Source organism: Triturus cristatus, chromosome 6, assembly GCF_964204655.1.
Source record: "Triturus cristatus chromosome 6, aTriCri1.1, whole genome shotgun sequence".
Lineage (NCBI taxonomy): Eukaryota > Metazoa > Chordata > Amphibia > Caudata > Salamandridae > Triturus > Triturus cristatus.
This window is the reverse complement of record NC_140589.1, coordinates 1,713,849,502-1,714,137,859: the sequence shown is the minus strand read 5'-3', so window position 1 is coordinate 1,714,137,859 and position 288,358 is coordinate 1,713,849,502. Positions and strand designations below refer to the sequence as shown.

General features: G+C 45.1%; 1 protein-coding gene across 1 annotated transcript; it reads right to left on the bottom strand.

Annotated features, from left to right (window-relative positions):
* Positions 1 to 102,039: 102,039 nt before the first annotated feature.
* On the bottom strand, positions 102,040 to 269,603 carry RRP15 (ribosomal RNA processing 15 homolog). The gene is made up of 5 exons (XM_085612936.1): positions 269,268 to 269,603; positions 234,104 to 234,363; positions 207,221 to 207,318; positions 181,510 to 181,711; positions 102,040 to 103,628 (listed from the first exon to the last, which is right to left on the bottom strand). The coding sequence occupies exons 1-5, from the start codon at positions 269,317 to 269,319 to the stop codon at positions 103,467 to 103,469; spliced, it is 774 nt and encodes a 257-aa protein (XP_085469062.1). The 5' UTR covers positions 269,320 to 269,603; the 3' UTR covers positions 102,040 to 103,466.
* Positions 269,604 to 288,358: the final 18,755 nt, after the last annotated feature.

Here is a 288,358-nt window from a genome sequence, read left to right as displayed (position 1 = left end):
AATTTTATTTCATTCATTCATTCATTCATTCAGAGGAGCTTACGGTCTCACCGGAGAAAGTGCCATTGATGCCTAGCTGCTGCCTTCGCTGAACCATGAGTGCTACTCACCAACATCAGCCACTGCTGCTTGCCACAGAGACTCCAGTCACACCATACCGCAGGAGTAGGTAAGACTGGTAATAGGACCAAAAGACCCGGGGTAATTTGTTCTGATCCATAGCGCTTCGAGCACTTTTGAATATTATCAGAGTCAGAGTAAGACTCCTGAAACTCAAACTACTAGTGGGGCCTAGCTTCAATGTCACCTATGGTGAATGGGGAATAACCACTATGCTAGTGAGAAGGAAGTGGGACACAGGGACCTGCCTATTGAACACTAGAGATCTGACCACAGGGGGCTGTGTAGATTGTATTTTTATGCTGCATTTCACTTTGTGTTTGCATATAAATACTACTTTTGTAATTAAAATGGTATTTGACTGGACAATCATTTATTGCTACTAGTCAAAGAGTATTGCATGATTGGAAAGAGTGGGTGAAAGGGATGATGTCCACGGATTTACAGTTTCTTAATCAATTGATGGTGACAGAGTGATTTAAGGAGAAGTGATTTGCTCCACTTAGGCAATACCTGTCTGAACTGACAGAGAGGGATCCAGAGAAGCTTGAAGTGTTGGCTGACAAGTGGTTATCTAACAGGGTTTACAATAAGGCAAAACAGCCCAGTTCTAAGCCAAAAGGAGCAAGGAACTCTCCATAGACTGATTCCCAACTGGAGGGTAATGGCCAGGGTATGTCCCATGGGATTCGAGGAGTGCCCAGACTAAATGGGAATGGTAATGTTGTATCTGGGAAGGAGTATTATGAGAAGGGAGGACACAGAAGATCCTCCAGTTCCAAAGTGGTGATTTGCTACAAGTGCCAATAGGTGGGACAATTCAAGAGGGATTGTCAGGCGAAAGATCCTGACCCAGCAGCACGTGTGATAGCAAGCATGTTACATGGGGGTGAAGAAACCCGAGAGGGCTCAATTGCACTCAACCTAGTAGCTATGAAGATCCGGAAGAGAGACCCATATGCTCTGAAGCACATTCATCCTAACATGATAAAGTTTGTGCAGGGAGATAGTATAAATGGGAGGAAAGCACCTGTCCTAGGAGATACTGGAGCCTTCTGTGCTATGGTTGAGAGGAAGTACCTTAAGCCTGAGGAGATGGTCCCTGGTACCATGTATACATGTTTGGTAGCCAATGGAGAGGGCATATAGTATCTGCTATGCAGGGTTGAGCTAGAGCTCAATGACAAGGCGGCCATGGTCGATGTTGGTGTAAGGGAAAAGCAAGGTGCTAGACATCACTAGGGCAAAGACTTGATTGCCCCAGGCTTGATGCCAGGACCAGAATTCTTTATGTCTAGGACCATGTCAGCTGTGTTGACCAGAGCACAGTCTTAGGATAAGACTGGATCAGTTCTGATTTGCAAGGACAAGTTAGTTTGCAGGAAAGGTCAAACTTCGAAAAGGCAGTGGCAGTGGAGGTCCCCACTTGTTCTCCAAAGGGAGAGGAAGCTGAGGTTCCTAAAGTGGACCAGGTACCAGAGTATGGGTCACTTCCAGAGCTGAAGGGTTTTTTAGCTGCCAGGGCCCTACCCAGGAAGATTTCCGCAAATCACAGGAGGAGTGCCCAACTACTTGTGGGACATGGAAGGAAGGAAGGGACAGGTCTGCAAAGGAGTGCTTAGGAAACACTATGTTGGCTGGGAGGATGGCCTACTTTATGGTGAGCCGGTGAACCCTGAACCAGGAACTAGTAGAAGGCTAATGGTTCCACTAGTGCACAGCAATTTCCTGCTGTCACAGGCCTATGAAGTACCCATGGCAAGACACTTGGACATTAGAAAAACACAGGGTGGGTTGAACCATCTGTTGTACTGGCCAGGGATGCACAGAGACACATAGAGGTTCTGTAGAACCTGTCCCTCTTGCCAGATGAATGGTAATACAGAAGACACTGAAGAGCATGATATAAACTCTGCCAGAGAACATTAGGAGCAAGTGGGATTATCTCCTGCCATGTCTCTTGTTGGCCTACTGAGCGATAACGTAGGCAGTGGTAGGGTGCAATCCCTTTGAGATTCTGTATGGACACCCAATGACGAGTCCTCTCACCTTAGTTAGAGAAGGGTGGGAAGGAACCTCAGAGTCTCCACAGAAGTATATGGTGGACTGTGAGATTGGCTTCAGGAAGTTGATGGCGCAATACATGAGTCAGTCAAAGGAAAGCTTCATGCTAGCCAAGCGCTGATCAAGGAGTGGTATGACCAGAAAGTTATGCTGACTGGATATCTGGACGGTCAGGAGGTGATGGTGCTAAAGCCTATTTGTTCCAGGGCTTTGGAGGACAAATGGTGTGGGCCATACAAGGTAGGTCAGAAGCAGGCCTGGTCGTAGTTCACAGAATTTTGCTACGCGGAAGTCCGTGAAGTTACAGAAAAACTCTGCGGAGTTCCGTAAGTGGCGTAGAGCAGGTGTTGTCTAAGATACAGGAAGCAAAACTGACCATCAAATCGACCAAGTGCTTGGTAGGGCAGTCCTCTGTAGTCTACTTTGGGTACCAGGTCGAGAAGATTCACCCGTTAGATGCCAAGATTCAGTCAGTGATGGAGTGGGAGGTGCTTACAACCCCAGACTGAAGTGAGGGACCTATAGGACTCGCTGGGTATTACAGGAACTTTGTAGCAAACTATGAGAGTATAGTTGCCCCATTGCCTGCTGTGACCTCCAAGAAGCAGCCCAGGAAAGTGATTTGGACTGACAAGTGTCAGAAAGCATATGAGAGACTCAAGAAGACACTCTACCAGTACTGAAAGCACCTGACTACAGTCAGCATTTCATTAAACAGATGGATGCCTCTAGCTTGGGTGTTGGAGCGGTATTAGTTCAATTGGATGACAAGGGTTGAGAGCGTCCAGTAGCCTGTATTAGTAGGAGGTTACTACCCAGAGAATAGATCTGGGCAGCTATAGAGAAAGAGTGCTTTACCATAGAGTGCGCCATTTTTAATGTTCTACCCTTATCTGTTTGGCTCTACGATTGTAGTGCAAAGGGATCATGAGCCACTACAAAGGTTAATGGCTATGAAGGAAGAGAATTCCAAGTTGTTGAGATGGGCTATTTCCTTACAAGGGTTAGATGCTGGAGCTCACAGCTGGATTGAGTATCAGGGTTAATGACTTGGACTTACCTTGCGTCCGTGTCATAGCTTCAGTGAGACGATATGGACCTAACTCCAGACATGCAATCTTTCTTGCATGAACTCAACTTTTATCAAGGAAGATTGATTAAACCTAGGCAAGAGGGTCTTGATGTATTGACACTTCCTGAATTGCTGAGGAAGCTGTTGAACCTTAAAACAAACAACTCTTAGTAAGTTGTCTGGTCTTTAAGTAGGTGTTTGCTCTGCCTCTGTTCCCCATAGAATATCGTGACTCTTGGTACTTGTGATCAGCTTAATCTCAGCGTGGGATACTCTTAGAGATTGGTTTTGTCCATAATGTCTCAGGATGAGTTCAGGTACTTTGGTTTGTGTCTTGTCATTCAGTTCTGTTGCAGACACTTCTTCCCGAAGATCTACAAGTGCTGATTTACATACATACTCACTATGTTAGTTTAAACAGTTCTTGCTTGTCTGTAACCTTCAAATCGTATAACTGTGCTAAAGCGAGACAAAGTAATTGTATTGTTTTGTAGTCCAGATTCTAAATTCTGCTAAACGGTGTTATCTTCACATGAAACATGGGCCTTAATTCTGCTGAAGATATTATCCTCACATCAAATGATTAACATAGGCTTGAGCACCTTCTTTAGTTTCACTTCTTGGAACTTTTTTACTTTTTTGTTTGTTCAAAATGAAACATTCCTAAGGAATCCGTCTCATAAGAAATATTACAGCTATGCTTTCATTTATTGTTATTGGTACCTCATGCTTCTTTTCTTTTGCAGATTGGAGCAGAAGATTAGCTTCCAATTTACTGTCTGTTTCTTTTCAGGTTGCGATGACTCTTAGCTGTGGAGGTGTTGTTGCGAGAATCTTCAAAGGTGCTGGGAGAAGAGAGCCGGGAGCATTAAAAGGATCTCTCAGTCAATTTTTCCTCTGAACTAAAGGTGGAGCACACATATCACCTGCTCTGTCGAAGATCTTGAGGCAAAGCATGTTTTGTAACTTGGGCACGATTTAAATGGGGACCATGCTCAAGATGGCGGCTGAGATTTCCCAAAGTCTCGCAAGAGTTCGAGAAATCTCAGTGCGCACCTGAATTCACACCCATGTCAGTACCTCCCTCCTCAAATAGCCCCCAACATCGGGAGTACAGGACTTGGTTTAGCCGGATGGCATACATGAAAAGCATGGAGGAGACGGGAGACATGCTGTAGATGGGGAAAATGCTTCCAAGAGCAATCGACACTGTCACAACCCATCCAGTCTTCTAAATAATACAGTTTTCCCCTAGTACAATGAGAGACCAGAATGGTTCGGACCTTGTATTCTTCTTGCCTAGCTACAAGAAGGGACACAGGGACACAACTACTTTTGTGTTGGGGCGAAGTGGTTTTAGTAGGGACACGTGAAAGACTGGGTGGATTTTCATGGTGGGAGGTAACTGTGACTGGACCAAAATGGAACTTAGGACTGCAGTGATCTTAAATGGGCCAAGGAAGCTGTAGTGTAGTTTCCACCCTATGGTAGGAACTGCATGTGTATGGACGGCATAACCTTTGAGATGGTGCCAGACAGATTCCACTGATATATCATTCTATAGGCCAGCTAGCTCACAGTGCCACCATACGCCCCCTAATCCTAGGCGGGTAGCAAATGGTTTTTGGTAACCACTAAACATCACAACCCTGATCCCCCAGGATTCATGGTAACAGATCTAGAACCATTTTGCTCAGTCAATTGTGCTCTCCTTCTCTCAGAGAACTATATAAGGAATACACAGTGGGACGTTTTTAATATTTATTGAACCAATGTGATTCTTGTATAAAATATATGAGCTGCAATGATCAATAGACAGAAGCAAATGAAAGTTATTAGAAATAGTAGGACAGTGAACAGAATGAAAAGTTTTACCATTGTACTGAAACAATGAATATTGTCAAGCATATAAAGCAATATAGAAATCAAGCATACCCCTACTATGCGTTCCCTAACCTAAGTATCTAGGGCATGAGTTCTGCCAAGAATCCCCCTACTGGATCATCAAACACCCATTACTTGAATGGAAAGAATGTAGGTCCCCTTCGTGGTCAGAAGCTGGACGCACTCGTAGAGACATCAGCAAGCTGCTAGGCCGAAGCTCAACAATGTAGAGACCTCGCCAATGACAGCAAAGCACTCCTCTACCAATACCCGAAAACTGATGTTTATTTATAACAAAAGGCATCCTTGCCTTGGGTCGAGATCTTGATCAGGCTTCCATTGTTTGTGTGTTCAAGATAGCTATGTCGCCATATGTACGAAAATAACAAGCACATTTGCACAACGTATGTATAAACCTTGTACATGGTATCAAGGTAACATGATAATGTTCTTGCAAATTTGATTCTGTAAGCAAGTCTAGTTTCCCAGAAACTAATCCAGATGGTCACGGATTCAATTGTGTGTCAGAGGCCATTATGTAAAGTGAAGGCAACTTTAGGAAATAGCCGGCAATGGAAATGTCAGTGTTTCCCTCCAGGCCTAACTGGAACACATGACAAAGCATGGCAACAATTTACTTTTGACTAAATGTGACCCGCTTTTTGCGGGTCTGCGGGTTGCACAGCTTTATACACACGGTAGTTCAAATTAATCCACCTTAACCATAAGTTATTCAAGTTTATCCATATTTATGCCAACGTTTTCCATTGCGTATCACGTCAAAGGGTACAAAATTCATCATTCTTATGCATGTTGCTTGCTTCATGATTGCCAATCCAGGCCTATCAATGATCCATCCTCATTTCCTTCGTAAATGTGCTTAACCTGCATCATACCCTCCACGTACCTGATGTAGACCCGCCGCCCGCTTCTTCTCTTGTGTACACTGTGTTCTCCATATTACCCAACCAGTGCACAACGTGCGTTATTTAAACAAACTTTTTTAACACGCCCGTATATCATTGGTGAAAAAGATGTCACATGTCAGGTCAACCCCTCCTATTTTATAACCCACGTGCTCATTTGACCTTTGCATTGCAAAACTATCCTATTAACAAAACAAAACCAATAACATTTTATGCAAATATAAATTGAAAAAAATAATAAAACAATAAAGTGACCATATCATGAATAAGTGTCCAAAGCTAATCAAGAAAACAAAAAGTAGTTTTCAGTAAATCCACCGTAACCGTCTTTTTAGGAAGCATCCTTTGACGTGTATTTGAGGTCCTCAGTATCTTATTTTTTTATTCTGTTGGGGTGCTATTGGGGTTGGAACGGCCAATATAAGTCCAGAGAAAAGATATCCCAAAGCACACCCTCTCCTTTTATCCATAAAGTTCCTATTGCATTGAATCTGGTTCAGCGTGCATGCACCCGATTAGTGCTCCGTTCCTTGGCACTTTACGTAAATGACTAAATGTGACCCGCTTTTTGCGGGTCTGTGGGTTGCACAGCTTTATACACACGGTAGTTCAAATTAATCCACCTTAACCATAAGTTATTCAAGTTTATCTATATTTATTCCAACGTTTTCCATTGCGTATCATGTCAAAGGGTACAAAATTCATCATTCTTATGCATGTTGCTTGCTTCATGATTGCCAATCCAGGCCTATCAATGAGACGTTACAGAATTTAAATGCTCCCGTCAAGTCCATACATCACAACCCAATGCATTTCAGCTGGTTAGCCTTCGTCAGGGGTATCTACGATTTAAAAAGTGCATGTCAGCCACACTGCTTAACATCCAACATACTTTAAGTTGCTTTACTGTGACATCATTTTATTAGTGCCCTTTAAAAAAATACTTTACTGAAACAATTTGTGAAAACTGTGCTTAAAACTGACCTACATAACCTTCTCTCCTAAATAAAAGTGAAAGTGACTTAATGCGTAACCCGTAATCTAAATGCTTTTTATACCCTGTGCCAGAAACAAAAAATTTGCAATCTCCCCAGTACTACTCAACATGTTCCCTCCCTCATTGCCAACGAAATTACATTTGTTTTAATTACGTGTTTTAAAGATAACCAAACCCACCACATCCTCATTTCCTTCGTAAATGTGCTTAACCTGCATCATTCCCTCCACGTACCTGATGTAGACCCGCCGCCCGCTTCATCTCTTGTGTACACTGTGTTCTCCATGTTACCCAACCAGTGCACAACGTGCGTTATTTAAACAAACTTTTTTAACACGCCCGTATATCATTGGTGAAAAAGATGTCACATGTCAGGTCAACCCCTCCTAATTTACTTTTACCATTTAAGAGTATATTTTTGACAGACATACTTCTTCTCTGACAGCATACGTTGGTTCTGGGTGTTGATGTTCATCAGCAAAAATTTTAAATTATTCTTTTACATTTGAGATTTGGAAACAGGCCTTTTCTACTGAGTGTTGGAGGAAACTATGTTAATCCTACTGCTGGTACTTGTCCTTGGGTAACACCTCACACAGAGCAATTTGAGGTTGAGATACATGTAAACAATGGAATGGAGACATTCCCAAGAAAGCAGGGTCAGTCTTATTATATGCAAATGCTATGGTTCAAAGCAGTGTAGACCAACCATCTTCTATATGGAAAAATAAACAATGTAGGTATTGTTCAATGGTTTGTTTGGCTCTTTCAGCTTGTCCGTTTGTCTGGGGTTAGTAGCTGGAAGAATGTTGCACATCCATATCCAATGATCGATAAAGGGCTGTCTAGAATTTGTAGATAAGCTGTATTCCTCTGTCGGTAATTAAGACCTAAGGTAATCCATGGAATTGTACGTTAGCTATAAAAATGGAAGCTAGCTCTGGGGCAGTTGAAAGATTTTTTAAGGGAATCAGATGTGACATTTTTAATATCTGGTTGACCATTTTTAAAACTGTAGTTTGAGCATGATTTGGTTTAAGGGAGTTTCACCACAAAATATAGCCATGGTTTTGGTGGTATAAGAATTGCTTGTAACAATCCTACAGGAGGAGCATCGAGATGTTTAACTTGGGCACAAATCGCACGTTTCCTCACATTGTTGCATGTCTTTGGATATGGATAGCCACCAGAAATGTCAAAGTACAGAGCTCAGAGTTTTTTGTATACAAGAGTGAGTTGCTAGTACTTAATCATGGCATAACTCAAAGTCTTTCTGGTGACAGTATTGATCTGGTAAATACAATGCTTTTTTGAACCTAAGTAAACTGTCCTTATATCGTAATTCTGGATGTTCTTGAAGCCATTGTTCTTTAGTTTTTACATTTATTCTACACTTTAGATCATTGATCGGTTCTGATGACATTGTTCCTCCTTGAAAGCAGTCTGTAGGGATCATTGGTTTAGGTTCTTCAGGAGTTTCCTATTGTTTTAGGTTCTCCATTGCAGGAAAGGACATTCACTCTGGTGTTCTCCTTTCATGGATGATAAGTTATGATGAAATCATAATTGCCAAATAACAATGTCCATCACAATTGATGTGCTATTAGTGCATGAGCTGAACTGAGAAAATGTAAGTTTCTATGAACTTTATAGTTAGTTACAGGATGCCCGATTCACAAAGGTAAACTTAAACTTCTGTGCATGTTTACATTTTTTTCTTATTCACAAAGGTATTTTATAAGTAGTATTGACTGCGGAGTCTCCACACATGTGGCATAAACTGTGCACATAAAATGACAGGAAAGACCTATCTTTCTATGTGTCCTGAGAGTCTGCAGTGGTTAAGATACTACTCATTTGTGAATAGAAAAAAGATGTAAACTTACAGAAAAGTGTAAGTTTACCTTTAGAATCAGGCCCAGGATGTTTTGCTTCTAGCAAGTAGTGGCGCCATTCTTTAAAAACGGCCTTAATGTCAAAGAGTTCCCAGTGTGCAACTGGGTGGTTCCTTTCTGAAGGATGCAATTTTCTGAAAAAGAGTGCAATGGGATGTATCTGGCCTGTGTCATTGTGTCTTTCTAAATGGATGCCTCCTCAGAGTAGTTTGTGAAGAATCAGCTTCCACTTTGTAAGGGCTATTTGAATCTGGATGAGCCAAAATGGGCACTGAAGTGATTTTTGTTGCTCCAATTTCTTAAAAGCTATTTCCATATCATCATTCCAATCAAACGTCACCCCGTTTCATAGAAGACAGGTAATTGGGGCAATGACTCCAGAGAATTATTGTATGAATTGTCTATTGAAATTTGCAAATCCCAAGAAACTCCAAGGGCCAGATGTACAAAAAAGTAAGTTTACTATCCCTAATTGCGAATTTTTGTCTTTACAATTAGGAAATCACAAACTGCTACGTACAACAGTGTCTCAGACACTGTTTGCGATTCCCAATGGGTCATCAATGGACCTGCCTCATCAATATTCATGAGGCAGGTCACAATTTGCAACCCATTGGGAATGGCTACAATCACAGGGATGGTGGTCTGCTGAGGTCAGCAGACCACCATGTCTGTGATTGCATTTGAAATAAAGCAATGTTTTTTAATGCAGACCATTTTTCTTGAAAGACTATGGGATGCATTTCAAAGCTAAAAATGCAAAAAGCTACCTTTTCATATTTTAAGAGTACTGCCTGCTCTTAAAAAATGTTGGCATCCATATTCACAAAGAGGAAGTGTTCCCTTGGGGACCCGTTTGTGAATGAGGTACTACCAACTTGGAGTTGGTGGTAACTGCAAATATTTTGCGACCGCATTCCCAGTTGCAAAACATTCCTACATATCAGTGCAACTCGCTATTAGGAAGGGACACCCTTAACACACCCCTTCCTAATGGTGACTCGCAAACCCTATTTTGCAATTCAGTAATAGGTTACTGACTCACAAAATAGGGTTGGTACATGCCAATAAGCATTTTACCGGTAAAATGCTTAGCACAGCTGGCCTTAAATTTGATTCACGCTAGTAGGAGAGGGTCAATTCAGGATGGATTCTATTTTCTTTTATCCGCCCATTTCCTTTTGGGCTGAAACTATGACCCAGGAATTCCATGTTGGTAATGTGAAAAACACTTTCCTCAATATTGACATTCAGGAGATATTTCTGAAGGTGTGGAAGAATAGCGCATACTTGCTTCACATGAACTCACATTGACTGTGAATAAATTAAAATGTCATCAATGTAGACCACACAACATATGTCTGTGAACGCTCACAGCATCTCGTCAAGAAAGAATTTAAAGATTGCACGGGCATTACAGAGCCCAAAAGGCATGCCTTTGTTCAGAATGCCTTCTTCCATTCCTCATCCTTTTGAACTTAAACTAAATGGTACAACCCTCGTTGGTCAAGGTTGGTGTAGATAACTGCATCTTTGCCTTCATCCAAAACACTTTGAATGAGCCAGAGCGGGTACTGATTCTTGATAGTAGTTATATAATTTAATGCCATGTTATCGATACTATAACAAAGTTCCCTGCCTTTTTTGGCCACAAATAACAGTGGGGATGATACTGGTGATCTTGAATGATGAATGAAGCCATTCTCAAAACACGTTTCTAAATAATGAGGAAGATGGTCAATTTCCTTTTTGGTAATCGCGCAGAACTTGCTACAGGGTAGCCTAGCTCCAGGGACAAGGTCTATTCCATAATCCAAATCATCATGTGGCGCAGGGTATTTGCCCTTTTTTAAAATCAAACACATCTGCGAGGTCTACGTATTCATTAGGTAATCCTTTGACTATAGATAAGCTGTTGGTGTGCAAAGGAACGGATTGAGCCTGAACTGTCCTTTTTTAGACTAATGATAGGACACAATTGGTAGTGCAAAACTTTGAGTCAAAAGTGATCTTTCTGTCTTCTCAGTTTATATAGGGATTGTGATTGACAAGCAATGGTAGCCCCAAGATCAATCGAAATTGAGGGGTACCTATGATGTCAATAACTATATTCTCTGTTTGGAAATATTCACACCTCATTTCTAATGTTTAAGTCCTTATCTGAATCAATACCGAAGTTCACTCCTTGCTGTCTACATCCCTGACTACTTCGGGTTTGTCTTTATGCACTGTAGCTATACCTAAAGTGGTGGAAAGTTTGGTGCCAGTAAAGTTAACAGCTGCAGCAGAATTGATCAAAGCCTGAGCTTCTCAAAGTGTTCCTGTGACAGATTTTAAGGTTACCATAATACTTAGATATTGGTTACCAGCACAAGATGGAATTCTTGAGGTTGACCGTAAAGACAAACCCTGAAGAGGTTGAACTCTTCCCCTACCGAGTTGACTTGTTTTCTGACAATTCAGTAGTAGTGAGCAGGGCACAGAGGAGTTGATCTTAACAGATTTGTTTTTGTTAGGGCTAGAGGAGCATTCTTTCACTAAGTGGCCTCATTTACCAGTATATAGGCATTGATTCATCTTCCTTCTTTTCTCTTTCTCCTCTTTTATGACAGGGCTACTGATGCTACCTATCTGCATTGGTTCCGGTGGGCCTGATTGTTTTGAGGAAGTATCTACTAAAATCACAAAACACTATGACTCTGAAATCTGAGCCTTTCCCTTTTTTGAACTTCCTCCTCCAGCAACCGATGATTACGTTTTACCGCTGAATCAATAAAGTTCTGCAATTGTCGTGGGGAGGATAACGAATTTGGGACAGTAACTCATCGTGTAGACCTCTATAAACCTCTATGAAACAACAAGACTCGTTTGACTTACGGCCACTTGGTTTTGACTACAAGTTGTTTGAATGTACAGATGTAATGTAACAAATCAAAGGATCTTTGTCTTAGGTTTAATAGCTCATTATCTGTACCTTGCACAAAGGTATAATGAACAAATAATTTCCTCATGGCTTATTTGAAATCTGTAAAAATTCTGCAGAATTATATATAAAGGGTAGCCTTGTTCCACCGGGGGAATAGGCCATAGGGCCGTGTCACTACTTAGGTAAGATAAAATGAAGGCCACCTTGGTGGCATCATCTTGATAGGTTGCTTGTCTGGACAGGAAATGTAAGTGACACTGATTCATGAAAATAATAAATTTACTTAATGTCTCCATGAAACTGTTCCAGAGGAGCCAATGGGATCAGAACAGGAATAACTTCTTGAATTTGGGTTGAGCCTAGTGGTACAGCGGTAACAGGAGTAGCTGTTACTTCCCCAGGCCCTTGAAAGACTGTTTTTTTCACGAGATTGGTTTGTCTTTACCTTGCATTGAAGGAGATGGAGCTCACAAAGTTTTGGGTCTAGTAGTTGCTTGCGCTTGCAGTACTGTCAAATATTGTCTGAGAGCAGGATTCTCTGCCTAAATGGTCACCAATATGTTGGGGATATCCTGTAACATAACTGATGAGGTATCCATATCCTCTGGCTGAAGCATTATTCGTGGGCATTACCTTCAGTTAGGATTAATGAATTGGACTTACCGAGAGTCCATATTAAGACGATATGGACCCAATAACAGACGTCCAAGCTTTCTTGCTCAGACTTAACTTTCATCAAGGAAGATTGAAAAGACTTAGCAAGAGGGTTTTGAAATACTGACCCTTCCTGGATTCCTGGGGATGCTGTCAAACCTTAAAACAAACAACACTTGGTAAGTTGTCTGGCTCTTAAGTACATGTTGACTCTCACTTATGACTTTGTTCCCAACAGAGTAACAAGACTTTTACTACCTGCGATCAGCTTAATCTCAGCATCTAATTTACTGTTTGTTCCTTTTCAGGTGGCGACGACTGAGTTGTCGAGGCGTTGTTGTGAGAAGCTTTGGAGGTGCTGGGAGAAGAAAGCTGGAAGCATTGCAAGGATCCCAAATTCTCGCCAAAGAGGTCTGAAAATAATAGTGAGCGCCTGATTTCATACTGAATGGTTTTGTGGATTCTTTCTCTATCCAAAAGAGGAAACTGAGTTCATATCAAGGGGGGCTGAGATAGGTATTGAAGCATGAAGGGCATATTTGGCATGCATATGTACATATACTACAGTGTAATACTATTGGCATGCATAGGTACAAAATCCTGCAGGATTATAATAATAATAATACAAGTTGGGATGTCATACATGCACAGTGATACCTACAGCAGGAACACAAGCCTATGCACTTTGAGGACAACCCCTATTAATGAATGAGATGATTCAGGTGACTCTGCGAGACCCGGTGGACCATGACATTGAGCCACAGGAATGATGATGGTCTTCCCTGCGAGTTTTACCAATCTGGACACCCAACCTCTTTAGTTTCGGAGTTGATTCTGGATAGTGTGATCTGGGAGAGGCATCTGTACGCCTACCAATGAGTTCCCCAGCTGCAATAGCATCTGGATGCCTGGTGCTGATTCTTGTTGTCATGGGCGAACACGGATCACACATGTGCGCCATGAAGTTGGCCTGCCTCAAGCATTGCGGTCATTTTGGACTGGGAAAGGCGCACAGGTTTCCGCCCTCATAGTGGTGAAAGGCTACCTTTGTATCACAAATAAAGATTTCCCTTTTGTGTCAATCAGGACCACCTGTATAAGGGTTGTACAAATTATACTAAGAACCAAAGAAGGATGATGGTAACAAACCAAAGTAACAAAATATCCTATTCAAGCATCACAAAGTGTAAATAAATTATTAATTGATTAAATTTATTATGCCTATATCAAAAGAATTTTGTTTTATCACTGTTGTATTCAAAGGACATTAAACATAATACATCCTCATTTCCAATGTTGTACAAAACAGACTTTTATTTATAACATCAATAGTTTTTTTATACAGTGAAACAATTAAAAAGTCATGAATAAAAATTGGTTCAATAATACTTCACAAATTCAAAACATAATAATTAAACATAGTATGTTAAAAACAGTTTAACTGTGTCCTCTTGTCGACGCGTTTCGGTGTACTCTGTATTTAATAACACCTTCTTCAGGAGCACAACATAAAAACATAGACTGTTCACTATATCAAATAAAAAAAATAAAAAAATCAAAATATATATATATATATATATAAATATATATATATATATATATATATATATATATATATATACGACTTCCTTTTGTTTTCTTTCTTTCTTCCTTTTAAATTAGAAACTTTTTGCAACCGAAAAGTATTGCATTCCTCTGTCCCTTAATGGAGCGTAAAATATCACTAAAATCGCTCTGTAGAATTCAATATTTTAATAGACAGAGGGTGTTACCTTCATTGACACAAAAACTTAGAATTGACTACAAAGGTTTTTTCCTTTTTTTTCTTTTTTTGCGGTATTTGAAACCTTTTCTTAATTGATTAAAAAGGTGACTCCCGGCATTTTTTATTAATCGTTGGAGATTTCAGATTTTTAATATTTTTTCTGAAGATTCCTCCGTTTAGAAATTATGATGTCTCAATTGCCGGGCTTCGGTGCAACATTGGAAATGAGGATGTATTATGTTTAATGTCCTTTGAATACAACAGTGATAAAACAAAATTCTTTTGATATAGGCATAATAAATTTAATCAATTAATAATTTATTTAGAATTTGTGATGCTTGAATAGGATATTTTGTTACTTTGGTTTGTTACCATCATCCTTCTTTGGTTCTTAGTATAATTTGTACAACCCTTATACAGGTGGTTCTGATTGACACAAAAGGGAAATCTTTATTTGTGATACATTCTATACCCGGTCTCTTTTGGTGTAGTCTGGGTGACTCTCTTCTTTTTTCTACATGAAAGGCTACCTTTGCCAGGAGTTAAGTAGCACAAGTGCAGTGGTAGTAGCATACAGTGCAATTATTAGTAGAAGTGAACAGATCTTTTTAACTGTGATACTGGAGTGAGGCCTACAGACACACTTCCTCTCCCCTGTGCTTAACTCGCCTTTGACCTACATCAAGTTAGCATGTAGCACTGTGCAGCACATGTGTGCTTTATGGATGTTCTGGGTGTATGTGTGCCTGTGATACGTTCGACACATGGAAGATTCTGGGCTCTATTATGGGAGATCCATGGCTGACTGGAAGAGCATGAGGAGGTAGAGGAATCCCCCAGATAGATTTTTGGATTTCTGCATTCCTATGAGATGGGTGCGACACTCCACTGTGCCTACCCCCACATGCCCCCTCCCAAGAACCCTTGGACTGCTTGACCCACGCAAACACTGGATCAAGTGCTGAAGTAGTACTTGGCCCAATTGCTCAGGGCCCATAGTAGGGTGGCCGTGGGACAACAGGGGTACAAGGCCTCAACCCCTACAGTTGGGCCCAGTAGCTCCTGCTTTTCCCTTGGCCCTCTAAATAGGGTTCTGACACTTGTTAATCAGCTATTTGGTTCTGTTTTACTTTATATGCTTTTGAAAGGCACGATAAAGCTCGCACACATACAAGTCAGAGTTAAACATTTGTCGGCAGACTATGAAATGCAATAAAATTAGCAACTAATATAACATTTTGCTAATTGGGATCTGATAAAGTGTAGTTCTCCACCTTCTATGAGACTCCAATCTTTCAGGGAGGAGAAGTCAATTCCCAAATAAACTAACAGTACCTCATATAAATATGTATTACACTGGTGGCAATAGTGCCAGTGTAGTCATGGTTAGGTCATAATTTCCATCCAAAAGGCATTTTTGTTGTTTCTTAGTAACATTAGCACTGTTCGACAAACCTGCAAAAAACATTTTTTTTAAACTACATCTGCTTTGAGTTCTTTATGGGAGGAAGTTTTGGGCAGATACATCAAGTGAAGGCCAAGAACCAGAGAGGTCCCAAAAGTGCCATTTACCATTTTCATTCTCATAGCATTATTTGCTCTTCGGTACAGAAGAATCAGCTGAACAAAATGACACCATATTTGGCACAAAAGTAGAACTTTACACTAGGGTAGTGCATTTGTTTGTTTGGTATAATTCAGTCGAGTATTTCTTGTGAAATTAGCGTTTAAAAAGGTTCTCAAGGTGGGAATGGAGTGGTTAAATTTTAGAGATATCCAGATAGTTCATTCACAAATCCTTCATTAAACTAAAGAGCGTTTTCTCTCATTGCCAATTGCAGAATTCTGATTCCAACGTGTTCTGATTGGCTGGCCATCCCAGGAACATTTCTGTTGCTGACAGACACCATTACCCAACAAGATGCACTGAGCATCGTGCTGAAAAAATCAAAAGAAACATGGTATAAAGCGGCAGGATAGGTTCACCCTGTCTCCCAAATACATTATGTGGGTCCAAAAGGCCTCTGAAGATATTAAAATGAAAACAATACATATTTATCTGCAGGAATAGTGAATCCCAGAAGATACTAGACCATCCTGGGTCTCAGGATTCATATATTGTGCAATAAAATGGGAACACACAAAGGGGCAGATTTACAAGAAAGTGACACATCTGTACAGATGTGTTACTTTCCCTGCGCCACCCTTAGAAACCCTTGCGCCACCATAGATGCGCCGTATTTACAATACGGCGCACTATGGCACAAGGATTGACAGAAGCGTCAGAAAATCTGACGCATCTGTTGGTGGAAATGTCACGCATTGCTGGAGTCGTGTCGCAAGCACAACGCAACTCCAGCAATGCGTGTTGAGGCCTATTTCCACTACACTGCATCACTACTTACGCCTCCTTCAAGCAGGCGTAAGGTTTTGACGCAGTGGCGTCCTAAAAGTGGCGCAGTGAAATCTTGTAGATTTCACTGCGTCACTCCTACGAGGCCTTCCTGCGTGGGAATGCCCACCCTGCATACATTATACCTGATGCAGGTATAATGTGACACAGGGCTTTACAACGTGATGCATCTCCCTAGATGCGTGACGTTGTAAATAGGCCGCATTTTTTGCGCCGCCGTTGCGTCAAAAAAAGTGACGCAATGGCGGCGCAGGAAGGCGCAAGGGGCTTGTAAATCTGCCCCAAAGTATTTTAAAACACTACTGCTGCACTTGACCAAAAGCTACTCAAGGGTGTTGGCCACACACAGAAGGGAGGAAGCAAGGCCTAGCTAGAGTCGAGGCCCTGCTGCCAAACCACTGCAGTACATGACCAAACGTTATGCCCAGGTAGGTTTGCCAATCTGTGGAGGATAAGATGAAGAATCTGACTAGAGGCCAGGACCTGCGACGACCCATGCAGAGTTGGGTGTACTGCCTGGTCGGAGCTCAGACACTGCAGTCAACATCTGCTACACATGGCCAAAGGCCTTACACAGTGGTAGTTGGATGCTTGTGAAGAATTTAGTCAAGGGACTGACAGGAGGCAGTCCCTGTGGTCTATCTCCCTGCAAGTGGTTGAAGCTGTGCACAGTAGGGGATGGCACCTGCAGGGGGCTCGGAAGTAAGGTGTGGCCAGATGTCTTGCAGTGTGGCAGTCTCCAGCTGAAGGCGATACTCTTTGGGTGTCGGCTATCTGCAGAGAGTTGGGGATATTGGCTGGGCAGAGACAAGGCTGTGCAGCCAATCCAGCAGCATATGATCAAAAGTTGTGAACAGTGGCTGTGGTGGTCAGGTATTTGGCCTGACATGTGCCAAATCCTCACTGTGCAGGGCCAAAGGCCATGTGGTGCCGGTGTGGGCCAACTGTGGAGGTTTTCGCTGCACACAGAGAGTTAGGTGCATAGGCTAGACAGAGGCCAGGACCTATTGGCAATCCTCCACTGTACACGGCTGAAGGCTTGCACAATGGACGTTACCTGGTAGTGGAGTGTTGGGTGCAGGGCCTGGCTTTAAGCTGGGACCTGTGGCCAACCTCACTGCTCATGGCCGAATGCCCCACCATCACTCGATGTGGTCAAACTTTTTGCACACGGGCATGTGGCTCAGGGAGACTGCTCAAAGACTGTTGGGCACAGATCCTGGACACATCCCAAGTCCTGTGGCCAACCCCAGTTGTTCACAGACAGAGGGCATACACTGTTGTATTGGTCAACCATAAAGTGCTGAGCACAGGGGAGTCTTAGGTCAGACACTGTATTCAATCCCACTGCTCATCGCAGAAGGATGTTTGCAGTTGACGTTGGGCCCATATGGAGGGTTGGGTGCAGGGCCTTGTTAGAAACCAAGCCCGGCATCCAGCCTCATTGTGGCATGCTAAAGGCTAAGATCAGCAGGAGTTGGTCATTGGGCACGGGACATGCATAGAGGCAAGACCCTGCAGCCAACAGCTGCTGGGCATGGCCAATGGGGTGTGCTGTGGGTGATGGCCACGTGTGATGAGTTGGGTGCTGGGACTGGACATTGACTCAGACCTGCTGCTGGCCCCACTGTACAAGGCTGGAGCTATGTACAGATATGATTGGCTTCCAATGGAGGCTGGGGTTCATGGCCTGGAAGCCAGGCCCTGGGGCCAACCCTCCTGTGTACGTTGTTCAGCCATGCACAGTAAGGGTTAGCCACCCACGGAGTGTTGAGCATAGGATCAATTCCTCCGACCATGGCCTACGGTCATGCACTGTGGGTGTTGGTTGTCAACAGAGGACTCGAAGCAGAGCCTGGCTAAAAGGCCCTGCAGCCCATCTCTTGCTGTGTACGGTTAAAGGCTGTGTGCAATCAATCAATCAATCAATCAGGAGTTTATAGAGCGCGCTACTCACCCGTGAGGCTCTCAAGGCGCTAGGGGGGGAGGGAGGGGCGGCTCCGGATCAGTTGAAGAGCCAGGTCTTGAGGTCCTTACTGAATGTGTGCAGGGTCGGGGAGCGTTTGATGTTCACAGGGAGCTCGTTCCAGGTCTTGGCTGCGATGTAGGAGAAGGCTCTCCCGCCTGTTCTGTTTCTGTAGATGCGGGGGACCTCTGCCAGGGTGAGGTCGGCAGAGCGAATGTTCCTCTTGGGTACGTAGAAGGATACTCTCTTGTTGAGGTATTTGGGTCCGATGTTGTTGAGGGATATGTAGGCGTGAGTGAGGAGTTTGAAGGTGACCCTCTTCTCGACGAGGAGTCAGTGGAGGTCTCGTTGGTGTTGGGTCATGTGTTCGTGACGCGGTGTCCCGAGGACAAGTCTGGCCACGGCGTTCTGGATGGTTGACCACCAGCTGAGGGCTGGGTGTAGGAACCTCGTGAAAAAATCAAAGGTAAATTGAAATCACAGTTACCATTGGTTATAATGCTTTAACGCATGGTTTAAAGAAATCACCTAAAAGAACCACAATCAAAGTGAAGGCATAGTTATGGATTTAAAAAAAACCAGAAAAAACAGTGTCATTTGCCAGTTGTTTAGAAGCACAATCCAAAACTTGCTGAAGAGCCATGCAAACCATAGCACTAGCACATCAAACGCAATGAGTGTTCTTTTTCTGGAATAAGTATTTATCCTATAGATGAATTTCAGCTGACAGTTGGCATTCATGACTGTATTGTAACCATCCTTTCGTCATTCAAACTAGCTGAAATAATCGGATTCAGGGTGAATTGGCTTTGTGAGAGTTCATTCACACCTCACATCAAAAAGATACCCTCTATCCTCCACCTCCATAGCTTAACACACCAGCTTCCCACCAGACCCAGCAACAGAGGGGCTATTCACAAAGGTAAACTTACACATGCAAATTTACTCTTGCACTTTAGAGAAACTTTACAACTTTGAGCTGTTCACTATTTTCAAGTGTAAAGTTACTCAAATGTGTACAATTCCATGTCCAGACTCCCAGAAATCAGGGGTTAGAGCCTAATTTATGAGCGCAAAGTTACTAGTTGTAGCTTTTCACATGCAGGCAGAGTTCTCTGCCCAGGGTTGGGATCTGCCTATGGTAAAGTATAGGGAAATGTTTAAAAATGTATTAAAGTGATAAAAAAAAATTATGTATTAAATTGGAACGTTAATTAGTTATTATATATGTATTTTATTATAGAAACATACAAAAATTACAGCATATTTAACGTAATTTTAATTTAAATATTTAATTATTTTAAACATATTAAATGCCAAATAAATGTATTTTTCTGCAGTTTAATTTACAAAATCCCATGTAGAGTGAAAAAATGTTTTTATAGTGTATTTAAAATTATTAATAGCGATGCATAGAATTGTTAAATAGTAATTTTTAATATACATTAATGTTGCAATTCATATGTATATTTAAAATAAGGTTATTAAAATATTTAAAATCAAATAATATTTTTCAAACTTTTTAAACTTTAAAATGTAAGTATATTTTTAAACAGTTTAGTACTTTAATTTATTATAACATTTATTTCTATGGGGTTTTACGATAAGTCTTGAACTCTGTTATTTTCTATGGGAGGGTGCTGGACTTTTTTCCAACTCTGAACTGGAGCACATTTAAGGTGTTTTTCTTGACTGTAGTAACACTAGAAGTTTTGTTTGTGAGTCGGAAGGGCATTATTATTTTGTGGTAGGATGCATGTCCCTCTCTAAACACTTTGATAACCCTCCCAAAATCCTACCATCAACTCTTAACCTCTTCCTTTTATAAGTAAGTATTCCACATTTTCCTGACACTTCCATCTTTTCTCCCACATTTACTATGAAAACAAATTGTCATGTGTGCAGAGATCTCCTCAGTTGGGGAGAAGATCTCATCACATAAAAAAGGAGAGGCAGAGCCTTCTACATATAGGGTGTTAAATAGCATTTTGTAGAAGGGTTAATAGTACTATTGTACTAGTACTAAACGTAGTACATAATCCAGTTTGTGAATAGGCCCCAGAGTGTACAAACAGGTGTCCATTAAAGACTAAAGCAGTGAAAAAATATTGAAGGACATTTCTTAGGAGGGGATAAAAAAATGCCTACGTGAGCCTTGGTTTAAACTGGTCATGCAGAAACAGGATGATATTAATAAAAATTCTACAACCTCATTTACAAAGTCAGGGATTGTACAAGTTTACATCGCCAAGTGCACTTACGATCGCATAAGATTTTCCAGTATGACAGATAAGTATCCAGATTCATGTTTTTTCTGGTCTAGGCAACGAGGAGAGATAGGGGAAAACCCTTAAATTTATATGTTTTTGAGTATTCACATACCTCTTGTAAATAGCAACCCATCCTGGGAAACTCACATAAATTTGTTTCGGCCAAAGGCAGGGGTAATAGATTTTATGGAGTAGGGATTGGGGAGAGAAAATCACACTACAGCGGAAGTCTCTCCAGGGAGTGAAACAATTTTCCCCAAGTATAATTAAAGAAAGCTGCTTGTTCAAATGGAAACTGTTCCTCCCATTGGAAATTCTGTATGTGTAAATTATCATCATTAAAGTACTTCAGGAAATCTATACCTAACAGAAAGTTAGATGTTTTCTCCAAATTCGTAGTAATCGGGCACATTTCTTACTTCATTTTGGGCCTTCCAGGATTGGACCTAGAATGTCTGAGAATATTTAATGACTTGGGGTCCGAGTATGAATATTAATATTCAAAAGTTTCTTTGAGAGTTGGCATAAGTCTCTTGGACCCCTCCTCTACTCCGCCTGAACATTTTCACCATGGACAAAGAGGATTGGGTCCAAAGACCACCCCTTCCTTTTTGCCAATGGGTTACCCCATCAACTTGCGGGTCATTATCTTTAAAATACTTTGTGACCAAAATTACAGTTTCAAACCATTGATATATTGCATATCAATTCAGTATTTTGAAGGGATGCTGACAGTCCCCTTCCAAATAGTGAAACAGTATCCTGTCTGTATCCATTTTAGGAGTCGGTAACTGGGATTTTTGCATTAAAATAACATTTTTGTTGTCTGAATTTGAGTGTTTGTGACTGAAAAACTGGTTCGTACATGGGGTGTGATGGGTGCCTGCTTGTGTACATCTGAGTTAAGTCAGTGGTAAACATGTTATTGTCACTCTGCACCATTTGGATGACGATAGGGTATCTAAAGTGGGATCTGACTGCTAACAGGGTAATCCAGGGAAACTCAATGTAGCACATCACTTTGCACAATGTGTTGTCTAATGGTCACAGTCTGTGGTGCTAGTGTATTCAGTTGATTTTGGTAATTGCACCATATTGTTTCACCATGGTTATGCACGCTTATTGTAATCATATGCAGAGTAAAGGTGCACACGTGATTACTTCTGACGCGACTGTCTGGTGACATTAGCCATAAAAAATCCTCTCAGCTAGGCATTTGGCAAGCTTTCCACCTTTTAACCCTGACACTTTTCCTTCTCTGGTTATTGGATTGCCATAATCATTATCTGCTGCTACATGCAAGGTTGGCATTATTTATTTTCATGATTATGTTGTAAAGGCAATTTAATATAGAAAACAATCAAAAACTAGTAAAGAAAGGAAAATAAGGCAATTTAATGATTTCCTCAAATGGGTCTCTCCTAGTAACAGCCAACGTAGGAATGCCAATGCACATCCCATGATTCTAGAATGTTTAGCAAGACTGTCGGAAACTCATCCATTAATTAACTTGTTTCTTCATTTGCCCCTTCTTCACACAATGTGTGTTCTTATTAAGTTGGAAACATTTTGATATATTTCCATCCCCTCGCCTTTATGTTTTAATTTTCGGTGAAATGCTGTTTGCTATTTATAAGAAAGTGACGTTTTATTTAGGGTGGGTGTGAGAAGTTGGCCTGGTATATGCTATCCACTAGTTATAGTGGGCACCCTGTACCAGTCCAAACAACCCCTTATTGGTTATAGGTTAAAGACAACCTTTATTGAAAGCTATCCTAGTGGTAGGTTTGGAGAGCAGCCTTCAGGCTAAGTCTTGAAGGAATGTAAAGCAGCTTGTTTTACCAGTATATAATCTCTTGAGTGCCTAAATGAACAACAACCACACCAGGTATATATATAAAATATACGTATGTATTTCTAAACACACCCTCCTAGACTCTTTATGAGGTTAGAGGTCAAAACACATAAGTTACACTTCAAATAGGACAGTAATAAGCGCAAATACACGTCAGGCCCTAGGGGCGAGCCAAACCCTATACTAAAATAGTGGTATAAGAACCACGACTTAACTAGACACAAGGCCTAGAGCCTGTAGAATCGCTGGGACGCCAAGGAACCACCCAAGGTAGCGACACAGGGGACCCACGGGGGCCGTGTGCAGTGTGAGACCACAGCCGCGAGCTCCCGTTAGCTTCTATGGGGAAAGTCGCGGTTAGATTTTTAAAGATTAGGGACACTTAGAATTGAGTCAGGACCAAACCCTTTGGGACTTAGGAAGTTCTGGGGTCAACACACACGGGAGCACTGGAGTACTCGTGTTACATCACCCAGGGAAGCCGGGTGCATAGGTGTCAAATGGTGTTGGGTCGCGTCGTGGATTTCAATGGGAGCTGGCGAAGAAATGCTGCTGCCGGGAAGATGCGAAGTGTCCGAAGAGATCCAAGCCTGGATCGAAGATGAGAAGATCCTGAAAGCAGAGGGGACAGAGTCTGGGTCACCGATGTCGGGTGATTTCAGGTGGAGAAGGTGAAGCTTGACTCTTCAGCCACGAGGACCAGGAGACGTCTAGGACAACCAGGAGCTGGATTCAAGCTGTCCCAAGAAGGATGTCGAGAACTGCAGTGTCGGTGCCTGGATTGGAAACAACAAGCCTTGGCAACAGCAACCCATGCAGAAATGAAAAAGATGCTTCGGTGCAGACCAGCAAGGTCTGTGGGACGCACCACTTGGTAAGGAGTCAGGGCATGTCTGGAGCAACCAGGGAAGCCCAAGGAATTTCAAAGTTACCCCCTCAGGGACCCACCAGTCGAGAGACCAGGGATCGTGAACGGACCTCAAGACAAAACACAAAATGGCAGCCCACGGGTCACTCGGGGTGACTAGGCCAACAATCTTTGGTGGATTCTTTGCTTGAGGTGGGGGCTACGAGTCAGCCTAAGCATGACTTCAGGAGATGTCGAGAAGTCAATGCATTTGCAAAAGTGCACAGTGACTAGGAGTTCCGGTTCCACGCTACTCACGAGGGCTGCGGGTCTCAGCTTTGCTAGGGACTCGGGTCGGCCTCTGCGATGTCTGGAAATCTTCTTCCTGAGCTGCAAATACTTCGGAGTCTGGCGGGAGATTCAGAGATGCAGACCGGCAAAAATGCTTTGTTGGTGCCTGCCAAGCAGGGGAGTCACTCCTTGACCCCAATGAAGATTTCTTCAGTCCTCTAGTCTTGAGTAGAGCGTTGAAGTTCCAGGATTCAGTTTCAGAGTTTCGTCCAGGGATATCTAAAGTTCTGGTTACAGAGGTTCCTTACTTATACCTAAGGAAGGGGTTGGACCAGCTCTGGGGACCCACCTATGGGAGGGTTTGGAAACAAAAGAGGGCTGCACCTTTTGCTTTTGACCAGTTTCACACCAGAACCGGGGCTGGAACCCCCTGAACTGGTTTGAGCCGGCAGAACCCAGAGAGTCCGCCTCCCCCGTTCAGATCCGAGGCCACTGAAGTCATCTGCGGCGTACCTCAAGGATCATCACTCAGCCCGACCCTCTTCAACGTCTACATGAGCCCTCTCGCAGCCATCGCACGCCAACACAACCTCAACATCATCTCCTACGCCGACGACACCCAGCTGATCCTCTCCCTCACCAACGACCCCGCCACCGCCAGAGCCAGCCTACACGAAGGGATGAAAGACGTCGCTGAATGGATGAAGAACAGCCGCTTGAAACTGAACTCAGAAAAGACGGAAGTCCTCATCCTGGGATCAGCCCCCTCCGCCTGGGACGACTCCTGGTGGCCCCCTGCCCTGGGCACCACTCCCAAGCCAACGGACCACGCACGCAACCTGGGCTTCATCCTGGACTCCTCCCTTTCGATGACCAGACAAGTCAACGAAGTCTCTTCCTCATGCTTTAACACCCTACGCATGCTCCGTAAAATCTTCCGCTGGATCCCCACCAAAACCAGGAAGACGGTCACCCAGGTACTCGTCACCAGCCGACTGGACTACGGAAACACCCTCTACGCCGGAACCACAGCCAAACTACAAGAAAGACTCCAGCGCATACAGAACGCCTCCGCACGACTCGTCCTGGACATCCCCCGACACAACCACATCTCCGGCCACCTGAGAGACCTGCACTGGCTCCCCGTCAGCAAGAGGATCATGTTCAGACTCCTCACCCACGCACACAAGGCCCTCCACGACCTGGGCCCCCAGTACCTCAACAACCGCATGACCTTCTACACGCCCACCCGCCAGCTACGATCGACCAGCCTCGCCCTCGCCACCGTACCACGCATTCACAGAACCACCGCCGGAGGAAGATCCTTCTCCTACCTGGCCGCCAAGACATGGAACTCCCTCCCCTTCTGCCTTCGAACGACCCAGTACCATTGCTTCTTCAGAAAGCAACTCAAGACCTGGCTATTCGAGCATTAACGGACCCCTCCCCCCCAGCGCCTTGAGACCCTTCCGGGTGAGTAGCGCGCTTTACAAATGTAATGATTGATTGATGGATTGACTATGCACAGGGACACCAAATGTGCCCCCAGTGCAGGAATTCAAAGCACTCAGAGAGTGCTCCCACCCAGCCTCAATACACATAAGCCTATCTGGGAGGTGGTTACAGCTCACTGTGACAGGAAACCTATTGTCCAGGCCTCCCTGCCGGAGTTTTGGTCAGCAGCAGGAGGCCAGACCCGTGTCTGTGGCGGCAGCATCCATTTTGTGATGCCAGGGCTCTGTTAAGTTTCTACCGGGTATACCAGTACTGCCATGTCTCTCCCTCTAGAAGGGTGGGATCATACTCCCATGCCAGTGACTGGTGTGGGGGTATGATTCCAAGGTGTTTGACACCAAACACAACATGTTTCCGTGCAGCCAGTCCAAAATTAGCATTTACCGTTTGGTTATAATGCACTTAAGAGTATATGGTCAGGCTGTACCACTGACAACCCCAGAGAAGAGATTCCGAAGGCTGCAGAGGGGCTCAGCTCATGCCTGGGCACCCTCTCACATATAACCAAGCACTCTGCCTTCAGGATTGTTAAGGCCTGCCATAGGAGTGACTGATAGGTTTGTATGTGCAGTGATAGGTGAGGTATAGTGAGGCTATACCTCAGTAAGGGTGCATGCACCACCTTACCCAGGCTGAAGTAGCAGACCTGTGGTGTCATTTTGGGTGGCTTACCAGGGGTGGCATAATACATGCTTTAGCCCCTGGTAGGCCTCTGAGGTACCTATGCCCTGGGTACATAGTGTACCATATACTAGGGACTCACAAGGCTACCTCAGGATCCAATCTGTGGTGTACCTAAAGTACATGCAATCAATTTAGAGAGGAAGCAGCTGGGCTGGGTCCCTGAATAGCAGGGTCCCAGCCAGACTAAAGTCGAAAAACAGTGAAACACCAGCAAAAAGTGGGGTTAAACATGTGAAGCAGATCCTACTCTCCTACACTCCCCCCTCCCCCCCCAATGCAGGGACATTAAACTAACCTTGACCAGTTGAGTGTTCATGTTCAAAGTGGAAATATCTGGAGAGTCCATCTGCATTGGCATGGTTACTCCCAGGTCTATGTTCCACTGTATAGTCCATCCCCTGTAGGGAAATGGACCACCCGAGAAGTTTGGGGTTTTCACTCTTCATCTGTTTTAGCCATAAGAGGGGCTTATGGTCTGTCTGAACAATGAAGTGAGTAACAAACAAGTATGGCCTCAACTTCTTCAGAGCCCAAACCACAGCAAAGGCCTCCTTCTCAATGGCTGACCAATGTTTCTCTCTGGGGGTCTACCTTCTGCTTATGAAAGATACTGGTTGATCCTGACCTTCATCATTCAACTGTAACAGTACAGCCCCTACCCGCAACTCAGATGCATCTGTTTGGACAATGAACTTTTTGGAGTAGTCAGGACTTTGCAGAATGGGAGCAGTGCACATGGCCTGCTTCAGGTCATCAAATGCCTTTTGACAGCTAACTGTCTACTGAACCTTTTTGGGCATTTTCTTAGAGGTTTAGTCATTCAGGGGTGTCACTATTGATCCATACCCCTTGAAGAATCTTCTATAGTACCCAGTCAGGCCTAAGAAGGCTCTCACCTGAGTCTGGGTAGTTGGAGCAACCCAGTCCATTATGGTCTGGATTTTGCTCTGCAATGGTTGAACCTGGCCTCCACCTACACAGTGGCCCAGGTACACAACCTGACTCTGCCCTATCTGGCACTTCGTAGCCTTGATAGTTAGGCCTGCTTTTTGCAGTGCCTCCAAAATATTCCTCAGGTGGACCAGGTGGAGCTAAAGACAGCAATGCAATATCATCAAGATATGCTGCACTATAGTCTTCCAAGCCTGTAAGGACTTGACTCACCAACCTTTGGAAAGTGCAGGTGCATTCTTCAAACCAAAGGGCATTACCACAAATTGATAGTGCCCACTAGGGGTAGAAAATGCTGTCTTTGGCTTTGCATCATCAGCTAGTCTGATCTGCCAGAAGCCAGCTGTCAGGTCAAATGTGCTTAGAAACTTGGCTGAGGCCAATGTATCTATTAGCTCATCTGACCTGGGGATGGGATGGGCAGCAGTCCTAGTGACTGCATTGAGACCCCTATAATCCACACAAAACCTCATCTCTCTCTTGCCATCTTTGGTGTGAGGTTTAGGCACCAGGACTACTGGTCTAGCCCAAGGGCTATCTGAGGGTTCAATAACTCCCAAATCCAACATCTTTTGGACTTCTGTCCTTATACAGTCCCTGACATGGTCAGGTTGCCTATAGATCTTATTCTTCACAGATAGATTGTCCCCAGTGTCCACTTCATGAGTGCACCAGGTGGTCTGACTTGGAGTCAGAGAAAACATATGTCTGTACTGACTGAGAAGCTTTCTGCAGTCAGTTTGCTGCTGGGCAGTGAGGCTGCCTGCCAAGGCTACACCATCAACTGACCCATCATCAGGGTTCTGAGAAAGCAGGTCAGGGAGTGGGTCACTCTCTTCCTCCTGTCCTTCACCAGTAGCCATGAGCAAGCCCATGTCTGCCCTGTCAAAATATGGTTTAAGTCTGTTGACATGAAGTACCCTGTGGGGACTCCTAGGGGTTCCAAGGTCTACCAAGTAGGTGACCTCCCCTTTCTGTTCAACAATTGTATGGGGGCCACTCCATTCGTCCTGGAGGGCTGCTGGGGCCACAGGCTCCAACACCCACACTTTCTGTCCTGGCTGGTAAACAGTCAGTACAGCCTTTTGGTCATGCCTGGCCTTTTGTAATTCCTGACTAGCCTCAAGGTTTTTGGTTGCCTTTTTCATATACTCAGCCATCCTGGAGCGGAGACCAAGTACATAGTCCACTGTGTCCTGTTTAGGGACTTTGAGAGGTAACTCCCATCCCTCTTTCACCAGACACCAAGGACCCCTAATAGGATGGCCAAATAGAAGTTCAAAAGGGCTGTAACCAACCCCCCTTTATGGCACCTCTCTGTAGGCAAACAAAAGGCAGGGCAAAAGGATGTCACTTCTGTGCCTAAGCTTCTCTGGGAGACCTTTAATCGTGCCCTTTAAGGTTTTGTTGAATCTTTCAACTAAACCATTGCATTGTGGGTGATAGGGTGTGGTGAACTTGTAGTTCACTCCACACTCCTTCCACATAGCAGTCAAGTAACTAGACATGAAGTCTGCATCCCTGTCAGATACTACCTCCTTAGGAAAGCCTACTCTTAAGAATACACCCAAGAGAGCTCTTGCCACCACAGGTGCTGTAGTGGTCCTTAGGGGAATGGCATCTGGGTGCCTGGTGGCATGGTCCACCACCACCAGTATAAACCGGTGCCCAGATGCTGTCTGAGGATCCATGGGACCAACAATGTCAATCCCAACCCTCTCAAAGGGAACCCCCACCACAGGTAGTGGTATAAGGGGGGCCTTTGTGGTTCCACCTGGCTTGGCAGGTCACACAGGAGCGACAAAACTCCTTAGTGTATTCAGGCATGTGTGGCCAGTGAAAGTGAGGGACAATTCTGTCCCAAGTCTTGTTTTGGCCCAGGTGTCCTGCTAGGGGAATATTATGGGCTAGTGTCAATAGGAAGCCCCTAAACTTCACAGGTATAACCAACCTCCTGGATGCACCAGGCTTGGGGTCTCTACTCTCTGAGTAAAGGAGTCCATCATCCCAATAAATTGTATGGGTGTCACTAGCATTCCCAGCAGCCTCATCAGCAGCTTGCTTTCTGAGGGGTTCAAGAGAGGGGCAGGTTTTCTGCTTCTGGCTCAGATCAGGCCCCCTGTCCCCAATAACTCAACCTGGTCAGGTTCAAGCTCCTCTGGGACAGTTCCTTCTTCAGGCTCAAGATCATCTCCCTGAGGAGACTGATCTGCATTCTGAGTCAGGTGGGGAGGCACTGCCTTAACCCTCCTGCTCCTCCTCTTGGGAGGCAGCTGGTCCATTATTCCAGAATCCAGGGCCTGTCCAGTGTTAGACATTTTGGCCTGTGACCTAGTCACAGCAAAGACATGAGCAGGGATCCCTAACATTTCTGCATGTGTCCTGAGCTCCACTTCAGCCCAAGCTGAAGTTTCTAGAACATTGCCAAGCAAGAACTGTGCTGGTAGGTCTGCACTTACCACAACCTTCTTAAGGCCAGTTACCCCTCCCCAGGAGAAGTTAACAACTTCCAGAGAATGGTCTGTTCTGACATTGCTAGCATTGGTCACTTGGCACATTTCACCAAGCATAATCTGCACAGGATCCGCAAGATCTTTTGTCACCATTGTGACACTTGCTCCTGTGTCCCTGAATGCCAAAGCCTCTTTTCCATTTATTAAAGACTGTTGTCTGTATTTGCCCAGAATACTGGGACTCACAAAGGAGGACATATCCATGCCTCCATCACAGACTAGAACAGCCTGAGTTGGAACTCTGACTAGGCCAGAGTTCATCTCAGAACCCAGGGTCAACCCTACTACACCCTTATTCTGAACATTACCACCACCAATTGTAGCTGTACTAGGGGGAACAGTTACCTTAGGGGCAATGGTGGCTGGAGTAGATTCTTTGGACTTGGTGCAGTCACTGGTCCAGTGAGTTTTCGGCTTACAGATTTTGCACCATGGTTTCTTTTGGTCTTTTCCCTTGTTAGACTGTGAATCCCCACCCGAAGAAGATTTTTGGGGGCCTTGTGAAGATTTCTGGTCTTTAACCTTCTCCCCACCCTTGTCAGAGTTTTTAGGATCTTTCTTCTTGGGTTCAACACCTTGGTTCTGTACCTTCTGCCTCACCCTGGTTCTGACCCACTTGTCTGCCATCTTTCCCAATTCTTGGGAGAGGTCAGATCTGAGTCCACCATGTACTGGTGCAACAGCTGATTCTGACAATTATTAAGGATGTGCTCCCTCATAATCACATTGTACAATCCTTGAAAGTCATGCACTTTGCTGCCAAGTAACCAACCTTCCTGAGTCTTAGTAGCACAATCTACAAAGTCTACCCAGTCTTGATTCTGTGCCTTTTGGGTATCCCTGAACTTTAACCTGTATTGCTCAGTGGTTAGGCCAAACCTACCAATCAAGGCACTCTTCAGACTGTTGTAATCATCTGCCTCCTCCTCTCTAACAGTGAGGAGCTTATCTCTACCTTTGTCTGCAAAGGAGAGCCATAAGATTGCTGCCCACTGCTCCTGGGGGACCCTTTGAACTTTACAGGCTCTTTCCAGTGCAGTTATCCATTTGTGGATGTCATCCCCACTCTGGTAGGGAGGGACAATCTTATTCAGGTGCCTATGGTCATTAGACCTCTCCCTATCTCTAGGGATGTTGCTACCACCATGGGACTCTAGTACCAACTTTCTTCTAGCTCTGCAGAGCTCCAGGGACTCCTTATCTAGGGCTACGTGCCTCTTTCTGATTTCCAGCTGAGCTTCCCCCTACTTAAGCAGTTTCTCCCTCCTCTCCTGAGAGGTTTCCCTCCTATGAGAGGAAATAGAGGTCCCTATGGATGAGCCAGAATGGTTACACTCCACTGAGGGAGATCTTGACCTTCTAGGCCCACTACCAACTCTTCCAGGAGGGACAAAGAGGGGCCCATTGTGGAACTCTCATCACCTTCTAGGGGAATTGGATTTTCCAGGTCCAGATCATGGTCATCTGCCAGGCCAGCATCAGAGGTCAGGTCATGGGGAGTTTCACCCCTAGGCCCTTCCTCATGTGGTGTCCCACCCACTCTGCCTACCCCTTCAGATCCTATAGATCTGCTGAGATCATCCGGCCTGAGTAGCTCTATGAGATGCTGGGTAGTTGGACTTTTGCCTGTCCTCAGTTTCCTCGCTGTACATAATGCTCTCAGTTCCATGAATGGGAGGTTATCATACTTGGAACCTAGAAGCCCATTGGCTTCTGGCAGGGACCCACTGGTCCTGGCTTTAAAGACATTACTAGTGAGGTGTGGTGTATTGCACTACCTATTCTAGTGTGGCCTATTAAACTCTCTTGAGTTGTAGGAAGGGTGTGCTAAGCCCTTAACACACAACTCTAAATTCAGTAGAACTTACTGTATTCTAAAGCTTGTATTATATGTACCTAGGGTACCTTTGGTGGTTTTCCGTTAGTCACTCAATTGAGATTATCTGGTAAAACAAAAGCAAGCTGGAATCCCACAGGCTGCACACCAATGTGAGAAGTTGGCCTGGTGGTGGGCACCCTGTACCAGTCCAAACAACCCCTTATTGGTTATAGGTTAAAGACAACCTTTATTGAAAGCTATCCTGGTGGTGGCTATGGAGAGCAGCCTTCAGGCTAAGTCTTGAAGGAATGTAAAGCAGCTTGGTTTACCAGTCTATAATCTCTTGAGTGCCTAAATGAACGACAACCACACCAGGTATATATATAAAATATATGTACTTATTTCTAAACACACCCTCCTAGACTCTTTATGAGGCTAGAGGTCAAAACACATAATTTACACTTCGAATAGGACAGTAATAAGCACAAATACACGTCAGGCCCTAGGGGCGAGCTAAACCATATACTAAAATAGTGGTATAAGAACCATGACTTAACTGGAACACAAGGTCTAGAGCCTGTAGAATCGCTTGGACCCCAAGGAACCACCCAAGGTAGTGACACAGGAGGCTGTGTGCAGTGTGAGAACACAGCCACGAGCTCCTGTTAGCTTCTATAGGGAAAGTTGCGGTTAGATTTTTAAAGATTAGGGACACTTAGAATTGAGTCAGGACCAAACCCTTTGGGAAGTTCTAGGGTCAACACCCACAGGAGCACCAGAGTACTCGTGTTACCTCACTCAGGGAAGCCGGGTGCATAGGTGTCAAATGGTGTCGTGTCGTGTCGTCGATTTCAATGGGAGCTGGCGAAGAAGTGCTGCTGCCGGGAAGATGCGAAGTGTCCGAAGAGATCCAAGCCTGGATCGAAGATGAGAAGAACCTGAAAGCAGAGGGGACAGAGTCTGGGTCACTAGCCAGTGACCAGGGAGGCGATAGGCAGATGCCCACCGATGTTGGGTGATTTCAGGTGAAGAAGGTGAAGCTTGACTCTTCAGCCAGGAGGACCAGGAGGCATTGAGGATGACCAGGGGCTGGATTTGAGCTGTCCCACAAAGGATGTCGAGTGCTGCAGTGTCGGTGCCCGGATTGGAGACAACAAGCATTGGCAACAGCAACACATGAAGAAATAAGAAAGATGTTTCAGTGCAGACAAGCAAGGTCTGTGGGACTCACCACTTGGTAGGGAGTCAGGACACGTATGGAGCAACCAGGGAAGCCCAAGGAAATTCAAAGCTACCCCCTCAGGGACCCACCAGTCGACAGACTAGGGATCGTGAAGGGACCTCAAGACGAAACACAAAATGATGGCCCACGGGTCACTCGGGGTGACTAGGCCAACAATCTTCAGTAGATTCTGTGCTCGAGGTGGGGGCTACAAGTCAGCCCAAGCACGACAAGGAGACGTCGAGAAGTCATTGCACTGCAAAGTACACGGTGACCAGGAGTTCCGGTTCCACGCTACTCACGAGGGCTGCGAGTCTTAGCTTTGCTGGGGACTCGGGTTGGGCTCTGAGATGTCTGGAAATCCTCTTCCTGGGCTGCAAATACTTCAGAGTCCGGCGGGAGCTTCGGAAATGCAGACCGGCAAAAATGCTTCGTTGGTGCCTGCCAAGCAGGGAGTCACTCCTTGACCCCAAGGGAGATTTCTTCAGTCCTCTAGTCTTGAGTAGAGAATCGAAGTTCCAGGATTCAGCTTCAGAGTTTTGTCCAGGGATATCTAAAGTTCTGGTTACAGAGGTTCCTTACTTATACCTAAGGAAGGGGTTGGACTAGCTCTGGGGACCCACCTATGGGATGGTTTGGAAAGAGGGGTGGCTACACCCATTTCCTTTGTCCCGTTTCACGCCAGAGCAGGGGCTGGAAGCCCCTGAACCGGTTTGAGCTGGACTATGCACAGGGACACCAAATGTGCCCCCAGTGCAGGACTTCAAAGCACTCAGAGAGTGCTCCCACCCAGCCCCAATACACATAAGCCTGTCTGGGAGGTGGTTACACCTCCCTGTGACAGGAAACCTATTGTCCAGGCCTCCCCTGCTGGAGTTTCGGTCAGCAGCAGGAGGCCAGACCCGTGTCTGTGGCTGCAGCATCCATTTTGTGATGCCAGGGCTCTGTTAAGTTTCTTCTGGGTATACCAGTACTGACATGTCTCTCCCTCTAGAAGGGTGGGATCATATTCCCACACCAGTTACTGGTGTGGGGGTATGATTCCAAGGTGTTTGACACCAAACTCAACATGTTTCCGTGCAGCCAGTCCAAAGTTAGCTTTACCGTTTGGTTATAATGCACTTAAGAGTATATGGTCAGGCTGCACCACGGACAACCCCGGAGAAGAGATTCCAAAGGCTGCAGAGGAGCTCAGCTCATGCCTGGGCACCCTCTCAGATATAAGCAAGCACTCTGCCTTCAGGATTGTTAAGGCCTGCCATAGGAGTGACTGATAGGTTTGTATGTGCAGTGATAGGTGAGGTATAGCGAACCTATACCTCAGTTAAGGGTGCATGCACCACCTTACCCAGGCTGCAGTAGCAGACCTGTGGTGTCATTTTGGGTGGCTTTCCAGGGGTGGTATAATACATGCGTCAGCCCCTGGTAGGCCACTGGGGTACCTATGCCCTGGGTACATAGTGTACCATATACTAGGGACTCACAAGGGTACCTCAGGATCCAATCTGTGGTGTACCTAAGGTACATGCAATCAATTTAGAGAGGAAGCAGCTAGGCTGGGGCCCTGAATAGCAAGGTCCCAGCCAGACTAACTTTGAAAAACAGTGAAACACCAGCAAAAAGTGGGGGTAAACATGTGAAGCAGATCCTACTCTCCTACAGTGGGCAGTTCCCAACCAAGAAATAATAACACTTATTTTCTACAGGTAAACCCCAAAAATCACTCAATTTACCTGAGCTCAACACCCTGGTAGCTATGGCATAGAGTAGACAGACTTGACTTAGGGCAATGGGTAAAGTGATAATGCAGCACCAAAACAGCAATAACGTCAGAACAACAACAAAATAAAAAATTCCACTTGAATTTAGTAAAATAGAGTAAAATTTCATAAACAAAATGACATTATAATGACAAAAATCCAATAAGGGGAAACAGAAATATGATTTATTAACATTTTAAGTGAAACTAGCACTAAAAAGTGTGACGTGTTAATGAAAGTCTATTGTCGCAGTTGACCAGGATCTAGGCGCACTTTGCAGTGAACTGAGCATGGGAGTGCACATGTTGTGCCTCCTTGTGTGAATGCACCCATGTTCTGGCACGGCATAGACTGCACAGTCCATGCCGTGCAGGAATGTGCATTGACGGTCCCACTGCGGTGCAGTTCTAAGGCTCACATATGAGCTTTTGCACTGCACCGCTACGGGACCGCCACACTGCCAGCCAGACCACTAAATTACTCGTAATCTGGAGGCGGTCCAGTTGGCGGTGTGGGAGTGGGATAGTGGCATGGCAGCCCGCTCCCACACTATCAAACACATAATCGGGTCCTTAGTCTATACAATGAGAGTCCTTTTCCCCCGGCGGGGCAAGGCAACAGGCTGTGGCAGACGATGGCTCCACGAGGCCGGCTACCATCTCACCAAGGGCCCACTGAAAGAAAGTTGCTGCTACATAGAAGCTCCAAGTGGGACAATCCCGTTTCTTCCACCCAGCGAATTTGTGCCTTTGCCGGACTGGCTCTGGTGGTTGGTCCCTGTCCTCCAGCGGCATGAAGTCAGAATTTTTCCAAGTTCCAAACCTTTGCAGGGGTAACTCCCTTTTTCCTTTGCTCTTTACCTATGCTCCCAGAATTCTGGGGAGACTGGTGAGACTTTAAGGCTGGATTCAGCAGTGGCGTTGAGTAGGGTCCAGTCCAGGTCCTGTTGTGACTGTGTAACAGAGAATCCAAAAAGTGTTTTTTTCAGCTTTTGGTGTTTCTGTAGCCATACAGGTCAGTCCACTGACCCTTGGAGTCCACTTCTTGATCATGGATGCAAGAGGCAGCAGTTACAGACCTTCAGAGCTCAAATCAGATTACAACAAGTAGGGCCAGTACTCCTCTGATCTTCTGCTGGTCCAGAAAGTGTTCTGAGGAGGGTTCCTTGAATTGCCACATTTATGGTGGGTACTAGCCAGTGGGTGAGGGCAACTGCTGGCTCCTTCCTAACCAATGGGATGCAGGTTCCCAGGGGTAACCCAACCCACATTTCCAATCGTTTTTGTATGCTCTACTGCAAACAATTTCACAGTGCACCGTATTCCTAAAATTCAAGATGGAGGGACCCATCCTCCCTTGTGTAGAGCCCATGTGTCCACTCAGAGGACAGCAGTCCCTTCCACCATGTCTACTCCAACCTGGTTTTGCAGGCAGCTTTCTTCTCACTGGGTTTAGAGCAGGCCTGGATAGTGTGGTTCTGAGGAACAAAGGATTGTCTTCCTTCAGGTATTACTTTATATCTGTCTGGGAAAGGGCAGACCTTACTTTAGTCTTTAGTTAATGAAGTTCTTAGGTCCACCTCAACTGTCCTTCTAGAGCTAATAGGTATTGCAGGGCCCACACCGAGCCCATCCTAGCAACAGGCCTAAACCCTTGTCTTGCCTGGGGGCAGTTTTCACACTTCATTAAGGTCAAGCATTGTCTGGGTGGTTGTTGGCAGGCTAATCCAAATTAGCCCCCCGGAGCTTCAAGCAGGGAAAAGTTAACTTTCTAAAAGTTACTTTTCCAAAATATTTATTAAACCTCTGAGTTCACCAATGAAGTGGCTGTTTCATAATTTTAAAAAGTAGTCTTTGAATGACTATTCCAGCCATTTTCTGTCAAAAGTTACAGGTTAAAGTTTATATTCTGTACTTTGAGATTCTCTGGGATCCAACTACAGCCCTATTTACTAGCATAACTATTCAGATCCAAACATAAAACAAACTGCAAGAGGCCTAGGCCACGTTCCTCAAGCTACATTCACAGGAGGAACAAAGATTTAGTTATTTCACATAGGATAACCCCTTCGTACACTAAGTTGGGGTTTTAGTCCTATTGTTATTTTTGTCCATGACCATCATCAGCCCAAAACATTGGTGTGTGGGCATATTCGATAACAAGGTGCTTTCAAGATATAGAGATGGCCCCACATGTACAGGCTGTCACTGCAGGCAGCAATGGGCCTTAGAAATACAACTTTAACCACGGCACAAGTCGGGGGTACACGCGGGTAGATAACTTCCATCCACTATTTTCACAGGGTGGACATCGTTCACCAGCCAAAAAGTTGGGCCCCACTGAAATATGCTGAACTCGTCCTGGTGTAATTTTCTGATGCCTGGACACATTCAGCGGCACCTGCCCTTTGTCTGGTTTCCTTTCTGAGCAGCACCTTGCAGGCGGCTTCATTATTTTAAATTTGAGCAGTGCCCAAAGCAAAGACCGAAGTTAAGTGGTCCTTAGGCCTCCTTTGGTTTGAGTATTCTGACTGTGAGCTATCTTCAGGCTCACACCTAGATGCAAATGCAATGGAGAACAAATAAGGGCAAACAGCTTGTTACTCCTTCACAAGTACTTAAGGGAGGCATGGCTTTAACTTTGTTTAGCCCCTGTATTTAGGAGATGTGCATTAACTGTAAGAATACCAGATGCGTTGGTCTGTTCCAGTTTTTACACAAATATCAATTGAAATATAACTATTTTGTTTTATTTCTTTTATAGTAGATACAGCTGATCCTCTCACTCACCTAGGACCCCGCCACTGCCAAAACCAACTTCCACAAAGGAATGAAGGCCGTCGCGGACTGGATGAAGAACAGTCGATTGAAACTCAACTCAGACAAGACAGAGTTCCTCATCCTCGGCTGCACCCCCTCCGCCTGGGATGACTCTTGGTGGCCGGCCTCTCTGGGAACCGCACCGCAGCCCACCGACCACGCAGGCAACCTAGGGTTCATCCTGGACTCATCGCTCTCAATGACCCAGCGAGTCAACGCCGTCTCCTCCTCCTGCTTCAACACCCTTCGCCTGCTTTGCAAGATCTACAGATGGATCCCCACCGAAACCAGCAGGACGGTCACCCAGGTCCACGTCAGCAGCAGACTGGACTATGGCAATGCCCTCTACGCAGGAACCACGGCCAAACTCCAGAAAAGACTACAACGCATACAGAACACCTCCGCACGCCTCATCCTCGACATCCCCTGCCACACTCACATCACAGCCCACCTGAGAAACCTGCATTGGCTCCCAGTCAACAAGAGGATCACCTTCAAGCTCCTCACCCACGCTCACAAAGCACTCCAGAACACCGGCCCAGCATATCTCAACAAACAACTCACATTCTACACCCTGAAACGCCAGCTTCGCTCCACTGACCTCGCCCTCGCCACCGTTCCACGCATCCCAGGACAACCACTGGCGGCAGATCTTTTTCCTACCTCGCTGCCAAGACATGGAACACCCTCCCCACCTATCTGCGACAGTCCCAAGACCTGCTGACCTTCAGGAGACTTCTCAAGACCTGGCTGTTCGAGCAGTAGCGCCTTGAGACCCTCACAGGTGATTAGTGCACTATACAAATGATTTATTTATTTATTTAAAGAGTTTTATATAGCGCTGGCTAGACCCGAAGGTTTCAGAGCGCTTTACATAAGGTTCCAACATAGTTACAAACTTACATCAGTTACAAGTTACCAAAGATACCAGTAAAAACTTTTAAGGAGCATAGAAGAAAAGGAAAATGGGTGAGGAATGGAAAGGGGGTGAGGGCAAAAGGGGTAGGGTATAGATACAGCAGCAGAGAGACGAAGGGAAAGTCTGCCCAAGGTCCGGCTGGGTAGGTGACGGCCGCGGGGGAATCCGCGGCCCATCTCCTCTTCAGCTATCAGGTAGCTCCACTGGGCATCGGTCAAATGGCTAGGTCTCAACAGAAAAACATTAAAGGGGTAGAAGGCGAGAAGAAGGGAGCATAGAGGGGGAAGGGGGTGGGGTGAAGGGGTAGGAGAGGGATACGACAGAGAGACGAAGGAAAGTCTGCCCAAAATCCGGCTGGGTAGGTGACGGCCGAGGGGGAATCCACAACCCATCTCCTCTTCAGCTAACAGGTAGCTCCACCGGACATCGGTCAAATAGCAGGGTCTCCACGGTCGAGGGAAGGTTCAAATAGTACATGTCCAGGAGGGAGAGCAGGATCAAGGTCAGGTGAGGGATGTGGTTAAGCTCAGGTCGCTGACCAGATCTATTGTCCGGGAGCATTGTGGTGGTGCTACTTATCTCAATGCAGGGTGTCAGAGCGCTTTACATCACACATACACAGTATACATTGACAATAAATCATATAAACGTGTAAATCAATGTTCAGGATGATTTACATAATGTGTTACATAAAACAGTGAGGGTTACCAGGTGTAGGAGTCACATCTCCTACATAGCTCACTGTGCTATATTAGAGGAGTAGTAAAGTTAGGAGTCCTAACTTTACTACTACTAAACTAAGAAAAATCCTAATTTTTTAAGACTTTTGGTATTCACAGAAGGCATTTAGGAGTCCTAAAGTTAGGAGTCCTAACTTTACTACTACTAAAATAAGAAAAATCCTAATTTTAAGACTTTCGGTATTCACAGAAGGCATTTAGGAGTCCTAAAGTTAGGACTCCTAACTTCTGTGAATACCGAAATGAGTAAGTGCCTTCTGTGAATACCAAAATGAGTAAGTGCCTTCTGTGAATACCAAAATGGTAGTAAGTTTAGGATTTTGTCTTAAGTTAGTTCTGTGAATCGGGCCCTTAGTCTGCTCAAACGTACTCATGATAGACCTGCTAAACATGTGTGAAGTATTAAGGTCTCATGTCACTTTTTGTGATGCCTCTTTCTGTGAGGTCATGGGTTTTGATGCAACTTCCTGTGATGTCACACAGTAATGTCATGCGCCATGTCGTCACTTGCATACTGCTTAACTTGGTTAGTCCTCGACACTTCTTTTTTAGAACTTGTGCCCTTAAAACAACTCACTAATTTGAGGACAATTATGGCATTGATTCCACAGTTGGCCTTTAACTTCGATACCATAATAGTATTTTCTACATCATATACTACGGTAGTTTAATACGTCCATCGGGGATAAACTAATTTAACTATGTTTAAACGAGGATCACAGACACTTCACTCCTGTTTAGTAGGAGTAAAGTGCACAGATTTCTAAATTCAGCAACACATATAGGGCAGACATTGGGCCGGGGGGTGGTGAGGGGGGGATCACACTAAAGATGGTATTTTCCTACATTATTATTTCTTCCATTGGGGACATTCGAAAAGATGGTTGGTTCCTTCTCCTCTCTCAGGCCTTGAATACGAGTCAGGCAGCGCAACATTACTGTACGCAATTTCGCTCCGCCATTGCTGAAAAACATTCATTTGAAAATAAATGGCTAAAACAGATGTCCCATTACAGGGTCCTTCAGTGTTCACTGGTACCCAGAGGGTTAAATGCAAGATTGTTCAATCGATGCAAGGAGGGCTCTTTTAGCCAAGTGCCTGAGCTCCGAGGAAGATAAAGGGGCCTCGTACTATTGAGCGACAGCACTGTTTGCATTGGCACAGGTCTCGCCACTGAAGGGAAGTTTGCACCGGAGCTGCCGGCTCCCTGTTGCCTTTGGATACCAGCAAACAGGACTGCATTCCCACAGGCAAAGTATCGGCTGGCGCTCACAGCCTTACGTGGAACACAGGGAAAACAACCTAATCGACACAAACTCCTTTAGTATTGGCCCTTCGTGTCCGGACCAGCCTCGTGCAGCAAAGATGGCGCCACATCAGCCACAAAGATGGCGCCGCATCAGCCACTCGGTGTCCCTCAAGAGTTGTCCTTTTTCAGAATCTAAAACTCCAGAGGCCGAACAAATATTTGATGACGAATCAGCTATTTTATACAGCTATTCCAAAAGATCTGCAGTTAAATAGGGGAGAGAGTGTGGCGTAACGGCCAGAGCTGGCACCAAATTCGAGTCTCATCGGGGTCGGCTCAACATCCTGTGATTCTGAGCAAATCACTTAGGGGCATATCTACAAGGCGGCGATATAAAATTATCGCCGTTTTTGCGGCCGTGTTCAGCCGAAATGCGGCGATAATTTTATCCCTATTTTAGCAAGGTCACGCTATCGCGTGAAACCTTGCCTTAGCGCCTGAATTCCTAACGCCCATCTTTGCATCTCTAATGAGATGCAAAGTGGGCGTTCCTCCCCAGGATAACAGGAGAAATGTCGCTAAGCGGCATTTCTCCTATTATCAAGCCTCATGCAAAGAAGCATAGCGACAAGAAAAGTAGCGATAACCTCTGTTATCGCTACTTTCCTTACGCCTTCTTTGAAACTGACTTAGCCATGATATCCTATGTAAGGTGGATATCATGGCTAAGTATGTGAGGCCCTATCAGCAAGCTATCACCAAACTTTGTGGGATTATCGCTGGGTTTCCAGCGATAATCTCACGTTTGGCAGTTAGCGCTAGGATTTTTATCGCTTTTGAGATAAGCGTTGCTAATAGCACGCTATCTCAGTGATAAAAATCCACGCTAGCCGGCGATAATTATCCTAGCGCTAAGTGCGCTTAGCGATAATTATCGCCGGTTGTTGCTGATATGCCCCTATATCTTCCAGTGCCTACAAAAAAAATAAAAATGAATGTGTCCTTGTTTAATGTAACTGGTGCTCATGTAAAGCGCTCCAATACCTTCGGGTCGACAGCGCTCTGATACCCGATTTGGGTCAAGTTTGCGCTATTTAAAACTCTGTAAAAACAAACTATATATATATATGGTGCAAGAAGACAATCAAAACAGCGAGCACACTATATCATGAAAGTTGATATTGGTTTGTCCAATTAAAAGGCTTAGCATTTTGACGTAATTATTGCTGCATGTGAAGTTCAAAGGTGCCAGGTACCAATGGCCGTACAGAACAAACGAGGGTCAGCCACACTGGACTGAGTTATTGAATTGTGAGAGCTACAGGAAATAGAAAAACACGGGTTTTAATCACACTACTTTTCATTCGTTTATATAGTTGAAACATTTTCTTTCATGGATCGAAGGGACATGTGTTCTTTAGCTTAAAATGCCTGTTGGTAATGATGGACCGACCACACTTGCGTCAAGCATCCTGTTTCCCAAAAATTATCTGACTATCCATCTTCCCTGTCGCACCATACCTCATTTTTTAAAAACTACGAATTTAGAAACATTTTGGAAGACAAATAGGGTGCATTCAGCTTTCGTTTGCAATGGTTTTTGTGTCGCTAGTCAAAGAGGATAGTATCTGAGTGTGGATGCCAGATTCAAAACTGCCATTCAGGTTTTCTCTGCATTTCTCGAAAACACTTTAAATCATTCGCAATGCACATGCATGCATGTCTATAAACGGGCTGAAAAGTAATTTTATTATGAGTACCAAATAAGGGGAAGGGTGGAATTTGGGACAGAAAGCTACGTTTATTAACTTTACCGTGCTAACGGAGAGTTATGCGCGTCATTGCTGAGCCTGTAAACAGTTTAAGAACCAGGTAGTCCCACTTGGAGACCCAGAAACAGGTGTTAGGGAGACTGAAATTAAAGGGAAATTAAACATTTTCCCCAGTATTTTTATAGGCTGCAATATGAAACTCTCACCCCCTACCAAATATGAATTTAGGGAATTTTTTTAATGTGCTTACCCCTACTACAAATTCCGAGGTAGAAGGTTTAAGGGGGAAAGAAGGGGTTATTACAGCGTAAGAGGTCCGGGACACTACCAGTGCCTTGTGAAATGGGAAGGCAGTAGGTCCCGATGGCCACGCCAATGAGCCGTATAAACTCTTTGGCCAAATCTTGGTGTCCAAAGCTTAGCCTTTTATAAAAAAACATAGCAAAAGAGGCCTCTCTTTTTTAGGTCGAGCCTATAGTGGCAGCGCGCATACGCTGCTCGCTTTGCGAAGTATGCACTAATCGAGTATGTTTTTAATTGGCTCCTGTCATAGTCTTTCGTAAATGCTGCCGTCTGATTGATTATGAGGCTTGTTAGTCCCTCCTTATTTTGGCCATGTCGTATTTGTATCCGCCCATGGCAACTAGCCCCTTTACTTCGAGTGTTACACAGTACTTAGACTGTGAGCACTACTTTGTCCGTGCCTTCTCACCTCCTTCTCCCCCCTCCCCCGCTTGCACTCCCGTTGTCCGTGCTTCCCCCCCTCCCGTTGGAGGTCTTGAGTAAATGCGAGTCCTATTGCATTGCAAATGCTTGTTTCTTATGGATGAACCACCCCCATTAGTTTCTGATGCAAAGCAGCATATTAAATGCGACCCAGACATCGCTTCTTGATGAACTCCGCAATGACCTTTTTGTGGCCTTTGATCTTAAGCCGGTGGCGGGGTTGCATTGTGACTGGTTTATAAAGCCCATTTTTGAGCGTCTCAGTTTCCCTTAACACACTGAGGGTGATGACTAGTTGTTCCCGGGTTTGCAGTTTGCTTGCTGTCGGGGTGGAGGCCCTCGCCGCGCTGCTTCTGACAGGCACTGTCGGCCAGAGTGGGGGAACCCGGTGTTTTAAAGGTGATGAACTAGGGGCGCAGGAGGAGTCACGGCGATGCCGTTCTGACCTGTGAGCCCCCAGGGCACTCATGGAGCATGGCTTTAGGATCCGTAGAAACGTGTCTCCTGCTCGATGCCTAGTGCCAGATGGGAAACGAGGAGATGGGGACTAGTGCCTAGATCTGCCCACTTTTGAATCCTGGAACCTCGTTTCGAATCCGAGCCTCGGTGCCTGACATACCATTGTGTTATTCTGAACAAATTACTTCATCTCACGGTTCTCAAAGAATCGTGAACCGTAATGCAATTGTGTAGTTACCACTTTCTGTGCACCATCTTCATCTCCCACCACCATGCATGATGTACAGCGCTCTGCTGCGCCCCAGCACGGTTCTCTCTTCACACATACCATGTATGTGCATTCCTTAATATCGTACGTTCCTGCAAAAATCGTCAATTAAACTTTGCTAGAGGGGTTGTGCTACGGGCCAGAACGTAATTATTTACCTTTATTTTCGTTGTGCCAGCGGTTGTTCCCACCCATGCTCTGGTTTTGTTTGGTGTAGTGTTGAAAGATGTGCTGCTGACTGATATGGCAAAGAGTGGTCTTGAATGGTGTACTAAATGGTGCTGTAGTGAGTAAGCTGTGGTATTAGTTCCTGTAGTAGAGAGAGTTGTGATGGTGTGGCAGGCAGGTATATTTCGTGCTGTGTGGCGTAACACATTGTGTTGAATGAAGGCATTACTGACATTTGTTGGTAAAACTCCCTGGAGCGACACTGGCCTTCAGGCGTTAACCAGGAGTTGGGTACGGGTATAGTCTTCTTTATAGTCTTGCCCCCCACTCACACATCTTCTGTTGCCAACATATAGGAAATCCCCTCTGAATTGTTGTGCTTGTCATCCTGCCGGTCTGTGGTCCCAAAGCCTGAACACCCGGGGGTGACATCCACAAGGCTGTCACCATGACTCAGTCACAGATCTTTGTGTGTCATGTTCAAGACTCGCCGCGTTGTCGGCTGAAGGGCACCTGATGCTCCCTTGTCTCACCGTTGCACTTGCCCTCCGTTGACCAGAGACAATTGCAGGAGTAAAGCATGTGAATGGAGGAGTGTAAGTGATTCTGCAGGCATGGCCCTGCGGATGTCCTTTTATAGCCTTTGGCTGCTCTTCCCCTGGTCCTGCAGTGTGGTTACGCCCTCCCATTGAAGGTTTGGTACGAGTTAGTTTGTTACCGCTTTTGAATTTGTAAACCAAAATGGGGTGCCTCATTTAGGTCTGGGTTTAGATAGCTGTCAAAGTGACCCATTGCTTATGTATAGAGTGTGGAGAGGATGTGGAGTAACAGTCAGAGCTGCCGATTTTGGAACTGGGGAACCAAGTTCAAGTTTCGGTGTCTGCTTAACATCTTCTGATTGTAGGCAAATCACTTAATATCACAGTGGCTAAAAAAGCAAAAAGCAATGTGTTCTTCTGTAATGTAACTGGTGCTCATGTAAAGCGCTCTAATATCTTTGTTTCAAGTTCCTTCTATATGAAACTGCAAAAAAACAAAAAGGGCTTTGGGTCTGCCTGTTTTAATGTTGTCTTTCTTCGACCAGCCTCTCTCAGCCATTGGCTTGAAACTTTGACAATTACACCTTGGCTCAGCCTAGTTGAGTGCAATGCAATAGGTCTCGCATTTACGCAAGTTTGAGCTATTGACATTGCAAATAACAATGCCTTTTATTTTTGTTTTCGTTTTTAAAATATAAATAAAAGGCATTGTCATTTACAATGCCAATAGCTTAAACTCGCGTAAATGCGAGACCTATTGCATTGCAAATGCTTGTTATTCTTTCAGACAGAGTAATCGATTAGGCTTCCTACAGACCAATAGTCTGCTGAATTCAGATTACAAAATGTTGACAAAAATGATCTCCAATCGACTAGCAGGCTTGGTATACTAATTAGTTTCTGAAGATCAAACCAGATTTATTCCATTCTGGGTACTTATGAACAGAGGCCACTGATTATGTGACAACCACAGAAAGCCATATAACAGCCATGTATTTGGACGCAGAAAAGGCCATTGACTGAACAGACTTCCTAATGTATACATTTCATCTAAAGGAGTTCTTGTCCCAGTTGACCCTGGTCCTACAGTCGTTATACGTGGCGCCACTTCAAGTTTAATACTGGAGGTTAGAACATCAGAGAGCATCGGCAATCATAGGGGGCAAAGCAGTAGGCTCTTTCACCTACTGTTTGCTCTTTATATAGAGGCTCTTGCTAAGAGCACAGTGGGTGACCCCCGTATTAAGGCCAGCCCAGATATTATTACACTATGATTCATCCATATGCCTATTGTTCTGATGCAGGAGCTACTGGCGCCACCCGTGGGGGTTGAGGCCTTTACTCCTGATGTCCCAGGGGCCTACCTACTATGAGTCCTGAGCATCTGTGCCAAGAACCCCTTCAGCAATTGACTCTTAGTGGTAGCGCAGGTCAAGCAGTCCAAAGCCGCTTGGGGAGAGGGTTATGAGGGGAGAAAAAAATGATAGTCCAGTCAAGTAAATGCTTTTATGAAAAAAGGAGTATCTATATATGAACACAAAGCAAAATATGGCATTCACAAGCAATACACAACGTCCATGTCAGGGCTCTAGTGTTTTTTTAGGCGGGTCCCTGAGACTCACTCCCCTCTTGGTAGCAGTAGTGGTTATTCCCCATTCACTATAGGCGACATTCAGGTTAAGATCCACTAGTAGTCCGAGACTCAGGAGTCCCACTCCGACTCTTTATTTTAAAGTCAAAAGTGTTCCAGCACCGAAGTGCTATATGACATGCAAGGTCCCCCTGAGGACATCTGACCTAAAAATCAGTCCTACCCGCACAAGCAGGATCTGAACAACTGGAGTCTCTGAACTCTCCCCCTTTGCAAGTGCTGAAGCTGCAGCAGCTGTCTTCAGTAAGTGCATACGTGGCCCGGGAGGGGCTTCGGTTGAATAGCCTTGATGTCCTCATGGAGGCAGCATCCTCGATGTTCTTTGATGCTGGTAAGTTTCTTGGGTTTCTCCCCACAGGTTGGGGGTTTGCAACGCTCCTGATGCTGGCCCTTAGTTGGGCCTGATCGGGTCACTATGGTGGCCTCCTCCTCACAGTAGTCTCGACCAGATCATGCTTCTTGCCTTGTCCTGGTGCCCCCACAGCTTACAGGGTCACCGTCCTCACTCTACCTGCACTCTATGTGCATTGGCACAGGTCTTTCCACTGAAGGGAAGTTTACACCGGATCAACAGCGTGGTCAGTGCAGCAGCAATAATCACGGTGGCCTCACTGGCATACAGGGTCGCTGACTTCACTATGCACACATGCTCAGGCTCGATAGGCAACAGCAGCAATCTTCACTGAGGCTCCACCTGGTATATGGACCGCAGAATTCAAACCTGCACATGGGCAATGACCTGATCGGTGCAGTAAAGTTCACAGCTCATTTCACTGTGGTCCCCTCTGGCATGCAGGGGTCTCTGACTTTGCCCTGAACACAGGTTACGATCTGTTAGAAATGGGGGTCTCTAGTTGGCAATGGCTGGCCACTGTCCAAGTAGGGACCCTTCTTCCTCAGTCAGAGTAAGCGGGATACACCCTTTGATGACCCCTGCTCAACCCTGTGGTAACGTAGCATTAGCAGCTAGGCTTATCTCAGAGGCAGTGTGTGAAGCATTTATGACCATACACAGTAACACAGTGAGGAACACTACAAAGAGACACCACACAAGTACTTATAAAAAATAAGAATCTTTATATATAGACTTAACACAAGACCAATAACAGTAAAAAGCCACAATACTAGAAAAATAGGGTTACTCTTGAAATGCTGCAAAAATAGTTCAAGTGTGCAAAGAGGAGTTCAGTTCAAAGCAGTGGTCTCTGCGACGCATTTACTTACAAAGTACCTGGATTCTGTAGCAAAACAACCAAAATGTTGCTAAGGAGCTGTAGCGATGATTTTCCTCACGCGAGACCAGCGATGCGTTGAATCCTTGCTGCAAGGGATGATGATGCGCTGATCTGTGTGCAGGACAAAGCGACAAACTTCTACACGCTAACCCGGCGATGCGTTGAAATCCTTGCCGCAAGGGAGGATGATGCGCCGAGCCTGTTGCGTGTGCGACCCTGTTGCGATGAGAAGAAATGGTGCTCCGCGAGGGAGCGACGATCCGGGTGTGATGCAATGTAAATGGCAGACCCCGGCGTCCACGCTGCGATGTCGTGAAGCGATGAACTTGATGCGATGATCTTTGGTTAGCTAGCAGTTGGAGGCCCGCAAACATGCGATGAAATGATCTTCGGGTTCGCGAGACTTTGGCAGCCCGCAAACATGCGATGCGATAATCTTGAGGTCAGCGAGCATTTGGCAGCCCGCAAACATGTGATGCGATGATCTCCGGTAGCGAGGACTCAGCGGCAGCAGCGCGATGATTTTTCGTACGCGCTTCAGCTGCGGCGGCTCGCAAACGGACGTTAGCGACGATTTTCAGCACTCTCTTCTCTGCAGTAGAACTAGAGGCCCTGGCACTCACAGGAGCCTCACCTGCAGATAGAGATCCTCGCTGGGAGGAAACAGGAGGCTGGTGGTGGAGTCTGATGTGCCTGAGACTCCAGCAGGAGGCTAGCTCTCTTCTAGCCCTTGGGTGATTGCTTTAGCAAGTTGAAATAAAAGTTCTCTTCAAAGTCCTTTTCCTCTTCTTCCAAATCCAGTAGTAACCACTGCAGGCCAATCCAAGAAACAGCACACAAGCACAAGGACAGTCACCTCTTGCAGATTCCTTCAGTTACACAGACAGAGGTTCTTCTTGTTGTCCAGGAGCAATACTAATTGTAGGGGTTTCAGCACAGATATTTATACCCCAAAAGTCTTTGTTCTCAGAAGCTACAAGTCACTGAACCCAGCCTGAACCAGTTCTGCCCAGTCTGGGAGCACTTTGTTTACCAGGCTGCATTCTTCCTTTCAGAAAGAGGGGGTCTGCCATCAGACGCACAGTAGGAGGTGGAGCCAGCATTCACCTTGCCAGGCACAGCCCTATTCAGGTCAAGGAGCTACCCCTCCCCATACTCCAATGCAGATCTCTCTATTCAACCCAGGTCTGACTCAGCCTGCCCTGTCCCTCCAAAACCAGACAGCCAATACACATAACAGCAGAGCACACTGGAATTCCTAGGCAAGAAAATACCTACTTTCTAAAAGTGGTATTTTCAAACACAGAATATAAAAATAAACTTCTCTAAAAGATGTATTTTAATATTCTGAGCTCAGGCATACTAAATTCGTTTTTCTACCATGTTCTTTGGGTCAGTTAGGACTATAGAATGTAATAGTCAAACCTCCCATTCTGGCCTATGGAGAACAGGTAGCCTTACAGTAATGAAAAACGAAATTGGGTGTAATTCACTACCAGGACATGTTACACACATCAGGGCATGTCCTACCTTACACATACAATGCACCCTACCATAGGGGTGGCTTAAATGATGCCAAGGGAAGGTTCAGGGGCTGGGAAGTGGGTGCACTTCACAGCCAAGATGGCAGGTCTGGACTGCACATAGACTCTGCAGTGGCAGGTCTGAGACACACTTTACAAGCTGCTTCTGTGGGTGGCGCAAACCAGCGCTGCAGGCCCACCAGCAGCATTTGGTTTACCAGCCCTGGGCACACACAGGCCACGCTACTAGGGACTAACAGGTAAACCAAATAAGCCAATCATGGATATACCAATTCACATGTTATATTTACACAGGGAGCATTCGCGCTGTGGCACTGAATGGCAGTGGCACAGCGCCCAGAGCATCTAATACCAGCAAAAACAGAGGAGATAACAGCGAACAATGGAAGGGAGACCCACGCCAATGGTTCCAGGTCTAACACGACCCAATATATGCAGCAGCCGTCTCCTCTCCACAAGAATCCAGTCGCAAGGATCCGCCATTGGGCCTCGCTCCCTCCAACACTCTCCTCTTCCGCACAGGCAATTTTGGTTTTGGCAAGCAGGCAGGCACTTGTATTCCAGGCTCCTGGGGCAGGTGGTCTTAGATTCCCTTGATGATGTCCCCTCATCCAGCTGGGAGAGTAAAAGGCCTTGCCCCCCAGTCCTGGCCCCCCTTCCAAGACTTTTTCTAAAATCTAAGACTTTTATCCAATACAGTTGGACTAATCATTTTTAAATAATTACCTTTTAGCCAATTTCTTAAAAAATGAAACAAAGATGTTGCCCTGGATCACCCTTGGAAGAAGTAGCATGCTCTGTTGCATTATGACTCCTGTTGAGGTTCATTTGTACACAATGCAGAGAAAAGAATGCACACAGACTCTGCACTGCTGGACATCCAGTAAAATAATTAGAGAGATCTTTGGTCTCCTCACCAGTGGTGACCGAAAAACTCTCTCTGCTCCAAGGTTGCATTATTTTCTGAAAACTCCCATTGTCTGGTTCAGCATCAGCATCTGGGATCTTCGGTTAAGAGGCTTTCTGGACCCTGCTTCTATGGAAAGAGCTCACCAACTGATCAGGAGAGGCATTGATCGTGCCCTTCATGAGTTAGACATTACTCAAAGGACATGGCCAGGAGTTGGGCAGGAAAGATTAATGACTCCCACTGCTGCATCAGGGATGAGACCCAGGGATCTCAAAGTGATCTTGCGTTGTAGGTGGACCTGAGGGGGTACTGAGAAACTCAGTGTAGGAAAGTAGGATCTGCTTCTTATGGTTAACCCCCACTTTTTGATTGATGTTACACTGTTGTTGACTAGTCTGACTGGGATCTTGCTAATCAGGACCCCAGCCAATCTGCTTTCTCCCTAAAATGTTATGCCATGTACTTAGGTACACTCCAGATTGGATACTGGGGTACCCTTGTCAGTCCCTAGTATATGGTACACATGTACCCAGGGCATAGGTACGCCAGAGGCTTCCCATGGGCTGAAGCATGTATTATGCCACCCATGAGAGGCCATGCAAAATGGAAGTACAGGCCTGCCCTTGCAGCCTGTGTAAGATGGTGCATACACCACTTACTTTAGATATAGGTTTACTATATCAAATCAAATCAAATCAAACCAAGCTTTATTCGATTTTGAAAATTGAAATCATAAAAGCAAACATATTAATAAAAACAGCAGCTAAAAATAGAAGCATTGGTTACATATAAGATACATCGTTATACTGTAAATACAGAACGTGTAAGAGATGATAAAAATATATTCATAAAATACATCTGATCCAAAAGAGGGAAAGTTTCATGAACAAGTGATGTCGCCCTGACTGATTCCAACCTGTGTCGAATTTGAAGATTTAATTATTTACACATTTTCTAGCTCGTCACACGCCCTTTAAAAAACCCAACACTGAACCAATGCAATAACAGTTTTCCAGCTTCTGTAAATACATAAGTGCAGGGCAGCATTGCCTCCATCCACCTTGTTTTAAAAAGGGAATCAACCATCTGCGCCTTTCATTAATATAAAATTTACAAAATAAAATAACATGTATAGTAGATTGCGGTGAAATGTTGTCACATGGGCAGCAGCAAAGTTCCCTCGACCAATCATTAGTTTTAGGGTGGGTGGTTAGGCGATAAAAAGACCCAAATCTAAATCTGGATAGCAAATATCTTTCATACCCTCCTGCAACCCATGCTAGGTATGGTTGGATCTCGCATGTTACAGTAATAATTTGGTGATTAATCACCGTGATTTTATTCAATTCTTGGGCTAGCCTGACTTCTTCTAAGTGAGTCATGCAAGTTTTTTTGAGGTCCTTTCGATTAAAAGAATTCATATTTTCAGGTAAAAAATAAAAGTCTGGGCGACTAATATCATGCATGAACTTTTTGACATACTTGAGCCAGGGTATTTTGTCCGCATTATCCAAACTCATGGCGTCCATTATAATGTCCCTATTTAAGCCGGTGCTAACTGAAGTCCAAATTCTGTGCCATAACAAGATTGGTTGGATTTTAATTAAGTCAGAAATATAGACCACTCCGAGCTCGCTGTGGCAGTTAAAAACTGAAGTGCTAGCTGGGACCCCCAGGATATACCTTAAAAACCCGTTTTTAATAGGTCACTACACTTAAAACCTATAAGTCACCCCTATAGTAGGCCTTGACAATTCTGAAGACTGGGTGCTGGGTTTTACGTGTGGGGGTGCCGCTGCATGAGCAAAGCACCCTGCAGCCTTCAGAGACCATTCTCCCGGGTTGTCGGTGACGCAGCCAGACAAATAGGTAGAGGTACATTGTATGCTCATGTAAAATGCTATCTCGAAAACGGCTGCAACAAACCATGTCATGTTTGATATCAAACACCTTGGCATCATACCGGTAACTGGTATGGGAGGTAAGATTCCACCCTTCAGAAGCAATCTTCGTGGAGTTCCTGGTCTTCCCGGTACCAGCTTTTACACCTGGACAGCACAAAATGGTTGCTGCCGAACAGAGACACATTTGCCAAGCTCGAGCAGAGGAAGACAGCACAATAGGCATCCTGTCACAGGGCGGTGTGAGCACCTCCCAGACTGGATTTAATGTATTGGAACTGGGTGGGTGCACTTCCGAAGTGCCTCAAAGTCTGCATGAGGGGCACATTTTGTGTCCCCGTGCATAGTCCTGGGAGGGTCCCCTGAATCTGTCCAACCCTCTCCCGTGGGTACGAAAGGGCTTACCTGGCTGTAGAACCCTAGATTAAACATGGACAAGATTCTGAACAAGAAACCACTGACCTTCGACCGTTTGGACACTCTGGACTTTGCTGGACTTTGACTGGGCCTGACTTCGTCTCCCTGTCCATCCAAAGCATCGTCAGTGCCCATGCACCATACAGGCTCCATGCAGGACCTGTGGAGCATCAAGAACAACTGAAGTATCTCTCTTGGGGTGAAGGAGTCACTACCCTGCATTTGCAGGCACCATAACGCAACTGACCCGTCTGCTGATCCTAAGCTCCTGCGGACTCCGAAGGCTCCAGCAACACAGGAGGTGGGTTCCTACGTTCCTTGAGGTCAAACTGCGCTCTCACTGAGTATGAGCATACGTGGGTCCCTTGCTCACTTTGCCACTGGATTCAAGATAACCTGGCTGATGAGGGTTATGAACCCGAAACCGGTCCCAGGATGCTTGTTTCCGGTCCAGGGAAGACATGGCGTGGCAGTTCGGGCTGGACTGTTCCCATGAGGCACAGGGTCAGACTGTTTTACATATGGCCATGTCTGAACTGGGGTGGTAGAGTGAGCTAAAGAATGATGATGGATTAAACCCAGATCAGTTGACTGGGGGTGAGTGTTTGATTTGCTCTAACGCTCCGTCCATCATCCCCTTTGGTATCGCTTTGTTTGCCCTAAGTTGGCAGGGTATGCCCAGACGTAGGTCCCTTGCTCACTTTGCCACTGAATTCAAGATAGCCTGGCTGATGAGGGTTATGAACCCGAAACCGGTCCCAGGATGCTTGTTTCCGGTCCAGGGAAGACATGGCTTGGCAGTTCGGGCTGGACTGTTCCCATAAGGCACAGGGTCAGACTGATTTACATATGGCCATGTCTGAACTGGGGTGGTGGAGTGAGCTAAAGAATGATGATGGATTAAACCCAGGTCAGTTGACTGGGGGTGAGTGTTTGATTTGCTCTAACGCTCCGTCCATCATCCCCTTTGGTATCGCTTTGTTTGCCCTAAGTTGGCAGGGTATGCCCAGACGTAGGTCCCTTGCTCACTTTGCCACTGAATTCAAGATAGCCTGGCTGATGAGGGTTATGAACCCGAAACCGGTCCCAGGATGCTTGTTTCCGGTCCAGGGAAGACATGGCTTGGCAGTTCGGGCTGGACTGTTCCCATAAGGCACAGGGTCAGACTGATTTACATATGGCCATGTCTGAACTGGGGTGGTGGAGTGAGCTAAAGAATGATGATGGATTAAACCCAGGTCAGTTGACTGGGGGTGAGTGTTTGATTTGCTCTAACGCTCCGTCCATCATCCCCTTTGGTATCTCACTGAGTATGAGGCCAGTATCTCTTGTGGGGACCGCATAACCTGAAGCCCGGTGCACCGCGTACTTTTGCCAGCGCATTTGCTTGTTGGCGTTCCCCAACTAAGTGCATTGGGCTATCGATAGCCCCAACCTCTGTGCACATTTCCTACAAAGGACTTTGGCCTCCTCACACTCTGTGCCCTGCAAGCTGTGACTTTGTGAAACTACTAGAGGTCCCCTCTCGACTCCTGTGGCTTTGGCCTGTGGGTCTACTTGAGGGACAACACTGCTTTTCTTGGGCACTCCTAGTTGCTCCAGGCCTGCCCATACTCCCCTTGCTGTGGTGAGTCCTCTGGTCCTTGCTGGGCCAGACCGTAACCTTAAACCTCCTTTGTGGGTTGGCGCTGCCAAGGCTTGTTGGTGCACCCGCAACACACCGACCCCTCAGCACTCAACATCCTTTCTCCACACCTGAAGCATCCTGTGTGAGTTTGTCTATCGAGCCTCTCGTCACTCCTGAGTAACCCAGACTCTGTCCCCTCTGCTTTAAGGTTCCTTCAATCAAGAATCCACCTGTGGGTTCCACCGAACACTTTCTTCTTTCCAGCAGTGGCATTTCTTTGAAGACGCCTATTGAGAATGACAACAGTTTCTGATGCCACTTCAGCCCTATGCACCCGGCTTCCCTGGGATAGGTAATTCTGGTACTTCAGTATCCACGGGTGGGGTGGCTCTCCAACCTTCTATGTTCGAGAGGGTTTCCTCGTAATCCACTGGGAAGGGTCCTTAACTTTAAAACTGCAACTACGACTCTCCCATTGAACTGTACATAGCGCGCGGCAGTGTGCGCACACTACACCCCTTCTCCGTGGTCTCCCTACTTACTCACTTTAGGTGGTTCCTTGGGGTCCCAGCAATTCTACACCCTCTAGACACTGTCTAGACTCGAGTCGTGGTTCTTATACCACTATTTTAATACATGGTTTTGTCTACCCCTGGAGCCCACTGGGTATTAGTGCTACTTACAATTGTTTCTGTGCTACTGTATTGTGTGCTTTGTGTTTATCTGTGTGTAGCAGATACTGTGAGGTATTTAAGGTGTGTTATAATAATAAATACATATTTCTTTAACTACTGTGTGGTTCACCTTTCATTTAACCAATACATTAAGGTTGTATTCTGGTAAACCACGCTGCTTAACACTCCTTCAAGACTAAGCCTGAAGGCTGCTCTCCACAGCTACCACTTGGATAGCTTTCTGAGGTTATCTTTGACCTCCTAAATCACCATAAGGGTTGTTTGGACTGATGCAAGGTGCCCTCTTTAATTAGTAGACAGCATATACCAGGCCAACTTCTCAGACTCAGATTCAGTGAGTTCCACTACAGAACTAAGCACCAAGAAACCGTGCAGCACTACCAAACACCAGACAGCATTCTGAGGTCTCTTGAAGATTAACCAGGAGTGCTGGAAGGGAACCACATTGACTGAGAGAATTGAACCAAGACCTTAGTAGTCAGTGATACAACCAGCGGGGGGCACCTAGCTTGTTTGGGAGATGGGTTTTGTGCCTGGGCAAGAATCCAAGCAGCAAAGATCCGATGAGCACTGAACACAGCAACATTACTGTATCCCTTCCCGATTAGTGCTGGTGCTGTGTCCACTTACCTCATGTAAGATGTTGCCCGCACATCAGACACTAGGGCAAGGTAATTGCTCCCTGGGCTCTCTGGGCTTTGTGGTACACATTATGTAAAGAAGCACTCCCCTGTCAAAGTTTGTATGTGCAGCACACACTAGCAACAGGCTAGAATGACGATGAAAAAGTTATTGTGCAAACCTGGGACAAACTAGGAAAAGAGGGAGGGATGTCTACCTATCAAGAGGAACCTTTAGAATGCCCTGAGCCACGAACCGGTCAGCATTACCCAGGGTATCCCTAGGCACAATACTACTACAACGGAGACCGTCGGTGATTGATCATGGTCTGTTGAGTTAGAGAACCCGAAGAGGTCGTTCAATGTGAACTGCATAGGCTGTGACCTACATAATTGCTGAAGACTATTAGTACTATCCAGTATAATTTATTTCTGAAATATTATGTACAGTATTATGTTTTGTGTGTTCTGAGTAAAATAATTCTTCATTTTCAAAGAACAAGCATTGGCTGGACATTGTATTACTGAATAGTATTGGTCATCCTATCGAGTTCTGAGTCTCTAACCCCACACCACTTTGCTAAGTAAGCATCGGACCGCTCGTCTTCACTACCCTGAGAGTCAAGTGATGATGGGATGCACTTGGTTTTCAGTTTCAGGTCCAATAATAGGGTACAAGTGGTAAACGTCTCTGATTGACAGATTCTGTTCCATTAACCCACGACTGCCATGGGGATTCCAGAAACCTTCCACTAAGTCCAAGGTGGATTTTGATGAATTTATGAGAAAACCCAGAGGTCATGAAAAAACAAAATGTAAAAGAATCTTTATTGCTCATTTACATTCCGAACTCCTCTGGTTTCCCTGAGTCTTCTTGGGACTAATGGTTAATCCCATGTAAGGTGGGCAGCAGTTCCAAACCTAGGAATAATCCTAAAGAAAAAACGTCCTTCTTTATAAGATCGAGCTTTATCAAGCCGCAGTTCATGGGCTTTCAAGAAATTCCAAAACTTGAATTGTTTAGTGCTTGTTCAAGTCATAAACCACAAACTTGCAGGTTCTGGTTGCTTTGATGTTTAGAAGCATAAACACCAAAACAGAAGGGCTAAGATGCTGAGGCAGGTCTTCCAAGACAGTAAAAAAGAACAAGCGTAGTACTTACAGCATATCTCCAAATCGCCTGCATTTGTCGGATGCCATTGGCACCCGAAGTGAGGGTACATGGGTAGAAGGGGGTGTGCAGCACTCCCAAAATACCCATGCCGGAGGAGTTAGGGAGGTGAATGAGCAATAAAGATTCCTTTAAAATTTGTTTTGATCTCTTCAAATTTGCTGTGCTTTAAAGACAGGTCAAATGTTAGGATATGAATTCTTACAAATGGCTGCTTAGGTTTTTTAACATGGAAATTTGGTGTCTACTTTCAATGACTGCAAAGTGAGAAGATTTTGTATAGTGAACTATGTGACAATCTTGCTGGGGTACAGGAAGTATGAAAAGAACAGCTGAAGGGTAGCATTTTTTTCTAACACACAACATTTCAATACCTGTCAATGAAATGTACAAATATTTCAGAATATATTTGTAGTTAGGAAAGGACAAATGAAGCACATTGTTTTGTAATTACAGAGCACTACCAATCCATGCTTTAGTAATGTATTTGCCACAGTGCGCTCCACAATTGCACCAAAGGCTACATGCTTGCATATTTCTCAATCCCTGTAAGCTTCAGTGATGTAACCTTGATGGCAGATGCCCCCAACTCAGAAAATGGTTCCAGCACCACTGGCGGGTGCTACCTGTCAATCACATCGTTTCACTCGGTCACTTGCCAGCTGAACTGCACTGAAGACAGACAGCAGGAGCTCTGGTCACATTTCCATTGTTTCTGCAGTGTCTTCCTGCAAGGCCGGAGAGAGCAAAAAGGAGCAGTGTGCAACGTGATGGGGCCATTTCTCATTTTCGCTGCATTATCAATTGTGCCACGCCACATGGAGCGGTGCAGTCTATCTGGACAGAGTGGCAGCCCCCTTTTCTCTCGCGTACGCTGCACTTAATCGGTCCATGATTTTACCTGCACATCAGTCAGTACCAACCTCTGTGGGCTGCTTGTCAATTGAAACAGCAAGTGGGCGACTTTTGATGGCATCTGTAAGCGCCAGAGGCTTCGTACCCATGGGAGGTCAGAAGCTGTCACTGGTCCAGTGGTTGTGAGAGATGCACTAACACAACGTATTGCATTATTGAACACTTATTTTAGTTGTTTAACTTCAGTTAATGCCTCAAACGTCATGCCACTTCCTGTGACGTTATTGGGGTGCACTGGTGCCGTGACATCATAAGAATGATGGTGCATGGAACCTGGTTCACACTCTTAAAGCTGATGTGAAAAGGCTGAAAGTTACAGTGTATCGTTTGCAAGAGCTATATAACATGGTAATATTTAAGTACAATGGCCATCTAAATTCAGCACAGGAGGCGAACCCCTTTAAATATGTTTATGAATCGACAAGGGTCACAGGTTACCACTTTCAATTGGCAAACTGAAGAATAACCCAAGAGTCTTTTGATAGAATCAGCTCTAAACTCAGGGAATGGTTTTATATCGGGATGAGTGTCAGTACTAAGAAAGATGAAAGAGAGGCAGACTAATTAAGCCGAGATTTAGAGTTTGGTGGTAAATGAAAACCATCGAAAAGAACCTGAAAAACCCAAAGGAGAACTCACTGAGCGACTTTGCTCCACCATACTTACTATTGCAATGTGAAATACATTGAGCCAATGTATGCTGCTCCGAAGGCAGCATTTACTACAAACACTTGCGGATCTTCCAAAGCAGACCTAAAGATGCTTGGTAATAGTTAATCACCTGGCATGCAGGAGTTGTGTACGTTTTGGGACAGAGCCTGTGAGAGGCAGTAGCAGGGTGAAGAACCTTCTTAAAGAGTCTATGCAAGGGGCATTCCAAACGCCTAGAGAGGCGTGACACCAAACGCTGCAGCCAAATAAAAGCAGGCAACTTATAAAATCTGTCAGATGTCACCTGCTGCCGTTTTACAAATATATTCAGATTTCTTTTTAGGTCACTTGATGTATACCATCATGGGACGTCTCCTAAAAGCACAAATTGAACGGAAAAAAACATATTAACTCAGCCAGGCTATGATGTGATTTTTGTGTGCATTTTGAGTGACCCATACTACTAAACTGAAAATGCTGTTGAGATGTGGTAGAACGCCTCAGACATTTCTTTTAAGGGTCAGATTTAATTATACATTTATGGAATGTTTACCGTGGTTCGAAATGACAAGCCTGCCATGAAATGTGAATATTTCGAAGGTTATGCAAGCAGACTATTTTCCATACAATCAAATGTCATAATCAGTGAGGCATTCCAGAAACTAGTGTCATTGCCTTTAAAAAGAAAATCCAATTTAGCTTTTGGCAGAATTTCAAAGACTCGGGCTATGCGCGCCGGTACATATTGTGTACACACTGAACTTAGATTTCTAAGCTGTCACCTTTTCGCATTCCCTGCGTTCTCCTTGTAATACCTTTGCTCCCCTGGGAAGTGACCTTTCAGCAGGAATGTCACACATCACATAACTCAGTGACTTCATGGCGCAGTAAAAGGGTAGCTGTTGACTTCTGATTTTGTTGTGGTTTATAATTTAGACATTCCTAAGATGTGTAACACACCGTCTTGTAGCTCAGCAAAACTATAGCCAATCGATCGAGAAACATTACAGAACTGTCTGAAAAGGTACCCAAACCACGAAAACACTACAGTGCAATACTAAGGTTATAAGGCGCTACACAAATGCTACTAACAACTTCTGGCTCTTATTGATGCGCTGTTTATTTATTATGGGACTTTTTTTTATATAACGTGAGGAGAACATCTATGCATGTATATGGTATGACCTAGCTGAAAGCAGCAGAGGCGGTGCAGCAGTCAAATGCACAGACAGTCATATTGATAGAAGAAGTAGCTGGTTTTGTAGGGCGGAAGTGGACTGTTACATCATCATGATGTAGTCCTCTTCAACAAGGCATGCATTAGTGCTTTCCTAAATTGTAGCAGGGTTGGGGCATCCCTAATGGACTCAGGGATGCTGTTCCAGACTCTGGGTGTATATTTGCTGAAGATCTGTTGCCTTGTAGTTACTTTTGTGCACTTCTCTGTCCCCAGGTTCATGGTGTCCTGGCTGCAAGTGTGCCAAAACCCACCAGGAATGGTGAACGTCTTAGCCAGCTAAATAGGGGAGTGGGTTGTGATGGCTTTATAGATGATGCGGCTGGACCTGAAGATGGTGTGGGCTGGGAAGGGCAGCCAGTGGAGCTCCATCAGGGGAAAGATGACATATTTCTTCAGGCCCACAAGGGGAATTGCTGCTGCGAATAGGATGTCCTTGATGGGACCCAGTGTTGACTCTGGTTGTCAGTGAAGCAGAACTTTGCCACCATCTAGATGTAAGAGAATAAAGGCTCAAACAATAGACGGGAAATACCTTTCGGGGCGCAATGGCCCCACTTTCTTTGGCAGAGTGAGCTGGACCCCAGGATATCATATTTTCCTTGGTGATGTGTTCCTTGAGAAGTTCGGTGTTCAGAGAGTTGGGGTTTAAATTTGTCGAGGTACACTAATATTTATTGAAGGGTGATGGCTCTCAATCCCTAAACACACACCGAGAGAGGGCTGGAGGATATAGTTGCCTGAAAATAGCCGAGGCAGTCTCAGCTGGTCCAGCCCTGAAACGCCCATGTGGGAGCATCCCACATTTTTCCCACTAACACAAAATTTGCTGTTACAGAGAAATAATGCTCAACGGTACTATGCCAGACCTTCACGTAGTAAAATATTTCACATCTTGCTTTACAGAATTGATTATAAAAAAAACAATGATAGCTTAGCCACCATACCAGTGAAGGCATATTCTAAAATGAATTGTGTGACAATTTCTACAACAGTTTTTAAGAAGCCACCTACACCTTCCAACAAAAAACCACTAGAGTAGATTCTGGCTTGTGCATGGTGCTTGACTGGTGCAATAGGGTCTGGGATTAGGATGTTTTCCAGGAATGGTTTAGGCAAATCCTGGTTATAGCAGGGCTGAGGTGGATAACATGGTTCCATTCTTTTTTAGGAGAATTCCGCTGATGAACCCAATAATTTTTTTGGAAACTGGGCAAACGTGTGATGTCTTGGAAGGTCCCCTTAACACTGGTCTGAATGATCTCCTTACCAGATTTTTGTTACTTGGAGCCTAAGAATCACTGATGGCTTTTCCTTGAGCACTACATTGATTGCATTGGCTTTCTCCACTGTGACTTTATTAAAACTAGGTTTGGGCTGGAATAGCTTGAAGACTTTGGCCTGTTATGGTTACACAGTGATGAGTGAGGCATAGGACTGTGTTTACATATCATCATAGGATACCAGTCTCTCCTAGAACTGGAGCCCAATCCCTGTCTCTTTAGGTCCAGGGAGCTAACCCAATCTAATCCTAATGTTTGCAATCGACCAGGAAGGAGATATAGAATTCAAAGTGCGATGATAGAGTGAGTTTGTGATGCACAATAGTCCTTCATGTTTTACAATGCAAGCAGTCAAAAGGTAGGTGGAATGTTCGAACAAACAGCAAACAGCATAAGGTTAGCGAGATATACTCCTCTGGGCGGAGTCGAAGCCTATTCTATGTATATTTTAAAGAGTTGATAACAATGTGTTGCAGACAGCTACCCTCTCAAGCCATATCTAATAAAAATGCACAAATTAACCAGTAAGAGTCTATTTTAGAAAAATATGCCCTAACTAACCCTGTACTGAGTAGTGTCAAGTTGGAGGGGTGTGAAAACTCATCATCAAAACAGTCTTAACAAAATTATTCCCTTGAGAGCATCAATGCACAACTACTATTCACCAACAGGCCTCACAGTGTCTGCTTGTGTGGCGAAACTGGTGCAAGTACCTCGTATGCATGTGTACGCAGCAGCAGTGCACACAACTCTATTACCACAGTTGTCGAAGTTTCCTGGTGTTGCGAGCAGATGCCCACATATTGAGCAAGGGAAGAACAAGGAGCCTACAATATGTATAAACTAACAAACATTTTCCAAAACAAAGCAGACTGTCTCATAGGCTTGTGGGAGAAAATGCAGAGTACTTGAAGATATCAAAAGCTAAATTTTGACCAACTTTCAGGTCGGCCATCCGTTCTTAAGTGAAAAAGTTAAATAAACCCAGGATAAAATGATTGAATTATTAAACGGTTGTTAAAACTGAAATCCCCTGAAAATTAATAAACAGGCCACTAGAAAACTCTTAAAAAGTAGAACAAAGTTAATCACATGATGGAACTGAAAGCACCCTGGCAACCATACAGGGCATTCCACGTGGTACTTGTTACAAACCTGTGAGTAATGATCTGCATTCTTTCTGAATTACAGAACGCTCACTTCCCTTGCAACATTATCATTCGCTTCCTATCTCTATCGCGGCTCCTTAAACCTGGAGCTGCCCTTATTTAGAAGCCTGCTATCTCTTAGCAGGTCGGTTCTCTGTGGCTTGCGGTATTCAAGTGCAGATATATAATCCCAGTGACAAGCATTACTGGTATCCCTGGAAATGCTGATTCTCAAGGCTTCCAGCAGTTGTACCTCCTTGGTCAGCAGGGATTGGCATTTGAGGTCTTCTAGGTCTCACCATCTACACACAACAGTGGCATGACTTTTAAACCTGTCAATATGATAAAGCTGATAGGGTTCACAAGTAACACCTAAGACAATCAAATAATTGATCTCTTCTGCAAAATCTGGAGCAAGCACATTACATCTATGTTGAAAATCTACAATGTACAGTGTATCCCGCCAATCACATATGGTGCACGGATTTGACGGCACTGCGGATCTGATTTGTTGCAAGAACTGGACAAGATACATCTAGAAAAGCTTTTGGGTCTACCTAACTCTTCAAATTATGTGATGCATTATGATCTAGGACAGTCCTATGTGACTGATAAGGTTAAGTGAGTTCCTTTAGCTCTATGGATATCAGTAAGGGTTAAACACGCACCATAGATGAGACTTATTTTGTTTGATATTCTTGCCCATTGGAACGTGTCACTTATACTGCTGCATGCTTGCATAGTACCAATGGTAAGGAATATTAGCTGTTGGCACACATTGAGCCTTCTGTCAATCTTCTTGTAAGAGGTAGGCCACGCATTGTTGCCCTGAGCAACAGAGTATCTTCCACTGAGCATGGCCAATTAGGAAGGAGCAGTACATAGGATGGATTTGTCATTTTATGAGTGCATAATCCAAACAGGATTTAGGATGGATCCCTTTAAGGAAATTATTATCTTTCCAAAAGCAGGGTATGGAAGGAAATGTTCCTTGCTTCACCAGGACTAAGATTCAGGTAGAATCGGGTGCATCTTTTGTTTTTTCTTAAGCCACAATGTGTCTTGAAGGACATGTGTGTATGTGTGTTTCCATTCTGACGAAAATGTGTACAGGTAATTTTACACTAGCCATAACATGTAAGAGGACTGTAAAATAGCCCTTGATGTGTTTTGGGCATCGAATATATTTCAGGGGCCTATGAGGGTGAGAAATGTGTGGCATAATCATATTGAGGGGGCATCCAATTTGCTAATACGCAGAAGCCTTGGATGCAATGACGTTTTGCACATGTTTTTGTATTATTCACCTGGAGACAGCTATATTTGTGTCTCAAACTTCGTTTTCTGAAGGATTATATATATCTATATATATAGTCACTTAAAAAAAGAAAGGGTAAAGTAATGGTATAGTTAGGTGAATTTGTGAGTGACTAACGTTTTGAACTAAAAAAAAAACACAGCTAACTATAACGTTGGACCCCACAATGTACTGCTTATGACCTAAAATATTACATCGCTCATGACATGTTCTAGAACATCACTGATATCTTAAATGACATAATTGGTGACATCACTGATTACATCATCCAATGAGTGTGTTAGTTTCATTTATAATTTACATAGTGGTGGGTACCTACCATATTACTTCTACTATTTTGTACAGCCTGTGTCCAGCGAATGGGTGTAAGTGTTTACAAAACACGTGCTCCTAATGCATCATAGGTGAATGAATTTTATTACTGTTCGATTCATTTAAAATCATTACAGTAAAAAGAAGCAACTTCTATTAAAATGATTCAATTGTTAAAACAAATTCACCTCTGGCCCCTGCCCGCTCCTCAATCCTTCAATGCCACTGACCTTATGAACAGCTTACATTCCTTAGTTCATTAGAGCACGTTCTCTGGGTTTACTTTAAAAGTAATTTAAAACTAGGGCGATAAAACTCTTAAATTATGAGATAGACTTTGGGTTAAAGTATTGGCCCTTATGGTACCTCACAGGGTCCGCCATTTTATAAAACCCAGATTGCATTTCCCCAGTCTTGCTAAGTTTCTTTCCGTTGAGTCTGAGAAACACAAAACCGAGGCCTCCCTACAGGTCCTTGATTCCTTTGCAATGACTAACGGGCGAAGAAGGCGCCAGCACTCTTTGTTCAGTTTGCGGCAACAACACTAAAGGTGTAGCCAGGATTCTTTGGCAAAGGAGCATAGCCTGTACTCATTGCTCACCCCCTTACGAGCCCACGCTGGATTGAAGTCTGTGATGTCTAACGTAATAAGTCTCATGAAGAGTACTTTCCTGCGGGATTCCGCTGATAGTGCTTCCCGTAGGTAGGGTTGAGCTTTTCCCCAAATATATGATTTGTCCAGTGGCTCTGTGAGTGAGCTAGGGCTGAGGGGTTCGATGTCTAGAGCAAATGATGTATCCAGGACCTGCTTATTCACCGCTTTCTTTCAGGAGGATTCAGGAATTTCAGATAGTTGTAGGCTTGCTGCCTCTATCCTTAAGATGGTAATGGCCTGGCCAAGACTGGTATGCCAGGCTGTGCCTGTCCCTTCGAAAACGAGAAATCGAGTGAGTCTTCTGGGCCCTCAAGGTCTTAATGTATAACCTTATCTGGTCCCCCTGGCCTTTCAGGTCTGGCCTCCAAAGGCCAAGCTCCAATTTTAGCCTTGATCTCCTTGTTGCTCACAGAATGTGTAACACTGATTTCTATGCCTTAATTTGAGTTGCTTTTAAGAATTTGTCCAGCGCTCCGGGAAAGGCCAAATGGCCACAGCTGATGGCAGGTAGCAGTTTTGCTTTTAAGACAGTCAATATCAGCTCAGCTGTTGGGATTAGCAAATGGTGGCTAAGTTGTCTTAGCAGATGAGTGACATTGTCGGCCTTAGTTTTGAGATGTTTTAGATGAATATTTGAAGTGGCCCTTTCTGAGAGCCAGACCCCAAGGTAGATATAGGCGGCTACTGTGTCAATTCGCAGATCTCCAAGGTACCAATGGGCTTGCTTTTTTTGCAGGTGTTTCCCGAACACGATCACCTTGGTCTTCCCCTAATTGATCAGTAAATGGTTATCTTGGTTAAAAGGATCCAGCACGTTCAAGGCTCTCTGAAGGCCAACTCTAGCATGGTCCATTATTACAGTACCATCTGCATATTTTAGTACCAGTAACCTCATCCTGCGCAGCCTAGGAGACACTAGGCAGGTGTCTTGCAGAGTGGCCCCCATATCTGCGGTGTAGAGATTGAACAGAAGAGGGGCCAATACACAGCTCTGTTTATGACTTTTTGAGGACACTGTATTGACATTTGCTTAGACCCGAACCCAAGTGTCTTCGTATAGCGATATTATTGCTTTTAATAAAGAGGGAGGGATCCCCCAGCTGGATAATTACCACCATAGCCTTCTGCGGTCCACTTTGTCGAAGGCTGGGCTGTAGTCGATGAAACAACTGAACAGCGGGAGACGCCTCTTGTTAACTGCCTGAGATGATAACTGGGCTAGTACTATGATGTTGTCCATAGTTGAAGAGTGTGACCTGAATCCTGATTGATAAACTGGAATGACACCTTTTTCTTGTGCCTATGACTTCAAATCCTTCAAAAGGAGTAAAGAATAGGCCTTTGTTTCAATGTCCAGAACAGCGACTAACCTATAGTTTGTGGGTTTGGAACGGTCACTGTTCTTGAAAATCAGGCAAAGGTATGAAGCCCCTCCAGGAGATGTCCTTGCTGATGAGATGTTATTAAAAAGCGTGGTTAAAGCTGCTGCCCAAATATCCGGTGCCGATTTAAATATCGGTGCTGGTAACCAAGTATGCCCTGGTGCTCCGTCATTCTTCATTTTCTTCACTGTCTTGATGACCGCGTCGGCTTTTATTAGTGTGCCTGGGGGCCTACAGTGTCCTGATTCTGGACTATTTTGTGCTATATGGCCTTTATCGAGATTATTAGTCGGGTTCTGTTGATTTACTTTATTTGACCTGCGGTGCCCTGCTCCGAACTTGGTTGCTTCTGTGGTGATTTTTTCCAGTGTGTTGGTCGTGTAGAATTGCTTCATGTGGCTTATCCAATTGCTCTCGGCCACCCCATTCTCTCTAGGCCCTCTGCGATTGCTCAGCTGCCCACTGAGATTCTTCTCTTTCATCAGGGAGAATACTTTTAGCCATTCCTTTTCAGTGAGCTCTCTTTTATGCTTTCTAACTTTCTTTTTGTAAGCTGACCTCAGTTCTGTGATGGAAAAACTCTCAGGTAAGATTCCCCCTCTTTTCCTGACTAACAGGGCCTTTCCTATGGCTCCGTTGCCTTTGCTTATGTTCTTCGAGAAACGTGGATAGCCAGTGAATGGAAGGGGCTTGTTGCCTGGGCGCTGTTGTCATACATGTCCCAGATGCAGTTGTAGGTTCCCTACTATATTCTCCCAGCATTTTATTGATAAGGCATATATTGCTGATTCAGTGCCATGCTGCTTTGTTTCGATCCATGCTCTCATTTTATCTCCAATTTTTGTAGACCATTTAATCCTTAGGGGGACCTTGTATGTTTCTTCTCCCCTATTAAATTGTAGGAGATGGCTATCAGTGCCTCTAGTTGTAGTTTGGCCCTCAGAGCTATGTGACCACTTTCAGCCCAGTCTACAACCTCAAAGTCTGTCAGTCCTGGTGCAATGCTTTCACTAACCAAGATATAATCGATCATCAAGATGTTCCTAAAGGTTAGTTTCGGGCTCCATGATGAAGAGCGTGCTTCCTTTCGAGCATGGGTTGTACAAAGCTTATAGTTAAGTAGATTAATAAATAGAGATTCTCCCAGACCCCTGCACATCGGAGTAGTAGGCCTTTTGTCTAAGTCCCTCAAATTGAAATCCCCTACAATGATTAGTTGATGAAGATTTAGATAAGAGTTTGCCTAGTGAGCTTATCAGTGCATCCAAAGATTCTTTTGTGTTGGTGTATGCTGGCTTGATATAGCAATTGATTAGCAGGAGACAAGGTGGTAGGGAATTTAAATATAGGCCATTAAGTAGAAGGACTTGAAGCTCAGGTGTCCTTATTTGAACTTCTTTAGCCACAAATCGGCAGGCATGCTTCAGAAAGATGGAAAGTCCGCCTGATGGTTGACCGAAGATGTACTGTTTTATTGCTGCAACGTGATGTTCATAATACCCTGCCAGAGGGGTATAGGCCCTGCAACGTTCCAGGAGATTATTTTAAAATGTTGCTGCGGCGGATTTCCATCCCTTTCCTCAATTCGGCTGAGCTGGTTTTAATTATTGTTAGGAGTAGTGCTGCTGCGTTCTTTGTGTTCCTGTGTGGTATTGGGTGGTAAAACAGGCATATACTACTCTGCGGTTTTTGCTGCAAGTGACCCTGAGATCAGCTGGGATGTTTAAACTGGACAAACTGCTACAGTTGGTTGTGTTGCTACAAGTCCTGTGTAAAATGGAGCGGGCCCCGTTTTCCCCTCTGTTTTCTGCAAGAACATGTGGGTATTTCATTTGTTGAGGGAGCTGGACATACATGCCCCAGTCAGCGAACTGCTGAAGTTCACCCAATACTGCTTTTTGGAGATTCTTTTGGCTCGATCCCACCAGGGTTGAAACACCATGAGTGTCCCCCTGAAGTTTCTTGAATCTGACCCATTCTAGATCTTCTCATTGGATTTGTTTCAGTGTGGCTACGTTCTTGAAGAGGCAACGATTATTACTACTATTCAGGGTATCATGTTGACCCACCTCAAAAATGCTTGTGCTTGCCTCAGTAGTTGGGGCTTCTTCTATTTCTTGCTCCTGATTTTCCAAGGTGTTCGAGGAGCTTGGACTGACTGAATGATTCTGAATATTGCCTTGGGGGTTGCCGACTTCCTTCCCAAGTGGACATGGCGTTGTCTTCTTCGCCATTATTGCCAGGGGTTGCAAGGATTCATCAGTTTCCTTTAGAGGATTGACTGCTGTGGCTTGAGTGCTGGTGTGCACCTTTGCTGGGTGATTACCTGCTTCTGCTATTGGATTTGTTCGTATGCTTGCGGGCGTGGAAACCTGTGCGTGCGTATTATTTGCAGTTGTTGCCTGTTTTGCGGTGTTCCCATCGGGCGAGCCCAGTGAAGAGCCCTTCTTAACTCCCCTTTTGACTGTGAATAATGGATAAAGCTGCCAGTCTTTGGTTTCCTTTTGTACGGTAAGTTGTTTAATGGTTAGAGGCTGTAATTGTCCCCTTTTTGCTTAAGACTTTTTGAGATGTTTTCTCATCTTTTTCTCTGCTCTCCTTGATAGAATTGCATCTAGCCTGGCTAAAGGATTTGGGAATCCAGACACTTGGCTATTGGTTGTGGGCTCGACCATTTCTCTATTGTTAGCCTTTGGTTTATCCAAAATTGCTTCGAGCACTTGCACGAGATTCCCCGTCACTAACACCAGGTTGTTTTCTGGGCCGCCCCTTTGCTTTTGGGCTTAATGAGACTATTTCATTCTCCATTGTACCCAGATCATGGGTACTTGGTGCTGGCGCATTTTATATTCCACTAGGTGCCATTGTATTCCCTCTCCCTTTTGCCATCTCCACTATGTTCCCTAGGATCGTTGGAACGGGTGCCCACTTATCGATAATCGTTGCACATGAACATGAGCTCGGTTTAGTATCCAGATTTCTTGTCATCTTGTCTTCCACTGCATCCACCCTGCTGCTTAGACTAACTAAGCGTAGTGCTATTGATTGTAGGAGGTTTATCTGAACCTCCATCTTTGTCAACTGCCATAGTAGGGCTCTGCTTACAGTATTGTGTTTTTCGTTTGTGGACAATAATTGTGGAGCTTCTCCATCGTTATCATTCACTATTTGAAATTCTTGCTGTGTGGCTCCTGCTGCCTCTGATAGCCCAAGCAGCTTTGGGGTCAGCTCTAGAGTTCTCTCAATCTTTTGCCCTATATTTTGGAGAAAGGAAGCAGCAAAGACTCCTTCCTTTGGAGAGTCTGATATAGGATCAATTACAGGTGAGAGAGGGCTTGAAATTAGAGGTGAAGCCAGAGTTCGGGTCTTCTTCATCTCAGCGTTTATTCTGATGAATTTGAGCCACTACCTCGACAGTTGACACCGTTTTGAGTTGCATTTCCTTGTTGTTCTCTTTGGTGGGAGAGTCAGACTTATTCATTTTCCGGGTAGGGCTGATATCCCTGATGTACCCCCCTGAGATGACAGGGGAGGTGTGGACGTCCTTCTCCCTCCAACTCGCTGGGCTTGAAAGTGTTCTCTTTATGGGGGTGGATAAACTTTGAGTGGCCGCCTTGTTCAAGCTTGAAGTACTTAAAATACTATTTGCCTGAGAGAATGGGGCGCCTGCTTCTGTGTTTAATTCATCTGGTGGGCAGTCTGTTTGTTGACCGGGGTTCATGGTGGGTTTTCCGCTTGACTGAGAAAGCTGCGTTATTGATCCCATTGTTCTCTTTAGCAAGTTGTCCTGTAAGATCGTTTTGGAGCAGTGTGGTTGGGTGGAGCTCCTTGTGGGTGTCTGCAGACTTGATCTTTCATTAGGAGCCATCCTCTTTTTGGGCCCCATTGCTCTAATGATACACAAGCATTAAAAGAGTAGTCTGAACGGGTGGTCTTCGGGGCTCTATATACAGAAACTGGTGGTCAAATCGTCCAGGAACCTAGGACTGACTGTTACAATAGGGGGGGCTTTGTAGTCTCCTGTAACTTAGTGGGATTCCAAAATTGACTGTTCGTTGCCCCTGCCCTGATTCTCCCTTGTAAGCCTGTATTTAGCTCTAGCTTTAGCTTTATCACAGCATAAAATACTGACGTTTCTCCCCCTCATGAGGCTTAGTGGGGTGCTCCGCTGTGCAGCTCCGGATTGGCTGTCCTTTGGTCATCTAAATGAATGCTAAGGCCAGGGTGCGCCCACCTCGAGTCTAGGCTGAGATATTGAGTTGCTGTCCTCCTGTAACTCTTACCCTGGGAGAGGTTGGAGCTTAGAGGGGCCCCTCGTAACAGACCATGGACCTTTGGGACTGGTGCGGGGGGCAGTGCTACTTGACAAATGCCAAATGATCACCCCCTCGTGCAAAAATCTGCTGTCCCCTCCGCCACTTACTCTCGTCTCCCCCAGCTGGTCTGCTCCTCTCCTTCCTGCTCTTTGAGGGTGAATGGCTGGTTGGAGATGTATTGCAGGCAGCCTGGCTGGTCGACTTCCGGAAAGTGGATAAGCTGGTAGACTGAAAGCTCACGAGAGGCCAAGCAGCAATAGGGAAGCAGGTTGGCTAGCGAGTGGGAGCCGCTGGGTGCTCCGCAGGCTGCACCCGGAACTAACCAGGCCGCCTCTGCGGTGCACCTGGGTCACTCTCTTTACAGCCACCAACTGATGGTGGCTGCACTCCCAAACGCTCGCCCACTCCCCGCCCAGAATGGCAGCGAGGGAGGGAGCTTGAAGTAGTACGGTGTCGGACACAGCCAGCAGCGGCAGCGGGGTCCCGAAAGCCAATGCCTGGAACCGCATCATAGGTGTATAGAGGTATTGAACACATTATAAATCTTGGTATTCAGGAGTAATTCTGTGAGCAGATGACAACTGATGACTTGTGTCCAGAATATTCCACACACGTTTTTTGGTTCTGCACAAAAAGTTTCCAATAGGGCAAAACGTCTGTGTACTAGACACTAAGTATTGTAAGCAGCCTTGAGTTTTTAGACGGAACTGTCTCAGCATCAACATTTCTACATACCAAAAAAGACTGTGTGCACCAGGCACTAACCTGGGTATATGAGCTTGTTTAGCTTTAGAAGATTGGCCATCTCTAAAGATTTCACCACAGTATGAAGGCTAGAGGTGGTATGACGTTTATCATCTTCAGATCTGGGGTAATTGTAGTGAATAGTATCTCTTTAGACACCTTTTACATAGTGGAACACTGTTGTTGTTAGATACTTTTTAATACTCTGTGGTGTAAATGTGTCATGAGAGTTTTGCTGTCTGCAAACAGTATGGTACAGAGTAAACTCTCTCCATAGAGTAAACAATGTTTACATACCCACTTTTCTACTTCATTTCTCAATGTAGATTTAGTGACTGTAATGGGTTTGATATTGGTAAAGGCTGTCCGTAGTAGGGCATTAATTATGCAACAGGAGTTAAGAGTCTGTAGGAACTTTATTTTCTCTGAACAGTTGTATACAGATTGAACAGTGTGTGCTGTAGGGGTTACCCGTCTACGTGTGGTTGATTGTTAATATGATCTCACCAACTCATGAAGTGTATGGTATAGGATCACTGTTGCCCATAACACAAGCTTGCTTCACCTAAGAGGGTTGTATTTTTAATGGCATTAGTGATGCCTCATAATATTCAGAGCTACTTTGTACCTACTTTCATACCTATAATGCCATACTTGTTTACAGAGTAAAGTGTACACAAGAAGCTTGGATGATGTCATTAATGATCTAATTGCAGATGCCATCAGTGATGTCATAAATGAGGTCATAGAATCTGTTAGGAGGGACGTAATATGTGAGGTTATTAGCAGTGCATTGCGAGGACACAAGTTATAGTTGGCTCTACTGGCCTTCATGCGGGAACAGCAGGGTATTTAAGACAATTTATACTTTTTCTATATAATTGTGTATCATCCCCATGAACACTTCTGAGACTACATATAAATGAAGCAATGTGAGGGCAGGGTTGAACCTTGAAGGACTCCGAACTGAACAGGTAGTGTTTCTAAATACAATTCGTTCAGTTTTACTTCTTGTTTTCTGTTGCATAAGAATTAATTAAACTATTTTACTACAGTTTGAAACTCTCATGCAGTAGTACAGTGTCTCAACTTAAGATGACCAATGGTGTCAAAGGCTGCTGGTCAGTCTAGCAGGTTGCATGATTCTCTGTTATCAAACACTTGATAGAAATCGTTCAGGATTTTTACTGTGGCTGTTTCCTACTGCAGCCTCTTAGGAAACCCCAGTGATAGTTTTCATGTAGTTTTTCTTTTTGAATGAAAACATTTAATTGGCTAGCTACACATTTTTCTATCATTTTGCTTAGTCATTGTACGCAAGTTACTTGGTCTACAGTTTGTAAGAGCTTCTGAGTTAGCATCTTTCTTTGAGTGGTCTAGAAAGTTTATTTTCTTCAATAATGTATTGATGATTGGGCACCAGATCTTTGCAAAAACGTTTATGTTTTAATGTCTGCTGCTGAATATTTGATAAATGGTATATAATGTGGGCGTCGATGTATTAATTTCCTTTTCAAGTTCAATATCTGTTATTAGCTCAAATTTCACCCAGGAATTATTTGTTCCTCAAAATAGGGTTGCTTCAAAATACTTTCATTTTCAAGTTTTTCTCTAACAGTGAAAATGTCCTCAGAAAAATAATTTACAAATTTGTTACATTTTTTCCCACTGAGTTTGCCATGCGCTTGTTGGATCTGTTTTGTACATCTATTATTACACGAGTAGGAATTCTTCGGTCAAAGTTTTTTTGCCCACTTCTTTCTAGATTTCTAATTTTTGTTTGTTGTTGGTGTAGTGAATGCATAAACCATTGGGGTTAATATTTCTCTGTTTATAGTCGTGCTGTTTCATCAGCAATTTCTTCTATTTTATTGTTGTATACATTTACCATTTTGTTGTTCGAGCCCATTGAGAAAGCTGTAAGATTATTTCACTTGTGTCTAGGAGAATCTTTTTGAGTGATCTTCTAAGCTTAGTTACATTTGTTTCCCGCTTTTTATTCATATTCTTTATTTTCGGTTTAAATTGGATTATGGCATGGTCTGACCATCCTTTGGAATTGGGTCTAGATAAGTAATGTAGGTATTGTTTGAGATTATTAGGTCTAGTAGTTATACTTTGTTATGAGTGGAGGCAGAGCATAGTTGCTGTAGGATCAGGTTATCTAAGCAGCTTTGAAATTCTTTGACCATACTGCCTTTATTTTATTCCCCATAAAATATTGAAATCTTCTATAAAGATGTTTAGTGAGCTTATGTTTGTTGTACAATGTATTCATAATGTTTTTATTAAATTTTGGTGACTTCACCAATCAATATATAGTGTGGAAATAAATTGTTTCATCTGAAGAAGTTCTTAATGCTGCCTTCACTCCTTTAAATCAATTAAACTTGTGTTTTTGATTTTTTTGGCACTTTGATGGTTATCTGTATGTGAGGGCTATGTCCCATCCAATGCATGTGTTCAATCCTTTCTAATTGGGTTATGAGAGAAAATACTCCATAACGGAGAGTTGGTGATGAAGTGGTAGATCACTGTAATTGATGACAATTAAGTAGTATACAACAGAAAACATTCTTGTCTTAAAGAACATCGCTTGAGACTTGAGACAATCGGATTCTTAAGTTGGGTGGTGTGTATAAAGTCTGTGGTCTCGGTCGGACTTAGGAGCTAATCTCACAAATAATTGAAACATAGCCCCAACCACTGGTGTAAACCAATCAGCTAAGAGTATATTTTCTTTTTAGATGGCAATAGCTTCATGGCAAACAGTTTCTTATGACAGTCTCTCTTTTCGTATATTCTTTCAAAGCATGGAATGTGGTTGCTGGGCAGGCAGATCATTTCTCTGTAAGAAGTGTGCCGTCTTGGCATGGTCTTGGGGCCATTCCTTTGCTTAGGTGTTGCCCTGTCAAGGACACAAGCTGACTTGGAAGAAGTGGCTTGAACCTGGCCCCCTAAACAACATAAGAACCACTGTTCTTTATATAGGACGATGATTCGAGGCAGACAGTTGCAGTCACATTTAGATATACAAAGCACTCTAGAGGGTCAGAAAATAAGACAAAAAGCGCTGGAGGATATACAGGGAGAATGAGATACAGTAGCAATGTCTACAACTAAACCCTATGGAACGCCCCAAACATTTTAATGCAAGATGTATCTAATGTGGATCCCAATGAAGCTGGCCCACACATAACCAAGCATTATCATGCACCACTTTTGATACAGAATGAGAAGTCCTAGTTATGACAAATTAAAGAGATTTACTAGGGTAAACCAGTAAACAGTCTCCACACCGGGGCGCAAGTAGAAACAATCTGTACACCCTTACTCTAATCAGGTGCCACTATCCATTAATAGTCAAGACATAGTCGGGGGAGGGGGGAAGGAAGTACCCACTTACATCAAAAGAGTAGGACTTGTGGTATACCTCTATTATCCAGTATAGTCTAGCACGAACAACACATTTAAATCCTGTTGAGCACTTGGCAGTAGCCCACTGACCAATAATGTACAGGCTTCTCTTTACGCGTGTTGGTGCTCTCATCGGAGAGAGGGCACCAATGGTGAGGCATACGAAGAGCTATGGTTTGTACGTCTGCCTTTGCAGCATGGTCACCTAAAATGTTACACCTTTTTCTGAAACCTATTTTTTCTGGTATTAGGACTCCATGCTAGTGATATTCAGTGCAAAAAAAACCCAATAACTTCTCCAAAACACTTCATATAACAAAAGCAGTATGTCTATAATATGCAAAAGCCATGAATCAGACCAGTAATGTTTACAGTTCATTCATCTTGAGTACAGAAATATTTTTATGTAGATAATTTTCTTATAAATTAAAAAATAATGGTACATGTGGTTATATAATTATATGTACATGGTTCGTGAGCACCCACATTAGACAGCAAACAATGCAAATATTAAATCTAGTACATCACAACAACACTAAACACATGGTCAATTACAATACAAGAATAACAAGGAAAACATACATCAAGAGACTATACATTACAATAATCACAAACATGAAGAAACTAGAGAGATCACAAAACATAAAAATTGTTGCTCATTTTTCTAGTGTGATGAGTATTATATCATGTGAACAGAAATGCGCAGATGCGAGTTTCGGAAGTTTACAAATGATGTGATCAATCTTCATCAGGGCGCTGTCTGTCCAAATAAACTTTGTGGCAGAATGCCATCCATTCAAGGTCTGATTAACAGAGCTGTACACTAGGCAGGGGGCTCACAATCTTCACAACAACTGGTCTGAAAGTAAAAGGCATAAGTAGATGTACTGACTGAACTAAATGGGCAAAGAGGAGCTAACGTGTGGCAAAAATTAAACAATGCATTATAGTATGTGCGATGTGAAAAAATATAGCTGTCACCCTAACTTAGGAAATTCTTTGAAAATATGGTTATCTCTACTACTGACAAACAGATCAGGACTCAGATGTCCCTCCACCTTCACTCCCATCCTCGATGAGTTAGGGCCAGAAGTAGGCCTTTTTGAGAAAACAGTCTTCACTAAAATTCAAACCATGTTAAGATTTGTTCCAAAACCTTCCTATAATCTCAATCTTGATGAATACAACGCCCTCAACAAAGTACGTAAAAACTGTAATGTCACGATCAAACCCAGTGACAAAGGTGGGGCCATTGTTGTTCTTGATACAAAAGACTACAAGGACCAGATTCTAAAGAAGCTAGATGTACTAGAACATTATTCTAAAGTGAACAACTTTCCAGAACAGAGGATTAAAAAAGAAATTCTTCTTATTACTGAAAGGGCTCTGGATAGAGGAATAATCTGCAGGCAGGTATTTGAGTTTCTCAACAGACCCCATACGAGAATCCCTGTGCTATATGGAGTGCCAAAAACCCATCAATATCCCATTAAGCCCCCCTTCAGACCTATTGTGTTCACCATTGGATCTATAACAGAACCTCTGTCCAAATATATAGACACGTTTCTGAAACCATTGGAGTCAGCCCTTCCAGCTCATGTCAAAGACACTGGACACATGATATCAAAAATTGAAGGGATACCCTTTAATCCCAACACAGATACGTTAGTCACGATGGACATCGAGGCACTATACACCAATATACCCCAGCGAGAAGCACTAGAATCAGTCAAAATGACCATAGAAAGGAGCAATAGTCAGGACGACTACATGTTCATCCTTGAGTGTCTGGCTATTGTTCTCAAAGAGAACTATTTTGAATTTAATTAATTGTAAACAGATCCAAGAAGTCAGCATGGGGGCAGCCTGCGCCCTTAATGTGGCTAATAACTACATGGGCGCATTTGAGGACAAATTTGTCTTCAATGAAATAGCACTTTTTCGCTGAGAATATCCATCAATGGCAAAGATACATTGATGATATTTTCTTCATATGAAAAGGAAAAGAACAACTCAATGAATTCCTCCTTTGGATCAACTTGTGTGATCCTCATATGAAGCTCAGCCCCAAGACCAGCAAGGACAAAAATGAAATCTTGGATAAATGGATATATATTGCAAACAATGTAATCCAAGTGTCCTTGTATACAAAACCCACAGCGAGGAACACCCTACTCCATTATGATAGTTACCACCCTAGGTGTCAGAGACGGTATCCCATTTAATCAGTTACTGCGATTGCGCAGGAACTGCTCCAACATCAGGAACTACGACCATCATGCTGAACAACTGAAACATAAGTTGTTTACCAAAGGATATCCCAAAAGACTCATCAAGGCCTCTTACAAAAGAGCCAGATATTACAATAGGGATACTCTCTTTCAAGACAAACCAACGAAGGATGATAGGAAACTGGTTTGTGTTAAATGGCATTCTAACCTCAACAATAAAATATGCCAAATAATTGGGTCACAATGGCACATCCTTAATGCTGGAGAACAATCTGTCAACCTCTCCAGACCAGTCTTTGCTTTTAGACAGAATAGGAATCTTAGAAACTCGCTTGTCAGAGCAACCTACAAAGAAGAAAGAGAGTACATTCAGAAACCTATTTCAGGACCCAACCCCATTAAGGGTAACCATAAATGCAACAATTGCCACGCATTCAATCATGCCCTCACCACGACCACCTTAGACTGGGGACAGAGACAATTTAAACTCACTGAGATGACTACTTGTAGAACTGCCAATGTCATAAATCTCATTCTATGCGCCTGCAATCTATGCTATGTGGGAGAAACCAGTCGGGAGTTTAGGGTCAGATTCAGTGAACACAAGTCCGCCATCAAAAGCAAGCGAGTTGGAGCCCCCTTGCTTGAACACTGGTCCCAGAAACGACATTCTGAGAAAGATCTCAAATGGATGATTCTGGAAAGGATCAAATGTCCCAAGGACAGCAAAACTGATGGCCTGAGGAAAAGAAGAGCGGTTTTCTGGATTTACACCCTTCAGATAGCCAGCTCTGGCCTCAACGAACTCCTCCCATGGCAAAATGCCATACGTTAGTCTAGAGCAGGGGTACTCACAAACTTTCTCTCGGGGGCCAAATTTAGAGTATGGTTTGTGGACGAGGGCCTCACCGGTGGGGGCGGGGTCAGTGGGGGATGGGACGGGGCTAGAAAAAAAAACTGTGACCATGAGCTTGAACACAGGCCCCTGCAGCGGATGCCTTCGTCCACTGAGCCACCAGACCCGGCATGCACATCTCCCTCTCTCTCTCGTGTTCTCTCTCTCTCTCTCCCTGTCTGTCCCTGCCTCTGTCTGTCCCTGCCTCTGTCTGTCTGTCCCTGCCTCTGTCTGTCCCTGCCTCTATCTGTCCCCGCCTCTCTGTCTCTATCTGTCCCTGTCTCTCTGTCTCTATCTGTCTCTGTCGCTCTGTCTCTATCTGTCTCTGCCTCTCTGTCTCTATCTGTCTCTGCCTCTCTGTCTCTATCTGTCCCTGCCTCTATCTGTCTCTGTCTGTCTCTGTCTATCTCTGTGCCTCGGGCAGTGCACACGTACTTTGTCTACACGTCCCCGTCACCAGCCCAGAGACAGTCCCCCCACTCCACCCGCTCCCTGTGTAATGTAAAAGCCAGCTGTCACTCCCTGCTGTCCTCTGTCACCTCACCCGTCTCTCAGTCCCTACTGCCCTCTGTCACCCTCTGTCCCCTCCTCTGGCTCTCAGTCCCTGCTGCCCTCTGTCACCTCACCCGGCTCTCACTCCCTGCAACCCTCTGTCACCTCACCCGGCTTTCACTCCCTGCGTCCCTCTGTTACCCCACTCTCACACCCTGCTGTCCTCTGTCACCTCACCGCCACGACACTTGGAATAGGGCCAGGACACTCGCAGCATGAGGAATCCATAGCTTGCGGAAGACACTGATGTCGTGGAGGAATGTTGTCTCACTACCTTTATAATTGAATTGTAGCCTAATCTTTCTATTAAGGCCTTTTATTACTGTACTGGATGGCGGGCTGTGGCACCCATGGAAAAATGTGTAGTCTGTTGGTGCAGGTGGTTCCTGTTGCGCTTATTTATTAATCACTGTATTACCATACATGCCAACATTTCAGAAGAGCAAAGTGGGAGATTCTTTTTAAAAGTGTGGCAGCCCAGGCACACACACAGCCGCCCCCAGTACTTCACAGGTCTATTTCACCTCTTAGCGCCCCCGCAGCTCGACTCTTACTATCACTGGAATTGCCGGCCCCCTCTCGGAGTCCGGGTTGCTGCAACGGCGGTGTTTGGTGACACTTTAAAAAAAAAAAAAAGAAAAGAACACAGGTATATTGTCTGCAAGCTCCGCGGGCCGCCAGCCGTACTATGAGTACCCCTGGTCTAGAGGTTGTCTGGTCCATTAGACCTTTCTTCTATCAAGGTCCGTTGGTATTGGACCGTTTTACTAGGTGTACCCCCTTAATTCTTGATGGCACTCCTTCTGCTAGTGCCTGGCCATTCCTTTATGGCATCCTTACTTGCCACCTTAGTACTTTTTCCTAGTAATCCTGTCATTTCATTTGTAGTGTCATCTTCGTTGGCATTTTTGGATTTCAGGTTATGGTTATCTGTATTGGACGCTGGCAGTACCAGGCCCGTTCTCTATCCTCATCTGCTCTAAACAGTGGTCGTCCTTGTTATAAACCCGTCCACTGAGCCATCATTCGCTTGTTATCCACTTTTCTGGCTCCACATTTGTTGTATTCGGCTTGGATAACCTGGGTATGTATTTTTCTTCTACCACTTTTGAGATTTTCTACCATTTTCAATTGTGAACACCCCCCTCTAAGATGGCGGTCACATTTCCGTATCTGCTCTGTACCGCTCAGCATTTCATTGGCCCCATTCCTACTTGCGAATTTGTCCCTGCCTCTATCTGTCTCTGTCTGTCTCTGTCTGTGCCTCGGGCAGTGCACACGTACTGTGTCTACACGTCCCCGTCACCAGCCCAGAGACAGTCCCCCCACTCCACCCGCTCCCTGTGTAATGTAAAAGCCAGCTGTCACTCCCTGCTGTCCTCTGTCACCTCACCCGTCTCTCAGTCCCTACTGCCCTCTGTCACCCTCTGTCCCCTCCTCTGGCTCTCAGTCCCTGCTGCCCTCTGTCACCTCACCCGGCTCTCACTCCCTGCAACCCTCTGTCACCTCACCCGGCTTTCACTCCCTGCGTCCCTCTGTTACCCCACTCTCACACCCTTCTGTCCTCTGTCACCTCACCGCCACGACACTTGGAATAGGGCCAGGACACTCGCAGCATGAGGAATCCATAGCTTGCGGAAGACACTGATGTCGCGGAGGAATGTTGTCTCACTACCTTTATAATTGAATTGTAGCCTAATCTTTCTATTAAGGCCTTTTATTACTGTACTGGATGGCGGGCTGTGGCACCCATGGAAAAATGTGTAATCTGTTGGTGCAGGTGGTTCCTGTTGCGCTTATTTATTAATCACTGTATTACCATACATGCCAACATTTCAGAAGAGCAAAGTGGGAGATTCTTTTTAAAAGTGTGGCAGCCCAGGCACACACACAGCCGCCCCCAGTACTTCACAGGTCTATTTCACCTCTTAGCGCCCCCGCAGCTCGACTCTTACTATCACTGGAATTGCCGGCCCCCTCTCGGAGTCCGGGTTGCTGCAACGGCGGTGTTTGGTGACACTTTAAAAAAAAAAAAAAAAAAGAACACAGGTATATTGTCTGCAAGCTCCGCGGGCCGCCAGCCGTACTATGAGTACCCCTGGTCTAGAGGTTGTCTGGTCCATTAGACCTTTCTTCTATCAAGGTCCGTTGGTATTGGACCGTTTTACTAGGTGTACCCCCTTAATTCTTGATGGCACTCCTTCTGCTAGTGCCTGGCCATTCCTTTATGGCATCCTTACTTGCCACCATAGTACTTTTTCCTAGTAATCCTGTCATTTCATTTGTAGTGTCATCTTCGTTGGCATTTTTGGATTTCAGGTAATGGTTATCTGTGTTGGACGCTGGCAGTACCAGGCCCGTTCTCTATCCTCATCTGCTCTAAACAGTGGTCGTCCTTGTTATAAACCCGTCCACTGAGCCATCATTCGCTTGTTATCCACTTTTCTGGCTCCACATTTGTTGTATTCGGCTTGGATAACCTGGGTATGTATTTTTCTTCTACCACTTTTGAGATTTTCTACCATTTTCAATTGTGAACACCCCCCTCTAAGATGGCGGTCACATTTCCGTATCTGCTCTGTACCGCTCAGCATTTCATTGGCCCCATTCCTACTTGCGAATTTGGCCTATCATCCGCCCGCTCTAGCCTCTCAGTGTCCACGTGCACTTCAATATGGCGGCCACTACTCTGCACTTCTCTGCAGGTCATCAGTCTAACACAGACGTTCCTTGCTTCGCCCCGTGCCCGAGTTTCAGCTGATTTCCATCCACAGTGGTTGGCACGCAGAACTACTACATTTAAACCGCAACTGTGAGAGATGACATTAGCCGCATTGAGGCCAGGAGGAGGGGAGTTTTTCATCAAAATTTGTGTTCTTACGGTAAACTGCGCTCATTTTGTTCCAGCTAGCCAGGCATCCTTGTTCTCCAAGGGAGTTAGTTCCCTGTAGGTCATGTGTCTCCATTTTTTTTTTCACATCGTTTAGAGTCCCGATTATCAAGGACCATATTCATGGCTCGGTATCTGCCCCGCCTGACTGAGCCATGCTGCCCATTCTCATCCCCTTGAGGATCCCGGTAGGCAACCCACCCATTGTATCTGTAACCTGATCTCTCTCTGGTTTTCTAGTTTGCCATTTAGGATGCCTTTTTCTCTCATTTAGAACATTATTAGCTCTTGTGAGACCTAAACAGATTGTGGCTATCCCCAACTCCGCCCCATATAGACAGCGTGTGCCTTTCTATCCACGAGTCCGTGGCAGTGTTTGCGCTATCTAACCAAGATGGAACGCTTGTATATAGTAGGTTGGCCTTTGTTAAATACTCTTTATCCTTGCTTCTTCGCATCTTTGGGCGATCACCAAACCGCTCTATGCTGGGTCTAGTTTTTGTCCTGCACCTTGGTTCTCTCTTGTAGGGTGATGGCTATATTTTTTCACATCGCACATACTATAATGCATGGTTTAATTTTTGCCACGTTGGCTCCTCTTTGCCCATTTAGTTCAGCCAGTACATCTAATTATGCCTTTTACTTTCAGACGAGTTGTTGTGAAGATTGTGAGCCCCCTGCCGAGAGCACAGCTCTATTGATCATACCTTGAATAGATGGCATTCTGCCACAGAGGTTATTCGCACAGACAGCACCCTGATGAAGGTTGATCACATCATTTGTAAACTTCCGGAACGCGCGTCGGCGCATTTCTGTTCACATGATATAATACTCATCTTTTGTGATGTCTCTAGTTTCTTCATTTATGTGATTATTGTAATGTATAGTCTCGATGTAGGTTTTCCTTGTTATAATTGTATTGTAATTGACTATGTGTTTAGTGTTTTTGTGCTGTACTAGATGTAATATTGGCATTGTTTGCTCTCCAACATGGGTGCTCACGAACCACATACATATGATATAACCACATGTACCATTATTTTTGATTTTATAAAAAAAATAACATGATCTACATAAAAATATTTTTGTACCGAAGATGAATAAACTAAAAAAATAAATAACGTACTGGTTTGATTCATGGCGTTTGCATATTAAGGACATACTGCTTTTGTTATATGAAGTGTTTTGGAGAAGTTATTGTTTTTGTTTGCCATGTTTAATTTCCCTGCCGTCTTCTCCGAACATATCCAGTTAAGTCAGGAACCCTCTTTGATACAGTGATATTCAGTGCCATAGCACATGATCTGACCCTAAAATGGCAGCGGTAAAATCGGTTTCATACAACTGTTTTTTTTTAACAGTCTGGGGCATTTTCTGCACCATTTACTATGGCTTTTTCTAGAGGCAATGGAGTTAAATGTCATATGTGGATACTGTGCTTGAGCTGAGTTACAGTTACACAAAGCGGCTGGAGTAACATATGATAACAAGTGCCTTTGTCATAAAGGAAAACCTATCTTTTTAATATTAAGACACTCCTGTATTCACTGAAGAAAAAAAGCAAGGACTAAAGTGAAGTTATAGTTCGGAGTAAAATGAGATCAAATGTTTTTTTTAAATCCCATAAACTCACAAGGTGTAGTTTACGTAGCTACCTATTTTATTTTGTATTTTACAGAGTTTTATATAGCGCGAACTTGACCCAAATCAGGTATCAGAGCGCTTTACATAGCACCAGTTGCATTACATGAGGACACATTCTTTTTTTTTTTTTTATGTTAGGCACCGGGAGATTAAGTGATTTGCTCAGAATCATAAGATGTTCAGCGTCCTTGCCGCGACTCGAACCCAGTTCCCCAGATTCCAAGGTCAACCGCCCTAGCCGTTAGGCCAACTCCTCTCCCCAACCTAAATACAATAGTTACTTACCTGTAATCTGTGGTTCTCCAGTATTGGTGTCTTTCATAGATTCACATGCCTGAATCATTCCCCGTCTTCAGAGTGGGAGTCCCACGGTACATAAAAAAGCAATAATTATGCATATAATAACCAAATAACCTTGGTAACATAAACCCAGGAAGTAAAGTAGCCCTAAGCTACAAGAAAAAACTTCCACACTTATGACTCACACTTATGACTATCATAGTCATTATGTACAGTCCAAACTGCAGCCAATCAGGCGACAGCACCCACCAGAATGTTCTCCTCGGAGGCTCAGGCTCTCAGATTTTCTCGCACAGGAGTGAACCAAAGTATAACAGCCTAAACCAGCCTCTGAGGGGAGGCGGGCGGGTTCCATGTGAATCTATGAAAGACACCAATACTGGAGAACCACAGATTACAGGTAAGTAACTATTGTTCTTCTCCAGTATTTTGGGTGTCTTTCATAGATTCACATGCCTGAATCAGAGTAGATAGCAGTACAGAACATAATGTTCATAAGACGCCCCTTTGTACCATAGTAAATATACATCTCTATTTAAATATATATATATATATATAAAAACTGTATGTATATATATATTCACTTAAAAAACCATAGGTTTCACACGTTATAGTTACGTGGACATTTCACTCGTAAAAAACCAATGAAATTCCACCGTTATAGTTAGTTCAGATAACTATAACAGAAAGAACGGTAAAATTTGTTCTGGTTTTGCATGAATCGGGTGTATATTGACAGATTGACACCACATGCAAAATCTCTTCCATTTTAGCTTGTATGTTTTAAAAGTAGCAGGCACTCGAGCATTAGCTAAAACTTCCTGACAGTCCGCAGGAATATTTAGGGGTGCGAATTCAAGGTGTTGAGGAGCCATGCCACTAATCTCAAAGATGCTGGGTCCGGGTGACAGATCCGTCCGTTCTGGATGGACAGAAGGTTCGGTATTGGTTGAAACTGAATGGGATCGCACTGAGAGAGGAGGAGAAGTTCGGTGAACCAGTATTGGCGAGGCCATCTGGGAGCAATGAGTATCTTGCGGCAAGGTTGTTTCTTGATCTTGCGGAGAACTCGTGGAACCAACGGAATCGGAGGAAAGGCGTAGGCATATATCTGCGACCAATTCATCGAAAACGCATTCCCGCATGAGCCCAACTTGCAAAGGATGGGCATTTGTGGTTCTGACTGGTCGCAAACAGGTCTAGATGAGGGTGGCCCCACTCTCGAAAGACTGTTTAAAGTTGGTTGATGTAGCTCCCACTCGTGATTGGATATTGTTGACCTGCTGAGGGAATCTGCTAGAACATTGGCGACTCCTGGAACATGAATGGCTGATCTTGTGACGAATGACTCAGTCCCAGATCTCTGGAGCTTGTTGAGATAGTAGGGCTGACTTTGTCCCTCCCTGCTTGTTCAAGTAATGCATACTTGTAGTATTGTCTGTTCGAATTAGTACTGAGGCTCCCCGAATGATGGTTTGAAATGACTTCAGGGCCAAGAAAATGGCTCGCAACTCCAGAAGGTTGATATGCCACTTCTTTTGTTGGAAGCTCCACTTGCCGTTGACCGTCATCCCTTGAAGGTGCGCACCCCATCCCTTGAGGGAAGCATCTGTGGTTATAGTGAAATCCGGCAGTTCGACCAGGAATGCACATCCTTCCCTTACGTTCTTTATTTGATTCCATCAATGGAAAGCTTCTCGCATCAGAGGAGTGATGCGAACGATACTGTCGAAAGACCCCGAAATCTGCAACCATTGAAGGTTGAGTTCTTCTTGCAATGGTCTCATTCGGAAACAGCAGTTGGGTATCAAAGGGATGCAGTAAGAATTCATCCCTAGGAAAGACTTGTACAAACTGACTGAAACGCACTCTTGATAGCAATAAGTGAGCTAGTTTGCAGATTTTGAGTTGTCTTTCTTTTGAGACGAAGGCCTGAGTCAGCTGGGTGTCCAATGTGGCTCCCAGAAAGGTCTTTCTCTGTGATGGAATCAGATGAGATTTTTCGAAATTTATGGAGAGACCCAGAGATTGGAACAGTAACAGACATTTCTGAACATGTGCGTTTGTGGCTTGAAAAGAATTCGCCTTGATAATGCAGTCGTCCAAGTACGGGAAAATTTGAATTCCTTGCAGACGAAGGTGTGCGGTCACCGGTGCTAGGACCTTTGTAAACACACGGGGTGCTGATCGTAGACCAAACGGAAGGACTCTGAATTGAAAGTCTCTGCCAGCCACTCTGAACCGTAAAAGTTTTCTGTGTCTGTGTAGGATTGCCACATGAAAATAAGCGTCTTGGAGGTAGAGGGTGGCGTTGTGATCCCCCGCCGAAAGCAGTTGAAGGATTTCTTGAAGTGTTAACATTCGGAAAGATAACTTTTTCAGGTATTTGTTGAGGGCGCGAAGGTCGAGAATGGGGCGCCATTCTCCCTACTTTTTTAGAATCAGGAAAAATCTCGAATAAAATCCTGTTCATCTTTGTAAAGGAGGGACCTTTTCGATCGCTCCTTTCCGAATCTTCAGATTTATTTGGGGAAAAAGCTCCTTGAGATGAGCAGGAGATGGTCCTTTGGGAGGAGAGCTTGGGGGAATCTTTATGAACTCCAGAGCATGGCCTCTGGCCACTATATCCAGAATCCACTTCTCTGTTGTAATTGCGGACCAGTTCGAGTTGAAGTGGGATATTCTTCCTCCAACTTTTGACTGGGGAAATGGCAGAAATGGTGGCAGGTGGCGGATCTCATTGTTTTTTGTAAGTTGAATCCCGTCCACGATAGGAGGGCTTCCTTCTTGATTGCGAGCAGGAGTTACCTCGCTGTCCATATGACTGCTGCCTGTAGGGCTGATATCTTTGATTACCCAGACAGGTTTGATATGACCTTTGCTGATTGTAACCTCCCCTATTGGAGAAGGATCCACGTCCTTTAGCACCTCAAAAGGACGACTTCCGAAATTGAAGGCTACCAAGAGATCTCGCTGTCTCCGTGTCTTTTTTAATAGCCTGAAGGGCCTCATCGACATGTTGGCCGACTAGTGACTCCCCATCAAACGGCATGTCAATAATTTTGGTTTGGACCTCTTGCCGAAAAGATGTAGATTTCAGCCAACCTTGTCTCCTCAGTACTGCTGCACCCGCTAACTGTCTGAATCCTGTGGATGCAACATCTACGGCTACGTCAATGATTTCCGCAGAGGTACACTCTCCTTCCTGTAAAATCTTCAAGGCCTCGGACTTGGAAGGTTCTTGCAGCATGTTTATGTAGGGGGAGATGTCTGACCACATCTGTCTATCATATCTCCCTAATATGGCTAGGGAATTTGCAGCACAGACAGTCGTCGCAGCCATAGTGGAAACCTTCTTTCCAATCGAATCCAACCGTCTGCCATCCCTGTCTGGCGGAGCTGTTATAGGCGAAGAGGGGTTCCTGGCCCGTCTCTGCGCCGCTTGGGCGATGACAGAGTCAGCTTTTGGCTGACCTATGAGGCATGCAGGTGAGTTACTTGGTGCCTTATATTTTTTGTCTAACCGAGGCAAGACTGCAGGAAGAGAATTTGGTGCTGCCATGATCTTCAACCCTTCCTTCCAGATGAAGTCTATGATGGGAATTGTCCTTATTTGAGAACCCTTTTTGTCGCCTTCTCCATAAGGAGATTAAAACCTCTGATGTCTACAGGAGGAGAGTCAACGGGAGCTGGAGCGGACGGTGATGGAGTTTGAATTTGGTATTCGTCCCACTCCGAAAGAACAGACCTATCATCCACTTCTCCCTCTTCCCTGTCATCGTCCGTGGTATTAGCATCATGGGAATGATGAGATGGTACTGGAGAAGGTGGTCTAGGAGATCCTAAAGAAGATACAGGAACCCTTGGCATGGGCGTTGATGGAATAGACTCCGCTGATTCAGAAGGAGGAAAACGACGACAATAGTCTTCCAACATATATTGTAAATTATTAAGTAAGGCCAAAGGCATTTGCGCTGTGGAAACCGTGACAGGAGCTGGAGCTTCAGGCTCAGGGAAAGGTTCTTCCTCCTAGACGTCGTCTTGATACTTTATAAACAATTCCGTCGGACTTCTAGCAGTGCGGAATCTGTCATCCTCTCTGGATTCCCCCTCTTCTTCCTCCTCAGAATCCAGTAATTGCTCAGGCAACTTCAATGGGGAAAGAGCTTCCAATGAGGATCCACGTCTTTGTAGCAAAGAAGCCGCCATTGTAGGCAGGGCAGAGGAGGCAGTAGCCGATGTTGCAGACCAAACTTGCAAGTCTGTTTAAGAAGACAAAAGAGGCGTCGACGAGATCGTCGTCAGGAAAGTGATTGTCGACGAGGCAGCTGTTTTAGTCGACGAGGCAATCTTTGTCGACGGGGAGGTCGTCGACGACGAGGCAATCTATGTCGACGAGGAGGCCGCCGAGGCAATCTTCGTCGACGATGTAGCCGTCGTCGACGAGGCAGTCGTCGACGAGGTCTTCTTAACCTTTGCCGTCGACGGAGCACTGACGACAGATGAAATCTCCTTAGTCGACGAGATGGGTCGAACAGCAACAGAGACCAGCGTGGATGGAGATGAAGCGGATGACATGATCATCTTGGGTCTCGGCGATGAGAAGGTAACCGTTGACGTAGAAGTAGCGTCGACTATGATAATCGTTGACGGAGGAGCCGTCGACGACGGAGCTTTTTGCTGAGGGAAACCTATCTCAAGAAGTCTTTTTGACGCCAGAGACTTTCCAGTCTTTCTTGGGGGGTAACAGGCTTAGACTTTGAAGGTGGAGAAGCCTTTTTTGAAGAAGAAGCAGAAGGCAAGCTAGAGCCCTTAAGATGGCTGAACTTTTCTCGACACCTTAGCCCCAGGAGATGATAAATCTTCCTCAGCCATCCTCTTTCTAGAGGACATAGATGAACCATAGGCCACACTTCCCACTTCAGATAAGGGGTTATCCTTGTCTTTAATCTTCTGTAGCCACAGAAGTAGGCGCCCTTCTCTATCTCTGAGGGTCTTCTGAGGGAAGGTCCTGCAGATTTTACAATCTCTCACCTCATGATCCGGATAAAGGCAGTAAATGCACTTCTTGTGGGGGTCTTCTGAAAATAGCCGGAGCTTCCCACAAGATTCATAAGGCCTAAAAAGAGATCTATTAGAAGATAACATTCTGAAGAGGAGCAAAAAATCCAGAGAAAATTGTTAAGTACTGAGCAGAGCTCAGGGAGACTCCCTTCACACGACGTGCGGTAGACAATCTGAGAGCCTGAGCTTCTGAGGAGAACATTCTGGTGGGTGCTGTCGCCTGATTGGCTGCAGTTTGGACTGTACATAATGACTGTGATAGTCATAAGTGTGGAAGTTTTTTCTTGTAGCTTAGGGCTACTTTATTTCCTGGTTTTATGTTACCAAGGTTTTTTGGTTATTATATGCATAATTATTGCTTTTTTATGTACCGCAGAACACCCACTCCGACGACGGGGAATGATTCAGGCATGTGAATCTATGAAAGACACCCTAAATACTGGAGAAATATATATCTACACATAACTTGCTTCTTCAACATGTACTTACATTAAACCAGGCCTTGCACCTCTTACTGTGTGGACACGCAACTCACACTCTTGTCTCTTGTTTTTTAAACGCTAACACATTGTGAGTGATAATATGTGAGGTCATAAGCAATGAATGACAGGGTGCGAGTTATAGTTAGAAGAGTAAACCAGAACCAGTGAATATCAGATTTCCAACATGGTGGTGCACTTGTGCCAGATTAAGTCACCTACAAATTTTAGTATTCTAGGAAGAGGTTGAAAACATAACTAAACTATGCATAAAATGCAGTGTCATAAAAGTCAAATCAGCACATGTATAAGTCTAGGGCTGATGAATCTTGAATGCTTTTTGTCTTTACAAATGATGAAACTGAACAGGCCACCAAAGGAAACAAGCATTGGCATTGCCAATAGGTCTCGCTTTTGGGACTTTATAAGTATTTAGTTATGCAGCACAATATTGTTGGTGCAACAACATCAATTGTTGCATGGCTAAACACTTATAAGGTACAAGGTTTATGGACAAGGCTATGCATACATGCCCGCTCCCCCCCCGAAGCAGAGTAGATGACACATTCCGTGAGTTTGAAAGGCAAATTGCGGGGAAGCGCCGGAACATCAACAGGGACTACTGTGAATAAATGTAGAGGCAAAACAATCTTTTTTCTTTTAGAAATACAGGTGATGGGCAGGAAATGATGAGGCGCAAGTTCGGCAAGCACTTGTATACTTACTCGGGTTTCAGCATAAAAGGACAGGTCTATAGGCATTATCCTACATCTAAATAGCGCTCATTAGATCGACCTGGTAAAGATAAAGCACCAGAGAAATACTTGGAATGCACTTAGGTGCAGTAACAAACTGTGTAAGAGGCCTGCGGCACTAATAGTAATTGTGATTGAAGTTGTATTTATATAGTGCTTACTACCCCTGATGAGGCGTCTAAGCGCTTTTCAGCGAGTAGCACTCTATAGTAAATCCCCTTTGCTCTTTCCACATCCTGGGAGCTCTTTTCGGGTCTCCCAAGAAAGGCTGTGCTCTCAGAGAGCAAACACTCCACATATAGAAAAACAGTTCATTTCTGATGAAAACAAACAGTTTAGCTTTAAAAATTAAGTTTGTCAGGTTGATACCCAAAGGTTGTTTAACCCTTAATACTGATTCACCCTTAAAGGTAAGATGGAAGATAGGAATGCCAATAATGCTGTAAACAATTAAACGGACGCTATAAAATTATGTAATTCTATGCACCAAAGTATAACAGCTCTGTAGATTATTTAAGTGACCCTGACTGGCCATAGAAAAGTATCATGCTAGGCACACAAGCGTTTTAAACGCAGGCGCACAAAGCAAGAAATGGGTCCTTCTAGGCACTATGTTGGTGAAGGCATTAATGGATAGAGTCAAGCATATTAGACTGACAGAAAGGCACACATAACTTGTTGAAAAAGAGCAAAACTGAAACATCCTTCAATTAATATGTCAGAATGAACTTCCCCAGTCGGTGCCCTCACTCAATAACCGGGTGACTTCGCTATGGAATGAAAGCCCTGCTGTTGGACCCGGCCTCGTAGGATGGCCCTCCGTGCCCCCGCACCACCGAAACCTGGTACCTGCAGCCCAAGCCCACGGCCCAGCCGAACCTCCCCACCAGGACACACGCACCGACCCGGACATCCCCGTCCATGGCCTCTCTCCCTTCGGCCACCCCGGGCCCGCGTGCCCACTTCATGCACCAAGATGGCCGCCCGGCCCCAGCGCGACCCGGGCCTAGAGGCGCCACTCCGGCTGGAGGACATCACGCTTCCAGGGGATGAGAGAGGGAGGAGCAGTTTCTATCGCACCTCTGAACTCCCCTGGGACGATGGGTTTCGATCGGCCCTCCGGCCTCCCTGAGGGCTGGCTCCGTGCCTGCTGGGTGTCTGGGACTCCTCCCGGCCCGGCCCTGAAAGGATCAAAAGACAATAGCAGGAAATCCCGACAAGCGACCCCCAGGTGACAAGACCCCTGCCTGCACAGACTCCGGACATCAAAGAGGGGTCGACCTATAACAAGGGGTGCTCTGGGTCTGTCCGGCAGATTCGACGCTGGAACAACGAGAGCCTGCCAACGTGGTCGCGGCTCCTGGAACTTGGACCCTCCTGAGCCCTGCTGAGTGACTCGCGGCTCCCTGAAGATCGTAAGACCTCCGAACTTGTACCTGAGCCCTGCTGAGTGACTCGCGGCTCCCTGAAGATCGTAAGACCTCCGAACTTGTACCTGAGCCCTGCTGAGTGACTCGCGGCTCCTTGAAACTCGTAAGACCTCCGAACTTGTACCTGAGCCTGCTGAGTGACTCGCGGCGCCTTGAAACTCGTAAGACCTCCGAACCCGTACCTGAGCCCGCTGAGTGACTCGCGGCTCCAACAGACTCTCACGGTCCCGCCGGACCCCGACTACAACATCGTATCCCCCAGCTCGAGGATTGTGAGCTGTGCGCCGGATACGTCCCTGCTTTGAACCTTGACCAGAGACTGTCCCGCTACCCCCTACCCCTTCCGAGACTCTTGAGCCCATGCTCACCTTGTACATATTTGCAGTGATAACCTACTTGATAAAGATTGTTTTCTCAGAATACCCGGTGTGGTCACTCTGTGTCGTGTGGTGCCAGAAGTACGATCCTAGATACGAGATTCCTCCCCCTGGGGAGTCTCCCGCCAGTGCCCGGCTACGATACTTTGAGGGTGGGTCTCAGGGTAGTCAGGACCCCTTCCAGGCTCCTCTGAGGTCGCCGTCTAACACCTGCCATCAGCACCTGTCGACGAGGTGGACATTCCACACAGCTGAAATAACCGAAAAGAAAAGAGATTCGGGTTTTGTGGGTCACAACAGGCTTCAGAAGGCTGCTTTGCGTCACTCCGTTCCCTGGATTCAAGGAGACAAGGGTGAGATCCGTGCATGGCAGCCGGGATTGAAAAGGGCTGCCGGCATCCCAGAAGCGGACTTGAAAAAGATATTCAAAGGGCTCATTTATTTGACAGCTCCGCACATGTCCTGCAATGTTAAGATTCTCTAGAACTCTGCATTTTTCTCACACAAAGCAGTTTACGCTCGGGAGCTTTAGCCGCATTTAGTCAAATAATGGTAGTTTCCTTGCGAAGGGTCTGGTTCCAAAGCGCTTAATGAAGAATCCCCTCTCCCTACGGGAGCGAGGGTTGCTTGTCTCCTTCAGGCGTGGAAGTGTTGTGTTGTTTCGGCCAGTCTGTAGTGTTGTTAGTCTCTGCGTATGGTAAGAGGAGACGGACATAAGGTGTAAATGGGGATTTCAAAGTCTGAGCATGCCAGGCTTTTGAAACGCGACTCCTGTGAGAGACAAGAAATGTCTTATTTGAAACTAATTGATGACATTTCATAAGCGAGTAAAGGCCCAGCTATGGCCGCGTTGCCATGGAAATACCCCAAACTGTTTCTGGAAACAACTTAGAAACGAGGGAGGAAAGCCGCTGCTCGACTAAAATTCTATGCATTTTATTTTATCAATGTATTTCTGCCTCTCTAAAATACCTATGCTGTGACATTTTTTTTTGTTTGTGCAAATTCCAATTCATGCTTGAAATTGGAAAAACTAGTGCCATCTGCGTATTTTCCTGTGTTTGTTTTAAAGGGTCGTGACATACAAACACCAGCCGTGTGGATCCAATACTGGCCAGGAAGCAACACTGTGCCGTATTAACTTCTATGTTGTCTATATTAAGTAGCTTCCATATACAATGTGGGAACACCACCACCTTGTGGACAGTTGTAGTAACAAAGAGCAACAAGGAAGCTATCCACTTCAGGAATGTGAAAGAAAGCTCTCGTATCTTGAAAGCTGATGACCCATGACGAGGGAGGAAAGCCATACGGCACCTCTGCTCGTAAGCGTGTGCCTGCGCACATGCACGCAAGCTCTAGGCCACAGTTTAGCACTTTGAAAAGCCCCTTACTAAAAGTCGAGTAGCAGCGCATGCGCTGCTCTAGGCTGGACCTAAAAATGATCCCACAATTAACAAAAAGAGGCTTCCAAAATAAAACTAAAAACTATTTACATTACTAGATCTACAGGCTTATCAAAAGCAAAATGGAAAGATTTCCTTTAAGACATATCAAATGAAAATCACAACAGCAGGGGATAAGAAAGTTGTTGGGCTCGCTGAAGATCAGAAAGGAATACAAAAGGGCTTCTGCAAAAACGTATAGGGTCCCAAAAGATTTTCTTATGACATTTCAAATGTCACTGCTACATGCCTGGGCTACCAAATACCAAGGCTGATGTTAAGATAGCCAAAATGACGAATAGCAGAGGCGGAAGAGGTATTTTTAAGTAGATTAATTCATCTGTACAGCACCCATGGGTGTGCGTTTCCTACGATCAAGACAGAAACTGCCGCAGCAGAAGCGATCCGATCTCAACGAACGGTAGCACTGCCACGGGCCATACTTAAGAATTAAGAACACTACATCTTCTCCCTATTTACACAAATGACACTAAAACATAAAAATCTTGAAACCAAGCAAGCAAAGAGCAATTACGTGATACCCTGACATCATCAGGAGTAATTGTCTTGTTAGCAGGGTCATCTTGCACCTCATGTATCATATCACTGTGATGAATAATAACTATCTCGATGTTCTTGAATATTATCAAAATTAGCATTCCTACATGTTGAGTCCAAACTGAACCCAAGAACTGATCTCTCGCCACTGGGTAACTTATCATCCAAAAAATGAAAATTATCCTGATTCAAGCTCAGAATGTTTTATACCGGTCAAGATCTTATTGCTAGTTCATGAGACAACTTGACAATTGCTCTTCTTCTGCTCCACCACCCCTTTTTATGCAAAAACAAAGAACCGTTGGAAACCTTAAATACCTGAACCGGAAGGGAGTATTTTGAAGCATTTTTCAACTCTTGTTTTTTTTTTTACCATTATCCAATCACCTACTAAAAATTCTTGATGTCTCATTTTATGCTTGGTGTCAAAATATTTCTTCTGTACCTTTTGGCCTGCTATAATAGTGTTCTTTATTTTTTGTTTATCAGAGCAAGACACACATGAATTACTTTTATTACTTAACTCTTTTAACTGGTCTGGAAAATCTTTCCCCCTGGGATCTCTCTTTTTTAGTAACTGAAAGGGAGAAATTACAGTGGTGGAGTGTGGGGTGGTTACGTATGCCCAGATCTTTCTACGGAAAAAATCCTAAACAACTTCATTGCAGCCTAATGACGCTTGTAACTCCTCATTCTCAAACCTATTCATCCTTTCCACAAGGCTATTTGAAGAAGGAGAATACAATGCAACTCTGAGATGTTAGACTTCATATGAAGCAAGAAAATCTTTCATTTTATTTGATACAAAATGAGTGCCATTGTCTGTGAACAACTCCTTGGGACTTATTTCCGAGTAAAATAATCTAGATGAAAATGTTAGCACATACAATGTAATGGGAGAAGAAACAAACTCAAACTCTAACCATTCGTAGTAGTAATGGACCAAGACCATAATGTATTTCTTACTGCTGGGTAATAGATCCAAGGGACCAGCAAAATCTAAAGCTAACTTGGACCACATGTAAAGGTGTTTTCACAGTTTTCCAATGTTTGCCAGAAAGAAGACACGGTTCGCAATCATTGACCAAAAGCGAAACATCCCTGTCCATGGCAAGCCACCAAAAATGTTCTTTAAGTTTCCTACAAGCCCCCCAACTCCTAGGTGACCCTCATACGCAGCATGGATACTTTTATTGCGTAACGCAACAGGGGGAATGCAGAGATCAGCCCGTACAAGTATATCTTCAACTATAGACAACTCAATTAAAACTTGAGTGAAAGATTTTCACGGATGCAGGAAGAGATAGTTCTTTAGGCCATCCATTTAGTACCATATTTTGAGCAGCTTACAGAATTTATCAAACTCATCCATCCAATCCTTATAGGAGAAAACCCCATGATATTCAGAAATATCCTCAACAGTAGCAACTACATTCAACTTCATCATGTATTCCATCATCAGAAGTGTGATGTAAAGGTAATCTTGAAAGGCAATATTTCTAACGGTTCAGCCACCAGCAATGTATTTAATCACAAAGCTGAATTCATGCAGGTGGGATAAAATGTAAACCAAACTGGCAGAAGCTTTTCCTGTACCATTGCCATTCAACAGGTGAATTAAGGGTTTATGGTCTGTATAGATGTCAAACTTAGTGCCCCAAAGAAGTGTCTTAAATGTCTCTACTGACCATGTACAAGCCAGTACCTCCCTCTTATATGCTACAGTGGTTTTCTGCATTAAGTGATCTTGATGAATAACCAATAGTTTTTTCCTCGCCCCATACCCATTGAGATAATACAGCACCTAGGCCATGTTGACTGGCGTCAACTGTTCAACATTTCTGACATAGGGTAAAGGATGACAGAACAGGAGCATTGACAATTACATTTGTGATTTCTCAGGAATGCAACATCTAAGTCTTTGAGCCAAGTAAATAAGCTACCTTTCTTGAGCAATGAGCGTAATGGCTGCACTACCTGGGCATAGCCAGGTACAAACCTTGAGTAATATTCAGTCATACCCAAAACGGATTTTAATATGTCCATCTTTAAGAATTGGTACTTCTGCAATTGCTTGTGTCAAGGAAATCTTTGGTTTTATGCCACAAGAAGAAATATTATGACCTATATAGTCAAGACTATCTCTGAAAAATGTACATTTGTCCAGACTCAGTGTGACACCAACCTCATTAAAAACTTTTTCCAGCGTGGACAAATGTTCCACTATTGTTTGAGAATATTAACACATTATCCGGATATGCTTGGACTCCAGCGATTCCTTCAAGCAAGTGGTCCATGAACTTCTGGAATATGTTGACTGCGGAGGCCAGACCAAAAGGCAATCTCAAAAACGTATATGCTCCAAATGGAGTCACAAAAGTTGTAACATCTGTGGACTGGGGTGTTAGCAGAATTTAACGATATGCAGATCACAGATCTAAAAGGAATAATAGTTAAAACCACCAATATCAGCTAATAAGTCTTGAATTTTGGGTAACGGATGGCAATCCACTAGGATGTTTTTGTTTAATGTGTGCAAGTCTACACATAAGCAAATGTCCACATTCCTCTTACACCCTACAACAATGTGGCTGACCCATTCAGAAGAGCCAGTATTTTCAGTGACACCTTCACACACCAATTTGTCCAACAGTTTTTAAGATAATTTCTCACACTTCAAGAAATGGGTTAACTTGATAAAGTGCTGATACTTAGTAATTTTTCCAATTTTGTTATCAAATTCTTGAGGATATGCCACTAAAACGTTTGCAAATAATTTTCATCCTCTGGGTTAGACACCATTGCCACACTTACATCATTCAACTATAGTGGATTATCAGCACCAGGCACAAGTTTAAGGGCCATTTGGCTAAATCATGCCAACCCACGATGTTCTTGCCTTTGATGGCCACAAAAACCTCATTGTATACATGTTTGCCCAAACAAGCCACATATTCCCAAAAATAACTCAACATGTTAATCTCTTTGTCACCATAAGCTTTGGGAATTACATCAGTTTGCTGTAGAACAGCATTGAAAGCCCAAACTTATATGTAAAGTTGGTCAGAAATTATGGTTACTGGAGCTCCAGAATCGAACATCATTTCAATGTCAATGCTACCAACGGTAACTTGACAAAACAAAACCGTAACCTTTTGATCTTGAAGACCAGTAATTCCTGAAACGGCTAATATTAACTTTTGAAATTCTACTTGTAATCAATCATCTTGAGCGCAACTACTTACATGATTACGCTCAAATGTTTGAACATTACTAACATGAATAACGCTTTTCTTCCAACACACAGATTGGAAGTTACCAATTTTGTGACTTTTGACACATTTCTTGCCTAAGGCAGGACATGTAGGCCTGTTTAAGTGTTCACATGAGCCACATCTGCAACACATACTAGCAGCTTTTTGTGAAAGGACTTAAAACCTTTCTTTTTAACTGATACAGCATTGAGTCATCATCATGAATTGCATTGATAAAAGATATAGATGTGTCATAAGAAATGTATTTGGAGGAAACTATGGCTCTTTCTATACTTTTGGCCATGTCAATAACCTCACAAAGCAATGGATCTCTGCAACTTAAGATGCGTTCTTGTATTTTCTTTGAGTTGCAGCTGTGAACAAACTGGTCTCTGATGTATCCATCTAATGCAGCTCCTTTGTTACAGTTCGCTGCTAAATTCCTTAAAGCTGAAACATACTCTTCAACTGACTCATCGGATCCTGTTTCCTTTTCATGAAATTGAATCCTTCTAGCATGACGCTAGGTTGTTCTAAAACATTTTTTTTAAAGTGTTTAGTCTTTGCACAGCCTCTGAATAAACATTCCAACCATCACCATCTCCTGCAGGTGGAATTAGCACTGGGAGATTGTCAAACATTTGTTGCCCCTACAAACCTAAATAACGAAATACGAGGGCTAATTTCCTTCTTGGAGAATAGTTCACAGCACCAATAGCAACTACAAAGTTTTTAAAGGAGCAAAATTCTCCAAGGTGTTTTTGGTTTACCTGGACTCTGCAAAAATGTACACAAATGAACCACCTGTTGAGAATTACCCACGCTGAAAAATCAAATAAATGTCTTACCAAAATTTCTTGTTAACAAATATGCCAAACAGGCAATGCTTGTAAACTTTTCCAAATAAATATTGCTGAGGTCAGATTTAATAATCTTACGGTAATACATATATTCCTTGAACAGAGTGTTGAAAATGCTTGCGCTTTAAGTTAAACCAACCAAACCAAGATGGCCGTCCAAACACGAGTTGCAGGATGACGTCACTTCATTGTCTGCATTTCAAAAGCAGAGTTCAAGTCAAAGGACACTGCTATGCAGTACAGGCGGTCGCGAGGAAGCTTGAGGCAGTCTAAAACTGCTGCTGCTTGAAGTGCACATGGAAATCTGTCCCAAGGAAATCTTCGGTGCAGGTGAATCTCCACAAATCCTGGAGATAGCGGAAAGAGGAGAAGATGAATCCACAGCAGAGAATGGAGATCTCCGAACTCCAAGGAGGTATGCCGAAAACATTCAAAGTAGCAAAAAGCACAAAAACTGGTATGTGACTGCTCCAGTCGTTGCCAAATGTAAAGATACCAAAAATGACGAATAGCAGAGGCGTAAGAGGTATCCTTAAGTAGATGAATTCATCTGTGCAGCACCCACGGGAGTGTGTCCTCCTTCAATGAAGATCTGACAGGAACTGCCGCAGCAGAAGCGATCCGATCTCCACGAACGGGTGCATACTTGCAAATACACACATGTTTACAACATCAGTTAATGTATGCATGTCTTTCTAGAATGCAGGTTAAAGGAAATGAAAGAAGCAATACATTAGAATTAAGAACATTATAACTGACCAGTCTTGATTCGAGCTGATGCCACTTTATTACGCCAATACACACATCACCTGACCCTTCCAGATTTTTTCATCCTTGTTTTTATCCCTGTAATTCGGTTTTGACATCTTAATCCCTTTCTCTCTCTTGCACTGGGTCATAGACCGATGATGAAAAAAATGTTCCAGTCCCCAAAAAGGCTGCCAGTTCCCACCACGTACAACCACGGTTCAAATTAAGCAATGAAAATACCCATTTGGGTAGGACATTTTGCAATTTCTGTGACATTATAGTCCTTAAAGTAAAATTTCAAAACAATCAAAAAGGCAAAACAAATTGCATGCGTCCCGAGTCACCAAAAGCCAAAACAATCCTTTCAGTTGGCTTAATATCCACAAACCCATCCCGCCATAGCACAGAAATGTTACAACATGCCATCTAAGTTTTCAACTAGATAACAACCAATAAGATGGGCAAATACAGCAACACCTGAAAAATGGCAAAGTCCTACGCAAATCTTTGTACAGATACATAATGTCTATTGTCTACCTTAAAAAAAACTGCACTGTTTAATATTCTTGTGTAACCAATTAGTTATCCCATACCTCCAAAAATACAACATTTCCTGCAGTATTAAAATATTTGGAGGCTTTTCAAGGTAATGATAAACTTGAAGATTTTCTTTCCTTTACATAGTAACGAAGCTTTCATTCTTTGGACAAAATAATTAGACTACTGTTTTAAAATAGCTATAGTAACAAACCTAATAAAACATTTAGTAAAAAAACACAGATTACAATCAAATATTCTGATCCAATAAAATAAGAGCTACTTTTAAACCATCCCTGTGCACAAGTGTTACTGAAAACGGATAATAAACTGTAATTACCACTAGAAGACAACCTCATCCAGGACTCAAACACGTCAGATCTTAAGATGGAAGCACTATGTGGCCCTCCTGTTGACAAGTGATGACGTTAGCATCTGCAGAAGACAAATCTCTCCAACACAAGCTTTTATTTGTAAAGAGCTAATAAATTGTTGTGGATCATAACATCTCCATGTATTGGTTAGTCTTTTTTAGTAAACCCTCCCAATATATCTTCTTTCTTTTCTGAAGGATCTCCTTCAGGCATTAGAGAAGTGTAGAGCCTCCATCTGGATTTGGGTTGACAAAGGAAAGGACCACAGAAATCTCTCTTTCTCTGGAGTTGCAAAAACTTGGTCTTGGTTAGATTTTAGTCTTTCTTGGCAAAGTAGACCAAACAACCCATAATGGCGTTCTTATCTTTATCCTATTCTAAATGTGATGTCAGGTCCGGGAGGGTTAGCATGATCAGTTCACTTGTATCCACACTGTACATCTTAAGTATGGCAGTCAATGATGGCTGGGTCAATGGCCTAATCCTGATGAACTTCTTAGCTGCTTTATTTCCAATCTGTTTATAGTTTATTGCTGATTTGTATAAACATAACAAACATCTAAAACATTGACATTCACATACCTAAATAGTAAATACAAATAGAATAAAATAGGTAACCTTTTTTAAATAACTTTACTTTAACTCACGTTAATATCTCTTCAATGGATGTACATACTCCTAATGTGTTTACCAAAAAGAAAATACATTGTCTTTGTATGAATTAAACTATCATACACAGTGTCGCAGTTAGCCCTTAGTTAAAAAAAAAAAGTCTTGGAACTCCCTATGGGTACAATAAGATAATCGCTTTGTTTAATGGAAGCCTCATACAATCTTATGTAATGAGCTGATTCAAATGCACATTTACACTGGCTGCATGTCTTTCCCACTTTACCATTCTAGACTATCTGCCTATAATCCCTGAAACTGTAATATACCAAAGTGGAAAATCAAATATTTGCCATGGTCTAAGGTTTAAGCCCAGCTGTTTTAAGAGTTGGCCAAAAGACCTGTCAAGACCTCTGCTAATTTAGGGGCTTAGAGCAGGCTAAACTGGTACCGCCCATCAGGTATTTCTTCTGTAAATGCTGTTTGAAGAACAAGTACGGGACAATGTGGAAGCTCGGGACTAAGAGTTAGTGATGAGAGTGGGGCAGAAGCTGAAGAGCTGCCTGGAGTTTAGCTGTTTTTTTATATGGACTTGCACAGGTTAATCCCTTGTGCTATCTTAGAAGAGGAATTAGTTTTTTGATTTTGGTGAAGTACATACATTGAAAAAAAGTTTACAGATGTTATCCATTTTGTGCAACTCTGGGCTACACACATGTTCCTATGATCCAAATGTGTGGGCTGATTCCATAAACCAAAAGAGGTGCATTGGTATTGTGTGATCCAGGAAGTAAGACTTTTGGAGTAGACAATGGGGGGGATTTAATCAGAGGATATTACAAATAATTCCTATTATAAGGCTATGCATGTGAATTACGAATAATAACTGAAGGCTGTGAGACTACCATGAATGAATTTTGAAACGGATTTGTAAAATAACACACAGCCTCATTGATAAACACCGCATGTCACGCAAAATAATTGTTTTCCCTACTTTTCCCATTTGCAAATTTGGATGTCCCCCTTTAAATGACAAGCATATTAATAATAAGAGCTTGAAAGTTAATATAAAGGGATGACTGTATATATAAAAGAACATGTTGGCCTCTAGGCAAGCCGACAACCCAATCAGCGCATTATGACACGTGTGTCAAATATGGTGGAATTGATTTTCAATGCATCGCCAGCATAGGCGTGGTCAAGCTCTGAAATGTAAGCGCTAGCAGGTTGATCGAGCTTACAGACCCAATGTCAAGTGAGTACACAAATAATGACTGTTCTGTGCAATATGTATCGCAGCAGCGGGGTGAGGCTGAAAAAATGTATTTTGGAAAGAACTAAATAGTACATGAAAACGTTAGGCTTCTCTCCTACTCAGATGCCATTTTCATAATAATGTAATAGGTTAACGTCATTTATTCCCAAATTCACCCATATGTCTCATTGAATCAGAGCTGGCTGGGGGGGGGGATCCTGCCCCATGGGTGTGACCAGTGGTTGAAGTGGCGAGATCGTCAGGGCACGGCGTGCCCCTACTCCTCCAATTTCATAGATTCCGTTCCCCTACTTTCTTCTTTTAAACATGCCACCCGGACGGCAGAAATCGCCAAGGCCGATAGTCAAGTCTCGGCTTTTGGGGACGGGTGGAACGGACAGAGAAGCAAAAGGACTCAGTCTTTTCCTTCGTGCCCGGAGAAGACAAGGACAGTGTCCAGTTCTCCTGCTGCTGCCAGCTGCCGCCCCCACTCTTTGTCCCCCTCTTCCCTTTCTTTTTGTCTCGCTCCTCCTCATTTAGTTTAGTGAAAACCGAGACTTCAAGAAACCGGTATTACCTTCTTTCGTTCATTTTCTCCCTTGTGAAATGGATCCAAAAAAGAAAAACAGTTCTGCTGGAAACGTTGTCTTTTTTTTGAAAATTTTCAATTTCAAAGTGCAGCCTCGGGGTGGAGACAAATAAAACATTCCAAATATTAAAAATAAATAAATAACTAAGCAAGAGAGAGTGGTTGCAAGGTGGCACACCAAACACATTAGCGCCACTTTACAGTGTTTGCCAGTAAGCGCTGCTTTTGTTTTCTCGTCTCTTTGAACAACATTGTTTTCCCTGGGTGGGAAAGTCCACCGTTCCTGGAGGTACTGAAATACCTGCTTGATGTGTGAATTGGAAAACAAAATGTGCACAGCAGCTCTGTGTTCACGAATGTGGTCTTTTAAAACCATACTGCTTATGTGTTGTAGGGATATAAGCAATGGGCATTGAACCGGGTCCCTTTTGGGCCCTGTAGTCACGGATTTAACTTTTCAGGCAAAAGCACTCACTAATTTCTGAATAATGAGTGTAAAAGGAAAAAGGTAACCATGGTGTTCCTGCTTACATTTCACATGATTGACTTAATCTTGCATTGCATATGAGGGTTTGCTTTTTCTAGGATGTTTTTTATTTCTTTTTAGGCAGCATATTGCTCTTGTCTAGTGCGTAATTTGAATTGAGTCACATCTATGTGTTTATAGCGGGTCAGTGCAGTCCAAGTTTCTCGCAGTGGGGCAGTATGGTGCTCAGTAGAGGAGAGGATGTGGCACTATGGTCAGAGCTGCTGAATGTGGAACTGGGGAACCAGGTTCATCCTTCATGACCAGTCCACCAGACCACTCTACTGAGGGAGCACATTCCCATGCTAGACCTTAGAAGGCACCGCAAGACTTTAGAAGCCTTGGTGTCTTAGCACCAGCAGGTAGATCCTAGCAGTGGCAAGTGTGGGTTAACCTTGAAGACCTGTCCGCCACAATCCATGAAGTTCACCTTCAGTCTTGCAGGCAGGCCTATGAAGCAGCACAAAATATAGTGATAGTGACTGTCACTGAGGTCACAGGACCCTTGAGCAGGGTGGCTCTAGGGCAGTGTGACCGCTCCGGGGCGCTGACTTCAGGTAGGGGCGTCGTGTGTGTAAGTATATGTTTTTTTTAAAAGCACTTGCTGCCTTCTTCCTGGCCTCCAACAATTTTAGGCAACAATAAAAATGTCATGATAACTCCAGTGATTAATGTTCTTAGTAGAGAGAGATGGTGCTTTGTTTAGTGGAAGTTTTGACTCATGGAAAGGAAGCGCAGAGGGTTAATGTGCCTGCTGCAAAGAACATGTACTATGCAGATCACAAAGTGCACATAATGTAAATAGGTCAGTGGATTATTTGTCAAAGAGACCCTATTGTCACTTGCAGTTAAATTGTTAATATCCTAACATAGGACAGTGAGCTCTTAACTGTCATGCAAGAGCTGCATTCAAACTGCAAGGTATACATTAGAGCGTTATGGTTTTTTCCATAGTCTTTGATTATCCTAATGTTGCAAAAAAGGGTTCATTTGGGTAGAAATCAGTTCTGATCATTAAAGAGAACCCCCAACCATGGCATTACATTTTACATTCTGAGTTTGTTTTTCTCCAGACCAATCACTATTAAACGATGCTGCCTAGTAGTATGGTTGTCATGTGACTCCTACACCTTGTAGTCTTTTGTCTTATGTCACATGCCCTATACAGTGATTTGAACACGTACGATTGATTGTCGCGGTGTAATATGTGTGATGTAAAGTGCTCTGACACCCTACACTGGCATTAGTGGTGCTGTAAATTTTCTGATTCATTATTATTTTGACATTTTTACACATGCTAACAGTCTCTGCAAAGATTTTTCCTTATTAGTACCAGTGGAACATACAACTGGTACAGCAGCAGTGAGAAAAGTGACCAGTCAACCTTGGCAAAAGGCCCTCCACTTCACAGCAGCACAAGTCACATTCGTAATCAACTTTGGATCCGTTTGAGCTATAAACAATTTATTAGTTAAAATAGTCAGATTATGCAGCAGATGTATTATGTGGTAAATATGGCAGAGCCATAATTATGTAGAAAACATTAGCAAAATAGGATATTTTGCCATTCGTGTTCGAACTGCTCTTGTGGAAAAAGGGAGGGGGGGGGGGGGTGCTGATGACATAAACTCCATGGCTGGGAGACAAATGGCTTGCGATTCCACTTTTAAGGATATTTGGGTCTTTCAATGATTGGAAACGTATCCCACTTTGTGGACGTATTTTAATGTCAATACCTTAAATAAACATGTGTATCCATTGGTTAAATTAAATAACGTAATAAGCTGTAACGGGTTAGTGAGATGGGAAACAAATACTAAAAATTTGGATATTTTGCTCTTTCTGCCACACCTGACTCCACCCACTGATCCAAACCACAGGTTATCCCTGCCCTCTGATTGTCTGCCCACAGTTCCCCAACTTCTTTCCCCCCACTTCGACCACTGGGTGTGACCTACTTTCCCCCTTTATGTCCTCTCTCTCCTTGGCCTAGGATCAAGTGTGTTGTTGAGGGGGTGGAGACTGAGGGTCTCACTCTGCAGCTGTCACTCAAATGAAGCAATCACACTAACTAAGAGCTTAATTGGTTAGAAATACTGCCCTTCACCACTGATCCGCCTTCCTGGCTGACGCGCTGGCACGCACATCACACAAACTCTACGGCCCCTTTGACTTCAATCATATTTTACCGCAGCTGTTACTGCAGGGGTTTCAGGATACATCAACATGAAATCATATTTATATGCAATTAGGATATTATAACACGTGAGCATTTAACTATGTAGAACATAGCTTGCCATTCATGCTCGTTTACTGTAAGCAGTTATAACAATTTTATTTTTAATGAGCAAATTAGCTGACGCACATTTCACCGACCGAGTACTGTGGGACAACGTACATTTAGGCTTGAAATGTCTCTAATGCACCTGCAAGAAACTCCCTGTGCATGTCAAACAGCTGGAAGCCATTAAATAGGACCCATAAAGTCGCTGCGTTTCATACATTTTCTGAGCTGTGCCGGCAGTTAATTACTATAGCTGTTCAAAGGTGCAGGCGCAGTGTTCAGAAACTATGGCGTACCGCGCGCGGTAACTCATGCTAACGCAAAAACTTTTAATGACCTTGGGCCAAATCCACATTTTGTTGGGCAGGTGCCGCCGTTTTGACTGGACAATGTGTGTTGGAAAAATGCACAAAATTAAGCACTTCGGAAAATATTTTCAGATTAAAGCTCAATAGAGCTTAGTTTAAAAAAAAAAAATTATAAGAACAGGGTCCCCAGGGCGAGACCACGAATGTGTCACCCATTCACAGAATGGAGACCATCCCAAGAGCCAAGGAAGTAGGGGGGAGGGGGCTCTCCCTTCCGCGAGGTTATCGGTCGGAATCACTGTCGCCCTCATCATGGGCATTGGTATGCTCCTGTTCGGCGTCGCCGTCATCATCGCTCTTTTTGTCCCAGTCCTTCATGGACGCTCCCATCATGAAGTCATCACGCAGAATGTTCCACTCGGGCCCTTCTGATTTTACTGTGACCTGCAGACGGGAAGAGAGAGGATGGCATCAGACAGTGGCAGGCAAGCAATATGCTGCCTTCTGCAGCAGAGTTAACACTGGTGGAAAATGCAGTTGACCAGTTACAAATGGGTACTACAGGATTCAGGTGTGCTATACGGGCTCGTCACAGTGCACTAAGTGTGTCGGGTTGGAGTCCCAGCATAACGTGTCCCACCGTAAGAGACGTTGTGCTGGGTAAGCCAAATAACATTATTAGATGTTATGAGACACCGGTAACAGGGTAACTAACGCGCACACACAATGCTGTAGAAACCATCTGGATCTCGTGTACTGGAAATCAAAATACAGCAGAAGGCAAGGTCTTCCAGGAGCATATTTCTCATAAAAAAGCAAGCTGCTACTTTTCCACTTCCTCCAAGATAACACAGCAGTTTGGAAACGCAAAATTCATAAGAGGAAACACATTCTGCAAAGCATTAAACATCTTCACTTCCCAAAAAATCCTGCCATGGATGCCGATGAGGGGATACGCTAATAAGAATTAGATCCTCCAATTAATTAAAGATATGGAGGAACATTTTTTTTGTCACGGGATAAAGCTTTATTAAACCCTGCCTCTTTTAATGAAAACGCGTTTGGAAATCAAAATAGCCTTATATCACATCACGTATTAACCCCCAGGTGCCGATTCATTAGAACACTTTTGGCAGGTTTCGGGAACACAAATGTGGATTCAATAAAGCCATTTTTAAAAACAAATATAACATTTAGCTTGTTTAATGGCCGGTGAACCAAATTCCCCTCAAAGTAGCAGATTACCTCACGTCCAAAAGCTTCTCATGTATATGCACAAGGCTAATTGCAAGGAAACACTAATTTAAAAATGTAAGCATAGAGGGTCATATGAAATTTACTGGCAGAACTAAAAGAACGATAAGACCATCTCTATAAACTTCATAAAGGAATGCTTCCAGTCATGCGGAAACGAAAAGGGCAACCTTTACGAGCAAAACAAGGTACGACAGTGCCACCCAGTGGAACCACGGTGAAAAGGAACGCTTGCAATGCAGTGCAAAACCAGACTAACAAGCATTTGCAATGCGAATAGGTTTGGCTTTGATGTGCTGCATCCTGCACTCATACAAGCACACCTCTGACACTGGTCAGATCGCACTTTTACACGCATGCTCCTCATCACCCTGCACGCACAAGGTGCGATTTTGAGGCAAAGTATGGATGGTGCTGTTGTGACGCAAGGGGGAAACTTGTGATGCGAGTGCTCTTCTGGTATTCTTGAGTGGGTGATTTTTGCGTTTATTAATTGGTTGTGTCAGATTGGTTTTTTTTGTGGGGGGGGGGGGATCTATTTTGTGCATTAATAATAATGAATAATATTTTTATATCTATTCTGAAATGACAATTTCAATTGAAACTAATTTCAGATGATATGTAGAAATGTGTTTGTTAATGTCTGGTATCACACTTTATTGTTCAATGAATTAAAATCGTTACAATATGCTATCATTACAGTTTACTATCAATGAGAAAAGTAAAAAAAAAGTTACAACTCACAGGGTTTGCTAAAAAGCTAAGCATGAAATAAAACCTTAAAAACTATTATCCAAGCTGAAACTAAAGTGCTGGTGCATAGAACTTTTGGGAGATGTGTAATCATAGTCACTCTTGTTCGATGGTCGACTGAGAACTTCTTGTGCCTTTAATGTTTTGTATCAGTGCGGCTCGAAGTGCATCAATGAATTTCCCTAGTCGGGCCAGGATTTGCACTGTGTTAGCAGAGAAGCACAAGTCTGACGCTTCACTGCATCGACCAAGGCCGTGAGACCTGCAAATTGGAAGTACCAGGCGGTGCCGCTCACTGGCTAACTTTGGGCAGCAACACAACAGAGGGAGCCAAGATTCTTGGTAGTAACTGCAGAGACGACAGGCGACTAGATTGTCTTGCCGGGCCCAAGAAGGATTAAAGTCCACAATGGGCAGTGCTAGAAGTCTCATATAAGTGATTCTTTTATGGGCCGGAGCTGACAGAGCTGGCTCAAAGTAGGGCTGCGGTTTTCCCGGGATAGAAGAGGCATCCAGTGAGAAAAGGTTGGGTTGATGGTGTAAGTTTTCCAGGTCCCTTTCAAAGGATATTCTCTTGACCTGTATGTTCTCCGTCTTTTTCCAGGCTGTAACCGGAATATCCTGATTGTGCAGATGTTGGACTTCTATTTCGAGTAGACTTACAGCTGCTGCCAACTGGACCGGCCAGGGAGAGCCTTCCTCTTCAAAGATAGTTTTAAATTTGCGCTTTCAGAGAAGATGGAGGTGCAACCAACGTGCTAATATAATATTTTAATATATCCCCTGAGGCAGTGTTATCCGGATGTGTGAGTTCCTCTGGCTCTCCTGGCCTGTGATGGGAGAGCCAGAACCTTCTTGGAGGCAGAAATTTGAAGGTTCATGAGGAGCTTATTGTAGGCACCAGAAAAAGCCAGGTGACCATAGTTCAAAGATGGAATAAGTTTAGCTCTTAGAACTTTCAGAACAGGTTCTGCTGTTGGACTGTGAAGACGCTGGTTTAGACGTCTCAGACTGTAAATAATGCCAGCTCCCTTACTTCTTAGGTGTTTCAGATGGACTGTTGGTTTTGCCCCTTCCGAAAGCCTGATGCCCAAATAGTTATAGCTTGTGCATGTTTTGAGTTGCAGTTCGCCTAGGCGCCATTATGCTGTTTTCTATCAATGGTACTTCCCACAATTAGTGTTTATTAATGTGTTTCTTGCAAAACCCCTCTTTAGACCAAATGGATGCCATCTCCAACTCCCACCTTTTTCCCTCGTGCATATCCACAGTTATGATTATACTGCTTTTGATTACATTTTCCCTGTTCTCTATAACTCGTCACGTTTGTCAAGGTCTCTTCAGCTGCATCACTAGTCTGTTCACTGGGAGAAAGTCTTATTGTCTAAATGTTTCATATTTGTTTGAACATTTCCAGATGAGATTATCATAAAGGGTACTGAATTAGTTTTTTTTTTATTTTTAGAAATGAAAAGGCACTTATGAGTTTGCTAAAGGAAGTATACTTTCACTCACACCAGTGATCCTGCAGATTCTCTACTTTTATAGGCAAGAATTGCATACAAGAAACCCCTCGATTTTGGGGGTGAGCCATAAGATTTTCTTATGCTGCCCGATTTTCTTAGGGTTTTGCTGCCCATTTAGACTATTTTTTTTAATTTTTACATATTCTTTATAACTTTGCATTTGAGAGCCTTCATGGCATCGACTCTATCGCTTATTTAGATTTTTTCTTTTTTTTTACATAAATCTGGTAATTTTTATTGATCTCGAACTCACTTACTGAGTGTGCCCCATTAATTAATTGAACTGTTTTCATCTACTAATTGATATTTGGGGCGTTGCCTTGAAGCGCAATTCATTGTGTAGAAGAGCCATATGATGTAAAATTTCTGGGTGTTCAATTTTAGGGGTGCGGGTTTGCTCCCACAGTTGTTCAGCTGACAAAGTACACTTCTGTGAACTTCCCGTTTTCTCACCCAGGGGCTCTCAGCCTACGCTTTGTGGTGTACATGCGTAGGAGAACGAGGATGTATTCTCTGCATCTCTCCTGCCTGGGAGACTCGACCCTTTAAATGTAAGCACTTATGTGTCGAGGATAGTTCTTTGGATCAATGCACGTGGCATAGGCTTTTTTGAGCAAACTCCAGGGCCGTCTATAGAAGGCGGAACCCGTCATCTTCCATGGCGTATAATAGGATTGCAAACCAATTGGGTGGCGATGGCAATGAATGAGATTTAGGTGATAATAGCATAACAAATAGCATGGCCAATATGCAGTCGTGTTGAGTGTGCTGAAGAAATCCTTGAATTTGGGTTCCTTTGTAATGCCTCCGTACTCTAACATAAGGTTGCTGAAATGTGTGTATCTATATGTAGGTGGTCTTAGCATGGATATCAATAACATCTGTGCCTCAATAAACAGTTTCAATGGGCTGGGGGGGAGGGGGGGGGGGTATGAAGGCTGGCCATTTTTCACCCGCACATTCAGAGCCTTGGGCATGACCCTTATGCTTTCTAAGAGATGGACTTAAGCGTCCCAGGTAGGGGCAGTAACTGCTGTGTTAGATTTGCAAAACAATACAAAGCTTGCATTGCACTGACATGGGCACACCACTCACCATGCCTTCACAGAGGCGCACCTTTCAACCTCCTCCCACACAGACACACAACCCACCCTGCACTCGCACCTCTCCCACCCTGCACTGACAATGGCACATACCTCACTCTGCCCTCTGAGGCATGGTGCTAACCCAGCAGTCGACAGCCACACTTTTCTTCCTGCACTTCTACAGGCACACCCGCTTCCCTGCATTCACACAGGTACACCGTTCACCCTGCGCAGGGATGAGAACAATGCTCGCCTTGTTCTGACAGACACACCGCTCACACAAGCAGGCCTTTAAAACTGCATTCATATGGGTATAATCAACACCCCTTGCGATCACAAAGTTGCACTATGTTCACTCTGCACTTATGTGGGCACATCGCTTACCCTGATTTAACAGGGTACACCACTAACCCTGCCTTCACAAAGGCACGCCTCTCTCCCCTACTCATAGCAGAGAGGATGTGGCGCAGTGGCCAGAGCTCGGCGCAACAGCCTGTGATTCTGGGCATATTACTTAATCTCCCCGTGCCCATGGACAGAGCCTGGAAACCCTCACGGGCGAAAAGCTGCGCTATATAAATCTTCAACTATAAACTATAGAAAATTGTGTTTTTTCAGATAATATACACACATAACGGGTAACTGCTTAATACAGTCCAATATTGCTATTCAAGGGTTCATACACCACAAGGCCCGATGGATGAGAGGTCTGTGTACGTTACCAGAACCCTTAGATGGCAATATAAGATTATAATACATGGGTTATATGCATTTTCACGTTAATGTTTAGTTTGAAAATAGTTAGATTGAAATGGCTGCTTTATGCAAAGCACAAATAACAGTTGATGGACAGAATGCAGATCAATGTCATACATTCACCCCAGTACAGAGATCTGGGCCTAAATCCATAGTTGTTTTGCTCACCATGCCATTCCAGTTTGAACCCAGCCATATGCAAATCAGTCTTGACCCTATGCTTCATGGGAACAGTCCAGCCTGAACTGCCAAGCCAGGTCCTCCCTGGACTGGAACAAGCATCCTAGGACCAGTTTCGGAGTTTCACCCCTCTTCAGCCAGGATAGCTTGATTCCAGTGACATGGAGAGCACGGGCTGAAGAGGGGTGAAACCCCGAAACCGGTCCTAGGATGCTTGTTTCCGATCCAGAGAGGACCTGGCTTGGCAGTTCGGGCTGGACTATTCCCATGAGGCACAGGGTCAAGACTGATTTGCATATGGCCAGGTCTAAACTGGGGTGGCATGATGAGCAAAAGAATGATGGATTTAACCCAGATCTCTTGACTGGGTGTGAATGATTTGATTTGTTCTGCATTCTGTCCATCAATAGTTCTTTTTGCATTTGCTTTATTCAAAGAGCACCTAACAATGGCCACTGATTAGAATAAGAATAATTCAATGGGGAGTGGAGCCAGACAGTGGATTTATGCAATTCAATGGCTTCAGCCTGCACCGAATATGTCAAATAATTTCAAATTTCACAAAAGAAAAATTGTTTCTGGCGCAAATGGACGCAAGAACCCACCAGAGACTGTACTGTAATATTTCCATTTTTTGCAGCCTAATGTATATACCCTTGTTGAATAATCTAGCCCTCCATGCAGCACAGCTCTTGCAATCTTTGCAGTGATTTGGGTGATCATGAAATCTATAGTTCACAGGGAACAAATGAAATATTTTCCATATTTCATAGGTTCACTTTGAAATATTACTTTTTATACCACTGCATTTTGTGCAATAAAAGCACCAATGTATTGCATTTATAATTCTTTGTAAGTGAAAACCATCGAGTCAAACATTCAAAGCCTTGATTGGATGGGTCACAGCATGGAAAATGCTCTACACGGTGGGTGAGTGGTACTAGTGGGACCCCGGTGAGGAGCTGCTTCCATCCAGGGGACGTAGGACCAGTACTTGCCCCACTGCTCTGAAGATTTTTGGTTGATATTGTAGAATAAAAGTGAAAAAGAAATATAAAAAAAAACCTCAAACGGTCAAACACTGGAATTTTTTTTTTTTTTTTTAAACAGCTGGACTTTCGCAAGAAGCTTAGGTCCTCGAGTAAGCCCTCTTAGAGCTGACGTCACACATTTGCAGAAAGAGCGCCTGAATACCTGTACGGGTGTTTAGTGAGCTATAAAACCATCGTTAACATAACATAGGATACATCATACAAAATGATAGGTGCGGCAAAACCCAAAGGCTAAAGTAGACACCGCCCACCCACCGATTTAATTCTTCTGCGTTTATTATCTAAAGCTATACTTTACTTTTGAGGCCTTAACGAGAAACACTCCTTCGTCCATATTCTGCTAACCGCAATTTAAAATCTTTCATTCACACGGGGCCCCATAATCAGTTTACAGAGGAAGGAATGTGATCTGAAAGAATGTAAACGGAAGCCAAGCAGTCAAACCCACCGGGGCAAGCATATAAAGTTAATAACAGTAAACACTATCAAAGTGCATTATCGCGACAATGAGGGATGCCCTGGAATTTCCACTGTTGTCCATAAACAACTAACTGGCTCTGGCTCACACACTTGCGCCTCCGTTTAACACCCGCACCAATAAACAGTGACTCGAAGTCCTTTAATAATCTCCAGAAAAAAAGTTTCATGCTTTAAACCAAGGATTGTTGTAAAATTCGTTCCCCACTTCAACATGGCGGCGCATAGCCTTGAAAGCTTTTATGCTGCCGATACAAAACTAGATTGCAGCGCAGTCCAGAATTGACAAGAAATTAATCATGCATTTTAGCAATGAAATACATATGTTAAGACAATGTTATTCTGTATTTAACAGCTCAAATTACAACACGGCACAATGTCTCGGGAGGGAACCAGCTGGAAGGAGGCCACGGTTACCGACTGTGTGGCCATGCCTTCGCCTTGGGCTGTTGGAATATTGCTCAGCATACTGTAAAGAGTGTGAACGGTGGCAATTTACCAGCTTACTTATTCTACAAAAAGTAATCACTACCCTGCAAACTTTATGGGGTTCACAAATATGTACACTGCAAAAAAGCGGTTTAAATTTTTTTAGATATTTTGTTTGGATCTGAAAATATGGGAATTATGTGCAATATATCTATAGGGATGACTAGCACCTACATGGAGGTGGCTGGGTCACTGAGGTCGTTCGGCTCCACGTGGCGTCGTCGTTGGTGACGTTTGCAATGCTTACACAGGTGCCAGCCGGGCACGCTGATGTCAGTTACTTTTCACGACTTTCCACACCAGAATCGCAGAGCCACGAAGTACACTGACCACTGTTGTGGAAAACTAGGGCCTGAACGGGGAAAGTCCTGTCCCTAGAAATCCGTTTGCAAAGTGGGGAGGATGGGTGGGTCAGCAAGGAATCTGCAGCTAGATAGAGTGTCTACCAGATAAGGCGTTGCTGAAGGTAAGAAACCGGTTTAGCTGCTAGGCACTTCTAGCTGTAGATTGCTTACCTTAGAATAAATACCGAAGCATTACCTCCCCTGAGGTGGGCCTGCAGACCAATTTAACACAAGGAAGTCCTGCAGGACAGAATGGGTAAAGTGCCTTTCCCTATAGACCTGACTGTCCAGACAGTAGTGTTTGGTAAAAGTGTGAAGGGAAGAAGACATTGCTACCTGGCAGAAGTTCAGGACTGAAACTGTGCAGGCTAACACAGTGATTGCAGCTTTAGCTCTGGTGGAATGAGCGCGCACACACTCAAGTGGGTTGCATTTTTAGCCAATGCGCTGCTGATTGTGATACAGAATATTATCCATCATGAGATGGTCCTCTTCTGCCCCACCTGTCTTTTCTCCGCTCCGACATATCCCACGAAGTTGTCCACCCAGAACTCTTTCGTGCGGTCAAAGTGGAACAAAAATGCTCTTTTTGGGTCCAGATAGTGAAGTCGCTCATCTTCCTTGGAGGGATGAGGTGGAGCCTAAAAAGTAGGCAGAGTAATTGTTTGGCCTATGTGAAACGAAGTGACCACCTTCGGAAGAAAGGAAGATCTTGTACGAAGCACCAGTTTGTCTGGGTAGATGTTAGGATAAGGAGGCTTGGACGGCAAGGCTTGAAGCTCACTAACCCTCCGGGCAGATGTCGCCACAAAAAAGGCAGTCTTGATGGGAAGTAGCCAGAGTGGACAGTTGTGCAGAGGCTCAAAGTCAGCGCACATAAGGAATGGGAGGACAAGATTGAGGTCCCACTGGGGCATAACGAAAGGAGTGGGAGAAAACAAAGGCTTTTGAAAGGTTTGCAACATAAATACAATAGAGGATTGGAAAAGGCAAGGTTGGTCAGGCAACTATAGAAAAGTAGAGATTGCAGAAAGATATTCCTTCACAGTTCCCAGAGCACAGCCCTGCTGCGCAAGGGAAAGAACAAACAGGAAAACCTGAGCGCGAGAGGGGCAAAAAGGGGATCAATGCTTCTTTCTGTACACCATGCCACAAATTTTGCCCAATGGCAGGTGTAAACCATCTTGGTAGAGGGACGCCTGGCTGCTAAGAAAATGTTACAGACTTTGGGTGGAAGGTCGAAACCGGTCAACTGTCGCAGCCCAATCTCCATGCAAGAAGGCGGAGAGTTGACAGGTTCCAGAGGAGACCCCTCCCCTGCTGATTGGATTGAAGATGCTCCCGAAGGGATAGCCTGAGCGAAGGGATCAATATCCATGCTCAACAGCTCGGAATCACTAGACTCTCCGTGCCCCATCCGGACTCACAAGGATGACTTGGGCCCGTTCGTTCCTGATCTTCTTGAGAACTCTGGGCAGGAGTGGTATGGGTGGAAAGGCACACAGGAGGCCAGAGCTCCACTTGAGATGGGAAGGGTCTCCTAGCGAGAGCCGCCTTGTAATTCTAGCGTGCAGAACTGCTGACATTGTGCGTTCTCGTCGGTGGCAAACAGATCTAACCAAGGCTCTCCCCAATGCTGAAAGAGACTGGGCACCGTATCCGGATGGCAATGCTATTTGTGGTCTGCTAGGCATCTTCATCCAAGTTTGTCCGCTCTGTCTTTTAGAAAACCTGCCAGATGATAAACCACCAGGGATATGCCCTGCTGTTCCAGCCATGTCCAGAGATGCAGGACCTCAAGACAAAGGCTCCACGATCCCACCCTGCCCTGCTTGTTGCAGTACCACTTGGAGGTGCTGTTGTCTGTGAACACTTACACTAACCTCCCCTGGATGGAGTGTAGTAAGGTTTTCAATCGGATAGCTTGGACCTCCAACAGGTTGATGTGGAGGCCAGATTCTGCTGGAAACCAGAGTCCTCTGATCTCCACCTCTCCCAGATGGCCGCCCCATCCCAGAAGTCACGCATCTGTCACTTCTGTCAGATCTTGTGGGGGAAGAAAGAGGTCTGCCACTGACCCAATCACGGTTTCTTAAACCAATACTGTAGCCCCTTTGCAGGTCCCTCTGAGATCTGGACCATGTCGGAGAGATTCCCCTGATGCTGCACCCACTGGAACTTCAAGTCCCACTGCAGAGACAACATATGCCAAAAGGCATGTGTCACAAGCAGGATGCAGGAGGCTATGCGTCCAGCAGCCTCCGAGTCAGTCTCACCGAAATCCAGGTTAGAGGCTGAAACATCAGTATCATAGCCTGAATATCCTGGACTCGCTGTTCGGGAAGATAGGTCAGAAACTGCACCATGTCCAGAACAGCTACAAAAGTAGGGGGCGTCTGAAAGGGAGTCAGGTGTGACTTCGGCATGTTGATAGTGAACCCCAGCTAATGCAGGAGGTCTGTCGTAGTCTGGAGGTGGGAGACAACAGCCTGGGTCGAGCGCGCCCTCAGCAGCCAGTCGCAGAGATAGGGAGAAGACTGTCAACCTTGATTTTCATAGGTGAGCTGCAACCACCATCTTCTTGGTGAACACCTGAGGGGTGCTGGTGAGGCCAAAAGGGAGCTCAGCAAACTGAAAATGCTTGTGGCCCACCGTGAACCACAGGTAACGCCTGTGGGCAGGCAGGACGGGAATATGGAAGCATTCGTCCTGCAAGTCTAACGAGTGAGTTTCTTGAACTTCTCCTACTTGAAGAAATTGAGAGTGCATAGGTCAAGGATAGGACGAAGGCCTTTGTCCTTCTTGGGCAGCAGAAAGTAGCAGGAATAGCAACCACAACCTACTTCTGGCTTTGGCACTCTCTATGGCTCGTTTGGACTAAAGAGCTGTAACTTCCTGGCGGAGAAGTGAAAGGTGGTCTTCCGTCAGCCTGTCATAAGCAGACGGCATGGAGGGAGGGGTAGTCTTGAAAGGGAGGGAAAAGCCCCACCAGACAATCTGCAAAACTCACCTATTCAATGTTATGGACTGCCAGCAGGGGAGGTAATGGCGAATCCTGCTTCCCACTGGGTGCCCATTATAGTAAACAGGCAGGGTGGGAAGGTTTGGAGGCAGCAATTGCTGGGGTGTTTGTGGACTGACCCGACCGCTGGCCACCAGATCCACGGGACCATTAGTAACCGTGTCCGCGGCCAAACAGAGGCTGGAAAGCTTGCGCACAGCTGTGGATAGGTGGGTAAAGATGCGGTTTTAAACCCCTTCCGTGGCCATGAAAGTAGAGAAAGGTGGATTAAGGGTGACAAGGGGCCGTAGCTCTGCGGTCCTTAAAACGCTCCAGTGCAGAATCCATCTTGTCTCCGAAGAGACGGAAGCCATCAAGGGCATTTCCATGAGTGATGAATGGACATGCCCGGAAAAGCCAGTCATCCTCAACAAGGTGTGGCATCGCAGGGCCACTGTCTACAAAATCACTCTGCCTAGTGAGTCGGGGTCATGGGAATAGCGGTCCAAAAGGGACGCAGTGTTAATAGACTACAGTGCCAGGCTGGTGGAATAAAACATAATCTTCTCAAGATTTTCCGGCCTCGTGGATTCCCTATCCGACAGGTGCGGTAGGGAATGTGCCAGGATTTACTTGGATCGTTGACACTTGGACCACCAAGCTCTCTGGGGTAGGGTGAGGAAATTTGGGTACCCTGGAGCAGGCCGGTGGCGGCAGGCAATAGTCCTGTTCACATGTTGGGCTTGGGCCCAGTCCCACACAGGACATAAGTAAATGCCTCACTCATATTCTCTCACGCAGAGGCATGTATTTTTACCCAGCTCGCACTTACTTTAATGATACAACATGGTGCACCCGCATTTGTAGTATTGAGGCACTTGCATGGAACACAATCGAGCAAGTTTCCTGTGTCAGGAACTATGAGGTCAGTACTGTTTGACAGTTTATTTGCTCCACGAGCACGTCACGATGTATAATTCAAACATTGCACCTTATCGTGCCACTATTTGACCGCGTTTTGGACTCTGTTTTTTTTGTTGTTTCTTTTTACCGGTTAGGAACCCAGTGTACATTTACACCACAGGTTGAATTACGGTTTATGCTCATCGCACTGGTCGGTTACCGACTGTTGAAAGGTTTGAGCTCGGTTTCAGTTTCCCCACTTACACAATCTCACAACCACAACAGATAGAGAGGCATGCTTCCCTATCGGCAGTTGATTCGCACATGTTCACATTGTTTCACGCATAAGCATGTGTACTATGCTTTAAATGCCAATAATGGTATACACTATTTTCGGCACTTCCACCTTCACCCTCTGATCTAGTCTTGCAATTTCATTTTTCCTTGGTGGCACCTGATCAGGTGGTCTTAGACGCTCACAGAAGGTTAGCATGGGGCAAGCACCTTAATTCTTCTGGATTTATTTGGTATAAATTTTTCTGCTTCAGCTAATCTCACTTGCAATTGATTATCAGATGTCCCACACTATATGAGGCTATATTCAAGTAGCAGTGAACTTCTGTTCGTTAATTTGCTAAAAATGATATATTTTTGCTTGTAGATACTCCTGATGAAAGGTTTTGGCAATATCCTGAAATGCTTTGGGTGAATTGATTTGTTGACTCTCAAGAAAATAAAAGATCATTCACATGGATGAATCATGAACAAGCATTTCGCCTTTGCATCATCATTCTTTTGACTATAGACATTCGACTTGTACAATTATCGTGATCGTCCACGTTTTTTCAGAGTATTTTTTCAGTGTATGTTTGAGTTTTGCCATGGTTGATGACGTTCATGAGAGTAGCATCAGGAAGAGACCCCAATTGGGGATGCAGTAGTGCACATAGTGTCTAGATTATAGGTTCTAGAAATGTATAATCTGTATGTTAGGGGACGGGGTGGAGCGCCTTCACTGAGTGCATACTAAGTTTCACATGTTCGTAAAAGAGCTCTTTAAATCCCACAGTAATTATTTGAGTGCATTTCAACCAACATTTAACTTTTTAACTCACTGAAAGGGAGAAGCAGTTCTGATGGGGTCACTTCCGGCAGAAGCACTTTCGTCAAGACATTAGTCTTGACTGCCACCAAAGCCAAGCTAAGGTCAACGACCTCAGCCACCACCTACACCACCATTGCAAAGGAAGCTTCCTTCTCCGTAGCCCCGATAGGAGGAGAAAGCATGACACTATCTGAAGTATCCATTCCACTGGCACCACCCAGAACCTCACACCGGTCCATTTGAACTTCATAAGGCTGGTATTCCTCAGGGTCCAGTGACCCCTCCCATTCCTCCTCACATCCTAGTCCAAAAGAATAGGGCTCAGGCTCTGGCCTGGAAGGCATGGATCCAGTAGGGGCCCCTCCCAAACCAGAGGGGCTCGAACACGCGCTGGAAGAAATGGACCCCCCAAATATGAGTTGCATGGACTTATAAAATTCTCTCAATTGGGTGGCAATCGGTCCGGCTCCTGCAAAATCGGGGAGGCACGGAGCGGACCCAGGAACTTGCTCAACCGCAGAGTCTGGCCTCCAGTGCTGATGCTCCCAAGTCTACTTTGCTGACGGACGAGGAGAAGTTGAAGCATGCTACAATGAATTATTTTTCTTGTGGTTCTTCGACTTACCCGAATGGCTCGACAACTTGGAGTGCAACAACGACCTTAAGCTCTGCGACCTCGATCGTTGCGGCGTCAAGGTCTTTGGGTGCATTGGTGCGGCAGTTACAGCAGGCCTTTGAGTTGTGGTCCTACTCCAGGCACCAGAAGCAAACACGGTTTGGGTCCGTCACCGACATCTGTCAGTGACAGGTGCCGCAGGGCTTGAAGCTGGCCTTCTTCGAAGAGATTCCTGCCACACTTTGAGGTAAACCTAAAAAAGACTTAGACAAAACGGCGAAAAAACCTAGTCAAAAAGTGACTGAGGAGTAGCCGTTCCCGGATCTCCTCTGGCTAGTTAGGGAAGGAAAGAACTAACGTCAACGTGCCTTGGTGACACCTATATAGGCACTGCAAAGGTCACATCCGGCTCAGACTACGCCACTCTGAGTCAAACGACACCATCTACTAGCACACAGGGGTACTGCTCATGAAATAATTCCGGATCCAGTCTAATGCCCGGGGATAATTCTTAGGTAAGGAATCTGCAGCTAGAAGTCTCTAGCGGATTCAAATGACCGAAACCATCAACATAGAAAACACAGACAACAGCTCACCTGTAGGTAATTAAAGGCAAACTTTAAACAGAGAATCATCTGTGTTAATGACATTTCTTTCCGATAATGACTGCTAACTAACCCTGCACTAAAACACATGAACACTAGCCCTCCCCTCTGTGTTCAGTCGACCCTCTTTGAAAACCGCTAAAATCACTGACATTTGTCAGGACAGTCAGTCTTCCACCGACTTTCAGCAAATACAGCAAGCCTGGTCTCCTAACCACTCTACCACTAACAATCAAAGATGTTGAGATGCAGGGCAGCACTGGGAGGCAGAGGGGTGCACTTGCTTCTTTCACCTAAATACAAGCTGCCTTTCTAAGTGGCACATAATAGTAATATAATCATGCTGGGCAGTATCTGTAGGCTAGGACATGGGAAAACAGGACTCTGCTGCAGCACTTGCACTGAAACGGACACTTGCCTTCCCACCTGCACTGCTTGCTCTTGTCTAGTACTGGTTGGTGTTGGACTGGTTATAGACTGCAGGAAATGGTGATGCTTAGCACTCACTGAACTAGGAACTCACGTTACAAGGGCCTTAATATAGGTTTTCCCCCACAAAACCCACTCCACTAGGAGCAAGGCATCCAAATAATGAGATAGGGAAGAAAGCAGTCAGCCATAGGTAAGTGAGGAATTGGAAGGTGTGTTGCAGAGAGAGCAAGTTTACCTGTTGAACATAACGTCAGAATTGGGTATGCACCAGTGCTTAATTTGTGCCGGTGCTCAGCACCAGCACATAATTCTCAACACCAGCACTTGTTTGTGATAGTCCACCACAAAGTGGCGCTGTCTGTTTTTTTTTTTGTAAACAAGCACGTTGGCAGAGCATTTATCAATTCAATATACAGTTAAAAAATATGTATAATGCCAGCGCGCACAAGACATTCTTAAAACTTTGTGTAACCTGGAATAGTCCTTATGGTCATACATGAAAGACCTGGAATAGTCCTTATGGTCATACATGAAAAAGTATGATGGCATTCGGTAGTGGGAGGTGAAAGTGGCAGTGGCCTCATGAAGAATACATTAGGCCCTAGTTAATATTTTTCTACAAATTAAGGACTGGTATGAACACATGTATATGGTGGGGTGAATGCGTGCATATATTATGGTGATACCTGCCATCTGGTTGGAGACTGTATTTAGAGATGGAAGCATATCATATGGCGCTCCCCGATTCGATACCTATATGTCAATTCCAGTAATTGCCATTCCACACCCATTGCTTACAGTAGCATCATTCTTATTTATTATCGAAAAATTATTTGCTTTGATACCTCTTGTGATCTACATTCAGTTACTTAAAACACATAGTCGTTACTTTACTTTCTTTTTAACATGGGATGGACTTTCGAGACAATTATAGGATGCAACACGATTAAATTGAACGACTTTAGGGGCAGTCCCCTCCACAAGGGAACGATCTATTTTTTTCTGTAGATGCACCGTAATTAGTACATCAATTCTTCATCCTACAACATTAGTTAAATAAATTAAGTGCCAAGAGTAAAGCACTGCGCAAGATCCATTCAATCACTGTATTTAACCACCTCTTACTTCATCATTAGGATCACTGCAGTTCCATTCCCTGTGGAAAGCAGAATGTGATTCTAGCCAGCATGGTCTTTGAAACTAATTGAATTACCTGCATCTTCTTTTAACCTGGAATCAGAAGAGATCAGGTCCTCTTGGACCTTTGACTTGGTAAAGCATGATTACTTGCTCGATTTACTAGAGCACAGGATGGGACTATAAGGGTCTGTCTTAAACTGGTTCTCTTCATTTCTGCAAAACAACGCAAAAAGCCAAGGTAAATCAATCCCTTTCTAACACTGAGCCCGGTCACACTTGGGGTCCCACAAGGATCCTCTCTTTACCCCACTATCTTCAACCTATTCAGGGAACCACTAACAGATATGCTATGGGCATCCAACATTCACTATCATCTTTACACGGATGACATTCAATTGTACTTGAAAATCTCCTCTCCTGAAGACATCCGATTCCTTAACCCTATTCTTCAAAATACCCCAAATTAGCTCTCATGCACCCACCTCAAACTTAACACACATAAAATCGAATTCCTCCTAATCGCCCCACCCAACCAGATACACTCTACGAGTGATTGGAAGAAGCAATTAACAGCATTCAATTGCACCCCACAAATCATTGAGTCAGCAAGTTCGCTAGGAATAATACTTGACAAAAAACTTAATATGCGGGAGCAGATAAGTGTCACCACAAATAAGCATACTACGAAAACTAAAACCTTTCCTCCCTCAAAATGACTTCAAGTCGGCCGTGCAAGCACTCGTGATCACTAGACTGAAATATGGACGAGCTACTCTCTCAGGCCTGCCTAGACACACAACACCCTCACTCAGCTCGGTGGCAAGACTCATCTCGGGGTCAAAAAGGTTCAATCACATCTTTCCTGACCTGAAATCCCTCAACTGACTCTCTTACGAAGCAAGAACTCAACTAAAAATTGCATATATGACGCACAAAGCTCTACATTTCAACAACCTAAGTTATGTCGCCAACAAGCTTGAGCTGTCTGGAGGCTCTAGATCCTCTAGAAGCGCCAGCGGCTTTCTGCTAAAGCCACATTTCAACAGGAAGAAAACCTACAGCAGAGCTTTCTCTGGCATCGCCCCCAGAGTCTGGAACTCTCTCCTCCCTGAAAAAGACGGACTCCCTTCACTACCTCCTTCAAGAAAAAGTCAAACTCCTGTTAATAAACAAATTCATGGTATACATCAGCCTCTTGAGCTTATTGTTCTCCTATACCGTATGTTCTTTTACTATGCTTAAAAATTTGTATGTCATTGCCTCATTTACTTGTAAAGTGCTCTGATACCCGCAAGGGTCACGTTTGCGTTCTATAAAACTTTTCAAATAAATTCCATTCTTAAATCAGTCTCTGCCCGCTTCCTATTTTGTTCCACAGTTAAACTGCTGATTTCAAGGTCACATTGATACTTTACCACAAGTCCTATGTTTCTGAATAACATTCCCTTTTTCGGTTATGTATATGCTCCTATGTATTGAAAAATCCCGTTCGATTGAACAAGTTTGACTGTCTTTTTTTTTTTTTAATCGCCTAGGTGCCATTGTGTCTATATTATTTATCCTGAATGCTTCATGTCGATTTAAGCAGCGTTCTCCATCTCCAGGGTGTGGAAGATCTGGAACACACTCATTTATTTGAAATGTGACCAACCTGGCTTACATTAGGGTTTTGCCTTAAAAGTCTGGCCACTGGCAAGCTTTAATTTTTAGGTAGAGCCTAAGCAGCGTGTATGCGCTGTCTGGAAGACCTGTATAGTTAAAGGACATAACTCCCGCCTGCTGGCTTCCCATTGGTTCAGTTCCCTGTTGCTCTTATTTTCAGCTTTCTAAATGGTTCATCCCGCGATATGTCACTTCCATTTCTTCATAGAACAGCACCGCTCAATTACAGTTATCTTCCGATTCCAATGGTTATATGTTGTTTCAAGAACTCTTTTTTTATACTTGTGGCAGCGCCGCATGACGAGCTGTAGCTTTGCATATGGGACACGCCTTTCTTTTGTTCTGCATGGCTGCCTCCTCTCCAGTCTCACTGCTGCCCCGCCTATGGATGGATTTATACTTGTGGCAATGTGGCATGCTGAGCTATAGCTTCGCATAGGACGGCCACGGGCCGCGCCTTTCTTTTGTTCTGCACGGCTGCCTCCTCTCCAGCTCTGCCGACTCCAAAGTCTACTTACATTGCTAGCTACACCGAACGTCTGTGAAATCTGACCCATGTCGGGGTTTTCCGTTATTTATCTTTTAAGGGATGACATTTGTCAGTAATTGCAGTAATTCTAGGATACATGAAAGCCAATCCAGTGTTTACACATATCTATGAAGTGACTGGATATAGGAGGAGTCAAAACGTATAAAATGGCATGGAATCAGACCATTGGTGGCACTTTATCCAATCCTAATGTACAGTAGAAAATTAACAAGCATTGGCATAGCCAATAGGTCTCGCCTATGGGACCTTATAAGTATTTAGCCATGCAACAGTTGCATAACATAATACTTATAAGGCCCCAAAAACGAGACCTATTGGCTATCGCGATCAAACATCAAAGCGGCGGTGCGGCTGCGAAAGTGAAAGTAATCGCGGCGCTCACTCGGTCTTCTCTTCACATCTCTCCGAGCATACCTGCACTATTAGAGGCTATGCCCGTTTGTGTTCACTTCACATCGCTGTGCATACCTCTGTAATCAAAGGCTATTTCTCCCCATATCACTTCAGTCACTGCGCGCACAGCTTGCCTGTCCTTGACTGAGATCAGCGATTCCGAGGTGGGTGAACATTTAACCAAGACAGCGGTCTTTTTCTTATTTCCAGATTACGATTTATCAACTCAGCAAAGTTACTGCAGACCAGCAAGACAGCCCCCAGATACTTCCAGACGTGGTATCAGTCTACATGTATATTTACAGCTTTGCTCTAGATTGCACTGGGAGGAGGGCGGTGCAGAGCGAGACAAGTCACTGTAACGGAGTGGTCGCTCGCCGCTATCTGCAGCGATCTGAAGGTGTTGGCTCATTAACATAGTAAGGTATAAGTGGCCTTCTGAAGTCATTAAACTTGGAGATATCAAAGTCTGACCCACACTAGGAGTGAAGTGTGAAGCGCTATGCAACATTATTATTTTGAGGTAAACAGCACGAATATGTAGTGCGCTTTTCCATTTAAATCCCCATCTCTCCCAAATAGAGAATCGTCTTTGTGAAAAACCAAACTAGTGAACATCATTGAAAATTCACTTAATTTCAGAGCCAAATCGCACTCTGTTAGTTGAGGCCTGGTCTTGGTACATTTTTATACAGCTACTTTTGAGGAGAAATGATACAATTATTTATTACATTCATTAAATATAGTAAATGCACTTCAGTATTTACTCCATAAGCAACAAATAGAAGGGCTGCCATCAACTGCAATAGAGCCAGGCCTTCATTTGTCTTTAAAAGGTTATTCTATACAGCACCACAGTCCCGTGTGTAAACATGCTTTTTAGGTAAAACAAAAACAGGCATCAATTGTGAAAGGGCCCTGTCCATTCGGCCCCTCCACACTGTGATCTAAACAAACTGTTTCTTAAATCGGACCTTACTCTGTGCCCAATGGACTCTGGAGGCACCCATGTATAACACGAAACACCCCTACATAAAAGTATTGTACATTATATATTTATTGCATTAAGCAACCTCCTAGGAAACATGCTAGCATTAATGACCTCAGACCTTGAAAACCAAGGCAAGACTATAGAGAGGGGATATGGCATAGCGTCACAGTTTCCACAGTTTACTTTATGCACTTCTACTGCGTCCTTGGATGCTTGCAAAATAAACATCAATGGAAGACCTGTTTATTTCCTTATTATGTGCACACTCAAATGAATAACTGTAGGAGTCTGTTTTTGAAGCAGGGTTATATTCAGATGTTGCCCTGTCAGTAGGTGTCCCAACTCTTCTGTGCTTAATAAACCCTGCTACATTTCTCACTCTGCCGGTCACACGCTCGACCCCATCTTCTCCGCAAGCCCCCACGTCTCCTTCAACCACACCACCAAACTCCACTGGACCGACCATCACTGCATCCACTTCACCTTCCGGAAACCCACCACGCACCACCGCACAAAACAGATGCCTCTCCGCTGCTAGAGCAAAGTCAGCGAAGACCAGCTAGCCACCACCCTCGCCCAGAGCCCACCCACCGACCCAGACACCGCCGCCCGCAACCTCGGACAGTGGATCGACGACTGTGCCAACACCCTCGCCCCGTTCAAGCTACCCTCCAACAGCCACACCAGCAAGAAAGCCAGCTGGTTCACTGAAGACCTCCAGGCCTCCAAGTAAACCTGCCGGAAGCTAGAGAAGAACTGGCTCCGGGAACGAACACCGGACAGCTATGCAGCCCACAAAAACGCCACCCGCAGACACCATCACCTCATCAGAGCCACCAAAAGAGCCTCCTTCAAAGACCGCCTAGACAACAACGCACACAACAGCAAAGAGCTCTTCAACATCATGAAGGAACTCACCAGCCCCAGCTCCAACACCAACGACATCCCACCCTCGCAGGACCTGTGCGACTCGCTGGCCACCTTCTTCCATCGCAAGATCGCAGACATCCATGACAGCTTCAACGCCACGACCGCCCCGACTATCACTGAGAGCTCCGCCCCCACGACCACCCTTCACACCAACCGCCTGCTCTCCTGGACCAACATCAACGACGACAACACCATCAAGATCGTAATCATCATCCACTCAGGATCTCCATCAGACCCGTGCCCTCACCACATCTTCAGCAAAGCCAGCACCACCATCGCACCCCTTCTCCGGAAAGCCATCAACATTTCCTTCGAGACAGCTACCTTCCCGGAGAGCTGGAAGCACGCCGAGATCAACGCCTTACTCAAGAAACCCAAGGCGGACCCCAAGGACCTCAAGAACTTCTGGCCCATCCCCCTACTCCCGGCGAAGGTCATGGAGAAAACCCTCAAACAACTGACCCACTACCTCGAGGAGAACAGCATCCTGGACCCGTCCCAGTCAGTGTTCCGCAGCAACCACAGCACCGAAACTGCCCTCATCGCCGCCACCGATGACATCAGGACCATGCTAGACAACGGAGAAACCACGGCTCTCATCCTCCTGGACCTTTCAGCTGCCTTCGACACGGTCTTCCACCACACCCTACGCACACGCCTCCACGACGCCGGTATCCAAGAGAAGGCCCTGGACTAGACCACCTCCTTCCTCTCCGGCAGAACACAGAGCGTCCGCCTCCCCCCACCTTCCGCTCCGAAGTCACCGAGATCATCTGCGGCGTACCCCAGGGCTCTTCCCTCAGCCCAACGCTGTTTATCATCTACATGGCACCGCTCGCCCATGTTGTCCGACCTCAACATCATCTCTTACGCCGATGACACCCAGCTGATCCTCTCCCTCACCAAGGACCCCCACACTGCCAAAACCAAACTCCACGAAGGAATGAAGGCCGTCGCCGAATGGATGAGGAATCGCAGACTGAAGCTGAACTCAGACAAGATGGAGGTCCTCATCCTCGGACCCACCCCTTCGGCCTGGGACGACTCCTGGTGGCTGACCGCACTGGGAACAGCTCCAACACCCACCAACCACGCACGCAACCTAGGGGTCATCCTCGACCAAACCCTCTCCATGACTAAGCAGGTCAACGCAGTCTCTTCCTCCTGATTCAACACCCTCCGCAAGATCTACAAGTGGATCCCCACCGAAACAAGAAGAAAGGTCACCCAGGCCCTTGTCAGCAGCAGGTTGGACTACAGAAACACCCTCTATGCAGGAGCCTCAGCCAAACTCCTGAAACGGCTTCAACGCATCCAAACGCCTCTGCACGCCTAATCTTCGACATCCCTCGCCGCAGCCACATCACACCCCACCTGAGAGACCTGCACTGGCTCCCCGTCAACAAGGATCGCCTTCAAGCTCCTCACCCACGCACACAAGGCACTCCACAACACCGGACCAGTGTACCTCAACAGATGACTCAGCTTCTACACCCCCACCCGCCAGCTCTGTTCCGCCAACCTCGCCCTCGCCACAGTCCCCCGCATCCGAAGAGCGGTTACCGGCGGCAGATCGTTCTCCCACCTCGCCACCAAGACCTGGAACACCCTCCCCATCCACCTACGGCAGACACAAGACCTGCTGACCTTCAGAAGACTCCTCAAGACCTGGCTTTTGGAGCAGAAGCAGCACCTCCCACCCCCAGCTCCTTGAGACCGTCACAAGTAGTGCGTTTTACAAATGCTATGATTGATTGATTGACCCTCCATAGCTGGGTAATCAGGCTCCAAAATCAAATCCCCCAGCTTTCTCTTTCATCCATTCTTCTCTAGTCTCCTCCGCCCACGTTTTTTTTTTCTCTGATTTTTATATAGTGCAAACTTGATCCAAAGGTTTCAGAGCGCTTTACATGAGCACCTGCTACGCTACACAAGGGCAAATTACTTTTTGTTAGACACGGGGAGATTAAGTGATTTGCCCAGAATCACAGGATGTTGAGCATCTTTGCCGATACCCGAACCTGGTTCCCCAGATTTGAGATCGACCGACCTAGTTCGTTAGGCCACATCCTCTTCCAACATTTTCAACTGCCTTCTGGTTCCCAGTCCCTCTCATATTCCTTCTCTCCTAACCCATTCTTTTCTATTCATCCCTTTCCCCCGGTCACTCATGTACACTCCTCTCTAAACCCTCTTTCGCCCTGACTGTGTCTCACACACACATCCTGCTCTGGTATCACACTCTCTCCAGACACGCATTAACCCCAACCCTTAATAGCAACTCCTTCCCTATTTTTTTAATTTCTTTTTCCATTGGTGTCATTTGTTTCCACCTCCCCTCCTTCGTAACCGATTTCCCATTTTCGGGTCCTGCAAATATAATCACTCCACTGCAAACAAAAATCAAAAGTAAAAAACATTGTAATTTACAGCGCCAATAGCTCTAACTTTAAAAAATGCAAGACCGATTGCATCACAAATGCTTGTTTAACCTTGCAATTCATTTGCCCTCCTTCTGTCATTTTTTTACCTTCCTCATGGACTCTCCACAGGGACACTGAATTTATTATCTAATGGATGTACAACCACACGTGTGATATCCTTTTATATGGATTATTACTTACTGGCGGTCGCAAGTAGGTAGTTATAGTTAGGACCCATTATCCATAGGAAATCTGCAACATTCTATTTGGAACAACTTTAACGCCGGTTGACAAATGTTCGCGAAATTTTCAAAACTGGTGGGGCGCTCCAGTCCACTCCTAACCTGAAAGTCTCGGGGTGATTCGTCAAGTGGGGGCCGAGAAAAAAGGGGGGTCCCAAAACGTGTTTTACCCATGCAATTTTACATAGGAACCTTTAATCGCAGCTACAGCCCGAACTGCTGAACGGAATTACACCAAATTTGGCAAAGAGGTAGCCCTTGGTTCACACTCGTGCCTTTTGGTTAAATGGTGTAAATCCGTTCAGTAGTTGCTGAGAAAATCAAAAGTAAAATCACCTATATCCTCGGAGGATCCGCGCATCCTATGCGCACCCAGCGCGCACCCTCCCGATCACGAGCTGCATGCTAATTGGCTGTCAACTGGCTGTCAGCACTCCAAACCAGGAAGTGTTGGCAGCCATTTTGTGCCTCGGGAGAAGCGAGGCTCAGAAATCAGTGGATCAAGTGTGCAAAACGTATAAAGGTGGCAGGGTAGAAATACCCTGACCCTCTAGACCTGCTTAGGGGGTCACACAAGGACCCCCAGGGCCCCCCCCAATTTTTTTTTGGAAAAAACGGCAAAATGCGCGCAGGGTGCGTGGAACCTGCTGTAACAAAATAAAACGAAGCGCGGGCTCCCGGGGACAATAATATTACATTTGATGGGGGGGCCCAGAGGGGCCCCCCAGCCCCAGGGCTACAAAATAAATGGGTGGAGGGGCTCAAAGGCCCCCCCAGCCCCGGGGACCGGTACCCCCCGGGGCTTTAAAAAAAATGGGTGGAGGGGGCTCAATTGGTTATTAAAAGCAAAAGTATATTATTTTTATGATTAGCTCAGATAATGTATTACCTTAATATTTATATTAAATACACACACACATATATATATATATATACATCTCTGTTTTGACATTTAAATATTTTGCGGAAGTCGCGCACCCACGCGTCAAACACGTTTATGACGTCACGCGGAAGCGCGTGAGCGTCGCGTAACGTAATACGTATGCGCCTGGAGTCGCGTATCGGTCGTATAGCAATCGCGCAGGAAAATAGGCACCCATCGCACACCCTACGCGGATCCTATACAACAATCGTAAAATGGCGGCTAGGTTTCGCGCAGTGATCGAGAAAGGTAAGCTTTGGGTGCGCGACTCCCCAAAAAAATTGGAAAAAAAATAAATACAAATATTATAAATATATTTTAAAAATATAAAATAAAATAAAAGTTTCAATATTTTTAAAAACATTTTCTATTTATATTAAAAATATGTAATGTAATTTAAAAAATAAAATATGTAAAAATAAATAGTTTAAAAATGTAGAAAAACAGTATCAAAAAACTAAATATAACAATTAATATATTTTAAAAAATTATCATTTAAAAAACCTTTGAAATTCACTGAAAAAACCATAGGTTTCAGGGGAGTTATAGTTCGGAATTAGCATTTTAAAAACCTTTGAAATTAACAGAAAAAAAACATAGGTTTTAGGGGTGTTATAGTTAGCTGGACATTTCACTTGTACAAAATCATTGAAATTCCTCAGTTATAGTTTGTTGTACTAACTATAACTTGCGCGCCCGCAATCCACTGCTGAGGATGTCACGTATTACATCATTCATGACATGTCCGTGACATCACTGATGACATCATCCAGTGAATGTGGTTCTGTTCGATATTTAAATAAGAATTATATATATATATATATTCACTGAAAAAACCATAGGTTTCAGGGGTGTTATAGTTAGCTGGACTTTTCACTTGTACAAAACCATTGAAATTCCCCCGTTATAGTTAGTTCAGCTAATTATAACTCGCGCGCCCGCAATGCACTGCTGATGACGTCACATATTACATCACTCATGACATGGTCAGTGACATCACTCATGACATCACTGATGACATCATCCAGTGAATGTGTGTTTTTCTGAAAATTAAATATGTTTTATATATGTATATCTCAAGGTCGATGGAAGAATAAATGGGTATATATGGATGATTTGTTTTTGAAAAATTGATTGTGTAACTGACTGATTAAGTGTATCATAGTGAATACATGGCTTAGTGAGTAATGTTTAAATATGTAAATATCTGTATCAGTCTCTCACTTTGTGTATAAGTGGCTGCATGGGTTGGTGAGTAGCTACATGGGTGTCTATATAGGTTATTAGTTGGTTTTTTGAGTATCAGTCTGAGTGTCTGCATGGTTCGGTGGGGGGTATTACGTAGTGCATAGGTGCATGATTGAGTGACTCACTCTTTGTATGTGTTGAAGACAGCATGTGTGCAGGACTGTATGGGTGGATGAGTGTGTGCATGGATGTGTAAGTGAGTGAATGACTGTCTCAATAGTGTCTTTATGAGTAACTACATATGTTTTAAACTAGTATATGTGACTATTGGTGTATATAAGTGAGTATATGTGAGAGTGAGATTGAAAGAGTTCCTGTATGAATAAGTATGAGTTTCTATATGTGATTGTTTAAAAGACTAAGTATGTGTAAGTTTCCGTAGAAGTAAGTGTGGTGGTGTGTGTATAACTGTATATGCAAATAAATGGATGTTTGATTCTTTATTAGCATGAGTGACTATGTGTGTGAGTAACGAAAAGTTTCTTACCTGTCGGTGTAGTTTTGCAGCTTGAAGATCTTTCTGGATTCACTATGCTGTGCATTATTCCGCGATCTTGTGGTTGGGTCCGGATTCGTAGTCTTTCTTTTGTTTTTTTTTTTTTTTTTTTTTGTAGCCCAGGTGGGCGTCGACGTCCACCATTTGGTGCACCTCCCGTGACGTCGTCGTGCTTCCTGCGGAAGTCCCACCTTTGGGGCGCCATCTTCGGGTTCTTTTTTCCCTGTTTTTCCTCTTTTTTTTTTTTTTTTTTTAACCCTAGGCGGTTGATTAATCCTTTTGTCCATATTTCTGTACGTTTCCACTTCTTTGATCCTATCCATTTCACCCCCTCTTCCTCCAGCCTCATCTTCCTGGCGGAGGTGGGTGGGTTCGCTAGTGAATCCAGAAAGATCTTCAAGCTGCAAAACTACACCGACAGGTAAGAAACTTTTCGTTTTGCAGCGTGAATCTTTCTGGATTCACTATGCTGTGCATAGATTTTGTAGCGGTTTTCCTATTTCTGTGGTGGCTGGGTGGAAGATGATCGCTGGTCGTTGAAAATGTGTTGTAGCACCTTCTGTCCGACCTGTGCTTCCTTATTCATTTGAATGTCCACGCAGTAGTGCTTCGTGAACGTGTGCACAGATGCCCAAGTTGCTGCAAGACAAATGTCTTGGATGGGCGTGTTTGCCAGGAAGGCAACTGTGGCCCCCTTCTTCCTTGTGGAGTGGGCTTGGGCCCCCTCCGTTAGCTCCTGTCCAGCCTGTTTGTGACAGAATTGAATAGTGAGGGCAATCCACCTAGCGATGGTGCCCTTGGTCACTGGTCTACCCATGAAGCTGTTAGCAAAGGACACAAACAGCTGCTTCGACTTCCTGAGTTCCTTGGTTCTTTCAATGTAGTGCATCACCGCTCTTCTGGCGTCGAGGGTGTGCAGGGCCTTCTCTGCGTTTGTAGTCGGGTTCTGGAAGAAACTCGGTATCTGGATAGTCTGGTTCATGTGGAACGCCGACACTACCTTGGGCATGAAGTGGGGGTCCGTCCTGAGGACCACCCTGTCTTTGTGAATTTGAATGTAGGGCTCCTGTAGCGTTAGTGCTTGAAGCTCGCTCACCCTGCGTAGTGAGGTAATGGCCACTAGAAAGGCAGTTTTCATCGTCAACATTTGTAGAGTGGCTTTGTGAATGGGTTCAAACGGCGCCTTCATGAGCTCCGTCAGAACCACGTTTAAATTCCATGCCGGCGGCGGCAACCTTTTCGGGGGGTGCCATTCTTTTGGCTCCCTCCATGAATCTCTTCACCACCTGCGAGGTGAAGAAACTTCCACCTTTCTCACCTCTGGTGTAGGCAACGATCGCTGCTAGGTGTACCCTTAGGGAGCTCGAGCAGAGGTTACTCTTTAGAAGGTGTGTGAGGTACCTCAGCACAGTTGAGTCTCTTGTCATCCTGTTTTGCAGTCCCTTTTTCCTGCACCACACCGTGAATCTCTTCCACTTTGCGCTGTAGCACTTTCTTGTAGTAGGTTTCCTTGCCTCCCGTAGCACTCGCATGGTGCTCTGAGGCAACTTTAGGTGTGCGAACTCTAGGTCTTCAGGAGCCATGCTGCCAGGTTGAGGCTCTCTGGCTCTGGGTGCAGGACCTCTCCGTTTTGCATTGAGAGCAGGTCCTTTCTCCTCTCGAACCTGTACGGATTGCCTTGCGCCATTTCTTGAATCTGTGAGAACCATGTCTGCCTCGCCCACTGTGGAGCCACCAGGATCAGAGTCATGTTGCTGGTTCTGCACTTCTCTAGCACTCTGTGCAACAGGGGTATCGGTGGAAAGGCGTAGGCAAATGTCTTCCACCAGCTTATCCATAGGGCATTTCCCCTGGATTGCTGATCTGGTTGCCTGGACGCGAAGCTTCGGCATTTTGCATTGTGGCGTGTTGCAAACAGGTCTATTGTGGGAGTCCCCCATTTCTGGAAGATTTTCTCCGTTTCCTGGCCATTGAGCTCCCACTCGTGCGATGCTGAGGTCTGCCTGCTCAGCCAGTCTGCCTCCACATTGTCCTTCCCTGGCAGGTGAATTGCCAGTAGATCTATCTTGAGAGGTATGGCCCATCTCCAAATCTCCTGAGCTAGGGATGAGAGGGGGAACGACTGTGTCCCCCCTTGTTTGTTGATGTAGAACATCGCCGTGGTGTTGTCTGTCTGTATCAACACTCTCTGGCCGAACAGGTGTTTCTGGAATGCCTTCAGGGCTAGCAGTATCGTTTTCAACTCGAGGTAGTTGATGTGGCGGACCGCGTCCGCTGGAGCCCATAGACCCCTCACCCTGAGGTTGTCCATGTGCGCTCCCCATCCCTTCTGTGATGCGTCCGTGGTAATGGTCACTGTTGGGCTTGGTGGTGTCAGGCTTCTCCCCGTTGTTATGTTGTCTCTGTTCCACCAAGTTATCTCCTCCTGCACTGCGTGCGTAACAACCACTAGATCCTCCCAACTTCCGTTTGCTTGTGACCATTGCTGTTGCAGCCATTCCTGGAATGGTCTCATGTGCAGGCGTACATTCGGCACCAGCTGGAAACAGGACGCCATCATTCCCATCATCTTGCTCACCGCCGTCACTGTCAGAGCTCGCCCCTTCTGGTAGAGCTGCGTCTCCTTCAGTAGAGCATCTGTCCTCCTGTCGCTGGGCACTACCGTATTGTGTAGGGAGTTGATCTTTGCCCCCAGGAAAATCTTTACCTGCTCCGGTTCCAGCGACGATTTTCCCCAGTGGATGGAAAACCCCAGATTTGTGAGGGTGTCTGTTACGCGTTTTGCGTGCCTCTCGCACTTCTCTCGTGAGTTTGCCTTGACCAGCCAGTCGTCCAAGTAGGGGTATACGTGTATTCCCTGCTTTCGTAGGTGTGCCGCTACCGCCGACAGGCATTTTGTAAAGACCCTGGGGCGCTGATTTTAATCCGAATGCCAGGGTTGTGAACTGGTAGTGTTCCTGTTCGATGTTGAATCTTAGAAGGCCCTTGTGTCTTCTGTTTATTGGGATGTGAAGGTAGGCATCTTTGAGGTCCACGGTGACCATGAAGTCCCCTTCTCTTATCTGTGGCAGTACCTCCTGCAGTGAAGTCATTTTGAACCTTTGTGTTTTGACGAACTTGTTTAGGTACCGGAGGTCCAGAATGGGTCTGAGGTCTCCGTCTACCTTCGGAACCACGAAGTAGTTTGAGTAGACCCCTTTGTTGCGTTCCCTGAACGGCACTGTCTCTATGGCTCCCTTTTGCAGGAGTTTCCGTGTTTCTTCTCTGAGTATTGCCAGTTCTTGGGCCGATCTCTGTCTTCCCTTCGGCTTTCTGTTTGGAGGTCTTTTCTCCAAGTCTACGCAGTATCCGTACTGCACGATGTTCCGTATCCACTTGTCTGTGGTTATGCGCCGCCACTCCTGAAGGTAGAACCTCAGCCTTCCGCCTACCGGTGACGTATGCTCGTAGGCTCTTGAATCTTCTCTTCCCCCTGATGACACCTTTTTGCGCCTCACCCTTGGGGGCCTGACGAGGGTGGGCGTCTTCTTGCGTGCTGAGTCACTTCGAGGAGGGCTGATCGCCCCCTCTCCTCCTTTGGCCACGTCCGTTCCCTCTCCCTCGAAAGGACTGGCCCCGAGGTTGATATTGCCAGCTTTGCTTCTGCTGACTTTGTCCGTGACCTTCGCCCTGCTGACCTTGTTGGAACGCCTGGTGCGACGTCCCCTGTTGGCTTCCACCCCTACCGTAGGGTCTCCTCGAGGGATTTCCTCGTCTCATTCCCCTCAGCTGCAGGGCCCCCATGGACCTCGCTGTCTCGTTTTCCTTCTTGAGCTGGGTGAGCTTTTCGTCCACCGTTGCTCCGAACAGTGTCTCTCCGTTGAAGGGGGTGCCAAGGATGTTGTTCTGCACTTCCGGTTTGAATCCCGAGATTCTTAGCCATGCATGCCTCCTTTCTGTGACCCCTATGGCCATGAGTCTTGCTGAAGTCTCTGCCCCATCCAACGCCGTCTTTATACAGGAGTTGGCGATGTTCTTGCCTTCATCTACCAGGTGAGAGGCTCTCTGGCGGTATTCTTCGGGGAGGTGCTTTACTAGCTCCCCCATTTCATCCCAGTGTTGGTACTGGTGTCTATTTAGGAGTGCATTTGAATTCGCCATGCGCCAGTGCATTGCGGCGTTCCTCTCGACCTTTCTGCCTGTGAGGTCGATTCTCCTGCTCTCTTTATCTGGAGGTGGGCCCGAGGTTGCTGGCACGTTGGCCCTTCTCCTGGCCGTGGAGGCAATGATGGAGTCTGCGGTGACGCTACCCTTGATGTAAGGTGGGTCCAGGGAGGAGTGTTTATACTTTTGCTCTGTCCTGGGCGTGATCGACCGACAGGTGGCAGGCTCCTTGAAGGCTTCTCTCCCCTGGTTCATCACGCTTTGTAGCATGGGGAGGAACTGGCTCCTAGTCTGGATGGGGAGCAGTGTTTCGACGAGAAAATCTGCTTTCGGCCTCTCCTCGTCGAGCTTGACGCCGAAGGCCATTGCTGCGCTCTTCACCACCATATTGTACACCCCGATGTCGTCGGGTGGCGAAGGCCTCGAGGGGTACGTGTCCACGGCCTCCTCCGGGTTTTCGGTGTCGAGATCCTGCCATTCGACGTCGTTGCCGGTAGATGTCGCCGATTCGAAGAACGATTGTTGGTCTTCTTCCTCGGCTTCTTCCTCATAATAGGGCTCCTCTTCCTCTTCGAGGTCCCTTGTCAGCCCTTCTGCGTCGAACTCATCCTCGACTTCGACGACGTCCGCCGATGAAACCGTTGGAATCTTGAATTCCTTCATCCTGGCGTCGAACTCCTTCTTCCTTTGAAGGATGTTCTCCATTTCGGCCTCGAGCCGCCTCTTCTTTTTCTCCATTTCGGAGATGCTTTCGGCGTCGACCGCGGGTCTTTTCGATGAAACTTGCGTCGACGTCGAACGTTCTTTCTGCGTCGATCGGCCCGTTTCATGGGATGATTTCGACGACCCTTGCCTTTCGGCGTCTTTCTGCGCCAGGGAGTCCTTTTGTAAGGATCCGCTGGGCCTTTTGTCCGAAGTTCCCCCTTTGGACGTCGAAGTTTTCGGCGCCGGGGCTCCCTCCGTGGACCTTGACTCAGTTTTTCTCGAGTCACCCTCGTGTTTTCGAGGTGTTTTTTGATTTGCGCTCGACGATTCTCTTACCTCGTCTTCTTTTTTCTTGTCGGTCTCTACGACCGTGAAGTTTTCGGCTGTCTCGGCGACGTTGTCCTCGTCGTCCGTGTCGAGGCCCAGCGCGTAGAGTGTCGGGGGTTTTCCTTGGCCCTCCATGTTGGCGTTGGCTCTCCTCTGCCTCTCTCTCACCCTGAGTGTCTTCGGCGCGAAGACTGAGCAGGCGTTGCAGTCGATACTCTGATGATCCACCGGTAGGCAGAGGTTGCAGACCGGATGCAGGTCTTTCTGCGCGAACTTGTGGTGGCAGTTTGGGCAGAACTTGAATGGCGTCTTGTCCATTTCGCTCAGGGTCTCTGAGCGTGCATTCTCCAAGGTTGTCGAAGAAAAAGGCTCGCTGGTCTTCTTTCTTCGCGTTCCTGTCGAAATCTGTTCTTTCCTGATGTCTTCTCTTGATTCTATCGATGAAACTCGCTTTTCTTCCTTCTTCCTCCGAGTGAACTTCTGGAGCTTCCCGATGACGATCCAGACCCAACGGCGGAAAAAAGAATCTGAAGATGGCGCCCCAAAGGTGGGACTTCCGCAGGAAGCACGACGACGTCACGGGAGGTGCACCAAATGGTGGACGTCGACGCCCACCTGGGCTACAAAAAAAAAAACAAAAAAAAAAAACAAAGGAAAGACTACGAATCCGGACCCAACCACAAGATCGCGGAATAATGCACAGCATAGTGAATCCAGAAAGATTCACGCTGCAAAACTCTATGGATGAGTGGCATTGTGTAACAGGATGTATAGGTGTATGAGTACATATGATGAGTGAATACATGTATGAGTGACTGTATAGGACTGTTGTTGAATGAGTGGATGTGAATGTGGATCTTAGAATTACTGAAGAGGTTGTTGTAACTGGTATTGGTATGTCCATTGTTTTGAAAAGTTTAGTCTCTATTTTTGAATGTGTGTATCAAAGGTTATATTAGGGTGAGAGGAGGTCTGCCACTCTATCACAAGGATGATGTCATCAGTGATGTCATGAGTGATATCACTGACCATGTCATGAGTGATGTAATATGTGACGTCATCAACAGTGCATTGCGGGCGCGCGAGTTATAGTTAGCTGAACTAACTATAACGGGGGAATTTCAATAGTTTTGTACAAGTGAAAAGTCCAGCTAACTAGAACACCCCTGAAACCTATGGTTTTTTCAGTGAATTTCTGAGGTTTTTTAAATGCTAATTCCTAACTATAACGTGCCTGAAACCTATGGTTTTTTCTGTGAATTTCAAAGGTTTTTTTAAATGCTAATTTCTAACTATGCCTACTGAGATAGGACATGTGAAGAAAGAAGAAAAAATGCACAGAAAGAAAAAAAAAAAAAGAAGTGCAGAAAGAAGCAACAGAAGTCCTCAAAGACGAAGAAAAGTGCAGGAAGAAGAAAACGTGCAGAAAGAACAAAAAGAAGAGCAGAAAGAAGCCTTGTTGCAAAATCATCCTGTACCCTCAACTTTCAGACGGATACTGGTGGTAACTGAGTCTGACTAACCAGTCCTAGAGCCAGTGCTATGTTAAAAGACACTTAGAATACAGTGAAAACACCTACATACACTAGGGAACATTATGTGTTGTGGTCCCCCTGTGATTAGCATGACCTCCTCTGTAAGCCCCTAGTATATAATGGGGCAGGGGGATTAAAACTACCTCTGAAAACAGGCCACAGGGCGTTTTTGCACACGTTAACTCAGGCCCCGTCCCCTCCCTTCACCACTGTGTAAACACGCCCTGTGTCCGTTTTTAGTTGGGAGATTAAGTTCATTTGAATCCTGAGGGTCTCTAGGGTCCAACTAGCCCACTAGGTACCTCCAGTAAGTGCCACAGAGCTGCGTTGCAGAGAGGTGTAAAAAGTGGCACGGCCTGGACCACCTCTCTGCAATGCAGCTCAGTGGCGCTTACTGGAAGCACTTGGTGGGCTAGTTAGCCCCCAGGGGCCCTCAGTATTGAAGGAAAATTATATCCCCAATTTAAAACGTGCCATAGTGTGTGTTTGCACACGTCACCTCAGGCCCCGTCCCCTCCCTTCACCACTGTGTAAACGCACCCTGTGGCTGTTCTATGTTGAGAGATTAAGTCCCCTTGAATCCTAAGGGTCCCTAGGGTCAAACTAGACCACTAGGTACCTCCAATAAGCGCCACAGAGCTGCATTGCAGAGAGGTGTAAAAAGGGGCTTGGCCTCAGAACACCTGTCTGCAGCGCAGCTCCCTGGTGCATACTGGAGATGCCTGTTGGGCTAGTTGGCCCTCAGGGAGCCTCAGTATTGAAGAGGAATTAATTCCCCAACTTAAAACTCGCCAGGGGGCGCGTTTGCAGAGTGCTGCAAGGAGGGGGCGTGGCCTCCGGCACGATGCCAGTCTTTTATTTACTTTAATTTTTTAAGAAGGGGGGCTGTGTGGTTCCCCTTCTTATTCTAATTTATTGGCCCTGATGACCCCATCCCCCAGGGCCTGTCTCCTAATTATATTTTTTTGACCCCAATCCCCAGGGCCGGCCACTGTTTTTTATTATTTTTAAAAAATATATATTTATAGACACACCTAGGACATGCTGGACAAACCGTACGTACCTATCACCATGACGATTTGCGTGATATTCATTAAAAGGCGACTATGCATACAATGAATCCACGTGGAATGTATTTACACCACTAGTGAAGCTCTGACATGTCTGATGCCCTACCGTGCCTAATCCCGGTAGACACCCTTGTCGTTTATTTATACAAACATGGGTAGCTATTGACGGGCACATTTAATACACATGCACCCCAAGCCATTCAAAGGGGATTCGACAATTATTCGACCAAAACTATGCAAGAAACCCTCCTCACGGTTAATAAAACACACACCCACTGCCGGATGTGTAATACTTTTTATTTTACTCTCTGGAAAGGGGACTAACATCACTTGAGAGTCACAGCGCGCTCCTGGCAGAGCCCAATGCTGTTACACCCACCATTGCCTGCTGAGTGCCACACACCTCTGTGTTGTATTCCACTAGCTAGTGCATATGCTATGACACTCTCTAGCCCATGTGCACTGTAACACCACCCCGTGAATATGTCATGCCACACTTGTCTTCGCACGGGTTATATTGCCCCATCTAACGTGCCTCCTCGATGCCTACGTTATAACGCACAGTGCTATGCCATACATATTACAACCTGGGATCCATATCTTTGTCACAGTGCATATGCAACGTTACACTCCCCAGCACATATTTTATATTACAACTAGTTAGGTTACACAACACTGCCCTGTGCATATTACACTCCAAGGCGCATATCGCATAGCACACGCTAGTGCCTGTGCTATCTCGCGCTCTCCAATGAATCGGTCAGTGCGCACAATGTATTGCATATTATATTTCACGCCCGGTTCATCTAATATCACACTTTTTGGTGCATAGTTTATACCATACACTATATCTAGTTTTCATTTTCAATCGTGCTCTCAGGACTATGTTCTATACAACACTGTGTTCACCTACCCTTTTCACCGGCATTACATTTTGCGATAGGGGGTGGAGGGTCAGGGGGTGTTTCTGCCAAGTGAGCCCGGAGTCACAGTCACAAACGTCCTCTTCTTCCTGAATAAAAGTGAGATTATGCTGCACACTTGTTCATATTTTAAGTAGTTCGCACAGACACACGTTAAAGTTCCTAATACCCGCCTTCTCTGTACAGTTAGCTTGCTGCCCCATCCCCCTCCTCCCTATCCTCTGTTGTGTAAATCCATGGACTAGCCTCCTCCCTCCTGCCATGCATGGTCTGATGTGCTGCCACTGCCCTCAATTTAATATGATGTACCAGTTCACTCCTCCGGCCCTCCATTGCCCAATTCTATGCCCCATCATTGATCTCCTGCTTAAACTCTGTGCTTAGCTTGCAGCCCCTATTCTCCTTCCCCCTGCCCTCCAATGTCTTTGTGTATGCCCCTGCTCCATCCTTTTTGCCCACCATGTTCCATGGACCTGCCACTCCTATCTACTCTGAGTGTTCTGTTGAGCTGCCACTCCCCTCCCACCTGCCTAGCATTGTCAGATGACTGTAACCTGGCCCTGCCACCTCCACCATGCCTGTCCACATGCCATGCCCCTATCCTCTTCCTCCTGTCCTACATGGTCCATTGTACTGCCACACCCTTCTGCCCTCCCTGGTCTGTTGTGCTGCAACTGCTCCTCCTGCCTGCCCCGTGCAGTCTGTTGTGAGGCCCCTTCCCCTGAACTTTCTTGTCTGTGCACAGGTCCTGACCCTCTCTTCTATCCTCCATCGTCTTTTGTGCATGCCCCTGCGCTCTCCTCCTTCTTGCCCATCATAGCCATTGTGCTACCACTAACCCTCCCACTTGCCATGCATGGTCTTCTGTGCTGCCATGGCCCCTCCCACCTTCCCTGTGTGGTCAGTTAGCTGCCCCTGAACCTCTCCCACCTTCCCTCCATGGTCTGTGTGTATGCCATCACAGTCTCACTGTTGCTCTTCATGGTGTGTCTTGCTTCTAGTGCCCATCCTGCCTGACCTCCATGGCTATCTTGCTGCTCCTGCCCTGCCCCCTTGCCCCCAGCCCTCTGTTTACATGTGCAGACCCCTACTCCCTCCCTCCTGGCTTGTCTGTTCCATTGTAATGCCCCTGATCCATCCCTCCTGCCCTTTATGGTCTGTTATGCTGCAGCTTTCTCTCCTGTCTGTCCATTATGGTCCTGCCTCTTGCCCCTCTGTTCTCTGTTGTCCATGTCCATGGTCCTGTCCCCTCCCTCTTGCTTTCTATGGATTGTTGTGCTGCCCTCCCGTCCCGCATGCCCTGTGTGGTGTATTGTGCTTCTGCAAACCCGGATGCCTGCCCTACAGGGTCAGTTTGGTGCACCTCTCCATATCCCTCCTGTCCTCTGTTATCCAAGTCCATGTCCCTACCCCATTTCCTTCCATGATCCAATGTACCATACTTGCGAACATTTTGAACTTGGTAAGAGGGAGGTTTTGAAAAAAAACTGGGGTATTGATTTTCCCCTTTGAGTTACATTGAAAAAGAGGAGATTGTAGACAGGAGACAGATCAAATAAAGCCCATTTGAGCTTAAAAACATTGGACGTTTCCTGGCTGAATCGGGTCTGTTGGCATGTATGGTTGTACTACCATTGCCTCTTCCTTCTGCCCACAATGGTCTATTACATTGCCACAGCCTCTCTTGCAAGTCCTGTATTGTTGGTTTGTTGCCCCTGCCCCCCTTTCCACTGCCCTCCATAGTCTGTTGTGCTGCCACGGCCCTTCCTGCCTGCTCAGTGTGGTTAAATTGTTGCCTTTGCACCCTCCTACCTGCCTTCAATTTTCAGAGTCCGTGCCCCTGGCCTCTGCCTCTCAACAGTATCCTAATGAACAACTAGATTGCTAACATTCTATATTTATTACAAAAGTGTGGAACGCCTGACGTCATCTTGATGTAATCAAAACTGTAATACCTAGAGCATTTCCTTTAGAAATTACATATATGAGAGGGTCTTATTGGCATCAAAATTATGGTTAGTGCTCTAAAAGACTAAAATAAGGACATATTTTATGAGTTTTCAAATAGCGAGAAAGCACTTTTAAATTATTTGTTACCTTTATGTTTTTTTATCCAGTTGACCACTTGATTAAATGTTGCACTTAGGGGAGAGGATGTGGTGTTACTTCCAGAACTGCAGACTTTGCAACTGGGGAACCAGGTTGGAGTTTCTGCTTCAGCTCGACATTCTGTGATTCTGGTCAAATCACTTAGTCTCCCCATGTCTACAACCAAAATGAATTTGTTCTTGTGTGATGTAACCAATGCTCATGTAAAGCACTCCAATACCTGACAAGTCTGCACTATATAACACTGCAAAAACACAAAATAATAAGTGTTTTGCACACTTCTGTCATTGGGCTATATTTGGGCTACATCTGGGTGATTTTGGGCTACATTTGGGCTCTTTTGTCTCCGGTGGCCATCTTGGGAGATTTATTTGTTATGAAGTTTCCTAATTTCCTCATTTACTGCAGTCTCCTCAGTAGGAAATACTTTCAGTTTTTTACTTTGATTCCAAAGGCATTCAGATGCATGGGGAAAACGTGTTTTGGGACCCCCCTTTTTTCACAGCCCCCGCTTGACTAACCCTCCCCCCCCCCCCCCGAGACTTTCAGGGTAGGAGCGTAGCACCCCACCTATTTTGAAAATTTTGCGAGGATTCGTCAACCGGCGCCAAAGTTATTCCAAATGGAATGTTGCGGATTTCCTATGGAAACACGGTCCTAACTATAACTATCTACTGGCGACCGCCAGTAGATAATATATATATAGATATATATATATATATAGCAATCTGCATTGAAGACTGAGTGGATGTATAAGTGTCTGGATGGAGGATTTACTAGTACTGTGATTGTCTAGGTGACTAATTTAAAGTCTCTCAGTAAATATATGGAATAGTGATTAAACTGTGTGAATATCTGTTTCACTCTCTCTTTTTTTGAAAATTATTTTTATTGGCATTTATAGTAAACAAATTGCAAATATTTGCACATACGGATTTACAGTAAACATGTGCCCTTGGATCAACGTGTACAGCGGATCTCACAAGCTTAGAGTGTCAGGGTCCCCGACAATCCTATGTCTAGGCTCATCCCACTGACGTGCGTTGTGGATGCCGCATTGCAGGAGGGCTGCTATCGGTATCCATATCCCCAGAGTGCGTTGTCCCTCAGGTCGTTGAAGCGCAGCCAATTAAGTACTATGAACGAACTGGGGACATGTAAACTGGGGAGTGCACCCTATCTGGACTTATATTGTGAGTCTATCGTCAGAAAGCACTGTCCGTGCCTGTCGCAGCGCTAGGTTTTCTCAGACGCGAGGAAGGGTCTAGGGAGGGGAGGGGCAGGGTTCGAAGGCGGGAGTGTAGATCCCCGGCCACGCATGGGGCGAATACGGTACCAGGTACAGTTTAAGGTTAGGGCCCATCGGATACCCGGGCCTCTCGGTCACCTCCCTCCTGAGTCGCAGAGGCCTCCCGAGAGTCAACTATTCGCGGGCCCGCCGCCGGTTGTGTTTCTTGTGTGAAGGAATGCATTAGCATCGCCCAGGGCAGGGAAATTGGGTGTTTGCGGTGTCCCCGAGCCTCCTCCGTTCGAAGCAACGTCTCCTCCGCCTTCCCCCACTTCTTAACTGCCCCCACCCATGCCGCCATGGGAGGTCCCTCCGGCGCCTTCCAGTGCATAGTAATGCATCTTTTAGCCAGGATAAGGCCCAAGAAAGCAAAACACCTCTCCACCTTCTTATTCTTGTGTTGCCCATGTATGTCTAAGGCGCTGGCCTCCCATGTGTAGAGATCCTGCAACCCAGTGACTGCACGAATGGCGGTATGCACCGCTTCCCAATAATTATGGAGTGTCGGACAATCCCATAGCATATGTATGAAAGAGGCAGCCGGTTCAAGACACCTAGGGCAGGCGAACGGTGTATCAGGAAAGTATTTCTGCAGTTTTTCAGGAGTGAGGTACGCCCTGTGTAGAATATGTAACTGTATGTTCTTGAAGCGGTAATTACGGGACACTTTTTTTGTGTATTCAAGGGCCCTCATCCATTCCCTGTCGTGTAGTGGCCTGCGAAAGTCCTGTTCCCATTTTTCCCTGAGGGGTGCAAGTGTGGGTTGCCTTAGGGTGCGTACGGCCTTGTATAACCAAGTAACTAGGTGTCGCCCGGGTCCCATCTGTAGTATTGCGTGGATAACCGGGTGTGTGGGGGTTCCGTATCAATCACTCGCCACTGTGTGCGACAGTCTGTGAGAAGCTGTCTATGCCTCAGGAACTGACCCCTAGGAGCTCAAAATCCTCCACCAGCTCGTCAAACGTCCGTAGGCGCCCCTCAAGATAGAACATCCCCACCTCCGTCACGGCGTGGTCTGTCCAGGTTTGCAACATGCTCTCTGTATACTGTGCTCGGGCCCTGGGGAAACCCACCAACGGGAGAAGCGGAGAGTACGGTAGCGCCGCCCGGTCCATCTGATGAACACGGGCCACGCAGGCTCGCGCCGTGCTTTTCACTCTGTCTCTTGTTGTGTAAACTACTGCATACGTTGGTTACTAGCTATGTGAAAGTCTATATTAGTTTTTAATTAGTTAAGTGAGTATTTGTATGGGAGAATGAATGTGTGTGTGGTTGGGTGGGAGGTATGTGACTGTCCAAAGATGTGTAAACAGTTGATTTAGTAGGTATACGAGGTTAAGACTGCATGTGGTAACAGTTGTTTGCGTGACAGTATCTCTTTATGGGTATGTTGATGAGTAAATATATTTCTCAATGATACATGTCCAACAAAGTAGAAATATAAAAGGCAGTGTATGTGACAGTTGTATATAAATAGGTATACATAAGAGTCAGTGATTGTCTGAGTGACTGTATGGAAAACTGTATACTTGTAATAGTGATTTATAACACACCAAGTATGAGTTACTATCTATATGAATACATTAAGTGGTGTTTGTATAAGTGTGTAGCTGAGTAAATGTAAGTATGATCAATTATTTGCATAAGTGAGTAGGATGACTGCATAAGTGAATAGGATGTGTGCTGGTGTGTAATGTTGATATAGGTGTATAAGTATATCTAATAGTGTTCTATTGATCTTTGTCAGCATGTATGAGTGAATCTATAGGTAAGTGTTTAGATGTGTGTAGATCTACAAATCACTGAGTGGGTTTTTAGAAACTTGTATTGGTGTGTCATTGGTTTAAACATGGTCCTCTATATTTTATAGTGAGTGATGAAAGGTTATACTAGTGTATGATGAGGTTTATCAGATTGTCATAGAGATAAGGTCATCTGTGATGTCATCAGTGAAGTCACTGACCATGTCATGAATGATGTAATATGTGACATCAGCAGTGGATTGCAGACGCGCGAGTTATAGTTAGTACAACTAACTATAACGGATGAATTTCAATGGTTTTGTATGAGTAAAATGTCCAGCTACCTAGAACACCCCTAAAACCTATGGTTTTTTCTGTGAATTTCTAAGGTTTTTTAAATGCTAATTCCTAACTATAACATACCTGAAACCTATGGTTTTTCAGTGAATATATAATATATGTGCAGAGCTGGTTACCACATCACCTTTGATAAAGTTATAGTTGAATAGGATAAACAATTACCTGTGCCATTCTACATTTTGCATAAATAATTTTTTTTCAGGAACTTCACCATGAAACAAAACAGTACTACTAGTGGGCTCTGATATGCCACAAGCCGACTGAATTGCAGCATTTTTTTAAATGATCACGCTGAATAATAAAAAGGTCAAGTGAGGAGGGTAGTAATAGAAACAACAGAAGCCAATAAGCATATATAATGATAAACGCCAAGCTGGAATAGATTCAAAACACACTACTGTATTAGTTGCTGGACCTGAAAGAGTGTAATACCCAACGAGAGTTAAAATAGCACAATCTGGCAAAAGATAAATGAAGGAGCAAAGGAAAGATACAGAACAGCACAAATTCAAAAAAGAGTGCTTACAAGTTTGACACCACATTTTAGCTTGTTAAGGGCCACGCATTTAGAAACTCTGGAATGAATAGCATTGGCACATCGTTTAGTCTGTCAACAAAGTGGGCATGTCGCTGCTAATAAATACCCTGGGCAAGCTCGGTTCTTAATTAAATGAGCAGTAACATGTCATCATGGAAGTCACGTTCTGCGTGCCCTAACGAGATACTCGCAGGTGGTACTCTAGTTAAACTTGTTCTAGAAGAACTGGGTTATGGAGAACCCAAGAGGTTGGCAAAATTAGTTGAGTATTGGCAATACATGGAAAGCTCAGTGCTACAAAAAGTTGGTAAGCTACTTTCCAGAATGTCCAGGTAGTGTGTATATCAAAGCCAAGTAATGAGGATTCCGTCTTTCTTAATGGTCTGAACTTCTCTGCTTCCCACCTTGGTTTTTAGGTCGAGCCTGGGCAGTGCATGCAGTATCGGAGTATGACTTTGAAGCCGAACCCACTCTCCTCCCATATTTTTTATTTGGCTTGTGTCATTGTCCTTCGTAAATGCTGGCTTCCGAATCGTAATTAGGCTTGTTAGTCCCTCCTTGGTACCGCCTTGTCTGCATTTGTTACCTCCCATAATGACTGGACCCTTTACTTGTTTTGTTAAACGGTCTGCTTTATCTTGGCTGTGAGCAATTTTGTTAAATGATTAGCCCCTATTCCATCCACTACGTCGCAGTACGCCGCCCACTTTTATTTTATTCATTAATGGCGGTTCCCTTTAACGATAGCAGCCGCATCTATTTTAGCAGCACGCTCCGCTTTAAGCATAGTGGGCGCAAGCATTTTTTTTCTTTGGTTTACTAGCCCCCATGCAGCGCTTTCACATTCATGGAGACAGCACCCCTTTCTTCAGACAAGCCACGTCTAAAGAAAGGTGTGCGCCCGCTATTAAAGTGAAAGTGCGGCATGGGCGCGTTTAAACAAAAAAACATCTGTGTCAACTTAACAGATGCTTTTTTTGTCAAAGCGCCCCATGCCACGCTTTCACTTTAATTTCGTCAATGCCCCTTTGTTTAGCTGCAGCATGTCGAAAGAAACGGGCACCATGAACGTGAAAGCGCTGCATGGGCGCTACTAAATAAACAAATATTTGCACTGCAATAGGTCTCGCATTTGCGAGATTTTAGGCTATTACATTGCCAATAGCTCAAACTCTCGTAAATGCCAGACCTATTGCATTGCAAAAGCCTGTTCTGCTGTATTAGTCAGAATGGACCCAACTGTATTCCACACTGGAAGAGGTCCATACATCTCCCAAATGCAGAATTTGTGGTTAATGGCTGATCCTTCTTTTCTAAGGTGATGTTGTGACCCTGGATGTGCCATAAGACTCAGTCTGGTCTCAAATGCAATATTCCCTGTAGAGCTCGATATCAGAGCGGCTGAAGTTTTCTGAAGACAGGCTACCTAGAACCTAGTGTGTTAGGAGAATGGGAAGAGTGGATATGCTTTCTAGCTACCGCTCCCCAAGTGTCCAAGATGCAATGCCCATTTCCCTGATCAAAGGGATTTTGGGAAGGAGGTTGGTTCTGCCTACAGTACTTCTTCAAACATATTCCGCAACACCACTAACTTCAAAATCCTGCTCTTGGACAACAAAAACTGGTGGAGGGGGTTGCTTTGGCAACAAAGGCTCAAGGGGGACACAAATGAATCCTCATACTTCAAAATTCCTAACGTGAACACAAACCAAAAAACTTCCCTTGTTCAGACCTAGAGCACTTGGCATTGCAAGTCGTGTCTGAAAAATATTACACCCCCACCACACGGTAGCAAAAATAATTCACAATGTTCAGTTTACAACTGTCTGCCATGAAAGTAATGAGAGGAGAACCCAGGTAAAAAACTCCGAGCTAAGGCAGCCAAACTCAATTCTTATGAAGAGGCAACTTCAAGGGTATGTGGCACTCCGAGGAGCAAAATTTACTTCAAGGTTCCCTCTATTAATCTAATAGATATTTGTGGGGATCACTGATTGCGTCAATCAGACCTCAGTAGGCAATAATGGTTGCCCTTTATTCAACAAGAACCAAGGCCTACGGTTTTGATGGTTACTGGTCAGGAGCTCGGCATGTTAAAAAAGAATCCTGGAAGACCGATTCCAGCTATGTGAATTCAAGGTGAAAACAAGGATGTGGGAATATGTAGAAAAGAGATGTCTTATACGATTATTTTTTTTTAGTGTCAGTTATTTTTATGAGGTCTCTCTCTTTACTGCCTTTTAAAAACCAAATACTTTTTTATATTTATAGCTAATGCTATACTTGACCATACTTTACACCAGTCTTCCATTTGGATCTTCACCACAATTGCCACCCTTCCGACCCACTCTAGTCATGTTGGAGAGAACATGCTGTGTTTAGTCCCACATACAGTTTTAAAAATGGTAACAAAATGACTAAATAGGTCACTTCAACAGGTTATTTTAATAATATTTTGCTTGTCAATGTTTTCCGGGTGCTGTCCGATCCCTATTATCTTAACACGACATGTGCCACCCGGTCTGCCCTTCTGTGCATGAGGTGAAGGAGTAGTCAACATGCATAACTAACAAGTATTTACAATGCAATAGGTCTCGCATTTACGAGAGTTTGAGCTATTGTCATTGTAAATGACAATGCCAATAGCTTAAACTCTCGCAAATGCGGGACTTATTGCATTGCAAAGTTAATTTTAGGCAGAGTGCCTCAAGCCACGCTTTCACGTTAATGTTGGCCACGCCCCTTTCTTTAGACTAGCCGCATCTAAAGAAAGGGGCGGAGTCGTTAGGCCGGAATAAACGAAACACACACACAGCAGGTAATGTGGTGGGAGCTTTATTCTTTACACCTTTCTCTTTACTTTCCCTGCTCCCTACTGTCATCCCTTGACCCCGCCTCCTTCCTCCCCCTGTGCCCTTCCCACATCACAGGGGCTGGGTCGGTCCTAGTGCTCGTCCTATCCCACAACATTACAACGGCCACCACTGCATCAGCGTGCCGTGCTATGAAAAAACAAAAAGCGTTGGTGGAAGAGGTGTCCTGCCTGCAACAGTAGGCAGGAGAAAAACATTTAACCAAATAGTGCTCGGAGGCTGTAATTAAAACCTACAGAGTAGCACATGTAACAGGGGGTGTCCTGATGGGAGGTTACAAAATGCGACAAGGCGGTACTAAGGAGGGACTACTAAGTCTATTAACCAATGAAAAGCCACAGTTTCCAAAGGACAATGACACAAGCCAATGAAAAATGTGTGGAGAGTGGGCGGACCTTCATTTCTTTTAATAAAGCATGCTTCGCACAGCAGCACATGTGCTGCCCAGGCTCGACCTAATAAACAGTGCACTGTGTCATTAAAGTGCTGTTTATCATCTTAAGAGGATCACAAGTGAAACTCTTTGATGGGCACTGCAGCTGAAAATATCCTTTATAGAGACCATCACAAACCGAGGGAAAACATGTTTAAAAGCATTCGCCTGGCCGTTTTGTGTTTGTGCACTTTAATCCAGCAACCTGATGTGGCACTCCATGTACACGCCATTAGGGGAGCTGTTTGTTGAATGTGCAGTGTACTGCGCCCTTCAAAAACACCAACGCAGGGTAAACACTGCTCATGGGGGTGTTCGGTTCAACAACAGAACTAAGTGCAGGCCGAGGACCACCCAGTGAGTGGAGTGTGGGATGCCCATTGTCAGCTGCCCTCTTCAGTTTATTATGATGGTGTATGTGCTAACTGGAAGGAATGGTTTCTGCTGGCGTGCTTGGAGCCGAAGTACACACCAGCTCAAAGGGAAGGTCGAAAGTGCAAATCTGCAAAAATAAACACGTTTGTGCGGTTCAGACAAAGCAGAAAAAGACAGATCCAAAAGTATGGCTCAATTCATTCCCAGAAAACTTCCCTCTAAATAAAAATAACGTTTAAAAAGTCTTAAAAGCTGTTGATAGGGAAAGATTTACAACAGCTGGAAAAGTTATACCGAGATAGGTTTGAGGGAGAGGAAAAACAATAAATAAAAGTTATGTAACAATAGGGAAAGAATTTCCGGGTAGTTCACATAAAAGGTTGGTTATCTGTAGAAGTTAAAATGTTTAACAGCTGCAGGGCATCCTTCAACCCTCCCATCGCCGCCCCACTGTAAAAGGTTTGGTGCTTTGCAGAGACGGGGCCTGCCTTTTCTGATAACCGCCATACGAGAGCCATTTCCTTAGGAAACAACAGCTGTAAAACAGGGTATTCTGAGACACCGATTGACATCGCACTGGGAGATGGGACAGGAGGACTGGAGACTTCTAATTTACACTGCAAAATTTGCACCACCAGGATCTGCCAAGGCTATTTTTAAGGTAACACCATAAGTTCAAATACAGGTCAACGACAAAACTATTGTTTTTTCACGTAGTTCCAAATCCTATCAGCTGCTTCAGGGCGCTAGAAGGTGCTGGAGTTTATTAATAAGAACAAGACGCAGGGGACCTGACATAAGGAGTGAGATTAAACAGATATGTAGGACTGGATCAAGTTGTAATCACGCCAGCGTAATCGCAGTAATTTCGCGTTCCTCTTGTGACACGAAATTACTGGAAATTATGCCATGACAACCGTTTGCGTAATTTGGAGTAATTTTGGGCAACAATGCCTACCCATGATAACATGAACAAAGCGCAAGTGGCTGTTCCTGTTCCCTTTGGATTTAGGGATATTCTCTTTGCGTAAAATGCATCCTCTGATTCTATTTAGGAAGCGAGTATGCATTTTGCACAAACAAAATTGCGCTAAAAGCAGGGTTAAGCTCCTTGTGTAATTCCATGTTATCAAATGGAACTTGGTTGTAATTTTTAGTTACGCTACAGCAAATTACGTGAGTTACGCTTACACCTAATAATATACAGTATTAAGACACGATCTTCACACAGCTTAGTAACATTTATTTGTGTTAAGTGGCAAAATTTTGCAAAATTCTATGCAAATTCTTTGGGATTAGGCATTTGCAGATAAATATGGTTTACCAGAACTTTATATCACTTTTTTAACTGAGTGCGCACCTACCAGACAAAAAAAGATATATACCTCACAAGATATCGGCAACAGACTAGTTTGAGCAGAAAATTATTTGTAACAAGACATTTTCTGTGCAAGCCAGTCTCCCACTAGTATTTCACAAGAGTTTTTTTTTTGGTTTACATGAGTTGCGCACTAAAATAAAAATACATCTTGTGAAATCATGGAATGCAAAATTCCAAGATATCTCATGAATTTCGCATAACGTGCAATTTGGGAATTACACAGGCGTAAATAAAATTTTGCCTAAGCCTACTGATAATTTCTTTCACTGGTGCAAATATTTATCTAAAAAGTCGGTAGAGGGATATTGCTCTACGATAATAGCTTGTTTTCAATGGAAATAACTTGTTTTATTTATGTTTTTGTATGGCGCAGACTATAAAATGTCAGAAGTTTTACATATTGCGATGATTCTTACCCCACTTCTGCGACTTGTAAGCACCATAAGCAACTGATACCATCTTATTGGTACTCAATTTAGTATCATCGGAAGAATGACTGCCTGAGCCGCTCTTGCCTCGATTTCTCCTTTTAAGTCACTGAGACATCATTCTGGCACTTACTGGCACCACTGTGCCGCAGGCTAGTTGGGAGGATAAGTGACTGAACATGGAGAGGAAGAGCATCAAGTGCAAGACAGAAAAGAGAGAAGAGTTATTTTATAGATAGAGGTGTGTATGGCACGAGATGGTTTAGGAATCTAGCACAGAGCTTTAATTCGAGATTTTTTTTAATAGGCAGAAATGTGCACTCAGCTACTCCCATAAAGAATCGTCCTTGTGGCACAATTATAACATGGACCTTTTGGGGGTTCACAGGACACATTTTTCATGCCATTTTGAAAGTTCAGCTACACCTTAACACGTATTGCAAGTGGAAAAAGAAATGAGCATTAAACAAAACATAATATTCAAAATAGAAGAGTTTTACGAAGAACTCCATATTATGAACAAAACACTATACAGGCCATTTGTGCCCAAAGACTAAGAAGAAGCTCTAATGTAGACTAGATGCCACATGGACATTGTCTTGGGACTACTAGTTCACTGAAAGCCTCCTAAACGCTATGACACTGTAGCCACTGAGGGCAGCTCTTTAATTAATCTCATTGCACCAATAATGCAATACACGTACCTGACTTTATCATAGCCCTGGACTTCCAAGAGGCATTGACTTTTTGCTTGAAAAATGTAATCCAATAAATGTGAAACCAATAAAAGACCCCAAATTCTATGGACAAATCGATGCATCCTGGTACAACAAACATGCCCCAGTTGCTACCTGAACCTGGAGAACTAGGGTCAACATGAACTACAAGCCGCATGTCATGAAAAAAATATATATATATATTCACTGAAAAAAACAAAGATCACAGAGGACGTTATAGCTCAGATTTCACTCATACAAAATCAGAAAATCAGCAGTTATAATTAGTTGGGCTAACTATAGCTCGCACTCCCGTAATGCACTGCTTATGACCTCACATATTACATCAATCAGGACATGGTCAGTGACATCACTGATGACATCTCAAATGACATCACTGACATCATCCACAAAATCACTAATGCATCCACTCACACCCCCATAGGACCTTTCACACACCCATTCCCACACAACCATTCACAAACCCACAGTAGTTTAAAAAATAAATGCACTCTGCATAGGAAGATTCCCTATTTTCCCAAAGGATCTCAAATTAGTGTGAGGTGCAAAAAAAGGAGCTACTTGAAATTTTCCATACACGAATGGTTAAGAGTTACATTGGCCAACAAAGAAAGATGGGGTAAGGCTACGATGTGAACAAAATGAATCATGTGGCTTTAACAAAGGCCATTTAAGGAAGTCTGCTCTATCTTTGAAGACTGCACCACACACAAGCATATCTAAGCAATATTCTTAAGTGGATTTCTGGGTACCCACCTTTGAATATCCAATCCAATCCAATATTTCTTTATTTCGGTTATTCACCATAAAAGAACAAGCACAAGCCTATACAAGCAAGTTAAAATAGTTTAACATTAGTTACATTGGAGCCAGCCAATGTTAAGTAAAGTGGTGTGAGAGCCACATGGGAGCCAGACAATGGTAAATAAAGGTAAGTAATAGGCAGGCTCCAAGGCAGGCTCTAAGCACGCTTTACAATAGTTTTGTTTTTAAATACAAGATATTTTGCAAGCGACGTGCAAGCGAAACGTACATTGCCCAATAAATGTATACAATACTGATCTGTAAGAGGTCAGACACAGTTTGTATTGTCGCTGCACGGTTAACGCACCTGCATAAGAGATCTATAGGCACCTTACTGACTCCAGGTTTGCCCCTGCACATTGGTGAATTAGTCTTTCATCACAAGGTTAATAAAGCAATTACCACCAAGTTGGGTGACAGCGACAGCTGCCGTTTACAGTGCTATGAAACTGAACTGCAGGCAACAAGAACTGGTTCCTCAATGTTGGACAGGCCATCTCATAATTCATAGGCATGTGCAATTTATTTGGACTGATGATATTAAAGTAGAATGTATAACACACACAAAGAGCTATTGCAATAGCGAGTAGAGTGATCATACTCTCAATTTGCAACACCCAAAAGAAACAAAGTACATAATGTGAGGTCGCCTCACGCCTCATTCAGTCTAAGCATTAAATAATGCATCCATGCGGCAAAAGATAACTAATGGTTCGTGTCTAGGTGACACTGCTGGCTTTGAAGAATGTTCATAATTTCACATAAGCATTCACTTCGTTAGCAATACATTGATAACTGTGGTCTAGGTTTAGATGCCTAGCAGATTATTAGAGCACTGTAAAATCTGTATTTTATGTGCAGAAACTGGCTGGGATGCTGAGGTGTGGCAATTAAATCTAAAGTTCACTTCTAAGCTTCTAGGTGCCACAGTCACCCTCTATGCTCAGACGATGGACCTCATATTCGAGACTGAGTACAAACAGGACTCCAACAAATGTAATAAGAATTCTCAGGGGTGTGGAAATTTTTCCAAAATCTACTTGGCCAAGGGACAAAATGTTTCACCAATCTACTTGTCCTGGGAAGGTAACTGCTTGCCCCGCCTATTCCATAAATTACTAAGGGAGGTCTGCACAAAGAGAACCTGCAGTGCAACAGACTTTGCAATATATATTTCAAGTGCAAGTCCAATTATACAATGCATGGTCATGCACTCTTAAATGCAACTGTTGTAGGGTGGCTGTACAGCATGCGTGCAGATGTGTCAGTGTGCACTGCACCCAATTATCAACTAATTTGCATGTAACACATTTTCATATTAAGACAAATAGTACCTAAAGGCAGAGTGCAGACTTATAATTTACTACATTTCTGGAAGTGTTTTTGGCACAGACAAGACTTTGTCGAAATATGAACCTATAGGATAAAAGGGTGTTCTCCATCATAGGGCGAACTCATAGCTGTCCAGCTTCAAAAATACTCAGATGTGATGCTCTGATAAACTTGTGAATGGGAATAGCTGCACTTCTTGGCAGAGCTTATGAACGGTTCATGGGGCAGCAAAATCAAGTAGCAGATGTGCTGCGGCTCACTGAGGCAGGATACTTAAGTACAAATACACAAGAGGCAGTAATATAGGCAGTTAAATCAATCTCTTATTTTACACTTCTGGTCAGGTGTGGTGTGTTTATATTATTGTGCACTCACCGCTACATCTCTACATTCTTCTCCCACACAAAGAGCATATGCAGCACTGGCAGTAGCAGTACAGGGTTCTCTCTTGCATATAGTAATGGCAGCAGCTGAGTAAGCTACCCTAACATGAAAAAGTGCAGCTCACCAACTGATGTTCAAGTTTGTCTCTCAGATCTGTAGGACATGTAGCAGCAGTGATATCTTTATACTCACACAGCTGGAAAGCAAGTGTTGGTCTCACAGAGAAGGGAAGGAGTGTTAGTTTGAAAAGACAGTAAATCTAGAAGTGCAGAGCTGAGCATCATTGAGACAGGGGCTAGTGAGTAACTGCAACCACTCAAAATGTCATGTCACACCTAGCAAGGATGCCCAGGCTCAGTCACAGTAGAGTTGGAAACTTTGTCCTGACCTCTTGGATAGTCAAATGGTATCTGGTGAATGAAGTTTGTTTATTCTTCAGCAGATTTAAATCCAATAATAACTGAACAAACACCCAAAGCGCCACTACTTTATTTTACTTTCCTCTCATGACACATCAGGGCTGGTGGCTTAGTGGACTAATGTGTCCACTGTAGGGCTCTGTGTTTGACCTTATGGTCACAGGTTCAAATCCTGCTGGCTCCACTTAGCCTTTCATCCTTCTGAGGTCGATAAAATTAGTAACATTGAGTTGGGTAACAATAAACAAATGTTATTCAGCGCCAAGATACCCTTCTGGGTGAACATGTGCTTTAAAAATGCACGTTAGGTTATCAAGCCAGGACACAGGCGTAAACACTGAGGCTCTTGCACTGCATGTGGTATAAAGTCCGAGTTCAGGATTCTTTCCTTTCACCTTTAAAACTGGGAAAGCTTCAGAATCTGCTTCATCTGTGAAAGGAAAGCACCATGCTTGTCATGTGAGCCTGGTGTGGGCATTTAATTTTTGCAAAGGTATTGGAGTGCTTTTCATGAGCACCAGTTACATTACAAAAGGTCATGAGCATTTTTGTTTAGGCCAGAGCAGATTAAGTGATCTGCCCAGAATCACAGGATGTTTAGCAATGCTGAGACTTGAACCTGGTCCCCAAGGTTCAAAGTCGGCAGCTCTGGCTGTAACTGGGGAGTTGGGAGCTGGGTGGGTATGTGTGTGTGAAGGGCATAGGGATGGTGGTTGGTAAAATGGTGGGGCAGTCCCACTCGCTCTTTAAAATAAGGGGACTCGTTGCTCCCTTCTTTCAGTCTGGAGTCTATGACAGGAGGCCCTCCGCCTACCTCTTCTCCTGCCCTGCTCTCCAAACCCCATGGCAGCAAGTCCTGAATACTGTATTCAGAGGGCAGTGTGAGTGCAGCAGTGGTATCAGGCACAGCCTGCGAGCTGTCTGCTCAGTGGTTGAAGTGCATTAAAAAAAAAAAGTATGGGAACTGTGATGCTGCATGAAAAGGGGGAGGCAGGGTTAGAGAGTCTGGGGGGGGGGGGGGGGTCAAAGTAGTGGCTAAAAAAAACAAATATTTTCTAACTTTTTGTGGTCTTTCACCTTCAGGTAACTACATGTATAATGGACAGCTTTAGTTGAAATGAAAGTTACGTTAATCAGTGGGATATTATGAAACCTCTATTAGTTCATGCACTGACCAACCCATTAACATTTAGCACAACAGGCAGAAATCTCTCTGACAGACCGTCCTAGGCACTGGCACCCACATGTGCAGACAGCACATGCATCTCTATGGAACGGTGACTGTGCAGGTTTTGCTGCAGAGTTCTGATGCTAGCCACAAGCATCCATCTTGCAGGACACTCAACTCCACCAACTGTCAAAAGAGCCGGGCCAGCCCTGGATTACTTGGGGTAGAGGTGGAGGCTGTGAGATGCCTGTACACAGGGTCTCTGCTGAAGGAGGTTCTGGTCACCGCAGGTGAAAGGGGCAATGACACAGCTCTTTATCCGCAGGGGCCTGTCCTGGAGGAATTGATTCCACCTAGTAGTGACACTGAACCAGTGTCAATGTGGGCTTATGACCCTGAGATCTCCTGAAAATTATTTCTGTAGTCAAAATGAAAAATAATGTGGATGGGCGTGTGAAGGCATCGAGAGGGATTTTGGGCTGGGAATGAGGTTGAGGGGCAGCAATAGGGGGGGGAACAACAGTCTAAACATTCTTAATGTACCTCCAACGTACCCAAGCATTGAGGGCTCTTTGTCTAAATAGATCACATCACAGGCAAACTATGACACTTTCAGATTACAGCCTCCATTCCCTGTAAGAGGACAGCTAAGGAGGTCGAGAGTATGCTGCAGTGATTGGTTTGTAACCTACGTGCCAGATAGGAGTATGGTAGTTTGGTAGTCTTTTGCACCTGCTACCACATACAAGGTAAAAAGACCCCTGCAGTTCCCCTGCTCCGACCCCAGTGGGTTAGATCATAGGAGGGGGATTTGGGGAGGAAGAGACAGGGCCGATGCGCTTGCAGCACGTGGCTGCAGGCAGCACTCACGATCCTCACGAGCCAAGCAGTTTTTCAAAAGATAGTTAAACAGACACATGTTCCAAAACATAGCAGGAAAGAAAGCATGAAACATTGGCCCGTGAGAGAAAAATAAGGCGAGGGAGAGTGAATGAGACGAATAGTGTTACTCATGTCACAGTGTGTGCAATGTGAGGCACACACACTCTATTGATTCGGAACCCTGGAATTTCAACATCTTTTCGTCTTTACATATATTATATGTAACAGCACACAGCGGCTCACTGTTCACCACCTTAATTCTCATACGGGCAAAAAGTAGACTAATTCGATCACGCACTTTGCAGGTAACAGATAGCAGCTTCTGTCCCTAAAGGAAATTAATATAAATCACCCATCCGCCCCATCACTTTTTTTTGTTGTTGTAGGTTCTTGGTAGTTTAATATTTACTTGCTGACAGCTCCTTATTCCTCATTCTTTACCTTTATGGTGCACACAGCCAGGTCTTCTGTGAGTTTTCTGGCTTTTTCTCCTCAAGTTTAGGGCTATTCCTCTCCTCAGTTGGAAGTCCAGCAGCTCTTCCTTCAGGGCAGGAAACAACAATAGTATTTTGAGAGTCCGAGGCTATGTCTGAGCCTTGAGGGCACCCTGGTCAATCACCCGTTCGGAGGTGGGATCCAGTGCTCCTTCCAAATCCACAGCGAGTACGAGGAACTGGCTCCGGGAGACCAATCTATTCAGTTCTAGGGGGCATTGGAGGGAAGCTGTCTTCATCTGTTTGCTTCTCTTGCCCCAATCGCCATCCAGTTCTGGTGTGTAATGGAGCCGGCCTGTTTTTCTTCACCCTGCAATCATCGTTTTCATTAAACGGCTGCAGAATGAGGCATCCAAGGCCAAACTGTTTGTGGATTACCGTGGGGCAAGGAGGGCTCCGAGGCGACCCGCGAGGAGGCACAGCACTCCGGCTGGGGCGGTACGGGAAGGAAGTGAATGCGAGGGAGGGAGAGGGAAGATGGAGAGAGAAGAGGAAGAGAGAGAGCAGACAGGGACAGCAGATAAAGAGAGAGCTAGTGAAAAGGAGAAGAGAGGGGGGCAAAGCAATAAAGGGGGCAGAGAGAGGGAGAAGCAGAGGGAAAGAGAAGGGCTAACGCAAAGAGGAAGAGACAGACAGGGGGAGCAGATTAAGAGAGTAAAAAGCAGAAGAGAGAGAAAGAAAGCCGTCCCATCACTTTTCAAATCCACCAGCTGTAATGGGCAATACAGGGTAAAACAAACATATTGCTCATTTGCTATAATGCTACCGTGTGGTTTAGCTGAGATACTGATCACGGGAATTTGAAATGTTTTCAACCCGGTACAATTCCTTAACGCCACATTTAGTATAATATGAGCCGTTGCATAGCAGAGCTCCACTTACAGAACAGTCAGCTCCAAACCCCAAGTTAGCGCGCTCGGTTTTCTCTCCTGGATTCTGAACTGAGCACTAGAATAATACCGTTATTTTCACTGCAATCCGTTGAGCTCTCAGCAGGATCTTTGCATTTTTTTTCCTTCGCGAGCAGAGAGAATAAAGTTAACTGTACTCCTACGCCCCGCCCCCTGGTGCCGCAAGCTCACTTGGCATTAACTGGGTAACATTAATGCCACTCTTTCTCCTCACCTCTGTCTCAGGTCGCGCCACCAGCACCAAAATATTTCTGCTACCCTCGTGTTAAAATTGAGACAGCTTCCTCGTGGTTCTGCATGTCCACCCCATTAAGCTTGAGAAAGTGAGACTACCGCTTATTGAGACTGACTTTCCAGTCCCCCAGCCAATCACTGGCGAGAGCCCAGTCCTGGGCTGCTAGCCAATCACAGGCCTCAAAAGTGTCTCCGGCTCTCTGGCAGCCTTTCTGATTGGCTGCAAGTCCCAGAGTGCTCCGACCTGTATTATGCATGCGGTTTAATGTCTACTTGTCCATCCGACAAAATAGACATTAAATCTTCTTGCCCGTGGTAAAAATCAACATGGCTCGGGCGTCGGGCGATATGATTTCCCCACCCCTGATTCTATCTCAAACTCAGTCTTCTACCCCAACATTACAATGTAGGCGAGACTCCCTGAACAGAAAGGCTCAAGATTGGGTCTTCTCAAGTTTGGGGGCCTCAGTCACAGAAAGGTGGCTAGATAAAACACTGGCACAGCAACTGGATGTCAAAAATCAAGAAACAACAGTGCGTTATCTGTGATTCATGTGCCCTGCAGTTTTCAATAAAAGGGATCTTTCTCAGAGGTACAAGAAAATATTTACCAATAAGAACAAAATGGTTACTTAACTGTAGGAGTAGTTTGGCAGTTTGAGGAATTGTCTTAATTCACATGCTGTGCATAATTCTGCCATCCAGTGGTTGGGAATTCTCCTGTTCGCTCTATTTTTATGCTGCGCGTCATCTGCAGCCATTTGGAAATTGTGAAGTGGTAAGAACTGGTTTTCCTCTGGTGATGTCACCATAATGTAGTAATTTGGACAAGGACACAAATGAGCAATGTGAAACCAAGCCACACACAATGGGACATCCAGCACTTTATATTTAAAATAAAATATACACAGTAAGATACCCAAACTGTGGTGTAGCGATGAAAATCCCGAGCAGGGCCTTTTTAAGATTTTAAGTCAAAATCTGGACAAAAGGTTTACACCATACACAAACAAGCCAGTCTCAAAATGCAAAGTGTAGGTGTCATGAAAGATGTAAGTAATATAAAAACTGCACAGTGCAATCCAGAAACGAAGACATGTATTTAGATGTGACCCGCTCCTCCTGAGCCGAAATCTTATGGTTAGGATTAATAGCCAGATCATCAGAAAGCACCAATTGCCGATTATAGTGACAACTATATCTTTGTATGAAAGTGTCATTATACCAAAGAACACTAGGTGGCAGTAGAAACCAAGACAACTCAATTAGGAACCTAAAACTAATTCCTAGTTCTTATCTGTTCCCAGAAGTGCGTCGGACAAAAGCAGTTTTAAGGAGAAACATTGGAAATTTATCAAATGCAGGGGAGCAACCAGGTTCAAACATTTGTGAGAGTGAGGGCTTGCAGGTCAACAGTCAACCAATGGTGGTGGGGCTCCTATCCTTACAGCCAATACAAGAAAATAGATTGATAAATTGAGTATTTTTAACTTTGGTTAGACCAAATACGATTGCAACCAACATTTTAGTGGATTTGTCAGTTGTTTATCGCTACTGACATCTTTAAAAGGGGGAGTGGGTGCTATGACAACAAAAGAGCGGCTTAAACAGATTGCAATACAAAGCACTATAGAACCAGTTTTCCCAAAGTTATTTCACCTCGACAACGCTTTATTACAATTCTCCCAAAATCCTTATGTTAAATGACAATGAGCTCTTGAAATATTTTGTAGTCCATTCTCAGTAAGACGCTCATGTACGATTGCTGACCAAAGGTATGTTTTCAGTCTGCTCATCCGGACTTTGCAACATAGGCTTGTTTGAGGCCGCACATGTGTATGTGCCTCAGAATATTTTACTTAGTGGGTTAACACACCAGATTTCAGGATGTGTGGCTGGCAAGTTTGGGGTTTGATTTCCTAAAAAAACATCTTGCAGCCATTTCGCGATGGAATAGGCGATTCTTCATCAGTGGGCTATAATGCGGCCTAGTATTTTCTCAGGCAGGTATCGACACTACCCTAAATCGTTGATAGCACCTCACATTGAGCAGTGTTCTTATGAGATGACCGAGTTACATACATGCAACAAGCCACCATGCTTAAAGAACTGCCAGGAAAGGAAGTTATCCTGGAATAAATTAGCAATGCATCGTGTTCTAGCATGCAAGATATACAAATATTCCTGTAAGATCCAGAACAAATAGATTGTTTAGCGGATTGCCAATGTCCTGCCAAGAGGTTACTGCACTAGAAATAGTACACCTTAACACATTCTATTAATAACAACAACCTTGCTTTATATTCCGTTCTGAAGCCCCTCGAACATAAAGTGCCAAATCCACAAAAAACAACAAAAATCAAGGTTTTTAAATCCTGCGTTGCAATGTGCATCATATAATGCATTTGACTTTCTGAAAAAATATTTTGAGAAGAATCAGTATGTTCTCTATAATAGTTGTTCCGAAATCTTTATATACTATTTATAGCAATTAGCCTGGCCTGGTTAGAGAAACAGACAGTCCTGAAAGGAGCACCAAATAGACAGCAGAATTACACCATGGTCACCAGCTTGTCATTGTAATACTGGCCCGAGTAGTGCACAAAGTAGTGTTTCAATTGTGAAATGCTCCTGCATTGGTTATCTGTTATACACAATATCAGAGTTATGCTGATTTTGACATACCCACTAGTTTGAAGAGGCAGGGCACAGTGATAGAACGCATACTTCAGGAGAGTGAGGATGCATTGCCTTTGCATAAACATCAACACAAAGAACAAGCATTTACAATGCAATGGTCTAGGCATTGGTAAAGTTAGAGCTATTGGCATTGCTCATGACATTATTTTTGTTTATGTTTTTGTTTTTATAACATTTAAAGAAACAGCATTGTTATTTACAATGTCAATAGCTTAATCACTCTCAAATGCGAGACCTATTGCATTTGCACCCACACACAGAGCCACCTACACACACACTGATTAAGCTATTGACATTGTAAATAACAATGCCGTTTCTCTACATGTTTTAAAAACAAAAACAAACTAAAATAATGTCATGAGCAATGCCAATAGCTCTAACTTTAACAATGCCGAGACCGTTGCATTGTAAATGCTTGTTATCTCTCCCCGGCAGCCTTTGTTCCCGGCTGCCTGCGGCCTGGCCTCGGCCGGCCTAACTCAAAGGCGGCCCGTGGAGGAGGTTGGCAGTGACGCTGCGCGCGACATCTGAGCCTTATTAGCGGCGCTGAGATCCAGGGTGGGGGCCCGATGCTGATGTCTGCAGCCTGGCACCTCACCCGCACTGCTTCTCGCTAAAAGGGCCTCCGTTTTCAAGGCCTATTTCGTGCAATATCATTTATTTATGCCGCTTTGCGCTCCTGTCATTTGCTCGCTTGCTTTTGAAGGCCTTGTTCCTTCAAGTAGAGCTCGTTACCGCGAGCCCCGGTGGGTGCATGGCAGCATTTCCTAGGATATGAGAGTTGCAGGTAACGCATTATTTTGTGAAGAGGTGGCATCATGGTGCAGAGGCAGGGAATAACGAATGAGATCCCACACTGATAGCGGGCAGATCAGAGGCTGGGCATGAGTTGAGACTCCGCTTACCACGGTTTGATCAGTGCAGCTTTGTTTTAGACTGATGTGTTATGTCAGAAGGAGCATTTGGCCCCATTGACACCCCATGTGGTGTTCCACTCTGGATAAATCCATGATCGCGACAAAGCATAATATCCCTCGCGACCTGTAAATCTTCTGTAACAACTCAAAGTGCGGGGGTAGCTAGGGACTGAGCCTGCCAACGGTCCGTCCTTTCTCGGTGCGCAGCACACTATCCTAGCCCATGGCTGCAGACAAGATGGTGGCGGCGGGATAGGCAGAAGGGAGCTGAGGAGAGGAAGGGGACCAGTAAGGGCTGAGAGAACAGGCCGAGGGTGCGGAGGAGAGCCGGAGTGAGAGGAGCTTAAGGGAGAGAGCCGGAGTGAGAGGAGCTTAAGGGAAGGAGCCAGTGCGAGGCAAAGCGCGACCGAGAAAGACGCGGGGAGGTCGGAGGAGGCGGCTTAGGAAAAGGACAGAAAGCGAAACACCGGGCGCACGAAGATCCTCAGAGGGGCGAAAGGCCGGGCACGCGGAGAGCTGATGGGAGAGGCCGGCCCTGGGAGAACCGAGGGGAGAGAAGTTAACCGAGGGGAGCCAAGCCCGAGGGACTGAAAGGAAGGGAGACCTGAGGGGCACAAGCCAAAGACACCGAGAGTAGTGGGGGAGAGCAGGCGGCATCCGAGCCCTAGGAACGGAAAGGAGAGAGGGGTACACTGAGGTGCCAGTCCCGCGGAGCTGAGGGGAGAGAAGCTGGACAGGAGGGATCTGAGGGGGGAGAAGAACCGGTGAAGACTAGAGTAGAAAGGAAACAAGGCAGAGCAAAAGGCAAGCACACCACTGCCTTTCTCCGAGGCAGAGCAGAAATGCCTCGGAGAAACGCAGTGGCGGTTTCGAATTCGGGGGCGTGTTTTCCTTTACTCTCCTCTTGCCATTGGCTGGAGGAGATAATTAGACTTCTTGAAAAAAAACACGCCCCGAATCCGAAAAGGACGGGGCCTAATCGGAATGACGGACATCTTCTCCAATGGCTGGCCAGCATTCAAGAGGCCAGCCAATGGAGAACAGGGGCGGGTTCAAGCCCCTCTTCTCCAAGTCATTAAATCTCGGATCGAGACTGCGCAAGCGCAGCCTTCGAGCCGAGACCTAAAAAGCACACAAGGCATTCATTAAATATAATTCTACATTTGTCTTACAATCGAATCTGAGAAACTAATCATGAGGCAATTACATTAGGCTGCACACCCTCGTGTACCCACTCACAGATCCACTCAGTCATGCACCCATGCACAGACCCATTGAGGCTTTTACACTCATCACAGTCCCACAGAGGCACTCATGCATTTACTTACACAGACACTCTAGAATCCACTCAAAGATCCACTTAGACTCATACACCCACTCAGTCTCAGGTGCCCACTAACAGACCCACTCACACTTGTAAAACCCACTCACACTCATGCACCCTGTCACTAAACCACTCAGACACTCATACACCTACTCACAAGTCCCACTCAGAGGCTCATGCACCCACAGACCCACATAGACACTCATGCACTCACAGACCCACCCAGACACATACACCAACTCACAGATCCACTCACTCATGCACCCACTCACAGACTGATACAGCCACTCACAGACCCACACACCCACTCGCAGACCCACAAAGGCACTCACTCAGACTCACTGAGTCACTCGCAAACCCTCTCTGACACTCTCACACCCACTCACAGACCCACTCAAGACACTCACAACCATTGATATACTCACACATACACCCTCACACACCCAATGAGACACTCATGCACTTACTCACACACACTCACTCTCAACGGTTACAGTTAGGAAATAGAATGTTAAAAACCTTTGTAATTAACTTAAAAAAACAAAGGTTACAGGGACGTTATAGTTAGGCTCAGATTTCACTCATACAAAGCCACTGAAATTCAGCAGTTATAGTTGTCTGAGCTAACTAGAACTTATTCCCCTGCAATGCACTGCTCATGACCTCTCATATTACATCACTCAAGATATGGTCAGTGAAATCACTGATGACATCTCAAATGACATCACTATTGACATCATCCAGGGAGTGTGTTTCCTAAAAGTTTCTAAGACTGCATAAGTTAAATTACTATTCTTTTTCAGCTACCGAGAGATACTTTTTCTAATAAATGTAATCGGAGTGGCACTGTGACTGTATCAGTGTGGAAGGGGTGTGTGAGCGGCTGTATGGGTGAATAAGTGGGTGTGTGAGCAGCTGTACGGGTGAGTGAGCGACCGTGTGAGCAGATGCATTGGTGGGTAACTGAGTGGCTGCATTGATGGGGGAGTGGCTGAATGGGTGGGTGCAAGTGGCTCTATGAAATAGAGAGCGAGAGAGAGACAGAGAGAGATAGATAGATATTGATTCTGTGGGTGACTGAGTGGCTGTGTGAATGGCTCTATGGGTGAGTGTTAGACCCAGCGTTTTTTGACTGGCTGGGACGCATCAAAGCCAGTCAGAATCCACCATCCTAGATAGGATGAGTATGATACATGTGTCCTATATCCTGTGCTCACCCTCAGGTAGCTTGGCACTGCGCAGTCAGGCTTATCCTCAGGGCTCAAGTGTAAAGTGTTGACACAACACTACCCTCGCAACACACTGCGGACGCCACAGACCACACCGTAAGTACAAAACACTGGTCTTTGTATTACACACACACTGAAATCACAAGCATTTGCAATGCAATAGGTCTCGCATTTAGGCAAGTTTAAGCTATTGGCATTGTAAATGACAATGCCTTTTATTTAGGTTTTGAAAACACAAATAAGGCATTGTTATTTGCAATGTCAATAGCTCAAACTCGCGTAAATGCGAGACCTATTGCATTGGAAATGCTTGTTTTGGAAGGCATGGGGAGATTAAGTGCTTTGCACAGGATGAGGAGTCGACCAAGGTTCAAACCTTGGTTTCCCAGCTTCAAAGTCGGCAGTCTAGCCGTGGGACCAGATCCTCTCCCCATGCTATTAATGTATTAGGATTTGTGTGTTCATTGAAGAACATATTACCTCCTCCAGAGAGTGGGCCTGGTATCTCGAGGCCCAGATGGGTTACACAGTCAGCTCGAAGAGTTAACTGTTTTGTGAGAAGAAATACTGAAGAGAAACTTTGCTGTGTTTGCATGCAGACATCGCCATCTAGAGGCAATGCTACGACCTCAGGCGAAAGGCGGACCTCACTAACACTCGGAATCTCGCAATTCAAGTATAAGGGAAATGTGAACGCGAAAATAATACAGCTACCGTCTAGAAAAAACGATATTATGTAGAAAATCGTGCGCTTTGGTAACAAAATGTTCGTTCCACGTGCAGAGAGCCACCCGGCCACTGCAATACTTTGTAACACACTTCAGCCTTCCGGGCCAGGCTCTGTCAAGAGGTAATGAATAAATATGCAACCAGCGCGTGTGGTTGATTGCAAGTACTACATATTACGCCTAGTGTCGTCCATTACCTGCTCCACGGTAACGACCTACAATAACTAGTGTGCCCCGATATACAGGGGCCCTCTACATTGGCGATGAGGCAGAGCAATCCTGCCTTGTGTACTGCCCTGGAGCAGCGTCCACTTGACCCCAAAAAGAAGCAAAGCACTCCACTGGCCGTGGAGTCAGTACTGGAAGCAGGTCGGAGACTGGAGGTAAATAGTCTGCGCGTCTCTGCGAGGCATCGTGTGTGGTGACGGCATCCCGGTCATGGAAGCCCTCTGCGGCACCAGTGAGTGTGGACCGTGGCTGGCGGGAAGCTGTGGTGGTGTGGGCTCAGCAGTGTGAAGGAGAGGCGGCCGGGTGGGAAGCCAGCCGCGGACGGCTGAGTCCTGTCCATGCCGTATGGGCGTGGATGCTCCCCAGGAGAATGTACGGCTGCATGAGGACTCGGAGACCAGGGTGAGGTCAACAAGAGAGTGCACATGTGGCGGCTGTTTGAGGCCAGCGACAGCCAGTGTGAGGCGTGAGTTCCCCCTGGTGGTGGCGAGAGGAAAGTGCTAGGCTCTCAGACGTGGAAGCGAGGGCTGATGAACCAAGCTGTCTTCGCGTGCACATCTCCTGTCCGCGCAGGCACAGCGAGCAGGAGACGGGGAGGGACACGAGATGTGCACGTGTACACATGACCCGTACGCGTGCACATCTCCTGTCCCCCTTCGGCCAAGAAACCGACAATAGATCTCGCCAAGTCGAGCAGCGCATGGGCTACATCGCTAGGCGAGACCTAAAAAACAATATATACATTAATTATACACTTTACAGCTATATGCAATTGTCCACTTTCCCATTAGCAGCAGAATGGCATGAACATCCATGCCCTATTCCGAGGTATTCATCAACCATGACATTCCCCAATATCCCATACCTCAACAGTTACAATGGCCAACCTATCACAAGTCTTTACCTACGCTCGTGACCCAGCCCCACAGTCACTCAACTACACCAGCCAATGATGCACGTTGTCCGGGCTGGTGCCACTTTGTTTACACTGTCGGAACTACCTAAAGCGGAAAGAGACAGTTACTTGGTTTCGTCCATCCAGATTAGACCTCCAGGCGCCCGGGAGCACCTGCATGAGGGCGGGATCGCTATCCCACCCCATAGACCAAAGGTTGTGACCCAGGAAGCTGGCATACTTCCCAGTCTGGATAAATGTTTCCCATCAAGCGGAGGTGCGAGCTGTCGTAGGCAATGTTCCCTCTAATTTATTTCCTCTGTGTGCGGCAGCGTAAGGTCTCTGTGCACTGCAACCAAGGCTATGTGTGCTAGGAACCCGACTGTGCATGTGGGTGCAGCGACAAATATCAGTGCAGATTGTGTGAGCATTCATTTTAATCGCAGTGTCAGTCATGCGCTGCAATGAACATGAATACTTTCTCAGAGGCACAAAATATGCCCTGTATGGGGCCGGCCTTAGCGCTGGGTCTCCTGTGTGACAATGTTTGTTGGCACCTCCCAATGACCGCCTCCGCCAGCGATTCCCTCACTTTTTTTTTTAATAGTTTAAGGATTGATGAAATGAGCTTTTGAGTGAAGCTAAATCTGTCTTTAGACAGGCGAAACGTGTACACTTACTGTGCTGAATTTTTTGTTGCCACACTGCTGCAGGCTCTGACCAATTGACCTCTGCAAACTCTGCTTTGGAATTACACATTTCCATCCTGTTTTACAGAAAGTCTCTGTGGGGAAGAAACTCTGCAGTCATATAAAAGTATCTATTTGTCACTCGGCTTAGTCAAAGAAAGAACAGACTCCTTCCCAGCTATAAATAAGCAACAACTATGACTTCGATGTATACAATATTGAAAATGCTTCCATTCTTGTGGGCGAGGTTGTGGCTAAGGCGGACGAATTTCGAGCTGAGAAAGCAGGTTCGAGCCTCACGCCAGCTCAATCAACATCCTGTAATTCAAAACATGAAAATGTCCTAGTGTAAGGTAACTGTTGCTCATGTTTGCACTATATAAAAGCGAGTCTCTTTGAAGTTATATAAAAAGCAGAGTTAAGCTTTATTTTTTTATCCCCACCCTGAAGTTAAAAAAGAAGAGGCTGAAAGGGACCCGTCTCCGCATCTGCTTCAAGTCCTGCTTGTAGTCTTAGTTGATTCCTTTTGTTAATAGAGCGCAGCACACAATCTGCTCCACTCTATTAACAAAAGGAATGAAGCAAGTCTACATGCACGACATGTGCTTTCAGAATCACCTGAAAGCACACGTGGTTCTTGTAGAGTTGCTGCATTTCTTTTGTTAAAGGGGAGCAGCTGAGGGGCAGATTGTGTGCCTCTGTGAAAATAATCATGTTGATTGCAGCTCATGACGGACGCTGCGATTAACATGAATACTTTCACAAAGGCATATAATGTTCCCCGCAGCCGTGCCCTTTCAGCAAAAGTAATGCAGCAAGTGCAGGGGGCACTTGCTGCTGAATTCACCTGCTGCTGTGCGCGCTTCATACACCCCACTGCACGCACGTGAGATAGGTGCGCACGCACCTTACAGGGAACAGTGGTCGTAGCACCCGGCAGCCAGCCGTATGTGCCCACAAGGGACAACAAAACCCCATGGGCCCAGTCACGATGTTCTCCACACAAAGTACGTTGTGGTGTGGGTCTAGGGAGAGGGAGCCAGTGACCTCGGATAGTGACTGCAGTGTCAGGCAGCATCGACCTCCCGATCTGGAGGGCGAAGACAAACTCAGCTCCCGGCTCAGGTCCCCCAACACCCCTCAGACACCACACATTCCAGAGCGCAAGCTAGCACAGGTTTCAAGCACGGGTCCCTGAGACTCTGCAAGCTTCCATGCACTACTCGAACTCCTCACGTCACGGCACCTCAGGTGGGCTGCTGATCTTTACAAGCACACTCCTCTGCGCAGTGTGATGATGTACGTCAGGACGGTCCTTGTCCCAACCAACGATCACTACCACCCGTTTACGCAGCGCAGTGCTTACAAGCTAATAAGACTTTAGGGGGTAAACCTAAGGCTCATTCTACCAGGGGTAAAGCGGCTACGACGGCTTTGCTACGTAATGTTCCCATTGCAGACATCTGTAGGGCTGCCACTTAGAAGTCCGTTGATACCTTTGCTAAGCATTTCTGCTTGGACTCTGATGCCAGGGCAGATGCACAGGTTGGGCAGGCTTCGCTGTGAAATTTATTTGCACAGTAGTGATTCTATCCGTTTCTTCCACCGCTGGGTTTGGATTGTTTGGGATGGGCTTGCCATTCTATTGACAGATTAGGACTATACACAGAGATCCATTACTACAGAAGGAGTAGTTTCTTACCTGTAACTCCAGTTCTGTAGTGGGGGTATCTCTGTTATAGTCATAAGCGACCCGCCCTCCTCCCCTGTGGATGAAACATGGATATCCTGGATGATACAGGCCTGGCTTTATACACCTTCAAAAAGAACTGAAAGTAACTTGCCTTTGGCTGTGCATCATGGGATACCGAGGGTCTCTGGAGGGTTCCTTAAAGGCACGGTATCTCTTTCCCAGACACATAATGGCAGCCTATGGGGCTTGTCTGTCCAACCCTTCCTCTCTATCATGACAAAGGAGTTTAGTGAAGGGTAGTTTCTCTTGGTGTGAAACTTAGCTAAATGTGTAAATTTAATTATTATTTGGCTATTCTTTTTGTCACTTCAGGATGAAGTGCTGGCCAGTGTAGCCTTGTTAATGTCAGGCTGCATTATTTGTCTTTGATTTTCTCTTAAGTGTCTATGCAGGACTGCAAAAGAGGACACCTTAAGAGACTATTTCGATTGCTCCAGGGTCCACGCACATGGGCGGGACTATTCACAGATCAGGACTATACACAGAGATCCCCTACTACAGAACCTTGGCACATAGCTTTTGAAATGCCAAGCTGTGTAACTTGTGCACACAGGCCCCACCGGGGTAAACCTGTGGTACAATCGATGAGCTATTTCCTTGGATGGCGCAACCAGTGCTGCAGGACCACAGAGGTGCATTCAAGTTACATGCCTAGAGTATATGTCTTACCCCTTGACAAGGGACTTACAGCTAACGTGAATATGCCAATCATGTATACATCAATCACCAGTATGTATATGACAAGCACAGCACTTTGGCACTGAATGGCAGTGTCAAAAGCGCTCAAAGTCCAAAGGCTAGCACTTAGATCAGCGGAAAACTAGGAAGGAGAAAATCTAAAAGACGAGGGAATGCACCCTAAAAAAGGGCCATTTTAAACAGTGCATGACTGGGTGTGTAAGTTTTGGACGTATGGGTAACTGAGGGGCTGTTTGAGTGGGTGGGTGTGTGAGCGGCTGTTTTGCACTGTAAGTATCTGCGTGAGTGGCTGTATAGGTGAGTGATTGGGCGTGAGTGCTTGTATCAATGTGTGAATGGGTATGTAAGTGGTATTGTGATGGGTATGTAAATTGTATTGTAATGGATGTGCAAGCGGCTGTATGGGTGAGTGAGTAGCTCTGTTAGTAGCTGTATGGATGAGAGAGTGTATGTGTGAGTGGCTGTGTGGGATTTTGAGTGGGTCTGGAAGTGCTTGTGTGGGTCTGTGAGTGCATGTGTGGGTCTGTGAGTGCATGTGTGGGTCTGTGAGTGCGTGTGTGGGTCTGTGAGTGCGTGTGTGGGTCTGTGAGTGCGTGTGTGGGTCTGTGAGTGCGTGTGTGGGTCTGTGAGTGCGTGTGTGGGTCTGTGAGTGCGTGTGTGGGTCTGTGAGTGCGTGTGTGGGTCTGTGAGTGCGTGTGTGGGACTGCGAGTGCGTGTGTGGGACTGCGAGTGCGTGTGTGGGACTGCGAGTGCGTGTGTGGGTCTGTGAGTGCGTGTGTGGGACTGCGAGTGCGTGTGTGGGACTGCGAGTGCGTGTGTGGGACTGCGAGTGCGTGTGTGGGACTGCGAGTGCGTGTGTGGGACTGCGAGTGCGTGTGTGGGACTGCGAGTGCGTGTGTGGGACTGCGAGTGCTTGCGTGGGTCTGCGAGTGGGCTTGTGGGTCTGCGAGTGGGCTTGTGGGTCAGTGAGTGGGCTTGTGGGTCAGTGAGTGGGCTTGTGGGTCAGTGAGTGGGCTTGTGGGTCAGTGAGCGGGCTTGTGGGTCAGTGAGCGGGCTTGTGGGTCAGTGAGCGGGCTTGTGGGTCAGTGAGCGGGCTTGTGGGTCAGTGAGCGGGCTTGTGGGTCAGTGAGCGGGTTTGTGGGTCAGTGAGCGGGTTTGTGGGTCAGTGAGCGGGTCTGTGGGTCAGTGAGCGGGTCTGTGGGTCAGTGAGCGGGTTTGTGGGTCAGTGAGCGGGTTTGTGGGTCAGTGAGCGGGTTTGTGGGTCAGTGAGCGGGTTTGTGGGTCAGTGAGCGGGTTTGTGGGTCAGTGAGCGGGTTTGTGGGTCAGTGAGCGGGTTTGTGGGTCAGTGAGCGGGTTTGTGGGTCAGTGAGCGGGTTTGTGGGTCAGTGAGTGGGTTTGTGGGTCAGTGAGTGGGTTTGTGGGTCAGTGAGTGGGTTTGTGGGTCAGTGAGTGGGTTTGTGAGTGGCTGTATGAGCAAGTGTGTGTCAGTAGTTGAATGGGTATGTGAGCGGTTGTGTAAGTGTGTGAGTGAGTGTATGAGAAGTTATATGGAGATGTGAGTGGTTCTGTGGATGAGGTCATAAGTGATATTTGAGATGTCAAATGACCATGTAGGTCATGAGTGATGTAATATATAAGGCTATAAGTTACAGTTAGCTCAGGTAACTAGAACTGATGAATTTCAATACTTTTGTACGAGTGAAATCTGCAACCTTCGTTTATTCCAGTGGATAGATATATATATATATATAGATATATATTACCTACTGGCGGTCGCCAGTAGGTAGTTATAGTTAGGACCACGTTTCCATAGGAAATCCGCAACATTCTATTTTGAATAACTTTGGCGCCGGTCGACGAATCCTCGCGAATTTTTCAAAATAGGTGGGGCGGTACGCTCCGCTCCTACCCTGAAAGTCTCGGGGGGATTCGTCAAGCGGGGGCTGAGATAAAAGGGGGGTCCCAAAACGCGTTTTTCCCATGCATTTTTCCATAGGACCTTTAGACAGCTACAGCCCGAACGGCTGAACAGAATTTAATGAAATTTGGCAGAGAGGTAGTCCCCAGGTCAAGGAAGTGCCTTTTGTAGGTTTGGTGTAAATCTGTTCAGTAGATTCTGAGAAAATAGCCTTTAAGTCAATATATATATCTGAGCCAGCTTACGGTGCGCTTACGGTACGCTTACCGTACGCGTACGGTGGCGTGCGCGAGCGCGATTCTGATTGGCTCTTAGATCTTAGTAAACATTCGAATCGGCCGAAACCAGGAAGCGGCGGCCGCCATTTTCTCTCTCGCACTTAGAGTGTGGATTAATATACAAAGCACAAAAACATATAAAGGGGCTGTTTGGACAGCTCCAAAACACCTAGCCATGTTGAGGGAGTCCCCAAAGATCCCCCAAGACCAAAAACGGAATTTTTATTTTTTCGCTAATTTCGCCGATTACGCTTACAGTACGCGTACGGTAAAAAAAAAAATATATAAAAAAAATTATCCACACTCTCCCCACCCCGTGTTCAAATGGTGCCCGAAGGGCATCATTTGTGCATGGCTTATACGACTTATAAAAAAGTAAAATGTAACATTTCAAAACGAAGTGCATCATATGTCCTCCATGTGCGCACGGTACGCGAAGCGCATCGTGCGTACATGGCCCATCTAGCGTAACGTGGGCACGCGGTGCGCGTAGCGCACCGCGTGCCCACCGTGCGTGCACGGCACTAACTGCGTAAAGTGGGCGCGCGGTGCGCGAAGCGCACCGCGTGCTCACTGTGCGCGCACGGTGCGCGAAGCGCACCGCGCGCGCACGGAACGAACTGCGTTAAGTGGGCGCGCACGCCACGAATGGCGTAAAGTAACTTAGCATTTAAAAAACCGTACAAATTCACTGAAAAAACCATAGGTTTCACACATGTTATAGTTAGCGGAAATTTTACTGATAAAAAACCAATGAAATTCCCCCGTTATAGTTAGTGCAGGCAACTATAACTCACGCGACCGCAATCTTCTGCTGATGACATATGTGTCTTTATGAAAAAAAAATATTTGTAATATATGTATAGCTAAAAATTTATGGAAGAAGACATGGGCAAATAAGTGTCTAAATACAGTATTAGCATCAGCAGAGGATTGCGGTCGCGTGAGTTATAGTTGCCTGCACTAACTATAAGGGGGGAATTTCATTGGTTTTTTATCAGTAAAATTTCCGCTAACTATAACATGTGTGAAACCTATGGTTTTTTCAGTGAATATATATACATACATACACAAACATATATACACACACACACACACACACACATATACACACACACACACTTACCTTATATGTACTTACCATTTTACAGTAAAGGTAAATAAAGGGCCTCATTTAAAGTCTGGCAGTGCAGGAGCACCACCATAACTCTGTGGGTCTTCCGCCCCACCAAACTCACCGCTCCCCCACCATATTTACAATTAACAGAAGGGCTGTGTTTACACCGGAGGAGCTTCTACTGGCTCTAATGGGGCAAATCTCTGACATAGTGGCCTATCTGCAGAGTGGCCGCAAAGTCAAAGATTGTCACCCCACCCTATTGAGGGCGGGGCTATCAACACTCATTTTCCTTGTCTGAGGCATGGTGGCTACAAGTAGGAAAAATGTGAAATGGTCCCCACATGCAAGGGAAAATCTCTCTGCACGCCAGGTCATCTGTGTTTTGCATTGAGAAAACTCATGCTTTGAAAGTTAACTTTCTCAATACAAAAATGTTTGACAAATTAGCGGTTTAAAACAGTTTCCGTACGACAAACCTGCAGTCCTCTGAAGGGGGCGCTGCAGAAATGATTGCCCTCACAGCACAGAAATCCCAGCCAAGCAGGGGAGTATTTGCAAATAGGATGGGCGGTCCTCTCCCTAAGTGGCAGAGGCCTAGGGTTTGTCCCCCTTGGCAGATATGCTGTCTGTCAGGTTCTAAATGTTCCCCCAATCATGGTCTACAGAAAAGGACTTTTAACAAATCAGGCGAGCCTGATGAACATTGTGCATCACCAATACCTATGCATGATCATCATTATCTATTTAGCTACCCTCTGTAATGAGATCATAGATCAGGAGCAAACAGAGCTGGTGCCTGCAGGGAAACAGAGAATAGATGGGCTTAGAAATACTGAACCAATTACACTTCAAATACACGGATTATGGAATATTTTACTTAATTCACAAATGAACTAAACAAAATCTGAATTTCAGTTTTATTGGTAAGATTGTAGCTTTTCAGATGAAGTACATGTTAAACTCTACGATTTAACTGTCTTTTTTGCTCTTCAAGCATGCTCTCTTTTCGTCGGCACATACAAGTGCTCCTTTGAGACCATTAATTGCTTATACTATATTATGTTTTCTCTACTTGTGCTGCTTTTAGGAATCTACATTGCATTCTAAAATTAAGTTGGTATTGCTATGTTAAATTTCTACAAACCACTTTAGAATTTTCAATTTTGCTTCCTTTATGTATATATACTTTAGTAGGCTGCTAAAATGATTTAATTTTCCAAACAGCCCACCTAAGCAGGTTTCATGAACCCCAAGGGGTCCGCAGAGCACAGGTTAAGACCATTGCTTTAGAAAAATGAATATTTAAAAAAGAAAAGGAGGAGGAGAGGGAAATAAATGTAAGGGGACCTATAAAAGGAGCAGAGAATACTGAAGAACTGGTTCACAAGCCCTGGCACTAATTCACACTCATCTTGAGGCAGATGTATACATGCGAGTAGAAAAATGCTGCCACTCACATGGCAGGAGAGCAAATGGCTGAAGTTTACTGACCCACTGTCAAATGCTTTAAGCACTTCTGAATGGAAGCCAGATATAGATTTATTCACTGAAAAAAAACAAATGTTACAGAAGATGTCATGAGTAATATATAGGGTAATTAGTGCATGGCAAGGGCACGAGTTACAGTTACTTAGATAACTAGCAGTAACTGGAAGGTTAAAACTGAACCTTTCACCTAACAAGAACATTACTTTAACCTTTGTTTTTTCAGTGAATTTCCAGTATTTTTTTAGTTTTTTTTTTTACATGAAGTAATATTTAATTACTATACGTTGGTCTAACGGCATGCAGTCAACTCCACGCTCCACAGGGCGCAGTCACGCATGGCGGGTTGTTGGCCACGAGGTCTGTGGCCAATCTCACGCATGCAGCCAACCCAACACTCCACACGGCCTTTGGCCGTGTGCAAGGGGGGAGGGGGGCTTGGCAACAAGGTTGGCTGTCGCCAGGCACTCTGGCCAACCCCACACAGCACAAGGACTTTGGCTCTGTGCTGCGGGGGGTGGGAGTTGTCCACAAACCCTAGTCCAGGAGACCCCAGGACATTGTCCCCAGGGCCACTGTGCGAACCTGCTATGGCCCTGGGGTCATCCCCAGGGCCACTATTAAAATGAAAGTGGAGTTGCATGGCCTCACTCCCCAAGTCTTTTAAGACTTGGGGAACAATCCCCCAGGACCATTTTTAAAAATAAAAAGGGAGCAGACGGCTCCCTTCCCAAAGCCTTGATAGCCTTGGGGACCCCATAACGCAGGGGCCACTAATCAAAACTAAGGGGAGGGAGGCACGCTTTAGGCCCTGGGGACTCTATTCCCCAGGGCCCAGTGTATTTGTTTTAGTGGAGGGGGCACGAGGTCCCCTCCCTTAGCAGATTTTGGCCCCTTGGACCCTATCCCACCGGGCCCAGCATGATTTTGAGGGCAAGGCAGGCACGATCCCCCCTCCCCCCCCCGCCCCCAACCATAGGCACTTTTGGCCCTGGGGACCACATCCTCCTTGGCCCAGTGCATTTGTTTGCCCCCAGGAGGATTTTTGAACTGGTGACCCCATCCCCTGGAGTCCGGGACTATATTTACACGGGAGAGGAGCATGCGGCCCCCCCTCCCCAGGACCTGGCCCAATCAGAGAGCTTTAAAAAAAAAAACACAAGCGAAGGAGACCATGCTTGTTTTTTCTCTTTTACTTTGCGTCGGATTCCCGAACCGCAGCATGTCGATTCTTCTGCAGGTTGCAAGTGACTGGTTCTGCCAGTCAAAGGAGTTTGCTTTGGCTTTCTGGTGTTCACTAGAGTCCCTCTTGCTGGAAGCAACAAGCTGTCACCATGGACACACATCGACACTCTGGTTCAGTATATAGTCTTCTCAGGGCACTTAAGTGTCCTCTCTTTGCGCAGCGGCGGAGTCCAAAGTCCTGTCTTCGATGAAGAAATCTTTTGTGTCTCTTCTCTGATTTCAAATTAGATCTAAGGTTCTGGTGTCAGGGCAGCCCTTTAAATCCTAGTTAAGGGAGGTGTTAATGGTTAGAGGTACAGTGGCCAATGGGCTACCAGTCCCGGAGGCTAATCCGCACCCGCTGTGACAAAATCCTGTGTGTGAACCTCACTGTGATACCAGAATACTCTCTTTTAGGGTCTGTCAAAATGGTAGAACCCTTCCTCGGCTGTACAGACCTCTTAACCCACCCTCATGGTGTGGCTAACCTTTTGGAGGTATATGCCTCCTTACTACCTAATTTTCCCACCAGTCGGGCTGGACAGGGTGGGAAGGTCTTTGTCCTTGATTGGGGGACAAGACTTTCCACATCAAGGGCGGTGAAAGCCTATGAGGCTCACCTCCTTGATGACCGTAAACACTAGCCATCCTGGGAGGGTGGAGGTGTAACTTCCTCCTGCCAAGGCCTTTTTGTCCGTCCCGGGGAAGTGCTAGCACATCCCTCCAGGAGGGCAGACTCTTGACTTGGCGGTATACGGCTCGGGGAAGCCCGCCAAGGCACTGGAGCTTTGTATGCAAGGGAGCACCCACGCTGGGTGGCTCCCCTGTGCGTGCTAGCTCAATCTCGACACGAGAATTGTGTTGGGGTGAGGAAGGACATGCTTGATACCAAACACGACAATTCGGTCATTCCATAATAGAGCTGCCTATCTCGAGTTTCCTCTGTAGCCAGCCCATGTTGCTCGATGGACCACCGGTCACTTACAGAAAAACCTTGCGTAACAGGGTGACTGTATGGATATATATGTATAAATATATATATCCACACCTTTAATATAATGCACTCTACCTCCTGGGCTTAGGAGGACAACCTTAAAAGTGACTTACTTGCATTAAGCCAGTGGTGTGGCTCTGCAGCACATGGTGTGTGCAGAGTCCCTCTCAGCAGACAGGCTGCTCATGCAGGGCTGCAATGGCAGCTCTGCGGGTATACTTTTACTTGGGTCGCACATGGTGGCACAATGAAGTGCTGCAGCCCTTATGACCCCTCTTATCACCCTTACCCTGGGTACCATTAGTACCACCTACTAGGGACTTACAAGGAGTGAAGAGTGCTTGCCAATGGGGTGTACCAATTCAACAGTTACAGTTTAAGGGAAGAAGCCCTGGTTAGCAGGTCTCAGTGCAATTCTGATCTATAAAGACAGCATCCAGATCAAAAAGTGGGAGGTTACCATGACAAAAAAGGCACTTTCAAACAGTAAGCCACCCCTAAGATAGGACCTAATTAGCCCCAAGGGCAGGGTGCTACGTAAGTAAATGGTAGGACATGTACTTTTATGTTTTGCTTGTCCTGGTAGTGAAATAGTTAAATTTGTTTTTCACAACTGCGAAGCCTACCCCTCTCATAGGTTAACATTGGGAATTCCTTAATATACTTTAGAGCTGGAATTCCTGAGGAGTAGCCAGGTCATGTTTTATATCTTTGGAATGGTAATGATACATCCTCCTTACTGGTGATGTTCGATTTAACATTACTGTTTTAGAAATGCCACTTTTAGAAAGTGGACATTTCTCTGCTCTGTGCGCCCTGCAGCATGTCTCCAATGCACGTCTTGGGTGGGTGACAGCTACACATTGTGCATTCCTCCCTCTAGACAGCCACAAACACAGGAAGGGTAGGTGCGTCTCAGTTGCCATCTACATACATCTGCATTCTGCTGGCCCTGCCTAGGGAGGATGGAAGGCAGAGGCCAACACTTCACTGAATAGGTAGTCTCCTGTCCCCAAACAAAGGGCTAATTTACCCCCATAGATAGCCTGGCAGACGGGCTGAACTGAAAGGATATTTGTGCACTTCCAACACCATTCTTTAAAGTCATCCCCACTTCAAAGGCACTTTTGAGTACTGGGTTGCTAACCCCCTAAAATCAGACACTACTGGACTTGTAACTGAAGCTCTGCCAGAAGAAATGCTGTGCTGCTTAAAGACCTTAACTGGACTGCTGAACTGGAAGGCCTGCTTTTGTGTTTGTTGCCCTTCTGAATACTGCTCTCTGACTTTGTTTAAGGAGAGCTGGATTCTGCCTTTTCTCCAAGTGTGCTCCAAGAGCAAAAATGGCACATCAAAACTGTTGCATGAGTAAAATGGATGCTTTGCTCTCAGAACCAACACAGCGCCTCGACAGCCCAGCACATCGGAACCGTGCATCACTGTCACAGCAGCTCAGAGAGATCAACACATCCCTTTACTGCATGCAGAAACCCGGCGCATTGCTCTATGGAACCATTGCATCTTGGCACGGCATCTCGCCTTCGGAACTGATGGATCACTGTCACTGCATGGAGAAGAATCTGAAGCATCCTCGACCCGCGAGATCCACTTATCTCCCGACGCATCTTGCAGTTGCGACCAGGAAAAGGACTTTGTTCACTGGACCCTGCGTGGGTCCGGAAGCCGTCCGGCACTCCATCGCGATTGGCCCGAACTTTGACTTTGCCCCGGTCCAGCGCGACCTCAATAATCTCTAACGTGCACTTTGCTTTCAAGTACTATTTTTCACGTATTCTTTTGAAATTCAATATCTCAACTTCAATACATTGGATTTTTGTTGTTTTGTTCAGAAAATAATAATCTATTGTTCTAACCCGGAGTGGAATCTTTTTGTGGTGTATTCATTGTGTTACTGTGAGTGTTGCACAAAAACGTTTTACACTGTCTCTTTAAATAAGCCCAACTGCTCTGTGCCAAGCTACCAGAGGGTGAGCACAGGCTATCTTTTAGTCTTTATTCAGCTTACCCCGACTAGACTGGTGGTTCTTGCCTGGCCACGTACCTCATCCAACCAGGAATTGCAGTTCTAACATTTTAGTCACTGGTATATTTTAATAGGTGCTGTAAAATTCTGGTGCATATCGAGCGTATATTACTTTGCACCTTTTATATTTTATTCAATTTGAAGAGGCGTTTTATAGATTTTGTACAGAGTAAGGTTCATTACTTAAATGTACTTTCAATGCATTTTTTTAATGGCCCAGGGGTATCTAACAAACTATCTTTTGAATTGGCTATTCTTCATCTATGCCACAACTGATCAGTAAATCTTAAGCTAGCCAAGCTCAGAGGAACTGAAACGATACTGTACAAAGTAACAAGGATCTACTTAAAGATATTTATCACTGTATCTGAAAGTTTTTTGGGAACAGTTTGTTTTGTAACATAACAATTCACAATTGCTTTGACAGCCGATTTTCAAAAGGCCTTGTGGACAGTGGCACAGACATTGTCAACATCACCTGTTGTTGGGGCATCCCTGGGTTTGAGCGTAGCAGCCACATTCCGTAGTAGCTCAGGGCCATTATCAACATCACATTCAGTATCAGACTGGAGGGCTTATCAACGTGAACAAACCAGGCGCGCAATAATAAATCTACACAAAGTAGAGGCCGTGCCAAGATCTGCCCTATTGAGAAATGTTTGCCTTCATCTGTTTTTAGCGCTGAGAATCTATTCTGTAATACATGGACATTATTTGCGATTACAGTGCACATTCTCTTTCGCACTTCCAAGCTCGATAAATTCACCCTTTAAGTTAATAAATGCTGCATTTCACCGTTTTGCCAGTCCTTCACCTCTATCGCCATGGTTAGGCTGGCAAACGTACTAGAGGTCATTATAGCATGGCAAATTACGAATGAGTGTGACCATCAGCTGACAGATTGAAGGCTCAACGGATGGTCAATACAAAAATGGCACTTTTGAGAAATTAGTGTCAAGCTGTATTTTGCCTCTCCCCTTTCATTTGCACTGTCCGCTGCAAAATTCCTATACTAAAAGCTTCTGGGCTATAGCCATCCCCGTTTAGTTTACCCTCGTAATCCTCAGCGGAACCTCAAAACTGGAACTTGAAACCTTACTCAGGGAGTTTGAGATTACCAACTATACGCAAATTATTTTTAACATTTAGGTGGAATTTTAAACACGATTCCTCCATCAAAATGACATTTTCTTTTATTATATGTCTAAACATACGCTAACTAAAGCAGGATTTGTGTTTATTATCTTGACACTTTACATAGAATAAATATGTCAGGCCACCTGTCTTGAAAATCTTGTCAGAATGCAAGTCAGCATCTGAGTTTTCCCCCCTTCATACTCCAGACTAGAGCCACGAGTGGGTAAGCCCAGTCCAATAAACCTCCAAAATCAAGAACCCTTAAAGCAAGGAGCCAGGTCATGGCATGAAGTGCTTTTGCAGAAGCCAATGCATGACCTGGATCTCGACCTGCAATAGGGACAGGATCAGACTGAATGGGAAACAGATCAAAGCAGAACTGTGCCATGGGGTGCCATGTTTGGTAGAAAAGACAGGCCACTGTACTCTAAGAATATGAATGCAAAGTGTGTCATGTCCTGAAACTACAGTGGGTCCCATGCTCTCCAATCAAGCTATCCTGACTGAAGAGGGGTGAAACCCCGAAATCGGTCCTAGGATGCTTATTTCCAGTCCATGGAGGACCTGGCTTGGCAGTTCGGGCTAGACTGTTCCCATGAGGCACAGGGTCAAGACTGATTTGCATATGGCGGGCTTCAAACTGGAATGGCATGGTGAGCAAAAAAACGATGGATTTGAGTCCAGATCTCTGTACTGGGGTGAATGTATGACATTGTTCTGCAATCGGTCTATCAGCTGTTGTACTTGCAACTGAAACTAGTGTGCATTATTTGATTATTTTACAAATGTTAGAACCCGGGGTCTCTGTTTGGCGCAGGTATGCACTTGCGACAAGCAGGGACCCTTTCCTCTAAGTCAGGGCGAAGGGTTACTCTTAGAAAATAACCCCTGCTCACCCTCTAAGTAACGTGGCGCGAGCAGTCAGGCTGGATTCCAGAGTGCATTAGGCTAAGCATTTAAGGCGTCCCACAATAACCACCCACCCACGACACAGGGACACAAGACTGTATTTATAAAAATAAAGTTCTTTATGTAAAGTTCTGTAAGCAGGCTTCAGAACACAGTGTTTCACTTTAAAATGAGGTTCCAGTTACTTGTTATCACTTTTCAGGAGGCCACAGTTCTTTAAATGGTCACTTCTGGTGCAATCTGCACTTTCTGGGGGTCTTGTGCGCTTCGTAGGGCCCTCCGTAGGCTTCGTACCAGTGTTCGAACGCTTCGTGCCGTTTCTCACGCTTCCCGCGTGAGCACGCGTACTGGGACTCAAGCCGTATGGGCCGTACCTTCGTAGGTACGTGTCGTACGAGTCCGGTACGCCTCTTGCCACTCCTCACGCTTCCCGCGTGAGCAGCGTCTAGTTCTTTAAAGCGGTACGGGCAGTACAGGTGCAGGGACGCGCCGTACGAGCTTAGTGCGAACCGCACAAAGACGCACGCTTCCCACGTGAGTAGCGTAGCGGGACGACAGCGCCGTACGGACCGTACACAGGAAAGTACGCGTCGTACAGGGGCGCTTAGGGCTCACAGTACCTTATTCTTGAGGGCAGAGTTCGTGGCGGCCTCAGCAGTCCTTGGCAGGGGCGTCCCGCGTCGCGTTGCAGTCCCGCTGGTCAGTGGACGGCGATGCTTCGTGGGGCGCCTCAGGACGTCACAGCACACCTCGATATTGGAAGCAGGAGGGGCAGCTCGGGGGTGATTTTGCAGCGCGCAGCGCTGTCGGCTTCGGCCAGAATCGGCGAACCAGTGCGCCGTCGGTCCTCACAGTGGTCTCTACGGCCTGGGGTCGCAGAGGCTCGGCGCTTGGACACAGGCAGTCTCTCCTTACGTTGCGAGCTCCGGCTCGAGGGGGCAGTTGTTCACTTTGCTCAGGCCAGGTAGGACAGGCCTTCACGGTGCTCACAGCAGCACAGTCGATTCGGAGTCACGTTGCTCAGCGAGATGGGGGAACACAGGTTCTCTGGGATCAGCATTAGCAATCCACCCACAGCAGCTTCCTCTTCTTCCAGGGATGAGTAGCGCCCACTGTTCCTGGGGCGCAGATCAGGGGGCAAGCTCACAAGCAAGCCCTTGGAGATTGTTTTTAAAGCACAAGTTGAATTCAAAGTCTTTCTCCGTCTTTTCTTCCTCTCCTTCCAGCAGCAAGGCACCCACCACAGGCCAGTCTCTCAGGCTTAGAGACAGTACTCCTCCATGCAGCTTTCCCAGGTCCTTCTCTTCGGGCAGAGGTTCTTCTTGGCATAAACAGGATCTGATTTCTTAGGAGCAGGGCTCCTTTTATACACAGTTTCTTTTGTTCTTTGTTGCCAGGGGGCCTGTGCCTGGCTCAGTCCGGTTTTGGAGCACTTTGTTGTGGTGACTCTGCTCTTTCCTTTCAGTGCACAGGGCAGAGACATCAGCCGCTCCACAGGGGGCGGAGCCAGCATTGTGGTGGCAGAGCACAGGTCTATTCAGAGTCAAGGTGTACTCCTCCCACCCATCCTGGTGTAATCTCTCTACCCACCACCTGGCAGCCAGCCTGTCTCCTGGAATTCCCCAGCCCTGCCCCTCACTGAAACTAGGACACACACACTAGGACACACACACACACAAGGACACACACACACACACACACGGACACACACACACACACACACGGACACACACACACACACACGGACACACACACACACACACACGGACACACACACACACACACACGGACACACACACACGGACACACACACACACACACACGGACACACACACACACACGGACACACACACACACACACACACACACACACACACACACACACACACACACACACACACACACACACACACACACACACACACACACACACACACACACACACACACACACACACACACACACACACACACACACACACACACACACACACACACACACACACACACACACACACACACACACACACACACACACACACACACACACACACACACACACACACACACACACACACACACACACACACACACACACACACACACACACACACACACACCAGAGGCGGACTGAAATGGCTAAGCAAATAAATACTAACTTTCTAAAAGTAGTATTTACAAACACAGGATATTAAAATAAACTTTACCAAAAGACGTATTTTATTATTCTGAGTTCAGGCATACTAAACTTGACTTTCTACCATGCTCTCGGAGTCCGCTGGGATTATAGCGTGTAATAATTCCAGCAGCCCATTCTGGCCTATGGAGAGCAGGTAGCCTTCAATAGTGAAAAACGAAAATGGCTGTAATTCACTATTAGGACATGCCACACACATCAGGGCATGTCCTACCTTATGCCTACAATGCACCCTGCCCTTGGGCCTACCAGAGGGGTGACTAATATGTAGTTAAGGGAAGGTTTAGGGACTGGCAAGTAGGTGCACTTGCGCAGTCAGCATGACAGTTTCAGACTGCACGCAGGTTCTGCAATGGCAGGCCTGAGACACTCTACAAGCTGCTTCTGTGGGTGGCACAACCACTGCGGCAAGCCCACCAGCAGCATTTGCATTTACAAGCCCTGGCACTCCTGGTGCACTTTACTAGGGGCTGATAGTAAACCAAATAAGCCAAACATGGACACCAATCAATGTATACACTTTTCAAAGGGAGCACTTGCACTGTGGCACTGATTAGCAGTGGCACAGTGCCCTGAGCAGCTAACACCAACAAAACACATGAGGCACATCAGCAAAAAGTGGAAGGGAAACTCACGCCAAGGTGCCATGTCTAACAACAAAAATGTACATTCTTGAAACAAACAATACCTTTTTATTTCTGGGTGTCCTGTTTTTGTTACTTTGCACTGCTTTCGTCTCTTCCTGTCCTCTGAGAACACTTATAAAATCTTTTTTGGTTACGGATGACATCAGCTTTGCTCGCTTCCTTTCGGAACTTCCAGCTTCCTTCACCTTTTCATCTATATTGCTTTGGTGCTTGCGAACTGCATTGAATAACTGTACAACTCCTCTAGGAATAAAAAGAAATAACTATTAAGTTTCAGCCATTTGCAGTGCATAAAACAAAATCCAAAACGCAGAGAGTTATTGAGAGGTGCGCTGTTCAACAAAGCATTCCACAAAACTGAGGTCAACTATCACAAACTTTGGATTTATATAACTTATCAAATTATTTTCAGTTTAAAAGTATTTCTGATGACGGATAATGAGTTTTTGGCATTCTCGATCATGTGCCTGTATGTAGTCCTGAGTGTGTATGCAGGGTGCTGGAAAACATGCAGTATACAGAGAAATGGAGGTTAATACCAGAGTGAACCAAGTTGAAAAGTCAATGTGCTCGCAGCTCCACATTTTTTTTTTTTTTAAACTACACAAGCTTTGCAAAATACTACGCTCCCTAAGTTTAGAAACAAAAGGAGGAGGAGCAGCTTTTTGTAGCAGCAGGAGGAATCTGTTCGGGCTACGTACAGCAAGAGATGGACGAGCACCGGTCAGCGTCTGCTGCGATCCCCAACTTAGAGCTCCACTCAGACATTTCTATCATCCAAGCAATGGTTGTCAACTGACCAAGACTTGCTCCAAGTCGCCACAGAAATACCACAGCCTGGCTAAACCAACCCAATATTGCTGATCCACACCATACCTGCCCCCCCAATTGTCTCAGCTGAACGTCTTAGCGCCATCTAATGTTGATGGCAGGAAGGTGCAGCATGTTTATACATTTTTCCTGCTCCAGGTTGTCCCACACGTTGCGAATCATTAAATGGTCATACGAGGCAGAGCAATAGTTTATTTACTACACTTCTTGAAATTTGTTGAAATCAGTAAAACTTTCAACAACTTCATGAAGGCTGAAATGATTAGATTTTGCAGACAATGCAAGCATAACAATAAATGAGCATATCTGAACTGTACTAGTTTTTTTTTATTGCTCCACTATGATGAACATGTGTCATAAGTAACAGAATAAAATCAACTGTCTTTCTGGATGGCTTAATTTAGCGAAATTATTTCTAGCCGAGTAAACACGATACAGAAATTGTATTAACTTAATTCCAACAGTGAATTTAAGGCTTAATCAGTACTTGATCTTTCGGAAGCACTAGGAGGCTTCCAGCCAGTGCCAGATGTTACACAAAAACAGGGATTTTTATCCGGCTCCTTATAAGTTAACAAAGAACTTGTAGCAAAGGCTCTACTGTTCTGCAGCTGGCCGCTTGTATAAAGAAGTTCAAAAGCAAGGTGACGTCATAGTTTGGGACAGTATATTTCAGCCTCTGTAAATGGCAAACTCGAAGTACTTTATGGAAGAGGGTTCGTCTTGTGGACAACACAGTCCTGACCAGAGTGTGGGCAAGGGCATGGCAAAAGGATATCGGTGGGTGGTATAGGAGTGTCGGTCGGTGCTCTTTTCTTTTGTTGATTTAATACTTGTTAATGTTTCCATTTGTTGCACAAAGCTGTGTATTTATATGACTGGCTGGTGAACTTGGTCTAAGAAAAGCCTTATGTTAATCTGCTACCTCTACTGTACAAACACATTTCCTCTCAATAACTAAGTTGATATTAATAAGAAGGAGGTATGATTAGTTTGGGAGTTTCAATATACTACTCAAACTTATGTGGTCCAATGGGAGTTTCAGAAGTATACGAGATTACATTGATTTTCGCAAACCTATGTGTTAGACCTGGCATCCTTGGTGTTGTTTCCCCAGACTTTTTGCTTCTCCTATTTTTGATGCTGTGCTGGATTTCATTTTTGCTGGCTTAGATGCTTTGCGCACTTTGCCACTGCTAATCAGTGTCAAAGTGCAAGTGTTCCCTGTGTAAATTGGTATTGTGCTAAGGCTGGTAAATCAAATGCTACTAGTGGGACTGCAGCACGGATTGTGCCATCCACATGAGTAGCCATGAAAAGATGTCTCAGGCCTGCCACTGCAGTGCCTGCTCGCAGTTTGTTAACTGCCATGTCGACCTGGCAAGTGCACCCACTTGCCAGGCCTTAACCTTCCCTTTTCTTACATGTCAGTCACCACTAAGGTAGGCCCTAGGTACCCCTGTGGGCAGGGTGCAGTGTATGTGAAAGGTAAGACATGCCCTGGTGTGTGTAGCATGTCCTGATAGTGAACTACTGCCAATTTCGTTTTTCACTATTGCAAGGCTACCGGTTCCCATAGGATAGAATGAGGAGTTTGCTTATAACATCTTATACCCTGGGAACAAGAGAGGAAAATAAAGTTGTGTGCTTGAACTCAGAATGTTAAAATGCATTTTTAGTAAGGGTGAGTTTTACATTCTGTGTTTGAAAATACCACTTTTAGGAAGTAGGCTTTTTTCTTGCTTAGCCATTCAGTGTGCCTCTGATAGGATGTGTATTGACCGTATGGCTTTAGAGTGACAGGGACTGGGATGTGCAGTAGGTCCAGAGAAAGTCTGGATGAGTCAGGGCTGGACTGAATAGACCTGGGCTGCATTTAGAGTAGGGGGGGGAGAATACCTTTCACCTGAATGGGCCTGGTCTACCTTCCACAATGCTGTCCCCACCTCCTGCCAGGAAGCTGCACCATAGAGGTCAGAACTGGTTTTGACTGAGCACAGGGTTGCCACCAGAGGACAAAGTATTTTGTAGTATACATATTGGGGACCAGACCCCAGAACTTTAGATCATTCCTGGAATTCAAGAGAACCATTTGCCACGAAAAAGAGATGGAGAGAGTGAGGAGAAGTACTGCCCCTTTGCTGTGTGGGGTTGTCCTGCAGTTGCTGTTTCTGCCAAGGAAAGGAGAAGGACTTTGCGGTGTGCTGTGTCCCCTGCTTGAAGGAGATCTCCAAGGGCCTGTGTGTGCTGGCCTCCTGTTCTGAAGTCTCAGGGACACAAACACTTCACCCCCAGTTCCCCTGAACTCTGCTGCTGTGAGGTCTGACCTGCCAAGAGGTGCCTATGCCAGTTTTGGACCTCTGGAATTTGTTGCTGCTGGAAGAAGAAACTATAAACAACTGCACAAAACAACGCATCTGTCTTCTTGCGGCTGTTTTTCCGACGCATCTCCACAGCGTGAAAAGAATTTCCACACCTTGCCGCTAAAGAAAAACAACGCAGAGCCACTTGACATCGCCGCATCGATCACCGATGCATCCCGGATTTCCACGCATCGCACCTGTGCCGCAAGTTTTCCCGACGCATCGCCAGCGGACTGGAACCGCCACGAAGAATTGATGCATCACTCCCCATACAGACCGGATACGACGCAACTCTTACTCCGTGTGCAGCAGGACTGTCGCATCGCCTCCCCAAGGTCTCAGGAGATGACGCATCTCTTTGTTTCCGACTCTGCGGCTGTTTAGCCTTGTGAATTTTGATGCAACCTCGGGTACTTTGTGTAAAAGTCACGCATCCAGTTTTCTATGGTACAAGTTCTTGAAACCTTTTGAAAATCATATTTTTAACTGTGTTTGTTGGATTTTTGTCGTTTTGGTCTTGTTTAGTTTAAAACATTATATTTTTCTAAACTGGTGTGGTGTCCTTTTGTGGTGTTTTCTCTGTATTACTGTGTGACTTGTGTACAAAGACTTTACACATCGCCTTTCGGATAAGCCTGTCTGCTCGTGCCCAGCTAACGAAGGGGTGAGCAGGGGTTATCTAAAGTGTGTATCCCCCTTACCCTGACTAGGAGCAAGGGGCCCTATTTGGACAAAGGTACCTACCTCTGCCAATTAAAGACCCCCATTTCTAACATTGGTGGTCAGCGGTGGGGATTTGAACCTGTATTTGTGCTTGACCCACAGTGATTGGTGTACATCACTAGTTTAGTGCAAACCACTACCCAACCACATACTGTGTTTTGTTTTTGGTTCTATTTTTGATTAATCCTTAAAGTATCCACGCACCATGTCTCAGAAGGGTAAACCAGCAAGTGAGGCTGCAGGATTGGAGCTGGATATTGAAATATTGCATACCTACAGAGTAGATCAGGAGAAATAATTTTGCATAGACTTTGGATGTCCCGTGAAGAGCAGCGACAGGAAGGAGGAACTGCAAAATGGCTTAAGGGCCTGGTGGGAGGCCAGAGAGGCTAGGGAGACAGGTGATGGAGAGGTGGATGAGGAAGCACCAGAGGATTGTTTCAGAACACAGGATCTGTCTGTTGGCAGAGCAGCCTCTAGGGCTGGCAGCAATCATTTCTCTAGAAAAATTTACCAGAGCAGCTGGAGGAGAACCAAAGGGTTAAAGATCACGGGTTCGAAGTCCTGAGACTCAAGATGAAGCAATTGGAGATGGAGAACCAAACAGGTGTCACAGAGAGAGAATAAATGGCAGAGGAGAGCAAGAATGCTCGTGCTTTGGAGGAAAAGAAGTTGCTCTTGGCTCATAAAGCAAGATAACTGACTACAAGGGGCTGTATGACTTAATTGCATGGGAGCACTTGAATAGTCTGTGGTCCAGAGCTGCGCCAGCATCTAATGGATAGCAAGCTGACTGACCCCAGGAAGTTTGCTCAGGAGGTGGACCGTTGGACTAGTACCAGGGTTCACAAGGGGTATGTGGGTAACCCAGCCAAGGGTGGGCAGGGTCCCCAGCAGAAGAGGGGGGGGGGGGGGGGGGGGACAAGGGTAATCAATAGGAGTTCTCTCAAGGACCCGAAAATAGTACCCAGGGTAAGGATTTCTACCCCCCCCCCCAGTTCTAAACAGCCATGACCCCGTAGGGGCAGGCAGAAAAACAGGGGTCCCCAGGTGTTATCAATGTAATCAGGAGGGCCACCTGGCGAATGATCCCAAGTGCCCCAAGGCACCACCAGCACCCACTGGTGCCCCGTCCTCAGGGTGAGTGTAGCGTTGGGGCAGGAGTTTGTTCCTATTAAAGGTGGGGAGCGAGCAGTTATGACCCTTGTCTCATTAGGAGACAGAGAGATGGTCCAGGGATCCTATCTGCCCGAGAACACTAAAAAGTACAGGCAGTGGGTGACCATCAATGGGAGGAGCGTGGAGGCTCTGAGAGACACAGGAGCCAGTGTGACATCTGTCGGGTGTCAATGGGTGTCTGGAGAGCAAGTTATTCCAAATGTGCTTCAGCTGTAGTTGCGGCAGACAACTGAGCGCCTGTGTAAGGTGGCGCAGGTTACCTTTGATCGGGGGGTCTCAGGCTCCTTGAAGGTTGTTGTTAGTCCATCCATGCCTGTTGACTGTCTGCTTGGCAATGACCTGAAGAGTTCCACATGGAAGGTGATGGAACGCCAGGCTTATTTGGAGATGTTGGATCTACCTGAGTGGGCGTGTGACCACTGGGTCAATGGCAGCCAGTAGGGGTACTAAAGGGGACTTAGAGCCTGAAACAGTGGCCCAGATGCCTGTCAGGAAGAGTAAGGGCGGGGGCGTGGGAAACCAGCCCCAGACGTTCCCATGGTCCAGGAGGAGGCAGACCTTGAGGGAGATGTCCTGGAACCTACAGGGAAACAAGTGGCCGAACTGGGAGACCTACCCGAGCTGACCCATTGGAAGCAGGAAGGGGTTCCCTCCAGGGAGGATTTCTGCAAGGTGCAAATGGAATGCCCTACTCGTTTTGGTTTACGGCATCAAGCTTCAGACTAGGTAGCAGGTGATCAGTCTGGATCACATCTGATTTATTGGGAAAATGGATTGTTGTATAGTGCGCCTAAGGTCGCTGAGCCTGGTGCAGCCCGTGTGCTGGTAGTACCTGAGCGCTACAGGGCCTTCCGACTGGGTCTGGCTCATAACATGCCTTTAGCAGGATATTTGGGGTGCAACAAGACCATCAGAGGCTTGTCACCCACTATTACAGGTCCCAAGTGAGAAGGCACTTTGGTACACACTGTAGGTCTCGTCAGACTTGCGAGGCAAGTGGCAAGAGTGAAGGGAAGTGTAAGGCTCCCCTCCAACCCTTTCCTGTGGTGAGCACCCCTTTTCAGCGGGTGGGCATTGGTATTGTGGGGCCACTGGAACCCAAGACAGCCTTAGGCAACAAGTTTATCTTGGTGGACCATGCTACCCGGTACTTGGAAGCTGTCCCTCTCAGGACAATCACATCCCCTGTGGTGGGCCGTGCATTGATTGGGATCTTTTCCTGTGTGGGGTTCCCCAGAGAGGTGGTCTCTGACCGTGATACAAACTTCATTTAGAAGTACATGACATCTTTGTGGGAGGAGTGTGGTGTGACATACAAATTCACCACTCCTTACCATCCTCAAGAGAATGGGTTCGTTCAGAGATTCAACCTAACCTTGAAGGGCATGATAAAGGGTCTTGCAGAACCCATGAGTTCTAAGTGAGGCGTCTTTTTATTATGCCTGTTTGCATACAGGGAAGTACCGCAGAAGTTCTTAGGCTATAGCCTCTTTGAACTGCTGTATGAGAACCCAGTGAGAGGACCTCGGAGTCTGGTGAAGGAGGGTTGGGAGAAAACTGCTGGTAAGACCCCCCCCAAGATGTGTTCAGCTGTGTGCTGGCCTTTAGAAACCAGATTCAACGCTTCAGGAAACTCGCTCAGGTGAACCTGGAAGACAGACAGGAAGAAATGAAAAGATGGTATGACCAGAATGCCACTCTGGTCGAGTTTCAGCCTGGCCAAAAAGTGTGGGTGATGGCAGCAGTGGAGCCTTGTTCACTTCAAGATAAGTGGACTGGTCCATATGAGGTGGTGGAGCACAAGAGAGAGGTGACCTACTTGGTTGACTTGCAGACTTCCAGAAACCCTTTGCGGGTCCTGCACGTGAACCACCCGAAGCCGCACTTTTGAGGTCTGAGGTGACTATGCTCCTTGCGACAGATTATGGAATGGAGGAGGAGAGGGAGCCTCTTCCTGACCTCCGGTCAGCAAAGTAACATGATGGGTCAGTGGATGGGGTAAACCGCTCTCATACCCTGACCCCAGGGCAGCAGAGGGACTGTTGCCAGGTGCTGGGACAGTTCGCCTCCCTGTTCTCCCTGAGTCCAGGAGTGACCACTTAGTGAGTTCATGATGTGGACACTGGGGACAGTCTATCCGTAAAACAAACATTTTACAGGGTAGCTGACAAAGTCAGGGCTAGCATCAAGGAAGAAGTTTCCAAGATGTTGGCATTAGGGGTGATAGAGCCCTCAAGCAGCCCCTGGGCTAGCCCTGTGGTCTTAGTGCCAAAAGCTGCTGCACCCAGTGCCGCTCCAGAACTTCGGTTCTGTGTGGACTACCGTGGGCTCAATGCGGTCACCAAGACTGACACGCACTCCATCTCCAAGGCTGATGAGCTCGTTGATCGGTTGGGAGCTGCCCGGTACCTCAGTACATTTAACATCTGCGTACTGGCAGATTGCCTTAACTGATGGGGCAAGGGGGCATGACCTGACAACATGGCAGGCTAGGCACACTTATGTTGAGCTCCTGCCCCATATGTAGAAATCCTTTGTTAATCTTGGCAGAACCGTCAAAGAACACAACCGAAACTGTGCCGGAATCTCCCTTTATCTAAACGAGCAAAAAACCCAGAGCCGTCGAAGGTCGGAAACGAGGAAAAAATTGTACGGAAGGAATTCTGAGAAGCGGCGGCCTGCCCGACGTCAAAACGGCGATGCCTGATCATCATCAGACTACCTGCTGAGATCGAGGGGGCCGCACCAGAGGGACGGGGGGTTCCGCGGTCGGGTGGTGGCTGAGAGCCCTGCAAGTGACTGCACCCCCGCTAAGCCCATCGTGAAATCGGAGGGGGCCAGAAGACTATGCGGCGCTACCGGAGGTCCTCTGGACTAAATGAGACCTAAAGCCTGGGACAAGCATTCTGCGTGGGGTCCAGAGGTACGACTCCCCTAAACCCCGACGGCCGGAACATAATAAACGGCACCACCTACAGCAGATCGCCGAGAAGCTCCTGGCAAAGGCGGTAACACACACAGAGCTCCCCTGGGCTCTTCGAGGCCTATGTGCAGAGCCTTGAACACACACACACACACACACACACACACACACATTCCGGGGCACTGGAGGACCTCTGCGGCCACGGCTACATTGAAACCGCTGTCCCAGGTGGAGAAACTATTGAAACTTGGCACGGACTCTGCTGCTTAGATTGAGACAGGGGCCTGGCCCTGATACACAAGCTTGGGTGAAGAAGGCTAGAAGCCCCGGCCTGCCGGTGAAGACTACAAAAGGGGTGGACGCCCAGGGGATGCCCAGCAGTGGGTGAATCCCCCAGAGAAACACAGGACACAAGAGTCATCTAGGAGGGACAGGAAGGCACGCTCCTGGGGGTGAAGTCTTGAAGAAAGGTCCCTTCGGAAAGCCATATATTATCGCTGGAAGAGGTAAGAAGTAGCAGAAAAGCATGGAGGCCGCTGACAATGTAACCCTGCTGCAGCCCCATCTTGACCCCACACCGGGCACAGAGACATTGGCAGTGAGAAATAAGACTTACATGAAGCCACCACTACAAGGCCAGAATATGGTTAAAGACAAACCGGCGAGGGCAGCACAGGCCAACAAAATCATGCAATATACAGTGCCGAGCCCGACAACATCTGAGCATAACAGAAGAGAGCCGGAGCAGATGCCGCACCAAGGTACCATGGCACAAGATGAAGCGGATATATTGGAAGCCATAGAGATTCCCAGGTGGCGTTCGAGACAAAAACGGACACCATGGCAATGGTTATAAACCACCTACGCAAAAGTGGCGGATTGAGTCGCAAGTACAGAAGGAGAACTAGCAAACGCTACGAGAGGAAGTCCAGAGGCTACGCATGACAGTAACCTCACTCCAAATACACTCCACCCGCCTGAAAGACAGAGTAGAAGATGTGGAAGGGAGGTTGAGGAGGAACAACTTGCGTTTTTTAGGATTTCCGGAGAAGGCAGAGGGCCCGGCAGCGGATTTCTTCCTGGAACAATGGATAGGGTCGGCTTTTACAAATGTCAGGTTCTCCAAAATGTTTGCCATAGAAAGGGTCCACTGCTCCCTCGGTTCCCTGCCGAGCCCGGGATCACCGCCTAGGGCCATGATTGCCCATCTATTTAACCTTAGAGACAGAGATATAATGCTGCAGTATGTCCGTGCAAATGGCCCACCTAAATTTGAAGACCGGGACATTCATATTTACCCTGACAATACCAGGAAAGTTAAAGAGCTTAGAAATGACTTTTTGGAAGTCAAGAGACGGCTTAGAGACCTCAATATTAAATACAGTTTAATGTTAATGTTACCGGCCCAGCTCCAAGTACAGTATGGACATAGGGTTTATTTCCACAATAAACCGCAAAAGGCCACAGACTGGATGGACTCAATAGGTCGGGCCGGGCAAGACCAGAACCAAGGCTGGCGGGAACAGTGGAGAAGAAGTGGGCGACAGCATCGCAACACAGGAGAACAGAGATCCACGCCGCATGACACATTGGAGTTGGAACGAATCCTGGTGGGTCGAGATGGAACCTTGCAGAACGAAGTAGAGGAGATACTTACTCATAACCAGTTCTCCCCACTCTGTCTGGTGCAAGAGACCCAATCGCAGCCGGATGGTAACCTCAGTTAAGCCGAAGAATGCTCCTAAGATATATCGAAACAGTAGTTGGGGCGGTGTTGAAAAAAGATACGGACACTGAAAACTGTAAGCATAGAAGTTGAATGTAAGGGGGAAGAATGGGATAGCACCTAACCGAGGGGATGTCACCCCTGAAAGACAAAGACTGCAATATTTGAGTTGGGACACAGTTCTGCCACTTTAAGGTGTAGGACACTCCAGCTGTGATGCACTGCACTTTGCTATACCAAAGGTGGGGCGAGGCGGCGTGGTGCCTGACAAGACTGGCCTAGATCAGAGACTGGATTTTTGGACTTATTTACTAAATTTGTTGATTGCAATGTTGCGGGGAGGGATCTAGGGTGGGGGTGGATGTTCGGTGTGGGGCGGAGTTCTGAGTCCTTAGACATCGGTTGTGCTATGGGAATGAGGTACAACTGACTTGGTGGGGGGGGGGGGTTTGAGGTGGTCATTGGAGAATACACAGTTATGTTAGAAGGTAATTAATTCCTGGCTTTTGTCAGGTTGCGACTCTGTCGCCCCCCTCAGGCGGATGTCCTCCAGACGTCTGAACGACGCGAACTACTGGTTTAATGAGGAACTTAAAGCCCTCAAACTCACTGTACGCCATGCCGAGCGGGCCTGGAGGCGAGACTACTGCCCTAACCTCAAAACCCAGTATACCTCCCTTCTGTCCCTATACAAAAAATCCATTCTGGCCACAAAGACTGCCTACTTCTCTTCAAAAATTCTGGCTGCCGAAAATCAGACTAGAGAAATCTTCTCCATTGTTCACGACCTTGCCTTTTCAGACAGAGCCACCCTTAAACCTTCTCCCTCCCAGGATTTATGCGACTCTCTGAACATCTATTTCCTGGACAAAATCTCTAACATTAAAGCAAACATCCCTCTTCCCTCCCCTTCCTTTGTTGACCCCCAGTGTCCATCAGTCGGGGCACGCCTTTATTCCTTTCCTCTTTTGACAGAGGAGACTTTCCTTTCCCTCCTCCCTATGATCAAATCAGGTTCACCTCTAGACACCTGCCCTGCCCACATCCTAAAGCACATCTTCTCTGTCTGTGCGCAGCCCCCTCTCAACTTTCTCAACAGTTCACTGTCTCAGGGTATTGTTACTCAATCTCTAAAAACTGCCATCATTGTTCCTATTCTAAAAAAAACGGGCGCTGACCCTTCTGTTCTTGCAAACTACCGCCCCATCTCATTATTGCCCTTTCTGGGAAAGGTACTGGAGCGCCACATCACCAGAACGCTCAGTACCTTTGTGGAGGAGAACGGGATATTAGCCCCCCGCCAGGCTGGATTCCGCCCCGCACATTCCACGGAGTCCGTGGTGCTATCGGTCCTTGACAACCTCAGAGAGGGCATGGACACCAACCATCCCCAGGCCTTGGTCCTCCTCGATCTCTCCGCCGCTTTTGACACGGTTGATCACTCCATCCTACTCTCTCGTGTCAGAGCGGCGGGGATTGGAGGCTCCGCCCTGGTCTGGTTGTCCTCCTTCCTGAGGGACCGAACCAAGGCAGTACGCCTTGGCGACTTCTCAGCAGACTTCCGGAAGGTGCAATGCGGGGTCCCCCAGGGCTCCTCCCTCTCCCCCCTCCTATTCAATCTGTACATTGCCCCCCTGATCTTTGCTCTCCAGCAAATGGAGGTCTCCGTTTACAACTACGCGGATGACCTGCAGCTTATTTTTACCTTGTCCCCACCCCCAGAGTCTATGGTTAGGTTCCAGTCTGTTATGATCTTTATCCGGGACTGGATGAACTACAACCACCTGAAGTTAAATCCAGATAAAACCGAACTGGTTCTGACAGGTGGTTGCTCCAGCCCCTGGTCCTCTCTTTTCTGGCCCCCCTCTTTAGGCTCCCCCCTTCTCCTTCTTCCTCTGTGAGAACTCTGGGGATCAAGCTGAACGACCAACTCACCCTGCACTCCCAGGTTAGCTCTGTGGTGTCCTCTTCCTTTGTTTCACTCCGCACTATCCGGAAAGTTTCCCGGTTCTTCTCTTACTCTGCCCTTAAACTCATTGTCCTGGCGATGGTAATCTCCCGTATAGACTACGGCAATGCTCTATACTGTGGCATGCCCGCCTACAGCATGCGACGATTACAGCTGGCTCAAAACCGGGCTGCTCGCCTGGTCTACAAGCTGGCCAAATTCCATCACGTCAAGCCACTTCTTAAGTCCTTGCACTGGCTCCCTATTCAAGAACGAGTCCAGTTCAAGACGGGATGTATCATCTTTCAGGCCCGAGCTGGCGCAGCCCCTGCCTTCATCTCTTCTGAAATCAAAGCCTACGCCCCCGTCAGGGAACTACGCTCATCCTCCCAATATCTATTGACAGTTCCCCGCTTCAGGTGCAAAAAGTGGGGGGGGGCACGAAATTTTCCACACTTGCCCCTGCCTTTTGGAACTCTCTCCCCGCTCACCTCAGATCTTCCATTCACTACTCACACTTCCGAAAGGCGCTCAAAACTTTCCTTTTTTCTAAAGCCTTTCCACTTTAACTATCATATTCTCCCTCTCTTCCCGGCTCCCTTTATCCTCCCGGGCTCAGTACTTCAAAGCGCCATGAAACCGCCAGGTGTACGTGCGCTCTATAAATGCTTTAAACTCAAACTCAAACTTTAATACCGGGAATGCACAGAAACGATATGCCAAACAATCTATAGGAATACGAGGGGTACCTGCCCTGCTAGACACAAATGGTTTTCCCCAACCAGAAAGAGAGGAGCCACACCTCAACACGCTGAAGTCATGAAAGGTGATAGACAGAACTAAAAGGTCATCACTTGGAATGTGAGGGGGCTAAACAATGTGGTCAAAAGGATCCTGGTAATAATGTATCTAAAACGATCTGAAGTGGACAAAGCCTTTCTACAAGAAACGCACCTGTGGGGTGATTGCCTTAAATATGTCCAACGAAGGTAGAGGGGTCAGTTTTTTGCGACATCTTATTCGGGGTATGCCAGGGGCGCGCTGATCTGGGTGGCACCGGGAGTCCCAATTGAAGCGGTAAAGTCGAGCCTGGACTCATCAGGAAGGTATGTGGTGGTGGAAGGAACACTTGGCAGGCGGAATGTATGCCTGATTAACATATATGCCCCAAATAGGGATGATGGTGCGTTTCTGGGGTCAGTCCTGAGGCAGATAGATCTTGCACCAGATGTAGCACTGATTGTCGCAGGGAACCATAACTGTGCTCTAGACAGAAACTCCCCGAGGCTAAACCAAAAACCAGAGAAGCCATGCGCCAGATGCTAATCAATTACAACCTCATGGCTATCTGGTGACATCGTAACCCTCATCAAAAAGTTAACTCGCCACACCTGCAACTAATACATATAGCAGACTGGATTCTTTTTTCATACAGAGGGGGGCAGCCAACAGAATAGAGGAGAAGGCACAATATCTGGCTCAATATTTATCGGATCACTCCCCGCTGCTTATAGTATACACTGGGCCGGCCAAGATCCAAGATACCGCTCTGGAGAATAAACACGGAGGCACTAACTGAACCAGTATATAAGGCTACGATAGGAAAGGAACTCCATGGGTATTTCCATACAAACTGGAACACAGCTAGCACTAAAGCGGTGGAATGGGATGCCATCAATATAGTGCTAAGGGGAGCATGTATGTCTACAGAGGCAGGAGTCAAGAAAGTGCTGGAGCAGGATTTGAAACGTCAAGAAAACAACTGACTGTTTTAGAAAAGGCACTCCCCACAGATAGACAAAATAAATGGACAGCACAGCGGCAAAAGATAGGGGACATATGGGATGCACTAGGCAAATACAACAGAAATAAGAGCAGAAGACAGTGGTATACGGAAGGAGATAAGGCGGGACGGCTACTGGTACGGCTCATTAATATGGAGACGCAACCTCAACCAATCCAGGCAATTAGAAATGACCAACAGCAAAAGGTCTATACGCAGCATGAGATCATTAAAGGCATTTGCAACCCATTTAAAGAAGATCTATTCGGAGCCCCAGAACTCCACACATACCCAGGCTATAGAAGCCTACCTAGCAGGTATGGAAATGGCCAGTCTGGATCCAGAGACTCGAGAAGGCCCCCAAATTTCGTGCCCATTTGGGGGGCACGAAATAAAATGGTGATAACACACTTAAAAACTGCCAAATCTCCCGGTATGGACGGCTTTGCGGCTGAATTTTATAAAGAATACGCTGAGGCAGTGGCTCCTAGATTGTTGGATGTTATTATAGAAGCAGAAAAGAGGGGCAAACTACCGAGTTTAATGCGTGAAGCATTAATACTGATGATTCCCAAACCAGGGAAGGACCCGTCGATACCAAACTCATATAGACCCATCTCCATGCTGAACATACAATTCAAAATTATAAGCCAGGTGCTTGCGAGTAGACTGTTACCATGTCTCCCACAGCTGGTGAATGCGGACCAGTCTGGGTTTATACCCGGTAGGAACACAATGAGAAATATTCGCCGTCTCGCACATATAATGCAGACACTTGGGAGGGGAGTGCAGAGAAAAGCGCATTGGCACTTTTGGATATTGAACAGGCGTTTGATTAGGTTAGATGGGAATATCTGTGGCAAGTACTTCTTAAAATGGGATTGGGCTCAGGGTTCGTAAATTGGGTCAAACTACTTTATGCTAAGCCCATGGCGAGGGTCCGAACGGGGCGATATGTATCGGATGCTATGTTGTTACAAAGGGGAACACGACAAGGATGTCCACTTTCCCCTTTATTATTTGCCCTTGCAATGGAACCATAAGCATGCCACCTCCGGGTAGAGCTTGAGGGTAAACATCCATTACGCGGCTGTTACACCGCGTACCATTACTTTGCAAGTGTTACAACGCATGCGATGTTACAACGCGTAGCCTTTACTACGCAAGTTGATACATCGCATGCGTTGTAACGCTTGTGAAGTAAAAGCTATCCACATCGTTGTGCTGAAACGGATGACGACGGAGGAAGCCGAAGAAGACAGGAACCGAGGAGAGAGAGAGAGAGAGAGAGAGAGAGATGGATAAGAGGGGCTGTGTATTATTTAAGGGCTTAGGGTAGGGGAAGGGTTGTGCAGGGGGTAGTCTTTTTGGTTTAAGGGTAGTGTAGTTGCGTTTGTGTAGCGTAGAGTAGGGTATTTGGGTTTAGGGTTGTGTCTGGGGTCTTGAAGAGTAATAGGGACAGGGATTGGGGTAGGGGCAGTGTTGTGCTGGGATAGTGTTTTAGGGTAGTGTGTTGTGTTAGTGTAGGGTAGTGGTTTAGGGTAGTCTAGGAGGTCGTGCAGGGTAGTGGTTAAGTGTAGGGACCGTCTTGGGGGTAGGGGCAGGGTTATGCTGGGTGTAGTGTTTTAGGGTTTACGGTAGTGTTGTGATTTTTGTGTAGGAAAGTGTGTTAGGGTTTAGGGGAGTGTCGGGGTGCAAGCAGGGCAGTGTTTGGGAGTAGGGACAGGAATGGGGGTAGGGGCAGTGTCGTGCTGGGGGTAGTGGTTTAGGGTAGTGTTGTGGTGTTTGTGTAGTGTAGAGTAGAGTAGTGTTTTAGGGTAGTGTTTTAGAGTAGTGTCAGGGGTGCGTGCAGGGTAGTGTTTGAGTTAGGGAGCGGGCTGGTGGAAGGGGGAGGGTCGTCCAGGGGGTAGTGGTTTAGGGTAGTCGTGTAGGGTAGTGTAGTGATTGAGGGTTTGGGTAGTGTTTTAGAGTTTGTGATGTGTAGGGTAGTGTATTTGTATTTTGAGTAGTGTTTTTTTTTTGGGGACATTCGTTTGTTTTTTTTACTAGGCAAGTTTTTAGTTTGCATACATTAGCACTTGCAATGTAAAGGTATGCGAACTAAGAACTTGCGTAATAACGGTATTTGCAAAGTAAAAACAGCGCAGTAAAAAGCTGCAAGTAATGGTATGCGAAATAACGAGTCATATTCGAGCTTGAGGGGCATGACACACTGATAGGCCAAACGGAACAAATCGTGTCATTGTAGGTGGACAACACGCTGGTGTTCTTGCGCCGCCCGACCCAATCGGTCCCAATACTGTTTTACGTTCGAGACCTTTGCTAGAGTCTCAGGCTTGCATATTAAGAAATTAAAATCGCAATTATATCCGATAGGGATGATGGAGGGGAGAGAGGAGTCCCGGCCCCTCGGGTTAGAGCTCTCATGAGAACTGGAAACAGTGCTTTATCTGGGGATACGGGGAGCCAGAGAGAAAAACACTTTCTATGAACACAACATGGGTAAGATACTCAAGGGCCTACAAGGAAGCAAAACTTTTGGAATACACTAAAATTGTCCCCCGATGGGAAAAATTGCCTTAATAAAAATGGTGGTACTGCCTAGATGCCTTTTCATAACGCAAGGGAAATTCTATGAAATCCCGCATAAAGTATTCAAATAGCTGGATGTACTCCTCACGCAACTGCTGTGGAATGGGAAACGCTGTAGGGTTAGCTTAGAGGTGATGAAATGACAATGGGACAAGGGAGGCCTGGGAATCCCAGATTTAGAGCTATACTACCTGGCGTCGCAACTACAACACGCTATAGCATGGCTGGATCCGGACCCCTCCTGGGAGCGGTTCCTACTCGCTGGCACCTAGGGTAGACAACAGCTGGGAGCACTTCTCTGGACAAATAAGACGCAGCAGGGAAGGTACCCTCCACTGATTGGGCTAATGGCTAGAATATGGGATAGGACAATTAAGAAGCTTTTTAAAGGTGGGTCTTATGCACCAGAAGCAGATGCATGGGACATGCCACAGTTTGCTCAAATAGAACGAGCGATGTCGACTGAAAAGTGGAAAGAGGGGGGGCTGCCTGATGTAAGACCTGTACCTAGAGAATAGGTTTATCACCTACCAAGATGGGGTAGACACGTTTGAACTGGGTGCGGGGCAATTCCTGCTGTATGCCAAGATAGCAGATACGGCCCGACAACTTTGGCCAACATTTCCAGAAGGCTTAGAGCACTCACGTACATTGGTCACCATGATTGCAATGGCGGGCAGCTGGAGGTCTGTAACTCACTTATACAGGGCACTGAGAGAAGATAAAAAGGATCAGGCCCCTGAAGGTAGAAGAGAAATGGCAAGAGGTCAGTGAGCACATGATAACGGCAAAAGATTGGGAAAGAATCCACGAAAGAGTCCGAAAAGTGTTAAAATGTAGTAGATTTAAGCAAATACAATACAATATAGTTTACATGACCAACCTCTCACCTAGGCGGCTACATGCCATAAACACATCTAGAGACCCGAAATGCCCCCGATGTCAGCATACACAGGCACACTTCGTACATATGGTATAGCTTTGCAAATAATACAAATTTACTGGGGTGACGTTCTGGAGCAACTGATCAGAGAGACAGGATGGACGATAGCCTTGGAGGTAAGAACCTGTCTCCTCGCTTTGGTTCCCAAGAATACTAAACGTAAAACGAGTAGACGATTCCCGATGTTGGGGCTTATAATTGCTAAGAGGAGAATAGCGATCCATTGGCTAACCCTGCAGGGCCCGCAGTTCGATAAATGGAGGAAAGACTTAAAAGAATGGGCGCTGGCTGAGGAGGAACATATGAGGAAAACTAGTAGAGGTGATAAGCTCCCGGGGATACTGATGGCATGGGGGCGATGGTACAGGAGATAGTAGAGCCTTCCCCACACTCTCAGTGTGAGTCGCAGGACGGGGAACACCACAACATGATTGCAACTCATAGTCAGGAAGCAGGAGGAAGAGACACCTAATGACCAACTCCGATATAGACTTAGGATATCGAACTGGCAGGAACCGGTAAAGTGGGGTAGGGGAGGAGCTGGATGGGTGGATAAGTTGTCAGTCAATCTATTTAAGCTCAAAAACTGAAACTTTGGAGGGATAACTTGTAAGAAAAGTAGTCTTTCAGTATTAAGATAATGGACCTATAGTGTTACATGTGTGATAAATGCCTGTATATGAATATCGACTAGGTTTTTAAAATAATAAAAAATTTAAAAACAAAAAAATAAATGATGGGGCAAAAGAGGTCTGTGTTTTCAACACCAGAGGGGCACTACCAGTTCCGGGTCATGCCCTTTGGGTTGAATAACGCCCCTGCCACGTTCCAGAGACTGGTTAACCAGGAACTGTCCGGGCTGGAGGAATTCAGCACCACTTACCTGGATGACATCGCTGTGTTCCGCTCCAGTTGGGAGGAACATTTGCAACACCTCTCCGAAGTGTTGAAGGCTCTGCAAAAAGCAGGCCTCACTATCAAGGCCAGCAAGTGCCAGATAGAACAGAGGTATGTGGTGTACCTAGGGCACCAGGTAGGGAGCGGCCCAGTGGCATCCCTACAACCGAAGATTGACACCATTCTGGCTTGGGAGCCTTTTTAGGTCTCACCGGGTACTACAGACGGTTTGTCAAGGGGTATGGTACCATTGTTGTCCCCTTGACAGAGCGGACTTCAAAGAAGCAGCCCAGGAAGGTGTTCTGGACTGATGCCTGCCAGACCGCTTTTGATGCCCGGAAATATTCCATGTGCACGGCGCCCATGCTTAAGGCACCAGACTTCTCCAAACTTGTTGTGTAGACAGATGCTTCAAAGCATGGTGTGGGAGCAGTACTCTCACAACTGAATGACTAGGGATTGGACCAACCTGTAGCTATCATCAGTAGGAGGCTACTTCCCAGGGAACAGAGGTGGAGTGCAATTGAAAGGGGAAGCTTTTGCTGTGGTCTGGGCGCTGAAGAAGCGAAGACCCTACTTGTTCTGGACTCAGTTCCGGGTTCAGACAGACCACAGGCCCCTCAGATGGTTAAAGCAGATGAAGGGTGAGAATCTGAAACTGCTGAGGTGGCCCATCTCCCTGCAGGGAATGGACTTTACCTTGGAACACCGCCCTGGTACAGAACATGCCAATGCTGATGGTCTGTCCAGGTTCTTCCGCCTTAGTGATGAGAACTCCCAAGAGGGTGGGTGGATCTCCCCACTTTCCAGATGGAGGGTACAAATCTTAGACCTGGCATCCTTGGCGTGGTTTCCCTTGACTTTTTGCCTCAACCTCCTGTATTTTTGATGCTGTGCTGGAATTCGTTTTTGCTGGCTTAGATGCTCTGGGTACTTTGCCACTGCTGATCAGTGTCAAAGTGCAAGTGCTCCCTGTGTAGATTGTTATTAGGATTCGTTCTCCCTGATTAGCATATTTGATTTACTAGTAGGACCATAGTAAAGTGCACTAAGTGTGCCAGAGCTGGTAAATCAAATGCTACTAGTGGGCCTGCGAGAACAGGAAACAAGGGAGACCCTACTCACACGGAACCATGGTGGTCTAAGTATAAACAGAAACAATGGTTCCTGTGGAATTATATGACAATTTCTTATAAGGTTTGTGTGCGCAATCGCAAAAAAAATGGGTTAGGTGGATGCCGAAAGGAGAAGAAATTATATACACCTATGTTGCTGGTCATGACAATTGTTATTTATATAAAAAAAGATTTTTACAGTTTTTTACAAACTGGTGCGTAGTGTCCCCAGTGAACATGGAACCTAAAACATTAGTGACATATTTGTGACACATACACTTGGTTTCACAATGTTTGTAAAGTCAACCATTTTTAAACAATAACAAAATTAATTCAGCGTCTTTGTGAAATTATACGCGCTGGGTAATGGTTTGCTTTAGTTTTTGTCGACGGCCTTTCGACCCCGTGTGCAATGAAGGGTCTCTTCAGGACTTCAGGCTGTAGGGACATCTGAGCGAACAGTTGTACAGCCACCTGATGAGTGTGATGCACAAGGAAGTGAGAAAGAAAAAGGATTTACTCACATGGGAACCAGCCGGGCGCCCAATGTGAGGGGAGGGAGGCTGACAACAGGAATGATGGCACTGTGTGGTGAATCAGGTTGATGGAGAGCACAGCGATCCGTGCAGTGCTTGTGGTTCTCAGAAACGTGATTATTGAAGCGTGCGGTGACTTCAATTTGCTGATGTAAAATTGTCAGGGGACTCAATCAGTCAATCCTGTGGGAACGTGTTTTTATTGAATGATATTCTCCGAGAAAAAAACGCATACAGCCAATACACGTTGGTGTAGATCTGCATCTGTCTGTCTACACGGGCCGAATGACAGATTATTGAGATTGCACACACACACATTATCAAAAGCTGTTGTATAATTCCACAGGAACCATTGTTTCTGTTTATACTAGTAGGCCTGCAGCACTGATTGTGCCACCCACATGAGTAGCCCAGAAAAGATCTCTCAGGCCTGCCACTGCAGTGCCTGAACGCGGTTTGTTAACTGCCATGTCGACCTGGCAAGTGCACCCACTTGCCAGGCCCTAACCTTCCCTTTTCTTACATGTTAGTCACCCCTAAGGTAGGCCTTAGGTACCCCTGTGGGCAGGGTGCAGTGTATGTGAAAGGTAGTATATACCCTGGTGTGTGTGGCAGGTCCTGATAGTGAACTACTACCAATTTTATTTTACACTATTGCAAGGCTACCTCTTCCCATAGGATAGAATGGGGAGTTTGCTTATAACATCTTATAAGATTAACTACCCCTGGGAACAAGATGAGAAAATAAAGTTTAGTATGCCTAAACTCAAAATGTTAAAATGCATCTTTTAGTAAGGGTTATTTTTACATTCTGTGTTTGAAAATACCACTTATAGAAAGAGGTATTTTCTTGCTTAGCCATCCAGTGTGCCACTGCTAGCATGGGTATGGACTGTCTGGCTTTGGAGTGACAGGGGCTGGCGATGTGCAGTGGCTCCAGAGAGTCCGGATGAGTTGGGCTGGGCCGGGCCGTATTTAGAGTGTGGGGGGGGGGGGGGGGGGGGGAGAGGAGATTTCCTTTCACCTGAACGGGCTTGGTCTGCCTTCCACAATGCTGACTTCACCTCCTGCCAGGAAGCTGCACCAGAGAGGACAGAACTGGTTTTGACTGAGCACAGGATTTTGCTCCTCTTGCGGCTGTTTTTCCGACACATCTAAACAGCGCGAGAAGAATTTCCACGCATTGCCGTGCAGCTGCGCAAACTGATGAAAAAAGAACAACTGATGGACAGAATGCAAAACAATGTCATACATTCACCCTAGTACAGAGATCTGGGGCTAAATCCATTGTTTTTTTGCTCACCATGCCATTCCAGTTTGAACCTAGCCATATGCAAAGCAGTCTTGACCCTCTGCCCAATGGGAACAGTCCAGCTCGAACTGCCAGGCCAGGTCCTCTTGGACTGGCATCAAGCATCGACGCATCGAGGAATCGTGGCTGAAGAAAACAAAAGCAGCGCCGCCACATCGATCACCGAAGCATCACAGATTTCTACCCATCGCACCTGTGCGGCAAATTTTCCAGAAGCATCGCCGGCGAACCAGAACCATCACGAAGAATCGACGCGTCACTCCACATACAGACCGCATTCGACGCAACTCTTCCTCTACGTGCAGCAGGACTGTCGCATCGCCTCCCCAAGGTCTCAGGAGTTGACGCATCTCTTTGTTTCCGACTCTGCAGCTGTTTAGTCTTGTGAATTTTGACGAAACCTCAGGTACTTTGTGTAAAAGTCACGCATCCATTGTTTTCTATGGTACAAGTTCTTGAACCCTTTTGAAAGCAATTTTTAACTGTGTATGTTGGATTTTTGTGTTTTTGTCTTGTTTAGTTTAGCTTAAAAAAAAATCTATTTTTTTAAACTGGTGTGGTGTTTTTTTTGTGGTGTTTTCACTGTATTACTGTGTGTGTTGGTACAAATACTGTACACATTGTCTTTGGGATAGGCATGTCTTCTCATGCTAACCTACCGAGGGGGTGACCAGGGGTTATCTAAAGTGTGTTTACCCCTTACCCCGACTAGAAGCAAGGGTCCCTATTTGGACAAAGGTACCAACCTCTGCCAACTCGAGACCCCTATTTCTAACAATATGTATAACCTGAAGATAATGCCTCGCGCTGCAAAGGGTTTAAAATTCCCGGTTAAGAAGAGACAAATTGTGCTAGGTTAAAGGGCAATGTTACCTTGTTACAAGAAACTAAAACACGGTTGAAATATCCTAATGCCCTGAGGGGCTATGGGTGAAAGTAACTGCTGTTATCTAAGAAATAAAAGAGAGCAAGAACTCCAGTTTCAAAAAAGCTGAAATTGAATGTTATCATGTCAGGCTCAGATGATGAACGTAGGTGGTTTATCACCAGCCATCACAGAAATATGCATGTTATAAAAAATGTATGTGGATCTAATTATGTGAACCTTGACTTACTAGATGCTAAGAGAACTTTTGGATGAGGTTTTTAATCTGCCCATGGATGGACTGCTAGATAAACATTTCAAGTGTCAAATTTGTCCTCCAAAGGCACATCACCGGATGCTGACACTATCATGTCCATATGACATTAAAGGTGTGATTAGAGAACATAAATCTAATGGCATGTGTTGGACTTGGCCCCTTCTGCAGGGTCATCCCCAAATGTTTTGCCTTTGCCCTGCAATTTGTGCTGGATTCATTTTTGTTGGCTTTAGGACTCTGTACACTTTACCACTGCTACCCAGTGCTAAAGTGCTTGGCACATTTAATTTACTTGTAAACCCCTTGTGCAGTGCTGTACCATATCACCAGGGCCAGTAAATTAAATGCCACTAGTGGGCCTGCAGCGCTTGTTGGACCACCCACTTAAGTTGCCTGATGCCTTTGCAGCCTGTGGGTGTGCAGTTTTAAACAAGCTTAGGTATGACTGAGTGGGCCATCACGAGCAAGACAGGTGGGAGGAGCTGGACATTGCCTGTTATGTGCTCAAGTTAGACCCACGTAGCAACGCAGCACATTTTATTAGATTGTCCTCTTTCTGCACAATAACATTTTTGTGTGACTTTTTGCACATATTCCAGTGCCTGACAATGTTGGATTAGTTTCTCTGAAACTGCTTTGCTTATAGCATCTGGCTTCGCGCAACATTATCATGAAGCCTCGAAAACTGAGTACAAGGCCTTTACACACGATGTACAAATGCTGTTCTATTTTCAGCCACGGGGTGACCAAGATATCTACATATCCAGAACAATGCTAATCACAAGGATGTTTTTTCATTCCCGGGGTTAGTAGAGGAAACACTTTCGCTGACATCGAAAGATCCTGCATGCCGAGGCTTCGCCAAGCAGCTGCCTTACATCTCCGTGCGGGGTGTTCAATTTGTGACCAAGATGGGGTCCTACATTCTTTCCCGCCAGGTAATGGGGTTGTATCCTCCCGAGGGGGGATTCTTGGCTCTAGACCTACATACACTCTAGACGTACATAGAGTAGAGGTTGCATAGTAGGAGTATGCCCGATTACTACCTTGTATTATAATCCTGCATACACTGTCTTAGCACCATGGTAGAACTGTATCTGCTATATACTATTTTGGTGCTTGTAATCACTTTCATTAGCTTCGGTCTACTGATTATCACAGCACATGTATTTTATATAAGAACATTGGTTCAATAAATATATTGAAAACGTCTCATTTTGTATTCTCTATATACTTCTCTGAGAACAAGAGTGCACGAGTGACTGAGCAAAAGGGTTCTAGATCGGTTACCATGCTGCCTGAGGTGACAGTGGTTCTCATGTTCAGTGGTTGCCAACAACAATTTACTCCCTGTTTGGGATAGGGAGGCTTATGGTTGCATTTCTAGCTAGCTGGTCTCTAGGCCAACATATACTACGGGGGTGCATGGAATCAGTCTAAGCACCTCTTCCTAAGTTTATGTTGTCCACAAACGTACAGGTCCCACAGATTATTGGGAACCACACGACAGCCCGACTTACACTCCAATAGACTGTGTCCTGTCTCCATACAAACGCCTGCGCTCCCCCTCTAGTTAGTCTGGAGACAGGGCCAGGAAGGCAGGGCACATGTGCGCTTCAAAGGCATACCCCTAGAAGCTTCACCCCACTGAAGGCACAACTGTGTATAAATACTTGATCTCAGACACCAACTCCTCAGTACACTTCTGGACCTGTGAATACTCTGCCAGGAAGAAGGGCTTCTGTGCTGCTACAACGACTGCCACTCTGCTGGAACAAAGGAACTGCTGTCCTTCTGTGCTGCCCTGCTGCCTTCTTCCTTGTGGAAGAAGAACTGGACCTGCAACTACATCTTGAACCCAGGACTTAAGAGTGATTCCAAGGGCTAGTCTGCTGGCCTCCTGCTCTAAGCCTCAGGGACTTAAAGGCTCCCCAACACCCTGCACCAGCCCATGGACCCAGCTGCAGCGTGTTCCTGACCCCAAAGTGGTGCCTCTCAAGCCGTGGTCGCTGGTATGGCTTATGATCGCTGAAGTCAACCTTTTGTGCTCTTTGCGACCACAAACTGGCTTGTTTCAACTGAGACCTCGGCGCTCGCATCGCAGATCAGAGTGAAGCTCCATCTGCCCGACTCTTCTCCCTGAAGCACTGACCACTTTTGGGGTCCAGCACCACGAAGTTTAAGCAAAGCCTGCTCGGGAAACTGGCTCCTCGCGCTTCGCTAACAGCCTCCTGCGTCACTCTCCCGGTGGCTCTCTGCAACACCAACAGCACTTTTGGCATGAACCGGATACGGTAAAACCTCAGTGGGCCGAACCTGGTGACTGTATCTGACGTGCGCTCCCTCACAGTTGGCTTGAAAGTGTGACTTTGACCAGGTCCAGCGGCACCAGATATCCCAAGTTGGCGTTTTATGCTTTATGGAGCTATTTTCACAAAATTCTTTATTAATTTATATCGTCGGTTCTACTGATTGGATATTTGTCGTTTTGGTCTGTCTTGTTTTATTTATCAAATTTTGCTCTATTTGTCTAACTTGGTGTGAGGTTTTTTTGTGCGGTGTTTTCACTGTAACTGCGAGAAGCTACCAGGGGAATGAGCACAGGTTAATTTGGGGTTTGCTTGTGCCTTACACAGACAAGGATAGTGGTTGCTGTTTGACCAGGGCTCACACACCAGTCAACAAGTAACCCAATTTCTCACAGTATATAACTTACATTCTATATATTTCCTTATCAAAGCCTTTATAGACTTAATTACATTCTAGCAAAGTCCTAGAATATGTTTAACGGAGGGGGCCAGGACTGAACGGATAGTGGTTGCCAATTATGCCTTGCGTCTCAGTTAATTATACTTTTGCAACTCAACAACATGACAGACTTGGAGAATAAATGAAGAATTGATGCGAGGCTCAAATATACTTAGAGCTATAAAAGAAGCTATCCTTTTTCTTATTATTGTACTTTTTCTAATTTCACCTTATCTCCCATCTGTCTTATCTCAACATCTGGTCCTTCACTTTTGGTCAAACAACCTTCTTCACCAGAGAACTAATTTCCGAATCTATTCTTCTTTCAGAAATAAATATCTTTGAGGCAATTACGATAGTAGAGTTGTCCTATACACGTCCCTTCATTTATGCATGTATTCATATGTTGCGGCAGTGGTCTCAAAGGAAGGGCTGGAATGAAGTGCATACTTGCTCTTGCTTCTTACTTTATTAATTATACGACATACATTTCAAGTTCCAAAGACACACTTTGATCGGGAGCACAGACTTTTTGCCCCAACGCCCCTCCAATCCTGTATTTGGAGTCAAGCTGTACAAATCTGTGATTTTTGTTTCCCTGTGAACCTTTTGCCAAGTAATAAATAACTGGTGACAGGAATGCAAGTTGGAATAAATGCAGAATTAAAGTGCAGGGACACCAGTTCTGTATGCTATCCCCCATTCAAAACTGGAAAGCTGAAAGAGGCGAAATCGCTAAGTTGGTTAATGGATTTACTCTGGGACGATATTAACACATGGGATATCTGCAGCACTACAAATGAGGGCCTATGTTTGTAAAACACTGCATTTAGCCCAATCATCCACCATCTAAGAATACATTTCAATCACTCTTTAAACTAAAAACTAGGAAACAGTCTGCATGTATAAATACCTCACTCTAATATGTAGGTTTGTGGGGCAGACGGTTGATATGGTTGTCAGGAGGATATAAACACACACTTCACCTTACCTCGTAGCAACTTTCTGAAGATTTCTTTCCTTTTCTCTATCTTTGACAGCATCTGGTTTAACTCTGCACATCATTTCCCATTCTCGCTTTTTTTCAAGCTGCATTATAAATAAAACATAATTTAAGAAATTAATAAAAACATGCCATTTTGATCTTTTTGGCCAAGTACAAAGCAGAGAACAGTTAATCAGCCCTCCTAGCTTATTACATCAGAGATGTCAACATAGCTCGTAGTACGGCTTAGATAAATGCCTGCAAAACAAGACAAAATTGCAGCTCTAGTCCAAGCTTTCAAAACAGATGCGCCTCCAAACCACTTATGTTTCAAGGCAAACGACTAAACTATTCAACCAGTCTTTGGCAGAGCAACAACAAGTTGGACAACAAGCTGCCCATACTGCTCCATAGACGGGAGGCCTGCTGCAGGAGACAAGTGACTCTAGATATCCAGAGAAGCTGCATGTGGCATTAGGTAGTCTGCTGAAGCTGTCCAGAAAAGGTTCCAACTCCATACACACCTCTAGCAAAGGTGTCTCAAAGTTTCTGTCACCAATAAATGAACTAGTCCGCTCTTGGGCAGACATGTATTTTCCAATGGAAATCTCCAGTTGTCTTGGCAATTAGCATCTTTTCAGGCAAATTGAATTTTTGCCCGCCCAAAACATCTGAAGGTATAAATCTGGAATCAGTTAGCGATTCTCTTCTTGGAGCTGTGAAACTTAACTTGAAAGAGAATGTGGGGGCTAATAGAAGAGTGGCTCTGAGTGGAGTTACTTCATTTCTTCCAGCTCAATTTAACTCCAGGGCCTGGAATAAATGGTGGAATGAGTCACATAAGCTGAATAAGTACTGCCAGGGAATGACCACAAGGTTTTACTGAGCCCACGCAATGTACCTAAGGAATGAGGTGCATTACCTCAGTATTTAACAATTTAGAAGGAAAAGATCAAAAATAAAATGTATACACAATTGCAAATGAACCTCTACTAAATATTATGAAAAAGGAAGGACATTAAATAAACAGTGTAAATGTCAGGTGGCCATGTCTTCCTCGTTTGCTTTCTTGGTTCTGCCTGTGGGGGGACATCATGCCCTCTCACTATCACACTCTGGTGAAAGAAGGTGATTTCCATAGTTTGAGGGGCTTCACATTTCTAATTCAACCACATGCTTCTTTGCTTATCAGCACTGTGAAGTGAAAGGAGTGAAGAGCCCATACTTGAACAGCCGTTCAATGTTGTGTCTTGTAATCAACTCAATTTTAAATGGGCTACCACATTTCCAGTAGGCATCTGAGCATAAAACCTCATTGTATTTAGGGCAGTGATTCTTAGCTTGAGGTCTGGGGACTCCTGGGGGTCCGCGAAACCTACTCAGTTGGTCCGTGACTGCTAAGGAAATTTAATAATGCTAGCAGATCAATAAAGTGTATGTAAATAAAGAAGTAAAATGTAAAAAAAACAAAAGCCAATTACAACTTTCTGTAAATGTGAAGGAATTTGAAATTGGAGGCTAAAAATTAAGTTAGTATCCTCAGTTTAATTCTGGGGGAAAGTGCAAGTGCATCAAACAGAATACAGTAGGGATGATGCGTGCCCTCAATTGAATTTAGAAAAGCTCCAACCTCCCCTATAAAATTTTAATTTTTTAATATTTGTTTGTGAATAGATCTACTGTGTATTTGTTTAACAAATTCTTGCTTCTTGCTTTTTAGTGCATTTTTTTAAGGTTTAAATCACTGAAAATGGTGAGGCCGTGGTCCCAGGCTTTCAGTAATCACTCACTGGATGTTGTCGGCTTCCAGTTATGACTAATTATGGGTCCCCGGATTCCAATAAAGAATTAGTGGGGATGCCCCAATTCAAATAAAGATTAAGTGGTGGTCCACAGAAGTCAAAATGTTAAGAACCACTGATTTAGGGTATAAGCTACTCCATTCAAATTAGTGCATCGATCGGACTCAATGCAATCCGTTGCCCACCTACCATGGCCCACATCTCGCCTGGAGTGTGTAAATTACACGCACTGCCAGTAAACAATCCTGGTGGACCATCCACCCCCCACGTCAGGCAGCATCTCCCTGCCTGGCTCAGATTGTGTTGTAGAGCCAGACAGACCTCGGAATCAGGCTTCAGATTCTAAGCTGTCCAACGGCAGCAAGAGCAGATTGGACCTAGACTCAGACTTGTTCAACCTACAGGACTTAATACATCCACAGTCGTCTGACTGGGCGCCTGAGCACAAAGTAACACATATGTGATGGGGAGCCTGCGCAAATCCCTTGACAAGGAGATCCATAAATGCCTTATGGCAAAGTGCCCTTGTCTATCACTGGAGGGCAAAGTAGCCTTAACTCCCAAAACAGATCCCTGAATGAAGACATCCCTCACCAAGTACATATGGGGCACTGACCACTCTTGGCAGGTCTATCAAGACAAGCTCCTTGACATAGCTGGACCCCTCACAAAGTCTGGATATGGCAGAGGACGCCAAAACCTCCGCGTCCCTCATTTGCCCAGATATCTTTTCGGGTTGGGCTCGAAGAGCGATCATATTCCTAGGCATCATTAATTGTGCCCTTTCCACTGAGCAGTGGAGATCTCTGCTCAAATAAATCTACTCAAAACTGGGTAATCTAGACACCTCTGAGGCCAGACCAGTGGTTCCAGGAGGACTCTTTGGTGATCTTTTTGTTAAGGAACTGAACTAATGTGTTGCTACATTCACTTCCTTCAATAAGGTCCAGTCATCCATCAAGAAAATACTTAACCCCCAGGTTTTCACCCGGGCTGGTCGTGGGAGAGGGCACTTGGCCACACGCTTTCAACATCAGGCTTCATTCTGGGGCCAAGCCTCTAAACACAGACAGTGACAAGATCATACTCTGGCCTACTACCCAGCCCGAGGATATCCCTGGCACAGGGGCGGCCATTCCCACGGCTCCCCTTACAGCGAGTGTAATCCCTTTTATCCCCATGGAAGACTGGGGGGCAGGTTGTCAGTTTGCCCACAACTGAAGATCCCTAGCGTCCAACACTTGGGTCGTGCACACTATCCAGGGGTCCAGGATAGAATTTTAGGGATCCCCTGTCCAACCACATCCCCCTCCCCATTATGATTCTCCGACAAGAAGGCTTCCCTGGTCAATTCAGAGCCTTATCTCCAAAGGTGCCATATACCCGCACACAACCACCCTTACGGGTTTATCAGCTACTTGTTTGTGGAGTATAAGCGCAATGGGGGTCAAAGACCCATCATAAACCTCAAGCAATTCAATGAGTGGTTGGTTTTCCTCCACTTCAAAATGGAGGGCATTCATCTTCTCTGAGAGCTCCTCCTCCCCAACGACTGGTTGGTACGCCTGGACATTAAGAATGCATATCTCATGGTTCCGAACTTCCCGCCTCACCAGAGCTACCTGCAGTTCCACTGGTGTCAACAAACCTTCAAATTCACAATGCTTCCATTCGGGCTATCTTCAGTGCTTTACATAGGTTCTCAAATATGCCTGGATACATCTCAGGGCAAGGGGCATCTGACTCATTGTCTACTTGGATGATAAACTTCTCATGGACCAATGCCCGTAGACAATGACAGCCTACTTCCAGTTGACAGTCTGCCTACTCCAATCCTTGTGGTTTCTCATCAACGAGAAATCTCATCTACATCGCAATCCCTTATTTTTCTGGGCTTTGTAGTGGATTTGGTCTGAGCCACTCTGAGTCTTCCATCACATTAGATAGCCTAGATCAGACATGAGCTAAATGCATGGTGACCAGCCCTTATAATTCCCTCAGGCAGATAGACAGGGTGGTAGGCCTCCTGTCATCATCCATTCAGGCTAGCTTTCCCGGCCCCCTTCACTATCGAGCCCTTCAACAGTTAAAGATATTCCTCCTCTGAAAGGTAGTCACATACTCTCAGAGTGTACCCCGGTCAGACGAGGTGAAAGCAGAACTCCAATGGTGGCTAGCCAACATGGAGGCATGGAAGAGCTGCGCCATCTTCGGATCCCAGCCGGACCTAGTGATAAAATCGGATGCTAGTGGCATTGGTTGGGGGCATGCGGTAGAGCACTCTCCACAGGAAGGAAGTGGCCCAAACAAGAGCGTGCTCTGCATATCGACTGTCTAGAGTTGATGTCCAGCTGGTTCACAGTGAACTGTTGGACCAAGAGAAAAGTCAATGATGCGTCATCCTCAAAATAAACAATGTGACAGCAATTGGATACATTAACCATCTGGGAGGGACACAGTCCAAACCCCTTACGGACTTAGCTTAGAGCTTCTGGGAGTACTGCCTCAAAAAATAAATCTCGGTCACAGCAGAACATCTTTCGGGCTCGGCCTACTATGTGGGGGATTGGCAGTCAAGATACCTGTGGGACCTCAGCCGATGTAAAGTTGACCCTTAGTTGTTCAAAGTGATAGAATCCAGATGGGGCCCGTTCTCAGTGGACCTGTTTGCATCCTGGTTAGAGCACCAAGTGACCAGATATTTCAATTGGAGGCCAGATACAATGGCAGCCGCAATGAATGCCTTCCAGCAAAACTAAGCAGTGGAGACACGATATGCCTTTACTCCATTTTCCATGTAAATGCGACGCTCAACCCAATTCAGGAGACAACGGGTGAATGCAGTTGTAATAACCCCCTTTTGGAGATCTCAAGTCTGTTTTCCAGTTCTGATGGGACTTGCTTGGGATTTTCCAATCTGTCCACCCGTTTCCAACTCCTCTCAAACCTACTTTAGGGTACCCCTGCCATCTAATTCTGAAAGGTTCTCGGAGCATTATGGCGTGGAGGATTACCAGGGACGATGGCAAATCCCAGGACTTTCGCACCAGGCTGAAGACTTACTCTCCAAGACATGGGAAGACAGCACAGTCAAGAGCTATAGATTGGCTTGGTCCAGATGGATGGGTTGGTGTCACCAGAGACACTTGGATCCCGTAGGGACAGGACTTGTCAATAACTTGAATTTTTTAGCCTCCTTAGCAACCACAGGTTTGGCTTATAGGTCAGTGAATACCTTCTGTTCGTCAATCAAGGTGGGACATACCTCGATGGAGGGCCATCCCATGGAAGAACATCCACTGGCCCCGAAATAACTCCAAGGCAATCAGATTAGCACTCCCTCCTGAAGCCAGATATTCGGGCTTACAGAATGTAAATGTGGTGCTCAATTTGTTAATCTAATGGCCCCAATACAAATATCTTTCTCAAATACAACTATCCGCCAAATTGTCATCACTCCCATCTTTGATCTCTTGCAGAAGGGTGTACGATGTCAAGGCATTGGGCATCACTGTAAGCAGGTTTACAACGAAAGGAGTTACATTCCACATTTCGTGACAAACAAGAAACAACTCTTCTATAGTCCCATATCTGAGTTTTCCAGATTCCCTGAAGTTTTGTGTAATGAGATGTATTAAGGCTTACCAACCTATGACGAAAGATCTTTGTCCCCAGGGAGAGCGTCAACTCCTTATTGCTCTGAGGAAACCACACAAAAGTGTGTCGCCTTCAACCATCACCAGATGGGTACAGTGGGAAATGCAGGAAGCTGGCATTGGCACAAAGATGTTTGGGACACATTCTGCCAGAGCAGCAATGGCTTCTAAAGTATTCTCTCTGGGGGCATGCTTAGAAGATATTATGAACGCTGTGGATTGGTCTTCGGACTCTATGTTTAAGCATTTTTACTTTAAGCCACTTCCTAGTCTGACAGCTGACACAGAATAAAAAATGTCCTAGCTTTGGTAACAGCAAACTGGACATTACCACACAAGTCAACGCAGTCACTGCATCCTGCTTTCACACCCTGAAGTTGTGGAGGAAGATCTTTAAATGGCTCCCAGGAAACACTAGAAAAACTGTCACTCGCATCCTAGTCATCAGAAAGTTAGACTATGGGAACACCCTCTATGCTGTGATCACCAAGCAGCTCACTAAAATATTACAGACCATTCAGAAATTGGCAGCCAGACTCATCCTCAACCACCCCACAAAGAACTTGCCTCACACCACACCTTAGGGAACTCCACTGGCTCCCGATAAACAAACATGCTCATTTCAAACTCCTCACACACACATTCAAGGCCCCACACAACTCAGGCCTCATCCACCTGCACAGTTGCTTTTCCATCCACCAACCACCCACACACCTCTACTCCACAGGACTACTACTTGGACACATCCCACACATACACAGAACCAGATCAGGAGGATGGGCGTTCTCTTACATTTCCCCTACTCCACATCAGAGACTCCCTCTCTCTTCTTGAATTCTGCAAGAATCTGGAGACCTGGCTTTTTAATTAACCAACCTACCATAGGTAGGAGTAGGCACACACTCCTGCTCAAAGCCAGGATACCCTTGCTGGTGATAGCGCACTTTACAAATACACATAATCTTACATAACAAAGGATGTAGACATCTGATTCAGGTAGAACGTTCTCAGACGAAGTAGAACTGGACAAATACATAACAAAAAAATGAGGAATCAACTTATTCAGGAGTTATCAAGCTCCACTCGCCACTAGTTCTGTCTAACCGTAATAGATTTACTAAATTAGAAAAATTATACAGGGTCGAAATATTACTCCAATAATCACAAATTCTTCTGCACGTCCTCCTAAACCTACACTATGTCCCGAGGAGAGTCAAGCAGTGTATATGGGATGGTTAAGCAATACCAGAGTTCAATTTCGACAGGCAATCAATTGAAAACGATGTTCCAGAATTCAGCTCTATATACAATAAATAGCCTACTCTCCCGGAACAGCTGTCAACACTTCTCAAATGGCAGTTAAAAAAATGATAAAGTCAATAGCCCAAAAACATCAATTTGTTAATCCAGGTAAAAATTGTATGCTCATTAGATGTTCATAAAACAGAGTACCTCTTCCACCAGTAAAGAGACCTACAGGAACCTCCAAGGGATCAGACCACACATTTTCATTTCCAAAAAGCCAGCCCTTAAAATCTCCCATGACCACAATGGGCATTTTACAGCATCGCTTTATTAATAAGTGTAGTGAAGAAAACAAACTACTAAAGATCTAATCCTTTCTAATTTTGCTCATGGGATGTACATGTTGATGATCACAGAGTTACTTTTTTTGGTGAGCATCTAGAGACTACTACTGCTAACGGGATATCCCTTTTCTCTAAAACTATTTTACACGTGCATTTTCTGGCAATCTAGAGCAGTGTATTGTATCCTCCCTCCTGCCTAGGTAGGAGGTCCCTTGTTTGTTCTGGTTACAAAGTAAAAGATCAATAAACCCTAAGTCAAGTAGGCACCAAATCTACTGCAAACACCTTACATCAGTACTGTTCTTCAGTCCATCTACCGCCCATATATTCGAAACACCCAACAATCCCAGCCACATTCCAAGAAATAATGGGCAAGTGACTCGGTTGATTCACAGTTCACACTGAGGAGTTCTCAGGCGTTGTTTCTTGTGGAGACCAGTTCATGGAGCCCACAACCAATTTCTAGTCTCTCCTTTTTGCAGTACAGGAGGCAAAGATCAATCAATCAGGATTTCTACAGCACGGTTAATCACCTGCAAGGGTATCCGGGCACTAGGTTCTTAGTGTAATCAGTCAAACAGCCATGTCGAGTCCCTTTCTGAATTCTGTGAGAAAGAAGGACGTTCAGAGGTGGAGGGGGAAGGCCGTTCCGGGACTTAGCAGCAAGGCAAGAGAAGGAGTGTTCTCTGCTGTTGCCTTTACGGATGCAGGGAGTGTCGGCCAGGGAGGCGGCGCAGAGGTGTCTGCAGAGTTGGTGGTAGTTCAGGCGGTGGTTGATGTATGCTGGACCTAGAGGGCCTTGTAGGCGTGTATCAGCATCTTGAATTGGCACCTTTTCTGGATTGGGAGCCAGTGGAGGTTCCTGAGGTGGGGGGTGATGTGGGACCGTTTGGGGAGGTGGAGGATGAGTCTGCAGTTGAGTTCTATATCGCCTGGAGTTTCTTTAGGAGTGGGTAGTGATTCCTGCATAGAGTGCGTTGCTGTGATGAAACCGCCTGGTGACTAGGGCTTGAGTGACAGTTTTCATGGTGTCAGCAGAGAGCCAATTGGAAACCTTTCAGAGCATGCAAAGGGTGTGGAAGTATGCGGAGGCAACAGCGCTGATCTGGCATTTCATGGAGAGTTTGATGTCGAAAATTATCCCATGGTTGTGGGCCTGGTCTGTGGGTACAAGTCTGGAAGGCCACCAGGTGTTGCTCCACTGCGAGGTGTTGTTTCCAAAGATCAGCACTTCAGTCTAGTCCGTGCTGAGCTTCAGGCAGTTTAGTCTTCATCCAGTCAGTGATGCTGGTCATGCAGTTGTGGAAGTTGGTCCTGTGGTGGAGGGGTATTCTTAGAGCAAGAGAAGGAGCTGGATGTCGTCTGCGTAGAATATGATGTTGAGGTCATGGGTTCTGACAATATTGGCCAGGATGAACCTTGCAGGACGCTGCAAATGATGCTCTTGGGTTCGGACATGAAGGGTGGCAGGCGCATTCTCTGGGTTCGTCCTGTGAGGAAGGATGTGATCAATCTTGGGGCATCTCCCTGGATCCCGATTTGGCAGAGTCACTTTATAAGGGTGTAGTGGGATACAGTTTTGAGCGCTGCCGAGAGGTTGAGGAGGATCAGGACGCTGTGTCTCCTCGGTCGAGGATGGTTCTGATGTCATCGGTGGCAGCGATCAGGGCCGTCTCGGTGTGGATGACGCAGAAGCCGGTCTGGGAGGTGTCCAGCAAGTTGTTGTTCTCTAGGTGTTCGGTGAGTTGTCGGTTGATGGCCTTCTCGATGACTTTGGTGGGGAAGGGAAGTAGCGAGATGGGGTGGTAGTTCTCTGGGGTCGGTGGAGGGTGCAGTCTAGATGCTGATGGCTGCGGACGGGCTTGCCTCTGGTGCCCCCTTGCGGAGTCCTCCATTAACTAGATCCTGGGAAGGGTGCTGAATGGCGATGTGGCAAACAGGCAGGAAAGGAGAGAGCGGCACAGCAAGCCGGCTCAAAAAATGGTGAGGTACAGGAAATGAAAAGTCAACAGATAAAAAGCAAATACGGATGAATATAAGCTGACTAACTTCCAGGAGACAGGAATTCAAATACAGGCAATTGCACGGTAAAGGAAATGAAAAATCTAACAGAAAGATGTAGCAAAGTGTGTAGTATAAGATCAAAAATAACAGATAGCATGGAGATGTATTAAAGAGATAGAGAATCCTATGCACAGTACTAAACAGCATTTACAGGCCACGGTGATACAATAGTATAGGTATGAGGACAGTAACATTTAGAGAGTATTATTTATAAGAACCTTTTGTGGAGTGCTTTAAGGCTACAGTGTCAAAAGATGATGACATACCATAATCTTCATCCTAAAATATAAAGGAATTTTCCAGTAGAATTGGGTTCTTCTTCAATATTTAAACAATGAATTACAATAGTTCTTGTTAAGTGCAGCTTTTTACCATGGCCACTAAGAACACACAGAGATGCGACAAGGACATGACCAAGAAGTAATGTGTAAATTGCTTGCACGTTTCCACATGTGGATCCCATCTCCAGCAGGATGGATGTTACACCGTTGCTCATTCCCAGTGCGATTTTGGTTTCCCTTTCAGTACTGACTGGACTAAGTACACACCACAGTTATGGGACTTGGTGCAACGGAAGAAGGTAGAACAAAATGAAAGGTATACGTACATGCAAATAAGCAGGCTTCCATCATTGATATTAGAAAGGATAAAATATTACAGCAGGCTTCTCCAACGAGTAGCTCATAAGTTGCAGGTAGCTCTTCAGCTACCTGCAAGTAGCTCTCCTGTGTGCATCCCAGGATACTAAATTAGAAGCTTTTACTTGGTTGAATTAATACATTTATACCAAAATTGAAAAGTGTGTATCCAAGACAAAACTGTGCATGCTCTCAGAACTCAAAAGCTGAAGTTTGGTGACTTTAAAAATGCATTTAAAGCTATTTCGGTGATGAATCAGGCCATATTGGGGAGATATATTACTAGTATCAATAATGACTTGGTGCCAATATAAAGCCATGCCACATTGACAAAGTATTTTTCACATTACTGTTGGCAACTGTTCCTGTTGCACTGAAGTGATCAATACTGGCAATCTTGTGGTGCCCAATAATGTGATCTTGTCTGATGTGGTTACTATTAAAATTCTAATAATGTTAGTAAATTAGGTTTTCATTGAACATTGCTCCTATTAATCGAAAGGTTGGAGACCCCTCAAGTACAGAAAGAAAACAGATAATACACAAGTAAGGTTTCTCAAAGTCAGGCAAGGACAACATTACGGGGCCACAGGGGGTACCCAATGCATCCTATTTCTGATGGTCATTCTTTCATACATTATCTCACATCGTATGTAATTTAACTATTCATTCTGCATGCAACTCTCCAGCTTTGAATTTAACACAGCTGGGCTCTGTTCACCAACTCTTTACGCACAGCTGTAGTGTTGTTTGTACTTCTAAAGCACTGATGCATATTCTTTTATCACCAGGAAAATGCTACCACAACTGTTTATATTTGCATGCTTGTACCCATGGCAATAGTGTTACAGTTGGGCCTCAATGCCTTTCATGATCCACATCTCTAAACACCACGTTTAATTTATGAGACTATGACCACACTCCTTGAAAAAAACTTCATCACCTATTCAGCCAACTGGTTTAACAATTCTATAAAATACTTTATTTTTGGTCCATACATAATTTTAGATAGTAAATTTATTTATGATATTGTACAACATACAGGGGAAAATAGCACAGCTTGATTTGAGGAGAAAAATGCACACTACAGACAACTTACTAAAACATGAAATATCACACTAAAGGTTGCTTAAAGTGGACACATTTTACACATTCTGGCGTTACCGTAGTGCTCGCCAACCGAAAACATTGGCTGTGAAATAATTAAGCAAAACAAGCATCATATTCTCATGGTAACAAGGAAACCAACAACCAAGGTCACTACCACAGCCTGCTTGGTGCATGCTGTAGGTAAAGAATTGCAAGCCACCTTTCATGTAGGTTTATTGATCAAATGCTGCAAAAACATGAACAGCGTTAGTTATGCCAGGCATCATTAGGTAATGTAGAGAATTTCCACTCCCTCGCTTTTGGACCAGTTGAGCTTAAGATCAACAGTATCTTGCAACATTTGGCTAGATCATAGCAATCAGGGGGAAATTAGCAGATTACACATTGCAGAATCCTGGAAGAAGCTGACCTCTTCCTGAAAGTTAAGGGATTTTGCAACAACCCCAGTAATCTAGTGCAAACCAACGGCCCAGATACTAATAAAACCCATGATGTTCAAGTTCTGTTTAAGTGCAAACAGTGGTTGAGAAGCTTCTCCAGTACAATAATAGCTTTTATTAGGGGAGACGAGGAGTTACAGTATAACTTAATTCTCAATGTTGCAATTTTTCCTTCAAATGGTTCTTTTTTCCAATGCAAATGGGACTAAATTGAGGACTAGAGCTGAAAGGGCCTAGACTAGGAGACGCCTTTACATCTGTAAAGAAAGGCTTTGTACACCCAACACTGCCAGGAAGACATTTCTTCGTACTAGTGCATCCTTTCTGCAGATTAAGTCAATTGTAGTCTTCATACAAGATCCTCAATTATCTTTATTAAGTGCAGAGAGCTTGAAAGAAACCTCAGTTCTATCCCAACTACACCATGCCCAAAGGATTCCAACAGCAAATGTCAGCAGTTACGATGGGGGCTAGCCACCAATACCGGTTTATCACAAATTATGCATATTTTAATACTGGTCTTTAGCTGTGTCTGCAAAGCAAACACTTTAAAATAAAAAATAAAAACACAACGTTCCAAGTAGATATCCATGCAAAAACACACAGATACACCAAACTAAAGTTAAGCATCAACCCTGAAAAAACACAGAAAAGAAAATCATCACAGTAAGCAGTTCCCGTCCGAGTTTTTTGGCACATGGGTAGAACTGAGGAGCCTATGCATAGAAAGATCAGAGCCTGGCACAGATGGAGGCGCATGCACAAAATGTGCACTTTTCACGTTTTACATGCATCTTTTTAAAGAGAAATGTAAAAAAATATTGGAAACTGAATAGGTTACTTCATTCCACTTTTGGGACAGTGATAAAATATATATTTTCTTAAATGAATACAGGGATCTTGACAAAATAAACTTTTTTTGCTGTCATTTTTGCAGTAAACGTGAAAGGAGAGAGAGCACAACTGCTGTGAAAGAAACCCCTCACCCACCTACCTAGTAGGTGGCATGCTTCATCATCGGGGCCCAACTGGATTGTCTAACACAATCAAGCTGTGCTACAACGCCTGGATTACAGCGGAGCAGGATCTTGAGCAGAAAGTGGCGTGCTATGTGAGATGTGTTTATAGGTTAAAAAAGTCTCTGGGAGATACCCTATGGAAAGACTTTTATTATAAGGGTCCCAGGACTAATGTAAAAAAGTTATGCGGGATATATAATTAGGAATGTTATTTTCCTGATATCCCTTGTAAATAAGGTCAACTAGTTTCAGCCTTCCGGATGGTTCTAGAGGCTTTCGTCAGGACCAGAAAAAAGTGAATGGCCATATAAACAAGGTATAGGCCACGTGTAAATATCAGCACACACCCTAAAGTGTGCTGTGAGTGTAGTGGTAAGGTACTCACAGTATCTCCGTTTGAGATTACCTGAAAATGAAAAGTTAATTTAGATATGGAGAGCAGTTGTGAATCATGCATATATACTAGATGCATGCTCCTTTCAACTAAAGACTAGTGATCTGGAGCCAATGATTTTGTGGGTGTGCACGAACACTATAAAGGCTTGCGTGGCTACAATGTGCCCCAATAGTGTAAACATACACAGGGGATCCGTGAGTGAATAGATAACGTAATATTGGGGCACGCGGTGCGCATAATCTTTATCAATTGTGTGCGTGCCTATGGCGCAATCATACATGTATTGCACACACTAGGTGTGACTATGCAAGTCATGAAAAAACACAGGGGGCCAGTATGCTAAGTGGCCAAGTGCGCGTGCAGCATAGTAATTATTTGTTGACATGGTGGCGTATATTAACATGGTGTCCAGTATATGTGGAGTTCAACAAACAGACACAAATAAAAATGAAAATAAAATACAAACAACAGCTTAAGTGACAAACAACATGAAAAGCGGTCTCACTTGAATAGAGAGGTAGTTATGCCTCTGGGATTTGATCGCCGTGTGACTCTCCGCTTGACCTTAATGAAAAGGAAAGGTAATGGCGGGGAGAATTGTTTGTAAAACGCCTAGCGGTATCGAGCAATACCGTAACTGGTTGAATAGGCGTAACTTTCTGGGTCTAGACGGAAACTTAATAGGTCGTTCAACATTAACCCATCCTGGTCTAGTACTCACAGTTGTCAGGGAGGAAAGGTCCGAGGTACCTAGGTCGGTGATCGGGTCCGCTTGTTCAGCACCGAAATGAAAATGGGGAGTGGTTAAAGAAGAAGGCGGACAGGATGTCACGTGGTGCGGCTCTGAAAGACTAGAGCGCCGTGTCTGCGAGTGGTGCACTACTAGCTGCACTACTAGCTGACTTCAACGTGGCACAAACTATTTCTCAGAGCGCCGATTGGGAAAATCTTTCTGAGAAAAAAAGAACACGCATCAGAACAATACTACACGGGGTTATACTTACTGAATATTTGCGTTCCAACACAGCCCCAAAAGGCCTAATAGTAACTAACGCGCCACGCATTTTTCTGGATGATGCAGCATTCCGTAAAGACTGGGCACAAATTGCATGGCACTGCACAAGAGACTGGATCATTCTGATAATCCAAACAGCAAAAAGACTTTCAGATGCCATCCTGATTGAGATCCAGGCAACTGAACAGCACTTCAAAACTACACTAACCTCATATAAGAAAAGACTAGAGGAGGTCAATAAAGAAATAGCAGACTACAAAGAAGAACTTACACAATCCAAGATTCAACAATTTCAAAAAGACTTGAAGAAATTTTCATATGTCAAAACATATCCATATTCAGATGCAGACTATAAAACCCCTACGAGATCAAACCACTCCATATCATCAGAAGAGGGATCCTCAATACACAGCGGTGGCAGTAATGAGAGCTCGGGATCAGAAAAAGGTTACTATACAAACAGACAACGAGGAAGAGGGAGAGGAAGAAACACACATTGGCAACAACCATGGTCCAATATGCACCCAGGAATGGTACCCAATTATCCGGCTCCTTTCCCGCCTATGACTCAACCAATGTTCTACGGCTGGAACCCACAATTTCAACAACCCCCACCCCAATTTGGCAACCCCAATCAACGGTTTCCTTTTTTAGGATCAGGCCAGAGGGGACGCGGAAGACGCCCACGAAGAGGCCAAGTACACTGGGAAGACAACCAGAACCCGAGTGCCAACACACGCAGCAGGACAAAGGAACCCCAGCCGAGCACAAGCAGAGCCTAATAACCAATCTATCAAACCACACTCTCACAACAGCAGAGGAACAGGTCCTGAACAGAGGCCTTGGATTTTCACCTACAGAGAAACTTGATAAATTCAAATTGCATTGCGAATTTTCAGAATTGTTTCGCAAACTTAAACTCAAAGCTTTCTTTGAAAACTCACCTACTAAGGAGTCACAACAAGAAGAAAAGGGCGACACCACCCTCAAATTGAAATCAACTTTCATTCCCCCTCCCCACACAACACCAGCGGAACTCATCGCCTTCGAACAAGCGATATACAAAGGCATAGAGAATACTCATGAGAATAAAGTATTCAACAACACTACAGCTCAACAGTTCAATGCCATCCGAAGTCTTAAAAACAACAGAGACATTATCATTAAACCAGCTGATAAAGGTGGAGGGATAGTCATTCAGAACCGAAATGCTTACCATCTGGAATGTACACGCCTCCTAGATGATCCAAAAAACTATAGAATACTGGACGAAGATCCCACAAACAGAGTTAAGACCAAAATTGACATCATGGTTCACGAAGCTGAATCTAATGGCCACATCAGTAAACAAGAAGCATCATTTCTCACCTCAGGTGGTAAAACCATTCCATACTTCTACACCATTCCAAAAATACATAAAAACAAAACACCACCTCCGGGCAGACCCATTGTCTCCGGAATAGGTTCACTGCTTGAACCCCTGTCCCGCTTCTGCGATTTCTATCTACAACCTATAGTTCAGTCGACTCCAGCTTACTTAAAAGACACTAAAGACTTACTGAACCAAATTAACAACCTAGAGTTCAACCCTATTACATCCATCCTTGTAAGTCTAGACATAGAAAGCCTCTATACCAACCTACCCCAAGATGATACCCTAGAGGTCATCCGCACCTCCCTCGACAAAACAATCTGGGATTATAACACCCCAAAATCATTCGTAATGGAATGTGCGGAAATAGCCCTTAAAGACAATTTTTTTGAATATGAGGGCACCCTCTTCCTCCAACAGTACGGAACATCTATGGGGAGCACCTTCACTCCCAGTGTAGCGGGTCTGTATGTGTCCAATTTCGAAGATTTACATATCTTCAATCCTCAATCAACATACACTCAGGACATCACCTTCTACAAAAGGTACATCGACGATGTATTTTTAATATGGACAAGTGACAACCAAAAACTCAACGAATTCCTGAACTGGATTAACACACTTGACCCAAACCTACGATTTACTCACACCATAAGCAACACCAAAATTACCTTTCTAGACTTGGAGATTGAAGCACGAAATGGAATACTCTTGACTAAAACCCACTTTAAACCAACAGCTAAAAATTCTCTTTTACACTTCCAGAGTTTCCACCCCAGGCCTCTGAGGGACAATCTGCCATTTGGTCAATACCTCAGATTGCGCCGAAACTGCAGCGAACTTAAAGATTTTAAAAAACAATCAGAAGAATTGACTACAAAACTCCAAAACCGTGGATACCCTAACAAAGTCATTCACAAAGCGCAAAAAAGAGCCAGAAATCAAAACCGTGAAGGTCTACTGGAACCAAAGGCGAACATGTCAACTACCATACCACTTACATGTGTAACTACCTTCAATTCCATCTCAAACCAAGTAGCCAAACTGATACAAAATAATTGGAAAATTATAACCTCGGGCAAGCTACAATGGGAAAAACCCCTATTTTCCTACAAAAGGTCACATAACCTCAGAGACAGTCTAATGCCGACCAGACCGAAAAAGACTCTAAGTACTCCTAGCACAGTACTGAATGCATGGGGACTACCAGAAGTGACAGGCCACTATCCGTGCGGCAACTGCAGCATCTGCCACCTTACCCAATCCACCAAAACCCTACATCTTGAACAAGACAAAGTCTGGACAATTATGAAACATACCAACTGCAATTCGGCAAATGTCATCTACCTTATCACATGCCCCTGCAAATTACGATACGTCGGGATGACCACCAGAAAGGTCAAAATCAGAATTTGCGAGCATCGCAGTAACATCCGCTGCAAACGCAGCACGACAAAACTCACGGAACACTATTTAGCCAAGGGGCATACAACCAACGACATGTCGTGGGTCATAATTGAACAACTTGAGCCAAACCTTACCGACATCCAGGAACGTTTGTTCGAAAAAGAACAACGCTGGGTATATAGACTTTCAACCCACATCTCAGGACTTAATGATAATGTACCCTGGAACAGCATACATCGGTAATGATGATAGCAAATGTAACTAAAATAATTACTACATTCGATCACTCTCTAACTAGCCTGCAATATATGATGTGCTTAGTCTTGTGCACCCATTTCTGACCCTGTGCAGACTCCCACCTTTTTCGCTGTATCTACCCTCTGATCTGTACACAGTGTACAGTACCCCTACACTTAGAACTCAAAACACAGTTCTATGAGCTAGCTATTATCCTTCCTCTAAACTCTCTCCATCCTCTCTCCTATGCATTTCTTTTAACATACAGGCATAGATCGACCCGTATTGAGTCACACAAGCACATGCCTGATATGATATTATATACACCATGGGGCTCGTAGCTCTGACCCTCCCCACCAGGTCCCGTATGCAGCCATGTATTTACTAACACTGTTCAGCTACACCACAGAGGGACGCAAATACATATTTTTAACTTATCTTTAATTTAACTTTCGTGTTGTTTTAACCAGGAACCTTCAACACGAGACATCGAGTAACACTTTATCTTATTTACTCATTCATTTTCTTCTATTTCCATTACACATAGGCTCCGTCTGCACCACTCGCAGACACGGCGCTCTAGTCTTTCAGAGCCGCACCACGTGACATCCTGTCCGCCTTCTTCTTTAACCACTCCCCATTTTCATTTCGGTGCTGAACAAGCGGACCCGATCACCGACCTAGGTACCTCGGACCTTTCCTCCCTGACAACTGTGAGTACTAGACAAGGATGGGTTAATGTTGAACGACCTATTAAGTTTCCGTCTAGACCCAGAAAGTTACGCCGATTCAACCAGTTACGGTATTGCTCGATACCGCTAGGCGTTTTACAAACAATTCTCCCCGCCATTACCTTTCCTTTTCATTAAGGTCAAGCGGAGAGTCACACGGCGATCAAATCCCAGAGGCATAACTACCTCTCTATTCAAGTGAGACCGCTTTTCATGTTGTTTGTCACTTAAGCTGTTGTTTGTATTTTATTTTCATTTTTATTTGTGTCTGTTTGTTGAACTCCACATATACTGGACACCATGTTAATATACGCCACCATGTCAACAAATAATTACTATGCTGCACGCGCACTTGGCCACTTAGCATACTGGCCCCCTGTGTTTTTTCATGACTTGCATAGTCACACCTAGTGTGTGCAATACATGTATGATTGCGCCATTGGCACGCACACAATTGATAAAGATTATGCGCACCGTGTGCCCCAATATTACGATATCTATTCACTCACGGATCCCCTGTGTATGTTTACACTATTGGGGCACATTGTAGCCACGCAAGCCTTTATAGTGTTCGTGCACACCCACAAAATCATTGGCTCCAGATCACTAGCCTTTAGTTGAAAGGAGCATGCATCTAGTATATATGCATGATTCACAACTGCTCTCCATATCTAAATTAACTTTTCATTTTCAGGTAATCTCAAACGGAGATACTGTGAGTACCTTACCACTACACTCACAGCACACTTTAGGGTGTGTGCTGATATTTACACGTGGCCTATACCTTGTTTATATGGCCATTCACTGTTTTCTGGTCCTGACGAAAGCCTCTAGAACCATCCGGAAGGCTGAAACTAGTTGACCTTATTTACAAGGGATATCAGGAAAATAACATTCCTAATTATATATCCCGCATAACTTTTTTACATTAGTCCTGGGACCCTTATAATAAAAGTCTTTCCATAGGGTATCTCCCAGAGACTTTTTTAACCTATAAACACATCTCACATAGCACGCCACTTTCTGCTCAAGATCCTGCTCCGCTGTAATCCAGGCGTTGTAGCACAGCTTGATTGTGTTAGACAATCCAGTTGGGCCCCGATGATGAAGCATGCCACCTACTAGGTAGGTGGGTGAGGGGTTTCTTTCACAGCAGTTGTGCTCTCTCTCCTTTCACGTTTACTGCAAAAATGACAGCAAAAAAAGTTTGCTTTGAATCATAAAAACTTGTCCATTTTGTTTTGTCAAATTTATTGGGGAAGAGGACAAGTTTTTCTTTTCCTCGCTCTCTTGTTGTTCCTATTTATCTTGACAAAATAAACAAGCACAGACAAAGCCAATGGGTCTGGTGTGGACCATCAGACTTTTAGCTTTATCAGTGCTTGTTGGGCATGGTTTTTGTAAAACGTTATTGTTGGGGATGCTACCAAGTATTTTATGGTCTCAAAAAGGCAAACTACCACAGTAGCTCCTGGGACTTAGGGGGACCTCGTTGTGTGTGTATGTGCTCCTTGTGAAAGGGCAGAATGCCATCATTCATAGTGAAGTTAGCCTGTGGCTGAAGTGGGCTGACCTACTACCCTATGCTATATGTTTAAGTTGGCAGATTAAAAATGTGAATTACACAATAACATCCCAATAGATGACGAAGGCTGGATGATAGCCCATGTAAGTATATTACACATATAAATTTAGTAAAATCAAAACGTCCTGGCTTACATCAGACCTAAAAATTGGAGCCGGTGGAACATACTGATGCTAATGAGCTACGGACATTGCAAAAGATATTCCTAGGGCCAGATATTCTCAGGAGACAAGCAGACCTAGAGACTGGCTCAAAATAAATATTTTTTGTGCAGTGGAATACTCTTCGCTCTCAAAGCACTTGCAAATATACACCTTGGATTACAGTAGTTGCACTCTGTTTTGTAACAGTTTAGCAGAGTAAATGTAAATGTAAATGTATGTGTCTTGTAAAGCGCACTGCTGCCCTGAGGCGTCGTGGCGTAGAGTGTAGAGTGTTCATCCCTTGAAAAGATCAGCCCATGCTATGGGAGAAAAGAGCAGTAAACCTATGTGTTAGAATAACCCATAGAAATATTACTTATGGGTAACACATAGGAGTCTCAAACAAAAGAAGCAGAAAAGTTGCTCAATACTTTTAGTAGTTTTTAAGGGTTATGCAGGGCTTCCTGCACGACTACCTTTCTTTTCCTCAATCAAGCCCACTCATCACCCTATTCTGTGCCCGACACCACTCCTATCCCATGCTTCTGCTCTACACAGCAGTGTCAGATATCCCGAGTTAAGAAAATTCGTGAACACAGCCAGATGTACACATTCAAATATACAACTGACTGCTGTTTTCAGTAGGGGGACTGGTGCCGCATCCGTCCATGACCTTCAATAATGCGAAAAGGTAGGGGCGACTTGGAAAATACCGAAATTGACCCAGGGTTCAAGACACCGGAGACATTCAGTGCTGTCTAAGATGGCATCTTAGCTGGAAGATATGACCGGGATGAAGGTGGTTCCAAACAGTGACAATATGCCATGTAAGGTAAGTGAGGAAAAAAGCAGCTTCACACCATGTAGTGGCTACAATGTCTTTTACTGCGTGCAACTTTAGAACAAGGTAAAAGGTGAAGGAAGTGTAGATGGATAGGAAAAATGCTCTAAATCTTCCAAAGAAAAAGACATGTGACAGAGACCAGCAATCAAGTAAGAAGAGACATGGAAGATGTGCATACGGTTTTAAAATAATATTGTAAAACTCAGTCTTCCGGTTGTCAAGCGGGTTCTACAGAGCATGTCTCTTCCTGCAGTAGTTGTTCAATTTATTCCCTCCTTACTCTTGGCTTTCTTCACCCATATCATTATACTTTCCTTCATCCCTTCTTTCAATAATTTTGGCCTTGATTTCAACCTTCCTCCAAGATTCTTCTTGGTTCTTCCCTTTTTTCCATGCTTACCTCATTACGCCATCCTTTGCTTTATTTCTTTGAGCCGCCCTTATGTACTTTATTTATTTTTTCAATGTCTGGTCGTTACTTCATTCCTTGACTCCTTATTTCGCCTTCAAGCACTGAATTCCCTCCATTATCAATGCCCTCTTTTCTGGATAACACCAACACAGTTTGGCCAAATAAAGACACAATGGCCAGTGTCTGATAAACATGGTGTGGTTGCTAGTGAGGATGTTCACTGCTAATGATGTACTTGCTGCCGATTTCTGTACTTATTGAAATATTTCAAAGACTGGAGTCCTGGAAGGTAATGGCCTTGATTTTATGATTAAATAACCTTGATTAAATTAAACAAATACAATTCATAATATAGTAAAATGTGCCTCTAGCACTAAAAGGTAATTACATTTTAATGTGCTCCACACGTGCCTTGAAGCTATTTTAGACCAGTTAAGTCATAGCTTGCAAAACCATGCACTTAAATAGGCTCTCTGCTGTGAGGTTTACAAATGGTAAAACCTTAAATAAAAAGACATTTTCATAGTAAACAGTGACTAGATAACAGGAGCCGTGCCCACCTACAAGGAGGAGAGCCATCTTTAGAAGCTGATTGGAAATTCCCTTCTTACTGGAAGTATGCAGTCACAGCCAACGTGTTGAGATACATCCCCTCGCCTTCCTATGGAAGCAGGGGCCTTGCACAGCCCAGCATTCAGCTGTCTCCGATCCAGTGGTCTTGGAGATCAATTAATCAGTAGATTTGTTAAGCGCTAATGGTCACCCGTGAGGGTATACAGGAGCTGGAAGGGTCTAGTTGATTAGCCATATAGCCAGGTCTTCATGGACTTCCGTAACTCTGTAAGAGATAAAGAGACCCGTAGATGAAAGGGTAGCTCGTTCCAGGTCTTCGCTGCTAGCTAGGAGCATGAGCGACCTATGTTGGATGCAGAGGTAAGGGTTAGAGCGAGAGATATGCCGAGCAGAGGTGTCTGGGCAGCTGATAGAATTCTAGGCAGTAGTTCAAGCAGGTGTGTCCGCAGTTGTGTCAGGCCCTGTATGCATGGAGGTTGAACTGGCATCTTTTCTGTGCAAGGAGCCAGTGGAGTTCGCTGAGGTAGGTGGTGATGTGAGTTTGTCTAGGGAGATCCAGGACAAGTCCGGCTGCGGCTTTCTGTATGGCATGTATTCGTTGTCGGAGGTGAACTGCGATCCCTGTGTACAGAGCGTAGTCCACTCAGCAGAAGAGGAGGGCCTGGGTGAGATGATATTTCCACACATGTAACCAATGTGTGCAACAGTAGTGGTGTGAGAGCAAGTAGGGGACCCTCCCTTTTGGTTGCTCAATAGCCTTTCATTAAGAGACAAAACTCTCATCTTTCATATGAAAAGTTGGTCCCAGGCAAAAACAAGCATTGGCATAGCCAATAGGTCTCGGCTTTGAGACCTTTTAAGTGTTTAGCCATGCAGCACATTATTCTGGGTGTTGTGCCACCAGTGATTAAATAGCTATACAATGCGGTCATGAACCAGTGTGGAATGAAACAAATCTAGCCTGAGCAACTGGATGACCAGGAATGCCAAATAATGAGCTAACAGTAGCTAGATAGTTATAGAATGCAGGGGAAAAAGAGATACTGCAGGCAGCGAAGGTAGACCGGCGAGGCTGAGACAGGGACAATAGATGCTTTCTAGAACTCAGAGAGGGATGGGTACAGAGAGACAAGATGGAGCTGTAGAGAGGAAAAATGCAGGGCATACCTTTGGTGGGGAAGTCTGACTGACTACTTGTATTATTAAAACCTTATCACTACGTATGGGACTTAGACTTTGTTTAGAATGCAGGAAAGTAGTGTGAAAGGCTGAATTTGAATACGATTCCCACCGTGGCAGTAGAATTAGCGCACCAGGACATGATGGAGGTGCTTGTATTTGTGCTTGCACTGTTTGTACAGTGGCTAGACAGGTTTGTATTTCGCATTAAGCAGTGACGGCTGCTGAGCCAGTATTGCAGTTGTAAGATACATTACGTTTTTTTTTTTTTTTTTTTTAAACAAAGGTATTGCCATCATGGGAAGTAAAACTAGTAGCACATAAGTCTTCTACAACCTCAAGCAGGAAGGCCCAGTGACTGGGTGGGCCAAGATGGCGTAATCCTTTCAGGGTGTATCTTTTTGAACCATTCTGTGTGATGAAACGTGTAAATTGGTCTATTGGGTTACATTTAGTTTTATAACACCAACTAAACCAAATGGGACATGTGAGCTGGAGCTGTAGTAGGCAAATCAACAACCCATGCGTAATTTTATTTTTCACTGAGTTATTGCATTTGTAGTTTATTTTTTGCATGAAAAATGCTGGAGTGTAAATCACGGATTAAAAGGACAGCTGTATTGGACACGCTACTCAAAACCATACGTGCTGATGAAGTCTTAATTAACCCATCTCTGCCCATTGCGGATTGCAGTGCAGTATAGGCATTTATATGGTGCTGCATAAATCTGGTTGGGGACTAATAGAGCACAGGATATAACGACAGGGCAGACATACTCGCTTGGAGGTGGCAGCAGCAGGTCACGCTGGAGGTGGCGGTCCTCTCACACAGGGACACACTGTCTGTGTCTCACAAGCCTCTTTAATTTTGGCAGATGGAAAAGGGCGCTATCTTCCATTTGGCATCAGAAATGGAGGATGAGGGGTGCTAGGCTTACTCCCAAAACATGAACAGAACAAGCATTGGCATAGCCAATAGGTCTCGCCTTTGGGACCTTATAAGTGTTTAGCCATGCAACACTTGATGTTGTTGCACCAAGGATATTGTACTGGATAACTAAACACTTATAAGGTCCCAAAGGCGAGACCTATTGGCTATGCCAATGCTTGTTAGTTTAACCGCAAGCGTAGGAGAAGCGGAATCAAAACAATACAATTAAAAAACTTGGGTGAATAAAGTAGAAGAGAGATGAATCAATCAGGAAAACGAAGGAGTTGGAAACAATAATGGTGCTGCGTGCCTCAAGGAAACTATTGTAGCAGGGTGAACTAATTATGACAGAAGTGGAGCTGGTAAACCAAGCTAGTATCAAGGGTTTACTTACTTGGCGACCCGAAGGAAGCCAGTAATTGAAGGAACCCGGTGATATGGATGGACTAAATCATGCCTAGGGTATAAAACACTGCAAAAAACAAACTACTTGAGGCTAGGGTTCTAGGCAGCCTGATTCTGTGTGGTTTATGGGGCCATGAGATGCCTTTTCTAGTTCGGGTCTTGCTGCGACACCTACTCTTCAACCCCACTACGCCCTGCTTGGGCTGGCTGAAGATAATTGGAGTAAACTATTTTCTCGCGCATTGTAAACTGAAGTGTACAGCATGTGCCCATATCCTTATTTTTAAAAAAAATTATTTGCCCTGGGCGAGGAGGGAACTGCCACACTGCTCACTTTTACTGCTGTTTACGGAGCAAAGTAAAATCAGTATTGTTTCTGGAGGGAACAAGTTGGACCTGCCCTACAATCATCACGAGAGCAGTTCGGAAAATGTCTCACGTGTGTTTTTTTTTTTCATACTTTGTTAATGTGGTTGGGTTAGAGGAGCTAGCTATACATTGCTAAAAGTAGTCCTCTTTTTAAGAGTTAAACGCTCACCACCGACATCGGAGGCGATATGCAGGTCACAAATTCAAATCTTCACAAAAATCCTTCGGAGGGCGGTAAATTTGATAATATTAACACTTTTGTTCACAGATCTAGCAAATCAAAAATGTGATAAGAAGCGCTATGTAAAAAACAGTAAGCAAATATACTAAAATGATCACTAAAAGACATTAGGTATCTGATAAAACTATTTTGGCGATGGTTCGTAATTAAGTGGAATTTTATTCTCACCACTTACCACAAAAGTGTGGCAGGTGCAAGAGAGAGGAGATGTCCCCAAAACCATACACCTGTCCAAAACAGGCAAGATGAATACTATAGTCACAACAAACATCGCCAAAATGGCTGACAACTTTAAGAGCCAGTAATGGGTGTTCCGAATCACCCTCCTGTATCCAAGCCAAGTTTTAAAGTGCATTTATCAACACAACTAGGTGCCCCAGGGTTGTGTGATGGAGCTAGGGTGTTATTGGGCATTCGACCTCAAAGCAATATGTCTGAGAATTCACCAGCAATAAAAGTGGTATCTTAACACGAACACTGAGGCACAACCTCTTTTTCAACAACTGTCCTTTCTTGTCCCGGGCTTGAAGCACAGGCCGGGAGCGCTGCCGTTTGCCATAGTTGAAAGCGAAAGCTTGCATACTGGAAAGCGACGAAGACCTCAACGAGAAATGAAACCAGCATTGGCCGCACGATCGTACACGCGCGGCCATGAAAGTGAAAGTGATTGCGTTCGCAATCAAGCGCGGCGAGCGATACGCTCAATGAGCATGAGGAGGAAAGCCTCTGCTCGTAAGCACGCGCTTGCGCACATGCACTGTAGCTCTATGCCGGCCATGGCAGCATTTTTTTAAGCCCTCACAAAAAGTCTCGCCAGACCAGTGCATGCGCTGGGTCAGGCGAGACCTAAAAAGGGCCGGCTTTTGTAAAAGTGGAGGAACTTCATAAAAGTAACAGACCACTTACCGTCAGGGACGAGAGAGAGAGATGCAGAAAGGAGTGGAGATATGGTTGAGAAGCGAACAAGGTCTGTCAGCAACATTGAAAAGGGACAGACCGGCAACTAAGGGTCATGCATGCGGGTGAAGATGGTCGTTAAGTGTAATGATCATTTTGACTTAAAATGATATAAGCTGTTTGTCTTCAACTTACGGGGAGAGCTTATTGCTGGTTGAGGGGTCCAGAAAACTGTGAAGGTTATGGACTGGGGTTCTCATTTACCCAGGGTCAGTTATGCTGGTTAGTGTGTGGCTACCTAGGTACCAAGAACCCTTTTCCCCCTGCTCCTCAAAACCATCCCAGTACTCTCCCAAGTTCCAGCTTAACCTTTCCAGCGTTGACGAAGATCCCACAGAAACTGAGCCGGGAGAGCAAGTGAGCTCTGCCAGGAGGTTCACATAGAGAGGTACGGGGGTGGGGCAGCTGCAGTGCAGCTCCATTGACTGCGGGGGTTGTCACTGAGCGGCTCGCAGAGAAAAGCGGTGGAAGGCAGGGGCAGAGCTTGCGGCAGGAACGTATGCGTGCTTGAATGACACAAGTAAGCAGGGGGGGGGGGGGGGGGGACTCCTCAAGAAAAAAAACAAGCATTGGCATAGCCAATAGGTCTCGCCTTTGGGACCTTATAAGTGTTTAGCCATGCAACAGTTGCATAACTAAATACTTATAAGGTCCCAAAAGCAAGATCTATTGGCTATGCCAAGCGGCCCTGCGGCCGTGAAAGTAATCGCGATCAAACATCAAAGCGGCCGTGCGGCCGCAAAAGTGAAAGTAATTACGGTAAAGCACGGCGCGCGCGCCAGCGGACATGCACTGTAGCTCTAGGTTGGCCTGGTAGCACTTTTTGGAGCCCTCTCAATAAGTCTCGCCAGACCAGCGCATGCGCTGGGTCAGGCGAGACCTAAAAATGAATAGTGATGCAATTTTAAATGTTTCAAACTTCACATCTTGACTTAATGTGGTCCCGGATTGCAGTTGGAAGTTAAAACACAGTAAGCAGAGAAAGGAGTTAAGTGAGGAACACGTGCCGCGCAGCCTTTTTATTCCCTCACAAACAATACATTTCACACATCTCCAGGTACCGCTCACCAATGCTTTTTCGAAAGGGGAAATAAGCCATGGCGCCGTGGTCGCCGAAGTGGCAAGCAAGAGGTGTTGAGGGAAGCACAAGCAAATTAAGGGAACTGGGTTGGAGGCGCCGTGCACCCACGAGTTGCGAGGAGACAACAGAAAGAAACAAGACATCACAAACAAAACAAGCGCGGCGCGGTGTTTAATTAGTAACCTGATCCACGACGAGGGAGGTATGTAGCTGCCAGCCTACGCTCCGCTGCTGGCTCCCGAGAGCGAACTTTTGGAGGAGAGGTTGGACATGCACCCGCCTTTGGCCATTTACGTGCTTTCATTATTGAAAGACATGTAAAGGCCAATCCAATGTGTGGGAGGAGTCTGACCCACACAGAGAAGTTTAGAGTGCTCACAAAAAGCCTCCCATAGAGCAGCGCATGCGCTCGACAGAAAAATACTTGAATGGAAACACCTTTTTAGAAAATGCTTTAAAGCACATTTTGATGAGCTGTTACTTGAGGAATGCAGGAATGCTTAAAAACTAAGTCAACACACACCAAATACAGACTCATCACGTTGCTCTTAGATGCACAAGAACTAGATCAGAAACAATATAAAAGATTAATCATTCGCTCCTGCATAGCTTTCTACGGGGCTGCATGAGCTCTGCTTTTCAGTCGCTAAGAAGTCTGCTTAAAATAACATAATGCATCTATATTCACACACCTGCCTCCTTTTCTCCAACTTTTCTTGTCGTTCTTTCTCCTTCTCCTGCTGCAGTTTTTTGTTTTTAAGCAATATGATGGGTTGGCTGACAGGGGTCTTCTTATTTAGAATTTTTGCCATTGCATCAGCCCAGCCTGAACCAGGGCATTCTTGGGTTTCGGCTTCATGATGGCTCCCTTCATCACTAGCAGCATTTTCAATGTCTGCAGATTCCACATCGGACGAAAACTCTTCTGCAAGATCTGAATCACCTTCAGAATCTGAACAGAAAGGAGAGATTACATTAAACCATGCTATGCTCATTACAATAGTTTAATACAAGCAATGGAAAAGCAAATATGTTTGACTTTTGCACTGGCTTTGCCAGTGCTTGTTAATGAACGTAGGAGTGCAAAGCGACAAAAGCAACTGAAAAATGGATGACAGATACAAATGTTGCCTTCTTTTAGCATGCCCCTACATACACTTCTCTCTAAATTTCTCTAAATTCCTCCTATTTAGAAGTGTTCCCAATTTTTCAGCCAGTCACCCATGTGCCTCCCACATTCACGACGGAAACAGATCTCAGCCAAAAAACATAAGAGGAGGCAGTGAAGGTCTCCACATATAGTTTTGCTAATAGTATTTTGTAGTACATGAGCAGTACAACGTTACGAACTACTAAATGCAGTTTGTGACTAGGTCCCAATATATTTGCCACGAATAGTATAAGTTCCATAGATGTCAAAGTTCACAAGCATTGACAACAAGCATTGGCATAGCCAATAGGTCTCGCCTTTGGGACCTTATAAGTGTTTAGCTATGCAACAGTTGATGTTGCACCAAGGATATTGTGCTGCATAATTAAATACTTATAAGGTCCCAAAGGTGAGACCTATTGGCTATCGATGGCACTAATCTCCAGCTAAATTACACTCAGCTAAACTTAGTCCCGATTGTTTGTTGAGCTGTAGAACACCAGACTGTGACATAGTTCATATTCTGTGGGAATGACCCAATATTTGCACATTTTGGCTTCAGATTGAAGACTACTTAAAGCACATTCCTCTATTAACTTCTCTCTCACAAAGCATTTATCACTTTTACATGATACTTCTGAAAAAACGCATCTCTACATTCATGCCTTTAAACGGCTTTCCACTGCTCTGTTTAGCTGCAGTTAATATTTTACGTTATTGGAGAACCAATGTTAAACCAACTCTTCATGCCTGGCTTGCAGATATGTTTGGCGGGCTCACTTTGAGGAAATGATGTATAAACTGAACAACAATCTACATCAGTTTGATACTATATAGAGCCCTTTCTTAAGTATACAATGAGTTTGATTCTTAATTGTATTTCACTGTAATAAAACATTTAAATTTTGATTTTTCAACGTATCTTCTTTGTACGTTACTGCAATACTTGTGATCTGTTTACTTATGCTCTTTTTCTTTCCTTCTTTGTATTACTTCTGCTTGTGTTTCATATTGTACCTTTGACACTTTGTTTTTGTGCAGATATTTGTTTACCGATTGTGGTTTGATTGTTCCCAAAATTTAATAAAGAATTGAAATACAACAAAGACGTTAAATGTTGCAGTTAACAGCAAGATCGTCGGGCGCTGAAAGAGCATGGGGCTTGAAGAATAATTACCCCTCTGCCCGACCCTCCACGGGCTAATCACAATCCGTCTAAACTGCAGGCAGAATTCACACCTTGAACTCTACAGAATGTTGCGAAGCCCGTTGCACTGTAGGTTTTACAACTAAATGCAGGTAGGGAGCGTCAGACGGCCACAGAAGACGGTCACAAGACGCAAGGACTAGACGAGCAAAATAAGAAGACACCCCTCTGCGGACTCTCTCGCACTACCCCCACCTTACTGTGCATCTCCGGCAGAGGCTGCCGAATGCTGATGGGTGGGGCGGGGAGGAGCCAGGCAAGATATGAAACTCGTTTTAAGATCCGCCTTAATATGTAAAGGGGAAGTAGAGGAAGAGGTCGGTAGCTGCGCAGGTCAGGTGTCCGAATCCGTTTGGGCTTCAGCAATAGACACATTCATATGACATTTGTGCAGCTCCGCGCCCCCCAATTTAATGTACCTCGGGACTCACATAATAGAGCGGAATAAAAGAATTCCATTGGTCGTAAGTGCCGCCCAAGAAAACACTGCATGACATGGACCACGTGAACACCGTCAGCCTAATCACCTGCGCCATACAAATGACCTGAATTTTTAAAAAAACAGAACCAAGCAGAAACACAACACTGTGCGCCAACGAAAGGCATGTGGTGTTTCTCGTCACCGGAGCCAACAGCGGGTGGCGTCAACATACTGTATAGCTCTATGGATTTGTATATTCATGTCGTCGTCACCGGGGGTGTGGCCGCCACTGTACAACCACCGATCCTGTCCTGTCAGAAGCACGCCCTTCAACTTGGCCTGCCTTGCTCCCCGCCTCTGCCGTTCAGTGCACCGCTCTAGTGCAACTCCGGCACTGCACGTCTGCGCGGGTGCCAGCCAAGTAAACACACACGTATTGAGAATACGTATGAAGGGCGTGGGTGCAGCCCCTGTGCGCCCCGGGGGCCCTGCAGACTGCAGAGGCAGTGTCAGTGGCACTGCAGGGGCAGAGGGTGAAAGTAGGGGATAAAGGATGGATGAGAGAGACGAGAGCGGGAAAGACGAGAGGGCAGGGATGGGGAGCTTCCATGTATTTACTTTGGCAATACTTGTTGTACCAATAAAGTAGATTGTATCATGTTGTGTATGTAGGCTAGGGCGGGTAGAGGAGAAAACAAGCGGCCTTCATCGTCTTCACCGTCTACTCATAGCAGTGACCACTAGATGGCAGTGAGTCAAAGGGAAATCCGCCACATAAAAAAACGAGAAGGGAGGGGGGAATGCCAGCAACAGAGGAGCCGGCGAAAGTGAAAGTGATCGGATTACGATCGCTACGGAGTTAAGACACATGGCGCTGCGCGCGTGCACGTTCACGTGCACTGTAGCTTTAGGCCACGGCAGCACTTTGAAAATGCCCAGATATAAAATGTCTCTTCGAGCCTTTGGCTCGCGAGACCTAAAAAGGCAATAGGTTTAATCAATCAATCAATGAGGAATTTGTATAGCGCGACTACTCATCCGTGAGGGTCTCAAGGCTCTGAAGGGGGAGGGGATGCTGATCCCTCTGGGCGTAGAGGTTCAGTCAAAGAGCCAGATCTTGAGATTCTTCCTGAATTGGGTCAGCGACAGGGATTGCCAGAGATGGAGGGGCAGGGTGTTCTGGGTCTTGGCGGCGAGGTAAGAGAAGGATCCTCCTCTGGTTCTGGTCTTGTGAATTCTTGAGACAGTGGACAGGACAAGTTGGGCAGAGCAAAGTTGTCTGACGGGTATGTGGAATGAGGCGGTGGTTCAGAAATGACGGTCGTGGAGAGCCTTGTAGGCATGTGTGAGGAGCTTGAAGGTGGTTCACTTATCGACTGGGAGCCAATGGAGTTGTAGAAGATGTTGTGGGATGTGGCGAGTGAGGTCGAGGACTTGTCTGGCTGCGGTGTTTTGAAAGTTCTGTCGTTTCATGAGCCGTTTCTGGGCGACGCTGGCGTAGGGTACGTTGCAGTAGTGGAGTCTGCTGGTGATGAGTGCGTGGGTGACCATCTTTCTGGATTCTGTGGGGATCCATCTGAATGTCTTTTGAAGGCGGTGGAGCGCGTGGAAGCAGGAAAAGGATATGGCGTGATCTGGCGGTTCATTGTGAGCGAGGAGTACAGTATGATGCTGAGGTTATGTTCATGGTCCATGGGGGTGGGAGGGGTTCACAGTGCAGCAGGCCTCAAAGAGTCGTCCCAGGATGAGAACTTTGGTCTTGTCCGAGTAGAGCTTGAGGCAGCAATTTTTCATCACGGTGGCAATTGCCTTCATCCCGCTGTGAAAGTTGGTTTTGGCAGCTGTGGATTTGTTGGCGAGGATCAGCTGGGTGTCGTCGGCATAGAAGACAATGTTGAGCCTGTAGTTTCTGACAATGGCCGCATGGATGGCCATCTAGACTTTAAAGAGGGTGGTGCTCAGGGTGGAGCCCAGGGGGAATCCGCAGTTGATCTCTGTAGGTTCTGAGAGAAACGGAGATAGTCTGACTCACGGTGTTTGGCCGATAAGAAAAGAGTGGATCCAGTTCAGGATCTTGTTGCAGATGCCGGCATCATGGAGTTTCGTGATTAGGGTGCGTTGGGAGGTAGTATCGAAGGCAGCCAAGAGGTCCAGTAGGATGAGGGCTGCGGTTTCGCCGTGGTTGAGGGGGGAGCGGATGTCGTCGGTGGCATTGAGGAGTGCGGTCTCAGTGCTGTGGTTACTTTGCAAGCCGGATTGAGAGATGTCCAGGACGTGGTTCTCTTCGATTAACTCAGAGTTGGACGTTAATGGCCTTCTTGATGACCTCGGCTGGGAATGGGAGGAGGGAGAGGGTTCTGAAGTTCTTGAGGTCTGTCGGGTCGGCGGAAGGCTTGTTCAGCAGGGGGTTGATCTCAGAGTGTTTCCAGTCATCGGGGAAGGTGTCGGTTTTGATAGAGCAGTTGATGGTACGGCGAAGCTCTGAGGCGATGGAGGTGGCTGCTCTATGGAAGATGTGATATGGGCAAGGGTCCGATGGGGCTCCGGAGTGGCTGCTCTTCATGGTCTTGAGTGTTTGGTCTGTGGAAAGCGAATTTCAGTTGAGCTGGACCTATTGGGATGCTGCATGGTTGCGTGCAGTGGTGACTGGCGTTGTTGCAGAGGTCTTGGGTGTCGAATCGGTCGTAGATTTGCCCAGTCTTGCGGTGGAAGAAGGTACAGAGTTTGTTGCAGAGGTCTTGGGAGGGTGGGACGTCTGTGGTCTTGCTGTTGGAACTGGCAAACTCCTCGACGGTGGCAAAGAGTTCTTTGGTGTTGTGTGCGATGGCGTTGATTCGGTTTTGGAGGGCTGTTTCCTTTGTGGTTTTGAGGAGGAGGTGGTGTGCTTTGATGCCGGGTTTGAAGGTTGGATGGGTTTCTGGGGTTTTGTTGCTCCTCTATCTCTTCTCCAGTAGTTTACAGGTGCATCTGGACTCGTGGAGGGTGGGAGTGAGCCAGCTGGCTTTCTTGGAGTGTTGCTTGCCTGGTGCCTTTTTGAGCGGTACCAGAGTGTCGGTGCAGTTAGAGATCCATCGGTGAAGGTTGCGTGCGGAAGTGTTGGCGTCTGTTGATGGTGGTGTGGAGGTGCTGAGGAAGGCGATGAGATGTTCTTTGGTGGCCTTATTCCAGCTACTACGGGGGGTGGGGGCTGTGAGAGCAGTGAAGAACGGTGGAAGTGGAGAAGGCAAAGTGCACGCAGTGGTGGTTGGTCCAGAGGAGTTCATGGGGTGGCTGTAGGTGATGTTCCTGCTAGCAGAAAAGACAGGGTGTCGAGCAGGTGCCCGGCAGTGGAGGTCGGAACGGTGACTAGCTGCTTGAGTCCGATGTTGGGGGAGGTTCTCCAGAAGGGATGCAGTGTTCTGGTCACTGGTATTGTCCAGGAAGAAGTTGAGGTTGACGAGTAGGATGTAATCAGTCAGTGCGAGAGGCTGGGGTGCGATGAGGTCTACGATGGCATTGGTGAATGGCAGACAGGGCTGTGAGGCCTGTAGACGAGGGTGCCGTGGAGGGTGGTGTTCGGGTTGGTCTGTATCTGGAAATAGAGGTGTTCGATAGTTGTCGTTGGATCATTCGAGTGAGTGGTCAGATGGAGGGTGTTTTTGTGGAAGATGGCGATCCCTCCTCCTGGTCAGTCAGTGTGGTCCTTGCGGGTGATTTTGTAGCCGTCGGGGATAGCAGTAGTAATGTCCGGGCCAGAGCAGGGGTTGGTCTAGGTTTCCGTGAAGGAGGGGATGTCGGGAGATTCAGCGTCGAGTAGATTCCAGATTTCTGTGGCGTGTTTGTGGAGTGAACAAGTGTTGAGGAGGATGCAGTTGAGCCAGTCGGGTGCGCTGTTGGTCAACTGGGCGGCAAGAGGAACTAGTGGGTTGGGGTGGGCGAGGGTGTGGCTGCAGTTCCAGCAGGAGAGGGTCCTTGGTCCTTCGTGAGGAGAAGTGGCAGGCCATGTGGAGTCCTGTGTTGAGGACGCGGAGGGTGCTGGCGCCATATCGGTGACAGGTTAAAAAACCGGGGTACCCAGCGATGGGCGCAGTCCAGGCACATACAGGCTTGCCTTCAGGAGGCCTACTACACAGCTGTGCCGTGGCTGCCATCAAGTAGTGTGCGGGGGGCCTGGACAGCTGGGAGGTGGAAAACACGGGGAGCATCACTGTATTGGAGCGTGGCCACAGGGGATTGCAGCGGTAAGGGTGGCAAACAGTGCAAAAAAGTGCAAAAAGCAGGAAAGGGGGAAAAAGCAAAAAAAAGCGAGAAGCAGAAGGAAAGCAAAAAAGGCAGAAAAAGATAGACAGAAATGCAGTCCAGGAGCTGATCAGTGACGTTCTACCTAGATAACCAGGGATGAGACGTAGACAGGAGCCTGAAGGTGGAGGAGGGTCTCGAACTCCTGACCAGAGGGTCAGCAACGAGGGCCGCAGCACATACCAGGCGGAGCTGTGCAGTGAAGGGAGCAGTCCACTAGAAAGGTTTGGCTTTAATGCGGTAATACACGCACACACACATTCATGCCCCATAAAGCCACACCTACTGGCTTTGTCAGTCCTTGCTTCCTATTAACAATACAAGAGCGATTTGCGTGTAGGCCAAGAATCATCTGTATTTAGCGGATTGTTGCACCTGCTTATTTTTTCAACCTGACCACTTTTGTCATTATTGAAAGAGAACGCTTGTGAATTATACTGTGCACAGCGCAGATCAATAAAATGAAATTCATGCTGTAATTAGAGTGTTGTCTAAATGTGAACATCATTGTACTTATTTCTATGCTTTGGCTTCCTTCTCGTATAAACGTTCATTATGATTTTCAGTGTTAAATGGAAGGAAACGAATGTTTAATCGACTGCTGCCATCTGGAGGTTAGAGCGTGGACTTGCGGTTTACTTTTCTTCGTGCTGCTCTTGTTGGGTTCAGGACTGTAATCCAACCGAAAAGACAGCATTGGCATAACAATATGTATGCCTTTTAAAGTGCCAGTGCAAGCAAACGCACACTAAGTGCTATTTGCCTGTGGTGCATGCACACATGATGTTTAGCACGTTAAAGCTAGACTAACTTTGCCATTGCGGAGGAAAAAGTAGCAAAAAGGACTTTTTTTCTATAAAATGCATATAAGAGATAAAGTACAGAAAGTAAATGGTATGATAATTCAGGGTACATTACAGAGTAGTTCCTCGTGCATTCCAAAAGAAGCACTCCCAAGAGTTCAGAAAACCACACCAAACAGCTAAAAGGATGAGGTGAGGGTTTACGTCACCGGGTGGAGCCAAAGCCTACTGTAGGAATATTTTAAAGAATAGATAGCAATAGGTTTCCACTTTGCGATCTAATGGATTTGCTGATGATTTTTAGCAACTGGTAAATCCAATTGCTAAGGATTAAATAACGCTTCAGACACCTCAGAGGAAGGGTCCTCAGGTTAAAGATGGTCCTCAGACTCAGTATTTTGTAGTAGTGTAGATCACAGACGCAGGCGACTTACACATGAATAAAAGCCCCCACAAAACTATCCTCCGAACACATTATTTCCCACCTACCCACCAATGTATCAGGTTCCACCTCAAACTCCTCTGTTTTTTGGTTGGAAGGACCCCTTTCTTCACCAATACAGTCAAGCAGGGGTGTGGGATTTTATTTAAAAAAATCTACTTGTCTATGAGACGGATGCTCCGTAAATCTACTTGTTCTGTAACAAAAAAACAATACTTGTCCCTTTCATTCAATGCAGTTAGGTGACAAATTTCGGCAGCGTTCTCATTATATCAGAACTCTGATAATAGCATCTCCAGACTTGTATATCATGGTTTGGATTTAGTAGTGCCTTGATTTTGCTACCTCTCTGCAAATCTACGTAGTGGGGCTTGAAGTAACTTGCATGTTAAGGGTTTTCATCAACTCTACTCTAATTCATCCCCACACTGGGAACAGTTAGAAATTTACTCCTGAGAAGGGTAGAAGTAAAACTTTTTCCAGGATGAAGAAAAAAAAAAAAGAGTTATATGGAAAGTGTTTGTGGGGCGGGGCAAGATGGCCGCCGACTGCCCGACTGCCCGTAGGAAGCAGCACCCTCGGCCCTGCTCCTGTAGCCCTCTGTTTGTAATGGTGCTGATGTGCTGGTGGATTTGACGGATTTGGTGGATTTTATTGTAAAGTGCTGATAAAGGGAGAGTGCATGGACCGATCAGGCTGATTGATCGATTTCTCAAGATTACTCAAGATTACTCAAGAAAGAAAGAAAGAGCGAGCGATATCGTTATTGAAGAGATGTTATGGGAGCCGCATATACTCACATCATGGCTGGTTGCTAGACTTGGAGAGAAGTTGCCCGTACGGAGTAAGTTGACGGCGCTGATAAGACTGGTGACTCACCGTCTCTCATCTCACTGTCAGAGAACTAGAAAGGACTTCAGGAGTGACGGACGCAGTATGGCTCCGAAAACACAGAGGGGCGCGAAGGATGCCGCAGGAAAACAGGAGCTGCCGGAGAGTGACTCTGACATGCCGGCTGCTAACTTAAGAGGCAAAAATCATCGGAAGGGACAGGCGCGGAAGGAGACTGTAAGGTTGCGAGAGGAGGAGCGGATGGTAGCCAGCGAGAGGCGGAGGCAGGATCGAGAGGCCGAGTGCAGGAAGCAGGCAATGGGAAAAGGAGCGGTTACCAGTGGCACGATTGGTGAGAAGCATAAGCAGAAAGACAGCTCCTTTCGCCAGTCAACACTGTTTGAATCCTTTACCTCGGTAACTGCTCCAGTCAATTCCATCACGCTTACCGAGGGAGATGCTTTCGGAGAGATCCCGGCAGCAGAGACGGCAGCGGCTGCGAAGACACCTCATTTCGTGGCGCTAGAGACAACTACGATACCGGTGGAAGGTACGCCGGCGCCTGCATCAGCAGCTGTTCCTTCATCGATAGAAATTACAGAGCCGTCCGGCAACACTCCTCTTGTAGAAGTGGGCGGAGTTGATGGGCGTGTCGGGAGTGACGCACGGGTAGTCAAGGTGCTCAATGTGCTCACGGATTGGATGCCGAGGCCAACAGATGCAGCGCCTGTCGGGGCTGCGGAAGAACTATCTGGCGAGCCTAATTTTCAATTAGATGCAAGTCCGACTTTGGGTTTGGAGATGACCTTATCGAGCAGCGGCCTGAGGCAGTTAAATTTAAGTGGTGAAAAAAATGAGGAGATCGTGGAGACAGAGCTGGAGACAGAGGTAGCGGTATCCGCTACAGAGGAAAGCCAGCAAGTGTATGTAGATTGTGCGGAGAATCGAGCAGCACCTACAATTCAAAACACACTGCTTACTGTTTTCGAGAAGCAAGGGGGAGAGGATGGCAATAAGTCTAGTGAAATTTCAGCAGTACAAGACTTGAGCAGCTCCGCTCATGATGAAAATCGTATGCCTAGTTTAAAACAGCCAGTAACAGGGGGCAAGACTGAGATTGGGAGAGACTTACACACAGGAAAGAAAGGCAGGAGAGAAACACAATTAAGGTCCACGGGCTCGCATAGCGACGAGTGTTTCTACACAGGGGTGGATGAAAAGAATGGGGGGCCAGAGGATACAAGCTCTAGCTCTGATTCATCCACAGATATCTCAGTGGGCAGTTGGTCAGAGGAGTCGGACTCTGAGTCTTTGGAGATGTCGGCGATGTCAGAGGTCCTGGTGGGAAAGGCCTCTGCCACAGGGAAAGCCCAAGCCACAAAACCGAAGCCGAAGATAATTCCTAATAGAGTAAGGGGCGGGCCACGTAGGAGAACTAAAAAGTCAGGTTACCTACCACAAGGGGGTACCGCAAAGAGGTTAGTGTGGGAGGCACCATCTACCTCGTATCCAATCTATGAGGGGGCTTCTGGAGGCAATCCGATCAGGGGGGAAAAAATTGGAGGGCAATTTGAGGAGCGCACGGATGCAGATAAGTTTGAGCTGCTCTACACAACTTTGAAGCAGTTTCAGGGTGAGGCTCGTCAGGAGAGTAAAAGGGCAAAGCATGCGAATAAAAGAATCCAGTCTTCACTTTCAAAAATTGACAATTTGTATGAAGAAGCGGCTAAAAGGCTCGATGAGGTTGAAGAGAGAACGTGCAAGGTGGAGGAGGAGGTACTGATGCTGCAGGAGTTCAGACAAAAACAGGAGAAATCAGCTTTGGATGTCCTCTGGAAGCTAGAAGACCTCGAGAATAGGCAGAGAAGAAATAATGTAAGAATCCTCGGCGTGGAAGAAGGAAGAGAAGGAGGAGATATGAGGGGGTTCGTGGTGGAGCTGTTGAAAGGTGCATTTCCAGACTTGGGTAATTGGGACTGGGACAAAGAGGTGCAGCGTGCACATAGATTCCCTCTGGTTCAGAGGAAGAACAATGCAGGACCGAATTCAAGAGCCATATTAGTCTATGTCGGGAGCTACTTGCTGAGGGAAGAGATAATTACGAAGGCTAAGCCAATGAAGAAGCGAACATATAAAGATATTTCTTTCTTTGCTCGCCCAGATTTTTGCCCCAAAACAGTGGAGAGAAGATGGCAAATGAGGCAACTTATCACACCTTTCCAGAACATTGGATGTGAAGCGTATCTATTGTTCCCGTCACGTCTCAAGGTCATCGTTAATGGGCAGACTAGAGTGTTCTATTCAGAAATTGTGGCACAGGAATATTTAACCTTTCTTAAGGAGGAGAAGGGGCGAAGTGGAGAAAGGGAACAAAGCAGGCAAAATGACCGTGGTGCAGCCATTAGAAACACAGTGCGACTAACTTAGTGTTGTTTAGGTACAGTATTGAAATGGTGTAATGGTGTGAAGAAGAGATAGAAAATGAAAATGAAATAAAAGGAATTGAGGCGAAGATTAGACTTGGTTACAGCAATGGGTCCAATTGCACCAGCAAAATGAAGACTTAAGAGGTAGGGGCACGGGCGGGCTGGGGTGTTTCCTTGGAGGGCCGGCCGTCACACTTAGGTCGGGATCGACCTAATTGCCGGTATGTGGGGTGGGGAGGGAGGGGGAAGAGAGCGGGTTGGGGTTTTTAGGGGGGCGCAGGGCACGGTACGTATTGGACAGGTGGAGGTAGAGAAAGTGACGCAGAATGGGCAAGGAGGATTGAAGGAGAGGGTAAGAAAGGGGGTATCAGGGCAAGTAGATTTAGATAATTCGGAAAAAGCGGATGCTGGGATACAGAGGGATGTTGTCTTAAGGGTAGCAAGCCAAGATGTAATAAAGGATAATTTAAGGATAAGGAAAGAAAGGGGAGAGGTTCTGTGCAACGATTTCTATGGGTTTCTATGGGTTTTAGGTGTGTAACGTGGAATGTGTGTGGCTTAAATGACGCACAAAAAAGAATGAGAATCTCTATTGCTCTAAGGCAAATGAATGTCGATCTGGTGTTTGTGCAGGAGACACATATAATGGATACACAAGTATATTTGTTGAGTCAGCTGGGCTTCCACTTATTGGTGAGTTCCAAACAAGGGGTAAAGAAGAGAGGGGTCGCTATTCTTGCTAGAAATAGGTCTATTGGGGTAAGGAAGAAAGCGCAGGATCAGTGGGGAAGGTGGGCCATGGTAGAGTGCTTTTTGGATGGGGTATGGACTACACTTATATCAGTATATGGGTCAACGGAAGATGACCCCGAAATTTTTCAATTTTTGGATGTCGAGATAGCTACCTGGGCCCCCAGAGTGATTATAGCTGGAGATTTTAACATTAATGGGGTAGATGGGCTAGGGCAAGGCTCTTTTGGTAAATATAAAGGAAGAAAGAAAAGAGTGAGCCGAGCGTTGGAAAATTTAATTGTTAATAATGCTTTAGTAGATGTTTGGGGGATAAAACGGGTGGCCGACAAGGGGTACACGTACTATTCGGCCCCGCATCAAGTGTGTGTTAGGTTGGATTACTTTTTGATCCCCAGTTCTGACGTGATGAACGTGCAGATAGATAAATTACCAAGGCTATTCAGTGATCACAATCCGTTAATACTTACTTTTTTAAATAAACCAAATAAAATAACTGAGAGACAGTGTAGCAATTGGACGTTTGAGAGGGGACTGTTAAAAAATGAGGCCTATGTAGAGCATATGGCCAAGTGGATCAAAGACTTCTTTCTGTTTAATAGAGGCAGTGCGCCAGTGGGAGTAGTTTGGGATGCCTTCAAGGCAGGAATTCGAGGCGAGACAATGAGTTTTAGCTCCTATAAACGGAAACAAGAACGCTTGAGGGGTGAGGAGGTAAGGGGAAAGCTGGTTTTGGCTGAGGCCAAATTGGAAGAATGTCTCCGGAACGGTATCCAAGTTGATAACGCATGGAATGAGTTACTGAAAGTGAAAGTCGAGGCTGAAAAGGATGTGGCTATCAAAGCAGCAGAGTTGCTCACAGCTAAAAGGGAGAAGTGTTATGAGTGTAGTGAAGCCGTAGGTAGGCACCTTGCGGTGCGGGCAAGGCAACAGGAGGCTGCTGGAATAATAAGGGAGATTAGGGATACGGTGGGTAGGTTACATTCGGATTCAGAGGAAATTCGGGACGTATTTAGGAGTTTTTATGAAAAGTTATATACTGAGGATCTCGGAGAATTTAACAACTGGGCTTTTAATGAGTACTTTGAAGGGTTGACAGGGGTAGTACTAGAGGAGGACGCAGCAGAGCGCTTAGAGGGGTCATTGCAAATAGAAGATATAAAAGAAGCAGTCTGGAAATTACCGGCAAGCAAGGCAGCAGGACCGGACCAAATCCCTGTAGAATTTTATCGGGTCTTTTGGGGGGCATTAAAGGAGAGTATTACTGATACAATGCAGCAGGCGCAAATAGGATCTTCAATCCCTGCATCATGGGGGGGTGCGGTAATTGTATTAATATTGAAAAAAGGGAAACCCCCGGAGGAGCCTGGATCTTACAGACCTATTACTTTAATGAATTCCGACGCAAAAGTGTTTTCTAAGGTGTTGGCTACTAGGCTTGCAGGAGTGATTACGGATATAGTGAGTAGAATGCAGCATGGTTTCATTCCAGAAAGGGGGACAACTCACCATATACGTAAAGTGATCACGCTATTTGATACTATGGAAGTCTCAGGGGACCCGATGGCCGTTATGCTATTGGATGCGGAAAAGGCATTTGATCGGGTCTCCTGGGGCTATCTATGGGGGGCTATGGAAAGGGTCGGCATAAAACAGGGATTCATCAAATCAATCAAAGCCTTGTACCTGAATCCTGCTGCTGCTATCCGGGTCAATGCAGGTTATACAAGTCAATTTCAAATAAGTCGCGGAACTAGGCAGGGGTGTCCTTGCTCGCCTCTGCTGTTTGCCATTTATATGGACCCATTTATTCGCCGTATTGAGGTATGTGGGTTGGTTAGCGCTCTCCCTACTCTAACTGGTCAGTGTAAAGTGTTAGCTTATGCTGACGATGTGGCTGTTATTACACCAGTACCAACGGAGTCTATTAATCAAATTGAGCTTGAGGCAACAAAATTTGGTTATATTTCGGGATATAAGTTGAACGTGGGAAAGACACAAATAATTAAGAATCGTTTTGCGATCTGTACTGATAATCGTGTCACTCACTCAGGTATATATTTAGGGATTCTGATTTCGGCTGATTTGGATGTATTAGTAGAAAGGAATATTGCTCCATTAATTGGTAAAATTCAAAAAGACCTGGATAGACTGGAGAATTTGCACCTGAGTCTAGTGGGGAGAACAAATGTAATTAAGATGTTAATTCTCCCTAAGTTTTTATATTTATTTAGGGCAATTCCCCTTCTGTTTGATGCTAGGTGGTTTAAAAAGATAGAATATATGTTTAATAGATTTATTTGGGGGAAAGGGAAGACAAGAAGGGCACTTAGATTTATGACACTGCCAAAGGAAAGGGGAGGGTGGGCAGTGCCCGATCTAAAATTGTATTATTGGGCCGCAACGTTCCAAAACATGTTAGGGTTGGTGGGGGGTGCTGAGGCCGAAGGGGGTAGCGATCTAGGTACGGGTGCAATATACGGTCTGGTATTGGGCAGGGAGGCTGAAAACGTGTTTTTGAAATTCACGGAGCCCAGCTACTACAAGCGCACTAAATTTAAGACTATCATGGCAGCATTTGCAGTCTGGAAAGCATTTCGGAAAAGGGCAGGCTTGGGAAGGTTCAACCGCTATACTAGGCTCAATGATAATCCTAATTTTCCTCAAGAGATTTTTGCTGACTCAGTGTTCGCAGAGTGGGTAGCTAAGGGGGTGAGGAGCATAGGGGATGTTATGGGGGATTCAGGTATTTGTCAATATATCGAACTCCAGAATAGGTATAATTTGCAAAACAATCATTTTTTTAAGTTTCTGCAAATTAGGAGCTTTTTGGCGAATAAAATAGGCGGATCTTCGGGGTTTGATAAGGATTTGGTAATGGAAACGATTCGGATAGGGAAAGATTGTTCGATTAAACGATTTTATTACGAATTAATGAAGGGAAAGCAGGACGACCTAGTGAAGTGGAGCGATAAGTGGAAGGATAGTCTGAGTGTTAGTCAGGGTTGTTTTGAACTTTCCCTCGAAGAGGGGCATAGGCTCCTGTGCTCTGCACCACTGCGGGCGCAGCATTATAAAACGATATATCGCTTGTATTATACCCCATTCAAAATAGCCCAATGGGGAGGAACCTTAGGAACAAAATGCTTTAGATGTGGAAGTGATGTAGCAGACCTAGAGCATGTGTTTGCTACGTGCCCTCACTTAGGTATGCTGAAGAAAGAAGTTGAGAACTTTATAATGACTGTTTTAGGAATTAATGCCTTTTCGTTAACCCCCCCAATTATTTTGTTAGGCATAAATGAGGAGGAAGGAGGGATGCAGGCAGGGGGAGAGTTTTTGTTTGTAGCCGCTGCAGTTTATAGATTGTGCTTGGCCACGGCTTGGCTCAATCCCTTACCGCCCACGTATCATCAATGGCTTGCTAAACTACTTTTCGTGTATCACCTCGAAAAGGAGATATATGCTAGGAAAGGGAAAAAAAAAGGGAGGAAATTGGGCAGGATTATCTGGGATCCTATCACTAGGTGGAAAGAAGGAAATCGCTAATTTAGTTTAATGAGATAAATAGGCCAGCTAACTATGTTTATTATGTTTATTATCTATGCTCAGTTGCCTAGAAGCCGCACAGTTTGCAATGCGTTAGAGATGGGGATAGTAGGTTTTGCAACTAATGATTGTATTTTTCTTCTGACCTATTGTACTTACCCTTTACTGAATGCCTATCTGCCGCTATTTTTTTCTTTTTCTCTTTTTGTTTGAACTGTTTTTCTTTTTTTCTATTGCTGATAACGTACTGTGCCCTGTATATATATAAAAATGTCAAAATACCTAATAAAAAGATTTAAAAAAAAAAAAAAAAAAAGGAAAGTAAACTTGCAAATTCTCAGCAGATTTTTTTCATGAGAAAATGGGTCTGTGCATACGAGGCAGTATGAAAATGCAACTCACAATCTTTTAAGAGGACAGTTTTCAGGCATAATTCTGTAAATTGTTCAGGAATGTTGTAAATTTGCACTAATGCACGGACATACACCAGGGAAGCACTTCTGTGACTTTCTTTCAAAATTGGGCCCCTAATTAAGCGTTAGCCACAACCGTGTGATTTTATTAGAATTATATACATATATGTACACGCATATATAGACTCTCTCGATATATATATATACACATATACACACACACACACACACACGTATTTATAGTCTGAGAGAAAAAACAAGGGTTAAAATAACAAAGTTCGGTACGGTAATAATATCCAACTTTTCATACTTTATTTAAAACTAGAAATGTATGGGGAAACAAAAACAAAGGTTAGAGTGATGTCATGGTTAGGCCTTGTATGAATATAAAAACTATTGTTTTGAAACAAAAAAAATAAAACATTTCAATTCATCCATTATAGTTTACTGAGATAACTGTACCTTGTGCCCAGCCATGCAGTGCTTATGATGTCACATATTACATCACTCATTAATTTAAAATTACATCATTTAGCAATTATATAAAGTGAGGGGTGGTGCAGTTCTCCAAAAATAACATTTTGCAAGAACCAGGTCAAAACAAGATACACACTGACGAAGCCATAAGGCTGGTAATCTATGCCAGACGTATTGACTTTGACACTGGTTGTTTATTTGCATGTTCCCATAATTTTGCTGAAATTGATCTTATACCGATTCTTCATTGTGAAACTTTACTGGAAATTTTGGCATTCAACAAATAGGATTCACCAAACCACGCTTCAAAGAAATTGTACTTTTAACTGCACATTAGTTTAGCAAAGGTTTTTTTGTAGACTAATTTTTTGTGCGATTTTGTTTTGAAAGGAATCACCAATCTTAGTTTCAAACTTCTGCACCTATTTGCATCTAATCAGGAAACATTATGGAGGTATTATACGTAGGCTCAAATTGTTAATCTTTGTAAACTAATGTTTCTACTGTAACCGCTGTCAGTAATGCAAGCCAAACTCACAGCTCACTACATTTTTTGAGGGAGCGCACCCTGAAAATAAAGGCTTTCCATTAATGAACCATGCATACACAAGTTTGAACAGCTTATACATATAGATACAAATCTAAACTTAGTTGTAGAGAATGCTTTCATAGGCCCATAATGTGGTACTTTAAACTGGCAGCTAAAGGTTTTGTGCTGCATGGGGTTGTCCACTTGACAAAATAAAGATTTAAACGTGTTGGCCTTGACCCCAAACAATACGTCCTGGGCGTCGAGCTATAAGAATTCCACACCCTAGTCGGTGCATCCCGACCCACCCAAATAGGTTTCCTTTGTTAGGGTAAGGCATTGGGAGTGCAGAGGAAAAATAAGAACAGAACTCAAAGTCCAATGGGCAGACGTGGGGTCCAGAGTAAATACAAGAAGCATGACAGAAGACACAACTGGGAACAAGTATGTTAACCAAGTTGTAATTTGTCAGATAAACCAGTTAAAGAGGACCAAATATCAGAACTGAATAGAGGTCTGGGTTTTGTCCCTACTGCTTAAGTGGGCAAATTTAAATCACACTGTAAACCGTCGATGTTTTTTCGAAAATTGAAACTGAAAGCATTCTTCCATGATAAGAAATAGGAACCAAAACAAGTGGATTCTGGTTTGAAAAAGAGTTTGAAGTTTATTCCATCTACTAGTCTTATTTGTGTTTTAACAGGCTGTCCTAAAACATCTGGAATCCATTTACATTTGGAGTCTGCATACTTTTCAGAATGTCAAAATCAGAAACAGTGACCTCTCCGAGAGTGAATTGCTAATATAACCAGCTGATAAGGGTGTTGCAATAGTTGTACAAAATAGAAAAGGATTACTTGGGTGAATGTCTTCAATTTGTAGGTGATCTTAGAATTCCTATGAAGTTAGAGAGCAACCCAGTATACTCCTTAAAAAGGGAAATTATTTTTCTTGAAAGAAAAGTCAATAGATGGTTATCAAAAGAGAAGCTGAATTTCTAATAGCAGACAGTCTAGTGGTACCTGTGTTTCATAACCTTCGAAAAATCCACAAGAATAGAACATTTGTACCCAGAAGACCAATAGTATCTGGGATAAATTCCAAACACAGAAACTCTATCGAAGTTCAGTGATTATTTCCTGCGTCCAATGGTGGGGCGGATTCCACATCTCTGAAGGAAAACAAAGCATTTTTATTATTATTAGCAACTTGTAGTGTGCCCAGCTACCCTGTCACAGATATGCTGCCCAACAATGCAGATTTCATTATGGCCAAATTTTCAACATTTTATGGAAAGTGAGAAATGATTTACAGTTCAGTAAAGAGTTCCAGAGCTTAGGACTCAGATAGGCAGAGGAATGGCTCTTCATACGGGTTCAGCTTAACCTGGGAACACCGAACAGGCACTGGGTCAAGGATCTTAATAGCAGAGTGGGCTGATGGGGAGAAACTAGTTCCTGAATGTAGCTTAGTTCCAGGCCAAATTTGGTATTGAACTTATGGCACAATGCTTTGAATTAAACGTGTTTAGCCACCTTAAGCCAATGAATTTCTTTAAGTAAATTAGAAACAGAAACATATCTCGGTAAGCAATAAAGCATTCTGGCAGTGCCGTTCTGAACAATTTGCAGGCGCTGTATAGACTACTTATCTGTGCCTAAATACAGCACATTGCCCGAGCCCATGCGGGACATAACCAGTGCCTGAATAACAGATTTCTCAGTCACTAAAAGAATAAGCCACAAAAAGAATTTCACCCAATTTTAAGACTGCAAAACAAGTGGCAGTTACCTTAGCTATCTGCTGCTTCAGAGAGAGCTTATCTTCAATAAGAAACCCCAGTGAGAGTTAGATAACGGAGTGGGAGGGGTCCATAGCAATTCTGGCCAGTGTATGACACCCCAAAGGGAGCAGTTGTTGCCTAGAACTAGGACCTCGGTCTTATCACTGTTCAGTTTAAGTGAGTTTTGATTCAACCAAGCTGCAATTTTTGTCATCACCAGAGGCAGTAAATACGGATCATGTGTCTGTGTCGAAGACAAGGAGATGATGATCTGGGTATCATGGGCATATGAAAAAAAGAGTGAGACCACAACTCTCTATTAGGTTTGCCAAAGGGCGTATATAGATGTTGAACAGTAAGTGGCTTGTAATGGATCCCTGCAGGACACCAGAAATCAAGGCATGTGTTTGGGACCTCACGTTGGAAGAAAAAACTTGAAACGTGCGGCCGTTTAAGGAGATAAGCCACCCAAGGGCTGAATCAGTCATAGCTATAGACTCCAGCCTATGAACCAGGATAGAGTGGGACACCATGTCAAAAGCCGTGCTCAAGTCCAGTAAGATGAGCGCAGCAGTACCTCCCTCATCCAGGTATTGTCAGAGATGTTCTGTCATGCATAAAAGGGTAGAATCAGTGCTGTGCTGAGCCCTGAAACCCAACTGGGAAGGGTGGAGAGGATAGTGAGCATCAACAAATGGGAGTTGGGCGTTGACATGCTTTTCCAGCACTTTGGAGAAAATAGCTATCTAGGAAATGGGGCAGACGTTCGAGAGACAGTCAGGATTCAAACTGGAGGACTAGAGAATGCTTCAATCTCTGAGATACCAGCCCCTCTTTTAGAGATGTATTCAGAACCTCCATAATTGTCATTAGAACAGGCGAGTCAAACAGGCAAAGCTTATTTGGGGGGGAAGAGAGTTCAGTGGAGAGCCAGATTTAATTGAACACAAGGTACCAATAAAAGATGACCGGTCTAGAGGAGGCCATTCGCTTAAGTTAGCAGCACATTCTGTTTTAGACGCCAAGTAATTGGACAATACTTTAGGTTTATCAGGGAGATAGCCATTAGAGTTAGCCAATAGCAGTAGCGAATCTTTGGCAGCTGAGAATGAATATTTTTCACTTTGTGAGTGAAGAGAGCTAGCTCATCACATTGTTGTTGGGAAAGAGAAGGCTTGGACAGGGTGTTACTTGCATCCGAAAGTTCTTTCACCACTTTAAAAAGTATCTTCTGGCAATTCTGGCCTTCTTGATTTTAGCTGTATAATATGAGGCACGGGCATACTTACAAGAAGCGTGGTAAGCTTTAAGTGATTCTCTATATACCATCTTAGCATTTACAGGGGTGACTTCCACCAGCATCTTTGCAACACTTGCCAGTGTTTCTTTTCAGGCCCAAGTGGCTCAGAGAACCAAGGGGCAGGAGGATAGGTTCGGACCCTGCCTTTAGTGGACTCAGGAAGAGTGGTATCAATCGCCTCCTGAAACTAATGATGGATCATAGTTTGATCCGAATCAAGATGTTGTAGGAGGGTGGGCTTAATGCGGAGTAGCTGCTTATTGAGTGCTAGAAGGTTAAGCTTAGACCAGTTCCTAGCTTTAAAGTTCAAGGAAAGCCGTGCAACGGACAAGAGAGAAGAAGCCATCCTAATCTTAAAAGGTACAGCAAGATGGTCTGACCAACAGAGTTGAAGTGGAGGGTCTGTCAGCAGACTCTTAATACTGGAAACAATTGGATTCAAGAGGTGCCCCGCAGAATTGCGCAGCATCAAATCAAAGATGTTTAAGTCCTAGATAAAGGATCTGGTGCAGATGTTGTCAAGATCCTGAAGATGAAAACTAAGGTCCCCACCCAGAGCAAAATTAGAAGTACGCAAGATATTAGGGGTGAAAAGGTCAGGTAGAGGTGCACCATTTTCCAGAGTATCCAGGGGGGGATGGTAAATCAGCGTCCCAGAGATTGTGAATTTGGGAATAGTGTAAATGTCAAAGCTTCACAATCAGGAATTTGAAGTTAATCAATTTTGCAAGTATACTCCTTTTTAAAAATAATAGCAATTCCTCCACCAAGTTTGTGTCTGTCTATTCTAACCAGAGAGAAGTTCGCTGGCAGGGCAGCAATAATGACCGGCGATGAGCCTTCATGAAGCCAGGCCTCAGTAACAAATAGTGCATCAGATTTGTAGTCACAGAGAAAGTTGAATACGTGCCGTTGTTGTTTAGGAAGTGAGCTATAATTCAAACCAAAAAAATGAAAAGTTTTAGTAGGGTGGCAATGAGCAAAAGACCTTACCTCATGAAGGCCATCAAGACCGGCATTTTGTAGAGAACTGTCTTGGGCCGCATAAACTACCCCTAAATTAGGGGAACTACAGCAGGCAAACTTACAGCAGATACAGGTCAAAGAACCAGCCCCAGGGTCAATGACCTGACAGCAACTATTAGGCACTGGTCGCAGCGAGAGCAGAAACGCTGCAATGTAAGGCTTACCCAGAGGCCCTGGTTATGGCTGAGAAGTATCAGAGTCCCTGGCCCCAGTCGGACGCGGATGGGCGCAGACGGGCTTGCCTTTGGTGCATGTTTGATGTGCTCGCTGCGTGCATCCGACCAACCATTTCTTTTATGAGACCACCCCTGCAAGCGACTAGACTGCTAACCGGGTCGAAACTGTAGGACGGGGAAGATAGTTCCGCCTTCCTGCCCTCCCTCCGCTCAATCGTATAAAGCTGTGTCGGACCAGGGAAGGTATGGAAGCGTAAAAATTAGAAGGAAACAAGTAAGTGGACAGAAAAAAAAATAAAAATTAAAACATCTATTATTTTTGAGAGAAGCACAATACAATCCTTGAGAAAATCTGTTGATTGGACCGGACACTGAAAGCTTGTATACCAGCCTTTCTTCTTGGAAGATCTTTCATTCTCTGAAGAATGGCCCCGCAACACTCCCATACATTTTGAGCAGTCCTGCAAACAACTGCCCATGGAAGATATTTTTTTAAACGAGAATACCTTCTACTTACAGGTGTAAGGGACTTCAATGGAAAGTACCCTCGCTCCCAGCATTACCTACCTGTGTGTCCACCACTTTGAAAGCATAAATATACTGATCCACAACACCACCTTAGGAGATGAGACAGTATTGTGGAAACAATATGCTGGTGATATATTGATAATCTGGAACAATGTGAACATCAGAAGGCTAAGAAGTTCCTAGATTGGACTAATGTGCAAAGCAATTTCCTGATGTTTACATTCATCATAGATACAACCACAATGACGTTCTTTGATGTGAATATTTTTCATGACAATACTTTGAAAACCGAAACACAGACTAGAATACCGTCCTCCGTTTTGACAGCTTACACCCTCTGCCTTTACAATAGGATCTACAGGTGGGACAAATTTTAGACAATACGTTGCAACTGGAGCCTAGGTGAGGATTTTGACAATCAAGCTGAACTACTCAGCAAGAAACTGAGAGAACAAAAATACCCTGAAAACATTGTCACAAGCTCACTTAAGAGGGCAAGGAACGACAATAGGGTCAACCTTATGGGACAAACGTGGGAAAAGAAGGACCACCAACACGCTGGTATGTGTGACCAAATATTCCCCTGTGTCTAATCCCATTAAGAAGTCAATAAATAAACATAAGCAGATCCTGAAGACAAGAAACGGACAGTTTGAGAAGCACCTGCAAACAAACGGACAACGGCAAAAGACTTTGGCGCTGGTGAAAGGTATTGTGCCTTTTAGCCGATCAGAGAGACAGGAGGCCGGAAATAAATTAGATGAGGCACGCAAAGACGCAGGTAAGCGCTGGGGTTCGGTCCGACTGTACGGCAGTAGCACAGGGAAGTCTGCACAGCCTGAGGTGATGTTTGGCTTTTGGGCCACAGGCAATTTGGCCGAGACATGGAGACGAAGCGCTTGGGGATCCTGTAGCTCTGGGGCATAACTGCATATGGCTCATAGACAATTGAATAAAGCGGACCCTTCCCCTGCATCACCAAGCAACATCCCTTTGCAGGGGGCCCCGCTCAATCTGAGACCAGGCATCTTGCTGTGGCCACCAGGCACTAAATATAGGACTGACACTCGTCAGAAGGGGACGCTATCTGCAGCAAACATCGCAACAATAACTGCAACCATATACTACAACCCACTGTCATTATGGTGTGCACCAAGGGCAGCCCGATATCCAGGGAGGTCTTGGATACAGTGAGACATTGCTTGAGGACCCTGCTGCCTTAGGACAAAACTGGGTCTGGAGTATATACAGTCGCTTGGAGCAGGCCCCTCCCATGCATGCCCTGACAGCATCCCTTGGTGGGGGCTCACACAATTAGAGACTGTGGAGCCGGAGTGCGGCCACACAGCAGCGAAGAGCGGACTGAGACTGGTCAGGAGGGGACACAATGTGCAGTGAGCAGCGCTAAAATAACTGCAACAGTCAAACATAGCCTTCTCCCATACTGCGGTGACTGCAAAAAGGAAAAAACAAAAAGGGGGGCCGTAGTTGCCAGGAGTGTGGGACAGCTGACCTAGGGAACAAGGGGGCGGCTCCTCCATTTTCTTCCTCTCAGTGCTCTTGGAGAGATTGCTGCAATGACAATAGCCAAGGGGAATTATAAGCGGGCAAGCCAGTCACAGCAGACCCGTATGGACCAGTTTATAGGCGCTACCAGAGGAAGTACTTGGCAGAATGAACAAGTGGGAGGCCAGGCGCAGCCGGCAACACTTCAGCCTGCCGACACCAACATCCTGGCAGCCACGGAAAGTTCAAAACACGCACTAGAACAAAAAATGGATTCCATCTCGATTGAGGTTAATCTACTGCAGACTTATTTGCAGAAAGTTGCAGAATGCTCCATGTCAAAGAAGGAAAAGGTAGAGAGCCAGACTAGGAAGTGACAGGTCTACAGACCTTGGTTTGGACGTTGATGGAGAAGATCCGGTTAGAGAATACAAATTATCAAGCGAGGAGGTGCAATCTCAGCTTTCTGAGATTTCCGGAGCGGGAGGAAGGTGATTAGCCAGAAGCTTTCTTAGAAAAATGGCTCACAGATATCATGGGCTCTGGAGTTTCATCAGCAGTCTTTTTGATAAAGTGAGACCATTGGGCGTCAGTTCCCCACCCTCCTGTGGGAGCATTCCCGAGAGCATTCATCGCAAAACTCCTTAATTACAAGCACAGCGACAGTGTGCCCGAAAACATGGAGACCCTCAGTTCGAAGGACATAACATCAGAATCTTTCCAGACTACACACACAGGGTGAAGCAGAATCTGCGCAACTTGAACACCAAATATATGCCCCTCTTTCCCCTAAACTAAGGGTGATGCATGGGGACAAGGCCTACTTAATCGGCCTGAAGAGGTGTGGGACTGATTGGAGATCCGACCTGGGTCGGCAGGCACGGGGCCGGTGGGGGATGCGCAGCCAAACTCTGGGAAAGTAGAAAGAAGCCGGCCCACGGGGTCAACGAATAGATGACGATTGGGAATCCCACAGCACAATGGCCGATCCGGTTTTACAGTGCAACCAGATGGCAGGTTGCTGATACGGACAGCATGGAGGGGATGGCAGGCTCAGACACCAGGGATCAGCCTCCCACTGAATGCAAGGAGGCTGGGCTGATTGCAAAGGGAAGCGCCTCACTGGGCATCATTTGGCTACACAGGCTCCAACGATCTGCGGGATGACAGGGCTGTACTCTGGACTGTATGGTAATGGGGACGCTGTTGCTCCTAAAATGCACTCATCACGACAGCGGGGACGTATACTGTAGTGGGGGAGGGGAGTGGGCTCCTCCTAATCTTACTTAGGTTTCATTGTTTACATTTTTCCCTTCAAGTGCCACACTACACATAAACCTAGGTACTCCAGGAGTACTCTGGCTTCACGCTCAGGGCCCAGAACATGTGGGGATGGAGATGCGAGGATTAGCCTTGCTCTTACGTATTGTTGGAGGTTGTTTCTGGTGGTGGGGTTCCGCCACTTAGTTGATGCTTGGTTTGGCAGAGGGAGGGTGCTACACGAAGAGGGGAGAGTTTTAGGCGACTTTCTGTAGCAGACTAAATGGGGAAACATCATACACTTACACTTGGAGGCATTTACCTTGGTGGGACAGTTCATGTTGCATGTTTAATGATATTGGCACTATTGAGGTATGGATGGGCACATGGACATAGCATGGGAGGAGCTGGGAGACAGGGGATCCTTGACCGTGAAGACCACTAACAAACGGATGGACAGGCTTGCCTCTCTTGGTTATCTCATGAGATAAAGTCAGGAAATGTTAATATTAACCTGGAATCTGCATGTTCTGCATGACTACACTAAGCGATTTAGAGTACACACATATAACACTACTGGGTGGCCACAGCATTTCTACAGGACACTAACCTAATGAATGCGGAGAAGCTTAAAAAGAAGTAAAGAGGCCAGCTATATGTTTCTACATTCTCAGCTTATGCTCGGTGTGGTGCTCTGGGTGACACTGGGGTTCCCTTTCAGCTTCAGGGAGGCTCATGTAGATGTCAAGGGTCACAAGCTACTAGTCACTGGTCAATTAGATGGTGGAGATGTGTCTCTCCTCAATGTTTATGCACCTAGTTGTGAGGATTAAATATTTTTTTCTAATGTGCTTGAACTACTTGCACCGCATACCACCACCCCTCTCATTTGGGCAAGCAATTTAAAGTGCATATTGAATGGGGCATTAGATAGGTCACTGTCGAAGCCCAACACTGAACCCGGAAGTCATGGCAAGACTGGATTTTGTACACATGATGAGAGCTCTCCACCCCACTGGCCAGGAATATACCTTCCACTCCACTGCTCACAATATGTATAGCAGACTTGATAGGCTATTACTTTCCCACTCTGTGAGGCAGCCTTGTTAATAAGGTAGCACATATGTGTCATTATTTGTTGAACCATTCAGGGGTCCTAATAGAGTTTGTCTGGGATAGAGAGCCATCGCCTATACCCATGTGGCGCCTCAGTCCCGAGGCCCTGAGGGACCCAACGTCCCAGGCTGAAGTGTAGGAGTCTTTAGAGCGCTACCTGGAAACAATCTGGGGGACCACAGGCACAAGAGCCACTAAGTGGGAAGCATTTAAGTTGGTGATCCGTGCAGAGTACATGACAAAAATGTACGGTATAACACGACATTTACACAAGGACTTGCACTAACAGAAGGAGAAATTAGCGAGGCTCCAGCATAGTAATCAGAAGGAGCATGCTAGGATTCACAAGTAAAAGACGAGACGGAGGGTGGGAGGGGGATGGGATAGGCTTGATGAATTTACCAACAGGGACTATAGGCAACCGCGCCTGGGGGAGGGGGTGGGGGGGATAAACCAGGTAAGTTAATGGCCTGGACGTTGAGCTGTGAACGTCTTCCAGGGATGATCATGATGCTGAAGGATGGAGGGGGAGCGGGCAGTGATTCAGGCAGCAATAAACACCATGCTCCTGTGAGATTTGGCCAACCTGTATCGTAGCACAGAGAAGGCTACACCTGAGATGCTGGAGGATTTTTTTTTATGCGCACTGCAGCATCCCATGGTTACAGGGAACCAATTAGCGGACCTAGAAAATTATCTGATGAAGGAAAAACTGTTTGCGGTAATGAAAGATATGGCTTAGTGTAAAACACCAGGCTCAGACAGGTTGATAACCTGAATTTTATTATGCCTATATGAGCAAGCTGGCAGATAAACCTTTGGAGGAAGCAACCAGTGATGATTCCAAAACTGAATTGGGATCCCGCAACCTGGGATCATATCGTCTGCGTCTATGATGAACACAGACGTGAAAATGTTGGCTATGCTCCTGTCGAAAAGACAGAGGATTAATTGGCTCATTGGTGCACGAGGATCAGTGTGGGTTTATCCCCTCCAGATGTACCCTTATAAACATCCGAAGGCTTACAAATATTCTGCACTACCGTTCAGAGTACTGCGGCAGATGTGGCATTGGTAACCATGGACATAAAAAAGGCATATGATATGGTGAGCTGGGACTACATGCAGGCAGTTCTCACAAAGTTAGGATTGGCCAAATGTTTTTAGGGTGGGTAAAACTGTTATACAGTGGGCCAGTGGCTCTGGTTCGATCAGGTGGATATATGTTGGAGAAATCGGGCACTGGGAGGGGTAACAGGCCGGGCTGCCCCCTCTTGCCTCTCCTATTTGCGTTGGCCATGGAGCCCTTGGCAGAGCATTTATGCGCTACGTTGAGGGACTGGGGGTCTCCAGATTGAAGCCAAGGTGCATTCAGTCTCGCTCCACACGGATGAAGGGTTTCTGTATCTGTGGCAGCCTGAGATTGCGGTGCATTGGATACTACACCAGCTGGGAAAATTCAAAAGAATTTCTGGCTTGAAGGTGAACCCTGACAAATCATTGGCCTTCCCACTGGCCAGTTTGGCTGACATGTTACGAGAAACAATACCCGCGTTGGGGCTGAGAAGCGAAACGGACAACTTCCGCTATCTGAGCACAGCAGACAAGCAATATAATTATAGCATAGGGCAGGTGATCTCAGCCCTTCAGGGTTCAGTTTCTTTTTGGACCAAACTCCAGCTGTCGGGTGCGCGTGATTGTGCCTCAGTGCCTGTACGCAATGCAAGATGCGCAAAGCGAGATACCATAGAACACATTTATGTGGCTAGTCTTTTTACTGCTCTGGTCAGGGCATGCAAGAGAAGTAAAGTGGGACTCCATGTCTTGAAGAGAAATTTGGATGGTGGACGGCTGGAGCTTCCAGACTGGAATTGTATTATCTAGCAACGCAACTGCGACATGTGGCCAGCTGGTGCACACAGGGAAATAATAAGGAAAAGTGTCTGCTGGCAAGCACTCCCGGAATGGAACATTTGCTGATCTGTTTAATAGCAAGTCCACGGCGAGGTAAACAGAGCCCACATGTGGTTCGATTGGTAGTGAGGGCAAGGGGGGTGGGGGGGGGGGATTACGATTAAGGTGGTGGCGTGCAGACCCCCTTTCTCTCGCAGCTGCCGATAAGGTGGCTAAGGCCCTTCATAGACATTGACAGGAAAATGACCGCGGCGCAGAGAGGGAGGGTGTGATACGCTGCGAGATCTATACCCAAGAGATTGGTGCATTACATTCCAGAATGCTCAAGAATGTTTTGCAATTGGCCCAGGTCAGATGCTATAATTTGCCAAATTAACAAAAATATTCAGAGAAATCTGGGTCTGGGTCTAACGAAATAGTGGGTACAGAGTCAATATAAATAAATTGCAATTCCACACGACATCTATATGATCATCTGCCCATGTGGACTGCATTATATAGGGTAGACATGCAGAAAAATGTAATCAAGAATTGGAGAACATAATGGTAACACAAGATGCAGAAGAGTTACCACAAAAATGGCTAGTCATTATATAGATGAGGGGCAAACCACTGAAGAGTTCAAGTGGGCGGTAATAGAACAGGTGGCCAATGTAAAACAAGGACCCAGAGTTATAATGGTAAAAGAACGAATATGGGTATATATGTTAGCCAGTAATACAACCGTGCTGAATGATGAAATCCAACGGGGCATGGAAACACTTAACACATAGGATCAAAACAAAGACAACACACTTCTGACCACACACCCTACATGGTGTAGCGTGCTACCCACGTAAGGAAGCACTTTGGGATACTAAGTGTACAAATATGTGTACATTTTGCCATACATTACAATGCAATACAGGTTAACGGCTGCAGGTTAAAGGCTTAACTGAAATATACAAGGACACTGAGAAAAACACTGAATTGCAAAGGACAAAATACTAGATATGAAGCAGATAATTTTCAGGTTGCTCCGAATAAGACTGGTTTACTCCACTCTATGATTAGTTTTTCCCCCATCTGTGTTGCTAAGATGCCATCCATTGTCGGGCACGATTATCGACACATATCACAGCCACAGGCCCAAACAAACTCAAACAAACTTGAAGAAAGTCAATAGAGAAATAATGATCAATAAAGAAAATCAGCCACTAGCAGAGCACCCACTACTCAGACAACAGAATTTGCAATCTGGAGCTCGTCAAAGATTAACACGCAAGGACGACATTAGGGGCCTATAGAAGGGAAGCCAGTTAAATCAATCAAAAGGTTGTTTATTTCGGCCATGTTGGCCATAAAAGAATACAAGATAGAACATAACATAATAAAAACATGATTAAAAACCATTTACATTTCAAAAGATGAATTTCATAGGAACATTGAATGTCTTTATAAAAAGATAAATGCAAGTGTATTTAATCATTGACATTCAATGTCAATTAATTGGCGCCGCTTCAACCACATAGCTAACAAGAACTTGGAAAGCGCAAATACAATGGGACTTGATGAATCGGACTTGAGAATTCTAAAAGCAGATAAACTGTTTTTAAAGCCAAGATTTTTACAAAGAGGAACCAGCCAGTGCCTCCTGGATTTGATGTAAGCAGGGCAGAAGAAGAGAACATGAAGTATCACAACTACACCCGGGGCAGGACTTATTTGCTGTAACTGACCAGTTGCTAGTAAAGGCTTTTAAAGCTAAAGTGCCATATCTCCAATGTAAAAAGAGTTTCCTCGCCTGGAGCGGAAAAACAATATCCATAAAATTCTCAAAGAAATAGGAATTTTTAACAATTAGAAATGATTTAGTCAGGGTACCAGTATTAGAAGCACAAATAATGGAATTCAAGTGTTTTTCCTTGAAAATCCGAGTAAGCGACTTACGTGAGACTTGGCAACAGGAACTTTCCGGACTATCCCATAAGGGCGATAAGCCCAATCTAAAGAATTCATGTTTAATAAATGCCAACCAGGGGATTTTCCCAGAGCTACTGTAAGTTAATATCTGCTTGAGCTCTTGCCTGTAATATGACAAATCTGATGTTGCCCATAGCCTGCACCAAAACCTTAAGGGCTTTAGTGCTAACTCGTCTTCTATTGGTCCTAGTCCCAGATCTAACCTAAGGGGGAGAAGCGGAGTGCCCGCAGCTGCCTAATAAATTTAGTTTCAATTTTCGCAATGGCTGAACCACTTAAATGCCCCCACAACTTCCCACCATAAAGGGCTGCAGCCCTTGCTTGGGTCTTATAAATCTCCTGGCTGGGCTCACTGGCTTGTATGTCGATGAGTTTGAGACCTTAAGAATACCCCCCGCCAGCTGTGACAATTTCAGTTGTGATTTGACCTGTTGCAGACCCCAGGAGAGATTCTCTTGAAGAGTAACCACCCCCCCCCCCCCCAAGTACTGAAATGTCGTAACCCTTTCCAGCCTTACGCTTCCTAGGGTCGGACTAGCACGAGTGGCAGCCAGCGGATTAAATATCATAAATTTTGTTTTGTTGACATTTATATCCAGACCACGACTTCGACAAAAATCTTCAAAGCCATTCAGTATGCGTTGAATTCCCATGGGGGACTTAGAAAGGAGGAGCGTATCATCGGCGAACATGATCGCCGGAACCCTCCTACCTGCCAACCTTGGGGCATCATTGTTTGGTACATTATCCAGATGAGCAATTACACCGTTGACAGAGGCAAAACAGGGTTGGTGCAAAGACACAACCCTGTCTCACGCCTCTGCCAACCAGGAACCTTGATGACAATGCCCCATTCCTGCCACATCTAACCTGGGCAAAGTTCCCCTCGTGTAATCTCATCAGTACCTGCAGAATTTGTTGCAGGAACACCAAGATTGTTAAGGACCCCCCAAAGTTTGTCCCGTGGGACTAAGTCAAATGCGGACCGTAGGTCCACGAACACCATGTAGAGGCTGCCACCCTCAATCTTTACCGTTTTCCAGTATAATAATATCAGGCGAAAGATCTGGTCCATGGTGGACGTGTTCCTCCTGAACCCTGCTTGGAGAGGAGTTAGAATGTCATTTTCCTCTGTCCACGCCAGCAAACGATCCAAGACCAACCGTGCAATCATTTTTTGCGGGACATCTATGAGGCTATTAGGCCTATAATTGACTGGGAGCAGGGGGGAGCCCTTCTTAAAGATCGGGACAATCTCTGCTCCCAGCCAAGTATCTGGAACTTGCATACCTCTGAGGATTGCATTGAAGAGGATGAAAAAATAAGGGCCCCAAATCCCTGGTTGGTGCCTGAATAAGTCCCCCAGGAGTTTATCCAGCCCCGGAGCCTTACCCACAGCAAGATTGCCAATCACACGAGTTACCTCCTCCAGGGAGAATTCTAGTACCTCTGGGCAAGTGGATGAAACTAAAGGTGCCAGCACAACATTGGTTGATTAACTAAATATAGGGCTTCAAAGTGTGCTTCCCATGCAGTTGAAGTAATGTTAGTTTCTATTGCTGATCTGGGTTCCCCCGAACCTGTACTAACTAATGACCAGAATCTACGAGCGTCCCTAGCTTCAAGAGAAGTGGTTAGGTTAGACCACCTGTCCATGTCCCACTCTTTTCTTGCATTGGCCATTACCACCTTATAATGCGATCGCAAGTCCCTGATCTGGGATTTGCATGTTGCCGATTTAACTGCGACAATCAACTCCGACTTAGCCTTCCTGCAAGTGGAGTTGTACCAGGACGCAGCTGGTATTCTTTTCCTCTTTACTGAAGCCAGGGGATTAAGAACTTCAGCTAGATTGGAAACTAAGGCCGAATGAATAGACCTTAGCTTTTCGTTATAATCTGGGCTATGGACCTGAGTCATTAGGACCTCAACCTCCATAAGTCTAGGGAGGACAATATCATATAGTTTGCCTAAATCATCTCGTGATTGTAATAGTTTACCCCATTTTACCCTACGTCTATTGTTAGGGAGCAACAGCCCTTCATCTGGGTCGTTCAGGTCCAACCTTGAAATTTCAGTTGGACCTAAAGGTTTCATTTCCAAACATAATGCGTTGTGATCGCTATCTGACCTTGGGATTACCCTGAAGTCAACAACTCTAGACCACAACCTTGTTTCAACCATAATATAGTCCAGGCGTGATTCTTGGCCCCTCTTATTAAAGGTACAGATCGACGGAATGTCGGACGGTGAACGCCCGTTGCAAGCCCTTAAGGAGTTATTTATAGTAAGGGCCAAAATCTGGGTCACCAACGGAGACCATATCTTTGGGCGGGGGTATTGGCAAAGTGGAATAGCTCAATAGTCGTCCTCTCCCATGAGCGCCCCTTCGTCGATTCCCAGGAGGGGCTCATAATGACAATTCACATCACCAGCTACCAAGAGGTGGCGGTCGCCTAACAGTGAGCTAAGAAAATTAGATAGTACATCTATAGTAGGCGACTCAGAAGCCAGACTTACAGGGCGTGAATACACATTCACAATGGCTAACTTGAAAGAATTGGGCCATTTGATGATTATACATTGAACATCATCGGAGTATGTAAACAAATTCTCCGCCGTGCAACCCAGATGGAGTGCGACCCAAATAGTGAGACCGCCCGAGGGTCTTCCTTTAACTCCACACCTAGCAGGAACATGGTATGTGGCAAATCCCACTCTAAAATGTTCTTCCCTGGCCCAGGTCTCCTGGAATAGACATACATCGTATTGGTCCACCAGGGCCCCCCACTCTGTGCAGTGTAATTTTTACGTCAGACCTGCCACATTCCAAGATAAAATTTTCAATGGCTTCAGAGGAATAACATTATTATCGATTGGATCACTACCAGTTACATCACCACCAATTGCGTTGCTGCCCACATGTGCTTCTCCTACGATATTCAGTTCTGGGATCTGTACTATGGAAGGCAGCACTTTTCTCCACGGTACCTCGGATATCAGCAACATGTTGGACGCCTGCAATTGGATAGCAGGGTCCTTGAACATGGTAAATGAACCAGTGCTAAAGGGCTCTGGTATTCCATCTGAGTTTAAAAAACTCAGATATAGGGTGGGGCAGGAAGTATTCAACTCGGTGTACCGTTGTCAATCCACCATTTCCAAGTTGCTAGATCGGTTATGCATGGGTACATTACACTGATCAACTAATCGCCTCTGCCATCCCCTGTCCGAATTTCCTCTTCCAGGATGTGTTACCCAAGGCCATCCACCTCCACGATCTAGTGATTCAGGATAGAAGAATGACAGAGGAAGGGAATGGATGGTTGACCCACTGATATTATGACTCCAACTACAAATATGCTCCACAGTACGGGGAGCCCTAAAATTAATCAGCACGCAATCACCTGTGATAGTTTTGGGTCTGCAGCCCACCCAAGAAACCCTACGTACCATCAAAATCTCACTAATAATGTGGAGGGGTAATGTCTGTTAATATTAAGCCAATGAGTTACTTTATTTTTTAGTGATGCAAACGATTCCTGAGTTGGGTTAGTTATCTCGGGGATCCCCGCCAGTACAACCAGATATGGACTAGTTTCCGGCGGTAAATCAATTCTAGTGGCCCCCTGAGGACCCACCTGAGCCGGTGTCTGCCTAGCTAAGTATTGGGGTAATAGGGGCGTGGAATCAGCCCTTGTTGGAATTTGGACTTTATTGACATTTGAGGAGGGCAGCTCTAATTGGGGCTGAGTATGATCTAAACCAGCTCCTTCAAGCACAGGATTAGTTACAATATTATCCACTCGTGGACCAGTTGACTTTGTGTCGGCCAGAATGCCACGTGAAGCAAGTTCTAGTTGAGAAAGCTGGTACTCAATTCGGCCAAGTCTCACTTCTAGTTGTCCAAGTGTAGATCTCCATAGGGCAGCCAGTTTTGTAAGCAAAAGATCCTCTGTCGTTAATGTTCCACTGGTGGGCTGGGCGGCATCAGCCTCCTTCGACCCTGGGCTCGATACGGTTGATGTTGACGGGCCATGCCTGGTCGAGTCACTAAGGACATTGCACCCATTGGTGGCTGGTGTTGCAACGCTATCGCCCGACCCTTTGACCAATTTCGACTTCCTAGTACGAGATAAATTTGTGGCTATATACTTCCTCTTGGATTTTGACTTGGCACCTATGTGACTCTCCCTAGGGTTCCGGATTCCTAGGTTCTCCGCAGAGCTGGCCAGAGTAGGGGCATCATTGTCCTTTAAGAGCTCCGTTGTTTTTGAACTCAGGACTGATACTGTAATCTCGTTGTCTTGGGAAGAGGGGAGGGTTTGGACAAATGCCTGGGCAAGAGCCAAATTAATGCAGCCGTCGTGCTCCAGTGAGCGAGCGGCGGCAAAGTGACCTATTGAAGAGCGTTTGGCCATAGCAAGATCTTGCGACACTTGTCGCTCCATAAGGGTTATCCCTCGCTGAATTGGCCCTAGTAATGAAATTGTCCAGAGTTCCTGTTAATTGGCCTCTAGCAGCTGAAGTTTTGTTCCTCAAATCGCGAGCCATAGTGATACTAGTGAGAAGTGTTCGCTCGCTTGGTTTTCGGACTCTGCAAAATATAGAGTACGTACTTACATCAAAGAAAAGAGGGATGGCCCGGTCCGGTCCGGTCTTTCTCGGGCTAAAACGGGCCCGGGCTTCGCCCAGCGTGCGCCCGCGCGCGTCCCGCGAAGCAGGGAAAAAAATTATATAAATATCTGTAGGTAAAGGGCGGAGACACAGGAAGAGGACACAGCTGTGCTGAGAACCGGGCTGCTGGTCCTCGCAGTCCCGTGTGCTTCAACAATCCACAAACACCAGGCAAATCCAACTGCTGCTAAAGAAAAATGTGCCATGGCAACATCAACATGTGGTGAGTATACTATTTATCATAACATGTCAGCATTCATAAACTCTGGGGAGGAAGAAATGCTTCTTACAAAGGAAGGCAAGACCTATCACAATATATTAAGGATTAACAAAAAATGACCAAACGACAGAACCAGTGGAGTATATCAACAATAAACTGCTCATTCTAGCACCTTCGCTAGATCTACAAGTTAATCCTTGCTACCATTCAAAATAACACAGGCTGCAGCAGCACCAGTACCAGAGAATAACCGAAATCAGGCTACATTTGATAACGGCATAATGTGATGTATGTTGATTTTTAGACGGGGCAGATATATTTGAAAAACCTCTTGAACTCCAAGCTGGTGCCAGGGATTCGTCATATCTGTGCCCCAGTGCAGTGTGACAACCTTGAGACAGCAGCAGCGCCAACACCCATTCACGGCAAGCTTCGCTATATGGAGCAGCAGTCTGTAAGAGGGGTATGGGTGCAAATGCAAAAGATTTCGCACTTAATCAGCTGATACTGCGCACAGCTGGGGCTCAAAACGTATCAAAGGAAACTAAAGCACATGATCATCTTTTGGGGTATCTTGAGCTGAATAACAAGTGTTTGTTTCCCAACTAAATCGCACTCCCTTATCAACTTCTGAAAGATGAAAGGCTGAGTGGAGTCAAAGGGATTCAAACCCGTGACCATGCCATTAAACACATATTCCCGGAGTGAATGCTTTATTTCCCAGAACCACCAGAGCAGACTACATGAGGACTATCCATTTTTGTGTGTTGTAAGACTTACAATACCCATTTATTCAGCCTACTATATTTACAACTCTCGTCATTTATTTGATTAGGAAGAGACCGGTTAGCGCGTTTAAAGCTAGATACTGTTGTTAAAGGTTAAAATGTTTCCTTGGTATATTTCTTAAGAGCACAAACTTCTTTGGCGATTGGGCTTCGAGCTAAAGAGTAATGTTCTGAAAGTATGGGTTATGTGACTGCAGACCTGGGCTCAGTGTGATGGAGTCGTCACACAGTACCCCTATCCAGTGATCGTACGGCTACTACACTATCACGCACATGGGCCGACCCCCGCTTAGCCTAACCTACTCATAGATCGCCACAACTTACCCTCTGATTGAGGAGAGCTGGGACGTTGGCTGTCCAGCTCCAGAGCCATCATCGCTATTACAGGTATAACAGTTACTAAGACAGAAACAATCTCTCACTGGATCCTGGAAGTGTTGGCTGGTTCACGTGCGCTTGTAGTGGTGTTTCACAGAGTACACAGGGAACAACACCGCGTAGTACTTCTTCTATGTTTATGGGGAAGTAACGCTACCACATTGGCGGACATGTTGGTTTGTGATACGTGTAGTCAAATACTTAGTGATCAATATAAACAATCCGCTATGGGGGAGACGTAATAATACCAAAGCCAATCGTTGCTGCGCCTCAGTCGAGAGTAACGCGTCATCCAGATCACGCACCTACCTCCGAAAACTATGTTTTTCAAAAGATTTAACATGCTGATTTTAAAACAACACATGGAGAGTGGTGAATTTAGCGGCCATTTTAGAATGTTCTTTACTGCTGGTTAGTGTCGGAACAATCGTATGTTGTATGCGGGTTCGGTTGACTGAACTAGACCGTGCGTTGAAATACATGTATGTAGTTTAAATTGCTCTCGCTATATTTTTAAGATAGTTTAAAAAAAATCTTTATTTCACAAGCGTAAGCGTAAATTGCAAAGCTAACGACATTTCAACCTCTCATTTAACTGCAAATGTTCTCTTGATCACATTACATGTTATGCTGTAAACCAGCTGTTCGAAACGACGCCACTTAAAAATGGCCGTATCATTTCTATTGAGCAACAGGGACGTCTATCTTAATTCAGCTGCAGCATACGGCATGGGTTCGCGCCTGCACCTTCCCGTGGCTATGTGTTTCCCCTTTCCCATGTATCAAAATAAACGCTGTTCAATCTGAAATAGATGTCAAATTTTAAGTTTATGTGTGACAAATGTTCTGGATTTGGTGCGCTTATGTGTGACATTAAAATGCATTATGCATAGCTGCCAGGTTTTTAGACTGCTTATGTGTGTCATTTCAACAGTCCTGCCGAGTACCACGCATCAGGCGTTAGACTAACGCATTTCAGTGTGGTGCTCCGCATCACTGTACTGAAATGCATTGTCACGCATGATTGGTATAGCACCTCAGCTATCACTGAAGCTGCGTTAGCGCTGCCTGAAAGTGTTAACTGGCGACGTCGAGGTAGTGCCCTCGGACTACTACTGAGACATGGCTCGCATTCTGACAGGTTGTGGGGCACTGCCTTAAGCCCCGGGGAAGCGGAGGTCAGGTGCTGCAGGACTGCCGGAGTTAACTTACGGGAGCCGCCACTTTGCGCAAATCATCATGACGCGGCAGCGCTGCCCGCAGTCAGTGGCCCAGGCCGACTCGTGGCTCGGCTCTCTGTCTCTGAGCAGCTGTGCAGTAAATTTTAACCCCGACCGTACAGCACCGCAGTGAATTCAATTGCGGAGAAGGAGTGAGTAACCAACTGTGACTGGATTGGACACGACAGGCCTGGGCGACTTGAGGACTCACTGACTGAGGAGGTGGGAGGCGGACGGCAGATGGTCACTCCCGGCCTGAACCTACTAGCAGAGCAGAATCGCTGCAACAAGTGGAGTTGCAGTGGCAGAGGGGTGCAGAGCAGCCACCAGAGTGAGTATGTGTTGAATTATTTGTATTATACAAATAAACTGCAAATTTTTCCTTTGGGCAGCTGCCTGCAGTCATTTGGGCCGCCGTGTTACAGAACTTGCTGTAGCTCACAAGTTCTGCCCTGGAGCGACCGCGACATGGGCTCGGAACAACTGTGTGTTTCTGGCCCCCTTAATATCTTTCCAGTTGATTGCTCGAAAGATCCGGTGGTAATTTAAAAGCTAGTTTCTGACAGTGCTAGCAGTCAACATTGTATGTGAGATTACTGCGCAGGTCTGTCAGCTTGTGAGACTATTAAATGGTGCGAGTCAGCTGAAACTGTGTGACCTTCGGCAGCTGAGATGCCTGCATCGGTCTGCAACTTCTTCATGTTGAGGCCTCGCGCATCCTTCCTGTTGAGGCGGGTCCCACGTGGACAGAGAGAGGCTCTGGAATCCTGATGCCCTCCTGATTGATTCCAGTAGGGAGGGGGCCTGCCCAGTGAGTAGGCAAAGGCTGGCAATCTCTTTTAATTTGTTTTTCTGGCGCCCCACCTTCCAACACTAGGCACCAGTGAGAAGAGTGTTGTTGGGGCCTCACATTCTGTTTGGAATTGGGACGGGTCCTACCTGGGACACAGAGGTCCTGGAGTGATGCTCTAAGCAGCATATAATTGCGAAAGGTGTGTTCGAGGGAGGGCCAGTAGAGGTGGGTAAATGAAAACAGAAGAGGGCAGCTTGTCACAGCCAGTGCAGGCATGATTTCAAACATCTGCGCAAGGTCACAGGCCGGTCAGCCTATTAAAGAGGTAAAACTTGGAGCAGATATTAATAGGGATTTTTTTTAAGTACTGTGTTAGTATTTATGTAGCACATTTCATATGATAGGCCTGAGTCACTTTTGAATTGTTGAGTACATAGGTGCCCCTTTGTTTTAGTCGATTATATAGTGCTTATACTCACAAGGAGGTTTCTGGCGTCCTTTGAGTGCATGGTTGATAGGGTGTTGGTTGTGGTACTTTGGATGGGTCATTAGGATTAATTGATGAGCTTTACCAAACTTCAGATGGTTTTTAATCTTTATTGATTCATAGCAGCTGAGATCCGCGCTGGCACCTCTCACCTGGTAGGTAGTCGGGTAGGCAGTTTTGTTTTCAGCAGAACCCTTTATTTATTTCAATGTGGGAGGAACTTCTGGGTTTTTCTAGTGAGGAAATTATGTAATTTAGGGGCATTTTACGAGAAGGCTATTTCAGGTACAGCAAATGTTGGGGCACATGCTTGTCTGTGTTACATCTCCATGTACTTGTCATCTGGGACACGTTGAGGAGTTGTTTGTATTCCAAGGTTTTACATTTGTCTGGCCTTGTTAACTACAGAAGCTGGGTTTTTACCTTACATAAAACTCACGGAGGATCACAAAAATACCAGTTACTGCTTAGATTTACTTGTGAGAAAATGTCACTCTTTAGGTAGTGAATACCACCTATACGCACACTGAAACCACCAAAATGTCACACATAAGCAGTCTGAAAACTTGGCAGCTATAAGAATTAAGCACACTCACTGCAGTGTTTGATTAGTTTATTGTCTGTCCAGTCATGTGCTGCTCGCTACAGAGGAATAAGTGTCTCCAGTACCTTCTCCAATCCTTATTTAATTTACTTTTTACGCGTCATGATCATGAGCATAAGTAAACTGGACACTAGGTTAGTGCCCTTCCATTTCCGGTGATTTGCAGCAGTTTTAAGATATTCTTACAGTTTCTTGTTGCTCAAATGGGTGTCATTTCTGATATTTGTGTTTCCCTCGTCTTCATTGCTTGATTTTGCTTGCGAGAAAGTGTCACTCATAGTCGTTGAATGTCACTCATAAGTACACTGAAATTATGAAAATGTCACACATAAGCAATCTGAAACCTTGGCAGCTATGCATTTGCATCATTTCAGTGTGTGAAGGAGTGACATTCTACTGCTGAATGTTTGACATCTCGAGTGACACTTCCTCGTGAGTAAATCCATGACTAGCATTTGTGTGACTGTGAGTTTCAAATTACTGTCTCCAGATAGTGTATAATAAACATACCCCTAAAACAAGCAAGGCCTGTTGGTGATACCATTGCTTGTTAACCGTATCAAATTAATTAGTAATTGAAACAAGATTTTGTTGTGAATCATAATTTAGAATGTTCACATTCTGAAATCATCAGGCTTTCATTTAAACATTACTACGGTATGTGTAAAGGAAGTGGTCTTCAGACTGCTTCAATCGGTCACGTTTTCCCATTCATACTGTCATCTGCAGTTTCTCATTCTTTTAGCCACTTTCATTATTTGCCCTCCCCACTTCTTTCTGAAATTGCCCATAAGCATATATCACAGGTAATCTCCTTCTTCATCACCGTCTTTTATGCTTTGTCATTTTGCATGTACTAGGTGACATGGTTCAAAGAATACAGTGTCTCTTCTATTGAAAAAACTAGTCAAACACAATATCAGGTGAAAGCAAATAGTGTTTGGGAATGCAAGAGGAAAAAAGACGTGAAATGTACACACTGGTGCTGCATTTGCTGACGGTTTACCTTTATAGTGTTACAGTCATTTTTCAGCAATCGTTCAGCACAGAGACGTTTTAAGGCATGGACAAAGTGGGCTCTGTCCCAGGGTCCCAGCCTTTCGGGGGGGGTGGGGTCACAGTGTCGAACTTGCATGCACCTGGATTCTTCTGCTGCTCTACAATAACCACCGTGCTGGGTGCCTTGCCGAAATTTAAAAATGCAATACACTGCAAGGCACCAGCGATCTAGGTGAGGGCTGCAGACAGTGATCCGAGTGCTGTACTTATTCACCTGACCATGCCTCCTGACCACGTGGTACAACAAGAGAGCCTGCAAAGCTGCCAGGCAGTGGGCTAGATTGATCGGAATTTGAGTCTGCCCTTAGTGGACCTAAAAAAATTCCCCAAAAAGAGCAGGAGCACGTCAGTGCTCACTCATCCCAGCAAGGTTGGCTCAAATCTCTGACAGAAGTTGTCAGATGGCTTGTGCAGCAAAATCGTATGGCACAGCAGGCCTTACTGCCACAGCAAGCAAAACATGTGCGGGTTGCTTTTATTTAAACTCAGCCAGGCATGTTTGGCAGCTCATTCCTTGATGTCCTGGGGGTGCTATTAGGCATGACTAATGCATTTTAGTGTGGTGATGCAGATTCAGCATTAAAATCCGTTAGTCTAAGTCCTGATGTGTGGTACTTGGCAGGGCTGGTTATGAGTGACACTTCATGTGGCATGCTATTATCAGCAGAACAAAGTAAGAATGTGAAAAAAAGACTCCTTTTTGGGTCGAACATACGAGACCTCTTGTATATACTTTGGTATATACTTATTATTGGGTCGAGCATACGAGACCTCTTGTATATACTTTAGTATCTACTTATTATATACTTATATGTGTATGTACTTTGTGAGCTCTGGAGATCAGCCCTAGGAATTGTCTGCTTCTGCTTAGGGACTTCTTTCTGTTCAACTTCCTCTATTTAACTGCCTTGATAGAAAACGACCAGCAGAGGTCAGTAAAATACCAGAATTGCTTTCTGCTTAGAGACTTTTTTTCTTTTTCTGGCAACTGCTTCTAAGTAACTTTCTTGATAGAAAACGACCAGCAGAGGTCAGTAACATACCAGAATCACTTTAGCATTTTCTAGATTCCAGTCCATAGAAATTGTCTTCCACGAGTACCTGTAGAAATAATATTTTTTTCAAATCTTGTATTTTCAGTGAGATGACCACCGGAGGCCTTGATTTTATATTAAAAACAGAGCATTGGACTATACAATTTCCCACTGAAAGGCAGTATTTCTCTCCATGTGTTCCCATACCTGGTGTGTCACGCAGTTTGGTGCTTACTTTCCCTCCATGTTAAAGATCAGGAGATGTTTCAGCACCCAGGCTAATGTGCTGCATAGCTAAATACATATAAGGTCTCAAAGGCGGGACCGATTGCATTGCTTTTAGCCAATATTGGATGAAGATATCAGTTAAACAAGCATTTACAATGCAACGGTCTCGGCATTGTTAAAGTTAGAGCTATTGGCATTGCTCATGACCATGCCGTTTCTTTAAATGTTTTAAAAACAAAAACATAAACAAAAATAATGTCATGAGCAATGGCAATAGCTCTAACTTTACCAATTCCGAGACCATTGCATTGTAAATGCTTGTTTTCTTTGGGAAGTGGGGAAGGTGGCTGTCTGCCTGCTATCACAGTGGCGGCGCTGGTCTGCTTCCAGCGAACAGTTGTGAACACAACATTGTAATTTATATTCGTGGTAGCGCCTGTGCCTTGTGAAAATAAACATCCCGGATGATCAGTGTTATAATTATTTTTTAAAGTTTTTGCACAAAGGTTCTTCTTATCTCTACAATTTTTTGGTTTTTGTAATGATTTACCGATCACCGTTCCACCAGACACTAGCGTAATAGAAAAACTCTTTTTAACGAAAGGGAGAGGCTGAGGGTAAATAGGAAGAACGGAGGGTGTCTCATAGTAAAAAGATAGGAAGTGCATGTTCCGAAACCAACAAAATGTAAATGTGGCCAAACAAATGTGCTTACAATGTTAAGGGGAGAGAAGTTCATCAGCAAGGTTTTTTTTTAAACTTGTGCCTTGTGAAAAACAGCATCCCGGATGCTGAGTGTTGCATAAAAATATTTTTATTTTAATTTTTGCGCTACGTATCCCACATTATTTCAACTTTTATTGATTTTAATTGAAGTAGCCGATAAGCGTACCGGCAGACACTGGCAAAATGTAAGACCCCTGCAGGCGTTTACATTACGGCCCTGATTAAGGCAGTCGTCCGTTTAACCCGAGCACGTACTGTAGAGGTCAGGCTATGACACGTGACAGAGTTCAATATATTTGACCCAGTGTTTTAAATGGCCAGGCACTGCCCTTCATTAATTTGAACCTCTATGGAGGTTTCGATTGTTGATAACTGTATAAACTGTAACCCCATCATTCACAAAAATATCAAATTTTTTTGTTGTTGCAGGGACTTGCGTCAATATTGATATATAATGACTTTTCGTTGTGTGATTTTTCTGGAAAGGTGCTCTGTGTAATGTGTTCCCATTACAAACCGAAGAATAATTGGTAAATGAAACCAGGCATACAAAAGTCACAATTGAAACGATAATGCAGTAATGACTTTAAATGCGAGCAAAGTTTTTCAGCATCATGTCATTTTCCTTTTGAAGAAATGTGACCTTATATGTAGCAATGTGTTCCTCTAGCATACCTCAACAATACCAGGTAACCCCATTTTGAGTCCTAAAGAAGCTCTTTCTGAGACGTCTGAATATGAAAGGGTGGTGGTACAAAACATGCCCATCCCACATGAGCGGAAAAGCAGGAAGGCTGCAGTTACTTACTGGTTAACTAAATTACTCCTAGCCCACCTTTCTCTTTTGATTAATTACATTATGAGGCTGTCTCCTAACGTAATTAGGCAAAGCGCGAGGGGCGAGGTGGTAAGAGACAATTCAATTGTCCCGTCGGGAACTTTGCCTCCCTCGCCTGGTTGCAGTCTACACTGTGCCTTACTAGCTCGTTACTGCTAACCGGGCTCCACCAAGGGGTGGTTAAAAATAAGGTGCTGGCTTTAAAAGTCTTGAGGCTTGGAAACAGACACGAAAGAAGGACATCCTGGAATATTTTAGATGCTATTTTAACCGTTTTATAGCTCGCACTTACATCAGAGCCTCGTGTTTTCCTGTCAGATGCGTCTTAAGTTGCCCCTCTCCTAAGACAGCAAGATGTGGTGCCTGGCGGTAATGCCCCTGTAGTCTGAGCATCGCATCGGCTGGTGGCTGGCTCGCTGCCTCGCTTCACTGGGTTTTTTTTCACTCAGTTTGTCGCACAGCCTAAATATGATATCAGTGACCAGTAGGGGCCTAACACGGGGTGTGTGGGAGCGGGTAACCCTAGAGTGGGCCCCCAAGCAGGCCCAGGTTGATAGATATCTGTGAGATACAGTAGACTGGAGAGGCCCTCGTCACATTCTGCATGGGGGGGTGTCGTCATTTTACATTACGCCACTGATGGCAAGGTCGCGTTTAAGAGCTGAGAGCAGTCAAAGGCCTGCACCATCAATCAAAGATGAGATCATCTTCTGAGGGGAATTCGAAGGGAGACGTGTAGGTGCGGCTTGGCGTGCCTACTGTCAGCAATATTGTCATAAAATAAATACCCGCCAGACCATGCACCATGAGGCTGTAAAGGTCAGCTTCACCGGCAGCTGCGAGGATGAATAAAAAAGAAGTAAACCCGATAATCTCCCGAGGCTCTTTTCACTCAATGTGAAACTTCGGCTGAACCAAAAGGGAAAGACAGCTCGTCCGAATACGGCCGACTTCCAGGACACACCACGAGAACCAACATGTGAAGCCCCTCAAAACCAAAGGAACCCTAACAAAAAATATTGCAAGTCAAAACAACGCGACGCCTGCAAGAAACGCAGCAGCACACAACTTACCTAGTAAATGCACAATACAGCGAATACCCCCAACAAATGAAAACCCTAAACCGTCTCAACGGATTAAATGCTAATCATAACATCCAAAATATAAACCACCATAAAAAGACATCACAGGAAGTATATTATTAGGTGCGATTAGAAAAGACAGAAGGGCGAAAAAGAGAAGCAACCTACGAAACATAATTACAACGGCATTGTATAAAAGCACGAAACAACCACTGCTACTAAATATAACCCCCTTAAAAAACACGTAGTTTGTCAATGTAAATCAGCACTGCTCAAAAACGTAACCAGCGCAGATAAAACATTCCTGTATTATAACAATACTTCACTCCCGAAATACAAGCTGCGAAAACTAATCTAAACTAAACCAACAACCTGAAAAGCATACCTCTCATACCACGTCCTGTAAAAAGCCGAGACTCTCAGAGAGATACCACCAACAACGTTCAAACCAGATGAACCACCTGGGTGGGCGAACGGGTAGAGGGCCGGAAAGCTGAGGGACTAGAAGCAACAAGCCGAGGGCACCGGAAGACACCACCGCCTTTCTCCGAGGTCAGCCAGAAGTGCCTCGGAGAAAGGCAGCGGCGTTTCCGGATTCGGGGGCGTGTTTTTCTGTTATCTCCTCTTGCCATTGGCTGGAGGAGATAATTAGACTTTCTGGAAAAAACACGCCCCCGATCCGAAAAGGACGGGGCCTGATCGGAATGACGGACCTCTTCTCCAATGGCTGGCCAGCATTCAAGAGGCCAGCCAATGGAGAACAGGGGAGAAGAGGGGCGGGTTCAAGCCCCTCTTCTCCAAGTCATTAAATCTCGGATCGAGACTGCGCAAGCGCAGCCTTCGAGCCGAGACCTAAAAAAAAAGGACCATTTGACAGTGTTGTAATTGAAGATGCTTTCACAAGTTAATTATCATAAAGTAAATACTTTATTAGGAGCGAGAGAGATAACAATGGTGTTCCCACTCCAGCCAGCAGACATCTGACAGGCAAGGAACATCGCTATGTCATAGGACATAGCATAACTACAACTAACAGTGGAATGTCACATTTAAAGAACAAGATACTACAATACTGTAATATAAATTAATGTAAGAATACAACACATGCGCTCTCCTTTATATTCTTAAAACAATAATACCAAAATTACAATTTCATCTTAAATCAAATAACAACACAAAATAATGAAATAACCAAATAACCAATATCATACCTGCGAGACTCACTAAAAGTCTCCACATACATAGTCTTGGAGATATCTGGGAGGACACCTGGATTTTTAGGAAACAGATCTATTAGTAGCATCTCTAAGATGATCACCACTATCCCTTGAGAAATCACTAGGTGATCTCCTACAAGCTTCTTCGTCACTCACGAGCAGATGAGGATTGAAATTACTAACAATTTTACATTCTTCATTCTTCTCATGACACTTGTTTTTCTTGTAAAGAGCAACCCTTCTCAGATTCCAATTTTCACCATTGTACAAAGTGACATATCCTTTATGAACAGCTTTAACTTTGTATGGACCACAAAATTTGGTAAACCCCCCACTCACACAACCATGTTTAACTTTTACTAAATCATTGGGTTTTAAGGTTCCTTCATGCACTGGAACTTTATCATGATTTACTCTGTCATGATTGAGATTTGCCAAACCCAGACAATCTTTTATCCAAGCAGGAATTAACTTGGTACTGGCACAACGCGCCTCATGACAACAATTTTTTTCCCCAGAAACAGTATTTTCTGTTGTACGGTAAGTCCACACAAGATCATTGACAATTCCTCTCACATCACCTTTGTTTGCAACCACCATCTGAATTACACCCTTTACCATGTGGTTGGCCCATTCCACAACACCATTTCCCTGTGGATTGCAGAGGGATGTCCTTGTATGTACAATGCAAACACAATTAGACGATGGACGGAGTGTTGACATTTTTCAAACACTCACCCCCAGTCACAGATCTGGGTTGAATCCATCATCATTCTTTATCTCAGTTTGCCACCCCTTTTCAGTCAGAGCTATATGCAAATCAGTCTTGACCCTGTGCCTCATGGGAACAGTCCAGCCCGAACTGCCAAGACATGTCTTCCCTGGACTGGAAACAAGCATCCTGGGACCGGTTTTGGGTTAACATCCCCCTCAGCCAGGCTAGCTTGTATCTAGTGGCAAAGTGAGCTAGGGACCCACGTCTGGGCATACCCTGCCAACCTAGGGTGAACAAATCAAACACAAGGAGACGATGGACGGAGTGCTGAAATTTTTCAAACAATCACCCCCAGTCACAGACCTGGGTTGAATCCATCATCATTCTTTAGCTCACTTTGCCACCCCTTTTCAGACACAGCTATATGCAAATCAGTCTTGACCCTGTGCCTCATGGGAACAGTCCAGCCCGAACTGCCAAGCCATGTCTTCCCTGGACCGGAAACATGCATCCTGGGACCTGTTTCGGGCTAACAGTCCTCTTCAGCCAGGCTAACTTGTATCCAGTGGCAAAGTGAGCTAGGGACCCATGTCTGGGCATACCCTGCCAACTTAGAGCGAACAAAGCAAACACAGGGAGGCGATGGACGGAGTGCTGAAACTTTTCAAACACTCACCCCCAGTCACAGATCTGGGCTGAATCCATCATCATTCTTTATCTCACTTTGCCACCCCAGTTCAGACACAGCTATATGCAAATCTGTCTTGACCTTGTGCCTCATGGGAACAGTCCAACCCGAATTGCCAAGCCATGTCTTCCCTGGACCAGAATCAAGCATTCTGGGACCGGTTTTGGGCTAACAGCCCTCTTCAGCCAGGCTAGCTTGTATACAGTGGCCAAGTGAGCTAGGGACCCACGTCTGGGCATACCCTGCCAACTTAGGGCGAACAAAGCAAACACATGGAGACGATGGCCGGAGTGCTAACATTTTTCAAACACTCACCCCCAGTCACAGATCTGGGTTGAATCCATCATCATCCCAGACGTGGGTCCCTTGCTCACTTTGTCACTGGATTCAAGCTAGCCTGGCTGATGAGGGCTGTCAGCCCGAAACCGGTCCCAGGATGCTTGTTTCCGGTCCAGGGAAGACATGGCTTGGCAGTTCGGGCTGGACTGCTCCCATGAGGCACAGGGTCATGCCTGATATGCATATAGCTGTGTCTGAACTGGGGTGGCAAAGTGAGCTAAAGAATGATGATGGATTCAACCCAGAACTGTGACTGGGGGTGAGTGTTTGAAAAGTTTCAGCCCTCCGTCCATCATCTCCCTGTTTAGCTTTATTTGCCCTAATTTGACAGGGTATGCCCAGGCGTGGGTCCCTTGCTCACTTTGCCACTGGATTTAAACTAGCCTGGCTGATGAGGGCTCTTAGCCCGAAACCGGTCCCAGGATGGTTGTTTTCGGTCCAGGGAAGACATGGCTTGGAAGTTCGCGCTGGACTGTTCCCATGAGGCACAGGGCCAAGCCTGATTGGCATATAGCTGTGTCTGAACTGGGGTGGCAAAGTGAGCTAAAGAATGATGATGGATTCAACCCAGATCTGTGACTGGGGATGAGTGTTTGAACATTTTCTGCACTCTGTCCATCATCTCCTTTTGTTTGCTTTGTTTTACCTGAGTTGGCAGGGTATGCCCAGACGTGGGTCCCTTGCTCACTTTGCCACTGGATTCAAGCGAGCCTGGCTGATGAGGGCTGTTTGAAAAGTTTCAGCACTCCGTCTATCATCTACTTGTGTTTGGCTTGTGTGTACAATCCCACATGATTTTAAATACGTGGTCATTTCTGTAGAAATAAGTTGTGTGCCATTGTCGGTAATTAACTTAACCGGATAACCTTCTTCCCTGAAGGTTTCAGCAAGCACATGAATAGTGTTTTTTGTGGTGATTTCCCGTACAAATTTCACAATTAGCCATTTGGATGTCACATCCACCATGACTACACCAAATTTCAGATCCAAGCTTAGACAAGTAAATGGACCTATAAAATCTAAACAGACAGTGTGCCATGGTAAACTAGGATCATCAATCTTACCCATTTCCAATTGGCTACCAACCTTCAGCCTTTTCTCACTCTCAACACATTCTACATACCTCTCTACACATTCAGACGTTTGTTGGTCCATGGCAGGCCACCAGAAATGCGGCCTTAACCTTTTCTTTGCAAGTGATTGACCCATATGGCCTTCGTGAACCAATTTGAACAAAACAAACCTCAATTCAAACAAACTTGTCATCTTTCATTATAACATTCCCCTCCATATCAGATATAGACAAATCTTCCAAAACCTTTCCAAGAGGTCTCAGAGCAATAGGAAGGGTACTTTCATGCCTGCCACCTTTGACAATCAAATATTTGACCACTTGCAAGGCCTCGTCTTTAGACATACATTCTTTCCACCGACCTTCATCAATTGCCCCATTGCACACTCTACCAATTCTTCAATTGCAGTAACTGCTCCCCCACGTTAAAAAGACTGAACCTTTAATTTATCTACTTCATACCAAGGTAGTGGCAATCTGGACAACCCATCAGCTTGGCAGTTTTTCCATCCCGCAATGTATTTAACTCTGTATCAATATTCTTGCAAACGGGCAGCTCATCTAGCAAGCCTTGCTGATCCCTTACCCGCACCACCAGGAGATAGAATCTTGATCAGTGGTTTATGATCAGTTTGTAGAGTAAAATGGAAACCCCACAAATACATACGAAAATACTCAGTAGCCCATGCTGCAGCCAAAGTTTCTCTCTCTATTACAGTGTATTTCCTCTCTGAATTAGTGAGAGATCTTGAAGCAAAAGCTACAGTCCTTATTCCTGAAGTGTGTACCTGTGCCAAAACAGCTCCTATTCCCACCGCACTAGCGTCAACAGTGAGAATAGACTTCAATCTAGTGTCAAACGGGGTCAGTACTTTAGCTCCACAAATCTCACTTTTGATTTTATCAAAGGCATTTTGTTGCTCATCAGTCCACACAAACTTGCACCCCTTTCTAAGCAATTTTTTAATATGTTCACTTTTTTCTGCAAAATTATATACAAATTTACCATAGTACTCTGAGTCCAAGGAAAGACCTGAGTTGGTCTTTATCAACAGGTGCAGGGGCCTTTCTTATAGCGTCCAACAAATCACGTTATGGTTTAATACCACTAGCAGATAAAGTGTAGCCCAAGTATTCTACCTCTTCCACACAAAATCTGCATTTTTCCTTTTTGAGTGTGAGGCCGGCATTATCCATCTTACTCAAAACCTCTTGCAAGACCATGTTATGATGTTCTTTTGAGTCTGCAAATACCAACACGTCGTCTTGAATATGAACAACATTCTTTGTACCTTTCAAAACAGAACCCATCATTCTTTGGAATACTCCAGCAGCGGACGCCAAACCAAATTCTAGTAAACTGACGTACACCCTCTGTAGTGATAAATGCCGTTAATGGTTTAGACTCGTTGTGTAGTTTGATCTGGTGGTATGCGCTGTGTAGGTCCAATTTTGAGAAACATTTCCCTCCTTTTAAAGACAAAATGAGTTCATTTAAGTTTGGCAAGGGAATATTGTCAACCACAATATTTTGGTTTAGAGTGCGCAAGTTGACGCAGAACCTGTAACTGCCGTCAGGTTTGCCAGTGATTACAACTGGTGAAATCCAACTAGAGGTTTCAATTTGTTCTATGATACCCTGCTCTACCATCTCACTAAGCATACGTTTTACCTTCTGTCTGGCAATGATAGGAACTTTCCGTACTTTGTGTTGCATAGGGACTGCATCAGGCTTGAGCACTATTTTGTGTACATATCCGTTAACTTCTCCAATCTCTTCAGAGAATAGATTACTCATGCTTTCTACTATTGCTTCAGTGGTGACCTCATCAACAACCATGACCTGATGTAAAGCCCTAGGATTTATGATAATATGTAAATCATATTGGTGTGCCCAACCTAATATTGGTGGTGCACTCTGGGCCACATAAACCTTTTCGCTTCACACACCTATTATGAAAAGCAATTTCAGTTAACATGTATCCAATAATATCTATCTTTTCGCCCTGGTACCCCCCAGGATTAATATCTTTAGGGAGTAAGTTCATATTTGGCCAAATATGTTTAAACAACTCTTGGGGAATGATAGTATAAAATGAACCTGAATCCACCATCAATTCAATCTCTTTGCCTTGTATCGCGAACACTGCTGTAGGTCTCAATCTTCTTGGTGTGGTTGTTATATCATCCTCATTAACACATACAATTTTGTCTGCACATTCTACATCACACATAGTTATTATATTCCCTGCATCATTTTGTACTACAGCTACCTTAGATCTATCATTTGTTCTGCACATCTTAAAAAAGTGTCCTTTACGGCCACATTTTTTACATTCTTTATCAATGGCATAACATTTCTTATAATCGGCAGTGTGGTAAGTGCTGCCACACCTGGTACACATTTACTCGTATGTTTTGTTGTAATCTGAACTCTTCGTAAAATTATTGTTGTACCTTTTATTGGGTACACTCTTCTTTCCAACAGCATCACTACTTTTATTGAAATTTACTGCAGCAACATCATCTTGGTCTAGACACAAGACTCCAGTTGCACTTACTTTTTTTTCCATTTCCTTCATACAAGCATCTGACTGCTGAACAACCTTGGCTATTTCTATAGCATTTCCCAAGGTGGGGTCTCTTGCAGCCCACAATCTTTCTTGCATTTTTTTATTACGACACTTTACGATGAGCTGATCCTTGATCATCTCATCCCTCATTCCACTAAATTGACACTTGATAGATAATTCACGTAAAAGTGTTACAAACTGGTCTACCGTCTCATCACTTCTTTGAGGCTGCGTGTAAAACTTATGTCTACACATGACAATATTTACCTCATTAGCAAACTGTTTTCTTAATCTTGCTTTTGCCTCTACATATACATTAGCAATAACTCTTCCCTCACCATCCGTACTAACTGTTAAATATTTAAAAGTATGCTGCCCCTCTTTCCCTAGAGTACTTCAAAGTAATGCTTTTTTTCTTGCTGCGCTTAAATCTTTACCATCCAAGGCCTCAATATAATTTTCAAAAATCACTACCCATTCATCCCACTCAATAGAGGTTCGCCCGGTTGCTGTAAAAATAAAGGTGGTGGGATTACAGCAGCTTCCATATTTATAACTTGCTCTCAAACCTGGTGTATTAAAAGAGAAAGAACTTTAACTTGGTGTGCTTATCATCGGAGATTGTAAAGCAAATAAATCAATAAGCACCTGGTGTATTTATCACCGCAGTAAAATTGTAAAACACTTATATGATGGTTAATCCCAATCTCAGTTGTAAATTCTAAAGACAACAAATGTCAATATTAATTCCACTGAAGTATTTGGCTGTTTCGTATATAAACCAAGTCATGAAAATATATTGATGTACCTCAAGTAAAGTGTTCTGTTAATTCCTTTGTACCTCCAGTAAAATAGTCTGTTAGTTCCTTTCTATTGAATTTCTCTTTTCTTCTTTTTTTTCCCCACTGGAAAACACGAACATACTATGTGTAACTGAAAATTGTAAATATAACACTCCTTGGCGATTCAAAATGGCTGGCAAGTACGTCACCATGTCTCAAGCGTCGCTGCGTGAAAACGTCACCTCTTCCAGAGAATTATCATCCCTGCGAGCATCGTCCCACGTCAGTTCAGAGAACACAGAGACACAATGGCTCATCGAAACGCAATAGCCTCGAGAAGATCGAATGGTGGAATGCACGCTTCACTATGTACATTCAAACTGTAATTGCCAATCTTCAAATCTTCAAATGACAGTATGTTGTAATTAAATCGATGAGGAAGAAAAGATATGTAAATTCCACAATATTTTCATAACTTGAAAGTTATCCACATGACAATAGACTTTCCGGCTGAAAGGTTATAAAGATAACTTTTCTTCCTTTCATTCTTATATTTTTTTTTTTAAAGTGAATAGCTATGTACATGCAGCCACAACTAAACGTAGTAACATTGGCACATGAATACTGCCCCTTCAATCACGACCAAGATTGATCAAGTTTCACAGTCATGCGTACATTTAAGGTTGATTCCTTACTTTATGCTTTCTCCTTCATTTTCTTCTTTTTCACGCATAAACTCTCTTTGCACCGGAGCCAAAATGTTCTCTCTGTGCTCCTCCACTGTTGCTAGCTGATCGTCGCCATCTGTTGTACTTGAAGATGCTTTCACAAGTTGATTATTATAAAGTAAATACTTTATTAGGAGCGCTAGAGATAACGTTGGTGTTCACACTCCAGCCAGCAGACAACTAACAGACAAGGAACACTGCTATGTCATAGGACATAGCAGCACTAGAACTAACAGTGGAATGTCACATTTAAAGAACAAGATACTGTAATACTGTAATATAAATTAATGTAAGAATACAACAGACAGCTATGTCTTGGACTTCCCACTTCCAAAGCCCTCACACTTATTCATGGAGCACAGATCCCCTAAGTCAAAGAGGATTACTTACAAGGCACCCTGGAGTCATTGGATGATCATCTAACTACATTAGAAGTAATGTTAGCATCATCAGATATCATCAGGCTCTGGAAGACATCATCAAAGCTTAGAAACTGTGCCCTGATGATTTGAAGATGACTTGAAAATGATAATCTGATTAATTCTCTAATGAGATGGTTCCTGGTGATTTGAGGATAACTTGAAAATGAGAAACCTATTACTCTAGGAGTACTAACTAGCAAGATTGAATAGTTTCTGATGATTTGAGGAAGATTTGATGACAACTTCAAGAGCATACTCACAATTTTCTTTTATGTTAAGAAAAGCTGGATCAGAAGGATTAATTTAGAACTATTTGCTGACTACTAAACAATGAATTATCATTAGGTAGTACTTGAGTTTCCTGAGAAATACAAATAAGAATATTAGATACTTCAGAAAACTGTGCAAGGTCAGTCATAGACCCTGTTGTGCACTCCAACAGGATGTTAATATATGGTACTTCTATATCTCAAACCAAGTTACCCCTCTTAGGTTTGGGAACTTGACTCTGGGAGGGTAGAAAGGGTGATGGACGATGGACCTCAGATTTAATGTGACACACTAACAGTCAACAACATCAATGTGCGATAGCATTTTGCCGTAAAAAACATAAAATAGCCTTTTCTTAACAGGTGGGTCAATAGAACAGGTTAGGAGAAGATAAACACCAAAAACAGAAGGTGCTATCACATTTTGTAGATGAGATATTACTTGAGATTAAACTTTGTAGTGCGTTAATGCTACACGCTACATTGATCTCAATAATGGCCATATGACCATTGTCATCATATGGAACTTGTTTCTGGTTGACTCAGAGATCTTCAGGAATGCTCAGGTCTTTACTCTTTTGTAATAGATTGTCTTCCACAGAAGAGCCTAGAATGGGGGCAAGGCGTACCGATGAGAGAAACTAAACTCTGGATAGCTTGAGCTTATAGTACCAAAAGACTATAAAATAAAGATGTCCAAGATGTCCTCCAAAATAGTTATATATATATATAACCCCGAAATGCTCAAAGAATGGTCCCAGAACTCGGCACTCAGCTCCAGACGGATGCTGGAGGTACAGGTACTGGTACTGGAGATACTGATAAAGTACGCCTGGATCGACCGCGATGCACTATTGAAAGAAATTAAAGATCTTCAAGAAGACCTCACCAAAAACATGAGTACTGAGACCTACAACAAGGCAATGGAGAATATGAAAGAGAGACTGATAAAACACGAGAAGGACATCAAAGGGCGTAAACAGAGGAAACTTAACAGAGACTATGGAGACTACGATAGCGGGAGAATACTAACTTTTAGCCGAAAATACGATCATCTCTACAAGGACAAAGAAACACCTACAACAGAGAAGGCTATTCGGGTGGAAGAAGTACCCTCAGAGATATCCACTGCTAGCGATACGGAATCGGACGTATCCAAAGGGGAGACTTCAGGCGAGGAACGCAGTACCCGCACCATCACTTTTTTAGACGAATACCGGACAATGCGACAAACACGACAGAGTACGAGAGACACAGCAACACCGAGATCGAGGGGCCAGAGAGGACGAGCACGAGGAAGAGGCCGAGTAGACGGAGGAACAGACGGCAACGAATCAGACAACAGTGGCAGAAGAGGCAGAGGAAGGGGGCGTATGGGAAGCAACAAGACGCGCTCCAACAGAACATATTGATGGACTACAACATGGTTAATAAAACTATTATTAATCTGTCTAAAAGACATTTAAGTGATGTGGAGAAGTACACTTTATGCTTAGGTCTGTCATTTTGCCCCTCTTCCAGTTTTAACTATGTTGAAACAAGAATTGACCTCTTCAAATATGTCAGAAAGCTTAAGCTAAAGAAGTGGCATATATTACGTCGCCAACAGCCCAGAGTAGCCACTGACACGAACACACAGGTGGAATATGAAGCTAACCTAGAGATAGGGGATCTTAATACTCTTACCACCCTTTTCGAACTTAATAGCGACACGATTAGGGACAGTCAGACCACGGAGGTAACAGACATCTTGGATGCCATGGACATCACCCATGACTCAGCCGCCTCTACTGGTTTCAAACCACCTTCGACTTTTTTACCCACACTACCTCACGACGGCATTGACACATTCCACGACAACGTCACCAAGGCCCTTATTGATCTGAGAAACAAATCACACTTTGGCAACAAGTCTAAAAATAATCTGACATTCAATCAGAGACAAATTCTCAAATCATTAGCGGATGACACAGACATAGTCATCCGACCAGCAGACAAAGGTGGTAATGTCGTAATTCTGGATAGAGAACAATACATTGCCGAGGCGCTCAGACAACTAGGGGACACCAATTCCTACATGCAGATCACTAGGAAGGTGTACAATGAAAGTGTCATTCTGATATGGGACAAACTCATCACTTGGAGAGACAAAGGGATCCTT

Bases quoted from the DNA above. Each gene is read 5' to 3' on its own strand.
- RRP15 (XM_085612936.1), bottom strand. From the start codon at position 269,319: ATGATGGCTCTGGAGCTGGACAGCCAACGTCCCAGCTCTCCTCAATCA. The intron at 234,364-269,267 runs GTAAGTTGTGGC...CTTTCTGTTCAG, and splicing joins CAGCTCTCCTCAATCAGAGG to ATTCTGAAGGTGATTCAGAT. The intron at 207,319-234,103 runs GTGTGTGAATAT...TTTATAATGCAG, and splicing joins AGTTGGAGAAAAGGAGGCAG to CTTGAAAAAAAGCGAGAATG.